The 267816-nt window shown below is 40.0% G+C and overlaps 3 protein-coding genes across 4 annotated transcripts in view; 2 read left to right on the plus strand and 1 right to left on the minus strand.

The window, feature by feature from the left end:
- Window positions 1-26663: 26663 nt before the first annotated feature.
- si:dkey-112m2.1 (transmembrane protein 132C) lies at window positions 26664-201874 on the minus strand. Its single transcript, XM_056268219.1, has 9 exons — window positions 201358-201874; window positions 152064-152970; window positions 98620-98763; window positions 65044-65230; window positions 49546-49689; window positions 40318-40526; window positions 35941-36208; window positions 28631-28822; window positions 26664-28114 (listed from the first exon to the last, which is right to left on the minus strand). The coding sequence occupies exons 1-9, from the start codon at window positions 201404-201406 to the stop codon at window positions 26996-26998; spliced, it is 3219 nt and encodes a 1072-aa protein (XP_056124194.1). The 5' UTR covers window positions 201407-201874; the 3' UTR covers window positions 26664-26995.
- A 17970-nt stretch (window positions 201875-219844) lies between these two features.
- The window catches only part of rpl17 (ribosomal protein L17), a 138882-nt gene continuing 90910 nt past the window's right edge, over window positions 219845-267816 (plus strand). Inside the window, exon 1 of the mRNA XM_056268237.1 lies at window positions 219845-219849. The gene's annotated coding sequence lies outside the window, so the exon portion shown is untranslated. The remainder of the gene's footprint in view (window positions 219850-267816) is intronic.
- Window positions 261598-267816, plus strand: part of smpd4 (sphingomyelin phosphodiesterase 4) — a 13578-nt gene continuing 7359 nt past the window's right edge. Inside the window, exons 1-11 of one of the 2 annotated variants that reach the window (XM_056268229.1) lie at window positions 261598-261702; window positions 262063-262131; window positions 262227-262313; window positions 262812-262948; window positions 263580-263658; window positions 263851-263947; window positions 264082-264134; window positions 264230-264381; window positions 264464-264596; window positions 264677-264748; window positions 267550-267639. In XM_056268229.1, the coding sequence (XP_056124204.1) occupies window positions 262093-262131; window positions 262227-262313; window positions 262812-262948; window positions 263580-263658; window positions 263851-263947; window positions 264082-264134; window positions 264230-264381; window positions 264464-264596; window positions 264677-264748; window positions 267550-267639 (939 nt within the window). In that variant the 5' untranslated portion in view covers window positions 261598-261702; window positions 262063-262092. The remainder of the gene's footprint in view (window positions 261703-262062; window positions 262132-262226; window positions 262314-262811; window positions 262949-263579; window positions 263659-263850; window positions 263948-264081; window positions 264135-264229; window positions 264382-264463; window positions 264597-264676; window positions 264749-267549; window positions 267640-267816) is intronic. The other variant, XM_056268230.1, reaches the window with a different exon arrangement.

Genomic DNA, 267816 nt, shown 5'->3' on the forward strand with positions numbered 1-267816 from the left:
TGTGACTTTCAGATGCAAATTGTGCTATTAAGCTTATCTTGTGTATATATCACAAATTTAGGCTGTATTGTGTTTGGTAAAGTTAATTAACCTAAAATGACCTGCAATAAATGTCATTCACTTTTCAGCTTTAGCACACAAGTCCCCAAAATGATTGACTGATTATTTGACGTGGTGATGATCTTTTTTCCCTCGCCATATTTGCCCACTCAATCATTGTTGTTGTGACCCAGAAACGTCTCGGTTAGAAAGCATATCAAGTTCGAGTATTACAAAACGAGCCAATGGCAAAGAAATGCTATGGGTCTGCGGAATTTGCATGGCGCAACTCCACCCCACCTCGTGGGTATAAAAGGAGGACGCCGGCAACATGCAGATATGTTTCTTCGCTGAGGAGCCAAGACTGATCTCAGGCGATCCCCGCGGTACAGCTGAAGTGGCAGGCAGACGTAACGAGGGTTACATACGTAACCGAGACGTTCCCTTTCGTTGTCACTCCGAGTTACGTCGGATGACGACGAATGGGGTTACTAGTCTAATCACGCCACCTTCACAGCTGTCTTCCAGTGCCCTGCGTAAATCTGAGATCCCTGTCGTGAGACTAGCACGGACGAAGGACTCCTATTTAGCACAGGAATACCAAGGTACACTGGGGAGCATATCTCATATCTCAGAGAAATATGCAATTAATCCCAACCCAGAGAGGGGGGGACTTAGAGAATACACCGAAGGAATGCATATGGAGAACACTGGGGTGTCCAGCCGCAGGTGGAATATTTCAACCCCAGGGGTGGCAAGGTGGCTTGCCAAGGGAAAGACACATGCTCAGAGAGGCTCTGCAGATGTCTGTTAGCGAGGCGCCATGCGCTAGAGCCCAAGAGGACGCCACACTCCGGGTGGAGTGGGCAGTCACACCAAGGGGGCACGGTTGACCTTGCTGCTGGTATACCAAAGCAATGGCGTCCACTATCCAGTGAGACAGCCTTTGCTTGGAAAGAGCCTTTCCCTTCAGCTTCCCACCATAACAGACAAAAAGCTGGTCTGAGGTCCTGAAACACTGCGTCCTGTCTACATAGGCGCGGAGGGCGCGTACTGGACAGAGCAGTGCCAAGGCTGGGTCTGCCTCCTCCAAGGGCAGCGCTTGCAGGTTCACCACCTGGTCCCGGAAGGGAGTGGTGGAAACCTTGGGCACATATCCAGGCCGGGGTCTCAGGATCACGTGAGAGTAAGCCGGCCCGAATTCCAGGCACGCTTCGTCAATGAAGAATGCGTGCAGGTCCCCTACCCTCTTGATGGACGCCAGTGCAACCAGCAGAGCTGTCTTCATAGACAGGAATTTAATCTCCACTGATTGCAAAGGCTCAAAGGGAGCACTCTGCAGGGCAGTTAAAACCACTGAGAGGTCCCAAGAGGGAACGAGAGGAGGGCAAGGAGGATTCAGTCTCCTCGCTCCTCTCAGGAACCTGATGATCAGGTCGTGGTTCCCTACGGACTTACCTTCCACTGTATCATGGTGTGCGGCAATAGCGGCAATGTATACTTTGAGGGTGGAGGGAGACAGCCTTCGCTCCAACCCATCTTGAAGGAAGGAAAGCACGACACTGATTGAACCTCTCCGGGGGTCTTCTCGGCGAGAAGAGCACCAGTTGACGAAGAGGTTCCTCTTCAACGCGCAGGCGTTATACTTGCGGCCCCGCGGCCAGCTGTGCGCCAGCGCATCCGTGCTGAGAGTGCCCTCGGTCAGGGAATAATACAGGTCGCAATGGGTCGAGTTGTGAGAGGCAAACAGATCTATCTGTGCGTCCCCGAACTGGTCCCAAATCAGCTTAACCGACTGGGGATGGAGTCGCCATTCTCCAGGGAGGGGCTGAAGCCGTGAAAGCTCGTCGGCTGCACAGTTCAGGGCTCCGTGAATATAAATGGCTCGAAGCGACCTCAGATGCTTCTGACTCCATATGAGGAGGTGGCGGGCGAGTTGCGACATACGGCGGGAGCGTAGACTAGGGCTGTCAATCTTCCTCTATAATACTATTCGAATTCCATTCCTTATTTTATTTAATATTCGAATAATATTCGAATATTAAATGCTCAAATTCATCCTATTATTAATATTTACGACATTACTCAGGCTTATGGATCGCCAATGCCACTATAGCATGTGGTTGTTGTTACACGTTCTGTCCACTAGAGGGACATCTAACATTACAATAAACATTTTATTCGTGCTGAATATGGTTGAAGCGCTACCGATGGTTTTCGGCTAATATCTCCGCTAAAACCCCACCAAAAATTCTGAAACTTATATCGTTCTTTTCAGTTCGACTAGACGGTTCCAACAAGTTTGGTGCTCGCCGAATCCGTTGAGTTTTCACCGAGATATTTGCGCTTCACGGGCGCTTTTTTACGTTGTTAAACATTTACCATTTTTGACAGTATTGTTATGATGATACAGCGTGGATAACGTGCACAATTGTGTTACGTTTCAAAAACGTTATTGTTCATCAGACGAAACAAAAGCATTTAATTTTCACATGTGTGTAAGTCAAGGTGGCGAGAAAGGCAAGATTCCATATAAAAATAAAATAATGAATGGGAATAGGAGCAGGCTTCACTCAATGATTAAACTTAAACTTTAAGAATGCTGGCCTGATGATTAGAATATATAACGTTAAACAGGAAAGAGGCCGCACTATGCATAAATTGTTTTATTTGGACAAACGCGTTTCGGCGCGTGCATTCTTGAAACGCGTTTGTGCAAATAAAACAATTTATGCATAGTGCGGCCTCTTTCCTGTTTATATATATAAAAAAATTAAAATATACATAAAAAAACAATATTCGAATAGTAACTTCAGCATTCGAATAGTATTGATTTTTTTAATATTCGAATTATATTCGAATTTCGGAATTCGTTCCAACAGCCCTGGCGTAGACCACCTTGATGGTTGATGTACGCTACAGTGGCGGTATTGTCTGATCGGACTAGTATGTGTTGACCCTTGAGCAACGCCCGGAAGCGGTGCAGAGCAAGACGTACTGCCAGCAACTCGAGGCAATTGATATGCCATAGGCGCTGGGGTCCTATCCAGGAGCCCGCAGCAGGATGTCCATTGCACATGGCGCCCCAACCTGTGGTGGAGGCATCTGTTGAGACAACAACATGCTGGGAAGCTCGTTCCAGGGGCACTCCAGCCCGTAGAAAACTGAGGTTCGACCACGGGGAGAAGGTTTGACGGCAGGTCGGAGTAACTGGTACTCGGAGGGTGCCGTGTTGCCATGCCCACCTCGGGACTCGGTCGTGAAGCCAAAGCTGAAGCGGTCTCATATGAAGCAATCCGAGCGCCGTTGCCACGGCTGCGGATGCCAAATGCCCAAGGAGCCTCTGAAATAGTTTCAGTGGAACCACACTCAGGCAAGTCAGCAGTGACTACGCGCGCTCGCTCGTAAGCTGCGCGGACATGGCGACCGAGTAGATGTCCATGCCGAGAAAAGAGATCCTCTGCACGGGGCAAAGTTTGCTCTTCTCCCAGTTGACCTGAAGGCCCAGACGGGCTAAGTGCAGGAGCGTTAGGTCCCTGTGTTCGCAAACCTGGTCTCGAGAGTGAGCTAGTATCAGCCAGTCGTCGAGATAGTTCAGGATGCGAACCCCGTGTTCCCGAAGGGGGACAATGGCTGCCTCGACGACCTTCATGAAGACGCGAGGAGACAGGGCTAGCCCAAAAGGGAGAACCGCGTACTGCTATGCCTGCCCCTCGAAAGCAATGGAGACATGGAATTAGGCGCCCTTCAGGTCGATCGCTGCAAACCAATCCTGGGGCCGCACACATTCGAAAATGCGTTTGGCAGTGAGCATTTTGAACGGCATCCTGTGAAGGGGGCAGATGTGGAGAGGGCTGGGGCGCCTTCTTGCGGCTTCCTCCACGACTGGGCCCGGATGAAGGCAGCTGCTTGGGCCGGGCAGGAGGGGCGGGAGCCGCAGGAGGGCGCCCTCGGCGGCGAACAGACTGAGCCATCTAACCAAACCCAGGGAGCGTGCGGTCACCTTCGTCGCCCGGAGAGCGAGGTCGGTGGCGGCGCGCAGCTCATCAAAGAGCCCTGGGTCTGTCCTACCCTCGTGCATGTCTCTGAGCATCTGGGCCTGGTAGACCTGCAGAGTGGCCATGGCATGCAGAGAAGCAGCTACCTGTCCCGTCGCTCTGTAAGATTTCGCCACTAACGTAGACGAAAACCTACAGGCCTTGGATGGGTGCTTAGGCTCGCCACGAGAAGAAGCACTCTGAGGACACAGTTGCATCACAACAGAGTGTTCAACCAGGGGGAGCCCAGTGTACCCACGGGCAGCTGCCCCATCGAGGGGAGGAAAGGCGGATGAGATCAACGAGCGGCCCCTAGAAGACATGGGGGTCTTCCAGGACTTCAAGATCTCATCATGCATGTCTGGGAAGAAAGGTATTGGGGTTGGTAAAGGTAAATGACCTTCGTCCGCGGCCGCACCCAAAAATCAGTCATCCGGGACAGGGTGGAGGGTTCCACTCTAACCCAATGCTCGCGGCTGCCCGGGAAAGCATGGCCGTCATTTCTTGATCAGACTCAGGCACAGCCGTATGCACACTGGAAGGTGGCAGCTGTGACGAGTCCTCATTTCCAGATGAATCTGGCCCACCTTGTGATGCAGCGATAGACATTGCATCTTCCTCTGGAGCACCAAAGGAAACCCGCGGGGCATCCGAAGATGGTACTGTGGAAATCTCCTGAACGCTCGCGGGTTGCAACACTTGAGAGGGGGGCGTGGGGCACGGACGAATAGTCGGCGCCTTGTTTCACACCGTCACCCTCAGGTCACCCTGGCCACCAGCAAAGTAGTGCCTCTCAGGGAGACATTAGATCGGGGAGTGGATGAGGGGACTCTCACTCTTGCGAGATCACTGAGTCTCGACCGTAGTGTCGCGATGGTCATGTTCCCACAGAGAGAACATGAGTCATCCACGAGCGCTGCTCTAGCTTGATCAATGCCCAAACACACTAGACAGCGCTCATGCCCATCAGAGTCAGACACGAGTCTACCGCAACCAGAAGTGCACGGGCGAGGCATCTTTAAAAAGACGTGCCGCGTGCAAGCTCTTTTGTGAGAGGAAACTCAGTGTTGAAGCGCCCAGGGAGAAACACACTCACTGGCAAACCATTGCACAGATAAGCAGGAAGTGTGCACTCGCTGGGAGATCGCCGTCACACCAACACCGGAGAATCTCGCTCGTCTATAAAAGCTGACAGTTCAGGGATGGCTTGTGGAGTGAAGAATAAACTTGGCTCCGAAGCGAAAACATATCTGCATGTAGCCGGCGTCCTCCTTTTACACCCACGAGGTGGGGCGGAGTTGCGCCATGCAAATTCCGCAGACCCATGGCATTTCTTTGCCATTGGCTCGTTTTGTAATACTCGAAGTTGACAGGCTTTCTAAGCGAAACCCCATTCGTTGTCATCCGACGTAACTCGGAGTGACAACGAAAGGGAACACATTTTGAGTATGCACTGAATGAAAAATAGAATTATTGTTTCTACTCCAAACAGTTGTCAAGAGACTGAATGATTTAAATTTGTGGCTGTGTAAAAAAAATTTTTTTTGAGAAAATGACCTCAAAAGATTCCAAACAATTTTCAGACATTTTTTAAATGAAAGAATTAGATTTATTCAAACATACATTACATTATTGAACATGTTAAGTAAAAATAAATGCATTTATAATATAGCCATTTCATCTTGTGACGGTGTTCAAAAAGCTGTATTACTGATGGTGAAACGATCATATGAGAGATGATAATTTTGGTAAGTTGTAATCTTTTTCAACATGTACAGTATTTTGATGTTCATTTATGTTTTTTTCGTGCTTTTGTAACATTGTACTATAAATGGTATAGTAAAGAGGAAGAGGTGATCAGTTCATGCTTGTTCTGTGCTGCTATTTAAACAGGCAGCTACAGCATCACACAACATTAAGAAAATTAACTTCTTTATAGGCTGTTTTTATAAAAAAAGAAATAACAACAATAAATTCAAAATTAGGGTTTTGTTTTGCTCATCAACGTGTTTCTCCACAAATGGCTCAGACTTATGACTCAAAATGGAGGGAGTGCATCACATTTTCGTCTGCAGAATTCTTTAATTAAATTCAGTTAGCCTAATTATTGGCATAATACAAATACAAAAATTAGATATCGTATTAATTTAAAAAAAATATATTGTTGGTACATTATTGTCTGGGGCTCTCTCTCAAAACACAATCGCTTGACCTTGATGCACTTTGCTCCCTTGTTGAAGTAATTATTGGTATTTCCAGTGCTGATTGGGAGGGTGTTCAAAAAGTGCACTCAAGAATCAAGCTAAAAAGCTTGATTCTTTTTAGAACTGCCTGTTTTGCATATTGCATCAAAGATACAACCACTTCATTAGCATGCAGCTATAAGACCGGTGTCCCTTTTTTGGGAAACTATACATCAAGTGTGCATGCCATATATTTGCAGCACATCCATTTTGTACAGTGCCTTGGAAATCATGCATTTCATTCCTAGCTATTCTCTTGGTAGCACCCCAAGTGAAGAAGTTCGGTGGCCTTTGGCAGGCATATGTGAAATGTGAAAATGAGACATCTTGATGGCAATCAGTCTGAAGTGTTTGGTATAAAATAAGCTGGACAGCAGGGTGACGAGATGGATGTGGAATGTATGGGCAATGGTGGAAAGGCGATGAGAATCAATGATGCACCAGGGCTGGAGTCTCATTACAGGCTGCAGTGCGGCAGAGCCAGGAGACGTCAGGAATCATACAGGATTGTGTTGGCTGATCAAGGAGGCCGTGTGCTGGGTTGGCCACAGTAGGGGGTCTGCCGACTGAGGCATCTGAAGTTATGACACCCACTGGGGACACACAGACAGGTGTCTAACTGTCGCAGGAAGTTTCTGCGACAGCAGTGGAGGATGGGGATGGGGATGGTTTTGCACTTGAGGAACCAGTGACGGTGTGTGGATAATGAAAGCATTACGATGCCGTGGGCAAAATCTGTTTGTCTTACAGACAGTTCTAGGCCTTTTGAAGAAGTTTGAATGACATAATGTAATGAGCATAATTTTAATATTTCAAGGTGAAGGAATGCATCATGCCTAATGGAGGAGGCCTTTGTATCTTTATCTGGAGGCATGAGATCCACTTAAGATTCCTACATATCCATAAACCATTTAAATGCACTTAATAAGACACAGTAACTGGATGGAAGATGAAATGACTCAATTCTGAATATGTCACATCACATGATGGTCAATTAAATGTCACAGCATTCCTAATGGAACCCGTTGGTGCTACATCTAGGAACCATCTTTTTTTTGTTGTTTCGTGTAAATGACAGGATGTGTTTTTCACCTACTTGGCCCTATATACATCTCTGGATTCTTTGAACAAATAGGCTGATTTCTATATTTCAAATGCTTTAATGCTTATGAAAATGGGTCTCATGCTGTATTTTTCCCTTTCTCTCCTTCTTTTTAGGTCCCTTTCACCATCTTGTGTGTCTCTGTGCCTCCCTCTCTCTTTATGGACGTACAATCATAATTTGTTCTGAAGTAGTTCAGACCATTAACTCATTTGAAATTCATCCTCTTTCCCTTTCACACTAAAAAATTACCATGAATACAAAATTATATACTCAAATGCAACAGGCAAAATAGCGTGGCTACAACAATCAGTCTTCTGCTGTTGTGAAAAGGCATTTAGATGAATGCAGCAGCAAAGTGGATGAATAAAAGACATGTAGACTGTTTTTGAAAAAAAGGTCCCACTATATAGGTGTCTTTAATACACTGAAATTAATAATTTGATACAATGCACTTATTGTGTACATATGTTTTACATGTACTTTTACATACTTCAATTTAAAAAAATATCTACATATAATTACATATGTAAGTAATTAATTTAAATAAATAAAAACTGTTGAACCTTCCCTTACACATGAACCCACCCTTAAATCTACCCATATCTCCAAACCTGTCCTAATACCCTGTAGCGATTATACGCACGTATAAATATAATTAATTATTATTCATAACGGATTATGATCAATAATTAATAATTTAATTATTTTCAGAATTTACTGTAGCAGAATCAATAGTATGATCATCTTATCAGTTCATCCAATGAACGGAAAGCATAAACAATTATTAATTCTAGGAAATATAATATCTTCCTGGCCAAGAAAGATTAATTCCCAGCTAACAGCTAAATTAAGAAATAAATCAAGGGTCAAAGCATAGGTAACTTAGATCGAAGTTCAAGACAATAAATCTGTAAGCACATATCACAAGTAATGCTTCTCTTTTCAAATACAAACAATACTTTATTGATTATAAGCCTATGACTAACACACATAAAACTAATATAACACAAACACACGCACACGCATTCATACAAGTTGAAGAAAGACAGAGAGTGAGGAAGAATGAGTTTTAGGAGTTAGATGGTGAGATCCCAAGTTTCTATATGCACTTAAAAGACATGACCTGAACGAACCATCAATAATTAATTTCACCCTTGTATCGTTTCTTAGGCGGGTAATTCAATTTGATATTAAAATGCACCTGCAGTTTCAGCTAAAAGTCTGGAGGTACTTGCTTGTCCTTGCTTTGGGGTTCCCTTTTGTCGTAAAGGGGGTTCCCGGGTCCGTGGTTTGGCTGGCGGTCTCCTCGTGCTTGATAGATCTTGGGCAGCCAGTCACGTGGTGTGTTGGCGGATGGATGAAAGTCTTTGAAGTTGGAAGCGTGTTGCAGTCGAAACGTTTTAAACGAAACTTTGCAGCAAAACTTAACTTAGAACCGAAACTTTTAACGGAAAAGAAACAAACTAAGAAAAGAAAGAAAAGTGTGACGAGATGGCTTGAATTAAATCTGTTTTAACCCATATCTTGATTTGGGTCATTTGTCTCTACGTCTACATGGTTACTATAACCATCGTCGGCCCCACCCGGCTTGTTCTGCCGAAAGAGAGCATCACAAGAGAGCAGAGGGCAAGAGAGCATCACAAGAGCGCAGAGGGCAAGAGAGAGATTCTGTGTTCGGGTCTAAGATTTTAAACTCAAAATGTTTGTCCCGCCTCCTGGAGGAATTTGGAATTCGGGCCAATAAGATACTATATGGTTATTTGAGAGGGGGGTCTTTTCTATCCCCCCCCCCTTCTCTCATCGTGAATCATGTGTTCTCTGTGGTCTGCTTACTCATCAGCTCGAAACAGAGGATTCAGTTTAGACATAATTTCCATTTTAAGAACATAAACATTTTTACACAGATTTCAATCGAGCCATCTTTTGAATTAAAAACATACGAGCATAATGATAGGAAACACGACACTTTCATTCCAGTATCTCTAATATTCAAAACAATTACATGACTTAGATGTGATCTAAGCAGAATAGACACATACAGGGGTTGTAAACACAATATATAATTGTTATGTTACATGATTTTGATTCTGGGTCAGTCAAGAATTGTTCTGGGATGAGTTTTATTGGTATTGGAGAATTGGAGGAAAGTCCTTATGTGTGTGTGTGTAAAGTTTCTGGGGTTTAAGAAAGACATTCCAGTCTGAGGTAATGATAGTTCCTGCTGAAATCTTTTCTTGTTCAACATATCATGAGACCTGGGTTCTTAAAGAAAGGCTAGTCTGTTTAGTCGCAGGGGTCAGGTGACTTCTTGTTAGGGCCTCTTGTTTACCCATTTCTGAACAGATCTGTTCTTGCCAAATTATAAAACATTGACAACATCCTTCCTTTAGTTAAACATCAAAAGCTCTTCTTGGCTCATAGCCTCGGGTGATCTGGAATATGCAGCCCCTTGTGTTTGATTATGTACGAACGCTTCACTCGTGTGGGTTGCATTCTCGTTGTCGCTACAACCCATATCCCACATCAACAGCAGCACAAGTGTTTTACAATACAACATCAACACAAGTACTTTGTACATTTAAAAAAAAAAAGTAAGAACATAGTAGTTGAGGACCATAAACCATAAAGTGTGACCAATATACAGTATATATGCATATTGTTTAATGCCAGTATTAAGCAATTTTTGAATAAACAACATGACTGAAAGTTTATCATTACGACACGTTTTGGTGTTATTTAACCCAAGTGTCAAGTAAAAAGGGACACACAGTGTCTCAATCAGGTTTAAAGCATTGGACTAGAATCTGGTGGTAGGACAAACATATTTACATATATAGCCATACTTTATATTTGACAAAAGTTCGTACCATGCAAGGTGCCTGGTTGGCGTAGAGGGTGTATTATGGATAGGATTTTTTTTAATGTCCTGGATTGTGGAAAATACGTAAAGCTATATATATAGTGTGTGTGTGAATGTGTGTGTTTGATTTTTGAAGGAACCACTGAAAATTTCACTAATGTTTGCTAAACATTCAGCTTTGCCATAACAGGATTAATTTGGATTTTTATATCTATTTTAAATAGAATCACAATATTACTGGTTTTACTGTATTATTAATGAAATAAATACAGTCTTGGTGAGCATAAGAGTTATTTTAAAAATATTTTTTTAAAATTTGACCTTTATATGTGCATAGTATTGGTGTAATGGTGGCAAATATCCAGAGGGTTTAACTATATACAGCCCGCCAATCCCATTGCTGCTTTAGATGACATTAGTACAGTAGCATATAAAGGTCAGTTGCTTAAATTATCCCTGATGGTATTGCTGAACCTTTATACTTAGGCATTCATAATGTTTATTGTCACAAAGTTATGATGATGTAATCTTTAATAAATTCATTACATGTAAATTGTATACCATTCATTTGTAAGTCTGCTAAATGAATTAATGTAAATCCAAACGCCACGGGTATTACTTACACGCTGCCAGGCAATGAGACATAACACCTTCAGTTCACTCATGAGCAATATGGCATTTGCTCCATTAAATGTTACAGCATATATGCCACAGTCAAACTTTATGTTGCGTAAGCTAGCCTATCCTGAAGCAAGTGCAGACAGAAACTGCTCTGTATACAGTATGTCACTCTGAGACCTTCCCTATTGGGTGTCTTAGACCAGTGTCTCCAAAGGCCTAAAGGTCTTACCTGCAGGCAAGGCTTGCTGATGATTAGCATAAGTACCACAGCCTCCTCTCTCTGCATGCATCGGCCCTGGCATCATTACCACACACCTTTGTAGTAACCTCCACCAGCTCATGCATGCAGGCGTCCCATGGGGAGCAGCAGCTTAAATGATCTGCATGCATGGTAATTAGGTTATTTTCTCCACTGTCAAACATGAGAGTGGCTGACAGGGAGCATTAAGGCAAAAAAACAAAAACAAACAGGCACACACGCACACATAGGCTGTCAAACCTCAAAGGTATATGCTTACAAATTAGTTGCATTTCACAGGTAAATACTTTTGAGAGCCTCACAGTGTGCGCGAGAGAATTGAGTTGTGTCTGAAAAGTCGTTTTGCATAAGAGGAAGTTTGCAAATTGAACTAGCTCCAAGACGAAGAAACCCCCCCCCCCCCCATCTTACTGAATATTTTCATATACTTTTGGCCTAAATTGAATAAATTAGTAAAAGTACTGTCCTATGGTATGTTTCTCTTATCTGACATTGATGTACAGCATTGAGATTGGACATACTGATTCTTGCGGTCGAAAGTCTCAGTTTGCAAACTTACTGTATTCAGATGTATTTGATATAATTTTTAGTAAATAATGTGTAAAATGAAAATTTCAGCAATTATTTTTATATTTCACTGCCATATACAGTGGGGTCCAATTATCTAAGAAAATATTGAAAATGTAGGGTTTTTCTTTTCATTTTAACCAGACAATAAACTATGCAAATCCACTTCCACCTAACAGACAAAAAAAGGTAATTGTAAGATAAAATAACAAATGAGCAATTAAAATCCTAATGTGAGATATTAAATCACATTTATGAGAAATAAAAAGTCAAATTACCTCTGGGGAGAAATGGGCTTCCATAGGATTAAAAAAAAAAGAAAAGAAAAATGATGTAAAAATATAGCTGCAAGCAGCGATACCCGGGCCAAGCCCTGAAGCAGCAGCAACAGCAGTGCAGAACCAGAAGAACAAAAACAGCAGAAACTGAATGCACATGGAAAAACAGCTGGTTTAGAAGTAGAGGTGAAATATTAACACAAAATGAACAGAAGTTCAGATGAGAACAAACACAGAATGCACAAAACATACTTATTTTCTAATCCAAGAACCCACCATCTCTGGGTTAGATGCCTGTCACTCATCTCGTTGCGCCACTGGGATGATCTGTATTCACCAAGATGCCGAAGTTCCATAGTTCAAGTATCGAAATCTGTTTTGTGACTTTGTGAGCTGCTCCACTTCCGAAGATGCACAACTTCGCAGTGTGTGTGCGCTGTGCGCAATAAAAAAAAAAAAGAGTAATTTCCATGCATCCAGAATTTTCGGTTTCGGCCCAGAATTTTCACTTCGGCGCATCCCTAGAATCAAGTCAAAATGAAGAATTTGGTAACGCTTTAGATTACAGCCCGGAAAGTACTGTGTAATTAAGAGGAATTTACAGTGTAACTTTCTGTAATTATAGTGTACCTATAAATTACTTACATGTAAGTATAAGGGAACAACATATAAAGTTTGGGGAATAAAGGGGTAACATCCAGGAGAATTAAAAAAAATATTTATACTGTAAGTATTATAGAACTAAGGGGTACTCATTCTACTATTATGATACAATGATCTTAAATTTGGGAGCAATTTAGCGAGAACACTGCGTACCTTTTTGTAATAATTGTGTACTAATACACACTGTATAGGCTTTTTAAAAATGACAGGGTACATATCTATGCATTTATAAAAAAAAATTGTGTCTATGCATTTTTATTGTACTTACCCTGTAACTACATGGAACAAGGGGGTAACAAAGAACCACTTTAATTTACGGCCCGCAATGTCACACTTACCCTGTAACTACATGGAACAAGAGTATCTTTCCCCAGTATTTAAGCAAAAGTTGCAATAGTTTTCGTTTTCAGTGCACTTTTGTTAAAAAGATTACTTTATAAATGCATAGATTATTTAAAAAAGGTATGTTCTTGCTAAATTCCTCCCAAATGTAAGATTGTTATATCATAATAGTAGAATAAGTACCCTTTAGTTCTATAATACTTACAGTATAAATTATTTTTTAATTCTCCTGGTTGTTACCCCTTTATTCCCCAAACTTAAAATATTGTTCCCTTATACTTATATTGTAAGTACGTTATAGGTACACTATAATTACCGAAGGTTACGCTGTAAAATCGCTTTAATTACGCAGTACTTTCCGGGCTGTAATCTAAAGCGTTACCAAGAATTTTTATATAAATTTGCTGCGTTCCTTTCTCAGATAGACACCATGTCTAGAACTGAAACAACTTTTGCACCACTTCTGGCCACTGTACCTCTTGCGGTTTGGGCATGTGCCACACAGGATTCAAACCCACTACGGGATTCGTGGCACGTGGTTTAGCAGCTTGCGTCACTCAGAAGACGCTGAATTACAAGGCTGCAGAGGAGAGGCTTCAGTGTAAGAATGAGCACACAATAGCATGTTAACCAGATTAGCATGCTAAGCTAGCTTAATGCTAATGTAGCTTATGGTTAGCTAATGCTAGCCAATTATTATGCTAAGCTAACTAGCATAAGTCTACAAATGCAGGCTAGGTCGAATTTGGAGACAAATATCTCGGGAACGGTAGCGAATATCAGAAATCCGCTCAGTCATTTCTGTGCGACTCAGTCCATAGATCATCTGATAACATTTTGGGAAAAATTGAGCAAGATTTGAAGGAGGAGTAGCGGAAAACATGTTTTTCATTTGCTTCAATATTGCGTACAGTCACATAGTTGGAAAATGACAAATAAGATATCGTCGAAATCTGCATAAACCAAGGAACATAATGTCATAAAGCAATAAAATTTCGAACAATGTTTTCAAAAGTTATAGCCTAAGTGTATTTGCAAAACTCCTCATATCTCTGAAACACTAGGTGGCGCTCTGTTCAAACTTCTCATGTACCTTCAGGACATGGTGTTGATGATCCCTACCAAAGTTAGTGAAGATATGTCAAATAGTTTAAAAGATATGGCAATTTATGACAAAATTCAAAATGGCGGACATGTGGTACATCCAATCCTGGAAAAATCTGTTCAAAAATCTGTTCAAATCTGGCCAAAATAGCAATTTTTCATATCTCATGAACTCTTGGTGGCGCTGTTCCCAACTTTGGCATGGACCCTCAGATCATGGTTCCGATGAAGCGTACCAATTTTCGTTTTGATTGATCAAAGTTTGGCCGAGCTACAGCTTCTAAACCAATTTTGGGTCGACCTCGTTAAGTTTGCAACGGCATAACTTTTTTTTTCACCAGTATGTCATGAAATTCTGTTCAGTCATTTCAGTCGAAAGATCATTTGAGCAAATGTTTGGACAAAATTGGACAAATTTTTAAGGAGTAGTAGCAAAAAAAACTGAATACTGTATTTTTCAAAATTGCCACTACTGTAATGGGTGGAGTCTTAATGCAAGATATTGCTTGTGATCACCATGATGAGAGGAATCAGGTGTACTAAGTTTCATTTTTCTAGATCAAAGGGTTCAAAAGTTATAACCATTTCAATGTTGAATTTTTGAACTGGTGGTGGCGCTATAGAGTTGGTCCTAGATACTAAAAAATTGCTCCAATTTCTATTCATTACCATCACTACAAGTGTGCCAAATTTCATAATTTTCCTATGTTCCGTTGATAGGGCTGCCTTTGACTCCCATTCGTGAAAAATAATAAGAAAACAGATACAATAGGGACTATCCCCTTCGGGGCTTTGCCCCTAATAAAACAGAACTATTTAGGATTCTACATTATTTCTAGATCACTAATCAAATGATCAAAATTTGGTTTTACATAAACTTGTTAATGTACTGTAGCTCGAATGCTGCTGTCATTAAATGATGTTTTATCAGCAACGTTCGGGAGGAGCAAGTTCAGATAATCAACTCAATAAGAGTGATAGGAGTTGGACCTATATATACAAACTTACATCTGCTCTGTCCCACAACAGTTTTCCAGCATCCCTCCACCACCTACTCACTCCTAACTATTCCTTTCCCAGCCTGGCATGGGGACTCATGGGTTCGGGCCAAATTTCGAGCTCGGAGCCCTCCCCTCAGAGAGCACGCCAAATACACATAACCTTTAATCCATCTAATTATATTTAAAAGGCAAAGGGGTTCATTTGAAATAAATAAGTTATTAAATAATAAAAAGTTTTTAAAAGAAGTAAAACAAAGAAAAATAATTACATTAAAAATACAATTAAACTTCTGATTCAGTTTTTTTTTTTTTTTTTATAATAAAAATGCAAAATACAATCATTTCAGGTATTTGGACCCAACTGTGTATATACTCCGCACTGTAGATTTTCTCAGTCATTAACCATATCAGTGACCACTAATTGAGAGGCATTCTGAGCAGTTGGATATGACCAAGCTCGTGCCAGGGATTTTTTTGTCTCTCTTCCATTTATGCAGTTCCTGGAACAGCAGCATCCAGCTTTCCAAAGGGTCATTCAGACTCTGAGGGTCTCCGTCCTCAAAAGCCGGATTAGCTCTGACCTAATGAGTTGTGCAGGCCAGAGAGCTCCCGTCTGCTCCTCTAATCCACAGCCAGGGGAGCGCCACTGCAACTGGCCCTGTAAAGCAGCACCCGACGGCAGCGTTAGGCTCTCACACAGCTTGAATACCTGTATACCTCATTATTTGCCCGGCCTAACATCTTTGTTTATTTCTGTGCGGCTATTATGGAAAATGCCACTGAAAATGTGTGACATTTACTAAATTAGTTTTCTTCCGCAGTGATACTGTTCGAGCACAAAAGGCTAAAGACAAAGTTTTAAAATAATCCCTCGGAGGAATGCAGCATTAGAGGCGTAATGCTTCTGATATCAGCATTTGCATCTCATAGGATATGAATACTAAAGAACTCGTACTCGAGTCGTGTTTGTTTTATGCTCTGAGCTCTTATGGCAAATTTCAAAATTCAAGCCAGCATTTGATGCCACCAAGAGTAGAGAGAGCGTTTAGTCCTCCGCAGAGTTGACCTTTTGTAACCCTCGACGCGCAACAATGCCTTGCTGGGGCACCAAATACATTAATATTCTTTGTATGGAAACAGACCCAACCTGCAGTGAAGCCATCACGTTGTTTTTAAAAGACCAGTGGTGGTCTGTTTCGAATGCCACGGCGGGACATGGGCTGAGGCCGGGTCACCCCCTGCCCGATACAGTCTGGAGCGCAGTACCCATCAGCTCTCTGCTCCACCGCACACACAAACATCCTCAAAAAATATCCATCTCCCCTCCTCCCTCATCCCACACATTTCAGTGCAGCATTTACTTGGGACACGGAGCGGAGACGTGACTGGGTTGTGAATGACGGAGCCGCCCGATGTCCTGAAACTGCCTCAGAAACAAATGAGTGACTTGTTCGGCACTATATTGATCATGAGTGTCTGCTCGTCTCTCATTGTAATAAAGAGAAGGGTCAAATGGTTTATTTGTTAATTTGAGGTGACAAGATGAACTGTCTCCTGCTGATTTATGAGAGGATAATCATTTTAAAAATCACCCGGCGAGCTCATCGTTTTTGATCATTTTTCCTCATCCAGTACTTTCAGCCCCCTTGCGTATCCTATTATGCTTGAAGCCTGCAAATTGCGTATCTAATTGAGTCCTACTCGGTTTTCTAGGCAACAGAGGCTTTATGCAGACAGTCAAGGACCTAGGCTGCAATCGAAAACAGTGCAAAGCGGTGCAAAAATACAAATAACTAATTTCACTCCCCCAGCTTTAGTTAAAAATCCACTCACGCAACAGAGCTTGGTCTCAGTTAAGGGACCATCTGCCTTTTTGTTTTTTTTTACCTTGTCTGAGTCGATTGGTAATTGCATGCTGTTTACTGATTTCTGTCCCTGCACTGCTGGTGACCCCAGCCCCCACCCCAAGCACCGCCTGGACGGTCCTGCGCTGCAACGATGATGATGATGATGAAGGCCCACTCCCCTGTGATTAATTCATTCGAGAAGCCGTTTCACAAATGGGAAGAAGAGACTATTGTTTCATGCCAATTTTAAGTCGAAGTACTAAAATGACTCAAACTAAAACAAAAATAAAGCTATATAGACAGATTTAAAAACTACTAAAAATGACAAAAGCACCAAACAAAATCACTAAAACAAGTATGAAAACTGAAAAAAAGAGCTGATTTAAAATATGAATGAAAACTAGGCTATATAATATAATGTAAATGATACAAAAATAACTCAACTCAGCTGCAGACGGACAACCAGAGTCCACACACTCCTTCGGATGCGCACAAAACTTTTGTTGTTTTACACTTTTCCACCTGCGCACCACAGAATACATACAGTATATATATAAAAGGCGAGAGGAGAAAAATCCCAGGATATAGGGATTGACGCACAAATCCTCTGCGAGATTTAAAAAGATAAAACTTTGTCGGGGGTTAAGCCGGGACTTCCTCGCTCTCGTGCGGATGCTGGATTCTCACTGTAGAGGATTAGGGGCAGAATGCGCGAGGATACACCGAGAGACCTGCTGAAATGATAGAGGGACTTGTAGCAAGGCTGCTGTAGCTCAGAGTTAATGGTGGGAAGAGAGGATGAGGAGGAATAAGGCACACACAGCTGTCACTGTGGCCTCTTTCGTCTCCAGGGCTGCATGGACGTTTCATGTGCTGCTGGCATCTTGATCTCTTTATGGATGTCATATTGCTCCACACTGTGTGTATGTGTTTGTAAGAGGGAGATGGAGAAATGTGTGAGGGTGATGAATGTCAGAGAGTTCGTTGTAGGAGTTAACATTGCTGGTTTAAGCAGAAAAGTTTGTGTTTGTGTGTGAGTGACAGACCGACCGACATAAGAACATTGTTTTTACACTGCTGTGCTGAATATGTGCATGACAATTAAGTGAAGGATAGGCACGATCTAAATGTAGCTTATAACAACACAAGAGTATGAAAAGGGGACAATACGCATTAAAAGTCAGCAAGAAAACAGCCTACAAAAGGAAGAGATCCAGTAGGGTTACAGGAGGGTGTGTGTGTGTGCTGTGAGACATGCCTGGCTATGATCAAGGGACAAATTCTGCATCCTAAATCTTAATTTTTCTAATATTTTCCCACTATTCTCTAATAATAAATGCCACAGGGTGAAAATAACTACAAATTTCCATAGGTCTTGAATTCAGTCAATAACTTTTGGTTCAATACTTTTATAGAAATACTACAATTTTAATGTAATATTATCCATTATAATTCATCATAATATTCATGCATTTAAAAGTTTTTAAAAAAGAAAAGAAATTAATGCTTTTTTTACACATTTTTTTAAAGTAAGGATGCGTTAAATAGATCAAGTGACAGTAAAGAAATTTCAGTTACAAAATATTTCTATTTCAAATAAATGCGGTTCTTTTGAACTTTCTATTCATGAAAGAATCCTAAAAAAATGCATCACTGTTTCCACAAAAACATTAATGATATAATAAGAAGAAATGTTTGTTGAGCACTAAATCGTCATATTAGAATGATTTCTGAAGGATCAGGTGACACGGAAGACTGTACTAATGATGCTGAAAATTCAGCTTTGCCATCACAGAAATAGATTTCCGTTTTTTTTATTAATACAGAAAACCGATTTTTTTTAACAATATTTCACAATAATATTGTACAATATTACTGTTTTTAATATAATAATAACAACGATACTGTGTTTTTGATCAAATAAATGCAGTCTAAATTAAGCATAAAAGCTTTTTTTATAAAATATTTAAAAAACCTTACTGACCCAAACTTTAGAATATAAAATAAACAGGCTACATTTTTTATGAAATAGTACATTCCCAGGAGAATTGTGTCCCCCCAAATTGTGTCTTTTATGATTCATGTCTTGTCAACTATGCAATTTAGATGAATGATTATTAAGATGAATACCTTTTAAATTGTCATAAATCGCATTATATAAGCCAAAAGCTATAAATTGTCATTAACAATTTTTTTTTTTTTTTTTTCATAAGCTGGCAAGCTAACTGCTAGCTTAGCTACCACAGCTACAAAATGAATGGCAATAATTGGGAATGCTTTCTCCTGGTGTTGTAGACCTGCAGGATGTGGGGATGCACACTATAAATCAGAGTGCATTATGTGTCTAAATAAGCCAACACCCCATAGAGAAAAAGGGAGCGATTTTGGACTCAGATAAGAATGTGGGAAACAGAATGTCAAAACAAGCGCATATGTGACACGCACACACACACACACACACGCACGCACACGCACACACAAACACACACACACACACACACCCAAAGCCATTACAGGAAGAAATGAGCAAAGTACGTGTGAGAGAGCCTACTGAACATTTTTATGTGAGCACAAGCCATTTTACATGTGATTTCTCTTAAAGCGGCTTTAGAAGTTTTTTTTTTCTTTCTGAATAACAGCAATTATCTCATGCACAGCTTGACATGAGTGACAACAAAACCTTGACTAATGTGAAGACTTGTGATGTTTTTCAACATCTCTCTCTTTCTCTGGGATCAAAAAAACTTGAACTCAGACTTTTTCGAGAAATAATGCACAAGCAGGGACGACAAACTAGACTTTTGAGTGCTTGCCCATGTAAAACTAACCATCAAAATGGTTAAGTGCTTTGGGTGGCTGCCAGGGTGTTGCTATGTAGTTGCTAAGGTGTTCTGTGTGGTTTCTAGGTGGCTTATTTGATTAGGCCAGTAGTTTTACATCAGTTGCAGCATGTAGATGTATCCATGTCATTTCAATGTACATACTAATCGAACAATATTACATACTCTAGCACTATTTTTGATGTAACATAAAATGATTTTGGAGAACTGATGATTTTCCCTCAAGAGAACCTAAAGGTTTGGTGGTTTTGTGAGCATTAATGCCGAATTAAGATTCTCCTATACCTCAGTTTCAGACTTGGTTGGCTTTACAACAAAAAAGGAAAGAAAAAAAGAAAAACGACTTAGATTTATAGAGTGAGACTGAAGGGTTGTGGAGAAAAAAAAATCTTTTGACTGAGGTGAGGTATCTTGAAGACTGATTAATTCAGAGCTGCCAGTGCATATCTGAGTCATGGTCTCTCTCTCATTATCTGTATTCATAAAACAGTGTTACGCAGCATATTTTCTAAGGCGAGACATGCTGTGCAGAATTATACAGTTTTGATTGAGTGCATATGAAAAAAAAAATCCTTCATCTGTAGACTTTGAATCACGAGTCGCGCTCATGTGAAAACAATGAGACTGTAATTCTCAAGGCCTCGATTAGTAATTCATATCTACATGGGAAACTATTTGGGGCATGTTGTCACAGACGGACAACATGTGTTCTTTTTTCCTGGGCAATTACAGTGGATTTTTTTTTTGGTAGCTGAGACTTCAAGGTATACATAAATTGGCTTAAACCCACTGTGAGAATAATTTAGTGCAGTGAAAAGTGAAACTCCCCTATATATATACAAACACTTTGATGAACATATATCCAAGCTTTATTCCTGGCTACAGTCGCTTGCTTGTCATCCACTTGTACAAATCTACAGGAAGAGACAGCAGGGAACTGACCCTTGCTATTTACCTCAGTATCTGCTCCCAAGCTGACAAGCGGCGGCACTTTGAGGAACACTGACATAGAAACAAATAAATGTTTTTATTTGAGAGCGCCTATCATGAGCGGTGGGTCTAACAGCGGGACAGGTTGGCTTTGGCAGAGTAATGGACCTGCCAGCCTTTTCTCATGTGTTCCTGATGGTAACCTCTCCACCCTTACCTACAAACTCCATTTCCCGAAAAGCCGCTTTCATTTAGACAGCAGCGTTGACACAAGAGTCAGACAGAAAGAAATAAGAGCGTGTTTTGAGTCAAGTGCTAATGGCTTCAGTTTTTACAGCTCCTCAAAGTGAGGTCCTTTGTGTTGCCAGTAGAAGGTGATGTGATTTATTGGCCATCCCTGAGGTACGGTTATGGAGCAGAGTAACAGTGACACAGATAATCGGATTTGTTAGTGTGGTCCATTAAATACTGAGCCACCTTCTTCTGCCACAGGCCAATGCGGATACATGTAGGTGCACTAACAATTTATGTTCCTTTAAAATAATTGCTCTGCAGACAGCGTGTACTGGAGACTTGTTTCATGGTCTGATAATTCGATTGCAGTTGCACAGTGCGTTCAAACAATCCTCCCATACTCAATATAAATATGTATGGTCTAGGCATTGAATGGAGAAATCGTTGATTTAATAGTCAACGGGTGTCCTTACACTCTGGCAGGGGGCTTTCCTCATATTCCCTACCTGATCTCCTCCACATATAAACTTTTCATTTATTTTGTGTGCATTTGCCAATTATCAATGTATGGTAGCTGTGTATGTATATTGTGTTTTCTTTGGACCAACAGCATGATGGAAGTAGGATATTGGTTTTATACAACAGTTCGATAAACATGATATTTAGACATTATTTCGGTTTACTTTGTGTATTTTTGCTCCACCAACACTTTCTCAAACTTAGAGCAGAATCAACAAACCACATGTCTCAGAACAACATAGTAGCGGTGTTTTGTTCCTGAATGAATCAGTGTTGCTGAATGAATCGGTTGAGTGAATAATTCAAATGGCTCACTCAGACTTTTTTTTTTGTTCCTGAATGAATCAGGGGTTATTGAATGAATCAATTGACTCAATGATTTACTCATTAAGACATATTTGGTTCATCATTCTTAAAGACTTATTTCATTCCTAAATGAATCAGTGGTTTGAACAGGTGATCCAAACAGTCACCTGTCGCCACCTGCTGGTTTAAAGATGTAACCTGGGATGGTGTTCGGCTAATCAAATACGAGGACAAGAACTAAATAAAACAAAAATCAAAACAAATGAACACTGATTTTAAAGAAAGATACATTTCATAAGAAGTCATTGGTTGGTTTTTACAGTTTTACAGTTCTAAATGAAGAGGAGGTATTTGAACTTCTCTTAAAGGTTGGGTAGGTCGTTTTTGGTCTAAAAAACTTTTTCCCAAATTTGTTTAAACTTTCTATATATATCAATGCATAATTAAAATGTAAGTACTCTGATAAAAAGAGTATAAAAATCGAGTGACTCTAGACCGTTTAATCTGCACTAAACACAGCTCATTATTTCCTTCCGGGACGAAACAAAGGATTGGCTTAGGCGACTGTCACTCTCTCGCAACCATGGCAACACCCCCGCTGCTACATGCGCTGCCCACATGCGCGCACTCGTTTGACTCGAGGAGGGTAAGAGACTAGTAAGTAAGAGACACAATAACATGCAAAACACGGCGTATATGTTATGAATCTTACACAAAATTCACCTTCATCACAGTGTAACTGATTGTAATGGGAAAACGTGTATCAATGCAACCTGTTTTTAGCTTTGCTTTATGTTACTAGCTCGTTAACGAATCAAACTCAATATATTTTAAACTTTAACAGTATCGATATGCTAGCTTGATAGTGAGTATTAACAGCCATGTTAGTTGTTTATATTCATAATGATAAAGTTAGGTATTTTATTACATGTGAGTCTGACATGATGTCACTACATGCACTGCTCCTCTCCGCTCGGCGCTAGTAAGCGCGTCCTCCAGCTGTGAGCTGTCGGCATCGCACGTTCATGTGTTTTGGGGGCGTGGTTTTGGAAGGAGCCCAGAATGGAGGGGGTGGAAGTGAATGGAGATAAGTAGCTGTGTTTATTACAGCCCTGAGAGGACTACAGACACTCGATTTTTATACTCTCTTTTCCAGAGTACTTACATTTTAATTATGCATTGATATATATAGAAAGTTTAAAAAAATTTGGCAAAAAGTTTTTAAAAAAAATTCTACCTACAATACCTTTAATGCACTTATGCAATAAAATGAATACATCTTTAACTGCGACGTAGATACTTCCCTGGGCCACTGCATGTTGGTGTCTTAGCAGATAATGCAACTTAATGACTGAAATTCTACTACTGTACAGCTCTGATTATCACATAATCCTTTTTCAGCATTCGCTCATTTTCAATTGTCTTTGCCTAAACAAGAGACATCCATATGACAGAATTGCACTGTACAACCTAACCAAAGCAACAACAACAACAAAAATACCTATGATAAAAAAACAATGTTCTATCATCTTGGTAATATATTGCTGACAAATATGGCTTGTAGTATTCAGCTAATGGATTGGAGCAACATTTGGTGTGAACTCTCTCGTCTCCTGTATGCTTTGCTCTATCAACTCCTTTACTATGGTCTTTCGCACAGTTACAAGTCGAAAAGTGAGAAGCTCCTCTTTGAACAGCAGATAAAAGCAGGCCAGAGAGTTTGTGGTTATACACATTAGACACGGCAAAACATCCAGAATATATGGAGCATGCGCTGCTGTGCAAAAGCCGATCTTCAAGTCATGGACTCTTATCTGTGCGAAAATGGCCAGTAGTAGCCCAACATGACCGATAGATCATAAATCAGCACTGACAGACATTTACGAGATAGTCTCGAAAGATTTATTGTAAAGTTATAGACATGAGTAAACCGGTTAGCGGAAAATGAAGTAGGCCGATTATATCGGGTGTTTTACGTTATTGTGTTCATTTTTATAAAGCACGTATATTTGTTTGCACATCGGAAGGTTTGACCGTCTTCATCTGTTGCAAGTGCTGGTATTATCTGACAACTCTGTTGACAAATACAGCAACGCCAACCTTGTTAGCTAGCAGAAGGCAAGACTACAGCAAGATGTTGTTTGTGAAAACTCGGCTAACAGGAGGTTGAGAGGTCTCGTTAGTTTCATACACTTTGTTTCATAAAATCTGGAGAGCTCAAGAAAGGAAAGAAAGAAACATTTCATGCAGATAATAACCAGCTTATGACATTACCCGTATTAATATACACTCCTGACAGACACCAGCTAATGTCATGATTTAATTTAGAGTGTTCTTGTGTAATTCCTCCGAGACGCAGAGAACAGAGACCCAAATACCAAAATATCAGCTAAGATAAAAGGAGAAAACAGACCCAATTCCAGAAGCATCCCTCTGGGGGTTAAGTGTGCAGCCTCTCAATTTGGATCTCAAAAAGGCTTGTCCCGCCGGGAACGATATTAAGCGCGTGCACGTACGCATGTATGATTTCCACTAATGAGCTTGTATTGTTTCAGTCGCCACCTTGGATAAAGTTGTGCGCTGAATGTCATGCCTTTGAAAAAAGGAAAATAATCCATGGCTCTTTGCTGTGTTGACATTGTCGTCCATTAATTTGTTTACGTTCTAGTTATAATAATGAAAGATAAATGAACAGGACCGGTCGGCGAATATCAATAGGCTGTGAAAGCTTCTCTGAAAATAGGCTACACGTGTCAAAAATGTACTCAAGTGGCAGGTCAAACGTTCGTGGAGATGGATGGGGTGGAGCCACGCTTCTTTGTCCCGTGTTACGAAGAAGGTGTTAATTGTCATATCACTGTCAGTTAAATGAGTACAATCATTTAGCTTGAAGGGTTGTATGGTAATGTCACATTAACATGGAGTAAAGCCTCGCCGCACTGATCATTAATTAGACTGGCCTGTCTCAGAGGGGAGGGAGCAGCACCATCCAGCATTGGGATCCTGCCTGTATAGTTTAGCACTAATGAGCCTTTAATGTGCAGGACTGAAGAAATGGAGTACATCTCACATCCAGAGCTATTGTGTCTGCAATAACCTTTGAATTAATACATGGTACTCAGACGCTGCATCAACACTTCTTGTTCAAGCCTGTGGTTTAGTGCGGTGCAATGGGGTAAAAATTATAGTCTGCTCTCAGAACATTTATTATATGCAGCAAGGTTGAGTCGAAACATTGTATTTGCACACTTAGAGTATAGTTCAGCAGTTTTAAACACGTAACCTTTATTTGGAGACTTGGGTCATACGCCTGTCAAGGAGAATGACCATCAAAACCTGCATGACCCCTTTGAGGCAGCTGGGGTTAGAAATCAGTGCCATCAACTGGTAGAAAGTGGAAAAGCAGGATGTGATGTTTTATTTAATATGCAAATAGAAAATAGTGGTGTAATGCATAAATTAAAATATGGTTTTCATGTCATTTATGGTCATAGGCAGTGCTTTACAGCTCATAAAACAGACTACAATTCTCAGACAATTGCATCTAAAAAGAAACTCAAATGCTACATAACAAACAGAGACTGATCACATACAAGGGAGACATTTTTCAAGAGTACCGATTGGAAAAGGATCACTGACTGGCATCTTGTGTATTCCAAGTCAACACTAGACCGTCTTGAACACTGGAGGAACCTCCTTATGTATGATTATTCCTCTGTGGTCTTCAAGAATATGTTTGCATTTCATAAAATTAAAGGCAAGCAGAGAACAGCAGAGAGAATTAATTAATAAAATGTATAGAATTAATTAGACTTTATTCTAATTAACACAGTCTTAAATGAGACATTTGCATGATCCAGATGGACAGATTTTTTTGAGATCATCGGATGTCATGCCAACACACCTGGATGAGGAATTAGTCAGCACACACTATCGTAGAGAATGGTTTATGAAATCAATTGTGTTAAGGGTAATTGAGTATTGATTACGTCCTTTATATGGTTAGAAATGGTTCACAATTATAGATTGAGTGTTTGACTAATCAATTTATTCACATATTCTGTGATTTTCTTACCAAAGTATGCATGTCTCTCCGCTGCATCGATCACATTACGTCAGGATTGCACCCACAAACTCATCAGATCCAGTTAACTTTATGATAATTATTAGGCTAATCAGTGGATCATTCATTTAGGTAGGTTAGATATTTCTTTTTCTATACGGCAATCACTGTAAGTGGAAAAACTAAGTAGAATGGAACGAAAAGCAAACAAACAAACAAACAACAAAAAAAGAAAACAAAATGCTATAGCTATAGCACACATATATAAGCAATTGGAGTGCATACCATCTATCATTCTAATACTGTAAACAACATATTATACAATATTGATAACACTACCTACAACAATACAATTTGCTCAACAGCTCTCAAAGAGACATGAAGGGCCATTGATCTGCCTGTTTTCCCACAAGTCTTCCTCTGTATATACATGTTTATTCAAACTGTTGGTGGAAAAAGTTCCAAAATAGACATTTTTTCGTCCATACTTTGAATTCACATGCTTTTACAAATGGGAGTCAGTCTTTTGAGAAATACAGTAGACGATACTAACACGGACAGGAATAGAGATGTATAAAAATATGTAAATCGCTACAAAATGTATTCTCACTCATCGTCAGACCCAGACAGTCAACGTTCAACTCATGGAAATGCTTTTCATTAAGTTTAAATGCCAGCTCTTTGTGTGTGTGTTTTTTTATATATTTTTTTATAATCACTCACAGAAAGGTACCACAACCAACCAGGCTTTAGTGTGATAAACAAAGAAAACAAAAACAAAAAAACAAACAAAAAACAAATATATATATATATATTTCAAAATAGAATGGAATATCCTCTTCTTCGGAAAAAAGAAAATATAGACATCTCAATTGAAACATTCCTCATAATCCAATGTTCTCACATTCTCAGTGGTTTCACAACCATCTCTGTTTTCCTTCTTTCCTGATGATGAACCCTCATGACAGTTGCCATGGAAACAAGACCAGATGAATGGCTTGCCTTTTCATGGTGAGATATGAGTTTGTCTGAGTGCAGTAGAGTCAGGCCAACCCCCCACCCGACCACCACCTTAACCAGAAGGCATATGGGTGTGCTACGCTTTGTCTGAAAAATACATAAATAACTTCAAGCCAACTATGCGATATTCTTAGTAGCATTTTCGTTTAACCTTTCCATATAATTTCTGAGCTCTTTGGAGTCCCCGAGCTCGATGTCTGGGCAAACCCATTTGATGTCATTCTGACCAATGAGAAGTGGACTTATGGATGGGCAGCCATTGCTGGGCTTGCTATGGCTGAAAGTGGTGAACTTGACTCGTTTCCGTTTGGTTGTGGGCGAGTTTATAGACTCGCTCTTGTGATCTCTTCCAGTGCACACTGAGTCAGAGGCCGACCTGTGGACCTGGCCTTGCACGCTCTTCTGAGAGGAAAGGCCATTGAGGAGCTGGCTACCTTCCTCCAGGCCCAGCCCAGAGTCCATGGTCCCACCCAGCTCCTCTTGATCAAGACACAAACCCGCTTGGCTTTCCAAAAGCTCTGCATCATGGCCCAACCAAACCCAGTCGTGGGCGTGAGTCATGGTCTCCTGGCCCTCCAATGGGAGCTGCTTGTTGCGATACTTCAGGGCATAGGAGACGCAATTGATTAGGAATACCAAGATAGCCAGGCAGAAGACACCTAGCAGGGCGTACATGCCTATTTCCAAATCTGTGAGCCCGCGGCGAGTCTGCAGCAAGTCTTCCTCCGTGTTATGTCCAGGTGGAAGATCTGCTTGAGCGGGGAATTCTGAGAAATCGACTGGAATATCACCAGCTGAGAGCCTGTCACCGCTTGCTTTTCCTGGAATGGAGGTTTTGATGGTGGTAGCGCCTCGGTTCATGATTCCAGCCTCCATGTCTGAGATTGAACCTCCGTAGTATGGGGCATTGGGCCTGTATCTCCTGTCACTCGCACTGTTTCCCGTTTCATCGGCACGGCCGAACTTCACATGGACGTTCGCGTTGCCTGCGGCCAGAAGTGTGCGGCGCTTGGTTTTTAGGCATGATTCGGGTCCATACATCTCTAGGCGGACCAACATGCCTTGCCCTTCACCCTTAGCAACCACCACAGGCCACCTCCAGGTGGTGCTTTTTCTCACCAATACCACCGTGTCGTCTAGCGAGGTGGCTGTTAGGACGAAATGTGCAGGGTTATAGAGGTCAAGGGGGGTCATTGAGCCATCGCTGAACTGAAGCCACGCGCTGACAAGGGACTCCTGAGAGAGAAATACAACATGAACAAATGCTCTCGGTAATGCCAATTTTCTTGAATCAAGTATGCATGATTTTTAACTCCAGTGCAAGATTGTTCAAATGCTTTAAAAGTCCCCAAAATCACATTTTAAAGTGAACAGATGCACTGATCAGCGGGAGATTCAACCAATTTGCCCGTTTTATGTCTATCAATGTGGAAGAGTGAGGAAACCCCTGCCGACGCAGAGGATTAGTGAAATTAGCCTAATCAGAAATGTTTTTTTAACGTGAGATGACTCAGAATAAGTGAGCAGCCTCGAACAGCATGATCCACTAACAAACCGCAGCTCCTCATCAACATGCGGCCCGTGTCAAACAACTTTGTCCATAATGACAGTATTTATAGTGATTGCACCTGCTCATGGATAAAACAACCCTACATTTCTGAGAAATGGACATGGAAGTATGCAATATTGTGACCTAAAAACCTGAAAACTGCATTATTATTAAAATGTAATTAAATAGTCCAACTACACTACCTGATTAGCATTGTGCATGGTCTCCTGTGTGGTAGCTGTGGCAACGATGGCCCTGTTGCTTCCTGGGCTGAGCTGGAGGTTCAGGGAAAGGCCAGAGACCAGCTGCACACCCAGCTCTGTTATACTGACTTTATCATCCAGAACCCGGATCATCCTCTCAGCCAGAACCAAGTCGGACAATGGAGACATCACCTGGTAAAAACATAGACAGAAATGCTTCTGATAACATTGTGAAACAACTAAAAATTCTTTCCTAGTTTCTCATACAAACTTAGTGACATGACAAAATGAGTAGGCAATGTACAATTTCTAAAATCTAAGAGGCAGCTGTCCACCCTCTGCCATATGGCAATATCTGATGCACAGGCAAAGAAATGACTTCGATATGAAACGTGATGAGAAGACTTCTAATCTGGATCAATTAATAGCAAAGCAGCCACCTCCACATTTCCGCATTCATTATGTTATAATGAAGTGTCAGAAGCCATTTACTTCCGATCTGTAAGTGGGACTTCCACTGTCACTTGCACTTGCTTCTCACCATCATTTGCAAACCGTTTTTCAATCTAAAATGCAGCCATGCTTAGGTAGAGAAATTATTCTTATTCTGTTTTTTATTCCACTCTTATTCCGAGCGCATTCCTAATTTTCCATTTGAATTGAGAGATTTATTAATTAGACATAAAATAAGAATAATCAAGGGGAGCCTCGGGCCTTACCCAATATTGCATAAGACGCTGCCCCAGTGCTCTACTTTTTATAAAATAAAAGTTAGTGCTTGTTACGCTACTTCAACAAATCTTTTCTTCCAAACAGTCTACTTTGCTCTTTTTTTGAAACCACACGTATTTGCCCTCTTCTAATTGCAATGAATTTGTCATTCAATTTAGTTTTAATGAACTGCACACATAGGTGGGCCCCTTTTGAAATGTATTTGTGAGTGTGGTCTAATAGCAAGGTAGACAATTGGTAATTTGGCCATGGTTAAGTGCTGTGTTTTTGATTTCGGGGATGCTGATCTATTAAGCAGCACTAGTTTTCAGACACCACGTATTCAATCCCACCATTACTGGGCTTTTTATCTGATTTTAATTTTCAGCAAATGGATCAAATCGAAGAGCTCTCCACCTAAGGCTCTGCCGTATTTCTTTTGCTGTCAGATAGCACTCTAACGGCACTTTCAGCTCGTCAAGCAGGTGTATTATGTGTGAAAGTACATGTGACATTTATAAGAAAAAAGTGAGATTTTCACATACCAACACTTAATTTGTCGGTCTTAATAAAGGAGATTATAGTTTGTGATAGGAGCTGTGAGATCTGCAGATAAGACAGCACACAAGCTGTGACAGAGTGAGAGATGCTGTCTATTTCTCGTCTGACAGCGTACACGTGTCACATCACAACTTGGACTGATTCACCTCTCATCCGCATGGAGAGATTGACAAATGACAGCCTGGCTTTTCCAATGAAAACAAGAACGTCCTCAGATTTTATTCATGCAGTATAAACACAAAGAGACTGTGGCTTAGTCAGCTGTAACTGTCAGTTTTGTTCCTCCAACATGATCAGCTCTGGTCGTTGTAACGTTCTCAGGCAAGGACGAGACGGTTTTGATAACAAAGGGTGTTTATTAGAGGCTGTTGTCGGCCACAGCCCACGCCATACACACCCGATTTATAAGAGAACCGCACTTGAACCAGCGAGGCGCTCTTCTCCCCCCTCCTCCCCAGATTTCCCCATCACTCTCACAAGGGGTGGAGCCTCTTTCCATATACAACTTGACAACGAATCAATCGAATCACATAAAACGAATAAAGTAAAACATTAACATTAAATGCATCCTTATTTGTAACAGAACAGCATTTTGAACACGTTACACTACCCCCCTCTAACTGAAGTCCTCGACCCCGAGGACAAAGTCTCTAAATCTGACTGGGGTTCTCCTCTCCCTCCTAGGACGCCCCCTGAGGAGCATGTGATTTTTGACTCCAGGTGCCGCTTCCTCTGAGCCCTGCGAATGATCACCCTGAGGGATGTCGGGCATCAGTGTCACCTGCTGACCACTACTGGCCATATCAGCTGGTCCAATTAACCCCTCTGACCCCCTTTGTGTCTCACTGTTTTGTGAAGGAAGTACTGTGACACCCTCTGGCGTCGCGGTGCCCCGGTAAGGGGCCAGCCTATCACGATGCAGTACCACTTTGCGCCCCCGAGGAGGCAACTGCACTCGATACACCACCTCCCCCAGCTTGTCCAATATCGGGCATGGTCCCACCCAGTGGCTATCCAGCTTAGGGCACCTTCCTCTCTTCCTAACTGGGCTGTAAACCCAAACTAGCTCTCCGACCCCAAAGTTGCAGCCCCGAGCATGCAGATCATACGCTCTTTTTTGCCGCACCCCTGCGGTCACCAGCTGCCTCCTGGCATATGCATGGGCAGAGTCCAAGCGGTCCTGGAGCTGTCTAGCATATTCAGGTCCAGCTGGAACAGGAGGGGCATCAGGAGGCCGCCCAAAGGCCAACTCTGCAGGGGTTCTAATCTCCCTACCCAACATGAGCAGGGCTGGTGTGCATGAAGTAGAGTCCTGAATAGCAGAGCGACATGCCATTAAGACCAGTGGCAGATGGGTGTCCCAATCGTGCTGATGAGTTGATGTTAAAATGGACAACTGTTCAGCTAGTGTCCTGTTGAATCGCTCCACGAGCCCGTCGCTTTGGGGGTGGAGTGGGGTGGTGCGGGTCTTGTTAATTCCCAAACGATCACACATGGAAGAGAATACCTTGGACTCAAAGTTTCTGCCTTGATCACTATGGATACACTGGGGGACCCCAAACCTACTAAACATGCCCTCCACCAAGACATTGGCAACAGTCTCAGCCTCCTGGTTAGGCAGTGCGAAGGCCTCAGGCCATTTCGTAAAGTAATCCATAGCAGTCAAGACAAAGCGATTTCCCTGTGTGGTGCAAGGAAATGGCCCCATGACATCCACCCCCACCCGCTGCATCGGCTCCCCCACCAGAAACTGCTGCAGTTGGGCCCTAGACTTCCCCTGCGGCCCTTTGCGTGCTGTACAAAGATCGCAACGCCTGCAGAAGTCCTCTACATCACGCCTCAGGCGTCCCCAGTAGAAGGCCTGACGCAGACGCCGAAGTGTTTTCGTCACCCCAAAATGGCCAGACCCGGCAAAGCCATGCATAGCCTTCAACACTGCCTCTTGCATGTCCCCAGGCACCACGACTTGCCATTTTTTTTCTCCTGTCGCTGGCACCACCCATGCTCGCTGGAGGACCCCCTCTGTCAACCGTAGACACTTGAACTTGGCCCACAATCCCTTGGTGAATGAGGAGAGGGCTGCTACCTCCTCCCATGGTGGTCGTTGCTGTGCCTCTACCCAGAGGATCACTGGCAATAGGTCTGGGTCCCCCCTCTGATTCTCTGCCCATTGAGTGACATCCACCTCCTGTAGCTCCCGACAGACCGGCTCAGGCCCATTGCTACCATCCACTTTCTGGCTAAGCTCCCACTCTCTGGCTTCTCTGCGCTCACAATACCTGCATTCCTGCATACTACATGGACGTCTCGACAGGGCGTCTGCATTACCATGCCGTTCCCCTGCACGATGCGTAATGGTGAACTCATAACTCTGCAATTCCTCGAGCCAACGAGCCACCTGGCCCTCTGGTTCCTTGAAAGTCATCAACCACTGCAAGGAGGCATGGTCAGAGCGTATGGTGAAGTGCCGACCGCACAAGTAGTACTTAAAGTGCCTGATGGCAGAGATTGTGGCCAACAGCTCTCGTCGTGTGACACAATACCTCTTTTCAGCTTTGTTTAGCACCTTGCTGAAATATGCTACCACTTTCTCTCCGTCTTGCCACCTTTGGGACAAAACAGCCCCTATTCCATCCCCACTTGCATCTGTATCAAGAACGAAGGGCAGTTGGGGATCGGGAGGTGCCAGAATGGGCGCGCACACCAGGGCTTGCTTCAGAGTATCAAAAGCCTTTTGACAGCACTCTGACCAGACAAAGCACTGATCCTTCTTCAGAAGCTTGTATAAGGGGGCAGCAATACAAGAAAAACCCCGTACAAACTTCCTGTAATAGGATGCCAGACCCAAGAAGCTTTTTAACTCCTTCTGACTCACCGGGATAGGCCACTCCTGTACGGTTCTGACCTTGTCTTCCGCTGTGCCAATCCCCTCACTGTCAATGCGATGCCCCAAGAAGGTCACCTCTCTGCTTAACAGCTGGCATTTATTGGGATGTAATTTCAGACCCGCTGCTCTGATTTTCTCCAGCACCACCCTCAGGGCTGTGATAGCTGAATGGAATGAGCTCCCATGTGCCAGTATGTCGTCCAAAAACACCAGACACTGCTGCCGCGGAATGCCTTCCAGTACCCTCTCCATTAGGCGCTCAAATGTGGCAGGGGCATTGCAAAGACCAAAACAAAGGACTTTAAATTGCCACAGACCTCTTCCCATGCAAAAAGCCGTCTTGGGTCGAGCTTCTGGCTTTAGAGGCACTTGCCAGTACCCACTCCTCAAGTCCAATGATGAAAACCAGCAAGAGCCAGCCACCAGATCCAAGCAATCATCCACGCGAGGGAGAGGGTACGAGTCTTTCCGTGTCACTGCATTGAGCCTCCGGTAATCGACACAAAAGCGCCACTCCCCCCCTTTCTTTGGGACCATGACCACCGGGGATGCCCAGGGGCTTTCAGAAGGCTCTATTGTACCCGCACGCTGCATCTTTACCAACGCCTGCTCTGCCGCCTCCTGCCGACCTAAGGGCATACGTCTGGGCCGCTGACGTATGGGCGTTGCATCCCCGGTGTTGATGTCGTGTTGCACCAGGGAAGTCTGACCCAGGTCCTCGTCATCACAGGAAAAACAGTCCTGGAATTCCACTAACAGCTGCCACAACTGTCCTTGTTGCTGCGTATCCAGGTCATTGGAGCTCCTTTGTGCTATCTCCTGCAGAGCCTGCCTTATTTCTCCCTCTCCCCTTGAAACAGACTCAGGCCAATTGTGCAGTAACAGGGGCTCTTGCTGGGACGCACTGGGTGGCACTGCGCAGTGTGAACCATCTCCATCATTAAGGTTACATGCCCAGGAACCTATAGTCAGCCCATCTGTTTGACGAGCTCCTGGTGGCCTCATCCTCACTACCTGACCATTGCCGAAACTCAATGTGGCCTTGGACAGATCTAACTGACAGCCATGGTCCCTCAAAAAGTCCAAACCCAAGATACAGCTGTCCTGTACATTAGCTATCCACACCAGATGCTGCATATTCACGCCCCCCACGGTGAGTGTCAACAGCCCCCTCCCTATCATCGGTGCCAGCTCACCGGTCACTGTGCGGAGTTGAACTGCTGTGTCTTCTAACCGTGTTCCCTCCGGCACAACCTCTGGACGAACCACAGTAACTGTAGACCCTGTGTCTACTAGGGCCGTGCATTCCACTCCCTCAATGCAAATGGGAATATGGCAAAAATCTGATATGGCTGTCCTTCCCACCACCACCACCCCATGTTCCTTAGTCCCGTTGTTCATGCTGGGCCTGTCTGCGTGTTCCAATGACGAGCGGGACATGGGCTTGGGGGTCTGCAGCGTCCCGCCTACTGCGCCCCCCTCCTGTTTCCCGAATTCCTAGCCAGCATAGGGCATTCCTTAACCAGATGTCCCGGCTGACCACACCCCCAGCAAAGGCGGGCCTGTGTCTGCTGTGTCTGCCTCCTGGGCGGAGGCAACGCCAGTCCACGAATCATCTCCGTAATCTCCTCCAGCCACTCAGGTTTTGGTGAAGCCATGTCACCCCCTCCTGCTGCCCTGATGGTGGGGGAGGGATCCGTTGCTGACCCCCGCATTGCTGCCTCAACCGCCATTTCCCTCTCCAGTGCCAACTCCAAGGCTTCGGCCAAATCACGTGGGCGTGCAAGCTGTGTATGTATGCGCAGCTCCGCTGGGGAAAGAGCTCTGATGAACTGATCACGGGCCAGCTCGCTCTGCACTGATGGAGGAATATGTGCATATGCTCGCCTTGCTAGGGATTCAATATCGTTGGCCAGAACCCGCAGTGGCTCTCCCGGAATTCTTTGACGGGTGTGTAATTCAGACCGGAGAAGCTCAGACCGGAAACACTGTCCAAAGCGGCGTCTCAATGCACCGACCAATGCGCCATAATCAGCCCTCTCACTAGTATCAAGCAACAACAGACACGAAAGTGCATCATCTGTCAAGCAAAGAGCGAGTTGAAGGGCTTTCTGCTCCTCCGACCAAGCATATGCATGAGCTAATAGTTCAAATTGGGCATGAAAAGCCTCCCAATCCGATTTGCCGGCGTATTTTGGTGTTTTTATTCCAGCCGGCATATTCACTTCATGGGCGCCGCCATTATTGTTTACCTTTTGTCCCCTCACATCACGCGAGATCGACGCGCCGGCGTCTGACGTCATGGCGTTCGGCCGCGGCTGGTAATGGCGGCTCATGACGTTCGGCAGCGGCGGGTAATGGCGGCTCACTTTCTCGCCCACAGCCGCGGCTTCACACGGCTCCTGTTTCACCGAATTTGCCTTTAAATGACTGGAGACCGGCGCGGTGTTCACACCAAACATATTCGCCGACTCAGCTCCAGTATAGCCGTCATCTTCCTCCATCTTAATACGAACTGGATTATCCATTCTCACCATCGGAAGATAGCAGCTGCTTGGCCAATGCACGCTTAATCCGGACTCAAATCAGCGGTTGTACCCCCAGCTGTTTTCAAGTATTTTCACTTCTGACACCAGTTGTAACGTTCTCAGGCAAGGACGAGACGGTTTTGATAACAAAGGGTGTTTATTAGAGGCTGTTGTCGGCCACAGCCCACGCCATACACACCCGATTTATAAGAGAACCGCACTTGAACCAGCGAGGCGCTCTTCTCCCCCCTCCTCCCCAGATTTCCCCATCACTCTCACAAGGGGTGGAGCCTCTTTCCATATACAACTTGACAACGAATCAATCGAATCACATAAAACGAATAAAGTAAAACATTAACATTAAATGCATCCTTATTTGTAACAGAACAGCATTTTGAACACGTTACAGTCTGTTGAGGAAATTACATAATACGCAATAACAAGTGAATCATGGATCAAATTTTAATAATGCTGAAAATCCAAAGATTATTGGATCATTGTAGTATTGCATACAACCACTTTCACAGACATCTTTTCTTTTGTACAGTGTAGGTTTCGTTTTATGGTATATGATGGTACTCTTTTAGAGATAAGATCACACATATTTTCTTCCTGTCTCTCACCTGAACTTTGGTGGTGCCAGTGTTCAGACCGATCAGGACCTGTTCCTCTGACAGCTTGGCCACTCGTTCATCCCCCACCCTTAATGAGTCCCTCACCAGCTCTGTCACGTCCACCTGCCAATCACTCCCCAAGAGGAAGTCTGACTGGCCCTGCCACTCCTCTGGCTCGGCCTCAAAGTGTGTGAGGACACGTACGGTGGTGCTCTGGTACTGTGGACCACAGCTCCGGTCCTTCTTGGCTCCTTCATCCCCATCATCCTCTCCAGACCTGTAGTAAAGACAGCAACCAATATTAAGTGTTACATCCCATTCTCAATTCAATTCTATTCTATTCTAGTACAATAAACTCATTTAAAATTCATAAAAATAAAAAGTTCAAAATGTTCATAGATAAAAAGAAACATACAACATATATTTAAATCAGGTGGAAAATAAAATAAATAAATAACGGTGAAAAATGAAATGGTTAGAAACAAAGATGCTATACATTAAAAATCTTCTGTGTGTGTGGTACTGGTAAATGTCCCCATAAGTATGGTAATACCAGAACTCTGACAATATTATTTTCTTGATTTTAAATGGTAAGGATAAATCAATAAAACAGCCTGTAGGCTATACAATTACTTAAGCTTACATTTACCTCAAAACAAGCTATTCAATGTCCATAAACTCAAAAAACTCTAGAGAAGAGCATTTTGGTAAATGTATGCACTGTATTACACATTTATTATATTTTTACTTAACCTTTTAGTGGTCTTCATTATTTAATGTGTTTGAATGGCCTAAATCTGTCATGAAAACAAGTTATTTCATTTTATTGTCATTTAAAGGTTTCTATTTCACCAAACAAACTGGAGTAGAAAGTTATTCTGTTATTAAAAAGTTGATATAAATCCTGCTTGATGTGCAATTTAAATGTTTGTTCAAATCAGTTTTAACTATTTGAGTGTTAATTATTAAAGACGTTTGATTAATTAATTGATTATTAATTAATTCTTTATTTTCGGTTTTCAGCCAAGTGCATTCTGAATTTTCGGTTTCGGCCCAGAATTTTCATTTCGGTGCATGTCTATGGAAAGTCCTTATAAAACATGGAAACCCAATGTGTGTGTGTGTATATGTGTGTGCATGTCTGTGTGTAGAGCAGTGATGCTCAACCTCTTGTAAAGGAGCGAGCTGCTTTAAAAGGCTGTAAACATGAACCCTTTTCACATTACATTAATGCATTTCCTCTCCTCACACAAAAAGTCCAGACCAGGTGAATGGCGGGGCAGCTCTGACTGTTCCATTATTTTTAATGAGTCTAAACCATCCAAAATAAAAAACAACAGCAGTGGCAGGTTAACACAGTGGCTCTGACCGGTGGGGAGGCCACGCTCCTTTAGACATTTACGCAATGACGCCTGACCAATGGCAGAAACAGTATGACATTTACAGAACACAGGTGTATAAACAGGGCAGGCGGCACTCAGCTGAGGAATGTCAGGTCACAGGAGGTCTCAGGAGTAATGAGCTCCAGTCTTACAACAAAACCGCATGTCTACCGCTCTCACAGAGGTAATCAAAATGCTACCTGAGACAGACATGACCTCGAACCAAGGGCACATATGATACAGCCAGGGTGCCAAATGTTCAACACGAATGTGAGTAAATACGAGCTTTTTGATGAATACAACTCACCAGCTGGCCACTATCTTAAAGGGACAGCTCACCTATAAAAGAAAATTCTTCATAATTTTTTCCCTCATATCATTCTAAACCTGCATTCTTCTTCTTCTTCTTCAATGGTGCAGCAAACTTCACATAATTTTGAAAGTCCAGTGTTTAGTTGACCCTTATAAGCGCACATTGTCACTGTTGTAAACGACGGCGTTCTTCTTCCATGAGGGGGTTTGGCATCAAGACGGCTTTGTTTCAAGGTGGACCGTTAAAGAATGCAACACACACGTCTCCCGCAAATCCTGGAGAATTCAACCAATCAGATGACGAGTTCAAAATTCCCGAAGTTTTTCCCATTTTATGTGCCTTATGGATCAGATGTTCAGCCAACGATCCGTGGCTGTGACGTCTGAGGCTGCAACTTCACTCTTAAAAATAAAGTGGTTTTTCGCAGTGATGCAATAGAACCACCATTTTTAGTTCTCCAAAGAACCTTTAAGTGAACAGTTCTTAAAAGAACAATTTTCTTTTTTCTAAATTGTAAAGAACATTTTTAAAATTCTAAAGAACCTTATTCCACTATAAAGAAAATGTTGTTGAATGGAAAGGTTCTATGAATGTTAAAGGTTCTTCATGGAACCATCGATGCCAAGTTGAAAATGATGCTGTGAGTCTGTCCTCATTCAAGTAGATAGGGGCTGGATTTCCATGTCTATTGCATGTCTATTTTTCTTGCATAGGAAAGAGCTGCCCAGAGGCGTTACGAAGATGCCCGCCGAGTGAACTTGCCTTAAAGGATTTTGCTAATATGCAAGAAAAATTCTGTCACAAGGACAAAAATATATATTTTTAATAAAAATAATGTAAAATACAGTTTCATGGCCAGTAAAAAATATTTATGAGTGCTAAACTTTCTCAGTTCACTCAAAAAGCCATTTTTATTATAGAGAAAGCTCAGAATGATGAAATTCCTGATGGACTGGTTCAAGAGGAGGTTTGGTCAGAGAATACATTTGTATCTTCATTATGAGAACATGGAAAAGCGATCAGTGTGCAATCCACAGATTCGATTCCTGACCACCACACATGACTGATGACAATCAAACAACTTATAGCCACTCTTATTCCTCAGACTCATCAATGCCTCAAGTTTTCTACTGCTCATTCCATCTGTCTTCCGTCATCTTCTTCTCACTTATCATGCATGAGTCAATCGGGCAGGATTGTTTCTGGTGGAAGAGTAATTAAAAATGATCTTGTGGATATCTGCAGCGTACGGCAACATTAACCTGCATATTGTCTGATGCTAGTGCGTCAGAGGCAGGTGTGCCTGAAGACGACCCAGCGGTAATTAAAAAGTCAGCGTCCGCATCCTCCCCGCACCTCCATCATGCGTTCCAGAGGGAGCTCCGCTACACGTCTGGAGTTACCAAGAAACAACAGAGCATGAAAACAGCTGAGGTGAGGGTTGATAGAGAATGGGCAGGTGAGCTAGAACATTATTGGTGGTGCGCAATATTGAGAGATTTATTAAAAGAAAATGTAAAAAATGGTTAAGTTTTCAAATTACCAGCAGAACCATATTGCATAACATGTGTGGGTTGTGCAGGATATTTTCTGCTCAGTTAAATATTATAAAACTTGACAGAATGTAGTTTTCAGGCTCTTTTCATCTCAATTATAATTTATAGAAGTTATCTAATAATCTCTGAATTAAAAGAGGCATTTAAAAATACACTTCGGGATAGAAATGAAGAAGCTACAGAGCTGAAGGAGCTACAAAAAATAAGGAATAATGCAGGGCAGACTTTCCACACTTTACTGTCAACTTTAGGCTATATTATGGTATTCGTATTAGAAATATTAGTATCGACTGTCACTGATGTGTAAATGTAGGCAGCCATACATTCATGTGTTCAAATAAATTCAACTGTTTGATCAGAAAGTTCTGGAGAGGGTTTTGAAAATTACAATATACAGTTTATGCTTCAATAGTACAATAGACTCTTATCTCAAAATATAAAAGGAAAATGTGATTCCTTGAAACAAAGGGCGCATTTACATTACATTGTTCAAGTGAACCAATTGCGATTTTTTTTCCTCCTAAGTGGCACAAATCGGATATGACCCACGAATGTGTTAGCAGGAAAAAAGCACTTGGATTCAGATATTATCAGATCAGTTTCAGGCTTAATTTATACGAGGAAAAAAATCTGATATGAATTGAATATGAATTGGAACCTGAGAGAGTTCTAAAGAGCTGCTGCTTCTTTGCGTTGAAATGAGCCAGTTGAGGTGGTTCGGGCATCTGGTAAGGATGCCCCCTGGGTGCCTCCCTAGGGAGGTGTTTCAGGCACGTCCAGCTGGGAGGAGGCCTCGGGGAAGACCGAGGACTAGGTGGAGAGATTATATCTCCACATTGGCCTGAGAACGCCTCGGGATACGTAAAGCGGCGGACAGATTGGATATTCCCTTCAATGCGAGTCGTACGCCACTGAAAAAACGACTGTGGTGAATGACGTCATCTCAGGTGGACACCAACCGCAATCACACTACCTAGGGTTGTGTCGCTAAGTGTATAGTGTAAATGCAGATATCAGATATGGGTCACTTTTAAAAGATTATGTAAACTGGTCGTCAAAAAAATCGGATATCGTCAACAAATAGGAATTGGGCATCAGGACCTGCAATGTAAATGCGGCCATAAATGTCGCTAACCTCTGGTTGGCAGCATCTAAAGGAACTCTCCAGCCCCTGATTTGGCTGAGCTCTGGATCAGACATCTCGATCTGCAGGGGGAGTCGAGGCATCCAAACGCTCACCTCCAGCTGAGCGCTGAGGTAACTGTAGGTGAAGTTCACCATCATCCGCACTCTCCCACGCGTCTCCTTGCCGTTGACATACACATAATCGCACCTTTCGGACACCTAAGAAGGAGGGATACAAATCAGACAGCAGACAAACAAAGCATTCAAGCAACACTGTATTCAAAGCAGCACTAAATTAAAGAAAATTGCAGCTCTGGCCAAGGTATCAGCCTACTTTTCGCTCCAATTTCCTGGCGACCATTTCAAATTTTGAAAGCGCAAAAAAAAATTAGGCCTCTTCTTGTGCTAATCAGCGCAATATGTGAAAAATAGTCTAGCCTTTGTGTGTTTTGTGCCGGTGTTATTCGCTTTCATTCTGCGCTTTAATGAGGAAGATGAGAGATTGGACAGGCTTTGACTGGCCTGTCCAAGTATTTATTTCTGACTACAGTCAGTGGGGGAGTCGTTGTCGTTGATAATGAGAGTGTTTGGATGTCTATATTTCTCAGGCTTTGGGGGTTGAAAGGAGCTAAGCAGATGGAGAGATGGAAGAAGACAGAAAAAAGTCTTTCTACAGCAGCAAAGTAATTCATTTGCAGAACATCTATTGCTCTTAGCCAATGCTTATGATACCTGGCAGCGAAAATCATATCTCATACAATCAACCTGAGGGCTTCTTTAATAACAACAGATGTGGAAGTGGACCAATGGCATGGCTTGGTTTCTGAGCAGCAGCCCATCAGCTCAAAATCCAAGATGACAAGAGTGTCAGTTGTTTGTGAGATTTCCCTAATGTTGTGCCATTTTCTAGAGCATACTTGTTACATCTCAGTACCAGACTGCTATTTAGCAGCTGCAATCAGTAGCCAAGCTTTCATCAAGTCCTCATTTGGTGACTGCTCAGAGTATCTCAGGAAATATATAAATATATAAACTCCAACTTTTATTTTTGAATAGACAAACAAAATCTGAAATATACCACTTCCTAATGAAGTTTTAGACTACTTTTCACTTTGTGACATTAAGTCAGTGGTGCATTTATTTAACTTTAGTTTTCAGTAACCATTATACAGTTATATTAAAATATCTTAATATAGAAACCAGTTATTTTAAATGGTACACTATTTCAAAACAAATGTTACAAGTCACATATAAAAGATAAACCTTGACATTTTGAACGATAGTGTACAATAATTAGGTTGTGCACAGATGATCTTTTACTGTACTGAAAAATAAATATTCTTTGCATTTAACTTGGTCAGTAGTAGTAGAGAATAATCTTTTATGTCAAGTCAAAAGTGAAATGTAAAATAAAATATTAAAATTAAAATAAATAAATTTAATAGCACACTGAGTTACAACGTGATTTGAGGGGCCAATTCTTCTTGCTGACCAATTTAAGTTCTCAAATGCACTTACATATTTAATTTGTAAACTTAAACTGCCACTGGTGGAATTTGGATGTAAAAAGATACACACATGGATCATGGACAACCCCTGTCAATGTATCCCTGCTGTGAGCTATTTCATAAAACAGTGGGGACCAAATCCACAATGGTAAAAAGTGACTAAAAATAAATGACGCCTAGGCTTATAATAATGAACAACTGCAGTGAACCTAAATAGTACTATAATTCCCCACAGCAATTATATCTGTTAAACACCCTTTAAATCTGTTAAACTGTCTGGATCTGCCCATATAAATGGAACATAATGGAACAATTTGCAGTTTTACATCGACAATTGTATTCTTTACTTCCTTACTTACAGATTGTAAATCTCCCACAATAGTCTGAGAGCCAGAGAGCGTTAGATATGCTCTGGTGGCCCATGAAGGGTATTGCTTTGGGTGTACAAGGGTGACTGTGTGTGGAGTACATGAGGTCAATCTAACTTCACTGCAACAAGCCCTTCCCATGAACGTCTGTTAGCATCATAACTAGCAGGTATGGCAGGGCATTAATCAGGAACATTAAGACTGCTGAATAGAGGGACACTTACAGAGGACATCAAGATCCCCGCAGGGAACTGAGTTGGGTATTTAATGACCCATTCAGACAGGCACACAGCGAGACTGGAGTTTGCTGCATGACGCAAGCGCTGTCCCTTTCTGCCCGTCCATGTCTAACTGAAATAATTAGCAGAGTGCATCTTGAGCAACTCTAGACGTTCACTGCAAAGTGAACACAATGTTTGGGATTAAATAGCAAAAAATAGGAACAGGTACAAAAACAACACTGATTCATTTGAGTAAATATTTTTAAATGGTTTACATTTAAAATATAGATTTTTACTGAATATATTTAACTCCATCAATAGTCACAGTCATATTTCTTCAATGTAGTTTGCCCATTTATGTTATGTTTTCAGAAGAATAGCTTGACTGTACTTTTCTACAAGGGCAAAATTCATTAACTTCAACAGTCGATGGCTTTTTTTTGGTTGAATCTTAATTGAGCTGATAAGAATTTCTATACATTGTTTCCTCTGAATCTGAGCGTAGTTGAGCCAAACCCATATCTGAAAGGACAAATCATAGTCTAAGAGATTCAACTAAATTTTAAATAAATGTGTAGTGTGTTAACTGCACGTAGTTAGACTCTTAGAGCATGTAGTGAAGTTGAACTACCTTTAATATAAATAGCTTGTAAAATAACAAGCCTTAGTTTTAAACTAGGTTTTCAAACACTGGGTGAAACGCACTTCCCTTGACACACATTTGCATGAACACACATCTAAAAGAATCTGCTACAGCTCTACAACATCTCCATAACTATCCTCACTTCTGTCTCTGTATTTTCCTCTCTAATTACTCTCTCAGTCTGTCCATATATCTGTGCAGAAGATCACAGTAAAATAGCCACAGACAAGAGGTTTTTTTTAAACTTGAAATTGTTAACCTAGAATCTTTTTAGACCTTGGGTAAATGTAGTTCTGGGCTATTTTGTTTAACATTTGGCATTGTTGGTCTGGTCTGTAATCAATTGTATGGAGAAGAAAAACTTGGACCTTCAGCTAAACATTTTCTTTTGTGTTCCACAAAGAAAGTCATACTGTACAGGTTTGGAAAAACATGATGGTGAGTAAATGGTGATATCATGTTGAATGTGGCCAAAAGTGATGTCCGAGTGTAATACTAATTTATGCGTTCCACGTTTCAATTGTATCATTTGTCATGACGCAATGAAACGGAAGTAATTTTTGTCCAAGTGGTCATACCAAGCTTGTACTCATTATTCCCAGTCTATACTTTAATAAATGACTATGTGGCAGGTATTAGCTATATTATTAGATGTTATTTTGTGGGTTTTCATGAAAATGGCCAGATGGAAAGAGCTCTCCTGTGCAACCAAGGAATATATTTTTTAAAATGACTAAATCTGGTCAGTCGGTTTTTTAGATATTGCTCTTGTGCAGAATGTGAATGGTTACAGAATGTCCACAGAATTATTTCAAAGCACAGTAAGACCACTATCATGAAGAATGTAAAGTGCTGTGGCTGGAATGCTAGTGAGTATTTTGACTGAAGGATGAAAAATCACCTGAATGTGGGACCACCTCAAAACAGCTTCTAAAGACCTGGATGAGACCTCCAGCCTCCAATTTCATCTTGAACTGTAAGCCAACGGCTATAAGAGGCTGGATTGAAAGGTTGTGTACCAGTAAAGATACAATTTAATAGTTTAATCTGCTGCTGCTGCAAAAAAAAACACCCTGCATTTGACAAAGAAAATAAGGACTGGAGTATGGAAGATTGGATCCTTGATCTGGAGTCCGACAAGTCAAAATTTAGCAACCTGATTGAATGGTGTCAGGCATGTTACTAGGAGACGACTAGAGTGTTTTAATGCCAATATGCATGCGTGGCGCCATTAAGCACGGCAGGGGAAACTTAATGGCATTGGGATAGCAGGTGTTAGAAGGATCTACAAAATTGCTGGCACTTTGAAAATGGACCAATACTTATGTCGAGAATCCTGCTGAACACAATGTAGCCAATATGGAGGATTTGTTTGGAGATCAAATGTATATTTTCCAACATGATAACGATCCCAAACACGCTGCACATGCAACAAAGTTAATACAAATATGTGACCCGTGCTGGCAAAATGAGTCGGAATGCGCACGGGCTAATTCTGAGCTACAGGCTAAACAAGTGAAAAATGTAAATTAGAGGTTTTCACAAAAATGAGGCTTCATTAAGCCCTTGTCTAGCGATCCTAATGCTCCAAATAGTATTTAAACATAAAAGTATCTTTATTTGTACGTTTTCTGAGAGGAGTATCTTTCCTTTGTCTATGAAAAATGCTCGCTTCTCGACGACTGGCGCTTCCACTGGTAACACTTGTAAAACTTAAAACTTTAAAACTTGTGCTGAGTGGAAGGGTAACACTTTACTTGAAGGGGTGTGCATAAGACTAACATGACACCTTCATAATCATGACATGACACATGTTATGTATATGAAGGAAGTTTTATGCATGTTTGTGACAACTGTCATTAAGTGTCATTCGCTCAATTATGACATTTTTAATGCAAATATGACATTGTTTGAGATGTCTTTGTTATGACACCTTGACATAAACCAATACATCATAACCTGTCAGTGTCTTTGTCATGACAACTTGACATTACTAAGACAACACAACCTGTCATAAACATGACATAGCAGATTAATTATCAAACTTAAGAAACCACTTAGCTTTATTGGTTAACATTACATTAAACTGTCAGTTGGTTGGTTTTGACATTGGCTGTCATGAAGCCATTATAACTGTTTAATGACAAATTCAATTTGTACCACTGTAGTTGAGGTCACGAAAAATATTTATGACACAGTTATAATGGCCTTATGACAGCCAATGTCAAAACCAACCACATGACAGTTTAACTCAATTTAATGTCAAGTTGTCATGACAAAGACACTGACAGGTTATGATGTTATGGTTTATGTCAAGGTGTCATAACAAAGACATCTTAAACAATGTCATATTTTGTATTCAAAATGTCATTATTGAGCGAAAGACACTTAATGACAGTTGTCATAAACATGCATAAACCCTACTTCATATTCATGACATATGTCATGTCATGGTTATGAAGGTGTCATGTCAGTCTTATGTACACCCCTTCAAGTAAAGTGTTACCCTTCCACTCAGCACAAGTTTGGCATCGTTTTAAAGCGCAGCATTCCAACTTTATGAATCTTCATAGCGAATTCTCGATGGCATGAGTCTATACCAATGAAATGTGATTTTCAAACTCATGCTGATGTAAACAAAATCTTTTTCAGCAACAAAAAAAAAACGCTGACTGACACATCCACCACTCATGCCGACTGAAGCCTCTCAGACGTCGCGCAATCCCTTATGTTATGTCTTAAGTGAACATTTGGTTAACTTTTGGGGGAAAACATCTGATGTATAACATTATACTAGATAGTACAGTAGGCCCAGGGCTGGACTGGCCATCGGGCATACCGGGCATTTTCCCGGTGGGCCGGCGTGCTTTGTGGGCTGATACATCTCATACTCTTTTTTTTTTTTTGTCTGAACAGCCCATAAAACTCGTACATCGGCGGCCCATTGCGTTTAGTTTTGCTTAATTGGCGGCGCTGGGATCTTTGTGCCGGTGTAATGCATTGGACAAAAAAGTCAGCATAGGTCCTGTGTTTTGTTTCTCACAGACCGGAACATGAAACGCGCAGATCAGCGGCCCATTGGTTGTTTTCTTGATTAACACTGGGCTGGTCCAATCACATCTTTAAACACCTCCCCCTTTGAGCTCTGAGTGAGCGAGCAGTGTCGTCGTGTATCTGTCAAAATATGGAGAAGCGATGGAGAAGAAACGCAAGGAATGTGCAGAGAAATAGCGTGAAAAAAAAAGGCCCTTCAAGTGGCTGATGAGGATAGTGAGGAGGATAAGTAGAGAAATAAGTGAGTGCAGAGAACTGTGGTAAGCAGAACTAGGCTACTTTCAGAACACTTGGGCTATGCAGGAACCCACTACCCAGTTTCTCATTATTTCCACATCTGCATATTTGTTGATTACGCATTTTATTAGAATTATAATGAGACGAGTTTGTAAACCATGTTTTTCGACAAAATAAAAGCTCGATGCCGTTTCCGTCAAAATAAAAGATCATGTGCTTATCTCTTTCAAGTATAGAAATTAGTAGTAAACTAATTATGAAGTTGCTTTTATTTTTCAGTGCATTTGTTTTACAATATATGGCTATTACTGCCATGGGATTAATATTATAACTATTATTATGTAGTAGTGTAATGTAGACATACATTATTATTATGTAGTAGTGTAATGTAGACAGACACTATATCACAACTAAATGAGTTTTGAGTTTTTCTTTGTTCAATTTGCACACTGAATATGGGTTGGAGCTCTTTATTTTGAACTCTCAAAGTGCACCAGATTGATGAATTTAACATTAAAAAGCACAAAATTTTCTTACGGGGGAGCATGCCCCCGAACCCCCCTAGAGGGACAGAGGTGCACACACCACAGATATCCCAAAATCCGGTGGGAAAAACCGGTATTGCTATCCCAATGCAGCTTATATAGATTGTTTTAGGATTCATCACTGTGGAGTATAGTTCAACTAGTTATTTCATCTGTTAACTCTTACTCACTCCTATTCACTTATGGCACTAGTGGTTTTAATAGGAGTTAGTATACATATTCAAGGGGGTGCAAAGTTCGGTTGTGCTTATGATTATATGTAGTGGGCCAGTCTGGGCCAAAATGCCCGGGCCGATTTGTTGTCCCAGTCCAGCTGTGAGTAGGCCTTAATATATAGGATGTCTGTTTAATTAATGTTAATTAAACAATTGTAGTATCATGGAAAACAAAAAGGTGGATATATATTTTTCCTATAGATATGGGTTTTGGCTTGGTGTGTGCCAGATTTGGTGTTATTACCAGGGATTTTAAGGTATGGTTGCTAGGTGGTTTTGTTTTGGAACCTTCAGAAAATTGTAACTAGATTTTTCTCTCAACTTCAAACAGGTGTAGCTCGTTCGTTTTTGTCTGATTAAAACAAATCATACATCATTTTGAAGTTGTTTTTAATAGAGAATGTTAATTTTAACAATAACTAATTTTTTACTCATTTTGCCAGCACGGGCACACATATGGATGCCATTCGCCATCTCCATTGAGCAATGACAAGGTTTTTTAGTTTATGATTGCTAAGCAACTCACTATGATGCACATGCACTGTATGAACTGTTTGTATCATTGAATAATTTTCCTATTATCATTGTAAAGTTGCTTTGAAACAATCTGTACTGTCTAAAGCACTAGGCCTATATAAATAAATGTGACTTGACACTACAATTCACGGTGTTCATATCAGTGACAAAACATGTAAAATATACAATGGCAAAGTGTCTTCAGATGCTCTGAATCCAGGGCATCAGTGCCCGTGTGTGTATGTGTGTGTGTCAGCTATGGTGGGGAAGGTCAGTGTTTCAGTGTGGGGTGCTAATCAGATAATTAAACCCGGAGGGAGTAAATCCGCACACATTGTCATTTTCTCCCTCATAAAATGCTCTCATATTTGTTCCCAAATGGCAGAAAGTGGAAGGCACAAGCTTGTTCAGAAAAGCTTGAATTTAACATCCCTTTGATTTTCCGCCTCTGGCTTAACAACTGACAATTGACATTCCTTTAGAGCGGTGGAATGTATAGTGCTTTAAATCAAATCTAATATAGCTGTTTTAATACACTATGTGTGCCCTCCAACAGTTCTTTTGTTATCCTGGCTACAAAATTATACTCGTGTGTCTGTAGGTTCTTTCAGCTTGTGTCTTTTGATGAAAACCATCTAAAATTCAAAAGTGCTGTACAGTAAATCACACCACATCCCAAGGTCTCACTAATTACTCATTTATATATATATATATATATATATATATATACGTCACACACACACATTATATAAATAAAAGCACAACTACGTAATATGATTACAAAATTTTTAACACATTTTTAATATTTAAATAAAGGGTGAAGATGTCAATTTTCCTATGCTGGACATCACTTTTGAGCACTACTGTGTGTATATAGTTTTTTTTTTTTTTTTTAAGATGATTCATTTCTAAATGGTTTTAGAAATTAGAAATTAGTGAGACCTTGTGATGTGGTGTATAAAAACGTTTAACAAAAGGACAAATTAAATGAACTAAGGATAGTCTGAAGAGTTTTTTTTTTTAAATCCACAAGGTTAAAAGTGCTCATGAATGAATGAATGAATGAATGAGGCATTTATATGATAAATGCCTCATACATGATGTTTTATTAACAAAGTTCAGGAGGAACACGTTCAAATTGCCTAAACAATCAGAACGAGAAGAGGCCTATGTATATATACATAGCCGCCTCACCTATGTTCCTCGCCTGGTTACTATCCTAACCAGAGATATGGGGGGAGTACTCTGGGTTCGGGCCAGATTCTGAGCTCGGAGCCCGTCCCTCCGACAGCACGCCAAATACAATACAATACAATACAATACAATATTTATTTATAAAGCACATTTAAAAACAACCTAGGTTGGCCAAAGTGCTGTACAAAGCATACAATATGATGCAGAGCAGTACAGGACAGTACAGAATCAGGGAGAATTAAAAGCAAGAGAAAATAAAAAAGTCTTTAAAGAAGATTTGAATATGGAAACTGAGGGAGCCAGTCTGATATAGAAAGGTAGACTGTTCCAAAGTTTTGGGCCTGCAGTCGCAAAAGCACGGTCGCCTCGTTCTTTGAGTCTGGATCTAGGCACGATAAGAAGGCAGTGGTCACTGGATCTCAAGGTACGAGAAGGAGTGTACAGACAGAGCAGATCGGTCAGATACTGAGGGGCCAAATTGTTAAGAGCTTTATACACAAAAAGTAACATTTTAAAATCAATTCTAGATTTGACAGGTAGCCAATGGAGTTTGGATAAGATAGGGGTGATCGATTCATACTTGCGTGTCCCAGTGAGGAGTCTAGCTGCTGCGTCAAATACACATACTTTTACACAATCTGATTATTTGTAAGTGTGAACTGGTGAAAGTAGCTGAAGAAACACACATCCACAAGTGTTTTTTTTCATGTAAGTGACCTGTGCATGTCCCTTCCCACCTTAACCACGTCCTCATCCGTCGAGCGACATTCCACCGACTCGGTCACATCGGTCACAGTACCTTCGGTTCCAACGGTGACCACCTTCACTGGCATGGCAACTGTCTTCCCAGTGAGCACAGCGGTGTTAAGGATCTCTGTCTCCTGCACACAGAGGGCAGATCAATCAGACTGCGTTAACTCAGGAAAATTCACCAGTAATTATTCACGATAATTCGTCATTCTGTCAGCTCCAGCTCTTCAGCACCAACATTGAGTCGCGCTATTAACCCAGTGAGTCATATCATTCAATTAGAGTCATCAGCTCTGGAGAGTCTCGGAGTGAGATGGAGAGGTCTGTTTAGAGCCAAACAACACAGCCTGTTTTTATGAAACTGATCCACTCTTAGATAATATTCACATGAAAAACACACCCAGGAATACATTTCACTATAAAGCCACTTCAAAAAGAAAGAACAAATATTTTCACACATATTCAGAAGAAAATATGAGTGCTTGCCCATGCAAAAACTCTCTGCTGTGACAGGGAGCTGTGGGTGATTGCCAGGCTGTTGCTATGTGGTTGCAAAAATGTTCTGAGTAGTTTTAACATGTTCTTTGGGGTTGCTAGGAATGTTCAGGGTGGTCTGCAGGATTTGTTTAGTCTCCTTTTGATCAAACAGGCAAAAATAGTATTTCTGATTAATAAAAAAAACAAAAAACATTTATATTTACTACATGTTATATTTATATACAAAAAAAATGCATTTAAAAAGCTAAATGATTAATAATAATTAACCATTTAACATAATAGTACTAACCCAGATCCTTAACCTTACGTCTTGGAAATAGAAATAGTGATGATTGCCTGAGGAAGCACCAGTAGTAAAGATTCAAGGAACTTCCCACAGTGGTAAAGATTCAAATGATACTTAAACATCAATACCACTGTGGGAAGTTCCTGAAATATACATAACAACGTCAGATGGAAAACACATCTTAATTTCACAGAAATATCCTGTAATTATGGAGAAATTAATTCACATTTTCTGCAAATCCATTCTCTGATTATAATCTTTTCTAAAGCACATCCATGTGTTCAATCTACAGTTTAAACAAACCAAAGGATGAGTAATTAGATCAATTAAGTCTGACTTGTGTTTTTCCTGCTGGCTGGGGCTACGGGTGAGGAGACGGCTCACAACTGCCCTTATCATAAACCATGTGGCACTTTGAGATGGATAAACCAAAATAAAGAAGCCCTCTGCCAAGGTTGTGTTCTTCATCTTAGGGTCTTTTCTTCTATTTGTCACAGCTCTCTCCATTTTCCTTTAGAGAAAACAGATAACATTATTTAATCCTGAACTGTGGATAATGAAATTTCAAGCTTGTTAATAAGACTGAGGTCTTCTGTTACTTTTTTTTTCTTCTCCAGGCTGATCCCACTTCAGGCTTCACTTGGCAGCTGATTCTTATTTCAATCATTTTCACTTTAATGCACCACAATTGTGAGGATAAACGAGCCACTTCCTTTCTTTCTCTTTATGCGTTTAAGCTGATCATTATTTTCTATCTAACACAGGCTGTGCTGTCTACTTCTGAGGTAGAATTTGAATACGCCATTTCCCTTGATTTCAAAATTATGTAAATGTGCAACAGGAATGTAGTCTGAGCAGCACAAGCTTGGTATTCAAACCCTACGCTCAGACATTTTGACAGGGAGTTATCACCTGTGTTTGATTTGCTGTCAAAACATTAATTTATCAAGACCAGGAAAATGACTCTGATAAATATTCAACGGGATGGGATGGGTGAAGTGTTTACAATTTGCTCTCCCCCTTTCACTCACATAGGAATTCAAAGAACTCAGCGACAGTGTTTGGCAGACAAGGTGCTTTCAAATGTCTTTCAATGTGTCCATTCACCGGCTGTTAAAACCGAACAATGTAATTTTCAGTCAAGCCTGAAGATTACGGAGTGAATTAAAAACAGAATTCCAGAGTAAAACAGGCAAAGTGGTGGAAAGCCTCTCATTGTGATGCCACAGACTTGGATGGGTGGCTTTTCTGTAAAAAAACAAAGCTAAGGTGAGTTCAGTTCAGCGAGGGAGGACAATTTTAAACCACACCGGTCAAATCCATTGACCCTTGAGAAATACATACCTGCCTCCACCGTCTGACTCACATGGCAAAAGCAAAAAAAAAATAATAATTCATATTTGAAACTTATACCCAAAGATTCTAACGCTTTGTTAAAAAAAAAGAAAAGTAACTTTTTATCCACCATGAAAATGATGTGTTTTTGAATGTTTGCACAGGTACACAAGGATTACAGTACTCTACCCTTCCAATATTCCAAAAAGTAATATAGACCAGACTCTCCAAATTTATAAATGCATACAGTAAGAAGCAAATCTTAATCCAGTTCAGTCACATGAAAGTCCCATAAGTCTGTATTAAATTCTCTCAGGCTTGTGAAGAAAATGTGATGTGTTAAGACCTGACAAAAACGAATAAAAACACTTTTTAACAGCACTCTACTTCTTGAATTAATTTTAAAAAGTAAAATATTTTAATTTCCAATATTTTGTGATATTAAGTGTAACTTTATACTAAATATGAATGCATTATTTTAATTATGTACATACACACATTTATTTATTATTCGATTTTTGTTGTGTGTAATATTTTATATATACTGTGAATATATATATATAATATTTTTTTTTTTCTCACGCTTTTGACATTAAGGGAGAAAGAAAATTAAGGAAGATTTACTCTGACAGCAGGACTGATGTTTGTGGGATGAGAACCAGCAGAACTAATATACCACTAGTTCACATCCACCTACACTCCCAGTCCTCCCCCCAATCATGATGCTCCAGTTGTTGAAACACACCATCCCTCTGCTTCCCCCAACCCCATCTCTGGAGCTCCTATGAGCTGCTGTTCCAGAGGGAGGGCGATGAATCCAAGCACAATGTGTTATTCATGCAGTCTTGTCATCCGCTGCTGCCTGGCTTGTCGGTAAACATTGCTCCCTGGACCGCTGACTGATTAGTGTTAGCTATGCGTGGATGCTGGGTTTCAAGAACAGGCTGGGCTGGCGTACGCTCTCCTAGAGACCGTCTCAATGGGAGGGCAGTGCTTCTACAACACACACTTACTCTTAAATGGCTTCGCACTATCTTGAGAAAGAGAGAGAAATGAGGAGGAGGTAAATCGATAAAAGGCCATTATACTTTTTGGGCAGCATTTGTAGGGTCTAAAGAAGTATTGCAGGTCAGGGAACGCAGGGTTAATATCAGCACAGGTGATTGGTTCAGTTTGTGGTGGACCTACGCCGGCTCACACGGGGTCTAACGCTCAAGGACAGGCAGTGCTGAATGCATTGGCACCCAGTGTGGCTCCTCCCGGCTGATGCCGCAGACATGCTATTACAGAGCCATCGATCGACGGCTGTATTTCTTTTCAAGACCGCGGGTCCTCCCAGCTCTTCAGCAGCAAGGGCTGAAGCCTTTTTGCCTCTGAGAGTCTTGCTGACAAAGCCTCTGATAAAATGGCACAACAGTGCAGACAAACAGGGAGCAAAGAGGAAGATGGCTATTGATTTCAGTAATAGCGCAAAGAGATGAAGCAAACGCTTAGCTGCCGTTGAACACATTACAGCCACTGGGTCAGCCAAGCATCCCTCAGCAGCCGCTAACATGAAGATAATCACAGTTTTGTGCTACCGTTTCCACATCAGACCATAATCCAAGGCCTCTCCACCTCACTGCTTGGTTAAATAAGCACTCTTTCTAGGAATTACGAGACCCATTATGAACAGAGGACACAAGCATAAAATGGATATCTCCTCTACCATTGCTAAAGAATTAAACATTGCTGCATTATTCACGACAGTGCACATTCATAGAAACAGCATGATTTAGCCAAGTAGAAATTGTTCCTGGATCAAGATTTTTGTTGGTCCTGGAACAACATTCTTATCAAACAATTATAGGCCAAACACCTTCCCTAACCCTTAGCTACCCTTAAAATATATGAGCTACCCTCATTCATATGAACGCTTGTTCCAGGAACATGTCCTCCTTGAATCATGCCAAACACAAAGGGAGGGAGCAGTATTGCATCTCAGTAATAATACCTTTCCACTGCACCAACAAGACAACCTCTACTGCTTGGTAACTAGAGACCAACATATTAAAAAAGCATTTTTTTTATGACCAATATGTGTGTGTTTAAGCATATGCAAAACTAATAATTCTGCCTATTTCTCACTTGAGAATTAATGAATGAATGCTATAGTACATAAAAGGCTTAAGCCATATAGGAACTTGGATGAACTCCTTCCCCCCTATTTTACACTTGCTAAAAACTCAAAATTAGATGCAATCGCCATCTAACATTGCCTCTCTCGTTTCCTGCATCTCTGGGGCAGACAAATGTGGAAGTACAGATTCCATATGCCCTGTGTGGTGTGCAGGCCTCTAGGTGAGGGATAATGAATACATAGGCAGTTTCAGATAAGTGTGATAAGGCGGCAGCGGTCGTGTGCCCAGTGGCGGTGAAGAGAAAGGGAGGGAGAGAGTGACATACTGATAGTAATTAGGTAGCGTGCAGCGAGGACTATCGATCCCCACGGCTCAGTGGCAGGGCGCAGGTTTACCGAGGCCAGCCGCCGCACACAAAAACACGTTTCTGTCTGCATCTTAATCTCTCAGCAGTCACAAATCAACTTGCATTTCTTTTAGACAACTGCACAAAATTTGTCTATCTTTTTCTTTTTCTGTTCTTGCACATGCCATGCAGTCCTGTGCTGCAGGGGGTTCTAGAGAAACACTTGCCTCAACAGTAAATAAAGCAATAATATAGAAAAATCTCAAAAACTGGGGAACGGTGAGCACTCTTTCAAACTGCAGTTTTTAAATGACTTTTCTCAAAGACATTCTCATAATAAATTGTTTGGATCACAGTGTAAAAGGATAAATTCCTTGTGTTGTGCTCGGATAAAAGGTCGCTGTTCTCAGACAAAGATCAGAAATGTCAAAATGCATTCTAAAGATCACAACTGCTGAAAAGAACAGCTGAGCTATGTTTAGGCTGGTTAATGCTGGTTTAGTTGGTAGACCAGCCTCAATGGACAGGTTTCCTTTCTGTGTTGTTGTATTTTCTTTTGACAATATGGGGAGGGATATTGTAGATTTGAAAATTAAGCTTTTCCCCGATACGGTTGAATCACAGAAGCTAGTTACTAATTAGCTAGCCAAGAGATCCCTTATTTATTATTTTTATACATGTGTCAGACGTACGAGAGAAACAGGCATAGAAGAAGAGGAAGGTTACAGGCGAGGTGGTCTTCATTCCTTCATTCCCATTTCTCTGTCCTCTCTCTCCATCTATTTCCTCTCAACCCCCTTGTGTTTAAAATGGAACGTATACCTCATGCTTACACATGGCACAATCCACTTTCCATATTAAGAAAACTGTCCATACACTATACATTTGTGGTACATTTGCATCAGTGAAACATTCCTTGCCTTGTAAAGAATATGCCAACTGTACACATTTGATGTATCATCATCAGTGGAACATGTTACATTGCACACATACTTCTATGCAAAATATAGCTCATCCCATATCTCTCCTCAGCACACATGTACAACATACTCTGACTTCACAAAATACATTATGAAATTATTATGAAAATTAATAAAGAAAAATAATACTGAAAAATAACATTAAACAGTACATTTTTAGTCTTCAATATACAGTATCTAATTTGAAGATATTCAATAGTCTTTATTATATATAAAAGTAGAGTTGTGGAACTCGGACTTTGACTTGTCACTGAATCGGATGTATTTTTACTCAAAAAATGTTCCAGAGTCCTTCCAAGTCCAAGGATTCGGTGAAATTTGCTAGGGACAGTTGACGTAATTGTCACTGGCCAGATTGGGTCAGTACTGCATTGTCACGAAAGTCAATCATTCGTATGTGTTTTTAAGTCTTCCCTGTTTATACAATCAATTCGATGCTTGTAAGCTGTCTAAGACGAGTTTCTGTGTGCACACACTCAAGCTCACAGAAAGCGCTCACCGATCAGTCAGCTCGTGAATGCCCAATTAAGCTTTCTTTCGTATCTTATTGTGCGTTGGTGTGGCTCGTGTACTGTATATAGGCAGGCAGGGAAAAGCCCTACCAAAATATTCATCAACTTAAAAACATAGATCCATACAATAAACTTCCAATAATGCAATTTGTTGATCATAAATGCATTCAAAAATAAAATAGTTTTAAGTTGGCTCTGAGTCATGGAAATGACATGTAGAACCTTTATACACAGTGCATGCCATTGTAAAGATTGTAGGTCTGTCCCCTCACCACTGCATTTTCGACTCTCGACTTATTGAAATACAGTATTGTTTAGTTGGACTCAGACTTGATTAGGACTCGGCTCCTTTTAGACTTAGAAGTGACTCGGACTCCATACATAACAGTAAAGCACTTTACAGTTTGAACTACGGACAAAAATAAATTCCATCCAATTACTTTGGAACTCATTTTTGGAAAGAAAGCAAATAATACACAAGCAATTGACACAGCATTGTACAATGATTTGCTGCTTGCTACTACATAAGGAAGAGACATCAATATCTTTCGTAAATTTTTCTGGATGAGAAAAACTGTACAACTGTCAATGTTTAAGAGTACACTAGACTAGCATACAAACAGTATGAAAAAGGATATTAACTTTTTAATTCAGATTATTATTAAAATTTCTTTCTATTAAAGGTGCATTGCGCAACATTTCATGTTAAAAATACCCGTTTTTCTAACCCATACATGCTTAAACAATTGCCTGATGGGCTGAATGAGCCCTTCTCTGATCACTGCGATTGCCTCTATAATCCTGTACAGTAAAATAAATAAGAGGGATTCGGGACGGAATTTGAGACTGGGCGTGACGTCATGTGCATTCACGCTCACCTGGCTATGTTTGGCAGGTTTGTGTATTCGCCGCCATTCTCCGTATCAGCGAAGTCAACTTTTCAACAAAAGTAGAAGATGGATTCTAAGAGACCAGCTTGTAGTTCATTCCAAACCCCAACGCAAACTCCACGTAAGACAAAGAAAAGAAAACTTTTGTCTAGTGCCACCAAAAGGGCCAAATTGGAGTCAGACAGGCGTCGGAATAAGACGAGAGTCAACATCGGGAAGGCTTTCAACAAATGGAGAGATCTCCGGTCTGCTCTAGGGCTCAAACGGGATCCTCTGATTATTATTTTGAGCTTTTACAAAGTAATAACTTATATTGTTCATGAACGTGTTTCCATAATAATACAATCATAAGTGGATACAGTAAACACATAAAACAGTTCAACATGGAGATAACGTTAGATGGAAACAAAAACCGAAGTTTTCTACTACCCCGTTTTCCCCTCACACAAGTGTGTAATTTACTCAAATGCCTTTCCTTTCATATATTTAAAATGACTTGCAGATTTATAACTTTATTACCTCTGAAGACATTATGACTGTAAACAAAAGATTTGTGCGGCTGATGCTCCTTTGGTTATGAACAGCTCGTGCAAGCGTGCGTGTGCGTGTGGTCCATGAGCGTGCACACCTCTGGTTGCAGTTTCGCTTGTCGCCAGAGGGGGCATAGTTCTACAAAAAATCAGAGACTTGCGCAATGCACCATTTATATTGAATTAATTTAGATTTGCTAAATAATAAATTATTAGTGTTTTTAAAGATGAACTTTAAGTGAGTGTTATAAGTGAAATGATAATGCACAATTAAATTTCCAATAAAGTTCCGATATATAGTGCATCCTAATTATCAGCAACAAAAGAACCACTAGCAGACAGTTCTCCACGTAAATTTGATGAGTCGTTCAAAAATGTTGCCTGATATATGGCCTACAGCCAGTAGAGAACACAAAGGAAAAGGAATTACCTTGTCCTGTAGGAGGTTTACAGAGGACACTGTTCAAACAGACTTGAAGGAAGACAAACAGCAGGCTGGCGACGCTCAGAGAACAGAGAAACCCATGAGCTGTGAAGTAAAGCCTGACACACACCGAAACTCAAGACTAAGGCCAAGAGGCTACGAAGAACCAAACAAAACAAATCCTGGAAGGAAAAAAAAAAATCAGAAGAAGGGTTTGAAGGGAGATGCCTCCAACTTGGCAATTTATTTGATTTTCCTTTTCTCTGAACAAACTCTCAGAGCACTGAGAGAAGACAGGGTAGCAAACGAGAATGAGAGCTCTTTCAATAGTCAACAGAAAACAAGCTCAGCGGGGACCCAAATATTCCTTCGAGAGGGCTGAACGGCCAATTACAAGGAGCTTAAGTAAACTTGATTCAAAAGTTGTGAGGTATAGAATCAGAGAGGGAGGAAGACAGACAAACACACACATTATAAAGGGAGAAAGACAGCGAGAGCAAGCACACACGCTGATGCATCCTAATGAGCCAGAACAGATTTCCTGCATTTTGAGGGTATCATGCACTGCCAAATCCTATTAGGGCATCTCCTCATTCAAAAAGTTGAAAGTGATGTGATTACATTGATCCCCTCCTGCTGTGTAACACAACAATCTGCTCTCCCAGCATTCCGAGAGAGCTCAAGACAAATGCGCTCCGTCAGAGGGCCAGACAACACAAGTGATTGGTGGCTGCTGTCTCGCTGTCTGCGGCCGTGATTGTTGTGTGAAATGCACTGGTGGGCAAAGAGGGCTCGAGCTGGGGGGAGGGGGGTGTCGAGCTCAGGCTGTAAGGGCATCATTTTTACAACATTATTACATCATTCTCCGCCTTCGCCACTACTGTATGGCTGGGCTATGTTTACAGTAATGGGCTGAGACAGCACAGCTCTCAAACGCCACGGTTGATGGCGGTTGTTTGGCCATCGAGTGGGGAGCGGGGCTGTCCTCTCTAATGAGACAGCTGGAAGGCCAGAATTAGCCGGTGTCCGCGAGAGGGGAAACAGCTAATTCTAATGGAGCAGAAGCCTCCGATGGGACAGATTGGAGTCTCTTGCCTTTGTTATCGTATGCCATTGTTCCTGTCACACCAATCTGCGTAGTTCCTCTGCATTAGACAGGTAGAGAGAGGGAGAGTGGATCGCCGAGCTCTGGGTGATTAAAGCTGACCGCTGACTCTGCTGCGGGCTTAACGAAGTCTTGATTAAGTTTAACAAGGTGTGGTGATGGCAATGTCATCGTTATGGCCAAGGGGAAAAGCTGTCGTGAGGTATGTGTGTGTGTGTGTGTGTGTGTGTGTGTGTGTGTGTGTGTGTGTGTGTGTGGGTGTGAGAGAACGCCGCACTGTAAGACACAATTAAAAGGCTTTGCAAAAGAGGCAGGTTGATTTAATTCAAGCTGCTATGCAAAAAAGAACCAAAGAGAAAGAAAGATAAAACGCTTTAGCTAACGAGCGTGGGCATTCAGATTTCATCTGTTAGTGAGGTAACAGAAAATAGACCAACCTTTTCACATCAAAATGAAATCATCTTCTTCATACCGCCCTATTGAAAAGAAGCCGATGGAGAGCAGACGTGTAGCCAATCTCTAATCAAAAACTATTTTTCTCCTTGGCTCAGCCTCTCGCTTTATTTAAAAAGATGAAACTCGAACTTAAATTTATTTCTCATTTGTGGTATATAGATGGCTCGCAAAGCACAAAATCCCCTAAAATCAACAAAAATGCAGCAATATATAAATAATCTACATAGTGCACATCATTGCTTGTGCATTTCAATAGTTTAGCGAATGAAAGTGTACATAATATCATCACACAGTAGTAGGGGCTTCGAAGGGATGCTAGGGACATGTCCCTACCAATACTCAGCGACTACTAAATCGTGCCTTGCAATCATTTTGATCGACTGTGATTAAAGTGAAATGTAAAAATGAATGAAAAGTGTCTATTACAGCATTACATTTAGATCTGCTAAGGTTCTAGATTTCTTTACATGTTTTTTATCCGTTTTTTAGCAGCATTGAGCATTAAAACCAAGGCATTTAAATTAGCCACAGGTGCAGAAGAAATTAGCTGAAAACTCTAGAGATCAGCGTGTGCTGAACAGCTGCAGATACCATGTACTGTAAAAGATTCATTGTGCAGTGTAGTCAGCTTCGTTGATCATAACGGGGGGTTTTGCGAGACTGGCTAAAGTCATTGACGGTTTCACTTTTTGTACATACAGGTCCTTCTAAAAAAATTAGCATATTGTGATAAAGTTCATTATTTTCCATAATGTAATGATAAAAATTTAACTTTCATATATTTTAGATTCATTGCACACCAACTGAAATATTTCAGGTCTTTTATTGTTTTAATACTGATGATTTTGGCATACAGCTCATGAAAACCCAAAATTCCTGTCTCAAAAAATTAGCATATCATGAAAAGGGTCTCTAAACGAGCTATTAACCTAATCATCTGAATCAACTAATTAACTCTAAACACCTGCAAAAGATTCCTGAGGCTTTTAAAAACTCCCAGCCTGTTTCATTACTCAAAACCGCAATCATGGGTAAGACTGCCGACCTGACTGCTGTCCAGAAGGCCATCATTGACACCCTCAAGCAAGAGGGTAAGACAGAAAGAAATTTCTGAACAAATAGGCTGTTCCCAGAGTGCTGTATCAAGGCACCTCAGTGGGAAGTCTGTGGGAAGGAAAAAGTGTGGCAAAAACGCTGCACAACGAGAAGAGGTGACCGGACCCTGAGGAAGATTGTGGAGAAGGACCGATTCCAGACCTTGGGGGACCTGCGGAAGCAGTGGACTGAGTCTGGAGTAGAAACATCCAGAGCCACCGTGCACAGGCGTGTGCAGGAAATGGGCTACAGGTGACGCATTCCCCAGGTCAAGCCACTTTTGAACCAGAAACAGCGGCAGAAGCGCCTGACCTGGGCTACAGAGAAGCAGCACTGGACTGTTGCTCAGTTTTGCATGTCAGTCGGAAATCAAGGTGCCAGAGTCTGGAGGAAGACTGGGGAGAAGGAAATGCCGAAATGCCTGAAGTCCAGTGTCAAGTACCCACAGTCAGTGATGGTCTGGGGTGCCATGTCAGCTGCTGGTGTTGGTCCACTGTGTTTTATCAAGGGCAGGGTCAATGCAGCTAGCTATCAGGAGATTTTGGAGCACTTCATGCTTCCATCTGCTGAAAAGCTTTATGGAGATGAAGATTTCATTTTTCAGCACGACCTGGCACCTGCTCACAGTGCCAAAACCACTGGTAAATGGTTTACTGACCATGGTATTACTGTGCTCAATTGGCCTGCCAGCTCTCCTGGCCTGAACCCCATAGAGAATCTGTGGGATATTGTGAAGAGAAAGTTGAGAGACACAAGACCCAACACTCTGGATGAGCTTAAGGCCACTATCAAAGCATCCTGGGCCTCCATAACACCTCAGCAGTGCCGCAGGCTGATTGCCTCCATGCCACGCCGCATTGAAGCAGTCATTTCTGCAAAAGGATTCCCGACCAAGTATTGACTATTGAGTGCATAACTGAACATAATTATTTGAAGGTTGACTCTTTTTTTTTGTATTAAAAACACTTCTTTTATTGGTCGGATGAAATATGCTAATTTTTTTAGACAGGAATTTTGGGTTTTCATGAGCTGTATGCCAAAATCATCAGTATTAAAACAATAAAAGACCTGAAATATTTCAGTTGGTGTGCAGTGAATCTAAAATATATGAAAGTTAAATTTTTATCATTACATTATGGAAAATAATTAACTTTATCACAATATGCTAATTTTTTGAGAAGGACCTGTAATTTATTCCCAATTTTGAAAACCGTTTGGTTTTTCAGGTTAAATAAGCACTGGTTTTCAGTGTAAAGATAGCTGCTTTGATCATTTTATTGGTAACATCTCATTATTCAGATTTTTTTTGATTAATTGATTAAATTGAAGCATTTGACATAAAAGATGACAAAGATGCATTGAATATGGCAATTATAAAAAACTGTCCAAAGAAAAAAAGCCCCTGGAAATCAATGTATGATTGTTTAGATATTTTATCATGAAGTACAGAAAGCTAAATTGTAATGCTGTTGGTTTACATAATCAAAATTGTGTAATTAATGTCTCAGGAACATACTGACATAAAAAACTCCCATTATGAGTCTGTTGGCTACTATATCTATAAATAAAGGCTTTAGATGACATGAAATTGCAGTCAAATTTATGGGTGGGGGAGGGTGGGGTAGGGGGGTGCTCTGCAGGACTACTTTTATGACCCCACCAATGTCAAAATAAAACATACGCCCAGCAGTCTTATGCTGTCCGTGTTCTACTTTAAGCTACATCAACGTGTGTAGGATTTAATGGAGACATGGCCATAGAGTCCAACTTAAGTATGGCTGTGTCTATGGTAGATACCTGTACCACTGTTTTTAATATAACAAAGATGAATGTCCATTAGACAAGAGACTCATTTTGTGTCCAGACCGGATAACATGCTTCACTGGTAGTCAATACACAGTATGGAAAAAATGTGATTCTGTTTGTCCAAGTTAAAAACACTTGGAGATAGACAAACAGTTAACTGAAGTTTGTCATAAGGATTTAAAGGGTTAGTTAATCCAAAAAATGAAAATTCTGTCATTAATCACTCAACCTTATGTCTTTCCAAACACGTAAGACTTTTGTTCATTTTGGAACACAAATAAAGATATTTTTTACGAAATCTGAGAGCTTTCTGTACCTCCATTGACAATATGTGCAACTACCACTTTTTCAAGCCCTCAAAGTTATCCATGTGCAAAAAATATTTAAAACTAAAACTAACACTTTAATCTTCATAATGTAGTGTCTTGCATTTGGACATTTTTGACTATTCAAAAGTTTGGGATTGTAGGATTTTTTTAAAGAAGTCTCTTAAGCTCAGCAAGGCTGCATTTATTTGATAAAAAATACAGTAATATTGTGAAATATTTCTATTATTTAAAATAGGGGTGAATTTAGGGTGATGACTTGAAAAAGTGTCCCAATCAACCTGAATTCATCCTTTTTCTACTTGAATATATTTTAAAATGTAATTTATTCTTGTGATGGCAAATCAGCCATTACTTCAGTCTTCAGTGTCGCATGATCCTTCAGAAATAATTAAAAAATGCTTATTATCAATGTTGAAAACAGTTGTGCTGCTTCATATTCCTTTTCAGGATTCTTTGATAATTAGAAAGTTCAAAAGAATAGTAATTATTTTAAATAGAAATATTTTGTAACATTATAAATGTCTTTGTTTGTCACTTTTGATCAATTTAATGCGCCATGCTGAATAAAACAAAATTTATAAAAATAAAAAAAACCTTTTAACGGTAGTGTGTATATACACACTCACACTAGGCGCGTTTCCATTACAGATTTGCGCAAAACTTTTGCGATTTTTTCTAAATGTCGATAAAAAACTATTGCGAAATGACGGCGTTTCCATTAACCGATGTTATGCGACTAAAATTTATTTTTTTCCTCTCGCGATAAGTCATTCCAAAAATCATGGTAACGGATGATGGTAGGTTTATAGCCTATATCACAGCCACCGCACTAGACATTATTATTATTATTAAAGGTGCTATATGGAACTTTTCTTCTAAAATGAATGCTTTTTTTATTGCCTGTGTGTGAAGAGGTTGTAATCACACATTACAATGATACCTCTGAAGGCCAGTATTCCTATTTCTATATTCAATACATTGGATAATACACACACACACTTCTCTGGCTGTGACTGCCCAGGCACCACATAGCTTGAAATAATCCTTATCTTAGTAGTTAACATTATTTGTTTAAGGCCACTCACAGTTTCCTCTAATTTTAAATAAAATACTTTTGATTCTGACCCAATTGCCTGTTTTAAAGCAAACTGTATGCTCAATTAAGCAAATTAGAGCTAATTAAAGGGTTAGTTCACCCAAAAAATCATTAATGACTCACCCTCATGTCGTAAGACCTCCGTTCATCTTCGAAACACAGTTTAAGATATTTTAGATTTAGTCCGAGAGCTTTCTGTCCCTCCATTGAAAATGTATGTACGGTATACTGTCCTTGTCCAGAAAGGAAATAAAGACATCATCAAAAGTAGTCCATGTGACATCAGTGGGTTAGTTAGAATTTTTTGAAGCATCGAAAATACATTTTGGTCCAAAAATAACAAAAACTACGTCTTTATTCAGCATTGTATTCTCTTCCGGTTCTGTTGTCAATCCGCGTTCACGAGTCCGCAGTGACGTAAGACGCTGCTGACGTGTTATCTGATGTACCAGTACACGGAAGAGAATACAATCCTGAATAAAGTCATAATTTTTGTTATTTTTGGACCAAAATTAGAGATGCACCGATTGATCGGCCATGACCGGCGACCGGCCGGTCAGTCTGACATATGCCGATTTTATGCCGGTCAAAATGCACTCGGGCGGCGCATGATTAACATTGCGCAACATCAGCATCACACGTGCACACGGAATGCACATGTAGGAAACCTTGTGAATTACGGCCGTTTCACACCGCAAGCGTGAGCGGCGCGCATTTTTTTCCGGCGTGCATGTTAATCAACGAGTGCATTCACAGTGGGAGCAGGAGCCGCGCGTGAGCGTCGAGCAGGAGCGTCGCATGAGCAGCAGTGAAGCGGTTTCGGCGCCGAGTCTATTTTTGCTGCACTGCTCACGCTCAATTAAAGTGAAAGCACACTTTTGATGGACAAAATAAATATGATTTCACACAAAAAGTCCCCAAAATGCACAGAATTTGCATGTCTAGTGTGTTTTAACAAGAACTGGAGTAGGCTATGTCAGAAATTAAAATGAAGACTCTTTATAGAAAATATTTATAGAAAATGTACCCATTTAAACTTGTTTTTATTATTCAGTTTGGGTAAAAGTATATGGTGTTTTATAAATAAAAAAATATATAGAAAATAAATATTTGTGTTATTGAAAATAAAAAAAGTGGTTAGAAAAAAATAAAATCGGAATCGGCTAAAATCGGTATCATCCGCATGTCAAACTCAATGAAAATCGGAATCGGCCTCTAACCAAAATGTATTTTCGATGCTTCAAAACATTCTAACTAACCCACTGATGTCACATGGACTACTTTGATGATGTCTTTATTTCCTTTCTGGACAAGGACAGTATACCGTACATACATTTTCAATGGAGGGACAGAAAGCTCTCGGACTAAATCTAAAATATCTTAAACTGTGTTCCGAAGATGAACGGAGGTCTTACGGGCTTGGAACGACATGAGGGTGAGTCATTAATGACATCATTTTCATTTTTGGGTGAACTAACCCTTTAAAGTGCTAGTCATACTGTTGCTTCAAAAGACACATCAACATTTCCTGTCTTTCCTGTGTGATGCATCTTATATTATGCCTGAAAGCAGCAATAATTTATATTATATGCAAACAGTAACAATAAAAAGACAAAAGAACAGCATTGCATGTTTGGAATTGTTTAGAATGAAAGACATGAGTTGATCAGAACTCACCATAGCCAATGGCACGATGCCGCCAAGTTCGTGTGGTGCCAGACGGATGAGGGTCTGGATCTCGTCTGAGAGGGTCCGGGAGATGGGGTACTCAATCTGCCATGTCACTGAGCGACTTCCCAGAGGATCCAACAATCCGTTGACCTCCAGATCCACCTGTAAAACCTTCTGGAAACCGGCCTCCACCCTAACATAGGAAAAAGAAATGGTCACGACTCACGAGTAATATCAAAATGTTTGAATGCAAGCTTAAAGGCATATTTTTGTGCATGCCTCCAATGGATGAAAGGGCAGTCAAGCGGCCATTTATCGACCCTTTTGTTTTTGTACACCTGGTGTGTGTATGTAGAATGCAACGTATGTGGGTGTGAGTGTGTGGTGGTTTACTCTCATTATTTTAGTTCAACAAAAACGCATCCCAGCAGCAACCGAAAAAAAAAAAGACAGCAAAAAAGCAATTTACTTTTGGTCCAGCGCCACAGCATTTTCAGAAAAGATTTCCAAAGCAGAGCATAACATTGTCTCTACTGATTGTGATGCAAACAAAGCTGAAAAACAATGAATAAAACCAAAGCCATTTGATTTGCCCAGGCCTGGGTCTGATCAGCCTGGCTGCTCCGGCCTCACAGTACTTAGTTAAAACAAAACGGCATATGAAAAATTCCTAATATCAAAATACAAATGTGGAATATGGAACTGCAATTGAATTCGCACCTGGTAGCATGACAGGAACACAAAAAAATAAACTATATTCTTTTTCTCAGAATCAGAACAGTATGCAAGGTCCCTCTACATTTATCTCACACATCCACAAAAAAAGTAAGGTCACCGTGCTATTCTCAATGCTGTAATTTCATCAATACGGGGGAGAAATATAATTTATGCTTTTTGGTTGACATTACCCACAACTTTCAGAAAGAAATACTCTTTCTCTAACACACACTTTGGTCAGGGTTAACAAGGTAACAGCTTTCCCCATTGAATTGAGCTACTTTTAAACTGTTCCCATGAGAGATTTTTTTTTGTCCTGTAGTTTGAAGTTTGACATATCGCACAAATTAGATTTGAATGCCAGAATTTCGGACCAACCAACAGCCAATCTTCTGCTAATCAAAACAGGTAAGATGGATGCTACTTTTTATGGAAGCAGACAGGCCAACTGTGGTTATGATTACAATGTAGTAAATGTATCGAATGTGAATCAAAACTGACAGTAAAAAGATTTATAATGTTGCAAAAGACATTTTAAATAAATGCTGTTCTTTTAAACTTTCTATTCATCAAAGAATCCTGGATTTTTTTTATAACTGTTTCCACAAAAATATTACGCAGCACAACCATTTTTAACATTGGTTTTAATAAAATAAAATAAAAAGTGTTTTGATCACCAAATCAGCATATCAGAATGATTTCTGAAGGATCATGTGACACTGAAGACTAGAGTAATGATGCTGAAAATTCAGCTTTGCAATCCCAGGAATTAATGACATTTTAAAATATATTAAAATACAAAGCAGACATTTTTAAAATTATACAATTTCACAATATTACTGTCTTACTGTATTTTTACTGTATTTATGCATTAAATAAATGGTAATCATAAATGGTAATCATAGGAGACTTTTTTCAAAAACATAAATAAACATTTTTATAACGATAAAAAAAACTTTGCAATAGTAGGCCTACAAATGAACTGAAATAACCTAAACATTCCTAAAATCTGACACACATATTGTGTTTTGATACTGGACTGGATTTATTGGTCATTGGGCTGGTTTTTGATTGGTCTTCGCAACACTGACTTGATGTGTCTGAATCTGAGAATGTCTCTTTTATAGGCAGAGAGATACGGTTATCCTTTTTTTATCACACAAAATAGGCTATCATAAATACAATCTCCCTCAACTGAATCTTCAGGAAAACAAAATAAAATATCTTCCTCCTGTCACCAGCAGTTCTAATAAGTTTCATTCCAAAAAGCCCTGGATTCTCTGATTGCAATGTCATGGAAACAGTAACGGCAGGATATCTTTAATAAGCAAATCTGGATGATCATATCAGTTTTAACACGTTCTAATCTGTGACTTTACATAATAAAAGGGGTTGCACACTGCCAGTTTCTACCAGATCGCACATGGTGTAAGTTAATTTAATTTCTAGATTCCTTAAAGAGACATTATCTGTAAGTAGCAGAAAAGTGAACTCAAGACTAGAAAAGGCTTTTGTACAAGACTTAACGTCTTGTTATAAATCCTTAAAGGAATAATTTCGCTCTAAACCTGTATGTCTGTTTCCTTCCGCAGACCACAAAAAGAGCTGTTAGAAAGGATGTTCATGTTGTTTTGCTTACAATGACAGTGTAATTGACAAAAATGCCTCATAAAAGTATTATAACAGTGTTCCACACTTTTGCACTAGATTCAAAATCTTCTGAAGTCAAAATAAAGTCCCTGTTCATAGAAAATATTCTGTAACAATTTAGTTTAGAGTCCAATTCTCACTATTAACTAGTTGCATATTAGCATGCATATTACTAGGATATTGGCTATTTATTAGCACTTATAAAGCACATATTAATGGCTTATTCTGCATGACCATATTCTACATCCCTTCATCAATACCTAAACTTAACATCCACCATACTAACTATAAATAAGCAGTAATTAGGAGCTTATTGAGCCAAAGGTCGCAGTTAATAGTTAGTTAATAGTGAGAATTGGACCCTAATCTAAAGTGTGACCAAATATTCCTATTGCTGGATATTTTAACTCTGTAAACAATGTAGTTGGAGTGTAGTGCACAAGTAATTTTTAGAAATATGAAAGTTGATCACCATTTACTTTCACCATTCATTGTATGGAAAACAGCATTGTAAACATCCTGCTAAACTTCTGCTTTTGTGTTCCAAACACATCAAATGGGCAACATGTGGATGAATAAATTATACCAAAATTAATTTTTGGGTGGACTATTCCTTTTACAACAGATACATAACAATGACTGACCCTAAGAAAATGCTGTCTCAACAACTACTGCAAAAAAAAAAGGTCTTGCAATGCCCAAAATTGACGCTTACCAGCAGGCACTTGATAAAGCACTTGTCATGATCACACAAAAAGGCTATTTAAAGTAAGTAGCATTTTTTTGTGCTAATGTGGTGTTGCTGAAGGAAGATAGGCAGCTGAAAGGCTCTGGTGTTAGAAAGGCATTTTGTGAGAAACACAGCTGACAGCTTTGTTGCACTTAAAAATAAATGTATCCATCTGCAAACACTGGTTTCCATGACCTCAATGAATACTCTGAAGAGCCCTGTTAGATCAAACACTGTAATGGGACATTGGCAGTTTTCTCATTCAACGCTAAGAGAATCAAACCCGCACAGGATTAGGACTGCCATTATGGCTCAAATGTAGAGTCAAGATGTGTCCAGTAGAGGGCGAAGTGCACAGTATCTCTTCACCAAGGTGAACCTTTCCACACCATCAAAAGCTAATGCTGATTGATTCAAATCTTTTTGCTAGCAGATGGAATCTGGGAAATTCTCTGTATTTTTGCAGCAGATTTTGTGGGATAATTTGCTAAATGGATTTAAAAATTGTGAGATGTGTTAAACCAAGCATATTGGTAGCAGATGTAGCCAAAATGTTCAAGAAACAAACATAAGTGGCAAGGCATTTTATGAATGACGTGCGTTCCTGCAGAAACTGCAGAACTTACGTTGGAATTCTGAGAGTACGACTTAGTTTAGTGGGCATTCAACCTGTTTATAGACTATACTGAGTGAGTTCGCGACAATCTTACGCTATGCAGTAGAGGTTATAAGGGCAGTAAATATGAAAATCATCTCAGACACAGAGAGTGAAAAAAATGAAGCCTGAAAACATATTTTCAAACCACAAAAAGAGTACTTTGTGAAAACAGGAATGTAAAGTGGAACGTCTCAGCGAGAGTTTCTCTGTGAAGTCAAGACAGGTGCTCAAGTGCTCATTGCTAGGATGAATGGATTGTTATGTCAAAACATATCAAAATGCAGAGAAAGCCAGAGGAGCGCTATTCGTCGAGATAGACTCGCACGTAACCGTCAGAAGGAGTGAAATTCTGCCGGAATGTATAGGTCTGATGACAAAGGGCTAGGCTACAGGCGGTGGAGAATTAATATTTAAAGTGGAGTATGTGAAATCCCAATCTTTCAAAAAGGTTCTTCGACTGAATTTTCCGAAAAAGAAGCTCTTCAAAGAGACTGCGTGCCTCCCTCCTTTTACACAACCATGTAAAAATGGCGTGAGAGAGAAAGAGAGAAGGAAAAAAGGGTAGAAAATGGAAATGGCTTTCATTGTGGAGACTCTAGGGTGGATATATTCATGCACAGTGGTGATCTGCTTAGCACTGACAACAATGATACATCAAACGAATGGAATCAATTTTACTACAAAGCCGCTGTAGTTGGCACCTCACGGCTCGGGGAAATAAAAGTCAAAGCCGGGGAAGTAATGGCAGTTGGCGCGTCAGCTTTGAGTAAAGCTGTGGTGGAATTTCATTTCACAGGTTGCAGAAGAGGCTGAGTGAAAGAGCCACGCCAAAGGCTCGCCCTCGCCCTCCTGCTGGAGGATTTGCCAGCCGCCTCTTCCACTCATTTCCCTCTCGAAGGCAACGCTGGACACTTAGGACCCCCAACAGGCTAAGCATGAAACTCAATCACAGTGCTGGCATGGGGGCCCTGACCTGCATCATGCTCACTAAAGAACTTTATGGTCTAAAGATGGAGTTCACATGGTCAGAACAAAAGAGGAGAATGGGAGAGAAAGGAGAGGATCAGCCTACAGAAAATTGTTAATAGAGCCTATATTTGTGTGTGGAGGGAAACAGTGGTGCATTTATAAAGTATTAGGCTGCTAAAAAAACTGTGATAAAGAATCAGTTGCTAAGGTTTACATGGTTTGTAGCGTCAACTCTTCTAAAGAGATTCAAGAATTCTGTATATAATTGCAGGTAATTAAGATATCCCAGAATGTCTGACAAAATTATCGCTTTTGACAAATGCTGATAAATCCACCCCAAACACATCACATATAAAAAAGTAGTTGCAAGTGTAAAGAAGTGGTTACAAGCAAACAAGAGAGTAACATCAGTTGATGTGAACTGCCGGTATGCAATAATAATCCCTGGTTTTGGTCGTAAACGAATCATTGTTTTTAAACAAAACTCTTACATGAACAAATCTTAAAAGTGAAAAAATCTTCTAAGTGAACAGAACTATGTTTCCCAAAAGCATTGTAAGCCCAGGTAGACTGTAGAAGCTTCTGGAAAACGCAGCCCAGGACTTTTAAGTGAACAAATATTTTTAGTAAATTAATCTTTTAAATGAACAAATATTTTTTTTAATCCTTTGTAAATATCATGACTGATTTGGTTGATTTTACGTGCATTTAAAAAAAAAATCGTTTTTGAGTGCTTTATTGAAACCGTCTCGGGTTGCGTATGTAACCCCGGTTCCCTGAGAAGTGAATGAGACGCTGCGTCAGCAACTGATGACGCGTGGATTTCCCTATTAAAGGGAACAACTTGTGTTACATAATGTAACTCTGGTTTCCTGCGAAGGGAACGAGACGCTGCATCAGTTGAGTTCCCTACGAAAGGGAACCGTAATTAGACGGAGGTTGGTCTAAGTTGACATTTCACCCCAGAATGCAGTACTGCAAATAAGAAAAAGACACATAGCTCAATGTTTTTGTATAGGTGTATTGAAGTGTGTGTGGAAGCAAGAACATATGAGTATCTGCATGCTCATGGGTTTGTCAATAATAGATCACAAGTACCATAGTATTGTCTTTTAGACCTTAAGATGTCATCTTACTTATATACTTTTGCTGTAATCCAGAAAAGCAATTCTCAACAAACATCATGAGAGCAACAGAAAACTCTGCCAAGCAGACAAGTGCAGAGTCCAGACAGTTCACAAACCTCTACTTTTTAGTGTTAAACTATTCTGGGAAGTTATCAGGAGGATTCACATACAATATATATATACTTGCACCACAAAAAAGCTGAAAAGTAGAAGTGATGGGAATCTAAGTGTATAGGTTTCTATTAGAATAAAAAATGTAAAATTTAAATGTGCAGTGTCTGCAATATTTAATTATTTTTTTAAATAAAATCCATTCAGCCACCACTGAGTGGGATGATAAATAGTCTAATTGTGGTATAGACCTAAAAAGCACATTAAGGGTGTATTCACACCTGCCTTGTTTGGTTCGATTGAATCGATTTCTAGTTCGTTTCCCCCCTTGGTGCGGACTTTTTGGGCAGGTGTGAATACAGCAATCGAACTCGGGTGCGGACCAAACAACCGAACCGAGACCCAGCTGAAGAGGTGGTCTCGGTATGGTTCCAAACGAACTCTGGTACGGTTCGTTTACGGTGTGAACATGAACCGACCCAATTGCAAGAAAGCACTGCGCCTTTGAGTTAACAGGCTTCCGTAGTCAGAGTTGCGGTATGGGAAAGTGATCTGTTGTAGCCTACAACATTACATCTGTTGCGTCTTTCTGCGCGTCATGTGTGCATCATTGGAATGGAATGAATGAATGAGTGTGTGCATTAGGACATTCACATACAGAGTGTTCTCTTTAGTCTAATCGCGCATAGATGCAAAAAAAAAAAAAAAACCATTTGCAGTTCATATAATGTAACGATAGTTACAATACAAGGATGATGATGCGTTCATTTACGTTAAGCCTTTTTTGCACTTCCTGATTCCCTTCTTGAGAATCCTTGTCCAATGAATGGATGACCTTAGCACACCTGTGGTTTTGTTTACAAATTTTGGTTCACTGCAAAAAGAGCAGTGTGAAAGCGAACCATATCAAAAAATAAATATCTTTTTTTTATTTGGTCCGGACCAAAGCAAGTGAACTATCGGACTTTCCTGGAGTGAATACACCCTAAGATACAAAGTGTTCAAGAGATACATTAAGGTTTGCTTTTATTGTACAGTAGGTTCCAAAGCTTAGCAAAACGTTAACTAGTGATGATCCAATATTAACATTTTGATAAGATGATCATTTGTTTCAAATTATGGCCAGTAAACGATAAATGAACAATATTGAAATTAAATTAAATATAAAACATTTTCAATAGTATCTGCCAGTTATCTGTCATAACATGACATCGTAATCTTTTTCATTGATTTAGATAAAATATAGTACAAAATTACAAAAAGTAAAAAACTAAAAGTGAATTAAGGCATCACATTATAATGTACAGTACGAGAAATGGATATTCATTTTGAGATTTGTAAAGGATTTTTTTTTAATACTGGTGTTTTAAAGATTAACTTTTAGGTTAACATTGCCATCTTCTAATGCTAACTTAATGTAAATAAAAGGGCCACTTTAAATTTATATAGTTTGTAAAAAGTAAGTTGAACATTGAAATTATTCACCAACTTATGCTTTCTATTTTCTAGAGACTTCTAGTTGACCATTTCTGTCACCACCACTTGCTGGTAAACAATAAAAACTATCACTACTATTAAAAAAAAGTGCTTCGTATTCATATATTGTTTAGTAATATTACTTTAATATTCTAAGTAATTGTTTTTTTTTCAAAATCACACAAAAAAAATGTTTTTTTAAAAATGCCTTTTACTTACACAAATATGAATTTGTTCTGTGAACAAAACAAAGGTTTTAATGACATTCCCAGTATGTTTTAAACATTTTTTGTGTAAAATTCAATTTACGGTAGGCTATATGCAACTAAGATGGCGATTGATGTATTTCATTAGGATAATGATATGACTATTTAACATTTTACATATGTGACAGATGTTAGGTATATTACTGACCTTTAGATTTTATTTTCATATGTGAATGGAACACTTTCATGTTTTGCGGACAATATACACAAACTATTTTGATTTCTGCTCCCTGTCTTTCTTATATCTTTATATTTATCTTTCTTATGCTAATATTCAGCTGCTTAAATGTACTTAGCACATGATGATCATATGCGTGAGTCTGCGCATACCAGAAAACGTAACGGACCAACTTAAATTCTGCACAGAATGCTATATTTTAAAGCGATATGGAGGAGATTAGGAGGAGAAATGGTTAGAGATTAGGAGGAAACTGCGGCTTTACAGAGCTCAACGGCTCTGGCCGAGCTGTGATTTAAACTGAAAGCTATTGGCTTTTTAAAAATGGGGATGGGTAGTTCGCCCTGTCTTCCTGTTTCAGTGGAAATTACGTCAACACATTGAATAATGTGACCTCTCCAACTAATGGCACCCTAAGCAACTTCATATTTCGCCTATGCGTCGAAAAGGCCCTGCTTGAAATTATGGATGAGCAGCATCTAATGCAAAATACCACTGACAATTGACAGAAAAAACAGGCAACCTTGGCTGTCTGCGACCCACGATCTCATGAACCTTGAGGGAGTGATGTAATATTCATTTCACTCTGCAAGTTGATTTGCTAGGTGTTGCTTCTGCAGGAACACACAAGGTTTAAGAAGAATGTGAAGCTGTTGGACCGAATGGAAGCTGAGGAAAATGGCTGCCCTTGGGTGAGACATCCAGCTGGGAACATCATTTAAATCCATTAGCCAGATATCATCAGACTTACCCACTCACTTAGTAGCTATGTTATCACCGCAGCAGACATGAAGTGGAATGGGAAGCACAGAGTGAAATGGATGCCCAAGACGGCAGTATTTCACACTGAATTACCTGAACCAAGCCTGGGTAGATGGGCGGCTCACAAAGCCTCCTCAACACGCAGCAGTATCTCGTGTCCCAAGCTCAACTTTGAAGTACAAATAATCATATATGTGCTGATACAGCTGGGTTTAGGAGAGTTCTGCTAAAAAAAGAAAGAAAAGGAAACAAACAGAAACCTCACAGTAAATCAGTTGATCAAGTGGTGAGACATACCGAATGATAAACGAGATAAATTAACTACCAAAAGAAATTGAATCTGCTAGTGTTTATGTGCAGGTACATTTCTTTCTCAACGGCCTCATTGATTAATACAAAAACTGAAGCCATTCAGCAGCACACATCTGCTGCCTCATGGGCATAGTAGCATATACGACCACAGAAAACACAATAATCGAAAAACACGGCCATATGAGGAATCATTTTCATTATGCTACAGTGATGGATCAGAGCAGTCATTATTGCCACTAATTCATACTCTGCAAAAGCCAATATAATTAAGTGTGTGAAAATGCAATCACATGGGATCTGTGTAAATGCTAAGCACACATGCACAAGGCATGCTAATGTCTTCATGCTCACGAGAATCACGCTAACACTCTGGTTCCTACACAGCACTTCGTTTGATTTAACTTGATTAACTTCCTTGCCATATGTTTCCTATTATTTTTTCGCCATTAAGCTCCATCGCTCTCCTTCCAGTCATGAAACAGGATATCATTCGGTTCTTTCAGAATGTGGGTTGAATCCAAATGATCTGAGTTCTGTTTTCTGACTGATGAATTTCCCATCTCTCATACGCTGCGCGGACTAGACGTCAATCTGTAATTGGAAGCTCTCAAGAGTAACATACTCAGACTAATTAAAAGAACCAAAGCTAATTGCAAAACACACAATATTGTGCAGTCCCCAAACAGGTTGTCCCTGGTACAAGTCATTACAAGGGTCATACACACATACAAACACCCAGAGTCCATGGATCCTTTGCTGCATATGCAGATATATGCATATGATTTTATTAATTATGTTGGGTGTTTGGGAACCACTGGTCTGGTCAATGTTTCTAGTCTCAAGAAAACTAGCTGTGTCATTGTTCCCAATTGACCCTTTGCAGGGAGCTTGATTGACAGGTGATCTGACCAATCATACTTCGCCATCCACCATTTTGTCCGACAAAGCAGTCAGGAGAGTTAGTAGATTAACATGGGAGGATTTGAACTTGAAAAACGGAATGTACTGATGCCTTTCTCCGGTTAAAACAACATTCCTTCTTATGTTCATTCATGTTTATTTGATGCTATAAATGAACTAGAAGGAAGAGATGATCGGATCACAAGCAGCTTTAACTGATGCTCTACAGCAATCTGTCACGACACATTAAAGAGCCAGAAAACGGTATTTATTGTTTAAATTTCTTTTAAAAAAATGTCCAAATTTGAAAGGTGAGACTTTGTTTAATATGTTTAATATCAAAAGTAACCGAAAAGTAACCTGGTCTGTCCTGTCTGTCAGCATGTTGTCAGTCCGCGATGTATTTTTCACAGCGTGAGAACATGGTGTGTGTGTGTGAGAGCTGCGTAGCTTGTCGGACATAGCGACAGTAACTAAGGGGGGCGGGTCTTTGCGAACGGTCAATTATATCACTAAAAATAATTAGCATGAAAGACTGTTCTTGAAGGCTATGCAAAAACATCCATTCAGTGACTACAGTTGTGTAATCCAAAGGGTCAAGGTTTGGGTGAATAGCATGAAAATGGATGGTAGATGCCGTAACAACACTATGCGAAATCTTTCTCCAATTACAGCCATTTAAAAGTAGCCACATATTTTAATTATATTCAGGAAGGTTGCATTCAATTGATAAAAAGTGACAGAAAAGACCGTTGCAATGTAACAAAAGATTTCTTCCCAAAATATATTTATTGGCATTCTGTGCAGATACAACGTCTTGTATATATAAAAATGAAATAAACCACAGCTCTGCTGTTCTCCCCAATCCTCCGTTAAAAGATTTCTCTCTCAAATAAATTCGGTTCTTTTGAACATTCATTCAAGAACCCTGAAAAAGGTATCACAGTTTCCACAAAAATATTAAGCAACTGTTTTCAACATTGATGATAATAAGAAATGTTACTTTAGCACCAAATCAGCATTTTAGAATGATTAGAATTATAGAAAGTTATTTTACATTTTTATTTTAAATAATATTTCACTATATTACTGTTTTTGCATGTTTTTATCAAATAAATGCAGCTTTGGTGAACATAAAGGATCTCTTTTAAAAACAAATCTTACTGACCCCAAACTTTTGAAATAAATAAAAATAAATTTTAATATGTTGTCTATTTAATACATTGCTGCTCACTCAGGACCAGGTCAGATTAAAAGTTTTTAAACTTATAAAAGCGAGATTGCATTCTGTTGCGTTCAATTGCAATACATCCAGCTGTTTTTGAATGCAAGAACACGTCCTGTGTGAATACCTTCCTTACTCATTCTGCACTGACTGTTCTCTGTAAATGTGGTTTGGCATGTTGCCTGTTAGAAGGTGGTACTTCATGCTTGAATTAGTCAAATGGAAAATATCTTATTATGGAATTTATGTACAGGTCAAGAGGTACGTTTAATTGCACTATTTAACCCTCCCATTTGTCTTTTCTTTTACATATTTTAAATTTAGAATATTCATATAAAGTTTTAATTATTTTGATTTCAAATTTGTAAATATTTTGAATTAAATTTTGTATTATTTAAAGGTGCTATATGTATTTTTTAGCGGCCTCTATCGGTGATGTTTCAGATTACAAACAATTTTTACAAGAGCGCTCGTGCTCTTGCGCGTGCTCGAACACACGAGCGAGCACTCATGGTACACGGCCACACTGAGACTTTCAACACACCGGAGAAAACATCACACAACATGCTGGAAACTCATGTAAACTCCCACTGCAACGTTATAATAGGCTGCTTTTATCAGCTTGACGTTGAACTAATGCTCCATGCTCGTACCATAACGTTACATTGACTGCATTTAGCCGACATGTGGTGTTAGCATAATAAGGCATTTCACTAACTATTCGTGTATCTTTCACAATCAGCAATGTCAACATAGGTGAATGTATAATATGATAACGAAAACGGTTAGTGAACTAGACTGAACAATTTCAGTGTAACAGTAAAATCGTAGAAAGTAACATTACTGTACTGAACATGTCTGAAAATTATAAACAATATGATAGCAGTGGGATGAGTGACGTTAGACAGTAGATCTAGAACATAAAATAAAAGTTACATCCTAAAGCACCTACTTTTTGTTATCCTGGAACAGTCTTTTGTATTCATTTCATGTCTCATGTATGTTGTAGTTTACCTTGCCATTTCATTACAGTTTACCATTATTTATTTCAGCATATCTGAAAACTTGCAATTTATCACATTAAAAATAGCGGAGGTCTCTCCATAATTCAAACGCTCTGCCGATGTTGATCCGTTTTCGTCCTAAGTCGATCCGATTCACGTTTGGCCTGACGATACATTTTTGTTTTGTTTTTTATATTTATGTGGAGTTTGTGTTGGAGTATGTGTTGTGCTGGAGACAGGTCGTTTTTTGGTGTTATGACTCCATGTCGTTAGCTGCAGTGCCGTCGCATAAAGGAGAGAGGCTCGGGAGCGCGCATGCACGTCACATCCGATGGATTTCGCAGAAAATCCGACCCAGAGACTTCACATAGAAATAGGAATACTGGCCTTCAGAGGTAATAGCAGAACCCGACAAGTGGATCATTGTAATGTGTGATTACAACCCCTTCACACACAGGTAATAAAAAAAGGATTCATTTTAGAAGAAAAGTTACATTTAGCACCTTTAAAAATGCAACCACATACCAATTTGTCTTGTACGTTGAACACTTCCAAAGCATTGGGATGTTTCCAAATGCCATACAAGACACTTAAAGGGATACTCCACTTTTTTTGGAAATAGGCTCATTTTACAACTCCCCCAGAGTTAAACTGTTGAGTTTTTACCGTTTTTGAATCCATAATGTAGGCGTAATGATATGACGCAGCGCCTGAAAATAGGCCACCTTCCGTCAACACAACGGAACTATTTTCAGGCGCTGCGTCATATCATTACGCCTGCTGCTCTCATGGTACGGCATTGAAGTTTCTTGATTATTACGCAGGAATGAGAGTATAGTTCCTAGCCATACCAGCCTAGAAAATCGCAACTTTACATTTTCCGTCGGTCTTAGTGCACGATGTAACTACAGAAGAGTCAAGTTTTAAATAGGAAAAATATCAAAACTCTTTGGTCATTTTTTTTTTAGAAATGCTAATGGTCTTGTCCACTTCAATGATGTATGCTAAGCTATGCTAAAAGTGGTACCGCCAGAACCGGAGATCGGCTGAATGGATTCAAAAACGGTAAAACTCAACAGTTTAACTCTGGGGGAGTTGTAAAATGAGCCTATTTCCAAAAAAAGTGGAGTATCCCTTTAAGATATCTCTTCGTCCCGTGAGGTGTGACCTTCCTTGATTCATCAGCTGTTTGGTGGAAAAAATGGAGTGTCTCACATTCAGATTGGGACTGTTTCTCCCCTGATTAATGTGCTCGTGCAAAGTCAAATGTAATTTGGGGATTTGTCTTTTTACATATGCAGATTTCTGCAGCACAGCCACACTGCAACACCGTATTCATAAGTTCATTAGGAATGTGTACGTAGCAGTAGCACAGCTTGTACAATTTAACCCAAATTGATGGATTGTTCTCCGGGTATGCTAATAGTGGCCAGAGGCATTGTTATGGAACGCAACACCCGTGCTCACGGGGCTGGAGGGTGTGTTCCTTTTATCTCCCCTGAGAGGAAACAGACAGTCAATAGAGCATCCAGGATGAGCAACAGCACCCCCAGCAAAGAGAGAAAGACATTTTAATATATTACAGTGTGCATGTTTTATTACAGGAAATGAGCTCAGGCTGCCGATGAGGAGCACACAAGGCCATGTTTATTTTAAGAGCTGCGCTGAACACAACATCAAAAAACTTTTCTATATTTCAGTGCAAACATCATTACTATAATAGCACACAACATCTTTTTCAAGCTACCCTTAAATCAGAATATGCATGTGTGGAGATATTAGCATAAATGTACACCCACGACTTTGCCTTTGAGGCGTCGTGTCCTCCCCGATTTAAGGGAAGAGCCCAGCTCTCATTTACACAAATCCTCCAAAACTGACATTCAATCAATGACAGGGCTTATGGTACAAGGCCACAGGACAGTAAATTAGGTTTAAATCAAACAGCCCAAAGTGCAATTCAGGCCAAGTCACAACTTCTCCGTCCTGCAGATGAAGGAATTTTAATCACCAGTTGGAACGTCAGTAAAAAAAATTAACTGTCAGAGATATATTGAGAAGACATGTTTGATTGGAACGCAGCCATAATCTCAGCAATAAATATACAGGCAAAAAGTCACACGAGAACATGACTGTGATTGGTTGATTTCAGGATAATGGCAGTGTTGGAAACCAATCTGTAAATCTGTAAATACAAGGGGGTCATATACAATGGAAAGAATGCTGAAATGGTCAAAGCGGACAGCCTAATTACAGAGCTATCAAACTCAATCACTCAGAAGTAATCACTCTTGGTCACAATCTGAACTTGAAATTACCTGAAATGATCAATAATATCTAATGATTAATGACTAATTATTGGCAACACTTTAGAATAATGTTCCGTCATTAATGAATAACTACACAGGAACAAATGAGTAACACGATATTAACATTTGAACTGCTATTAACCAGGGACGTGCACAGGGGGGTTGCTCAGGTTGCCCGGGCAACTGCCCATATGCCCTTCTCACTCACGTTGCCCTTCCGAGAAAAAAAAAAAAAAAAAAAAAAATCGTACAATGGATGCAGAATTCCACGTAGGCCTAGATAAAAAAAAAAATCGCAAAGCCTCATTCACTTCCATTCGGGCACCGAAAGTGAAAGTCAGTAGGGGAAGGGCAAACTCTGTTTACGTGGCTGCGCGTTGCACGCGACCGGATCATACTACAAATCATGCGTAGTTGCCCAGTTACCATACGTACCATCAGAACGATCAGAACTGGCCGACGAGCAAGAAGCACAACTGAATGTACGGGAAGCCAAAAGGTTAAAAAAGGATTGTATTTTTTCCCGAAATCTAATCGTTTTTTTTTAGAAGCGAGTTTTCCCCATCTGTCAATTCAATCCAGATTATTTATTTTCAAATTTAAAAAAATAAATAAATGATAATAATTAAAAAAAAAACTATAAACAATAATATGAGGAACTCTTTTTCTCATGTGTATTTTGGTGACATTTAACATATTACATTTTGTATAGCCTACTGTTTACAAAGTTGTATATCATAAACCTGTCATCTCTGACGTTTTGCGATCTTTATAAATAATAAGACCATAATATGAGGCATTGAGTTTGGACATAAACACGGTCAGATAAGGCCATTTGTATGGGCAAAATTCAACTGAATATATTCAGACATAATACAAAAACTATGAACAAGTGCAAGATTAATTCAATTCACAGAAATATTACTGGAGTGTGAGAACCATTATTATGCTGCAGGGATTTTCATGACTCAAGTCATGTTTTTCTGTGTCATTATTAGTAGTAGTTAACCCTTGTGCACTGTTCGATTTCTGTGCACACCCTGTATGGACCGGGTCAAATTGACCCTAATTGGATTCAATAAAATTCCTCAAAAATCACACTATGAAAAACAACAAAGATTTAGATACAAACTGTAAACTTTTAATATCAACATTTGTCAAACATTACAAAACAACATATCTGAAAATATGATTCATGAAAAAAAAATTTTTAACCATTTTTTTAAACGTTTTATTTTGACAAATTTTGAAAATAAATAGTATACTGACTTTTATGCATATATTTTACGTTTTCATTTTTATTTTTATTTTACATTTTATGCTTTGAACATCATAACTGAACAATTAAATTTAGTTGTATAATGAAAATGTTTAATTTTCCTAGGTTAACTTTCCCTAGTTTCCTAAGACCTAGTTCCCAATAGTTTCCCTATAGTTTCATTCATTTTCTGTATCTTCAACAACATTTTCCTCAATCTCTGAAGCATCCTCTAACTCAGAAACATCTTCATCTGTATCAGTAGCACAGTCAAAAACCTGTGAAATTACTTATTTTACTGTCAATCTTTGGGAGCTCATTTTTTCTGCTTTCTATGTTGAAGTCTCGTGCTACACTAAGCAAAATTGTGGGAAAGCTCATTATTCACTCACAGGGGATTGAGAAACCAAACATAACAAAAACATACATATAATAAATGTTTTTTATAAATAGTTTGGCTCTGTAATGCTGCATTTGAAAATCCTACATAAAAGTTTTGGTTAAAAGCTAGGTATTTCAGATATATTGAATATAGAAATGAGAGCTTATTTTACTCTCTGTGTCTGACAAAGATTTTCATCTGTAATTTGCAAATAATTTGATAAATAATTAAACACTGTGATTTTAGCTTTTTCAAGTGTGTTTGGTTAGAGCACTTTTAGATACACTTGCACATTAGAACTGGAGTTGAAGTTCCCTGACATACAAAAATAAATGTTTTTATTTTGTCTGTACAGTTGCTTTTGAATGGCTCCCTATGAGGGTCAAATTGACCCGCGAACACCACGAACGTAATATTATTATTTTTTGTATATGTCAAAACACAGCAGCATGTTCAAACTTTACATGCATGTTCATGATGATAGATGAAAAAAAGTCACAAAATATCAAGAAAAAAAAACAAAGGTTTAATATTATTTCAGGTAGCTTGAAAAAATAAATGATAGTTCATTTTTACCATCTGTGGCTGACAAAATATTTTTCTGTATTTAAATAAGTGTGGAAAAGCTAATTTTTTAGCTTTTTCAGGGGGGGGGGGGTGCCCTTTTTTCAGGTCAGAGCAACTGCCCCTAAAAATTCCTGTGCACGTCCCTGCTATTAACACTAGTAGGCTAATGACCAAAATATGAACAAATCTTTCAGAAGGAATTACTCCTTATTTGAAACAGTATTCTAAAGTGAAAAGCATAATAACTCTCTAATGACTGAAGTTTTGAGGATTTTGTAAGGTTTTGGATGGTAATTTCTTCTGCGGATTTTGTAACATTTGAGTCATTACTAGTAACCATGATCTTCACTTTAGAATACTGGTCCAAATAATTAGTAATTAATTTAAAAGGAAGTAGTAACACTTGAGTCCTTACTATCCAAACCTTACAAAAACCTCAAAAGCTTACAATGACTTCAGACAATATTTGAGAGTTATCATGCTTTTCATTTTAGAATGCTGATCCAAATAATTAATAATTCCTTCTGAAGGATTTGGTAATACTTGTGTCATTACTAGTGGGTTACTATGATCTTTACTTTTGAATTAATTATACATTATGCAGTATTCACATCAATTATTAACCAAGTAGTTCTTCTCAGTCCTCTGGGAGGTATAAAATAATATTAGTTACGGATTAGCTAAGCCTAATAGTGAACTACCTCATTGCTATTATTTACTAATTCATTAATCAGAGTTTCTTGATAGTTAATAGTAGTTACTAGAATGTTAATATTGCATTATTAATTTGTTCCTGTTAATTCATTAATGATGGAACAGTATTCTAAAGTGTTACCTTATTATTTATATGTTTATTACTGCATTATAGTCAGTGCATGCTGTGCATCATCCAGAACTAAATGTATAATGTATTTTCAATGCAGTTCCTCAGTTCCTAAATTTGAACTGAGAACAGAATGCAGAATTAAAATTGAAATCTGAATGTAAGGAAGTAGAATAAACATGCATTTGATATTCAAAGAAATTTATACAACAGATATTTAAATAGAAAAGCAAAGTTTGTCTGGACAAACTGTAGTCAATCATTTTATTCCTTAAAACTCATCTTTGATCATCGAAATGACATATTTAAATGTTTTTTTCCTTGAAAAAAAAATTATTCATGCCTTAAAATAGCGTGAATGTAACTACACCCTTGCCTTATTTAGTATATGCGGTATATTTGATATGACCAGGGGCCTCATTTATAAAACTTTGCGTAGGATTTGCGTCAGAAGTGGCGTACGGATGAAACATAGGACGTGCGTACGCACAGAAATATTCGGATTTATAAAACCGTGCGCACGCACATCCTACGCATTTTTCCCTTAATAAATCACCATCAATTCTAAATGTAGCGCAGCTTTTGCGGCTTCATGTCACGCCCATAGTTGCCCATAAATAGTCTGTGAAACGCCCACAAGTTAATATTCATCGATTGCGAAATCATGGCAAACATAGAGAGGAAATAAAAAAAACGTAACTTCACTCAATGTGAAGTAGAAGTTATCGTTGGCGAGGTGGAAAAGAGGAGAAAAAATGTTGTTTGGAGGGCACAGTGTGGGCATTACTAATGCCAAAAAGGCACTTGAGTGGCAAAAGGTTGCAGACGCTGTAAATGCTGTAGCCTCACAACCTCGGACTGTGGCCGAAATAAAAAAGAAATGACAAGCTACAGATGTCGGTTATAATCTACTTGGAAATGGGAAATAGTTCAGCGCAAATGTAATTTCTTGCAGCTTTCTGAATGGTTGAGACATACGTCATACGTTATTTTATCAAAAATAAAACAAACTAAAGGCATATGCATGAAATACCTGCATGAATACCATGATTCCGTAGCTGATAAATACATTTTTACTATGAAAACAACTTTCCCCAGTGGACAAATAATACATCTATCTATTTATCTATCTATCTCTCCCTAATTATCTATCTATCTGACTGACTATCTAGCTATATCTAGCTATATCTGCTCCGCCAGACGGACACATTGGCGAGAATATCAGTTTTGTACATTATTTCGTTCTGTTTACCATCTTATTTATGAGGATGAATTGTATAACATGCCAATATTATTGCAGAACATATTTCACTTTTCTTTTTGCAAATATGTGTTAATTTGCATTTCTGTTGCAGATCGATCAAACGGGTGTTCGTGTAGGCTGTTAATTGTAAGACTTGCTTTGTGAAGTCTTCGTGTTATTTATGAGAGGCAGTATTGCCATTTATTTTACACAACGGTCTACAGTTTCACACACTTTCACGTGTTTCTTCCATCTGCCGACGGTGTCGCCATTTCTCATTTCACCCGTTTTTGTGCGTACGCCTGGGTCAGAGCTTGCGTGAAGGACCGCACATTTTACCGTCAAGTTTGCTTTTTATAAATACCAATTATTGCGTAGAGAGCGGCGTACGCCTTCTTTTGTGCGTACGCAACGTTTATAAATGAGGCCCCAGGTATTTAATAAATAGCATGTTAAGATAACTTCTAATATAAATATTGTAGTATTTGCTGCATGTTCATAGTCCCAAGTGTGAGGTAAATTATGTTTCTTAAGCTTTTTAACTCACTGAACATCTGTGAAAGTGTGTAAACACAGAACTGGGGTGAAAAAAAAAAAACTCAGAGAGGGAACATTGGCTATATATTTCAGAAGTTCAACACGTCACTGGTCAAGGCAGGCTTTAATTCATCTGCAGGCGACATGATATTTTTCATCTCTGAACATTCCAACATGAACACAACAAACTAATTACCAATATGCATTTATACATTAATTATCTGTAATCTGGCTTCTGCCCTTGCCTTCTGCAATCATCCTTGCGTTATTTATGCCCATACTACAAGCACACTAATGCTGAGATGACAAGCACTCATCCACGATAAAAAGGGGGATTTGTAAAGCATGGCAACACGCACGCAATCATTGGATGGATTTAAAGCATCGATCACGCGTTATTTAATTTGTGTGAGTGGCGTATGAATCTTAAATGCCTTGCGTGGCCTTGAGCAGTTATGTAATCATAAACGAGCCATAGCGGTTGCCAGGCACAAGGCTTCGGAATAAATTAAAAATGGGGGGAAAATGTATTTACAGGCTCTGTCATCATTAATGAAAAACAGAAAATGGCCCTCCCACCCCTTAACATAATGGAACGGTCTAAATCGCTTACTATGATTTATTTTGGCTCCTCTCCCCCACCCCCAAACCCAATCGATACGGGGGATAACGCAGATTTCTACGGTATCCTCTCCCTCTCTCCACAGAGATATTGGCCACATTTGAAATCTCCTTTCCATCCTTGTTCCTAAACCAGCTCTCTTATTCCAGAGCGTCTGCCCCTCTCTAGCTTTATCGGGCAAAGAAACACCAGGGTTGGTAGCAGCTTTGCCAGCCGAGAGCCTGGAGACAGTAAAGAGGGTTGTCAGTGAGGCCGGGCTGGCCTCATGTGATAAGACGTAGTGTACAAATCCAGGATGGCAATTTAATCCGAACCATCCTGCAGCACTTCATATCACTAACACCAACTACTGTAAGAAGTGCCGCGGTCTCTGTATTCTATCATAAACACAGATACACAGCAAGACCCCATTGGGAGAAAAATAAGACCCGTCTGTTCTTAAAGGGCATTCAACTTTTGACAAACTCAGAGGACTTGGGGCTGCAGGAATTCAATGTCAACAGTGATGATCCTTCTCTAATAAAGGGCTTTTACATCATAGTGAAACAATAACAATGGCAATTTGGAAAGTTAAGAATCATACTGAGATGGAGCCATAGCCTAGTGGTAAACACATACTCCAGATATGTTGAGCTCTTGCGGTCATATGAGAGATGTAGGTTTGAATCTTACCAGCGTCTAGTACCAAAACAAGTGGTCAAGGTTTGGCTGGTGATGTTTTAACTACACCATCTTGGCTGCAAAAGGCATCTTTATTGACATATACATTGACAGCCATTCAAAAATGACCGCCATTCAACAAAAATCTACAATTTGTGCTTGTAAAATATAAATAATATTATTATGTACTGAATTAATCAAAGAATCCTGTAAAAAGTATCACGGTTATCTCAAAATTTTTCAGCAGTACAACAGTTTTTAACCTTGATAATAATAATAAATGTTTCTTAACCCTCATGTTGTGTTCAAAACCCTATAACACCTGTGGTCTTCCCGGGTCAAAATGACCGGCCTATAAAAAATAGCTTATAAATCACTCATCATACCATATTTTCACCCAATCTTGGATTCAATCTTTTTGTCAACTTGTTCTCTTTCAATTAGGACTGGTTTTATATTTATATTTGCATCTGATTAATCGTGGGCCTCATTTATCTAAGAGTAGGCATCTCATTTTATTTGTAAAAAAAAGCATTATTTTTGAATAATTTTGGAAATATTAAATAAAATATTTAAAAAAGTTGGCAGTGTTGATCACACTAGTCTACTTTAATGTTTCATAAGGAAGTTTGTTTTGAAAAACTTTTATTTTGTAAAAAATGGCACATAGTCACACTTGTGGTCTTCCCGGGTCAAAATGACCGGCCTATAAAAAATAGCTTATAAATCACTCATTATACCATATTTTCACCCAATCTTGGATTCAATCTTTTTGTCAACTTGTTCTCTTTCAATTAGGACTGGTTTTGTATTTAATTTTCAAACGGTTTAATTGTAGAAGTCATTTATCCGAGCTTATGCACTTCAGTTTTTGAGTGAAAAAAGCATTGTTTGTTAATCATTTTGGCAATATTGAGTAAAATATGAAAAAAATTGCACTGTTGATCACACTTGTCTACTTTAATTTTCAAAAAAAAAAATAATAATAATAATCCAAATTTTTTTTTTTTTTTTTTACTCAAAAAATGAGATGCCTACTCTTAGATAAATGAGGCCCACGATTAATCAGATGCAAATGAAAATACAAAACCAGTCCTAATTGAACGAGAACAAGTTGACAAAAAGATTGAATCCAAGATTTGGTGAAAATATGGTATAATGAGTGATTTATAAGCTATTTTTTATAGGCCGGTCATTTTGACCCGGGAAGACCACAAGTGTAACAAGGTAACAACCCCCCCCTAAAAAAGTACGAAAATTTTCAAAAAACATTTGAGAAGTAGTTATACCCTTTGGGAACAAAGTCACTAAGTTTCAGTCCAATGCGACAACATTAACTAGTATTTTTGGGAAAAAGAAAATCTTCTCCGGGTCAAAATGACCCGAAGACCGCATGAGGCCCCAAACCAGCATATTAGAATGATTTCTGAAGGATCATGTGACACTGAAGACTGGAGTAATGATGCTGAAAATTCAGCATTTTCATCACAGCAATACTGCAATACCCAACTTTTGAATGGTAGTGTATAGAATATATTTGTATGGAAGTTTTGAGTTCTGAAAGTATGAACAGTATGTTTTCATAGCAGGTGTAAACTCGCGCTCGATCGGCCCAAAGTCCGACCAGCATGGAAGGTCTCTACGTGTTACTGTCTTTTCTCGTGGCAAAGTATTTTTGATTAAATGCAATACATTTTCTCATATGTATTCTCTCATTATTTCATCTGACTCCATAAATGAAAAGGTTTTTTAATGATATCTGTGCATCATTAAATATAAGCGAATGTTTGAATATTCCTTTTAATTTAATGAAAATAATGTCAGAGTCCATTAGAATAAAATCAAATGTTTATAATCTATTATGTCCGGTAATTTCATAATCAGTTCAAAGATAATCAATACAAAACATCAAATGCTCTGGAATAAAGAGAAGAGATACGAACCCGACATTAGGAAATATATGAAGCTGAGAGTCTCAGCGACTCTCAGTATTCACGGGCTGATCTGAGGTACAGAAGGCCCCGAGCACCTTGCTACATTTCATTATACAGAAACTTCTTTCACATGGAAACATGTGCTAACAATGGTAATTTGCATTTAGAGGTTACACCTTTTGAGAACAGGAGGGTTTAACCATCCCACCCTCCTTTGTGTGTATGTTATCTCTAAACTCTTAAAAACCTTATTAGCTTTTGTTTTACTTATTTGGAAATGAGACATTTGTACCAGTCGCACTGAGACATTTCAAATGATACCAAACATGTATAAAACTCGATGATAATCATTCACATAAAACCATTTATATTCTTGTGTGAGTTTGGGTAATTTCTGCAAGAGTGGAGGATGAGGGGGAGAAATGTAGATTAGGATGAGGGAGGTGAGACCTTCGTCTCAATAGTGTGCGAGGGGGAGTTCAAATGTTAATTTTCAGCAAGGTCCTTTGTCCACTCGAGGAGTGGTCGTTCCTCAACCAGTTCTTCCAGTTTTTCCAGTCTTACACAGGTCCACGACCTCTTTAACACAAGAGATCAATAAAATTGTGATTCAACATGATATGACCTCTTTAAAACGCCTCATATATTAAGTAGCACGTAAAAATGTGCTGAGAAAAGTTCAGAGCGTCTCTAACAGCTAGAAGTTTCCAAGAAAGATTACTGTCAAGAATCCAGAAAAACATATGTCTGTGTCATCAGAAATGTCAAAATGCACAACAGAGACATGCTGTAAACTACACCAAAAAATCCACTACATTTTTTTGTCCTGTATCAAAGACAGGCATGACATCGTAGGAGTATCTGAGAAATAGCCAGGAACTCACAGCCATATGAGGTACGTAGACCAAAAATTACAAGGGAAATGATTAAAAAATCTGCACACTCTCAATGAAGGAAAAACATTGCAAGATAAAACCACTGCTTTAATGGCAAACGTTTCAGTCACATGACCTTTCTCAATGCCAAGTTGTGGTTTTATCTCACAATTTTAGTTTTTTTCTAGATTGTAGGAGTATCAAAATGTAGTCGTGGTGATTTTGAATCAAATCATTTGATTCTGTTCCGATTCAGTCAGTAACATTGTCTATAGGTTTCATCTAAACTAAACTGTCTTCTAACTATAAAACTTAAAGAGTTTCGCTAAAATAACTTTTATTTATTTGTTGTTTATTTGAATAGGGACAGATAAAAAAAAAAAAAACATAGATTATTACATAAAAAACAATCCGATGCCTGTATCACAGTGTTTATAGCCATGGCTAATTCGCAACACCTGTCCCAGAAGGGCTTTTAACAGTTAAGATAATGAAGGAGTAAAAATGTACAGTGAATACAATAAAATGTCAAGAAACCAGTTAGCACCAATAAAAGTTAGTGTAGTAAATAAACACATTCACTCAAACTCACACCTCACATACACACGGATATACACTCACCGGCCACTTTATTAGGTACCCCATGCTAGTAACGGGTTGGACCCCCTTTTGCCTTCAGAACTGCCTCAATTCTTCGTGGCATAGATTCAACAAGGTGCTGGAAGCATTCCTCAGGGAGTTTGGTCCATATTGACATGATGGCATCACACAGTTGCCGCAGATTTGTCGGCTGCACATCCATGATGCGAATCTCCCGTTCCACCACATCCCAAAGATGCTCTATTGGGTTGAGATCTGGTGACTGTGGAGGCCATTTTAGTACAGTGAACTCATTGTCATGTTCAAGAAACCAATTTGAAATGATTAGAGCTTTGTGACATGGTGGAAGTAGCCATCAGAGGATGGGTACATGGTGGCCATAAAGGGATGGACATGGTCAGAAACAATGCTCAGGTAGGCCGTGGCATTTAAACGATGCCCAATTGGCACTAAGGGGCCTAAAGTGTGCCAGGAAAACATCCCCCACACCATTACACCACCACCACCAGCCTGCACAGTGGTAACAAGGCATGATGGTTCCATGTTCTCATTCTGTTTACGCCAAATTCTGACTCTAACATCTGAATGTCTCAACAGAAATCGAGACTCATCAGACCAGGCAACATTTTTCCAGTCTTCAACTGTTCAATTTTGGTGAGCTCTTGCAAATTGTAGCCTCTTTTTCCTATTTGTAGTGGAGATGAGTGGTACCCGGTGGAGTCTTCTGCTGTTGTAGCCAATCCGCCTCAAGGTTGTGCGTGTTGTGGCTTCACAAATGCTTTGCTACATACCTCGGTTGTAACGAGTGGTTATTTCAGTCACTGTTGCCCTTCTATCAGCTCGAACCAGTCTGGCCATTCTCCTCTGACCTCTGGCATCAACAAGGCATTTCCGCCCACAGAACTGCCGCTCACTGGATGTTTTTTCTTTTTCGGACCATTCTCTGTAAACCCTAGAGATGGTTGTGCGTGAAAATCCCAGTAGATTAGCAGTTTCTGAAATACTCAGACCAGCCCTTCTGGCACCAACAATCATGCCACGTTCAAAGTCACTCAAATCAACTTTCTTCCCCATACTGGTGCTTGGTTTGAACTGCAGGAGATTGTCTTGACCATGTCTACATGCCTAAATGCACTGAGTTGCCGCCATGTGATTGGCTGCTTAGAAATTAAGTGTTAACGAGCAGTTGGACAGGTGTACCTAATAAAGTGGCCGGTGAGTGTACATTTCATATGGCATGATCACACTGCTACTGCTGTACAAACCAGGCTTTTGTTTGTTTTTTAAAGGTGGACAGTTAAAGTCTTTATATTTGTAGGAAGATATTTCCACAGATTGGCTCATTTCACAGAAACAAACTGTCTACAGGTATTATAAACCTCCTTGGCTTCAGAGGGAAGTGCACAATAATTATTACCTGTCCTAAAAGATGATTCACATCTGGTCCACTATCTTTGTGGAGACTCTCCATAGACGTAATGATTTTTATACTGTACAAACTGTATATTCTGTCCCCTTACACTAACCCTACCCCTAAACCCATCACAGAAAACTTTCTGCTCTTTTACATTTTCTAAAAAACATCATTAAGTATGTTCATTAATCAATTTCCCTTGTGGGGACCATTGGCTAGTCCTCACAATGTAGGTGATTTCACGTTTTACTATTCTTGTGGGGACATTTGGTCCTCACAATGTAATAAGAACACACACACACACACACACACACACACACACACACACACACACACACACACACACACACACACACACACACACACACACACACAAACACAAACACACAAACACAAACACACAAACAAACAAAGATTAGTTTCCCACCAAAACACTGCTATATCAGAAACACTTTATACTTGTCCTTGTTGCCCTTTATGTGACTGGGGTTTCTGACAGCACAATGAGAGAGTTTGTTACAAGCAGATACTAACAGAGCTCAATAGTGCACTGACCTGTGGGGTGAAGCTTCTGACAAAGAGCTAGCAACCTAAGTGCATGTGTGTGTGCACGCATGAGGAGAAAGGAACTTCACTAGTGTCCTTGGCACATTAATGAGGTAGAAAGACAGAGGGTGAGAGGAGAGGTCACATCAGGGTCAACTCTGGATCAGCAACCCGATTAAGTGGTCCAGACACACTGCTTTAATGAAATCAACCAGAGAAAAGGCCAACGGCAACCAGGAGCTGCTTTAGAAATCACCGCACAGCCTTATATTTATTCAGAAATGGTTTAGTGAGATTGGCTTTGTATGAAGAAGCCTGATTCTTTCATTAGAATACCCTTGCCTTGTGAATGGCTGATGGGCGTGTGTTTGTTCCTGCATAAGTTTTTCTTTCACTGTCCCTCATCATGAATTCACCGGGTTCGAGATTTCTTATCTAAACAGAGGCAGGCGGCTGACAGATGGATGCTGACAAGCATGTTTCGAATTTAAATCCAACACCTCTGGGGAAAGGGTGTAGTTTGCATTCAAGCCAAACTATGTCTGATGTCTTTAAGGTGTTGAACATCTTCTCTGTGAGTGAAGTGCATGGGCAATCAATTGCATTTGGCTGGTGCAGGGAGGGAAAACAAGTTGTTTAAAGAAATAGAAGACAACGAAGAAGAAAAGGGCAAAGAAGAAGATGACAACAAAGAAGAAGAAAGGGATAATAACTTTACCCAAGATGTCAAAGTTTGGGTGGTTATCATGGTTTAAATACACGGTTTGCTGGCTGCAAGAGAGCATCTTTATCTTTTAAAATTTGTGTAAGAATATATGAAGTAAGAGTATATATTTATAAATAAAATTTGTGTGAGTGTGTGTGTACTGCACACACACACACACACACACACACACACACACACACACACACACACACAAACACAAACTTTGTTGTATTATTTTCATGTTATCACTGTGAAGCTATAAAGGTGACTTGACTTGACACACACACACACACATTTATTTTAACAAAATAAATGTATTATTTACACAAAACTTATTTTATAATTGGATGAATATTTTTCTGGATATTACTGGTTTTACTGTTCTACTGTCATAAAAATGCAGCCTTGGTGAGCATAAGAGACTTCTTCGTAAACATTAAAAAAATCTTACCGACCATAAACTTTTTAAGTAACAATATATATATGAATAAACTCTCAATGTCAGCCGAGGAACTGTGGCCATGATTAATGGGAAATATAATGTATAGCCTTCTACAGCCTTTATAAAAAAAAAAACTACAAAACTAAAACAAAGGAGAAACCATTAAAAGTTGTGCCGGAACAGACATTAAAACATGCCTGACCTGTCAAACATGCTCTGATTGGTGTGTAGTGGATCCGACAAGGAAAGGGAAAGAGTGTGAGCAGGGAGCGTCAGTCTGTTCACCTGAGACTCACTCCACCTCTCCATCGATCCAGCGACAGGCTGAGAGAAGAAAGGACAAACTCAAAACAAAAGACAAGATGGCTCAATCTAATCCCCGCTGTGGCACTCCAATGAAAAGAATAAATAAGTTGATGAAAGAGTATCTTGTTCGTTTTATGCTGGGAATCATCCCCGGCTCTCCGCGCCACTGACGGTATGGGGGATTATAGCCTGCCCCATTGAGCAGAGTCCCAACCCCAGGATTAGACGTCTTGCTGTGCCGCTTCAAGCACCTCGATAAGTGGCGTTCCCACTGCTAAATCAATACCATCACAAAACAGCAAGCAACACGTCCAAACACGGCACTCAAGGCCCAATTACAGCCTCTTTACCCATGGAAACATGAGCAAACTGAACTTCTGGACCAAAAACAAAGTACTTTGGGATAAGAAACAAAATTCGACACATTCTTCACTAGCGAAGAGGGCGTCTTATAAAGATATTTTGTTGAGTTTTACCACGTCGTTCTAGAAGGGTGAGTGGAGCTTGTTACTTTAGGGATGGGGCAGGGTTGGGGATTCCGCATAAGAAATTCACTGGAAGCACATCTGCTCCTTCCAGGAGTAACTGATCCTCTCATTTCACACACCGTTTGAGAGGAATATGAAAAAGAAAAATTTCCTCCACAGTCAAGCTGAACGAGAGATACAGATGAGTGAGAAATAGAGAGAGAGAGAGAGAGAGTGTGTGTGTGTGTGTGTGTGTGTGTGTGTGTGTGTGTGTGTGTGTGTGTGTGTGTGTGTGTGTGTGTGTGTGTGTGTGTGTGAGAGAGAAGAGAGTGGGCACAAATTAACCTTCATTTAATGTTTGGGGTCTGAATCTGATGAAAAAACTGTTAAAAACAGATGGTTTGCCTGTCCTAGCTAATCTAAGCTGGTCTATCTCTCCCAGTCTGACCAATAGCTAAAAAAAGCTCAAATATAATACATAGTTAACTCTGAAGAAAAGTGTTACATGTTTGAGGTTTTAAAAAACCCAGATCATACAGTACATATAATACAAATTATTATTATTATTATTTATTTTTTTTGGAAAGAATTAGAATGATTTCTGAAGGATCATGGGACACTGAATGGCTGCTGTAAATGTAGCATTGCCATCACAGGTATAAATGACATTTTAAATATATTAAATTGTATTATGTATTATTTGTCAAATGTAATATTTTTTTCACAATGTTACTGTTTTAACTGTATTTTTAATCAAATAAATGCAGCCTTGGTGAGCATAAGAGGCTTGTCTGTAATGAAACAGTCAGTTAAAGGTAGGGTAGGCTATTTTTTTCATAAACCCTTATTGTTATTCTGGTTGAAACTCTCTTCACATCCTGATAGGAATCAATAACAGAAGAGGTTGTAATTTAACCACTTAAAATAAAAATTAAGAATAATTTTATATATATCTTCTGTGGAAGTCTCAGGACCAAAAAAATGTTCGTCCAATCATTGCATTTGGTCCGAATGTGTGCTTTGAGACATGAGGTAATTTAACGCCGCCCCTCATGTGTTTTGAAGGAGACGTGGCTTTGGAGACGCTCAGAAGGCAGTGTGGGATCTAATGCTTTCGAAGCTAGCTTGCTTTTGCTAGCCTCTATGACATTCCCAGGGCTTCATTTGAGCCGGAAGTCGCCGGAACATGTTCCGTCACCTCCGACGTTGGATCCGGAACCTTTTTTATTGGATCCGGCACCTCCTGTGTCACAATGGAAAATTAGTTGCCTTAATGAACAAAAATAAAATTACTGTTTGTGTAGTGTTCTATGTTCTCTTCTTTTTCATATGGGGTGCCAGAGACCCCTATGCTGAATATGTCAAAATAATATCAGTCATTTTGAAATAAACCTTTAATAACTTTTTTTTGGTGTATTCTTCAGACTTATAGTAGGCAGATTTACTTCAAGAATTAAAGGTATCGTAGGCAATGTCCAGTGCTTAATTTGTAAAGTGGGGGAGGTCCCGGAGCGCAGAGGGTTGGTGGATCCGGCGACTCAAAACGGGGGTTTTAGAGACCTAGCTCAGATCTGTTATTTGTCTGCTTTGATTTGGCAATGTACAGTACGCGTTCAAACAGTGCAGTGCTGCTTTGCTTGACAGAGACGTCTTGAGGACTTGTGATATTCCCTGAAGAAACTAACATAATTTCTTTTTCATGCTTCTTCTTAATCATCTCCAGCTTGAGACGACTATCAACTTCACATCTTTATCCGTGCGACGCTCCAGTATAATTGCTCTCATATGAGTCATCAGAGGCTCTGGTAGTTTGTCATGCCATGCACTGTACCGTAAGAATGTTCAAACGCAAAATGGATAATTCTACCATTTATCCTGTAGTCCTTTAATTAAGCAGCCCAAAATACTGGTTTACCAACGATTCAATTATCACCTACACAGTGACTGATTGCAAATTCTTACAAATTGACTAAATCATAACAAGAACTTTAAATTCTAATTAAATTGTAAAACAGTGGAGTAATTGTAACTTCCATTCCTGAAAAACTTTTTTTTGCTGTCAACCCAAAACTACTGATGTTCCTCATTGTAAGTTGCTTTGGATAAAAGCATCTGCTAAACAAATCAATGTAAATGTAAAACACCTTTAATAAACTCAAACTCGAATACATGAACATTAGGGCTGCCTCCTAATAATTGATCAAACGTTAGTCGACGAGAAGAGGCTTAGCCCACCAATTACCCTGTGAGTCTCAGAAAAAAAACTGAAGACAGACAGTAGAACGTTAACACGTGGTAATCATGTTGGGCAGGAAATCCATACGATCACCAATCATTCGTCAACCTCAAATATGGCTTATCATTTGAAACATGTAGTAGCCTAACATTAGCCACTAACATGGCCGCTCTCTCTAACGTTAACCTAAATAAATGTGCGCTGTTATTAGGCGCATATCCAAGTGTTTGTGCGGAAGGAAAATTACAGTAGTACCACACTTACTGCATGACATTGAACTTAACGTGTATTTCTCTCTATAGGTGCATCCCCTTTATTTGTGCGCTTGATACCTTCATTTATATTTCAAAGGCTCATTATTATGGTTTTGTTAGCAAAGTTACACATTCTTTCTCAGCCCTGAAACTCCAACCATTTGCCGATGTATCAGCATATACATTTAAGTAATTAAATGAATATCATAAACATGCAACTAGTCGACTAATGGCTTAAATAAACGACTAGTCGTTTATGTTTTTTTGTGGGCAGCCCTAATACTCAGGTCCAAAACCTAGTGAGCTGCCAAGTCATTTTATAGTCCCTATGAAATAGCAGTTTCCTGTCCTGTGTTGGCATATTTCAAACAGATTAATAAACTCTAGAAATCATCAATATTTATATAGACTATTTTACTCCATATTACCAAAATAGATTTCTGAACCCAACATTGCAATTATGTGTTTTACGCGGTTTCTGCCTATGTAGAGCATTTCAAATCAGTCACATATTAGGTTACATTTTAGTTAGAAAGCTGTCTTTGTAGCTGCCTATGTTGGTAGTCGTTAGACAACAAGGTAGCACACTTGATTTTGGAACAGAGCTCCCGTCTTCCCAACTTTGTAGAGGAAATATGATTTAAACCAGACATTATTATGCAGAAAAATCATAAAATCAACTTTTGTCAGAGTGTGTAAAGACTCATTAGTGATATAGCGGAGAGTTGGAGAAATCAAAAAAGTCTAACTCATTACCATACCAATCTGCCCCCTGTGGACTGGAGCTAGCACATGTTCCTGTACCTCTCTCACTATCATCTCCTGAGCTCTAAAGAAAAAGAATAGACGAGAAAAGGTTATCTGGAAAACATCCCCACCTCCTGTACTCTAAGGAAACCTCCTTTACAAAGTTTTATAGACCGGTTTGAAAGACAAGGAGTGTAACTACTTAAGCTCTTAAGGTGAAATGTGGGTTTTGTAGGGATATTCTGACTTTTTTTCTTCCGAGAAGTGAGTTTTATTTAAATTTTGGTGGGTGTTTTTCCAGATTTCTAGTGGTCAAAAGGATTTCAGTGAGTGCTTTTGAAGCAGTTGTAAACTACAGCTCCCTTGTGCACGAATCATAAAACTTTAAAAGCCCCTGTAAACCCAAAACGTAATTTTTTCAGTTGCCGGGGACAAAAATTACAATTAGGTAAAGCATGTCAGAGTAACAAGAATATCTTCTCGAAACACCCACACATTAGGTGGGATAGGAATTTCAATGAGCGAGCATAATCAAATAACTGTACGTTATTGGAATATGATTTATATAAAATTCTACAGGCGAGGAAAGAAAATTCTGTTAATGTTCATCATTTCTCTCTTTAGGCTGAAAATGAGTGCATGAAAGCTCAGAGCTCTGTCGATACCGCTTACCACCCCACACTGTGTGGCCATTATATGAACTGACGCATTTGAAAGTAATGGATTTGCAGGCTTAAACCAGACTTAAATAACACAGATATTTTATATCCCTGTCTCATTCAGGCAGCAAAACAAAGTTTCTTTTTTTAATCAGGGGTTGGAATGGGGCGTGTTTGTGGGATTCATTTGCATATGCAAATGTCACCAAAGAGAGGTACTGGAAGAGTTGAGGGACCTAAAAGGGCTGAGATCACAGCTGTCAGTCAATAACTTTCTAATCTCTCTGAGTGAAAAAAAGCAAAAAAGAGTTTGACAGGTTACAATTTCTGGACCAAGATTACGAACATAAACCGCAGTTTGCATTACAGAAAATAGATACAAACACCACCAACGTGAAAGGATCTAGGTTTAATATCAGTCCTGGTGGGAGATTAAATATAAGACTATTCGATTATGTTTTAATTTATTTTTGAATCTCTATTTTGTACCTCAATTTTAAGCCCCTTTCACACAGCGCGTTGATCCCGGGAAATTGCCAGAACGCCTTCTGTGTGAACGCAAACACGACCCGGGATTGATGCAGGGTTGGGGACCTAGTAAGATTTTCGTGTTCAATCCCGGAACGCACGCTATGTGAACAAAAGCTGTAATCAATGCCGTGTCGTAATGATGACGCTGAAGCCGGGATCGTTCGCCAGCTAGTGAAACGGTACGTAATGCGCTAATTTATGATCGAATCAGAGAGAAAAATGCACAAGCGTGGTTTTGCACAAGAAATCGCAGCTCATAAGCAAACTTAAGACGCTGCTGAGACATTACATGTCACATCGATGTCACGTGTCTTTACGGGATTTTTACGGGTTGTGTGTGAACGCACTCTCTGATTCTGGAAAATCACTGGCAGTGTGAATGAACCAAAATCAAACGAACCCGGGTCAAATTGGCAGCAGCGACAGCAGTAAACCACCCTCGTGTCGTTCCAAACCCACAATAATTATTTTCATCTTCGCAACACAAATAAAGATATTTTAATGAAACCTGAGAGATTTCTGTCCCTCTATTTAAAGTCCATTACACCAAAACCTGCATAAAAATGAACTTGCATTTGAACTGAGGGGTTTAATCCAAGTCTTCTGAAGTGACGTGATCGCTTTATATGACAAACAGATTTAATTCAGGATTCATCTGGGTTTGGAACAACATGAGTATGAGTGATTGATGACAGAATTGTAATTTATTGGTAAACTATCCCTTTAAGCAGATAAACAAACAAAATAAATACAACTATTAAAACACACTTATTTATATAACGAAGGCAAAGGTGCATTATGTACAGCAGCAAACTAAATAAATAAATAAGTGACTAAAATGAATTAGACTTCTGAACCCAGTACAGGGGAAAAAAAACAAGTCCCTACAAAGCTACTAGCTTAAAGTAGATATAAAGATAAAGTAGCTTGTTAGGGAAAAGGTTGAACTTTGAAATTATTTCAGCGCTTTGAGAAATGTAGTAGCGCCTCTGTAGAAATGCACAAAACATGCTGCAAGTACCAGAGGGCCTGTATATGAAAAGAGCAGAAGAGTTTAGAAGAAGAGTCAGTAGGCAGAGATGCTTATATTTAATAACTAAATGCCAAAGGGCTGTATGGTGCAGGTCACAGTATATGCGTATGCGTTTGAATCTTTCTTGGCCAAAACTTTACGAAGAGAGCAGAATTGTAAGTGAGAAAAAAAAAACCTTTTTAGTTTGGAGTGTTTTTGCCTGAAGCATTGATCTTAAACTTTGAACTTCTGGGTCATTCAAGTAACCAGCAGCCTTCTGATGATAACGTCTTTGATACCATCCTTCTCTAGATCCAGAATTCTTTTAATTCGGTTAATAGAGCAGACCGATTGAAGGGTTACTGACCTTTTTCCGAAGTTGGCTTCCTTCCTACGGCAGTGCAGAGTGACCACTCTGTGTCCCTCACTCCTGACGTCTTGACTAACTGTCCACTGAACCGGGTTACTGGCCCTCGCCCCCAGAAACGCCACACCATCCTTCAACTTGACTCTGTTAGAAACATCAAAAGGATCATTCAGTATAGCCTATGTAATGTGTTTTTTTAAATAAAAGAACAAAAAGTTTATAGATCATCTTTAATTTATTTATGTTCCTTTGTGCGAAAAACTTAATACATTTACTTTAAAAATATATATAACATGTATATACCTTTATTGCATTTTCCATGACACACCTCTTGGAAACTGGATGATTAACAAAAATGTTTCCTGTTCTTAAACAGATTGCAGTTGTTTTGCCTTATGCATTATACAGACAAAGGGAGAGACTAACCAAAAGCTCATGTAATACACTGTAGGCTACAGATGTGCTTGTATAACCTCAAAATCAGTTTGAGTCATTGTGTTCTGCTTTCTTCACATACAATCATAATTGTATGTGCTACAAAAGATCTCTGTTTGGAAAATGTTTAAGTCTATTATATGGAATATGATGCATGCACCCCAAAAATAAATTCAGTCATTATTTACTCACTCTCATGGAACACAAAAGGTGAAAATGTCAATAATTTACTCATTTACTATAATTCATTCTTTTGCCTGCAAATACAATGGGGACTGGAGATTTCAAAATTCAAAAAGGACACACAAGCATTATATAAGTATCAAAATTGCAGTCCATACCAATTGTGAACTATATTTAAAATCTTCTGAAGTCATTTGATAGCTTTGTTTGACTACAGTTCGAAATTTAAGACGATATTCACTGATAATCTTCACCTTCAGGGAACTGTTAGATATCATTCCACAAAGTGATGATGTCACGAACCATTACATGGTAACTTGCATATTACATACCGCTGTAATATGTCATGCTGCGCCACGTTATCGACCAGGTAGAACAATTCTTCCATCCACCATAGATCATTTCTCAAATAGCTTATCTGATCTGACTCAGCTGCTGCCTGAACTAGGGATGTCCCGATCCGATACTCAGGATCGGTATCGGCTCCGATACTGCCATTTTTGCGGGATCGGGTATCGATCAGACATCGATCAGACGAGGCCGATCCAAATCCGATATTGTGGGTATACTATTATGTGTTATTGTTAAGCCCCACAAAAGGCACAAAAACATTCTAAAGTACCATAACGTTTTCGTGCACTCTATTATAAGTGTTCTGAAGCCATTATGTGAGAGAGAAATTAATATTTAAGTCATTAAATTCAAGATCACGTAAACTTTTCCCTCTCGCGGCTGTCAGTCATTCTCCATTCAGCATTCAAACAGCGCGTCGCGTTCGGTTACAGTCAATGATGAAACTATCTTCAAGATGATTCAATGTTAATAGTATTATACTTGATCTGTAAGATAAAGGTCTATGTTTTCGCATATAACAACTTTATCTTGCTGGACTTTATTGCTGTAACTCAATCGTGTTACTCTCTACCGGGTGTCGGACGCTGTCGGTTTGATCCATAGGGTTTGATCACAACACTAGAGTCAGAGCACTATAATTGTTCTTCACGCGCACAGTAACTAAAATTTAAAACTGTTAAAAGAAAAGGCTCAATAAACGATTGCATAGATAGATACTGTATAATACACTGTCCATCAATATGTATCTCCGTTGTGCTTTGAACTTTTCAAAGCGGACTCGACGCGCTGCGTGCTGTAACTCCACGTGGCTTCAAGCGCATCATTCTCCGCTCGGGATGCGCATTCGCGCTTTGTGCCGCACTGTATTGAAGCCTTTCATATCATAATGCAATGACGCAATTAAAGCTTATTAACATTAATAATTATTAATGTTGCTGCCTCATTAAATAGCTGTGCAATACACTTAAAACATGTCTCAATTTTATAGCAGATTTAGCTATATCTAAAATAATTATCTTTTTCATTTTTGTTACCCTTGTTTTTCATGAATGTATTTTACAACAATAAGAAGAGCAATGTGTATTATCCACTAATCTAGTTTATAATAGCATTTTTGTCATAGATTATGATCATATATTTTGGGGATTTGTTGTTTATCTTTATAATGAAGCTGTCTGTATTAAGTAGATTGTGTTTAACACACACAAGAGTGATAATCAGTTTAACACAGTTATAGAAATTCTACTTGATTTAAAAAACAAAAACTGTACTGGTATTTACAATGTAGAATGCTGCTGTTTAAATTGTTTTAACTTTAAACCTGTTGGTAGCTAGCTAGCTTTAAGTATTGAAGTATCTGTATTTTCTTTCATTTATATATTTCTTTATTTTTTTGTAGTGTTTGAATAAAGGGTGGCAATCTTTCATAATCAACTGTTGTTGTGGACTATATAGGAGGTATATTTTAGGTGGCTAATTGAGAAAATTGCTATATTTTTTATTAGTTTAAGAATAAAATAAAAATATCGGATTAATATCGGTATCGGCAAAAGCCAAAGCTGCGGCATCGGTCTCGGTATCGGAAGTGAAAAAGTGGTATCGGGACATCCCTAGCCTGAACCCAAACAAACAGATGAACTAGACGAATTAACTAGCACTATGAGCTCCATTCTCTCTAGAACATTGGCTATTGTTGCACCCATTAGATTAAAAAAGGTCAGAGAAAAAAGTATAGCACCATGGTACAATAATACTAGGTATGTTTTAAAGAGAGAAACCCGTAATTTAGAGCGTAAATGGAAAAAAACTAATTTAGAGGTCTTTAGAATCGCGTGGAAAGACAGTATGTCACGTTATAAAAAGGCCCTTAAAACGGTCAGAGCTGAGCACCTCAGCAAACTAATAGAAAACAACCGAAATAATCCAAGGTTTTTATTTAATACCGTGGCTAGACTAACAAATAAACTGACGTCGTCTGAACAAAATACCTCGTTACAGTTTAGTAGTAATGATTTCATGAACTTCTTCACCGAGAAAATTGAAAGCATCAGAATCACAATCGTAAACGCTCAATCTTTGCTCGCGCCTTATAATTCAGCCGCAATTATCACCCCGCAAGAACAATTACAATGCTTTACAACCATAGAACAAAAAGAGTTAAATAAACTTATCACTTCATCTAAAACAACAACATGTCTATTAGATCCTATATACCAACTAAACTATTGAAAGAAGTGTTACCTATAGTGGAAGAGCCTCTCCTCAATATTATTAACTAATCTTTATCTTTAGGTCATGTTCCAAGAACGTTCAAGCTGGCAGTTATAAAACCTCTTATTAAGAAACCACAATTAGATCCAAATAACCTAGCAAATTACAGACCCATCTCAAATCTTCCATTCATGTCAAAAATATTAGAAAAAGTTGTGTCCGCTCAACTCGCCTCTTTCTTGCAAGAAAACGACATCTATGAAAAGTTTCAGTCTGGATTCAGGCCACATCATAGCACTGAAACTGCGCTTGTTAGAATCACAAATGATTTACTTTTAGCTTCGGACCAAGGCTGTATCTCAGTTCTAGTTTTACTTGATCTTAGTGCTGCGTTCAATACTATAGATCACACAATACTCTTAGATCGACTACAAAATTACACTGGTGTTCAAGGACAAGCATTAAGCTGGTTCAGGTCATACTTATCTGACCGCTACCATTTCGTCTACTTAAATGGAGAAAAATCGATCATAACTTCGGCAAACTATGGAGTGCCGCAGGGATCTGTGTTAGGCCCTTTATTATTCTCAATATATATGCTGCCACTTGGTAATATTCTAAGGAAACATGGAATTAGTTTCCATTGTTATGCCGATGACACTCAAATATATATTTCATCACGGCCAGATGAATACGCTGAATTATCCAAATTGACAGATTTTGTTAAAGATATAAAAGATTGGATGACGCGTAACTTTCTTTTATTAAATCCAGACAAGACAGAGGTAATACTTATCGGTTCTAAAAACCGTCCACAAAACCTTTCACAGCACGACTTTAACATATTAGGATGCCCTGTTACTTTATCCGCTACAGTAAAAGACCTGGGTGTTACATTAGACTGCAACCTGTCTTTTGAAAAGCATATTTCATATGTTACAAAAACAGCCTTTTTCCACCTTAGAAACATTGCTAAGCTACGTAATATGCTATCAGTCTCTGATGCAGAAAAGTTAGTTCATGCATTCATGACCTCGAGACTAGATTACTGTAATGCTTTATTAGCTGGTTGTCCTGCATCTTCAATAAAGAAGCTAGGGTTAGTCCAAAATGCAGCCGCTAGAGTTCTTACTAGATCAAGAAAATATGATCATATAACACCGATTCTATCATCACTTCATTGGTTACCTATAAAGTTCCGTATTAATTACAAGGTCTTGCTTTTGACCTATAAAGCTCTAAATGGTTTAGCTCCAGTCTATTTAACGGATCTTCTATCGCCCTATAATCCATCGCGCTCTTTAAGATCAATAAATTCGAGGCTTCTGGTCATTCCTAGGATATCCAGATCCACCAAAGGAGGGAGAGCATTTTCACATTTAGCTCCGAAGCTCTGGAATAGCCTTCCTGATATTGTTCGTTGCTCAGACTCGTTCTCCCAGTTTAAAACTAGACTAAAGACGCATCTATTTAGCCAGGCATTCATATAAATTTTTTATCTTACAGTTACTGTAAATTCGGCCTCTACTTCATAAACGCCAGAGGAGAACTGGCCCCCGACTGAGCCTGGGTTCTCCCAAGGTTTTTTTTTCTCCATTGGGTCATCTGATGGAGTTTTAGGACACCATCGGGTCACTTGATGGAGTTTTTCGGTTCCTTGCCACTGTTGCCTTTGGCTTGCTCAGTTGGGGATATTCAAATTAAATGACCCATCATACCACTGATCAGCTCTACCAAACTTGGATGTCTTTTTCCAGTAATAAACAAACACTGTTAAGTTGTTTTGATTGATACTGTGAAGCAGCTTTGATACAATCTGTATTGTGAAAAGCGCTATATAAATATATTTGACTTGACTTGACTTGACTGTTAACCGCTGCTAATGGGACTGTCATTGAGTTTCTCAAGAAACGGATCAATCTAAATCATGGCCGAATCCTTGTGAACCAGATCAGCCAAATTACTGAAAAGATCCAAATTAAAAGAACATTTTATTTATGAAACAGACACATAATTACATTTTTATTCATAGAAAAAATCTTGTAAACACTTTGTTCTTCTCCTGATACAAATACAGCTCACCACTTAGATGTCACCGTCTTATGTCACGTCAAATTCAAACTTGAAATGTTTTTTTTTTTTTGGTGAGCCATTAGCTTGGTGAAATTACAAGTATCATTAAATTGTTATTGTCTTTATTCATTATCTTGGAATACATGTAAAACTGCTTAAAAACAATAACTTGTTGAGATTTATAATTGGTAAATAGAACATTAATTACATAGTTAAGGTAAGAATAAAAAATAGAATCTCTTTTTATGTAAGGTTTAACCAGGAAAATGTGACAAAATTAAGTGTAACTGGGAAATGAATTTACATTTACTATATACAGTATATACTTTGAAGCTTAACAACCCCTGACATCATTAACATTATATTGAAGAGAGTGGCCAGGATATTCTTTAAAATATCTTCTTTTTTGTTCCACGAAAGAAAAAAAGAAAAACTATCCCTTACTATCCCCTATTGGGTGAACTATCCCTATTGTTTGCAGTGGTAATGATAATGGCACAATGTATCCTTGTGCATATCCCACGTTGTTCTAAACATCCAACACCTGCATTCAGCCAATCAAAGAGAGGATGCGGAAGACGGGCTGCAGTGCAATTCAAATGCAGAAAATAATGGAATTGATGTTATCGCTAAGACCCAGACCAAATGCAATTAGAAACAGTCCTGACGATTGCTTTTTTTCCATATCTTTTTGTTTAGCTTTCTTTTCTATCTTTCTTTTTTCCATTTGTATCTAAAATAAAATACCTAATTAGCACATAAAGCCAAGTGTTGTAATATACTAACATGTACACAATTCAGGAATGTACAATCAGATTGGCTTTAAGAGCTCCACTTAGGTACATTTAATTTAGATACAAATGGAATTAAAGAAAGCACCTAGAAAAGAAAAACGAATTCCCTTTGTAAAAAAACACATCTTTCTTTCCTTTATAAATACCTCTTAAAGCACACTTTAAATTCTAAAGCACATCTAAAAAAACACTTAAATATGGGATGTCTTTATATTTAAAGGTCACTCTGTGCCTCAACTGACAGTGACTAAATTCACCACTTCTGAAACATTTAGTGTGTATATCTGTTTGTAGTGTTGAATATTGAAAACATAGCTGAACACCTAGAACACTTTACATAGTAGTGCAAAAGACTGAAGCACGTGCACCTTCAATATTCTCAGTTTCCTTTCATGTATTTCCTGCTGCTAACATATCATTCGTAACGGATCATTTGTAAATGCTCTTGTGTATCATTCAGATTGCTTATACCGTGAAGCGGTTTTATCACAGGTTTATTCGAAACATCATGTGTTTGGCGTTTGGGTCCTATCTACTTGCTTAAATACAGAAACACACATTATGTTTTATAAAAGCATACACATTTTGTCTTGGGACAAAGGATAAAAGCCTGTTTCTCTGGAAAGACTTCAACTTCATTAAGATTCACTATGAATTGAATCAGCCTTAAACACATTTTTGATAGAAGAATGGAAGCCCGTCTCACAAATAATACAGTTAATCTTACTTTTAAATACTTTTAAATTGATGCATTAGCAGTTTTTATACTCTTGAATGTGCATTAAATGAACTAAGCATGACAAATACAGTTTCTTGAGCACCAGCATATTAGAATGATTTCAGAAGGATCATGTGACTCTGAAGACTTGAGTAATGGCTGTTAAAAATTCAGCTCTGCCATCACTGGAATAAATTACATTTTTAAAATATATCAAAATACAGAATAAGCATTTTAAATAGTAATAATATTTCACATTATTACGTTTTTTTTACTATATATTGATCAAATATAGCCTATATAGTAGATAAGAGCTGTACTAGCATGATTGGAAATGGACCAAGTTGGCTGCTGAACGACCCTTCAAAAAAATGTCCCCTTCCCTTCAAAAGAGAATTCGCCCAATAACTTCACATTCATATCCTCATCCAGCAGCGGTAAGCCAGCGTATAGATTGTGTCTGGTTAAACTGAACTGTGGGTGGTTAATGAATAAGATGCAGGTGTTTTTTCGCCCCTTTGTGTCCTATCTGATCTGTTCATGTAATACTTAATGCATGTGCATAATGAAGATGATTTTGTTCTCAGTTTAATTGTTTTTTGATTGATCAGAATGAAAATCCAATATACTCAACACAGAGACATTCAAAGAGACACAAATCTCTGATAGTTCATCTAAAAACCTACAAAAAGTGCTGTTGCAAGCAGCATGAGAAGGCATTGAGGGTTAATTAGGGAATGGAAGATTTAAATGAGATTGGTTTGGCTAATATGATTTCTGGAGCGCAATAAAGGCTGCAAAGCAATTTAAAGAGAGATGTTCTTTCCCCTCACATCAGCACATGGGTGCCAGCTCATTAATTCTAAAACAACCTGAGTATCAATTAAAGTAGTATTTACCAATGTGATAGAAGTGTCAGCGCTTGTGAGATGGCTGGAGAAGCAAGGAGCAGAGAGCGGAGGGAGATGGATTGTAATATCAGATAGAGGAGATCTGTCGAAATCCTGACAGTTCGTCAACCCTGTGGCAGTTCTCCAAAATAACATGAGTAAATTCCCCAGATTCTCTGACATAATAAAAGTGAGGGATGCACATGCTCGGACGATTACGGTATTCGTCAAAAATCACATTCCGTGACAGTTTTCGGAGCTAGGGTTGTGTGTTTCTCCTGTGTAACTCTCCCTGCAGATGTCCGTGATCTATATTGACCAGGCTGATTAAATCAACATCGAGTAAGAATTGAGTAAGTAATTGTTTTTTCTTCCATGTTGTCCACTGAGATCAGGGATGGAATATTTGATTGTGGAGAGAGAGAGATCAGTATGTAAGGGATAAATGCACAGTCAGTCTGTCATTACCAGAAAGGTATCTTTATGAGAGTAATTTGAATCATTCAACCTATTTGCTCACAAATGCTGATTCATTCATTAACGAAAAACAGTGTGTGACCAACTGCGAGCGAGTCATTGAATAATTCATTTTAACAGATTTGTTCAAAAATGTAGATTCAGGAACGAAACAAGTGAATGTCTTTACTGAATAATTCACTCAATTTTTTTTTTTACCAAAACACTGAATCATTCAGCACATGAAACACAACTACTGTGCTGTGAGTTGCAAAGATGCACAATGGCTCTGACCATAATTAGTTCCGTTGTTTGAGGAAAAACAGACCGAGAAACCAGCAAGATTGTGTTTAAAAATGCAAATGACTCAATATTAACTTCCTTTTTTAACTGTTTTATAAACGCAATATAAAATACTTGTGTTGGCTCCTTATTCCAATAACTACAAAGTAAGTAGTTCCACACACAAGAGGATCTTTTGGGGTGCTTTTTGGTTTTTCCTTCCTTCCTTACATACTTGTCCATTGAAGTGTTGTATACATTTGATTCTAATTGGTCCGTTATGGCATAATGTTGGTAGATATTAAAGAAATATCACATATTGCTCACATAATACCATGACTTAGCAATCAGAATCAAGTATTCCAGAAATGCAGTGTAATGATATCTCAGTATATATTTTTTTTCCGTATATCAGGATTGATTTAATCCTGCAGGGGTCTCGCTAGACTGAGTCAATAGTGAACTTTTTGGCAAAATGCTCATCCCTAAAGCTGCATTATGAAAAGTAGACATGCATTATAATAGAAAGACGGGTGAAAAGAGAGACGATGCCAAACATTGACTCAAATTTAACACCTGCATGAGTCTTTTCACCCCCTGAGCTGCATATAAACCCCCTGTGTGTGAGAGGAATCATTTATGATACATTACACAGACACAAACACACACATTTATTCCAGGCCAGCACAGATAGCCTGGGGTGACGATTACTCCAACACCACCAAATCAGCATTTAATTGCTATAAAAGGCCAAATTAGCAAACATTGTGTTAAGTAGTTCACAAAAGACCTGGAGAGAGAGAGGGGGAAATAAATGGGGGTGAGTGGAGAGGAAGACGGGATAATTAATCAAATTATATTCGTAGAAATGCTCTGGTGTTATTTGGCAAAAGATTGTATTGAATGGTATTGTTACGTCCTTAGGGACGTTTAGAGTGTTTTTGGGTGTGTTCTGTGTTTCTTTTTTCGGTTCCTTTTGTCTCTCTTACCCCGGATTTCCACCAACTGCAGAACGGCTGCGGATCGGCTCCGCTGCGTGTCGGATCCGTGCTCCGCCGTCCTTCGATACCTACCAGATACGGATTTGTTGCGGAACGGCTGCGGCCATGACTGACAGCTGAAGTCACGAGGACACACGATATCTCGCGAATTTCCACCAACTGCGGAACGGCTGCGGATCCGCTCAGGAACGGCGGCGGAGTCAATAGGTTTCCATTAAAGTCAATGTGTGCATTTTCACTGACTGCGGAACGGCTGCGTTCCGACTCCGTCCCAGCTCCGGCGTCCCGCAGCCCTCCGGAGAAGATACGCAGAGTTTCTATTTTTGCCGGATGCCGGAGAGCGCCGCAGGAAGTCGAGCAGAAACTAAATAAAACATCCGGTAATTTCCAAAATAAAAATATAGTTTTCACTTTTCCAACAAGAACAATAGTTAACTTTATTTACACAGCCTACTACTTTCCCAATACATTCAAAAAGGAACCCAATTAAATAAACATTTAGCATTTTATAAGTTGATTATATTTTAGGGGTGTGACGAGATCTCGTGCCACGAGATCTCGCGAGACTAAATATGACGAGATTTCTCGTCGAGTGAAAAAGCTGTCTCGCGATATCCCCATTAATATTCCACCGCTACACTCACATTCGCCTAAACTATCGTTTTGTTGTTTTTATAAAAAAATAAAAACCATTATAAACTAATGCAAAAGTCTGCTCTGCTCATCCAGCGCGAGTTGCCGTTGCAATCAGTGCAGCACGAATCACAGTTCACTGATCGCATGACGATGGCGGAGGATTCGTTGCGCAACAGACTAAAACGTCTGGTAAATGTCTTATCATTTAGAATGCGCGCTCAGCACCGCTGCTCCCTATACGCGCGGTCACGAATTTGTAAGTGAAAGTAAAACACAAGCTCCCTGATGTGCATTGCGCACAAATTAGGCTGCATACATAAAATAATCCGTCTCCCAATACCCATCTCTGGACTGTTTATTTGCGGCTCTGGTCTCTGTTGGCACTGCGAATATTGAGAGAGCACTGTAACGTACAAAGGACAACAGACAAGGGAGGCTCCGTTTCTGAACTTATAATCGGAACGCAAGAACAACTGTAGAGACAAACAGCCTCGTTTCTCTCGGCCTTTTCCGAACTCACCGCATTAACCCTATAACTGCCGGTGCAAAATAAAACCGCAATTTCACAACAATTATAAAGAGTCTGTGTGCTAACTTTGATTATGGTTGCACTCGCACTTATTGTTTGCACTTAATAAGACTAAGAGAAAACAGTTATTTATTTTTGTTATTTATACGGTTTTTATTTCTCTGTTAAATGTGTGTTAAAAGGAGTTCAGTTAGGAGGTCACACACAGCCTCAATCAGAAGTTCTGAAAGCTCTTAAATGTACAGTAAGGTCTGAAGAGACTAATGTGAAATTATACAGGAGAAAAGCCAGTCAATAAAAACCTTTTACAGTGCTTGAATATTGTTTTCTTTCAATGCATTTGATAATTCATACTCATAAAGTAGACCTGAAATGACATGCATTAGAAGATTATTAGTTAAAACATTGAAAAATGCACCTGCATACTATTTTTCCAGCCATGAATTTTGTCATTGAGGATTTCTGAAAAATTGTGCAAAAATCTCGTCTCGTCTCGTTCTCGTGAACCCAATCTCGTGTCTAGTCTCGTCTCGTGAGATAAGCGTCTCGTCACACCCCTATTATATTTAATTATAAATATAGTATTAGAATCACAATAATCTCCACAAAAAAGGGAGATCAGCTGCTGATATTGGTATAGGTATTGAAGGACGGCGGAGCACGGATCCGACACGCAGCGGAGCCAATCCGCAGCCGTTCTGCAGTTGGTGGAAATCCGGGGTTACTTTCACTAAACAGGCTGTCGCTGATTGGCTGTTTTGCCTGTCAGTCATCCGTAATGAGTGTGCCCTGTGAGGCGGGATCCTCATCATCCTGATGCTTGACACCTGGGGAAGCGTTACTTAACGGACATGCTACTGCCAGCGTGAGGGAGAGACTTTTTGTTTTTGATTTTGCCTTGTGATGCGTTTTGTTTCTCTTTGCTTGATTTAGTTTTGTTAAGTGTTTTGTCTGTCATGTAATCTTGCCCTTTGTTTTGAGTGCCCAAAAAGGAGAGGGGATAGGTAAGGCCGTTATGTGACATACATTTACACATTTAGGTTGATTTTTGTGTATACACACTAGGGGCTCGTTCTTCGTACGTTGCTTAAAACATTCGAGATCAAATGAGACATCTAAGATGATATTATCGTGCTTATCATGATCCGGCTAATTGGGTTCTTCGAACACACCTGTTGTTTATGATTAGTATCGCTGGATTGAGTTATCTGAGATAATTGCGCGTTCATGCGCTGGGTTAAAAGGGGATATGTATCGATAGTAGAAACATTGATCAGCAACGCTGCTATTGGCTGCTCACCGTGGCCAAAGAGCGCGCTCAGTTCTCTTACGAGAGGTTCTCTCGTATTGCGTAAGCTAGCTTACGCTGCGGGAAAGATTCATCTTTGCTGAGATATTGAAGCCAAAAAATTATTTCATAATTTTGGATCCATACACAACGCAGTTCCTCTGCGGCAGACCTAGAGCGGGCTAGCTAGCAGCTCATTGGTTCGCTCAGAGAGAACTGCTTAAGCCTATGGGAGAGCAGGGCTGAACCCGCTTCCAATGAGAGGCGCCCGCGCGCTCATTGCGTCATGACCCGCCAGAATGGGCGTGGCCATGGTGTATATAAGGCGCTCTCCCAGGCTTATATGTTGATTCATTTCATCTTCAGCAAGCTGCACGCTTCTGCTGTTCCTGAGAAAAGCCATCGCCGTCGAAGAAGGCATCCTCTAGCGAGCTCAAGGACCCTGAAGAAGCCGGCCGTCTTCGCCACCTTCAGCCGCCCAGCAAGCTAGGCCATCCGACGATTGTATCCTTTCTCTATTTCTAAAAGAGCCGAGCGTCTTTTTAAAGATGTCTCGTTTTTCCTGCGGCTCTTGCCGCGCTCGTCTCGAGGACGGAGACCGCCATGTCATCTGCGCTCTCTGCTTGGGACTCGAGCATGCAGAACTCGCCCTCGCTGATGGAGGATGCGACCTCTGTGAAAGCCTGCCGTTATCGTCCCTGCGGGCACGACTTCTGGCAGTGAAAACCGCTCCCGCGCCGCCTATTCTCTCGCCGCGTAAAAAGAAACGCCGCTCTCAAAGGCCGCCGGAGCCCCCAGCGGAAACATGCGGGCCGCCGCCGCCGCCTCCCGCTTCCCGCTCTCCCTCCCCGCCCCTGCCGGACATTCAGTTGCCGCCGAGTGGCCGCTCTGTTGTTTCCGATGACGCCGCGGAGGAGAAGGACTCCTGTTCACTGCTCGCTTCTGACAGTGAAGACTGGTCATCTCTCGGATCCGCGAGAGAGTCGACGGGGACCCGCGCCGGGATAGAAGAGGAGCTGATGCGCCTCCTCTCACAGGCCGTCGAACGCCTCGGTCTCGAGTGGTCTCCTCCACCCGAGCAGGCCCCGAACCGAATGGACGGTAGCTTTTTTCATCGGCGCTCGACCCCCGCGTGCACCCGGGCCGCTCCATTCCTGCCTGAACTTCACGCAGAGCTGACAAAATCCTGGAATGCACCGCTCTCGGCTAGAAATCGCTCCGATGTATCCGCCTCGCTGCGCTCGGTGGACGGAGCCGCCGAGAAAGGCTATGCAGCCATGCCGCCCGTCGAGGACTTGGTCGCCACACACCTCTGCCCGCCCTCCGCTAGATGGCGTTCTTCACCCACGCTTCCTTCGAAGGCTTGCAGAGCGACCTCGAGCTTTCATGCTCGCGCTTACGCCGCCGCCGGTCAGGCCGCCGCTGCGCTTCACTCTATGTCTGTCCTCCAAGTGTTACACAGCGATATTCTCCGTGAATGGGCCGAAGGCGGTAGAAAACCCCCCCCCGCCGTCACGGATTTGAGAAGTGCTACGGATCTCGCCCTTCGCGCCACTAAAGCCGCCGCACAAGCTCTGGGGAAATGCATGGCCAGCCTTTGTGTTGCTGAGAGACACTTATGGCTCACGCTCGCCGACATGGGAGATTCTGAGCGCGCCGCGTTTCTCAACGCGCCCCTCTCCCCGACGGGCCTGTTTGGATCTGCCGTCACGGGAATTGTCGATCGCTTTTCTGAAGTACAGAAAGCTTCTCAGGCGATGAACTTGTTTCTACCCCGCCGCGCTAGCTCTTCAGCGGGCCGCTCTCACGAGCCCTCCGCCAGAGCCCCATCACAGCGCCCCCCTCCGCAGACTCAAACAACTCAGCGCAGTCAGAGCGGCCGCCCTCGCCCTCGCTCTCGCTCTGACAGCCGCCGCAGACCGCCGCCCCCCCGTGGCCCGCGACCCAAGATCACGCTGAAGCCTGATCATCAGAAGTCTGCCTAACAATGTCAAGAAAACGACGGTGCTCTCCCGCCGCGGCCGGACCGCCGTCAAAGCTTCGCCCTCTGCCAGTCCCCGTTATTTCGCCGACTGCTGTAGTGTTGACCGCCACAAACAAGCCGGTGTCCCAGCCCGCTTGCGAGCGACAAAAAGCCGTTTTTACGGCTACCCAGAGAAATCTCAAAAAGAGAAATTTTGCCAGTTGTGTAGAAGATGTGCCCACAATCATGTGTTCACCCATACACACAAGCATAACATATCCCGTGTCTCTATCAGAGCCCCATCACATGAAACGGGCACAGCCCGCTCTAATATCAGAGAACATAAACACGCCCACGAGCTCGTGCACGTGTCCCCTCTCTGCTCGCTCTGTGTCACGGCCCATAGACTCCTCTCTGAGTGCAAATCCCGTTGCCACACACATTCAAAGCGCGCCCACACACTGTGTCCAGCCCGCTATGTGCAGCAATCAGGGCAATACAGCCATTCGGCCACTAGCCGCATGCTCCAAAGCGTGGGAAGCCATTCCAGGCATTTCCCCGTGGGTGTTAAGCATTATAAAGAACGGCTACCTGCTACAGTTTCGCCGCCGCCCGCCTCGTGCGCGCGCGCAGCTCGAATCTTCTGTCAGCCCGCTGGCCGCCGGCACGCTCCGCTCAGAAATTGCGACGCTGTTGCAAAAGGGCGCGATAGAGAGAGTCCCGCCATCTATGACCGAGTCGGGGTTTTTACGGCCGTTATTTTCTGGTTCCCAAGAAAGACGGCGGCCTCAGACCGATCTTAGATCTCAGGTCTTTGAACAAAGCGCTCATGAAGAGACCGTTCAAGATGCTCACTACCAGGAAACTCCTCGCGCAGGTGCGCCAAGGGGACTGGTTCATATCTCTAGACCTGAAAGACGCCTATTTTCAGATCCAGATAAATCCCCGTCACAGGCCATTCTTACGTTTCGCCTTCGAGGGTCTTGTTTATCAATACGCCGTTCTCCCGTTCGGCTTATCTCTGGCGCCCCGTACATTCACGAAGTGCATGGATACGGCGCTCGCCCCCCTGCGAAGCCAGGGGCTGCGCATTCTGAATTATCTGGACGACTGGCTGATTTTGGCCCAATCACAGACGGAGCTTCTGTCGCACCGCGCAGTTCTCCTCGACCATTTGGAAACGCTGGGCCTCTCTGTCAACTGGACAAAGAGCTCCCTTCATCCCAGTCAATCGATTTCCTTCCTAGGAATAGATTTGGACTCGGTCACGATGACGGCTCGCCTGTCTACACAGCGCGCGCGCAGTGTTCAGCGTCTAGCCGCCTCGTTCCAGATGGGCACCCGCAGGCCTCTGAAAACTTTTCAGAGGATGCTGGGTTACATGGCCTCAGCCTCCGCTGTACTTCAGCTGGGCCTTCTGCACATGCGCCCGCTTCAGTTCTGGTTGAACAGCCGTGTACCCCACCGCGCGTGGAACACGGGTCGCCAGCTGATCAGGGTTACGCAAACGTGTCTCACGGCGCTGCAGCCATGGACAGTAGCAGAATGGTTTCGTCTAGGCGTCACGATGGGGACCTTTTCCTGCCGAAAAGTCATCTCGACAGATGCATCCAACACGGGTTGGGGTGCAGTCTGCGAGGGCTCACCGGCCTTCGGCCACTGGTCGATTCAGGAAAGCCCATTACATATAAACTGTCTGGAAATGCTGGCGGTCGAGAACGCGCTCTCGCACTTTCTCCCGCGCATCCAGGGACACCACGTCCTGATCCGTTCGGACAATATGGCCGTGGTCTCCTATCTCAACCGTCAGGGCGGTGTCAGATCCAGAAATCTCTGTCGACTGACGCACCGCATTCTAGTTTGGTCTCAGAGCCGCCTGCTCTCGCTCAGAGCGACGCACGTGCCGGGCCATCTGAACGACGGTCCAGACATACTGTCCAGGAACCTCATCTCCACAGGAGAATGGTCCCTGAACTCACAGACGGTCCAGTTACTGTGGCGACTATTCGGCAGAGCAGAAGTAGACCTCTTCGCGTCAGAAGAGAACGCTCACTGCCCAATATATTTCTCGAAGAGCGAGGACGCGCTAGCCCAGGAATGGCCTCGCCGCCCGCTCTATGCATTCCCTCCGATCGCTCTGTTACCACAGGTAATTCAGAGGATCAGGGACACACGCCACTCGGTGCTCCTCATAGCCCCGCGTTGGGAGAGTCAGAATTGGGTTCCGGAGCTCACGCAGCTGTCACAGACAGCCCCGTGGCCCATCCCAGTCAGAGCAGATCTCCTCTCTCAAGCTCGCGGCACGATCTGGCACCCCCATCCACAGCGCTGGGCGCTGCATGCATGGGTGATCAACGACTATTCGTTGATTTGCCAGAGGGAGTAAGAAACACTGTCATACAGGCTAGAGCACCTTCCACGAGAAGGCTCTATGCGTCTAAATGGTCTGTGTTCTCAAAATGGTGCACCGACAAACAGCTGGACCCACGGTCGTGCGAGGTGCCGTCTTTGCTTGTTTTCCTTCAAGAGATGCTGGACAAGGGCAGGTCCCCCTCCACTCTCAAGGTTTATGTGGCAGCCGTCGCGGCGTTCGCGGAACCCCGACGCGCTCAGTCATTGGGCAAAGACGAGTTAGTCATCCGCTTCCTCAGGGGAGCTAAGAGGATGAACCCTCCGCGGCCCCCGTCGGTTCCGGTTTGGGATCTTTCTATAGTCCTTGAAGCTATGAAAGCACCCCCGTTCGAACCGCTCGTGTCTGTGGATCTGAAATACCTCTCGCTCAAAACCGTTTTCCTGACGGCTCTGTCCTCAGTTAAACGCGTTGGGGATCTTCACGCGCTCTCATCCAGCGCCGCGTGTCTTGAGTTTGGACCGAATGATTCGATTGTCATTCTCAAACCTAGGCATGGCTATGTCCCGAAGGCGATTGGTACCCCGTTCAGGGCTCAGATTATCTCCCTATCGGCTCTGACTTCATCCGATAGTGAGCGCGATGCCAATCTCCTTTGTCCGGTGCGGGCTCTGAGATTGTACACTACGCGCGCTGCCGCGTTCAGACGCGCTGAGCAGCTTTTCGTGTCGTTTGGGGGGCGCACCAAGGGTCTGGCCGCCTCAAAACAGACACTGTCTAGATGGATAGTGGACGCTATCGCCTCTGCTTACGCATCTAAATGCCTGCCCTGCCCTCTGGGCATCAGGGCGCACTCCACTAGAGGCATGGCCTCATCGTGGGCATGGTCCTGTGGAATTTCCATTCATGACATTTGTGTGGCCGCGGGATGGGCCTCCCCGTCCACTTTTGTCAGGTTTTATAACTTGGAAGTTCCCGCCTTGCAGGCAAAATTACTAGCTGTCTGACGAACAGCTCTCTAAGAAGCTGCATTTCTGGAGGTCCCTCACAACCGGTTCGCCCCTTGTGCTCTCCTGTAATGCTTATACACTTCATGTGCCCGCTCTGCTGGCCCCATACATGCTTATGTGTACACTTCATGAGCCCGCTCTGCGGCCTCTTTGTACATTCACTCCACGTTAAGAAATTCCCCCGGTATATCCCTGGGTTTTTCATGAGTGGATTCGTAGCGCGCACGGCGTTGGCCAGGTGTTCCCGCAGCGTAAGCTAGCTTACGCAATACGAGAGAACCTCTCGTAAGAGAACGAATCGGTTACCTAACGTAACCTCGGTTCTCTCTAGAAGAGGGAACGAGTATTGCGTTCCCGGCCGTGCTTGCGCTACTAGCGTTTCGCTTCACGCTGAAATAAATCAACATATAAGCCTGGGAGAGCGCCTTATATACACCATGGCCACGCCCATTCTGGCGGGTCATGACGCAATGAGCGCGCGGGCGCCTCTCATTGGAAGCGGGTTCAGCCCTGCTCTCCCATAGGCTTAAGCAGTTCTCTCTGAGCGAACCAATGAGCTGCTAGCTAGCCCGCTCTAGGTCTGCCGCAGAGGAACTGCGTTGTGTATGGATACAAAATTATGAAATAATTTTTTGGCTTCAATATCTCAGCAAAGATGAATCTTTCCCGCAGCGTAAGCTAGCTTACGCAATACTCGTTCCCTCTTCTAGAGAGAACCGAGGTTACGTTAGGTAACCGATTCGTTTTACTCTGTCTGCAGCAGAGCAAGAGCTATTGCTAGAAGGTTATGCTGAATTTGAAAACTTAATTACAAGTTTTCACCTAAAATGTGCAAAGCCAGGAGAGAGGGCTGGCAAAAAGTAGCCAATTAAGTTTGTAGTTTAGATGTTTTTATCACTTATTACAGTATATATATTTTTTATTTTAATAATTTCTAAATAATTAATAACTTTGTTCATTGTAATGTCAGTCACCACCCACTACTAGAACATGGGAACAAGTAAAAGTGAAGTACTAGAATATTCTACATAATGGTAATTTGTACTATAGGCTACTATAGTCTCTTTTAAAAAGGCACTGTTAATAAATGTTTGCTTGTTTATAAAAGCAACCAAGAAAAAGGCTGAGAAAAAAAGAAAAGAAAAACAAACAGGTGGTGGTCCTGCACCCCCACATTATACCCCGGCAGAAGAGCTGGCCCTTGGGTTGAATGTGAACCGACCCGTCCGGGGTTCAGCTCTTCCTCAGACACACAGCAGGGACCAGTAGCAGCAACTCCTTCATTACTGGTAAATGAACTTTAAATGATCTTACACTGTAAAATATTTTTTTGCTGCACTATAGGCCTATAATCCCAATGGCTGGTCCAGTCATATCAACTGTTAAACCTTGAGTAGGCCTAGTGATGAATTGCTTACTTGTGAAAGTGTGCATGTGTGAAACTACATGTAGCCTAGTTAATAAAAATAAAAAAATGTTGCCATGAGTTATTGATCACATTTCCCCCCAGTGTACTTCATTGTAATGAAATTGTGTTTTCCTCTTTTGTGCAGTTTTAAACACCAACACATTTATCTGTTCCAAGTGGCTGAACCATGTGCAGTAAGTGGACTTTTCCAAACTTTACATCAAAAGGGAAGAAAGTACAACACTTTGTAATGCCCATTTCCCCACCAATGCACAGGACAGTGAAGAAACTCTCTCAGATGACTGTCTTTTGGAGAAAGTATCTTTAAATAACTTTACTTAATTTACACTTGAGTACCTATTATTTCTGAATGCAATATGTGTTGCAGGACTCCACATCTACAGAAAGGCCTACAGAAGAGTCTGCACAAAGCAGTTATACAGAGGTGGGCAGTGTATACTTTTCCTTTTATTTTTTGTTGCATAAGGCTTGTGTTGACAGGTTTAACCCAAGCCCCCCTGCCCCTAGAAAATAGAGTATTTGATCAATTTAAATAAAAATTCAAAGAACTAAGCATATTTGTCTTGTCTTTTATTAAACATTTAATGAAATGTTTTATATTTTTGCTGATGGTGGAAATGTTGTGTAATATGGCACATGTAATGTCACAGGCCCTGTCAAGTGCAACCCTCAGGCTTTTCAGACACTGAAATCTTCCCTTTAGTTGGCCAAAGTTCATTTCATTGTGACCTTGTCCTGGCTAGAGCTGCATTGTAACTGTGTATGTAATACAGTGAGCTTGATATTTATATTTTTCCTTACCATGTTCAAGTAATGGGCATAAATGTGAATCTCTGTGCTTCCACATTTGTGATATGGAACACCATCTAGAGATTTTAGACTGTCAACTGCCTTTTTTTAAAATTTGATACAATATTACTAATCTGGAATATTAAGAATTGTAATAGTAACTTGGCTGCACATTTACATTGTGATCCCCCTTTCTGTTCACAAAATCCCCTTCATAGAGGCCTTGATGGGAACATGTGTGCAGTCTATTGACCAATCACATTAGTGAAGCCTGAGGGACATATCTGTGTCATATTAATCGGCATGTTCATGATTGCATGATCTTCATTAAAAAGTTATAATATACCTGCGTTGGCAAAAAAAAACAAAAAAAAAACCTGCTATAGCCTACAACCTTGGGTTTAAACTGGCTTGGAAATGCCACAAAAAAACCACCCTAAAAACTGCTTGAGCGCCAGGGTAAACTTTGTGAATGACACGACGACAGACAGCACTTATCAAGTTCTCCGCATCTCCAATAGTTTAAAGGAAAGAGCCACTCGCAAATAATATCAGGACAATGCACACAGTTTGTGCTGTTATTAAAGGCCGACTCCGACGAGTCGAACATTTAATGTGTGTTTCCAAAAAATAATTGATGACATCCTCACGAGTCATGAGAAAAATTATATCTCTCAAAAAGTACACTATCGCGCTGCGTTAAAAGACTTCCCGTATCACCTCCGCTTATAAAGCCGCGATCTAATCCTGTTTACATGAAATAAGCCTGCTCGCGAGCAGGTTCAAGCTAGCGCACCTGTTGCTATGACAGCAAGTCTAGGATGAGCTTCGAAGAACCAAACAATCCAAGATCATGCCAAATCGCCAACAATCAAATCCAGCTAACTGAGTTAGCGACGTACGAAGAACGAGCCCTAGGTTAGGGATTTGTGCCACCCTCTGTATTTTTGTTTTCGTTAGTTAGAGTAGTTTAGTTACGACGTCAAGGACGTTGAAGACTTTTTCTTTGATCTTTTTTTTAGTTCAGTTATTAGATTGAAATGGTTTAGTTAGTTTCTTTTTGATTGTTATTTTGGTTTGTTTGGCACAATCCAGTTTTTGCTTTTTACTTTTTAAAAATTGGCAATTGTACGGTCACCAGGGTTGAGAGCCATTCAGAACTGAATTCAAAAAATGGCAATTCAATTACTGATTTGAATTGATTAGAATTGAGGTAAGAAGGATATAAAATTATGATTGTAGAGATATGTGTCAGAACTGCGAACGAAAACTCAGGGAGCGTAAATGAAAACTCTGGAAGCGCATTTGTAAGTTTAGATCAGCGAAAGAAATATGAGAAATAGTTAGCAAAACATGCAGTGTATTAAGAACGAAGTAAAAAAAATGTGCCCGCGATTTATTCTTTTTCAGTTTCAAAGATATTTTTTTCAGTTTCAATTTATATTTTCATCAGTTTCTTGAAAAGTTACTTTCATTATTATTGGCACAAAAGTAATCCCATAGTTTTTCTGTATGAATTACCCCAAAACATGTCAGCATACACAATGAGTTATTTTCAGAAACCTCAGACTGTATAATCACTGTTTGAAATGGAAATCATAGACATTTATAATTAAATCTAAATTAAAAAAATGCATGCACGCACACACTTCAATTCTATGTGATGAGGTATGTCAAAACTTAAGATACTATCAACACAATTAACAGCAATTAAAACATTAAATTTTTAATTTATATCTACATTTATATCTTTATTTAGAAATACAGTATATCAGTATATATATAATATTAAGTATTATATATATAATCAGTTAACAAAAGCATTGTAAATGAATAAATAAATGTGTAAATTAAAAAATAGGCACAGTTATGTGGCTTTGAATTTCTTTCACCTAGTCTGTTGTTATTCCAATTAAAAGTTCTGCATATGAATTGAAAGCGAGCAAATTAAGAATTTTGCCCCACTCTTGGCTACTAATCTGCATATTCTTCTAAAAGTTAATCTTTAATGGGTGTGTTTTGCTGAGAAGTAATGACAGGATGTTGAAGACTGACATAAAGCATGAGTACATTAACCTGGCTTGCAACAGAGAAGAAATTTTTTAAAAAGAGGCCTACAAAAAGATCCCCAGCCTGGTGGCAGACAGCGGGGGAATGGACTGACTGAAAGGAGGGGAAGGAGGTCACATCACAAGCTCCTGTCTAAGACTGACAGACAGGCTCTTGAGTGCTTTTCAATACCAATGGGGACTGGCTAGTGTCCCAGTGTGCCAGACCATGCACAATGTACCAGGCTCTCCCCCACAGCTACATATGTAACACCGGTTCGATTACAGACGTTCCTGCCACTCAAGCTTTGAGCCATTACCTGCCGGTGAGCCAGGCGTACTTTACAAGAAAGGCCAATACTCATTCCCAACACGTGCTGCAGCCTTAGATCTTCCTGAGATATGATGAGACATCCGCGCACGTCAAAGGAAGAATGATATCAGAGGAGTAAAATGTCAAGCCTTGCATTTGAAAGAGGTTCGGAGTGGGTTAACTGGCTTTTTCCCTACAATGTGTTTGCTGACATGGTTCATGTCAAGTGTTTACAATCCAATAAAAAGACAACAAGCTTAAGACAGTAAGCTTGCACTAAAACTAGACAACAATTGTCAATATTTGGACAGAAATGTTCTACTTGTTCAATGTAGATCAGTGCGTTACGTTTTTGTAACTTTTGACATATCAAAGACAGCATAAGAGGAGGAGAAATTAGGTTTACTAGCCTAAAAACTAAATTCTGGTGTGATTTAAGCTGGAAAAACAACATTCATAATACCAGAATTTACTGCTAATTTAAAATGTTATCTAAACAAACAGTTTATGTAACCGGAGCTGTACTTTTTTGCCTGTTTCTTACACAGAAAACAGTTGCTCGGGAGAATTAGCAGTTAAAGAGACTTTAAATTTACATTTACATATCCCGTATTTCCATATGCCTTTATTTCTAAATAAAGTCATGACCTTGGTGTTGCTAGCACAATAGGAACACTTTTACACTTTAGATTAATCTGCACTTCAAAAGACATCTATAAATAGTACAGCTAATTTACAATGACAAAATCATGACATATACGGTACATGGCAGTAACATAAAAAAAGCAGTAAATAATGGAAATAAAATTAATGGGGAGAGAAAAAGAAAGAGAAAGAAGGGAAAAAATTAAATTAAAACCCTCACAGCTATCTGGTTTAACGAAGGGTGTCAAATCAGCTCCTGGACAAAGCTGACCTTTAAGAGAGGTATTTGAACGAGACACCGTCTCACCAGCCTCACTGTGATGGAAGCAAGGCGCTCATATAGAGAGTTGGACTTTTCCAATTAACAATCCAGGAGAAGTTGCAAATTAGTAGTGCACACATCATAGATGAACAAAAATAAACTGGATGTTCTGTGTTGATTAGTGAATGTGATGTACAGAAAGGTAGCATGTAAGTGCGTGTTCAGCAGCCAAATTGAAAAAAGAAATGTTAATTTATGCAATTAATTTGGACTGTTTACCATGTAAAAATAATCAAGTCAACATCACCTGTTCGGTTACCGACATTCTTCAAAATATCATATTTTGTGTTCAGCAGAAGAAAGAAATTCATACAGGTTTAAACAACTTGAGGATGAGTAAATGATGACAGAATTTTCATTTTTAAGTGAACTATGCCTTTAACTCAATCTGCTTGCAATGAAATCATTCTCTATAGGGCACAGCTGACTGATTCCTGCTCTATCAGTAGCCAATGAGCTCACTGCTCAAACTTGCAGTTTCAATGCTTTCAGAAACCCCCCACCTAGCCCAGCTCCACCTGTATAAATCTGCCATGGGTAATTCATGTATGTTATATTGTACAGCAGCAGTGTCTCACTTGCTCACCGCAGCGTGTTGTGCATGGATTGCCAGTAGCAAGTCCTGTACTTGCTCTGCAACAGCAGCAGCAGCAGATCTATTCCGCTAAGACCAAACATATCAACATTGTCATATCCATTACCATGCTAAACACTCAGAAATGTGTCATGACAGAAGTATAGTCATGTAAAAAAGAAAGTATACCCTTGAATGTTTTTTTTTTTTTTTTTTTACATATCAGGACATAATAATAAAAAATCACCTGGTCTTTGGCAAGTACTTTGAAGTCCTCTGTTCCTTTGAAGTCAACCATTCTACAGTGAGGAAGATTATTCACAAGTGGAAAACATTCAAGACAGTTACCAATCTCCCCAGAAGGGGACTTCCCAGCAAATCCACCCCAAGGTCAGACCGTGCAATGCTCAGAGAAACTGCAAAAAACCCAAGAGCTACTGTAAATCTCAGACTCAACAGGCCTCCGTTTAACATCTTAAGTGTTCAAATTCATGACAGTGGAATTAGACAAAGACTGAACAAGTCTGGCTTGTTTGGAAGGGTTGACAGGAGAAAGCTTCTCTCTAAAAAGAACATGGCAGCACAGCTTAGGTATGCAAAGTTGCATCTGAACAAACCATAAGACTTCTGGAACAATGTCCTTTGGACAGACGAGACCAAAGTGGAGATGTTTGGCCATAATGCACATCACCATGTCTGGCGAAAACAAAACACAGCATATCAGCACAAACACCTCATGCCAACTGTCCATCATGCTGATGGAGGGCTGATGATTTTTGGCTTGTTTTGCAGCCACAGGCTGGGCACCTTGCAGTCATTAAGTCGACCATGAACACTTCAATGAACTGAAGCAACGTTGTTAAGAAGAGCGGGCCAAAAAAAAAGAACGATGTGAGACTGATAGAGTCATATAGAAAGTTATTACTTCAAGTTAAGGTGGTTCTACAAGCAATTAAATCATAGGTTGTACTTAGCTTGCCAGTTATTGTTCATCTGAGGTTGTATAAAACCATAGAATTCAAAAGAGTGATTTACATTCTATAAAAGAGATTTACATTCATATAGTTAAATACAAAATATAAATTGTATGTATATACACTCACCGGCCACTTTATTAGGTACCCCATGCTAGTAACGGGTTGGACCCCCTTTTGCCTTCAGAACTGCCTCAATTCTTCGTGGCATAGATTCAACAAGGTGTTGGAAGCATTCCTCAGGGAGTTTGGTCCATATTGACATGATGGCATCACACAGTTGCCGCAGAACTTTTAGTACCGTGAACTCATTGTCATGTTCAAGAAACCAATTTGAAATGATTAGAGCTTTGTGACATGGTGGAAGTAGCCATCAGAGGATGGGTACATGGTGGCCATAAAGGGATGGACATGGTCAGAAACAATGCTCAGGTAGGCCGTGGCATTTAAACGATGCCCAATTGGCACTAAGGGGCCTAAAGTGTGCCAGGAAAACATCCCCCACACCATTACACCACCACCACCAGCCTGCACAGTGGTAACAAGGCATGATGGTTCCATGTTCTCATTCTGTTTACGCCAAATTCTGACTCTAACATCTGAATGTCTCAACAGAAATCGAGACTCATCAGACCAGGCAACATTTTTCCAGTCTTCAACTGTTCAATTTTGGTGAGCTCTTGCAAATTGTAGCCTCTTTTTCCTATTTGTAGTGGAGATGAGTGGTACCCGGTGGAGTCTTCTGCTGTTGTAGCCCATCCGCCTCAAGGTTGTGCGTGTTGTGGCTTCACAAATGCTTTGCTGCATACCTCGGTTGTAACGAGTGGTTATTTCAGCCACTGTTGCCCTTCTATCAGCTCGAACCAGTCTGGCCATTCTCCTCTGACCTCTGGCATCAACAAGGCATTTCCGCCCACAGAACTGCCGCTCACTGGATGTTTTTTCTTTTTCGGACCATTCTCTGTAAACCCTAGAGATGGTTGTGCGTGAAAATCCCAGTAGATTAGCAGTTTCTGAAATACTCAGACCAGCCCTTCTGGCACCAACAATCATGCCACGTTCAAAGTCACTCAAATCACCTTTCTTCCCCATACTGATGCTCGGTTTGAACTGCAGGAGATTGTCTTGACCATGTCTACATGCCTAAATGCACTGAGTTGCCGCCATGTGATTGGCTGCTTAGAAATTAAGTGTTAACGAGCAGTTGGACAGGTGTACCTAATAAAGTGGCCGGTGAGTGTATATGTATGTATATAAATATATTTTTTGTATTTATAGATATACATATATATATATATATATACATATATATACATATGTATGTATATAAATAAAAAAAATTGTATTTAACTATATGAATGTAAATCTTTTTATGTAAGGTATGCACAGCACGTTTGCATGAATATTACCAAAGGGCAAACTGCTTCCCCTGCATTGATTTTTCCACAACGGCAAGTAAGAAATAGGCTGGAACACGTATTGTGCATTTTAAAACACTGTCTATGTGGAAAAAGAAGACTTTAATGGTTTCATTTAAACCGGTAACAGGGTTTGGATGAATTATGCACAAAAAAAAAGAATCTTCAAAAGAGTAAAAATTTCATTCATTCTCCACAGTCTTTAATTTCCCTCTGGCTTAATCGGTGAGGCCCATGCAAACTAAACATTCTGCTCCCAACTAAGTCCCGCATGCCCACAGGTGAACATTGTCTGGGCTGTTCCAGGCCTATATGACCTCCTGCAACCTACAGCAAAAGGGAATTACAGAATAAAGAAATTGTCCAAGGCCAGGCAAATTGAAATAAAATGAACAATATCTGGCATTTGCCTGCTCGAGATCCAGAAAGTTGGAGGCAATCAGAGCTGTGATAAGTGTACTTGGAGAGATGCACGGATAAGGAAGCTAATTTAATTAATGAGTCTAGTTCCCCTCTTTTCATTACCACCCTCGTTAAATGTATTGGGGCATGACAACATGGCAAATGGGAAATGAGATTAACGCTGTCAGATTCATAGCCCTCACCAGACTAAGCTAATCTCTACGCGGGCATTTAGCGTTTCCTTGTCTTACACTCAAACACAATCTCGCAAGGAACACACACATGTAGTCCCATACCCTTTTTCCCTCTCTGTGCTGAAATAATGAGGTGGTGATTAGCTGGGGTCTCTGCTGGGATAGAGGTGAGGCTAATATCTGGACCCGGAGCTCTGCTTCCAGACTTCTGTAAAGCTCTGATAGAGACACATGCTGGGCTCAAGCCAAGCACATCCACCTTATCAGCACACAGGCCCTCCCTGAAATACAACTAGAAATACTAACTGAGGCTGACTGACATTGTACATCAACAAAAAGGTCTAAAACAGGACAGAATGAAGAAATGCAATGGGTCTCATTCACTAATAATTGCGTACAAAAGCGGCTACACTAGAGTGTATGCTACATCACAGAGGGCTGTGAATCCGTTGATTTCAACGAGGATACTGTGTCAGAAGGATGCAATCCCACTATTTTCAAAATTCCTTATGCAAATTTTCACAGAGATTCACAACAGGGCCCGTATTCATAAAGAATCTTAATGCAAAGAGTAGCTCCTAGCGAAAAAATTCTAAGAAAATTCTCAGAAATGTGGGCGTTTACTCTTAAAATTAAAGAAAAAATCCTAGTAAAGAAAAAAGTAATTCAGAAAGTATCTTAACCCTTAAAAGAGGTCTTAAGGTCAAAATTGTTAGGAGTACGGACGAGGACTTTTAAGAGGCTTAAGAGTTTCTTTAGCAGAGGAGAAAATGGCAGTAAGACGAAGAGGGAGAAGAAATGTGTTGCAGACAATAGATGACAGTGAGTTAATAAGACGCTATAGATTGACACCCGGCCCGAATTTTCCTTTAAGGATGGCCTTGTGCACTCTAAAAAATGCTGGGTTGTTACAACCCAAAGTTGGGTCAAATATGGACAAACCCAAATGTTGGGTTAAAAAAGTAATTAAAAATGTACAGTTGAAAGTGAAAGTTGAAGTTGGGTTAAAATTTTAAATTACATTTTTAACCCAACATTTGGGTTTGTCCATATTTGACCCAAAGTTGGGTTGAAACAACCCAGCATTTTTTTAAGTGTGTTCATCCACTATCTGGGCTAACAGTAAACACTGTTCCTCTGTCCAGTCGGGCTTTCTCGTCCTTCTTGGTTTTGATTCCATGTTTGTTACATTAAAACCAACATTCAAACCACCACTTAAATAGCCAGCAATCAGTGTAATTGGAAAGAGTGGAGCAATTTTTATCATTCTAAGCCAATCAAATACCTTATAGGAAATGAACAGCATGGTAAATAAAAAAAAGGATTTATATACACATATATAATGTGTGTGTGTGTGTGTGTGTGTGTGTGTGTGTGTGTGTGTGTGTGTGTGTGTGTGTGTGTGTGTGTGTGTGTGTGTGTGTGTGTGTGTGTGTGTGTGTGTGAGAGAGAACGGTAAAATAGGAAAAAATTACGCATGTAATTTCAAAGTGAAGGCTTAGAATAGACCCTATAGTTAAAATCCCTCTTTTTTTCCTTCTTGGACAACCAACCAATCACAGTCTTCAAAAGATTGTGTCATACATAGCAACGGGGTCAGCCCCGCCTCCTCACTAAGATGAAAGTTTTTGTCTTTTCCTTACTCAGAGTTGCTCTCAGATCGGTCCCGAATCGCTCTTAAGCTAAGACTCCTACGTAAAAGTTTTTAAGCTAAATTAAGAGTTTTCTGAAAGGATTCTTAAAATCTTTATGAATACGGGCCCAGGTGTGCACGCACATAAATTACTTCTAACCATCGTTCTAATATTGAATTCAGATTATTTGAAATGAGGGAGCTCATACCTGCGGATTGTAATTAGCCCAAACCAAGGTGGGAAATTAATTTGGGCCCTCCAGCCACAGTGAAGTTGTTCTGCTTGGCTTCCTATCCGACTTCATTTGAAAAAACTAAATCAAGTTTATCCAAAGAAAATGTATGAGAAAAAGAGAACATAACATGTTGCGTTAACAAATTTATAGAAATTAGTATTAGAAATTAGGAAAAAGTATTGTAATTTTACTACTGTAGCACAAAATAAAATAAATAATATACTTAGGAAACATTGTTTTTCCATTTCCATTTATTTCACAGTGCAGATGTATTACAATAAGAATATATTACTTTCTTATGGGTGGTAATAATAATAATAATAATAATGCATTATTATGATTACATTTATACTGTTTGGCTTCTTAAAACAGTAGTGTGATTTTAATGTGGAGTAAGACATTTTTACAACTAAAAAGAGGTTTCACTCCACTTTAAAGTCCAGGTAAGTCAGTGTGAATATATTTTACTCTTTCAATTTGGGCATTAAAAATGGGTATGTTTTTTGTTTTGTTTTTAACTCTGTAAACTCGCGCTCGATCGGCCCAAAGTCCGGCATCCGATCAGCACGGAAGGTATCTGCGTGTTACTGTCTTTCCGCGTGGCAAAGGGATTTTTATTAAATGCAATACATTTCTCATATGTATTTTCTCGTTATTTCATCTGACTCCATAAAATGAAAAGGTTTTTAATGATATCTGTGCATCATTAAATATAAGCGAAATTTTGAATAATTCCTTTTAACTCTAATGAAATAATATCAAAGTCAGTTAGAAGAATCATCAAAAGTAACAATTTATTATGTCAGGTAAATTTATCATCAGTTCAAAGATAATCAATACAAAATATCAAATGTTCTGGAATAAAAAAGAAGACGAACCCGACATTAGGAAATAGGCGTGAAGCTGAGAGTCTCGCGGACTCCAGCCTCACGGGCTCATCTGAGGTACAGAAAAGGCCCGGATCCTTCCGCTGCATTTCATTATATAGCCAGACCTCATTTCATATGTAAACATGAGTTTACAGTGAAATTTTACTGCGATTTTTTTTTCAAACTCAATTGATTATGTATCCTCAATATGTCCTGATTAAGGAAAAAAAAGCCCCGAAGAATCCCATTAGGGGAAAGTTTAGAAAAAGACCCAAATATATTCCATTCATACGCCTATTCATTCTTTTTCTCACGTGAAAAGGGTAAAAATTTTAACCTGTAGATATCATCATGAAAATCACTGAGTTGATTACTTACATCAAGACAAACAAAAAATGTATTATAAGTTTTTTGCAATTGTTTGTTAACATGGACAAATGGTGCATAATCTAATTACATATGTGCTAATTTGCATAAATACCAAACAGATCTAAACATTGGGTATAGCAGGTGAAAATGTCTTGTAGAATTTTGTTGACATAACAGTAAACTATTTAATTTTAAGGTCTGAATGGAACCCATTTAGGATACCCATGAACATTAATGCAGGAAGAAGTACTTTAGAAAGCAGCCTTTATTAATTATTATGGCAGAGATGGGGTTTGGGGCTGGGTCAGTGGGACTAGGTCAGTGGGACTGTTTCTGGGGGATGAGTCTGAGTGAAGAACAGGAGACAAGGCTAAGAAGAATGCAGAAGACAAAAGGTAGGTGAAATAAAAAGTGTCTGGATAAAAAAAATCTAATTACGTACACAATGCACTCAATGCCCAAACCCCATCTCTGCAATAATAATTAATAATGTTCATGGGTAGCCTAAATGGGTTCCATTCAGACCTTTACATTAAGTCTTTTACTGTTATATGTCAACAAGATTAAAAAAAACTTTTTCACCTGCTATACCCAATGTTTAGATCTGTTTGGGTAATTATGCAAATTAGCACATATGTAATTAGATTATTTGTCCATGTTAACAAACAATTTCAAAAAACTTGTAATACATTTTTTGTTTGTCTTGATGTAAGTAATCAACTCAGTGATTTTCATGATGATATCTAAAGGTTACAATTTTTACCCTTTTCACGTGAGAAAAAGAATGAATGGGATATATTTGGGTCTTTTTCGAAACGTTCCCCTAATGGGATTCTTCGGGGCTTTTTTTTCCTTACTCAGGACATATTGAGGATACAAAATCAGTTGAGTTTGCTTCTGTTGCAATTTGTCAACCTTTTTTTATAAAATGACTGGACTACCGTATTTTCCGGACTATAAGTCGCACTTTTTTTCATACCTTGGCTGGTCCTGCGACTTATAGTCAGGTGCGACTTATATATCAAAATTACCAAGATTTACTCGTCACAGGATCGCTGACGGCCCCAGATTATTATTTGCGAGTTTTTGATGTATTTGTGGTATGACATGAATGCATCATTTGCCGAAATTGGGGGTGACATTACCGTCTACAGCCACGAGAGAGCGCTCTAGACTACAGCTAGTTTTACCGCTGAAAAAATTAACTGAAAACAACTGATATTAACTGAAATATTAGACTGAACGCAAACAAAATGCCCCCAAAAAGAAAATCATATTCTGCAGATTACATACTGCAGGTAATAAAATATGCAGCCGAAAACGGTAATCGAGCAGCGTTTGGAGTGAATGAGAAACTTGTGAGGGACTGGCGAAAAGCAGAGGTTACTCTAACTGAAATGAAGAAAACAAAGAAAGCTAATCACGGGCTGAAAGCAAGATGGCCAGAGCTGGAGGAACGAGTCCACAGATGGGTGCTTGAACAACGCGCTGCCGGGAGAGGCTTGTCAACGGTGCAGTTGCGTCTCCACGCCCTGGTAGTTGCTAAGGAGATGAATATACTGTTGATGTGTTACGTTAACAACATACCGGACACATATTCAGCCTGTTGTTCTTTGTGCTATTGTGTGTAGCTGAATAACTTAAATGCCTTCTGTTTTAATGAATTAAAGTCTGTTTAAATAACTTTTTCTTGGTCTTGGATTTTGTTAAATAAATTTCTAAATAAATGCGACTTATAGTCCAGTGCGACTTATATATATGTTTTGTTCCTCGTCATGACGCATTTTTGGGCTGATGCGACTTATACTCCGGAGCGACTTATAGTCCGGAAAATACGGTAATAGGACACTTGTACCAGTCGCACTGAGACATTTCAAATTATACTAAACACATGTATAAAACTGTATGATAGTTGTTCAAATTAAAACCATATAGATTCTTATGTGAGTTTGGGTGATCTCAGCAAGAGTGAGAGATGCGGGGAAGAAGTGTGTGTGTAAGAGTTCAAATGTTAATTTGCAGCAAGGTCCTTCGTCTCATAGACCAGTGGTCAGGTCTATCTCTTCAACCTGTTTTTTCCAGTCTTACAATTCTTAAAGGGCACCAGATTGATGCATTTAGCTTAAAAAAGTACACATTTTCAAATGCACAAAAATACCACTCTAGACATACCACCTGTGTCTCACAAAATCCTGTCATTATATATATATATAAAACTCTTTATTGTCTGCAGGCGCATGCGTTTATGCCTGGTTAGTGAATGAGGCGTTAATCCTTAAGAATTCTTCTCCATTAAGATCCTTAAGAATGAGGAACAAGATCCTTTTGAGTATTTAAAAGGAGGCTCTTAATTACTGAGCTTAAGCATATCACGGTATGGAGCCTTTGAAGCAGCAAGACGGATGGGTGTACAGTACAGCTGGATCGTACTCATGAAATTCAGTCCTTATCAGGCATCATCCCCTGCTATTCGCCCTAATGCTGTAATGAATGCAGTGCGATACAGCACCCTAATCCACAGAAAATAAGATTTGACCTCTCGGGTACCCGGCTACAAGAACAGAAGTTTGATAGCTTACATTGCTGGGATTCCCATCCATTAATAGCACGTTCATGTCGATACAGATCTCTGGAATGGTAGCGGCGGTTCATCTTGTGGCATCTTTTGGCCATCATTTGCTAGAAAAGTGGAGATGTCTACAGAATGGAGTGATTGAACAACTCCCTGGTGAGACTGCTATTAGCAACTTCCCTGAGAGAGAAGCACTGTCACCCGCCTCACCAAGCGCATCTGTGTTTACCATCAGACTAACTCAACCCCCCCATGCCTGGGGAGCCAAGCTAATGGAGCCCATTAATGAGTCTGATGCAGCAAAGCATGCCGCTCCTCCTAATCAATGAGAGGAAAGTGCACTAGTGTTTCTCAGATTTGTCACAGAGACAGGGAGGAGGAGAGGCTCTCTGAGCGCCGCTGAAGACAGATGGCAGAGCGGGAGTCCCAGAAGTGGATGTACTACACCGGCATGAGTCGAGGATAAAGGGAAAAGTGCATGATGTGCAAGACGCCACCAAGAACTGTGGTCTTATCTGATCATCAAGATAATCGTAACACTGTTGGCATTTGTAGATTAATCAATAAAATTCAAATTGATAATGAATGTGTGTGTGTGTGTGTGTGTGTGTGTGTGTATATATATATATATATATATATATATAATATTTATATAATAATAATAATATTTATATAATAATATATTATTATATTGTTTATATAATAATATTTATTGATAAAGAATATTTATAATATTAGCTATTAAACAAATAAAATTTAGGTAAAAAAATGTATATTTTAATGTAATTGCACATGTAAAGCAATTTTTAAAAGAATAGTAACTTTAATGGGATCACAAAAAAGAAACTTACAAAAAAAAAGAAAAGAAATGAAAGTTTGTGTTCCTGCTGAACATCTAGGGTTTGGGTTGTACTGTATTATTATCATTAATAATTAAGTAATTTAACCTATCTTGCTGTTAACTTATTTTGATTTCAAACATTTCTGCATTTTTTCATACTATTCCTTCATGGACATACTGGGTTGTATGTCATTTTTATTCACTTTATCAAGAGTATAATTGATCGATAGTTGCAGGCCTCGACATCTAAAAGGTTACGAAACATCTCAACTTGAATAGACTTCCAAACGCTCTTATTCTGTGGGAGGAAAAAAAAACTATATATATCATTGAAGGACAGCAAGCTGGAGCTTCCTTCCACACTAATTACGAATATCAAATGGAATAATTGAATTTTCACTTTAACCCCATATGAATAATTTCACAGCCACGTCTAATTTCCTCTTTAAGCGCTTATGTATTATTCCTCGGAATCGCTACTCTGTGACTGTCCAATTGCCTCACACAGCAAAACGAATGTGGCTGCAAGGACATAAGCGCAACTTTGAACCTTGTGGTGATTAAAATCTTCTCTGACAATGACAGTTCAAGTGTGTTCGGCTCGGGCAGCTTAATGATTCTTCTCTGATCATAACCTTACCCGCATGGCCCTTATGGAGCAGAATCAGATTAACATAACTATATAAAACTCCACAAGTCATCAGTGCAGTCTTGGCACACTAGCACTACTGGCAGTCCACAGCCGATAATGAGATACTATAAAATGCCCTGTAAATCCTGAGTCTTGTGTTAAAACTGGTTACTTAGGAGCATGCAAGATCCATCTTTGCAAAGATTGTATGCCCTCTTGCTAATCAGAGATGGGATGAGTTCATTATATGAGCTCTCTTTGTACAAGCGCCATCAAATCTGACCATAACAGTTTTTAACAGGACAGTTGATGAAAAAAAATAAAAATTTCTCATTATTTATTCCCGCCAATGTCATTCCAAACCGTATGCTGTAATTTTTTTGTAGTACACAAGAGAAGTTGAAGAATTAAAAAAAAAAGAATCCCCCGAGAGGTCCTAGTGATCACGCTTGTCATCTCAAAGAAAACAAATTTGCATCGAAACGAGTGCGTGTAAAACATACAGTATGTATTACATTATATTATGTTATATTATAGTATTCAACCAATATACATTAATTCATTTTTTTTTAGATTTCTTATTCAATATTGACCCTTCTGATGAGTGGAAATTCAGTTCCAAGTGAGGAAATTAAAGAGGAAAAACAATACAATTTGACAGGGTAACTGAAAGACAAGTTAAGCATTTAATTGATCTTTTTTCCCCTTCTTTCCTTTTGAAGATATTAAACAAGCCTGGCAAACCCTCTGACAGTCAACAGCGAGTTCCGTGGACAAGACAAGAGATGGAGGAAAAAACAGCACAATGTCAAGTGAGCAAAAAATGCAGGAGATTTCAAATGAGAGGAGTATGCAATCCATCTACATACTGAGATCACAGTGAGCTTGAAACAGACTGCCACTGACTCCAAGACCACAGAGAAGGAGAGGCGATGCAGGTGGCACGGCCTTTACAGCTGACTCATTTCCCTCATCCTCTCTTTACAGTTCATTCTAAACCCAGCCAACGGTTTTACAGAGAGTGGCCTCTGAGATGAGTTTCGATTAACCTTTCAATACAAAAGTAATCTCGGCTACCTATTCAGCCTTTTCAATTGCAATTTTTCTGTCTGTAAAATAATCAACAGTTGAAAGGGGGGGGGGGGGGGGGAGATGGCTGCAAGTACACAAAATCGTGCCTGGCAAAGCGATGCCGTTGTTGAGACGCTTGTGCAGAATGTAGAGTGGATGGAGCAGGGTGCAAACAGCACTAAAGATGAGGACTACAATACGGCATGTTGTCCATCACTTATGGGTCCTTAGAGTTGTAAAACAAGACAGGTTTTTTTGCTGCTGGCATGAGGTAAGATACAGAACTAAAGGTGACGATGTCTTCACTGCCTCTCAGAGATGCTCACAAAGTTCCAAAACCAGTTTTTGTCCAGTTTAAAGCGTTAAAATATTTACCTGATGCTCTCTGCTAATGAGGTAAACTAGGGAGCCTTTACTAACACATTACTATAATATTAAAAGCCCAAACTATTAGCCTAAATTCAGTTGCTATTTATTTTTAGATATAATAATTAACACTCAAATAACAAATTGTATGGAAACATGAAAACTGCACATAAGGCAGTTTTTGCATTAACTTTTAAATCTAATTATATGTTTTTACTCCAATTCGTTGTTGAAATATAATCATTTAGCCTACTCATTGGCTGTCATTTTCATGACAGATTTATTTAAACATTCATTACATAATCAAGACATCACTCACAGGTTAAGTTAAATATAATATATATATATATATAGGCTAAAATAGTGCATATATTTAGTGAAAGAGTTCATTTCTCCAACAAGCTGTGGACACTGAACGACTTGACTGAGGTAAATGTAATGCTACGTGACATATTGTTTACAAGCTGTTTTATTGATGTCTATCCGCCGTTGAAACACTGATTGAGAAATTACACAAGATATAATACGTTTCAGTAAGTTGTACTGTATCTTTCAACATACCTTCAGATGTTCATTCATGTTTATTCCAGTCTTGATGAGCATCAGAGACTTCTTTCAAAAACATTATATTGTATAATACAACATTATCTATACATACCACTTGTACAATGTACATACATTTTATATGTATATAGCTTTTTATATATAGCATTATATTATTTTATATAGCAACATTTTAGGCTACACTGCTGCCTATGTGAAATGTTCTATAGTCACTTATGCGGTTTCATTTCAGTTAGCGTACTGTCTTAGTGTGCTGCCTATGCATGCAGTAGACAGCACGGCACTAGACTAGGTATTTGAAACAGAGCATTTATTATCACAAGAACATTAACCCAACAGCAGATACACAACGTAGGCGTCTGACATTTCAAAACAGTCTCCAAGTCTTGTATTGACCCCGACTCAAGCTTTGCTGACAGATGCCAGCTGCAGCTCTGACAAGTGTGCGGATAAGGGATTGAAAAATGCATTCCTACAGGCAAACATGTGCTGGGGTTTTTGTAAAGAAACTTTAGCTGAAGTGATTATCGATTCCTTGTGATTGAAACCGTCTGACGGTCTTATTAATGGTGCATTAGAGCAGCCAGTGCTAGAAGCAGACCTATCATCGAACAGATGTTGAATGAGTAACGCTTTCAAGAGGTCACAGATATTGTCATGACAACGTCTGTTCGGTCCAGGTCACGTAACCTCCATTATGGCAACAGATGTGAACGGGCATCACATGTTGGCACAGATTCCTGTGTGAAAGTTGCAATTAAGCATGACAAAACAAAGATTTGCAACAGAGATAACTATAAAGTCATCACCACAATAGAAGCCAAACAGAGTGAACAAAGGCCACGGCAACATCTGCTCGGGTAAATATGAAATCATGCTCTTACCAAAATGGCATGAGATGTGTGGAAAAGTAATGAAATGTTGCTGGAGAATAAAAACTGCTTTTTTAGAAATAGGCGCTAAGCTAACCTGTCTCATCTTTGTGTTATTTTTAACCTTTTTTCCTCCTCTCCAAGGAATGAAATAACAGGAAATGTAAACAGTTTTAAAATAGAAGGTTTTTCATGGTCATTCTGTAATTAAACCAGACCAGCACAAAGAGAGTGGGAAGAGAGAGGAACGATGCCAAGTTATTCACTGATAGAAGACATAAATGAAATAAGACAACGACAACGACGAGGATGAAGAAATAACAATTGAAAGTCTTTCATGACACAAACTACTGAACCAGTGCACAGAGGACTCAATGCCAAAATGGTGTCTTAAGGCTGTCTAACCTGCCTGTAAGACCCCCGTGATGCAATAATTTAGATTCTCTGCAACTTGCATACTGCAGAATATCAGATGGGAGTAAAAACTCAAGGACGATAGGAAATGTAACCATGTGGAGAAGCAGTTAGTCCTCATTCAAACATGTTTTTGTGCAATATTAAGTATCTAAAATGTTGTTGAAAGCACATATCTAACTCTAAAGTCTAAGTCTGTCTTAAAAGTCTTGACCATGTTACATGCTCAATCCCATATGAAGGAAAAATCGTATGGGAATGAGCTAAACGGGCGGGGGGTTGGGGCAGGGGGGTGAAATGTAGTTGGTCATTTTTGTAGGACAAACAAACTAATATGTTTCCTTGCCAGGGGAATAGCAAACATTCAGCTTTTCCATGCTCTTACATGAGTTGTGGGACAGCTGCCCAGAAAATCATTTCAGAAATGAGGTCACAACCAGGCAGGAAATGGTGTGAGATCTACTCTAATCAGTGCCACTTCAGGCCAATCCTATACATATATCGGCCACCTATGCTAACGTAAGTCTTTCCCGACCTTGGTTTGATGCCAAGCCGATCAAAAATAAAAATTCATGTATGAGATTCTGGGTAAGGTGGATCATCCCATAAAGATCCAATATTTAGATGGGTTTTGGAGAGTTGAGGGGGATAATCACCAACGGCTACAGGAGAGATTACAGAATGACCAATGAGATGAACAAACCAGCTAAATAGTCTACAGAAGGTCTATTTGTGTGCCACAGCACTCATTTTATGAAGAAAAGTGTGTGACTGCTTTTAAGACATAACTTTGTGACGGAGGATTAAACATGGTTTAGTTGTAGAGTATTTCAGCATTTCGGAGAGCAAACAGAAAAGCATTGCAGGAGATTATGGCAAATCTGATTACCATTATTTTACTTGTTCCACTTATGCAAAATTTCATTTGGAATAAGTCTTTAACCTTGACTTCTGTCAGCACTTCAGAGGAAAGAAATGTAAAAAAGAAAAAAAAAGAAAAAGAGCGTTTCAAAGCAGAGACCAATTCACATCCATGCTAAGAAGATGCAAATGACAAATCAACAGACAGAGATATGCAAATAACTTTGATCTAAAGTCATTACCACAACAATTAGTCTCCGCAATCATCAAAATATTTCAATAAGGATGGTTACAACTCATTGACTATTCATTATGTTCTCTAATTAGATCATAAACTGTAAAGATATACGAGCATGAGCCTTTGACAGATACTTCTGGTGAGAAAACAGTACAGCAGAATTCTTTACGCATGCATTAAAAGTCAAAGTGCACAAACTTCTAAAATAAATGTTGTTTGTCAAGCAATATGTACTCAGAAACCCAATACTTCTTATTCTTTAATATACTTTAGAAGTCACACACCACCCAAAGAAACCTGGTGATCTGCGGCACACAACACAAAGCTAACACTATGTGAAAATATGTGGCTTGAAAAAAAATCAAGCAGCGGTAACAGCTGTAATTCTGCAGAAAATTCAGAAAATTAGATGAAAAAGTGTTTTGAGACAATCCAATTTAAGCTATTACTGTTTGCTAATGTTAAATTGCTTGGTGTTTTAAGATTAATTTGTTCAGAATCAACACCTCCGCAATCTGCCATGAAAGAACAGAGACACTGACAGACACAGTTGTTTCAGTGTTGGGTGATTCTCTTACATACCCTGACAATGGAGCGATGCCAAAAACACTTTAGTATGCCCTCAAAATAAATGCCTCCTAAACTTAACTAAACTGCCTAGAGTGTGTTTATTTTTTCTCTATCTTTTTCTCATGCGCTTAAATTACAAGTTTAATTTCCTTTTGCTGACGGCTACAACTTTCTTGGCATACCTGTGAAGAATAATAAAACCCAAAGCACACTCTTTTAAAGCATACAGTAATTTGCTAATAATGCTCCTCACACACTGTATAATATCAACATCATTTGTACTTGGAGAACAACAGGGATTTCTGGGTAAATTATCCTAAATGGAACAGGGCCAAAATGTCCCTTCCCCCTGATGTGATGAAATAAACAGCGGTTGGTTGTGCATCCTGCTTATGACGGAGGGGAATGATTTTTTTCGTAAATCCCTGAACGTATATATTTGTTATATTCCATTTTATTATTTGTTAATGGCTCAGTGGTGCTGGGACTAAATCAATTTGAGCTGATCTTTAAAAGCCAGCGCATCAGTGAGCACATTAGCCTGATTTGCACTTCATTATGTGCACTGATGGGCAGTGCTGAACAATCACATCAGCAGGTGCATAGCAGAGTGGAGGGAACCCAGGCAGGTAGAACTGCGAGTGTGTGTGTGTGTGTGTGTGTGTGTGTGTGTGTGTGTGTGTGTGTGTGTGTGTGTGTGTGTGTGTGTGTGTGTGTGTGTGTGTGTGTGTGTGTGTGTGTGTGTGTGTGTGTGTGTGTGTGTGTGTGTGTTGCACAAATAATTGCCCTTTCTAGAAGAAAATTCAAAAGGTCTGCAGAGAGCTAGCGGGTGTTCCACTATTCTTTTCACCACTAAAAGAGTAAATAAAGCTTGAAAACAGAAAAACACATTTTACAATTTGTTTGCTTTTCTGAAATGTGTCATCCTTTCCGCGTGCTTTCAATTCTTCGAGGATTGCTTTGGGATTTGCTTTCTGGAGTTGTTGTGATGGTTTTAGATTTCTTGATAATTTGCCAGGCAAACTTCTATATGGAAAAACAAGATAAAAATGTGCATCAGGTTCAACATCTCCATTCCTAGATAATTTCCTCATTCCCTTCCAAAATGTGTTATTGTATTCTGTTATTATTTGTGTAGAGCACCTTACAGGAATGAGGTTAAAATTGTCATTTAAAAAACAAACTGAAATGCACTTTTGGTATTTTAACATCAACTTTTGTATCTAAATCTCAGTCCAATTAGGATTCAGATGCAATCCTCTATTAAACTTTTTTTTTTTTAAATAAACCTTGTAAAAAGATAGATAGGGTTAAAATTCACTATCAGCAAATATTTAATGTTGATATCTGGGAAGCATAATGTTGAGCTAAAAATGCACTTAATAAATAATATTAGGAGTGTTTATCCAATTTAAATCTTGCGTTTGGTTTAGATTGTCATTCACCAAATCTTAATTGAATCTTTTGGGGAAAATTATATGAATGCACATTGATAAATCATGCAAATGAGGCAAACATCCTTAAAATAATATTTTAATTGAGCGGTTCATTTTGTAAAACCCTGAAAAGAATTAGTAATGGGTTTTTTGTATAGTGGTTTTCCATTTAGTAAAAGGTCTGGTTAACAAGATTTGAAGAGCCTTTCTATTGTCTTCTACACACAAAATTGTAATACATTCAAACTTACTTTAAGAAACACTTATATGATTTTTTTTTCTTCATATTTTTCCCTTCACTTGAACACATGGGTTAATATGAATTTTAGCGATCTGGTCTAGTATCTAGTCAGCAATTTACATTTTTAAAGCACATAATGGCACAAAGTCTCTTAAGGTGATGTAAACCACAGACCTAATTTTACTAATAAATCAAAAACGCCTATTCCAAAAAACCCATTAGAAATTCCAGAGGGAGCCCATTGCGAATCAGCCTTCTGGGTTGGCCTACAAATTGATGCAATGACATAACATCCCTGTAGCAAAAACTGCTATATTTTAGAGAAACTGTTCCATTTATCTCAAACACCCAAGTTATATTCAGGTGAAGAATTCATGTTTGGAGGTCACAATGGATGCAATCATAAGTATTAGAACCGCTATCTAAACAACCTTCAGATTTCCACAGTGACCACCTATAAACTCCTATTATCACATTAGACAAGAGTGTGTGTTATGGTTCTGGAAGCAACTTTGCGATCGCTGTCTGTGAATCTTGCGAGTGCTGGAGGACGACATCCCCTCTCTGGTGGGTCACAGTTGGCTGATCTCTCTCTCCCCAGGGGCCGACCTCTCTGCTGAGAAAGGCATTAGACGAAGCGCCATGGGCAGCAGTGGGTTTTAACAAGGTAGCTGGCTTCATTTGAGCATGTGTTGCTTATTCGCTGCTGAAATGCTCTCAGCACAGCTTATGTTTGACATATTTCCCCCTCTGCTACTGCATATTTACAGAGGCCATTGAAAACTCCTCAAGGGCATGACAGGCAATGAGGGAGAGTATATTTGTAGACATCAGCTTTTCTGTAATCCTGAGGTCTCTGCCTAACTTCACGCCCATGGAATACAAAAAAAAACACACGGGTAATACAGCTCCTCCAATATATCAAAAAATACCTCGGTTTCACTTATAATACTCACACAGCATTTAAATAGCCCTTGGATGTACTACTACTTTTAATATTTCTTTAGACTTGCTCGGAAGTGCCTTAATATTAAAGTGCTTTTTCATGAAACATCAAACCGAATCTCCTCTTAGTTTTTCATATAAGCTGTTGTCTGTGGGAAATTCAGGGAATATTTCAATGAAACCGCATCTGATGGTCCAAAATCAGTTATGAATCTGAGGTGTCGCTCATAGTATGATGAAGATTCGTGCTATATACACTCTAAAAAATGACCCAATTTTGGGTCAAATATGGACAAACCCAAATGTTTGGGTTAAAAATGTAATGTAAAAATTTAACCCAACGGCTGGGTTTGTCCACATTTGACCCAAAATTGGGCTAAAACAACCCAGCATTTTTTAATGAACTCGCTACAAACAAGATAGACAGAATAGATGTTTAGCACCTGTGATTCAAACTTCAAGAGCAAAAATAGCATTATAGTTGGTACATTTCTATGAATGAGTTCAAACTGTCAATTTAAATTAAATTTTTCAATTTTTTTTTTTTTTTTGTAAGCGCATAATAATGTCCCTGGCTGACATTTTTCATACGTTAAAAGGAATATACAAATGAAATGTGTATGTTCCTTTTATAACACTTCTGTATCACATAATACTCGCATATCATTAAAATTCCCCATGGATGTATTACGGCTTCTTTTAATATTTTTTGGACTTACTCTGAGTGCCTAAATATTGAAGTGCTTTTCCATGAAACATCAAAACGGAGCTCCTCTTAGTTTTTTATACACTACTACTCATTATTGTCTGTGAGACTATTTCAGTGGAGTACAATTGGACCACATCTAATGGTCCAAAACAGTTCAGTCTAATGTGTAGCCCGTAGGTAAAAAGGCATGATGAATCGCACCACACACGCAGGATTAATCTTTCTCATTAATGCCGCGCTGTGAACTGCAGCTACGCATGACCGCACAGGAGGTGTTTAAACATGGAAGGCACTTGTTCAGGATTACATCGGCCATAGCTCCTTTTATGGCCAGGAAATCACCTATTTGTCCATGCGGAGTCAGGCTATTGGGATATATTTTTTTTGTTTATTATTAGTCGGCATTGGAAAAGCATGGGAAGAAGCCATTTTTGCACTACTGTTCTAACTGATACAGCTTCTTCTCATTGTAATATCTGAAATATTATGATAAAGAAACAGTTTACCGTATCGCAAGTTACCGTATACAAACTCTACATTCAGAAGAAATGCAAAAAAATGAACAATTAACAAAAGCAAAGGAGCAAAATTTGATCAAAAACACTGAGGACCACTATTTGCTCCTCAGTGTTGTTGTAAATTAAACGGTATGCAATAATAACAAAGTGTAAATGAATATATTTATTAAAATCCGTAATTTTGTCTGGACCAACCAGACATCAGTGGGCGGAGTTAGTGTAAATGGCATTTGCCAACAAGGCAGGCTATTTGTACTTAGTGTAAATAGACACTATGTTAATTAAAAGGCACCAGAATACAGGAAATGACATCTACTTCAGTAAAAGAATGTTTTGCTTCCAACGCCCATGTGTATGAAACAGCTTCACAAACTGGTCTTTTCAACCAGTATCATTATTTCTGTCTTACAATAGTTCAAATTATCACCGAAGTACTGGGATAAAAGTTTATAGTTCTGATATAACCACTAAAGTATACAGTAGCGATCCAAATAGAGTAAATCCCCTTTTAAAAGTAATTTGACACTTTTGACACAAAAAAAGATTTTATCAATTACACCATTATGGGGGGGTGGGTGGGGGGGGGGGGGGGGGGGTTAACTGTTGAAAAAAAAATGCTGCATTCGAAATCGCATACTTCACTACTATATTGAAGGCAAAAAACAGTGTGACAGAAGAAGTATGTCCAAATTCACAGTATTCATAAAAGAGAAGGCAAAAAGTACACGGATGACTTCTACTTCTGGAGAGATTCTGAAGTGTGCATACGATGGACACTTTACTATCCCATAAGGGCCACAGGAGAAGATTTGTGCATTGAAGCGACGCAATTGACACTGGTAGGTCACATCATAATGAAAACATAGTGAATATAGTACGTCTAGATTACATTCATACTACACACATTCATACTACATAGAACATACTTTTTTAACAGTTGTGAAGTTATTGCTAATTCAAAATAAGTACCTACTCAAGAGTAGTTTGCTGCAGAACCAGCCTGCAAGGTCTGAAATGTCATGCTAATCACATTCAACACAAGTTTTTGACCGTTCTTGTGCGGTCATCTGATTTGTATAATTCCTCGGGTTCTAAAACATAATTTGAATCAGGTGCTAAAACAATCCAAATAAAGTGTGTAAATAAACAATGATATCAGTGAATTCCCCAAAGAGAGTCTGTCCCAAGTTTATCAATGATAATTTTTCATTCTTATTCTGAAAACAGTAAAATCCTGACAGGTTCCTGTTAGTAAATAAAGCTGACAGCGCAAGAATCCCAGGAGACATTCAGAAAGAAAGAAAAAAACAGGGACTGTGAGAAGCAGAAGTGGCTATAACAGTATAGCCACTCTATACTTCAGAGATTTTGAGTTCTGGTGAAGGTTGCAGAGATCAGCAGTCACAGACAATTTTGGGTTTCTCATTCTTTTACAAAAGTCTGCAGATTCTGAAAAGTCTACAGAAGCGAGTAGGGCTCACTGTAATTTGTTATGGCTTTGTATCTAGGCTTATAAATAGCCCCTTTTAACACTTTTGCAACCACAGAGATTAAACCATCATGTGGTCATCAATGCATGTCCTGTTATCTGATGATTCTGGGATTACTGGACCTGACAAGAGATCCCCCCCCGTCCGAGCTGATCAAGAGCTTAGCCACCCAACTACACACTCTTCCAGAAGCTTCGGAGGGCTTTGCTCCAAATCGCATGCTTAAAGCGAGAGATAAAGGCCAAACCTCCCAAACAGGCTCAGTGGAGCTGATGGCCAGAATGAGGTCATTCCCGAGCCTTGAAGCACACTTCACCAATACCCATCTAGGGAAACATCTTTCATTATTAAAGTCTTCCAATCGTTCTCCCCATCCAGCAGTGATAAAAAAAGGAGTAGGCTACAGGAGGCCATTAGGTATTGAAACTAATTTTGTTTCAATGTCTGTAACTCAGTGGTTTCTCTTTTTTTGGCATATAATATTCCCATATTCATCAACTACAAATTAGAAATCTAACACACTACTACTACTACAAAAAAAACTGTTAAATTAAAATACAAAGTGTCATCTACTAGATGGGTTGTAGCACTAGTAGAAATTTAGCAAACTTAAAAACAGAGAAAGTAATGTTAGATCTATGGAGCCGACTGAAATAAGTGTTAAACATCCAATATCAGCCAATAAATATTCAATTATTGACCCATACGGTCAAATTGCATTTATATAAATCTGGTCGACAGCAGTAAGTTAGTTTTTACAGCAAATAACCAATAAATAGGCGATGTATAAGAAATATTACAAATATATAACCAACCATTCAAATAAAAAAATATGATGCACACTGTTTTCATTTCTCTTGAGCACAAAATCAGCATTTTAGAATGATTTCTGAAGGATCATGTGACACTGAAGACTGGAGTGTAACAGTGCTGAAAATTCAGCTTGGCCATCACAGGAATAAATTAAATTTTCAAATATATAAAAATAGAAAACAGTTCATTTAAAGCTCCAGTCCGTAATTTATTTGGGTTAAAAATGATCCAAAATAAATTTTTGAGCAAGTACATAACCAGCCAGTGTTCAAAACTATCTGCTTGCCTTAGCTCGATAACGGTAAGCTTGTAATAATGTTTTTAATTCCAGTGGTACTGGTGGATTTCCGCAGGAGATTCGAGCATGTCTTTGCGTCATTACGTCACATCACATAAAGAAGGAGTCTCGGCTAGTATAAGCTATATTGCGTGTTAGGATATTGGAGGTGGAGATTTATAGCCTTTTCTCACAGCACTTGGTATAATTAAACCTATTAATTTGATGGTGAATCCAGAAAGGTTCAAACGACAATCACCAGTGACAATTGGAGATTCACCCATTGTAAAATGCAAAAGACTTAGGACTGAGAGTTTGGAAAAAGAGACTGCAACTGGCCCATGCGAAAAACAAGGATAAATATCTGAAGGGCTTTAAATGTAGTCACGCAATGCTGATGTTGTTAACATTAACAATTTGAGAACAAAGTATAATTTGCACGGTTTGACGTGATATGATAAACGATCGTTAAAAATTTAACCAGCGCGATTTACTGCAATGCCTTTTTTTTAGTTAGTTGGTCAGAAGAACAAAAGTGGATGTTACTTGTTCGGATTACATTTTAGGGTGAAAATTCTTATGTTGGTCATACTTCCAAAAAGTAGAATCTGTGATTCTGAATGCCAGTATCCACACTGGTGCGGTGACTGACAGCTGCACATTCTCCTCAAAACATTGGATTCATCCGCGCTGTGCCGTGCCGAGGTACAATTCACGTAAAGTTGATAATTCCGCGAATGACTGCAATTGCAGATTTCGAACAGAGATGGCGACAAAGAGGAAAAACTGCGGACTGCAGCTTTAAATTGTAATAATATTTCACAATATTACTGTTTTACTGTATCATGTATACTTGGTAAGATACTTAGTTCAAAAAAACTGGAAAAAAAAATATTGTCCAAAAAATAAATAAATAAATAAAATGCATTGAAATCTAAAATCAGCATTTATTTTCACAGTCAAATCGATGTTGTGATTAAGTGAATTTAAAGCTGCAGTCCGCAGTTTTTCCTCTTTGTCGCCATCTCTGTTCGAAATCTGCAATTGCAGTTATTCGCGGAATTATAAACTTTACAAGAGTTGTATATCAACACCCTCGACACGGCACAGCGCGGATGAATCCAATGTTTTGAGGAGAATGCGCGGCTGTCAATCACTGCGCCGGTGTGGATACTGTCATTCAGAATCACAGATTCTACTTTTTGGAAGTATGACCAACATAAGAATTTTCACCCTAAATTGTCATCAGAACAAGTAAGTAACATCCATGTTTGTTCTGACCAACTAAGGGAAAAAAGCATTGCAGTAAATCGCACTGATTAAATCTAACGATCGCTTATCATATCACGTCAAACCATGCAAATTATACTTTGTTGTCAAATTGTTAATGTTAACAACATCAGTATTGCGTGACTACATTTAAAGCCCTTCAGATATATAGGGTTCAAGCACGAAGTGCTGAAACCCTTTTGTTATTATCCTCGTTTTCGCATGGGCCGGTTGCAGTCTCTTTTTTTTAAAACTCTCAGTCCTAAGTCTTTTGCATTTTACAAAGGGTGAATCTCTAGTTGTCACTGGTGATTGTCGTTTGAACCTTTCTGGATCCGCCATCAAATTAATAAGTTTAATTATATCAAGTGCTGTGAGAAAAGGCTATAAATCTCCACCTCCAACATCCTCACACGCAATATAGCCTTCTAGTCGAGACACCTTCTTTATGTGTACAGATGTGACGTAATGACGCAAAGACATGCTCGAATTTCCCGCGGAAATCCACCAGTACCACTGGAATTAAAAACATTATTACAAGCTTACCGTTTTGAATCGAGCTAAGGCAAGCAGATAGTTTTGAACACTGGCTGGTTATGTACTTGCTCAAAAATTTATTTTGGATAATTTTGAACCCAAAAAAGTTACGGACTGGAGCTTTAAGAGGACAAAAAACTATAAATAAACGAAAACTTTTTTTAAGTGGTTGTAGTTTTCAGGTGACTGTTGCAAAAGACAGAATAAAGTTTAAGTTTAGGCTACCAAACTTCAAATACCACTAATATGGACAACAATTTCTCTCTCTGGGAATAGGTCTGGTTCTTCAAGTCAGAAAACAAACAGCTTTACTCAACAGTGGCGGCCTGCTGTGAACTGCAGGGAGGAAAAGCGAGAAGCATCTGAGCGCAGTGCTGACCATCCACAGCACTCGATGTTAGTAATAGTGATCAGGGTTTGGCTAAACGAACTACACAACGAACCCATCAGAAAGAGAAGCAAAAACGCCCATTCCTCTCAGGACCCCCCAGGTCTGTGCAAAACATGTGATGAGGCGAAGTGAATAATAATTAAGGAAAATAATCATCCGGTGCCTTCAGTCAAATAATAACAGCCACCGTGCTGAAAGCAGGTTGAGAGATTCATGGATGGGGATGCATTAAAAATCATTACCAAGAAATGTGCGCACTAGAATTATTCGCTGCGGGCAGCCGCTGATTGCTTTGTGAAGGGAGCCTGTGCGACAAGCAAATCAAAATGGAGCTTGAGAGCGAATAAGTTTCCCCTGTGCACAAATCACTAATTACTCATTAATGGCCAGATGAAGAGAGTCACTGCCTTCAAAGTAAACACGTGCCAGCGACCCTGGAGGGGCAGAAGGAAATTGGGAGGAATTGCTCTGTAAACTGTGATGGCAACTAATCAAGTTCAGTGGCTCTTGCAGCCTTCAATACATCGGTGAAAAGGCCAATTCATAGCGCTTTCTCTAAGGTGAAACTGAAAATAAATGCATAGAACAATCTGTGTGTGTATGTGTGTGTGAGAGGCAAACAGTGGACAAAAGAAACACCATTTCAGAAGCATCATGCAGAAACACGTATTTTGTCCATACAATGAAAGAAAATTGGGACCAAGGACAGCTGTGGTCACTGGTCACCAGTAACATTCATTGTACAGAAACATTGCTAAAACTAGGGAGGCACAATATATTGTGCAGGGCGGCAGTGGTTCAGTGCGCCTTCAGGGCGGCAGTGGCTCAGTGGTTCATGTAGGTTGTCTACAAACCAGAAGGTTGGTGGTTCAATCCCCGGTTCCACCTGACCAAGTGTCGAGGTGTCCATGAGCAAGACACCTAACCCCAGCTGCTCCTGATGAGCGGGATGGCGCCTTGCATGGCTGACACTGCCGTCGTGTATGAATGAGTGAGTGAATGGGGGAATGTGAGGCAAAATGTAAAGCGCTTTGGTGGCCATTGGGTCTGTGAAAGCGCTATATAAATGCAGTCCATTTACCATTTTACCATATCGGTTATTTGGTGACATTAGAGTGTTTTTTTTTTTTTTTTTTTTTAACATACTGTTCGATATTGGATGTTTACCCCATTTTACAGTTAGATTACCTTTGCAGTCATCTAACATCTTTAAAACACCGATTATGTAATAATAATGGTAAATCCATTTTTCATACTGTACATAATTTTGTGATCCCGAAATTCACTTGCAAAATTTAAAAACGAGTTTTATTTTTTAGTGTCTTACAGTATTTTTTATATATTTAGACAAAATAGAACAGAATTTTACTATCAGCCACAACACAAAAATAATTGTCTGATTATTGTCTGATCTATATCGGATAGAATTTTTATTTTGGTGCATTCCTAGCTTGGACATTTTATGTGGAAGACATTTGGTGTTCCATACGAAAAAGAAAGTCATATTGGCTTCACCCCTTTAAAGGGTTAGTTGAACCAAAAAAGATCCCATAATTTACTCATGCTCAAGCGATCCTAGGTGTATATGACTTTCTTACTTCAGCCAAATACAATCAGAGTTATCTTAAAAAAATATCCTGGCTCTTCCAAGCTTTATGATGGAAGTGAATGAAACCCCCCTTTTTTTTTTTTTGAAGCCCAAGAAAGCGTCTCGCCTATGGCGGAACTCAACTCAACAGCAACAAACAAGTTGGCCATTGGATTTAGAATTTTATGAAAAATAACTGTCATGTTCACACTGCCCCAACAGACACTGACAAACGCTGATTGAACATGTTCGGTCGGATGAAAACAAACCCTGACCAATTCTAATAGACGCTGATAGGGGTAACGCAATGATCTGGCAAAACCATACTTTAACACTAGAAAAAACCCTGCAAAACATGGAAGTATTATTCAATCATTTAAGACGTTTCTACTTTTAAAGAACCTTTTTGAGTCAAGAACCCAGAAGCCCATCAAACCTTTTTTCTAAAAGTGTTGGAACAACCCAAGGGTGAACAAATGATAACAGAATATTTGGGTAAACTGTCTCTTAAAGAATAAAAGTATTATGTCAAAAATGTATTTACATACGTATAAATGTATTCTTCTATTTTTCACAGTTAGCCAAAGTACAGTGATTGGATTATTAAACAGAGGACAATGGATCTACAGAATTGCTGTACTTTGAGTGCAACAGTGTGAAAACTGCATTATGGACGGCCTTTCAATCAGCTATTTAAACATAAATCTTTTGGTTATTCAAAAAGTAAGTCAAATTATGTGTCCACAAGGCTATTAAAGTGAAATGCAATAATTATATTCACCGTCATTCATTTATTTGACACAGTCAAATTCAAGACAGATTTGTGTTTATGAACCAGTCAAATGACAGAGCCAATCAACTTTTGGTCATTTGTACTCATCAGAATGGTGTATATGCAATTGGACTTAAATTGGATGAGGAAAAATATCTCTGCTACAGCAAAATAAGAAATGGTCCATAAGGAACGATTATTCATTTGCATGTATTAGCATATATTCCACTGGGACATGCAGAAACGTGTAAGATTGTTTAGTCAAAATTACAATACAGCAGGGGCTATTTATCTTTTGAGAGGTTGTTAATTTGTTTGTGAGGGAAGCGCGTTTCCATTTGCATTATGAATCAGGTATAAATCCCATCTCAACATGTTACTGCTCTCCAAACCGCTAATGAGGAAAAAAGCAAGGAAGTGCAAGCTCCAAAAACAAAACACTTGCCTGAGAATTAAAACCATGACTTTAAGAGATTGTTCATCACCAATAAACATTACAATCAGGAGTTCTATTCTCAGGGAAAGATTAAAGATGTTGGTTAATTAGAAATTTAAGAACGACTGTATCATGTAATCTGAAACCTCAATCTTGTTAAAAAATAATAGTCCGTTCTGGAGCAGGTTTTTTTTTTCATAGTAGCCGTTTTCTCTTGCTTAGAGCGGGATTCCTCTCACAAAAGAGTGGGAAGTGGAAATGGAAAAAAGGCTTACATTCCTGGGTGAATTGCTACTGCAAATTTTTTAATGAATTATATTTTATTATAATAACTATAATTTTAATAATTATTTTTTATTTCTATAATGACAATAATAATCATAATTTTATAAGTTTAACATTTTATATATGACTGAACATTTATCTAAATGTAGGCTACCTAAATATACTTATTTCATTCATTTATTTTATTTATTAAATAATTTATTTATAGATTTTTATTTACAAATTATTTGCAGTAGCAGTTCACCCATGTAAACCATTTCATCCATATATGCGGCAAAAAAAGGAAGGTGCACTTGAAAATATCAATCCACCAGTTCACTGTACATGGTGTATTTATTTGCAGGCCGTCCTGGAGAAAGTCTGGCAGTTAAATGCGATTCTCAGGAGCTATTCTGTTTTACCCTGATTGTGTTAGGCAGGGAAAAGCTGATCAGGGAGCATTTTTATCCCTATAGGCTGATGATAAGATGAGGAGATCTGGCTCCAACAGCACTAGCGACACGGCCAGTTTGAACCGTATTCCGACGCCCATCGTAACCTCCCCCTCCCCCCCAGCACACACACACATACACAACACACATACACAAGACATCAACAGACAGGGACCCTAGAGAAACAGCCATATCAGCAGCGTTCAGCTGGTCACTATTTAAAAAACTGCTTGGTTGGAACTCAGAGTGCAGCCCAAGCTGAGAACAGAGCTGTGCCTATCTCCAGGGGTTGAGGGGACTTGGAGCCATCACAAAGACATTTAGGCATCAAGTAGAGGAACGGGGAAAAAAAGAAACAAACAAACCCTTTTATATAGGATCTTATCACCACCCTGTATGAACACAAGAAGAACTACAGAGGAATCACCGTTACTGAACAGTTTCCCACAGCACAACATCACCCAAGACATCAGAAATTGACTTGCTATTGAGGACTTAACTTCTTCTTTCTGCATTAATTAAAGTTGGCCTGATAACTCTATTAGAAACAGCTGTTTCTAATATTAGAGCACCCTTGGAGAACTTTTCCAAAAACAACGCATCTGCCAGGAGCTTCTTTATTTCTGTCAATATCACAGACAATTAATTTCTGAGGTTTTTATTTCTGCATGCTAAGTTTCATTCATTGATCTAGTAAACACCCATATTATTGTTACTTATAAATTGGATAGCTGCAAACTGGTTTGTATTGAGACTGGAACGCTTAAAGTTCATTAATCACGCATGAGACAGTGGCCGGTTGTAAGCTAATGTTAACCGAGGTTGACAAATTTGCCAAGGCTGTCAGCGTATAACTCAAAGCATAATTTAGATATCAGGCGTGAGAATACAAACAGGAGTGAACATTAATTTCTCTCACGGTCATTTACTCACTAGCACAGAATGTCTTTAGTCGCTTCATCAAATCCGCTTGTTCTAATTAGAGCTCAACACTCAATGAATCAATAAAGAATGTTCTAACTTTTTCACACTGGGTTGTAAGGAAAATTAATTTCAAACAATCATTTTGTGTAGTTTACACAGCTCTTCCTTGATTAATTCTTTTGTATTCAGTTGCATTTACTAATTAAGAGTTAAATCTACTCATTGAGAGTTAATTGGTACTTGTTTTGCAAGGGAAATTTATTAAATTGCATTTAGGCTATCTTAGCTTAGACCTTTCACCCCTCCCGCAGCATAGGCCATCGACAACTTTTCTCCAGCTCTTTCCAGGTGTACCCATTCTCTTTGGTGTCTGCCTCCAAGTCTCTTCTCCAGGTGTTTTTAGGTCTCCCCCTTTTCCTTTTCCTTTTGCCTTGTGGATTCCACGTCAGGACCTGTCTGGTGATGCTTGTACTTGGTTTTCGCAAGGTGTGCCCTATCCATCTCCCCAGCGGTTCTGTCTGGCCAGCGGATCTGAAGGATTCTGCGTAGACAGCTGTTGATAAAGGTCTGGATTTTCCTGATGGTTGCTTTTATTGTTCTCCAGGTTGCTGCTCCAAAAAGAAGGACCGACTTGACATTGGAGTTGAAGAGGTGGATTTTGGTGTGTGTTGTGAGCTGGCGGAAGTTCCACACATTTTTCATCATGAGGAATCCTGCTCTCGCCTTCCACATTCCATTTCTCTTCCCTGCTGTTGTCTTCTTTAGGATCCAGTCAATTGCCGGGAGAAATAGGAATGGAGACACCATTCCTATTCAGGCTATCTAGGTGTCATTTAATAAATGTCACAAGTTAAACTTTGACATATTTTCTCCTAGAAGGTGGAGTCAGTCGCTTCCAACGGGTAGGATGTAGGTCTATTCTATTAAGTTTGTGCACACCAGGAGTTAAAAACAATGCTAAATGCAAATAATAAAATTCAGCTAAATATGCATACTTAAAATAGCTTATCAACATTTAAAAGGAAAGAGAAAACACTTCCCAGTTCTCACATATTTTTTTGGACATCAAAGATTGTGTCCAATCAAACTATATGGTATTTTGAATTTAAAAAAAAATAGAAGTAAGACCAATATCAACAGATGAGATGATATGCCCTCATCATTGAAAACCATTAACTTTACACAGAGTAAAAGAAAATACATTGCATACATCATTTACAGTCCCATACTTTCCAACCAATGAATTTCCTTTTAATGACTTTCAGTCATTTGTGAAGATGAATGGTCAAAGCTTTTTAAAAATCATCTTATAGAGAACATAGTTAAAAAGAGTACTTTCTAGCCCAAGAAGTACTTTAGAACTAAGAATAACTAGAAAAAAATGTAAGTAGACTATAGTAATTTCCATTTTAAGACTATTCATTTGTGTGACTTTTCCAGGCTGAGAAATTGCACTTTTGAAATTATTTGATATTTCCAGGAATTTGGGGACATACAGGATCACATGCAGTGATGATAAACATGGTTTGTGCCAACCACAATGAATTTTGAGAGCATGAAATCATCAAAATTCAAGAGCCATACAGAAACTAAAATTGACAATTTATTCATCCTGCCACAGAAGCAGCATGTCCACTCAAACCAAAGTGGATTTAAGACAAGTGGATTTTAAATACAACCCGAAAAAAATAATAATTTTAATCATTAAATTCCAGGCAAAATTTTCCAGGTAAAAATATTTTAAATGCCACAAATAGTATTAAGGAGTTAACAGTTGGAAGCAAGAAATGGTCGTCAAAGAGTTTTGTTTTGGGTTTTTTGCATTTAGAGAGATATTGTGTAATTATCAAAATGTCAGATCTGTTCTTTTCCATAAAATACTACATGGTGATCAATGGCTGTCAAGTCCAGCTATCAATTATCAAAGTCAACAAAGCTATCAAAGTAAAAAAAATAATAATAATTTAAAAGCATTTCTAGCAGGGGTCACTCACCTTAAAGTGAAGATCTCTACTGACGAAAGGGTGGAGACAGCGAGGAAGCCTGACACCGTCTCCCTCTGCCGGATGGGTCTTGAGGGAACCATCACCACAAAGTTACTGTCCAAACGCAGCTCAGAGAGTGGCTGGAACAGCCGTACACTGCCGATCCTGCGCATGGGTGTGGGCCCTGAGAAGTAACCGGCCGGTCCCAGTTGGCCAGTGCGGATGGAATTGGTCTTGCGGGAGTCCTCAGAGCTGCATTCCCCAGTGTCAGTGGATTGTAGCATGTAATACAGCTCCACGGGAGTGCCTTCAACCAGCTCAGGAGATCTCTGTCGACCTGGTATGACACTAGGGGGACTGAACCAGCTAGGCAGTGGCTCCAGTTCAGCCACACACAGTCCGAGTTCCCCTTTCAGATGACAGGTGCCTCGTACCTCTTGGGTTTCATGGAAGGCAAACATCCTGACACACGGCAATTTGTCCATGGCACTGTAGTCGTCCCAGTCCCGGCCTACTAAGTAGAAGAGAACCTGAACCTTTGGCCAACTGGGATGGATTCGCTCACTGATAATGAAAGTCTGTACTTTCCAATTAAAACTAAAGAGTGGAGAGGAAGTGGATAATGGGGATGTGGATGAAGGGCTGTTGAAGAGTCCCGGGCCCAGAAGCTCCATGGGCACGGGCTGTTCCACATACAACGGTCCGTAACTGGCATTGACCGACGGCGTCTTTCTGGCTTGTTGGATAAAGAAAAGTTCTGTACGAACCTGGAGGCTGGAGTTCCTCATGATGTCCTGGTTGGCTTCTTTCAGGAAGAAGGCAGACTCTGCATTTAACACCTGATATCGGACCGGAAGATACGTCGGGATGGCACCAAATCTCTGCAGTCCTTCCATCAGCATCCGGCTGTCAATGACTGCCAAATAATGGAGAAGACAGGAAAGACATCACTCATCCATCTATCAGACAGTAAGAGCTCTAAACCCGACCTAGCAACTTGCATGCTCTTACATGCTCTAAAGCAAAGGATCATTTGTCTCCACGCCCTATTCTGCAATCCCATCTTAAGGCAACTGGACTCGTTTATTGAATGCCTTCAACCAGCAGTTCACTGCAGATATTTGGGGTGATGGAAGGACCCAAGAGGCTCCATTGATTTTGCGTCACAGCGCTAGTCTGAGAGAAAGAGAGCTGGCGATTTGTGACAGCTGGTGGCAGACAAATGTTATTGGTGCTTAAGGCAGACACTATACAGCACAGCAGGAAGAGGCTTATATAACATTGTGCAACAAAGTATTTCATGGTTTATTTAAAGGTTTTTCCTAATGAATATAGATTGAGTTTGGGGATTTCTACTTGTTCTACAGCTTGTGTATACAGAAAGTTATCTTTGTTTTTTTATTCTTTTAATGTAATCACCTATAATAAATCAAATCATCTCATGAATATTGAGTTAATATAGTGGAATCAGTTTGTTTTGTTTCAGGCGAACCAGATCTTGAGAAGAGTAATGCAAAATGTCAGGAAAGAAAGGTGGGAGTAAAACTTTACTCTAATAATATTTTCCTGTGGGACTAAAACATTATTCTTTTTGGCAGCAATAAAAAAGGGGAGAGAGAAAGAAAGAGTGAGAAAGATAAAGAGTAAAGACAGAGAAGAAGAAAAAAATCGGAGAAAAAAAAGCACAAAAGATTCACTGAACATTGTGCTACACCCAGACTGATTAACTCAAGTTGGAATCCCAAAATGTATTTTCAAAAGTGCTAACAAAAAAAAAAAAAAAAAAAAAAATGCATTCATTTGCAGACATTGTCTTTCTCTTGGAAACAAGCAGGATTTCACACCTAGCCATTTGGAAGAATCAGATGGGAGTAAACCAGCAATTCTTTGTGTCTCTGTCAAACAAAATGTTTAGCAAAATTGCTCATTGTGAACAGAAAATGATAGTGAAACTTCTAGTGAACCTTTGTTCAAACTGACTAAAAATCAAATATTATTCTGTAGAATAACATAACAGAATAGTATGAATTGAAGCCATTATATGATTAAAGCAGATTAAAGAAAAAAGCATGATTCTAAAAAAATTATCAACCATGATAATTATGATCATGTTATGAAAGATAATAGGTAAATTATATTATTTATAGATTGACAAATTGACACTACTTGAATCATTTGGTCATGGTATGGCAATGTTTACGACATATTAACATCAAATATCCATTATATTACAATATTACGATATAAAATAAATATATAAAAAGGAAAGCTCCACAGACAGGCAGAAGTCCTAGATGTAGCAATAGAGCAGAACGAATATACTAAATAACTTGTAAATCCATTAATGACTAATAAAAGAGAGAACGTGTTAAACTTTTCCATCTCTGCTGGATCAGTTGAAGCGCTCCTCTTTTTCTCTGAAATTAGCATATGTTCATCCTAAACTGTATTTAAAGCCTAATTAGCAGGTGAGCCAAGATAATTTGCTTGGGTTAATTCAAAGTTTGTGTACACAATTTGGATACAATTTAAAACTGTCAGAAGGACGCCAAGACTGTTCTCTCACTGAAAAGCATCTACCTAAAGGTGCCTAATACGACATGGATTGGCAAATATAGATTAAAACAATTGGTCTCAAACATAGTTTGGGGATATGAAGTGAAATCAAGCATTAAAAAAAAGTGTTAAGAAAGGAAAAACGAGGTGACACTCAAGCTTCTGTCACCATTTTTTAACAGTTTCAGACAGCCTTACAATTGTTTCGATTCAAAGCACATTTTGAATGATTGCAAGATAACTAGTAAAACACTATACATAAATATGTTGACTAAAAATATGGTGCTTCAATTAGTAATTCGTTAGAATAAAGACCAGAAAATATATTACAGCTAGGGGCACGGGTACTCGAGTACTCGTGACAGCGACGATCGATCATGAATGTTGTCAATTTTCTGTGCTTTCGTTTTTCAACGCGCTGTCCACAACATCAGACTAGCACGGTCAAGTTCATGTGCGCATTCGCGTCTTTTGGTGCAGATGTAAGTTGTAAGATTACTTTTATGTTGTCTATATCTGATTAATCTCAAATAAGAAGCGTTTGGTTGAGTTCAATAACCAGCTAGAAAAACGCGGCAGTTTACCCACTAAACATTGGAGGTCGGATAGACGTGCAGATCATGAGATTGGGTCCGTCGGTCCATGACCAATTCTGGACATCTATTCGACGTCCAAACTAGGTCCACTTTTTGGATGTCCAACCATGACCCAACTTGGACGTCATTTTGACGTTCAACATTTGACCTTTGAACTGGGTCATTTTTTTGGACGTCATTTAGACGTCTATGACAGGTGCAGGAAATTTACATGATTAATATGTAATATTTTTTTATTTACAAATATCAGCATTGTTGTTATCAACAGGATTAATTCATATAAATACAGATTATTTATAATTATTTAAGATCATTTAAAAAAAAAAAAAACTTGTTTGATTTGATTGTCTCAGCCATAGACTGTAAAAAAAGATGGACGACGCCCCTTCGCTCTTTTCCATCGGAGAGAACTGAAGCCGCCAGTGTCCCGATATGGGGACATCTGACATCTTGGGACCAGACCTGCGCAGTCGTGAGCAGGAAGTAAAGCCGCGAAATCAAGGCCCCGCCCTCACTCTCGCCGAATCAATCGCAAGCACACGCCCCTGCACTTTTCTTAAAGGAGTCATAACCTAGTATTACCTTGGATACCCACGCTCTATTATAGTCTTTCAGGCCCTTCTAAAAAAGAAAAGTGGAAAAAAAGGAAAACACAGAGCTCCTCTGACCCTTATTTCTGAATGCATTATTGTCTCGCGAGATCTGATGCGATATTTTGGCTGTCGTGAACGGTCATTTTAATAATGCAAATGAGGGGCGCGTTGATTGGTGGCAGGAAGGAGAGGGCTTGACACCGCAGGTAACTTCAGCATATCATTCAAAAATGACATCATGGCGCAAGTTGTGAATGAACCCGACCTGGCCGCGACCTACGGAATTCAATGTTTGAGCCAGACTCTGAACCAGAGCTGGAAACGGAAGATATAGAGTCAATGGAAGGACGTCTACATCAACATGTCTCTGAATGGTAAAGACAATCATTTTGACTGAGACATACATTAACATCAGTAACGAGCTAAAACGTTTGTTGCTATTTTCTCCCACATAAGTTTACCTTTTATTTAATGTAGATTACATTAACGGAGATGTAGTCTACTTTTTTATCAGCTTACAGTGGTTATAGAGATCAACGTTTGCTATTATGTGTTGTTTTTGCCTTGTTTCACGTTGTGGTTTTTTTAGACATTCAATATTTTTCATCTACAGACATGTAACATGATGATTCCTGTGTAAAATGCTTAGCGCAGACACCTAACGTTGAGCCAGTTGATAGGGTTGTTGGAACAGCGTCATTAAAATGAATTTCATCCACTGGTCCCTGGTAGTTTGGTCCGTTTTTGGTAGAGAAAACACATTTGAATGTTGATTCTGGCAGTCAACCACAGAGCAACTCACGTGTGCACTACATTTCTGCATCTTTCTTGACTGAAAATGAGGGGAGATGGGCAGGGCGGGCTTCCTGCAGCATATGTCTGCGGTGTCCATATATGGTATATCCTGCCCCGTCTTGACATCAAGTCGGGGGAGAAATTAAAATCTCGTATTTGAGTGCGCGTGCACGTGGGCTGGTTTACGAACCCTGGGGTAAACAAACGCTTCACTTTTGAATATCGGCTTCCCGGCCATTGTATAATCGTTAGGCAATCATAACATACATTGATTCTCGTGGAAAAGGGAAAATTACAGGTTATGACTCCTTAAGTGGCCTCTGTCTGCTCCGTTCCTCTCCAATGATGTCTGCTGATTGCAGTATATACCTCGTTAAAATAAGGTAAATACAACTACTAACCACATAGTCAACATTATGAAAAAAAGTCCGTTGGTGCTTCAATGACTACTTCGCACAGAGAACCTGTCAATCACAGCTGTCAATCATGATGTCACAGCACCGTTTTTATAGCATCAAATAACTAACTAAAAACAAACTTATTTTAAAAACAAACACTTGAAATTACATCAACGTGATGGAAACTACAGTAAATGGCAGAAACTATCTTTGGAAAAAGGATATGTCAAGTGTAATTTAATTGTTTAGTTGGTCTCACGTGCCGTTGAATAACATGGGGAGGCGGGGTTTATGACCTACTAGGACCGGTCACTGGGGGGCGATCGAGACGTTTTGGCTTCACTTTTGAGGGCTTGTGCGGCACGATTGGTGTCAGCAGTGTACAGCGAGATGCATACAAACCTATAATGCTTTAGCTCAAACAGTAGAGCGTTGGCGCTAGCAACACCAAGATCATGGGTTCGATTCCCAGAGAAAGCAAGAACTTATAGGAGTGTAATCCAATGTAAGTCACTTTGGATAAAAGTGTCTGCCGAATGCATAAATGTAAATACATGGTAGCCTACAGAAAACATGTCCTCCACCCTTTTGAAACATGGGACTACAGTTATAGAAATTGTATAAAAACTAAATTTGATGTTGAAAAGACGTCCACAAACGACCACATTTGGACTATAAATAACCCTTACACGGAGGTCCTACAAACATCAACATTAGACGTGCTGTAGACATCGAAAAAAGACATCGTCTGGCGTTACAAAACAACCCCTTCAGTGGACCGAAATTGGACATCCAAAAATTACATAGAAAAGACGCCACTCCGACGTCACATTGCGCAGTGGGTACCGACCGTTCACTCACTCATCAGTTTCAGCTCAAATGGAATGTCTGACATTATTGACTATGATCAGGTTATTTCTTATTTGAGACAGTCATATTCCTTTTAGATAGGCTTGGTGGGCAAAAATCATTGATGATATTAATAATGCAGCAGTGTTATTTTGTTCTAATTTTTTTTTAACAGTAAACCTGTTTTATTTAAAGTTGTTTCTAGTTATGGCTTCAAAAACTCACAGTGATGACTGTAATCACTTTCTATCATGAAAAATAAAAATTAAGTGCAAGATGTGCAGCGCCAATATACATGCCATATTCAGCATTATGAGAACAGGATTGTGATAGAATGTTGTAAATTCTCTGTGCTTTAGTTGCCCGTGTATAAGCTCGCTGTTAAGAGAAGAGCGTATCCAGAGTTTCACTTTCAGACCATAGACAACTAGTTCACATGTGCATTCGCGTCCTTTTGAGCAGATGCAAGTTGTAATATTACGTTTATGTTATATTTCTAGGATATCTGATTATTAATCTCATAGGATGTGTCATAGAACGTGCTTCAGTTTACTGGAGATCATTTACTTTTCAGCTTTACCTCAAGCAGCTTCCCTTTTAAATGTTTCTTTTTCGATAACATTGCTGCATCATAATCTAGCAGTTTTTCTATTCATACGTTCATGTTTTCATAGACATGTTTTGATGTCATATTTTGATGTCAACATTAATTTTCATAAATGTCTTAAAATATTTTAATTTTCACGACGGACACACCCCGCCCCCCGCACATACCACCCCCCCTTAATGATTAATGTGTGGAAGGAGATCAATCTTAATTTGAGTAAGTATCTAATTTTATAAAAGGCCCAGGGTTTTCTTTTTATGGTTACATTATTCTTCATAAGTAGACTCAAAAAGAATCAAAAACTGAGCTCTAAAGTCACACTCAAATATACACCGCAAAACTGTTTTGCTTGCTTGATGGCCACTCTTACAGTTTCTCTACACCACTTCCTTGGTTTTTCCATATCAATTTACTGAGAGTTAGATGGCTTAGTTAGATGAAACTCTGAACAAGTAACTGAAATACATGCTGACATGGTAAGCGGCAATTCGGGAGCCGTTAACTAATTTAGGATATGCTCTAGTATGGAAAACTGTCCCAACTTCAAATTCTGCCCTTCAGGGAAAGGTAACATAGTTAGGTTTTGAGGCATCATAATTGAATTGTCCTCTGGCCATTTTCTCAGCTGCCAATAAAAAAATGTGTATAATCCTACTGTAAGTGAAGGAGGAGTTTCACAGGATAGTGGCCAACTGCTGAGCTAATAGATAACATTAATAATGGTAATCATTCAGAGTGCCCACACTACATTCAAAAAGTAGGTAGCGTTCAGTGTCACCATCACTTAAAAGGCAAGTAGGACCACTGCACACATCTTTCAATTGTAGTCACCTAATAGAAAGTAAATCAAGAAGCCAAATCATATCTTAGTCCACTTGAAAAATTAGGTGTTATGACTGGGTAGATATGGATGCCCAAGACACAATATCACATTGAGACAGTATTACGGTCCGGCACTGAAAAAAGGAACAAATTGTAACCCTATAACTAAGGTCAAGCATGCCAAGGGTTTGGAAAGGGTATGGAGCAAACCCCCAAAAACTCAAATCAGTTGAAAATGACAAGGAAATTAGACATTTTAAATGTAGTATGACAAGAGAAGAAGCTCATATAAGCATACAAGTCATTTGCGTGCAAAACGGAACGAAACGCTTCGTAAACATCAAATTTGATAGTTAAACTTGTGAATGTTGATAAATTATAGTAATTCGTAAATATACACTTTCTATGAAACACTTCTTATATGATATTTTTTTGCATGACATGTATGTAGAATAGTTAATAGATTTAAAGTGATAGTTCACCCAAAAATGAAAATTAGCCCATGATTTACTCACCCTGAAGCCATCCAAGGTGTATACAACATTCTTCTTTCAGACGAATACAATCAGAGGACATTCATACATTACTCATATAATGGGAGTCAATGGGTATATTTTTTTGGAAGTCCATTAAAGCGTATCCATCCATGATAAAAGTGCTTGAAACGGCTCTGGAGGGTTAATAAAGGCCTTCTGAAGTGAAGCGAGCTGTTTGTGTAAGAAAAATATAGATTTTTAAAACTTCGCCGACATTTAACGCCTCGTGCATAAACAAAGGGCGCCAATGTGAGTGTGCACACCCACACAAAAAAAACGGCACGCGTAAAGGCCTGTTCACACCGGGACGAATTTCGCGCGCGTTATTCGCCGACGTTTAACGCCTCGTGACTAAACAAAGGGCGCCAATGTGAGTGTGCACACCGACGCGAAAAACGCCACACGTAAAAGCGTCATCTTTTAAAAAACGCCTCGGGTTAGTTTTTTTGGTTTGACGCGCCGCGTCAAAAACCATCCGACCAATGAGATTGGCGCTTTTGCTCACGTGTCTGGAGCTTCTGAAGTTACAGTTAAACACAACTTGGGGGCGCTCAAACACAAAACGGTCTTGCCGAGCACACATACGTAACGGCGAAGAAGATGCGCCAAGTAGCGTCTACACACCATAGATATCCATAATAAAGGCTAGATGTCTCGTCCGCGCTGCTGGCCAATGGCCTTTATTATGGATATCTATGGTCTACACTGCCGGGAAGAAATAAGACGAGGAAGATGCAAGGCAAGATGAATGTAGAGCTGCTGGTCTCGTTGGTGTCGGAACATAAAGAACTAAGTTATATGACAAACGCGACAGCGACTACAAAATAGGACTATTTCTGTTTTACATTAAGCGCCATCTAATGTCAGGGAATGAATTTGCATGTTCACTCGGCTCAACGTCAGCGAAAATCACTTGGGTGTGAACACAAAAAACGCGGTGAAAAACGCTGACGAATAACGCGCGCCGATATTCGTCCCGGTTTGTACGAGCCTTAAGAGCGTCATTTTTTTAAAAACGCCTCGGGTTAGTTTTTTGGGTTTGACGCACCGCGTCAAAAACTATCCGACCAATGAGATTGGCGCTTTTACTCACGTGTCTGGAGCTTCTGAAGTTACAGTAAAACACAACTCGGGGGCGCTCAAACACAAAACGGTCTTCCCGAGCACACATACGTAACGGCGAAGAAGATATACGCCAAGTAGCGTCTACACTGCCGGGAAGAAATAAGACGAGGAAGATGCAAGGCAAGATGAATGTAGAGCTGCTGGTCTCGTTGGTGTCGGAACATAAAGAACTATATGACAAACGTGACAGCGACTACAACATAGGACTATTTCTGTTTTACATTAAGCGCCATCTAATGTCAGGGAATGAATTGGCATGTTCACTCAGCTCATCGTCAGCGAAAATCGCCTGGGTGTGAACACAAAAAAAGGCGTTGAAAAACGCTGCCGAATAACGCGCGCCGATATTCGTCCCGGTGTGTACGGGCCTTTAGAGTAACAGAGAGTAACACTTGAAAATGTATGACGTAGGATGTAGGTTCAAACAAACGGGGCTGGGCAACCGCGTTCGTCATTACGTTGTGCATCAAGTTCAAGGGTTACTCTTTTGCCGTTAAGTCGACTTGCGTACGGCCATCTGCAGGAAGCTAGTTATTTTAGTCGATTAAGTTTTAAATATGGATATTTTTCCTACACGAACGCAACGTTTCACTTCAGAAGGCCTTTATTAACACGCCAGAGCCGTGCAAAGCACTTTTATAATAGATAGACGCACTTTGATGGACTGCCAAAAAAATATACCCATTGACTCCCATTATAAAGCTTGGAAGAGCCAGGGCATTTTTTAATATAACTCCGATTGTATTCGTCTGAAAGAAAGAATGTCATATACACATAGGATGGCTTCAGGGTGAGTAAATCATGGGCTAATTTTCATTTTTGGGTGAATCCCTTTATTGAATCATTCTCTATGGATATGTAAAACAATTTTAGTACAAAGTGTATGTATTTTTTGTATTTTATAAAAATATGTATTTTATATTATTGTTATGCAGTAATAGCTTTGTATGTCTATGAATGTTAGCACATATATTTATGTTTTATGCTATTGGATATATAGCCCTTTTAAGTTAAGGTCCATTTCATTAGATGCAATATGGTAAATGTACAGTCCTCAGCATAGTTTTAGTGTTTTGACAGTCAGATAGACTCCCTTCCCTCACAATTCTGAAGACAAGAAGTTTGTTTGCCCACAGGTTTCATGGTCTGAAATATGGAGTGAAACTACAAATAAAACAGGAAATATTTTTCTAATAAAATCAGGTGGGCTATTGTCTATTGTGATACTGATGGAAAAAAATCTTTGCACTGAGCACCTTTTTCGCCTCTGAATAAAAGCATTCTGTAAGAAATTTACAACAACTCTGTGTGTGAGCTTCTCCTCTTGTTGGACATAATAGTTATCATTTTTTAACTGGTCGCAAAAGTGTCTTCCATTTACAAACTTCTTAAGTATTTGGCACAAACCTTTTATGGCTTTTTTGCAGGTCTTTCACTAATGTACAGTGTAAGAAATTAATATTCATTTTGAGAATATCAACGTACAACTTGCCAGATATCGATAATGGACATTAGTGTTTTTTATCATATGCCTCATGCCTAAGAACACCCCTTACCCATGGTAAAACCATTGTAATTCACTGCTAATGGTGGATTATTGCTTTAGTTTAAAAGATAACGATTTTAGTCATGCAATTTGTAGTCTGTACCGGATTGCATTTCAGAAGTAATCTAACACTGCACATAATTCCATGCTGAGATAGAGCAAGACAGAGACAGGGAGGAAGACAGAAAAGGCACCAGCTATCTGGGCATCGAGCACACGTACTGATTGCATCAGTATAGTGGAGCAGGAATTTCAGCATGTAAGCCTTATCGGAGACGTGTCTGTTGAGCAAAGGGGAGAAAATTAAGCTGATTTCAAAATGTTGGGAGTTGTGAAACGAGCAGAGGGGAAAATGAAAGAATCTGAGCCTATGGAGAGGATGGCACTGACAGACAAATAGCAAAAAAGGTTGCATTAAAAATAGAGAATATTTCCTTGGCATGCTTAAGGTTCAAGAAAGAGTATATATATTTTTTTTTACATTTTAGAACTAGGCAAAATTACACCCACCAATTAAAAGCTACTTGACATTTTAGATACAGAGTAAATTAACCCTTATTTTTTCTGTTAACATCAGCGCAACTGCTAGTTACGATCAAACTGCGATCAAGCTGTGATCTGCCTCGATTTAGCTCCAAAAATAATAGATCTGTTCAGTCATGACGTGGTGGGTTAGTATAGGTCTACCCGGAAGGCTGATTCGCTGTGGGTCAGCATTCCCATTGGGAAATTTAATTAGGTTTTTAGAATAGTGTTTTTCAATTTATGAGTAAAAGTAAAACAAGGTCTTACAATACTACTTGAAGAGACTTTCATGTTCTACAAAATAAATTACATAAACTTGTGGTAACTCACACTAACTTTGAAAAGGTTGGGGTTGGTAAGACTTTATGTTTAATGTTTTTGAAAGAAGTCTCTTATGCTCACCAATAATATCTGTTTTCTATATGTTTTTAAATGTAACCAATGTAATGGTGGCAAATTTTTCTTGAGAAATCATTGTTATATGCTTATTTGTTGCTCAAGTAACATTTTGTATTATTATCAAGGCTTGAAACAGTTGGGCTGCTTAATATTTTTGTGGAAACTGTGATACAGTTTTTCAGGATTCTTTGACGAATAGATAAAACAGCCATTAGGTTTACTTTTGTCCATTTTATGCATCAATTTTATATTGAATAATAGTATTAATTAATTTAAAATAATAATAATAATAATCTTACAGATCCAAAACTGCAACTATAAAAAAGAAGGTCCTAGCTATTTCTCTTCCAAGTAGGACTACAAACCGAAGAGCTCTATTGCTTTCTGGAAGATTCTATAAATCTATCTTCCCCCCTTTTCCCCATTCAACATAATGCAATGCACATTACCATTTTCCATAATGATAATTAAGAAATTTTTAGAGACCCACTAATGGCAGGAAACTCTTGATCTGCATTCGTCATGCCTGGTTGCAGAAATATCTTCCACAATCTGCTCAAAGCCACTTTATCAAAACATTAGCAATCGCGCACTAAGGCTTATATTGAACTAGTGTCTCCGATGAGACATCTAAACAAACCTAAGAGGCCAAACATAAGCATAAGGCTTTTTATGATTACATTACTGTTATCTATTGCTTGTTGAGCTTGAGTTTACTGCAGTGAGGGCTCGAAAAAGTCAATTGACTCTGGAAGTCTGATGGCTCACTGTATTTGGACATGGCAGGAGGCTAGGAGAAAAATCTGCTGATTTGAGCACCTCACAGTACCTGTGTTATACTAACCGCAGTGGCTTCTTTTGCAATCTCGAAGGGCTGGACTTTTTTATTTCAAGGTAACAGGCTTTAAGGATTGGTTTGTCTGTTGAGATTTTTTATCCATTCCAACTCTTTCCCAATCACTAGCGTTTGCAATCTCAGCTTGATTCTGTAGCCCTTAACTAACGGATTCAGTCAGATGCTGAACCTAGCACCGATGAATTACGGGAGAGGGTGCTTAAATGGGAAGCAGGCCCTGTGTCATACAGGACAACTTGGAGAATGATGTAATGATATGCAGGTACGCTCTCATTTAGAATACCTCCCGGGGATCACGTCGCCTAGACAAATGAAAAAATAAGTGAGAACAGAGGCTGGTGGGAGGAAGTCAAATGAAAATATGAGTGATGGCTCAGATTATTAGAATCCAAAGCCTTTAACAATAAAAAAAAAGACAACTGCAAACCAGCATGAAAATACATGATATTATTTTTATATTTGCATATGTGGCTATCATTCATCTGACGGTGGTGTTTAAAAGCTTTTGTATTGATTTTTTTAGGCAAACTGTTGTCAGGGAAACAATCCCTTGATATGACCAATTTGGCCAATGGCAACTAGGCTCACCGATGTTATGGTGGCATTGAAGGCTTTTGTTTGGCCATTGGCTGGGAGTCTAGGCAGGCTGGAGTCAAGAGCAAAAATTATGAACTGAAGCAGCTACACTGAAGGGAGCTGCCAAATATGATTATTTGATTAAAATACAATGAATAAACAGAGTGCGGAGGTGGTAAACATATAACTCATATATAAATATAGCTCCAAACAAAATACAATTCAGCCCTAGCTATAAAACAGCATTTTTACTAAAGAAAATATTACTATTTGTGCCAACTGGAACAGCCATTCAAAAATCTACAGATATAGATTCTACCCTTTGAAATGGCTTGAGACAGTAAATTTCCTTTCTGACATATTCCTTATTCCATATTCCTTATTGAAACAGAGGGTGGAAAGTATTGAAGAGCTTGTTTTTTATATATATATATATATATATATACAGCGCTTGACATTAACTTTTTTGCTCACTAGCCAATGTGGCTAGTGGTTTTCCAAAATGACTAGCCACGCAGCATTTTTACTAGCCACAGTTTTGTTGTTGTACGTTTTATATGATTAAAATTGACAATGGGGCTGAAAACGTGCTAAAATGAACTAATATTATCATTAGCTCTGATAAGGTTGTTAAGCTCCTTTTTTGATAACATGTTGTCTAAGATACACACATAAAATAGCTTCTTATTGTATATAATAAAAGTGCTGCATTGTTTGTTTGTTTTTTGTTTTACAGCAGTAAATACTGCAATACAGAGTAGAACAATTATCTGCATTAGAAACAACGAGCAAAGAATAAATAATAATTTTAAAGAAAAAATCCACAATTAAGGCACCAGGATTACAACTTTATATAGGCTATATAGGACTATATAGGACTTTGGATTGTTTGTTTTGCATCAGCTTTTCCTCAGAGCTCTGACTTAATAATTATCATCATGAAGCTCTGAGTAACTGGAGATATGTCCACCTGAAACAAGTATAGGCCTACAGGTCTTTATTTTCCAGATTATTCCCACAAGCGCATCTCCTGCTTTCTTTCATGGCATGATTAATTTTATTAAAACATAGAATTAACTCTGGAAAGATAGTTGTGATATGACGTGACATAAGGGCAGCCCTGCTAGTAGTTAGGCCTACACCGTGGCCCTTAATCATGAAGATGATTTTTGCTTTAATACCGGCCATGCACACTCACGAACTGACTGAACGCTGTGTTGATGTGTGTGTGTATGCGACCAGTCGCGTGTGATGATCGTTCGTTTGGCGCGCGCACCCTCGCGCAGCGGCACTGCAGGAGAGCGTGAGACACGCCGGTGGTCTGGATTCTCCTGCTATTAAAAAAAGATCGCTATATCATCACATTAAGTTGATAATTAAGGGCAGACTAAAACAGCCCAGTTCGTCGCACAGTCCGCGAGTTTAATCTCCGCGTGTCTTCTTGTTTGCAGTGTTGTCGTTCAAGAGGATTCACGAATGGACCAATGAGCAAACACTAAACTATGTGCAGGTGGTACTCATGGGAGTGGTAGTGGCATAGTGTCAAATTGCAATTCGTTTGTTATGTCAGATGTCCTTTGACAAGACTACAAATCTTCAACACGCCAAAGTGGCTAGTGAGAGTGACTGTGTTACCCGCCACGGGTGAAATGCACCCGCATTTGGCGGGTTGGCGGGTGTTAATGTCAAGCCCTGTATATATATATATATATACTGTATGCACACAATAGTCTAGTTTACAGCTGAGCAAAATCCTGATTTGAAACTTGATATCAGTATAGCAGGTGACAAGGATACCTAAAATACCTGGAGAGAGTGCTTTGTTATTATTCCCATTCATCTCAAAGGCAGCTGTCATGCAATATTCAGTCTCCAGCAGAATTCTGTTGTCTTTGGACTCCAAAGAAAATGTTACAGAGTGCAACAGTCAGGTTCCGGAAGTAAAAAAAAAAGAAAAAAGTATAGTCTCAATTTTTTTTCTTGCTTTAAATCGGTAACTGTGTCCGAAATCGTCCCCTATACCCTAATTCACTATTCCCTGCATTAGTCCCCTAATATAGTTTACTTGAGGGAATTAATGGAAATGAGTGTGAATTCAGACACTGAGGGCCCTATTTTAATGATCTGAAACGCAAGTGTCAAAGCGCAAAGCGCAAGTAACTTTGTGGGCGGATCCCGGCACTGTTGCTATTTTCCCGGCGGGATAAATGCCTCTTGCGCCTGGCGCAAATCTAAAAGGGGTTGGTCTGAAGTAGCTTCATTATTCATAGGTGTGGTTTGGGCGTAACGTGAAATAAACCAATCAGAGCGTCATCTCACATTCCCTTTAAGAGCAGGCGCGCTTGTTCTAAAGCGGATTCCTATTATAACGGCGGATTTGCCAGGCACGCGCCAGGAGCGGTTCACAGCCGAGGAGAGCAACGTTCTCGTCAGGGCCGTAAAACACAGAGAAGTGACATTGGGGATGGAGAAACCCACCCAAATTAACTTCTGTTAAACAGGCGTATGATAATTTGGGTAAATGTGTAAGCTACATGTATGCTTTTATAATAAATTGTCTATCTATCTATCTATCTATCTATCTATCTATCTATCTATCTATCTATCTATCTATCTATCTATCGTAATAATGTATGATTTGCAAAAATGAAAACTGCTGCTTAGATGAGAGAATCAAAGTGTATGCGCGTTGTGCACACGCTACATTGATTATGGCCAAGCATGCGCCCTTAAAATAGCATAATGAACAACGCGCAACGCGCCACTGACTTTAGACTAGGTTTTTTCTGGTCAGTGGCGCATTTGTTTTATAGAACAACAAAATAGCATGAGGGAAAGTTTGTGCCGGAACACGCCTCCTCTTTGCGCTGAACCGCCCCGGGGAGCGCAAGTGTATTTCTTAGTTTACCGACGTGCGTCTGTGGAGGGAAAAGTCCGCTTTGCCCGGGTGCAAAATAGAAATGATACATGCGTCAGTGTACAAAGTCATTTGCGCCGAGTGCAAGATAGGGCCCTGAGTTCCGGAAGGGCTGCCGCTTTTTCATAGTTTGTGTTTGCTGTTTAATAATTATTTGAAACTTATAGCAAACTGGCAGCTCCATGGAAAATATACAAACCTTAATTAAACAAAATAATCAATTAAGGAATTTATACCTGTATGATATTATGCTGTACCCACATTGGACCAGCGATTTGGAAAAAGGAAGGATGGATGATTCAGCTGAGTGCATTACGGGTATTCTCTAGCCGTTGAGCGTACATCAGTTGTACACTCATTATTGCGGTGCATTCTGGGATTGAATCCCAGAATGTGTCCAATTTTGAATCCCCTCCAACAGTGGCCTATGTGATTTTGCACACAGACAAAGTTTGTAATGTAGTGATTTACCTCGTAGCTGTTTGGTTTGGTTCTTAATAATGCTTTAACGAAGACTTATTGGAAAAAATTATGGAAAAAACACTTTTAGCAGGGCACTGAAAAAATACTAAAATTACCAGAACTAATATAAAAAATAAAGCTAAATAAAAATCTAAAAAAAAACAATAAAAATGTCAAAAGCACATAAAATTACTTAAACAACCAAATTAAATAACAACTACATTTTATTTAAAATATAACTGTTAATAACGCTAACTGAGGATAACTGATCGCAATTTTACCGCTACTACAAAAGGATAACGGGAAATTTTGTTAATTTATAATGTGATAAGTTTTTGAACAGATATTACCTAGGCTGGGTATATAGAAAGATTAATATGCACAAAAAAATATTTTTACGAGTACATTAACATAGAGATACCTCAAAGCTAACACATATGGACTAATTACTTATTGAATACCAATTTATAATTCATGAGATTTCAAAGTTAAAAGCCATTGCACAGAAATCTGGAAACAAAGTAATCAGACATGTTGTTAAATTCAAAATATATAAATAAATAAAAACACTTGCATAATGAAAGCTGGCCACAGTGTTGGCCAGACTCCAGTTCGTGGGCATGAGCATGTGGCAGAGAGACTGAATCCCTGAAACGACACTGTTGCTGTTTTAACTGATGACAGGGCTTTGAATGCATTCAGAATGCACTGTGGATATTAAGCGCCACTAAAACCACAACTCTGATTCATGCATGGATGGCAAGATGGTATTTAATTGCATTAAACATTTTTGATCTCGATGAAGAAACCACATGGGTTTTAAAGTGTCCAATTGAAAATGCTTTAATCATGATCAGCATGACAGCCAAGTTCAATCCATTCTAAATTAATCAAGTGTTAGCAGCAACTAGTACACGTTGCGATGCCACAGACTTAACAACTTCACTTTTCATGACAAAATCACAGCTGGTTTCATAATAATGCTGCTTTTCCAATAACATACCAGCTACTTTTTCCAGTGTAGAAGGTATTGGTGTAACGATACCCTCATGTCACAACTTGATACATATCACGATACTGAACTCACAATACGATAGTTTTGCAATACTCCAAGACATATGATAAAAGGTTAACAAAAAATGTACTGTTGATTAAAATGCTAAATTGGATATTACATTGTGATGATAGGCTTGGACTTGGTGCTGGTAACCCAATACACAGGACAATGGTGACACCAAAATAAAAATATTCATGATTCTGAAGCTGAAAATACAGAATTATTTTAGACGAATATGCTTGCACTCTGTCACTCACTAGATACAGTATATTTAAAATAATATAGGCCACTTTACTGGTAACATAAGACATTTGACATTATCAGGACCCATAAATATTCCCCCATTGCATTATTATACATTATATTCAACATTATATATAGTAGTTTAATGCAGTACTGACACTAAAACTCCAAAAACTGGAATTTTTTTCTCACACAGTAATTTTAATTTTAGGTGAAATATACACAATACATATTGTCACTATCCGCGATACACTTTGTTGCATTTTTGTATTGTGACACGATATATTGTTACTCCCCTACTAGCAGTATGATGTGACAAAGCACTAGATAGTTATAAAATGTTCTCTCTTAAGCCCGGGACACACCAAGCCGACGTCAAAGAACTAGCGACATCAAAAGCGCTTGATCACACCAAAAGGACTAAAGGAGTCTGTCAACTAGCATTCGCATTCTGTAAAGATCTGTCTATTTCAGTAGGTATCAATTGCCTATTTTCGTCATTCAAAAAGGGAAACCGAAACTACGACTACAAACTGTAAACAAAGCAGCGCATGCTTACCATTTTGAATATCAGTCACGCTGTCTGATTACTTTCTTCATTCAAGCAGGCTCATGTTATTATGAATAGTCTTGCATTTGAATGCTCAGGTAAGATGACGTATAATTATAACAGTCTCCTGTCTGTACCATCTTTGGCTTCTTTTCTTTGACATTGCCTGACGGCCAACCGTCAGCTTGGTGTGTCCCGGCCTTTAAACTGCCATCTCTCCACCAAGCACCAGGCTCAGGGCTTCTGGGTTGTACATGCTTTTGCCACACAGCTCAAAGTTCACAATCCTGGGTCTCCAAAGCAGCAACCAAACAATGCTGCAAACTGTTTGTATATACACAAGCATGATGCATCTTATTTAGTTTGAAGCAAAACCTCAAATATATTAAGAAAAAGGATGCAGAGGCACTTGTTCGGTAAGGATGTGTTGGATTGCAGTGAACTGCATGGGTTTTCAATTGGAAATCTATATGAATACTGTATGCAGTGCTGTAGTTGGCTACTTCTCCAGTTCTAATGCCCACAAGTGGAGTGTTTAGTCAGACAAATGACAGACAAAGATTTAAAAAATAATTCGTTTGACTAAAGCAAACACAGTTTACTGATGATGACGCAGTAAACTGATCGATGGTGCACTTGATGAATGAATTACACAAAAGTTAAACATGCATGGAATGAGCATTCGCTCATTCTCATGTGCTCTTCTGTCCGTGTTTTGTGCTTTCATGCCATGGTTTGGCTTGTGCTGTGTTGACAAAACATGTCAACATGAAAGAATGCAGCAAGTGAAAAACACAAGCTGCATGCTTTCATGTTGACATGTTTTGTGTGAACACGTGGCTTATGAGTGTTCTCATTAGCTGCGTGTTAATGTCTTGATTTGTTTGGGCACATGCTGGTGATTGTGTTTGCTGGCCATGTGCTTGTCACGTTTGGTGTGAGCACATGGATTGTTATAGGTGTGTTCGACTTCATGCAGCTCAGCGCAGACCGATCGGCGGCTGACTTGAAACAGTGCATGCCGGTTAGAAATTTTGTCCGATTTGATGCAGCGCCGACGCCACATGACTGTGACGTATGCCATCAAAGTACCGCGAGAGCGTTTCGAGCAAGGGGGTAATCCATCAGCCGGAAGTTGAAGCTGCCTCCGGGGGCCGCCATTGTAGCTGGCTATCACCTGCTGTTAGCATCCCATTGACTCCCATTCATTTTGGCGTCACTTTGACAGCGAATAACTTTACATCTGAGGCGTCCAAAGACTCCATTTGTCCATTATTTATTTCTTAAGAAACGGGACAATGGATAAAAGGCTCCATTACTTTGTATCTTACGTTATGGTCCCGTAGAAGCCGCTTTTGTAAAAATAGGCTAACGATTGCGTCATAACCACGGGACGCTCTGTCGCACAGTAGAGAAATTACCGTATAGACAGAAGTAGAAGCTCGTAGGCAATCGTTAACTGTCTATGAGGCAATCGGGTGGACATGGAGGCATAAAGTCAAGGGAGAAGCCCATAGATAGAGAAAAGCAAGGGGACAAAATATTTCAACAACAGATTTGTTTCAGATTTCAATTCAGATTTGTCTCGGCACAGCTACTAGAAGGTCAGAACGGTTGCTCACGTGACCTCTACGTCGTCACGCTCAGTTTGAGCCTGCGCAGTGCGCTTGGCTATCAGGAAGTGAGTGCTTTTATGGGCTTCAACTTTCTCCGTTGAAATCTATGGGGTCGCTGTGTCCATTTCTTTTACTGTCTATGGTTTCGAGCCGGAGAACTCAGCCAGCGCAGCTTCTCAAGAGCAGCTGCACAAGCTCTGATGACGACACAACTGTTCCACGATTGGCCGGATTCACTGCATGACAACGATCACGTGCGTTTCGTGTTTATTCTCACACCTTTAGTTCCACTAAAGCTCACAAATCAGTTTTTTGTAAACAGTCTTTTTATGTAGTCGCGATGTTATATTGTGTCATGTTTATCAAAATAAAACTGATTAAAAAACGTTGACTCCACTTCATTGATATAGGCTTATTTTGAACTTTATTCTTGTTCAAACAGATGCTGTATGAAGCAGTAAAGTATTGAATGAAAATGTGTCTGAAATATCTGTGTATTTTGCAAATATTGCATTTATTTCACTTCAGCTGTGGTAAAGTATGCAAACGTGTTCGACATCGGCTGCGGCTGGATGTAACCGATCGGCGAGAGTTGTCGAGTGCAGGCGGGGAGGAGCTGCAAACGGAGACGTGAAGTCGGACACTTTCTGGTTCCCGTAGTGACCGCTCACGTGGTGTTTGCATACTTTACCACAGCTGAAGTGAAATAAATGCAATATTTGCCAAATACACAGATATTTCAGACACATTTTCATTCAATACTTTACTGCTTCATACAGCATCTGTTTGAACAAGAATAAAGTTCAAAATAAGCCTATATCAATGAAGTGGAGTCAACGTTTTTTAATCAGTTTTATTTTGATAAACATGACATGACAATAATGCGCTCTCGACATTTGTCATAAAAATAACGCCCTCAAAAAAAAATAACGGCCTCAAACTAACTATAAAAATTAGAAGAAAGTTGTGTCTGAAAGCTGCAATGTTTTTTTTTTTCTTTTTATTGGTTAAAATCAATGGAGAATATCTTGTTTTTCCATGGGTGTTCGACCATTTCGGGTTTGCCTGACTATCTAAAATAGAAAATATTTTCAAATGAAAATGCAGTAAAAGCTACAGCCTAAATGCATCTGCATCTGAGAACATCTGAAAATCACAACGGCAAAACAGCAGTCCCCTTATCAGGCGTGAGATAAAATGCCTCCCATGCTAAATCACATTAAGAACACTGTGACTACTGTGATATATAACTTCAAACATTAAAGAGCTGATCATCAGAAACATATGAGACGTATACGTCTGACTGGGAGGAGACAAAGAGCTCCAAACAATCAGCCACAGAGCCGGTAGTCCTCAGGAGCCCGGCAAACAAGCTAAGAAGAAAAAGGAGGGGGAGAGAGGAGAATACGAGGCCGAAATGAGATGAACTGCACGTCCCAGTGTGCATGGCTCCAAGTTCAGACACATGCTATCCTTTCAGCCAAACTGAAATGAGGCTCCCTTTGTTCCCAGGTAAAATGTCCCCCCCGTCATTTTGACTCAACACAGCGTATAGCGATATCTATCAGCTCTCCTGCCACACTAAAGATATTGTAAGTAACAGCAAAAAAAGTTGAGCCAGATAATTACCTCTCTCTGCCTCCGGTTTTTGCTGAGAAAAAGCTTTCTGCCGAGTTTCCCTTTTCTTTATTGCCAGTCATAAAGTACGGGGCCACCTCATAAAATGTCTCTATATCACTGTGGCATTCTTCAAAAACCTGTTTTTTATGGGACATCAGTCCTTGAAATACCGGGGTACCGCATCGAAGGTCAATGGGCTGATCAGTGGCTGATACATTTGCCCTAGAGATTAGCCATGATGGCTTCCCTCTAGGACTGTGTCGTTCCTGAACGGCTCATGGAATTGGGGGAAACACATTTTAACTGACCAAAACAGTCTACAGTAGGGTCCAATTTGGTGAGGAAAAAGAATATTTGTGGTCACTAGTGTATAGAATTTGTCAGAATGTGTTGATGCGCACTGCAATTGCAACGGATTATGGGAGGATTTATCTGTTTGGTACAAGAAAGTTTACCTCAGGGAAAGATTAGGAAAACATCATGGTGTACAAACAGTGAGTTTTATTTGTCATACAGAGAGCATGGGCTATTGGTACCAACAAGAAATCGACTTAAAATGTGTTTTTCTATTTTAATGAGATACTTTCATAAAACGTATACAAAGTCAAACAAATATCCGTTTAATGAAAGCGCCGGCTTATGAAAGCATCAAATGCAGCCCTTAAAATCCACATGAAAAAGCTTGGGGGAGAAATTTGTTTATTTGACTTACACCCTTAAATGTTCGTTTAAAAAAACAGACAAATCTCTTGGCAAATATAGTTGTTTTTCATTAACTTAAAGAGATCCAACAAAGAGTCATATGTCAGCAACCCTGCAGGATATTTCACCGTCTTTTTACACATGAAAATCTCATTTCAACAAAACTTTAGCTATAAGAGGCACCAAATAAGTCAGCCAGGAACTTGGGGGAAGTGTTTAAGGACCAGTTAAACTTCACTGTCCACATCTCAACAGTCATTAGGTCAAGCAGATTTGAGCTTAACAACATCAGAAAACCAGGCCCTACCTATCTGAATGGGCTAAGTAGTTCCTGTTCTTGTCATCTTAAGATTGGGCTTCCACAATGCTCATTTTGCTGGCCATCAAGCCAGCACAATTAAGCCTTTACAGATGATCCAGAATGCAATCGTTTGCTGGTCTTCAGCCAAACAAAGAGTGCCCAAGTCACACACCTATCGGTTTCGCTTCACTTGCTACCTGTAGCTGTCCACGAAAAGCTGTCAAAAAGTGAGTCAAAATTGTATTCACTTGCTCAAAGAAATGTTCAATCTCTAAACTTAATTTCTTAGTTCTGAGTAGGTTTTAAAGTCCCACTGTCAATAATTGTATCCCTTAAAACTCATCTTTGATCACCAAAATGACATATTTAAACGTTGTTTTTTTTTCTGTGAAAAAGAATTCTTCATGCCTTAAAATAGCTTGAATGTAACTCTACACCCTTGCTTCATGTAGTATAAGCGGAGCCATGAATATGCTAAGTAGCCCCCCCTCCTCTCACGCCAGTTCACAGATTCACTCGGCCAACTTACTGAGGTAAACGCTGCACAATGGTATCGCTCTTTACAATGTAGGACACATAATGGTAATTAATACGATTAGCCTTTTGCCTGACTATGTTATCAAACAGCTAATGTGTTGCTAATGTTACACAAACTATGTTCCGGTTCGCCATCTCAGTCTGCCTTCTGGCATATAGTCATCATCATACACCCGCTATATTGCTAAGTACACCCGATTTTTTATATCAACAGAAAAATATACTGGGATAATCTGGCTTCTCTTGAGACTCCCCTGCTTCGCAGCAGTTAATGATATGCCAAAGCCTGCCGGCACATTGACGTGATTGGTTACAAGGTAGTTTGTGACATCAGAAACGCCAGCGATTTCAAACTGCATTTTTGAGACACTTTTTTACACTGCAGTTTTAAGGAGAAAATACTCAGCAATGGTGTTGACTTGTGAATGTGCACATAGTTTGTCTTGAAGCACATTAAAAACACCACATAGACATATAAACAACATTAAAAGCTTGATTTTCACCACAGGGGTTTAAAAAACACTTTTAAAAAACTAGATGTAGATTCAGCTATTCAGCTCTAATTGACGGTGATAGAGTACTTATCTTAATCAGTTATAAGGAGCTGTCTTTGGCGGGAGAGCAGGGAAGGATTGTATGCGACAGGGGAGACCGAGGGAGGGCTGAGTGGGAATGCAAGTGGTACTACAATGGCACTACAAAGAGTGGCAAATGACTTCAAAATGGTTTTAAAATGACAGCCTGTTATCAGGTAATAGCTCAACCCACAATAGGCTGCCTTTATTCCATTTCTGTCAGGAGCAGAGAGAAGGAAGGCTATAAGAACTAAAACCCTCCACCTCCCAACACAGAACTAACGAGGAGAGCCGTGAACATATACAGGAGGAGAGTGCAACAGTTAACAACCAGTCAAGAGTCAAAAACAGAACAGGTCAAATGGACCAAATATGTTACAAAGTGCTCTACCTTGCATTTGAGATTCCTGGAGAATGTTTTCTTACCGACCTGACTCAAACTAAACAGCAGTCGGCCTGGGATTTCTTATTGGATCATAGTAGTTAACAGGGTCAATGACATGACGCTATGAAATTATTCAAAAAGTACATTAAAAATGCAATTCATGCATACAATGTTTGAATAAACCTTTTCTATTAAACGCAATTCGCATGTTTTTCATTTCTGTAAAATTAATTTAGATATATTTAGGGGCATTAAAGTAAATAATTCATGATACAAATAAAAAAAAAACATTGGGTCTCATTCATGAAACACGAGCAGAACGAATTTTTGTGTAAATCGTGTGTAAAGTGGTTCTAGCGTAAATTTTCGGATTAATTAAAATGTTCGCATTTTCCAAATGTTAGTTGGTACGAAAGAAATCTACACCTGCTCCCAGCCACGCGTAAATAGTGAGTTTAACATCCGAATGTTTTGCTCATTAATAACTAAGGCTGTATTTTTAATTCACCTTAATCGGGTACATATTTACACAGCATTTTGAAAAAAATATTATATATAGTAACTACATACGGTTTTTCTTTTTACTTCTACTGTTTGATTAACAGATGAAACTCCATTAACTGCATCTCTGTAAAATGCTGCCAAGCTTCCTTTTTTAGGACCTGATACGCCACTATGTAGCCTATGCTTGAAAATAAAATGTGGTGTTTTGAATGAACTTCTGATAATAAAACTTCGATTTCTGCATCTGAGAAATTTTTCTTTTTCATTCGCTTTTGAGAAGACATGTTGAAATCCTTCGTTTGGTTTCATAATATGATGCCCATATAGTTGTCAGTTGAATTTAATGGGCGGGATTTATGGTAATTGAGAACGAGCGTGCACGCGCGTCCCATTTACGACTGATTGGAATTCATTAACACACACACACATTTCACTATCACATCTGACGTTTACGAAGTATTTTTGAATCAGGAGATGAGTTTTCGGGAAGGTCTCTTTACGCGCAAATCACTCTCATATTTATTCGTATATTTACGAATGTTTCATGAATGAGACCCATTGAATTTTTCATTATGTTTTTAAGTATATATATTTTTTTCAAACCCATATGAAACTAACATGAATACAAAGAGTACATTTCTAAGAACTTGGCACAAGTTTTTTAACTAGATTTTTATGTTATGAACACACCTAGATCACTGAATACTGAATTTTCAAATGAATCAGCAAGCAGTATTTTGAATGTGCCTGACAGATTTTACTGCACGTTCAAGCAGAGCAGCCAAGGAGTGACCTGCCATAATCTACTTAAGCGATAACTAAAGCCTACTGTTTTACTAACTAAAACAGTCGTAATGCTGTAGAGCATGAAGTAGCGACCACGGTGTGATCTGTGAAAATCATCTGGAACAACTCCCAGGCTTTTCATCCACAGCAAGGTGATGAATTTTTGACCTTCAAACGAAATGGAGGGAGATTATCTGTGGGAGGTCCTGGAAAGGAGGGAGGAAGAATTTAGTCTTGTCGAGATTGAGCCCGAGGTGATGAGTAGCCATCAAGTTCAAATGTCAAGTGACAAGTTGAGATCGTTTTGGCGAGAACAGAGCAGGAGACAGGGAGTAGGTATGAGATATAGTGTTGATGGCACGGCAGTGATGATAGACCATGTGATTTGATCATGGAAAATTGCACCGGGCCCAGTACTGAGTCCTGTGTAGCTCAGGTGGTGAGAATCTAGGGGGTAGCAAACCATTCAATCTGCCTTCAAAAGACTTTTTAAGACAAATAACAAACGAGCTGATCCACAGAACCACAGTCTTATTTCAAGGTGGTGGTGTAACCAAGTGGTTAAAGATCTGGGTTTGTATCGGAGCTGTGGCACAGATATATAGAGCTGTTTTGCTATTGGGGACGCAGTGCTGTTCCCTTTTGTCTCCCTGTATTTTCTTGTTTCTCCACTATTCTGTTGAACCAAAATAATAATTATTCATTTATATTACTTTGATTTGTAATTACACCATTTTTGGCCAAATGGTGCAGGCCTACAGCAAACCTAGAGCTCTTTAAAAAATATATATAAAAAAAATTTATCAGAACGCTTTTATAAATTTTTTTTATCAGAAAACCCTTAGATTTTTTTTCCTCAAATTGTGCAGCCCTATGATTAAGTCACTACGGATTATCCAAAATTCAACCGATTCCTGTCTTTATCCAGCCAAAGAGTGCCACATCACACACCTATTGGTCTCGCTTCACTTGTCGCTGACCACATCTGGCTCTGACTAGGGATGCCAAATGATTCTTTGGTTAAAATTAAATAAATAAATAAATAAATAAATAAATCATACCCATGCTTTTGAATGCTCTGTGAATTCAGTTAATAAGAACAGGTGGAACAAAAACATCCGATGTGTGTAAAAATATGAATCTAATTAGGCATTGCATTTATTAATCAAATAATAAGACTAATATGTGTATTAATAATATGAATACTCTTAATAATATAAAATATTAAACCGAAAAACACCAATTTATTACTGTTCTTTAAAACTGACTGTTTACTTCACTACTTGTAAAAGTAATGTTTTTTTTTGGCTGAAACGGCTGAAAACAATGAAACAAAAGGCAAGCAAAGTAAAAAAAAATCTGGGTTTGTAATTAAAAGATTGCAGGTTCAAATTCAGCAACGGGTAATCCACTTAACACCAAGTTGGCTACAGTATAAGCTAATGTAGGTTGCTTTGGATAAAAGTGCATGTTGAATGGCAGCAGTGGTAAATTACTAAATGGTAACAACAATAAAGTATCGAGCCATTTTGATTTTGTTGTCTTCCTCTTTTCAGTGGCTTTCAGTGGACAGTTTGCATTATTCCCCTGGCTCCAAATCATGGGGGTTTGGCTCAACTCATCCTTTAAAGGTCTGAAGAATTGGATCAATACCTAAGCCTCTTATCATCTCAACCCAAACACAACACGCAATTAATCTCTCTACTCCGATTTAATGAGCGGTTCTAAATAACACCTTGCAAAAAGCTCTTTGTGTTAATGCTTACATCGATCTGACAAAAAGAGGTTTTGCTGGAACAAATCCATTCAAAACTGTCAAATACTTTATAACCAAGATAATAGTTTTTATAACACCCTGAACTCCAGAAACACCATTTGATTTGATTTTTAAAAGGGTAGGTTAACAAACTTCAATATTAGATTATTTTGGTTTGTCGATGCACTGTCTATTCGTCAAAAGTTTCTGGTACTTTGATGGCGGTCGCATACCAAACTCAGCGAGACTCCACCAAAGGAGACCCCAACACTACCTTTCATACAAACAGCGGACTTCTAGTTTCCCCGTCTCCTTTGTTCTCTGCTTGGTGGCCACTCGCACCATTCCACAAGAGGCTCCATCATCCCGGCCAACTGCTGGGTCCTCTCTTTCCATCCTCCAACTACTGACTTTGCCATCTCTGCTCTTTTCAGCCAGCCAGCAGCTCCAGGAGGGATGTAATAGGTTTGAAGGAGACTGTGTAGCTGTGGCTGGGGTTTGTTGCCACAAACACAGTGTGAGCGGCATTCAAATCTGTGTGTGAACCCTCCCCTACTAGTGTGAGCTGCAGGGCCTGTACAACAGAGGATTGGGAGCCGATGACAGCTCTGACTGATCCCAGTTCTAATGCTAAGAACATGTTGGGGGTGTTCTCCCTCAATATAACACAACCACAGACACGGTGTACTGCCAGCAGTCTGCATGCATTGTCGGGGAGTTAGTAGTGACACCACTAACATTTTTCAGGATTTTTTTCTACTGTATTCTCAAAACATTGCAGCTTTTTCAGTAACAAGCTAATTTTTCCAACCACAAAATTAAGGGTGTAACAGATCGTAGCTGATCCGTACGGACCAGGTCCAAAGGTTCGGCACTCATGTGATTTGCAGATTAATCGCAAAGTTAAACCATCGTAGAGAGAGAAAGTTTATCATTTGCATGTGTTTTGTCTTGCCAATTTACACATTCAAGTGATTTTAAACTATTCCAGTGCAAGAAGAACCAAAGAGAATTCAATTTGATACTCATGGACGACTGTCTCATAAACTAAAACAAAACAACAACAAAAAGTCCCAGGCCTGGTCCTCAGTCGTCACTCCTCCTTTTATCCTTCCGGAGCTCCTCCGTGGGACTCAAAACGAGTACGCCACCGGCCTCGCTCCGTCCCCACGGATCTCAGCACACTCTGCTTGCCACAAGTAGATTTTACAGTTTCTGAATAGATTCTTCAAAATTGTTAGCATGTGTGATTGATTGACACGTCTTTGTATGTGAAACACAAAAACTACCGTTTGAACATAAAAAAAAAAAAATCTATGGTTTTATTTAGCAAGAATTCTTTATATTGTTTAAACGTGCCAGTAAAGATTTATATTACAAAAATTACTATTTCAAATTAATGTTACACTTTTTTAACTTTTTATTCAAATATTAAGCAGCACAACAGTTTTTAACATTGACAATATAAAATGTTTCTTGACCACCAAATTATGAGAATGATTTCTGAAGGATTATGTGACTGAAGACCGGAGTAATGATGCCTGAAAATTTATCTTTGCAATCACAGAAATAAATTACATTTTAAATATTCAAATAAAATAAAAAATTGTTATTTTAAATTGTAATAATATTTCACAATATTACCGCTTTAACTGTATTTTTGACCAAATAAATGCAGCCTTCCTGAGAACAAACAAAGACACGTCTTTCACACAATTTTTAAATCATACTTATCCCAAACTTTTGAACAGTAGTGTACATATTTGCAAACACACATATGCTCACATATGGTCACTTACACAAAACATACTGTTTTCACAGATGGGGTGCCATAAACAAAATACAAATATAACCTCCCACTCTGTATCTGTGTGGGTAGCTACATGTCACATGCTTGCTTCTTAAAAAAGTACAGCAAGACAGCAAAGACCAAAGCACTACTGCAGTGATCCACAGCACCTTCAAACTGAGTGCTGCTGCAACAGAGCTCTGCTGCCACACATCTAACACACACATCAACCAGAAACAGCTCATATCCACTGCACCTTAAGTGGCTTCTTATGAAAATACTTGCATCTAGTCTCGCTACTATGCGCTAAATATGTACCGTCAGAAAAGAAAAATCGCAAATGTGAGCTCAGCAATGAGATTAAATAGAGCTTAAATTAAGACTTCTACCTCTCAGATATTTCTCCCGAGAAAAAACATGTTTTTCCTCTAGAATTTCGAAAGAGATGCTCACAATGTTTCAGACTGTGATCAGATTTGCCAAGATACCAAACTCTGCACTCAAAAGTTTAGAGATCTCAATATGAATGCAAACTTCTTTTCTGTCAGGACCACTATCGTCAAATACGATTGAGAGTTAGCATACAGTTTGGATTGGCGGTATGGTTCTGTTCTGGGCAAAAAGTCCATGCGCATCCATGCAGCCTAGCATGGATAAGAGCAGGGAGAGCAGCAATAACCCCTTTAGGGTAAACAGAACAGAACCAACATGAATGTATTGCAGATATTAGAGAATTTTATTCTGATTCAGGGGGACTCAGAATGCCAAATCCTGACTGACGAGAGGAGGAGCTGGGGATGGAGGAGGGAATTGGCTCCTGAGAAACGCGATAGCTGCTGATTAGGGATGTCCCGATCCGATACTCAGGATCGGTATCGCTCCGATACTGCCATTTTTGCGGGATCGGGTATCGATCTGACATCGATCAGACGAGGCCGATCCAAATCCGATATTGTGGGTATACTATTATGTGTTATTGTTAAGCCCCACAAAATGCACAAAAACATTCTAAAGTACCATAACGTTTTCGTGCACTCTATTATAAGTGTTCTGAAGCTATTATGTGAGATATAAATTAATATTTAAGTAATTAAATTCAAGATCACGTAAATTTTTCCCTCTCGCGGCTGTCAGTCATTCTCCATTCAGCATTCAAACAGCGCGTCGCGTTCGGTTGCAGTCAATGATGAAACTATCTTCAAGATGATTCAATGTTAATACTATTATACTTGATCTGTAAGATAAAGGTCTATGTTTTCGCATAAAACAACTTTATCTTGCTGGACTTTATTGCTGTAACTCAATCGTGTTACTCTCTACTGGGTGTCGGACGCTGTCGGTTTGATCACAACACTAGAGTCAGAGCACTATAATTGTTCTTCACGCGCACAGTAACTGAAATTTAAAACTGTTAAAAGAAAAGGCTCAATAAACGATTGCATAGATAGATACTGTATAATACACTGTCCATCAATATGTATCTCCGTTGTGCTTTGAACTTTTCAAAGCGGACTCGACGCGCTGCGTGCTGGAACTCCACGTGGCTTCAAGCGCATCATTCTCCGCTCGGGATGCGCATAAGCGCTTTGTGCCGCACTGTATTGGAGCCTTTCATATCATAATGCATTGACGCAATTAAAGCTTATTAACATTAATAATTATTAATGTTGCTGCCTCATTAAATAGCTGTGCAATACACTTAAAACATGTCTCAATTTTATAGCAGATTTAGCTATATCTAAAATAATTATCTTTTTCATTTTTGTTATCTTGTTTTTCATGAATGTATTTTACAACAATAAAAAGAGCAATGTGTATTATCCACTAATCTAGTTTATAATAGCATTTTTGTCATAGATTATGATCATATATTTTGGGGATTTGTTGTTTATCTTTATAATGAAGCTGTCTGTATTAAGTAGATTGTGTTTAACACACACAAGAGTGATAATCAGTTTAACACACAGTTATAGAAATTCTAATTGATTTAAAAAACAAAAACTGTACTGGTATTTTCACAATGTAGAATGCTGCTGTTTAAATTGTTTTAACTTTAAACCTGTTGGTAGCTAGCTAGCTTTAAGTACTGAAGTACCTGTATTTTCTTTCATTTATATATTTCTTTATTTTTTTGTAGTGTTTGAATAAAGGGTGGCAATCTTTCATAATCAACTGTTGTTGTGGACTATATAGGAGGTATATTTTAGGTGGCTAATTGAGAAAATTGCTATATTTTTTATTAGTTTAAGAATAAAATAAAAATATCGGATTAATATCGGTATCGGCAAAAGCCAAAGCTGCGGCATCGGTATCGGTATCGGAAGTGAAAAAGTGGTATCGGGACATCCCTACTGCTGATAATACTGAAGGAGCTTATATATTAATACAGTGATAGGTGTTGTATTCCTAGGTAGACGTGGATCAGCTGAGAGTCAGCTGACGCAAGCGTGACTAACGTGACCTGCCAGAACTGACGCAACGCTTGATTTTTTTGCCCTGTATACCAACATTTTTACTGGCCCAACCAAAAAATAATTTTGCTTTATAATGTATTTTCAGAATTTCTAGATGTTTTCACTACATGGTAAGGTGTATTTGCAAAAAAATAATAATAATTCTTTATACAAAAAAAGTGCAACAAGATTAAAATTACAGCTATAATGTACTTGCGTAAATTCACAAACACACTTTTGCCTAAAAAAGAGGGCATTCGTTGCGAAACAATGATTTAAAGTTTTCAACATATTCTTAAATATGCTATTAAGACTATCACAAGCCTCTTTTATGCTATCTGCAAAACCTCATCTATGTCATCCTGGTAGATAACATTATCTAGGTGACTAATCAGCAGAATTTGCATCAAAATGTCGAATTCAACGCAGCACTGACCCAAAAGGGCAAGTGACAGTTCTTATATCTGGCCCAAAATTCTCTCACTCTGGCACCGGGCCAACAGGTCATCATTATTGTTGAATCTTACCAAGAAATTTTAGGAGAAACATCTAATACGAAGTATTTCAAAAGAAACATAACTGAGAACTCCACTAAGCATTCTGAGCTATGAAAGAGGAACAGAATCTTCCTCTGGGTAGTACACACATCCATGTTTTCTAGATATCAGTTTGCATCAAAATCATGCTTTGAACAGAATACCTCAACACTTCGCACACATACACAAACATGCATGAACACATCCAGTCAAATCCACAGCACTGTCACATTTCCCCAATCACCTCCAGTCATTATTGACAGGATGCCAGAGTAGTGAGCCAAAAGCCAAAGTCAACTATTTGCAACTACCGTCTGCTTGGCTAATTGCATACATCGTCTTTCATTTAAGGGTGATTGAAGTGCAGGAATGAATCTAGCCGGCCCGACGGAGCTTCAAATAACTGAAGTTACTCTGCCAGCATCGAGAGATGCACAAGCCTCTAGAGCCAGCAGCTTTTGATTCATAAGATGTTCTGAAGTTCTCTTTCCTCGTGTGCTCGTTGGCTGATCTGAGACCATTAAAAATGAAAGGAGCATGCTGCCGCTCTGGAGATTCTGGCCTGCAGCACTGAGGAGTAGTTGGGCTAAATGATTCCTGTCAGTGTGTCAGAGATCCTCAAAAGTATCGTCACATGCTCACAACCGCACACCCAACTCAGATGCAGACAAACTCACAGGTTCAGCCAAGAAGACATTGTGGAGTGGATGTCTGATGAAGCCTTTTCAGCTCAAAGATGGAACCCTTAAAGCTTGCGTGAGAGGTTTGCACAGGCCGTCGCTAACCCTTTGGCCCTCTCCCTGACTGTGTATACGCACATCCATAAATGCGTGTGTAAAACCTGTGTGCAATTATGATTCATGGTTAAATTTATTTTAAAAACAATTTAAGATAAAAAAAGACCGCCTATAATAAGCTGTATAAAGCGCTAAATAAAGATGACTTGACTAATAAAACGAAGGAATATGCTAATAAAAATAAATAAATAAACTAACTAAACCCCGCTAGTTTTCATATATGGAATGTATTATTTATTTTGTATTATTAAAAACGTAACATATTTCAGAGTAGGAGTATTACAGCTCTATCTGGGATATAATGCATTCAATTTGTGCAACATTACAGTAACTTATCTGAATTGACAGAAACTTATCTGAATTGAAACGGTTACATAATGAATTACCTAATGCACAGAACAAATAAAGTATTTCAATGTGAGCAACTGTAGAATATAAATGCTCCCACCAGTTATATTTGAACAGTATAGATCTAACAGTGATTAAATAGTAATTATAAGGGTGGCATGCATTTGCAACCAGAGACATTCTAAAAACACGATTATTATAATTGGCCATCATTATCAAGAAAATAACCCTGGGCCCTTGGAAGTAAAGCTAGGTGGAGGGAAATATAATGCCTAAGGTAATACAATTTAATTATTGTTACATCATATTTTGCTCCTCGTGACTGATTTTGTAGCTTTTTGTCCAACTGGTTACAAGACAATAAACTTGAATTTTTTGGTGAATGAAAAAGAAGGACATAAAAGCAGCAAACAAAACAAAACTTTTAAAAAGTCTGACCGGTAAGAAAATATCTTATGTCGTCTTCACGAAGACTTATATAACATGGGATGAGTAAAGAAATATCTGGGTTATTCTATCTATTCAAATCTTTCCTTTCGTGAACTTGAAAAATAAATATTCTAAGTTTGAAAAACAAACCGGTGTTCACCTGTGCAGATTGGATAGACCCGTATCTCGAGAGAAAAGCAGTGCGATGTGTTCTGCCTGAAAGGAATATCAGTGTACAGCCTTTCTGAAAGGTACACGATGCAGTAAAGGAAAACAGCCCTGTGGTTTCCATCACTTCAGCTGACAGGAGAAGATAATGTATTTTAGATAGAGCTTATACACTGGACCGTGCTGCTGTCCATCAGTCGATCACTGCCTCGAGTCGATATCCCACAGAGCCTGAGACATGTTTATTAAAAAGGTGGTGGGGGGGTAGAATTTGCAGGGGGCTGAAATTGGCGAGCTTGAGACCTGGATGGATTCTACACAGTTAATTAAGATAAAACGATTCAATTCAGCAAAGATTGAGTTGCGATTGAGCCCAAGCTGCTCATGGTGCTTGCTCTGATTAGGAGCCAGAAAATGCATTTGCTGAGATTTTGATGCGAGACAATATTCCCGTTTTCAATTACACACACGAGCAACCCCCTAACTACCAAAACTGACTCATTTGCATGATTGAAATATAATTACAGCGAGATGAAAAAATGCCTGTGTTTTGTTTGGCGTTACAATTGTGTTTAATTGTTTCTGCTGTTTGTTTTTGGTTTGTTCGCTTGCTTGTTTTTTTCATTCAGATATCAGCAAAAGCACTCGTAACAATCGATCTCTGGGTCAACGAATAAGGACAAGCTTATTTTTCACATCTGGGATATAAAAGTCCACCTGTTTTCCACCATCCTCAATGCAGTAAAACAAAAAGACTAACTACGAACCCTTAACTATCATATACTATGCTGACATGGTTGTTCAGTATCCAAAATACTTTATATCATTCCTGAAGAGGAAAATTGTAAGCCTGACACAGATTCCTTTGTGGGGAAAAATCGATGGCACGAATAACACACACAAGCTGCGCAACAATAAGGAAACTAGATGTTCTCCGTCACCATGTCAGAAACCTCTAATGGCGTCTCACAGCTGTTCTTTCTCGTGTTGACAGCCGCTGCTCGGCACCATTAACAACTTACTGACGGGCCTTGAAACTCACCAACCCGAGAGCGTGAAAACTGTAATCAATGATAATAATGCTCAATCATTTGCTAAGACCTTATTAACACAAGTCCCACACTATGGGACTCTGTAATATTGAGTTGTGTTTAGAGTAATGCTCCATGCGTCTGTAGTTCCCTGCCTGATTCTGACAGCACTCTCTCATGGTGCGTTTCCTCCCACTTTTAGTCACAGTTTCCTGAGCTGCATCCTTTCAATCCTTCTCTCACTGTGGAGGTCACTGCAATGGGCCCTGGTCCCTCCGGTACTCTTTCAGTTTTTCTTCCCTCCTCATCCTCCACTTTTGGGCTGTCTGATCCATTTCAATGCCTTCAGTGGCCTTTTCACTACTAACAGAGTCAGTGTAGATGTCTTCACAAAACGAAACAGACACGCGTTCAATGTCTGCACCGATTCTAAATGTCAACAGCATGCCAGCTATCACCATTCATCATCAAGAGGACGCTGCAAGGTGTACTCAATGTTTAGCTCCTATCCATAGCTGTCAATTCATCTGTAGTGTATCAAACAATCAACAAGTGAGATTATTGATAGTCAATCTAAATATTGTCTTTATAACAAGCACTGCAGCATTTTAAATCCATACCAGTAATGCTCCAATAAGCAAATTCTAAAAATGTATGAGTGCAAAAATGGAACGCAATTTAAACATTAACATGAATGCTGGGAATTATGCAAAGTGCATGGTATGGGAATCATAAATAGCTATAAACAGAAATAAACACTCCAAAAAATAAATAAATAAATAAATAAAAATAAAACAAAAAAGAGCACATCTTCTGAAGAAATATGTACATTATGTTATACATTTCAGAAGCATCTCCAAATCCCCTGTCAAAAAGAAGAAGCTAACTTATAGTTTTAAGTTGAACTATGGTTTCGAAATATGAGGTTATTAGGATATTAACATATTCATTGCATGATACTCCAAACAACATATGGCAATGCCATGGTACATTTAGTGTTTTCCTGTTGGCTAATGCTAGTGTTTTATTCTTTATTCCGATCCCTATTAGCTTCCACAAAGTGGTTGCTAATCTTCCTGGGGTCCACACATCCATACAAGACAAAAACATACAGATAAAATAAAACCAAGAAATAATTACACTAATCAAAGCATCAAACTATAAATCTTAGCAGCACCATACCAAACATACAACACATATTTGCAAGCATTTTTTTACATTGTCTTCTAAATACATACGTGATTTTACCTTTTCGTATGTTTATTGGAATCATGTTCCAAGCAACAGAACCTGGATAAAGCACAGGTTTTTTTCATGAAATTTGTGCATGGACAAGCTAAAAAAAGTTGAGTCTTACTCACTTGACACGTTCCATAGTCATGTCTAAAACCCACATATACAAGTTTTTCAGAGAAGAAACAGGGTGTATGATACTTGATTACCTTCTAAAAATATACCAGCAGTCGTAAATGTAGTTTATCCTTCACTAACAGCCATGATAATTTTCTATGCATATCAATAACATTGGCATGAAATGGATAATGAAGCACTAACCTAGCTGCTCTCTTCTGAGCGATCTGAAGTTTTTTTTGCTTTTGTTTTTTCACAGATGCACTTGTGAAACTTGTGTGCACTACCGCTAGAGGGCCAAAAGTTACATAGTGTAGGCTACCTTTCAGTAAAATTGTTAGCTATTTTCTTCGCAACACTAATGTTCAGATTGACAAAAATTCATCCTAGTTGCAGCACTGATTTTGTGCTAGGCTGTTCAACTCAACAACTCCCCCTATATGTTTAATTTGTGTTGGTATATTGTTTAATTGAACCTATTTAATATAAATTGTAGTAGGCCTAACAAATCTATTTGGATAAACGCAAGAGGCCACTGCCAGCTGGTCATGTGATTGCATCATCGCGTCCAAGAAGAAACAAAAAAAACCTGCTTCTTCTAGAACACAGATTTGCCTAGATTCTCGATCTCATGTTAGTGTCCATCATTTTAAACATATTTGTCAGAAATATGATTAATTTTGTTGCGTGCAAAACATTGAAAATTTTTAAACATTTTTAAAAATTCTAACTGGTAGTCAAATATCTAATCTACTTTTCCACCTTGAAATTACAGAAAGCAATTCCAGTGGAGAATAACAGGCAGTAAAGAATAAAAACAACTCCTTGTTTTGATTAACATACATGCCAAAACCATAATTTATAAGATTATTAGATAATTACATTTATCTTGTAGGCCTATATTAAGAGGCTCATGGATGGTCAATCTTCACCATATGCAAATTTCATTTGGCATATTAATCAGATTAGTATGTAAAAGTTGATAAAAAAAATCTATAACAATAGAATGCGAAGGGATGAGGGTAATGATTAGACATGTGCAATATAATTAAATTCGATACAACCTGTAACAACAACAAAAAACATAGTTTTCCGTTTATTTCAAATGGAATTTACGCTGTTTTCTCACTTGCAAAGGTAGTAAGATCGATGAAAGCTCAAATTCAGTTCAGCCTTTTTTTTTCTGTGGCATGCTGATGCTGAAACAAGTTTTTTTAAACTAGCAGAGCTGTTTTGAGACCCTTAAACAAAATCTATTTCATCATTCTTTCAATTGTGATACTCAATAATGTACAAGTCATAGCAAACGAGTGAAAAGAACTGCGCAGGAGCCTGAGTTGTGAAGGAATGTTGTAGTTTCCCTTTTCCTGTCAGGTCTAAAACATTTGACTTCAACGCAGGAAAAAACAAGCTCAGCTAACTCTATAGCAATTAAGCCAAAAAGCCACTTCATACCGCACAATCAAAGACAAGAGGCAATCAAGCAAAGCAGACTGTCCTCCACATCAGTTAGCCTGCATCGAGACACGGCACCTTCTCCTCCAGCAACAACAAAAAGACCCGCCTTCGTCCTAAAGGAGCAAAAGCACTGTGTTTATGGAGATTACATACAGTGGCGGAGAGAGCCCAATTACCTACAGCAAATGTACTGCGTGGAGCCAAAACCCATGGCAGCCCACAGCGAAACAAAGTGATTTTACAGCTCAATTTTAATCTGCAGGCTTTGGCCTGGTCTCCGGTTCCCCATGTGGGCCTTTTAAAATCGGATTTATCGGTACACTTTAAAGCAGACCAGTGGCGGCACCAGCCCGATGCTTAGTGATGGTTCTGAGGGTTCTCCAGTGATAGTGTAGGGTTTAATGAGGTTGTCTGAATACACAGATGGTGCTGCACAGAAATACCCATATATATATATATATATATATATATATAATGTTGTATATATATATCAGTGGCGATTTCTTTAAGACTGCAAGGGAAGCTCAGCTTCCCCTATAATGTCAAAAAATTAATGGTCAAATGTGTACTATTGTGTTAACATTTTATTGACTAAAAATGCGTTAGAACATGATCATCTCGAAGACGAGTTCGTTCGAATCAGCTACATATAGCAGGTCGGCTGACTCGATCTCCTTCTCATACATTCCCGTAGTAGCGTCACAGTGCATTTCCCTATGGCATTTCCCCGTTGAAGCTCAGCGTCCATTGACTTCAATGGGGCTGCTTTGAACAGTTTTTTTTTCAGTGTTTCGAAACTAGACGGTCATTGGATAAATGCTGCGATTATGTCCCACCCACGGACGCTCAGCGTCTCTAGGGGGGAATAGGGAAGTGTGCTGACCTGGAGTCCGGGCGTCTGCTTGATGATTGAAAAATATCTCTGAAGTATTCCCGTTAATATTGACCTTTTTTTTAGCACACCAGGGTGACTAGGAACATTAATTTAAATTGTCTAGCTATGACTTCTGGTTTCACGGGAGTTTAAATATGAGGAAACACAAAGGCCAAATTCCCTTTATCATTCATCACAATGAGTAAAACCAAAGAATATAGTTCTGATGTGCAGCAAAAGATTGTTGAGCATCACAAAATAGAAAGTGGCTGTAAGAAAATGCTAAAGAATTGAAAATCCCCATTTTGACCATCAGGGCAATAATTAAGAAGTTCCAATCAACTAAAGATGTTATGAATCTGCCAGGAAGAGGATGTGTGTCTATATTGTCTTAATGCACAGTGAGGAGGAAAGTTTGAGTGGCCAAAGACTCTTCAAGGATCACAGATGGAGAATTACAGAGATGAGTTGAATCTTGGGGTCAGAAGCCAGCCAACCCAAAAAAAAAAAAAAAAAAAAAAAAACCTACATCACCACATGTTGTTTGGGAGGGTTTCAAGAAAATCCTCCTTGCTCATCCAAAAACAAACTCCAACATATTCAGTTGTCAGACACGACTGGAACTTCAAATGGCACAGGATTCTGTGGTCAGATGAAACTAAAAAAAGAGCTTTTGGGCAGCAAACACGCTAGATGGGTTTGGTGCACACAAGGATAAAAAGTACCCCATGTGTATAATTTAATAAACCATTGGATCTTTAATGTGGGCATATATCTTGCTGCTGGAGGTCCTGGACTTCTTGTTCAGATACATGGCATCATGGATTCTATCGAATATCAACAGATAAAAAATCAAAACCTGACGGCTTCTGATCAGGGCTGGACTGGGACAAAAAATCGGCCCGGGCATTTTGGCCCAGACTGGCCCACTACATATGATCATAAACACAACCGAACTTTGCACACCCTTGAATATGTATACCAATTCCTATTAAAACCACTAATGCCATGTAATAAGTGAATAGGAGTGAGTAAGAGTTAACAGATTAAATAACTACTAAGTTGAACTTGAAGAATTCTTTTGCTTTTTAATGTTAAATTCATCAATCTGGTGCACTTTGAGAGTTCAAAATTAAGAGCTCCAACCCATTTTCAGTGTGCAAATTGACTTTATGCACAGCTCCACTATATCCTGAACTTAAGCCAGCTCCTTTATTTCCTGTCTTACATTATTGGACACACTGATTAATTCAGGTGTGCCTGACCTCAGTAGTCATAGCAACAATAATCAGACACACCTGGATTAATCAGTGTGTCCAATAATGTAAGACAGGAAATAAAGGAGCTGGCTTAAGTTCAGGAAGTAGTGCAGCTGTGCATAAAGTCAATTGAACAAAGAAAAACTCAAAACTCTTTTAGTTGTGATATAGTGTCTGTCTCCATTACACTACTACATAATACTAGTTATAATATTAATCCCATGGCAGTAATAGCCATATGTTGTAAAACAAATGCACTGAAAAATAAAAGCAACTTTCATAATTAGTTTCGTACTAATTTCTATACTTGAAGAGAGATAAGCACATTATCTTTTATTTTGACGGAAACGACATCGATCTTTTATTTTGGCGAAAAACATGGTTTACAAACTCGTCTCATCACAATTCTAATAAAATGCGTAATCGTCAAATATGCAGATGTGGAAATAATGCGTAACTGGGTAGTGGGTTCCTACATAGCCTAAGTGTTCTGAAAGTAGCCTCTGCTTACCACAGTTCTCTACACTCACTTATTCCTCACCTTATCCTACTCACTATCCTCATCAGCCACTTGAAGGGCCTTTTGAAGTTTTTTTTTTTTTTTTTACGCTATTTCTCTGCACATTCCTTGCGTTTCTTCTCCATCGTTCTGACTATTTTGACAGATACACACTGACACTGCTCGCTCACTCAGAGCTCAAAGGGGGAGGTGTTTAAAGATGTGATTGGACCAGCCCAGTGTCAATCAAGAAAATAACCAATGGGCCGCTGATCTACGCGTTTCATGTGCCGGTCTGTGAGAAAAAAAAACCCCTACGCTGTCCAATGCATTACACCGGCACAAAGATCCCAGCGCCGCCAATTAAGCAAAACTAAACGCAATGGGCCGCCGATGTGCGAGTTTTATAGGCCGTTTAGACAAAATTTTAAGTATGAGATGTATCGGCCCACAAAGCACGTCGGCCCACCGGGAAAATGCCCGGTATGCCCGATGGCCAGTCCAGCCCTGCTTCTGATAGAAATCTTATAATGGGCTGTGGTTGGATCTTCCAGCAGGACAACGATCCAAAACAAACATCAAAATCAACACAAAAATGTGTCACTGAGCACAAAATGAAGCTTCTGCCATGATCGTCCCAGTTCCCTGACCCGATGAGTGGAGTGAACTGAAGAGGAGAAGCACCAACATGGTCATGGATCTGGGAATCTGAAGGATCTGGAGAGATTCTGTATGAAGGAATGGTCTCTGATCTCTTGTCAGGTGTTCTCCAAATGGTGTTTTATTAACAAAGTTCAGGAGGAGCACGTTCAGATAATTAACATGGGTGGAGAGCACTCGCCAAACAATGATAAGAGGTGTATATAGTTTCAGCAGTCTCACCTCAATCCATTGACAGTTTTGCAGCATCCCTCCACCACCCCTTCTCCACTCTTCTAGTCCTAACCATTTCCATACTCTGTGTATGTACACAGAGAGTACTCTGTGTTCGGGCCAAATTCCAAGCTCGGAGCCCTCCCCCCGGACAGCACGCCAAATGTGTAAGTGTGAACTCGTGAAACTCATCAGGCATTGTAGGAGAAAACTCAGAACTGTTATCTTGGCAAAAGGAGATTGCAAAAGGTATTTAATAAAAGGGTGCCAATAATTGTGGCCAACATGTTTTGGAGAAAACATTTATTTCATAATGTGATTTCCCCCCAACTTTCAATTCTTTTACTTCAATGAAAGGTTAGATTTTTGCAAAAAAAATTTATGAAAGATCAAAAGGATAAACAATGCAGATTTATTTTTTACAGCCATTTTTGATCATATTTACCAGGGGTGCCATTAATTCTGACCACATCTGTGTGTGTGTGTGTGTGTGTGTGTGGGTGTGTGTGTGTGAGCACAATACAGTATACTCAAACACACACATACAGCTATATAAATAACTAAACATTTCAACTAATATGTATGTATATATGTGTGTGATATATGAATACATTATACATTTTTTTTAAGTTAAATCCTGCCACCCAAATCCAAATTTAATTCAAAAAGACAAAAAAAAAAAAAAAAACGAAATGCTGCTCTGATTAAATTACATATTAAAGGCCTATAACCACAAACATATTTTATAGCTGTACATTTACAAAGATGTTTCCCCCTTAAATGAATTTAGCTACTTTTTACTTTTCTACTTTACCTATGGAGGATCCCTTTCCCACTCTACAGATAAAGCGTTGTGAATTCCGGCTCGCATACCCCGAAGTGATAAAATAAAACAAAATTCTGTATCAAAATGTATAGGCAAGAAAAGTAGTTTGTTTAGGCTGGGTTGTATGAATTACAAACCTGCGCACATATTTTGAAAAGCACATAACTATAGAATTCTGAATGAGCATGTGAACGCCATCAGCGTTAATCACAGGTTCGCGTTTAAAGTCTGATCATTTCGACGGAGGAGAATCAATCAAAGTTAACTTTAGCTGGAAGTAACATTATTCAAGAACCGCTATAACGCCAAAACAATCTGTTACCTTAAATTATATGTTTATCTCTGTAAAGCTGCTTTGAAACAATCCATTGTTAAAAGCGCTATATAAATGAAGATGACTTGACTTGACTTGACTTTTTGTTTGGATTTTTCTTTTCTTTGTGTAGCATGACTGTAGTTTAACTACGAGCAGCTTGACAAGTTAAAGTTTTAAAGTAGATTCCCCAACACTAAAAAAAAAATCCTGGTCGTTTTGAAGTAACACTCAGATCTTGGTGGCTATTTCGGATTAAAGATTGACTTTGAAAAGGGAACCATGGTACACTAACCAGGATGAACCAGAGGGGAGCAGCTGGGAAAGGTAATTGCCTAGTTGGTGCCATGTGAAATGAGTATGGAGGGTGTTGCTTTATCTGTGGGCTGTAATATAGGAGTTGAAGCTAGAGGAAGCACAGAAGTAGAGAAGCAATTCGCTTCCATTTAGATTTAGGCTGCCTGAACCCAAGTGAACCCTGCTTAGTGCTGTTAATTAAATCTGAAAGTAAGGTGAAGGGCAAAAAGGAGGGTCAGAGTAGGATGCAAGACGAGAGGAGGGGAAGCTAGGATCTTATCGAGGAGCGCATACCATGCTTTGGCAAATAATAATGTAAATGAAGCAGAGGTCAGCAAGTTTTCCTAACAAGTGCAGCCCCCCTGCTGGCACAAGTGTTAACTTTATACGGAAACATTGGGAGAGAGAGGATAATGGTGTAAAGAAAATGGCTAGACTGTACTTATCCATGTCAAATCATTAATTCAGAGGTTGAGCATCAGTTTCAAAAGAAATGAGACTTTAAAAATGCAGTTTGATGAAAACACACACTTTAGTTGTGTCCCAAATGACGCACCATACTATGCACTTATACACTACAGGTTGAGAACCTAGAGCGTAAGTACATAGTGTATGAATTGTATAAGGTTATTTAGTCTGATATCTCTGAGTCTGATATATCTTTTCTATTTGGAATTTTCAGTGAACACACATGCACTAAATGCCAATAGAATAATGCACAAGCATGCAAATTAAGACGCGACATTTGACTTTGAATAAAATTCACCGAATGTTGAGTTAGATGTATTAATTCCATTCGGTGAGCTTAATTACAGTACGTCTGTAAGAAAAACTATGAAAGTGGAATTATAATATTCTCACCGAGCTTTGGTTGTGTTCTACATGTAACAACCTGCTTGCACTTAATTACTTGTCATAATTAATTTTAAGCAGGATATACAATTATTTATTTTTATATTTCACAGGTGTTGAAAAGAGTATTGAGATGACAGATGATCTTAAGTTAAAGGTGGGGCTAGAAAGAATTCTGAATCAAATAGCTCTGTACCTTGAGCATTTTATAAAATTTGAATGGATGTAGAAAATGCATGAGAATTCAGCTGAAAGTGCTTTGAAAAACTCCTGTTGCTATTACCATATGAAATGGACTGCAAAATTATCACCGTCGACAGCAACTGACGTCTCTAAAAGGGTCTAAACATTTTGTTCCTGAATTCAGTTTGCAGAAGATTATCCATTTTGGGGGTGAATGACTTCTAAAAGATGATTGTAGAGAGAAAAATCTCAATTCTATAGCTGAAATTGGAGAAGCCTTAGGCAAAATTAATTTCCCTGAGGCAGCGTTGCCGAAAATTGGCAAATGGCTTAGAACCATGAGAAAACATTTTTGAACATATTGGTTTTACTATTATCTTTGCACTAGTCATAGTCAATATTTTTGACATCTGAGGCCAGACATAAAATTCCTGCCGAGCTTTAAAAGTGGTTTCTTCTTTTGAAATGTATCGTCTGATTGGGGAGATTTTTGATAAGCCTTTTACTGAAGATGAGAACTGCTTTTAAAAATATCTTTGCTTAATTCCCAAAAGAAAACATCTTATCTGCCAAAATATTTCAAATTCTATGGATATTATTGGATATGTTAACTTCTCACTTTCTATCTGTCTGTCTGTCTGTCTGTCTGTCTCTATCTATCTATCTATCTATCTATCTATCTATCTATCGATATAATCCATCCATCTATATGCCAATAAACATTCAAATTTCAAGGCTTTTAAACATCTTTTTCAAAACTTTCAAATACGGATTTGTACAGCTCTGTCAACATTTGGCTTGAAAAGTTTTGCTTTTAAAATTTGCAGTTATAATAATTTCAGTACATTTTAGATCTACTTCTGTACAGTGATAGTGATAGTGTTTGTTTATATACAGACAATGATAGGTAATATTCAGTCCAGTGTTTTTACAGTGATTAATTTCATAGTCTGTTTATTAATTTCAGAAACTGTCTTTAAACATTGATGAGCAATCATTAAAAGTTCGTCACCTGCATGACTAGAAACTAGTTATACGTAGGAACCCTGAAGCGCTCAACGCTTAATTTACTCTCATGCTAAATTATTTTCAATTATTATTATTTTTGTTTAAGATGGATCATTTGGGGGCACAATTCATTCCCTTACAAATGCCTATGGTAGGGGCTCTCTGTCTAAGTAATTATGTACCCTTTAAGGCCGCTGAGATGTTTGTCATCCCATCAACAGCACAACGATCGCCAAGATCCTCATGCAACAAGACGCTTGGAAAAAGAAGCGAGAAGCGAAAGAGAACGAAGCTGTCAGGGGGAGGAAGAGGTGTGATCTGATCCCTCACTCCTTCTTGCTGAGTTTGGAGGGAGAGCGAGATGGCGGGTGAGTTGTTTGACTAATGCTCTGTTAGCTAATGTGTCCAGACCACCCACTGAGTTGCACCCATCTGTCTGGCTCTCATATTGTCTTGTAGTAGTGATGTGTGCTCGGTTGCATGAGCCCAGCACTCTCAGCCCTGTTCTGGGGAGGCGCGTGCAATACTCCCACTGGTAGCAAGCTGGCGGGAGTCTGCTCTGGCTTTCATGATAATGTATGCATTTTTCTGCTGCTTTACACCGCTAGATGCAAGCCATCGTGTTTTTTGTTCACATGAGAGTTTGGGGGGGAAAGCAGATATATTTGGCAAGGTTGCCACAGATGTTCTCCTTAGTCAAACTGCACAAATTGGAAGTTATGGCCAAAGCTAAACTCTGATGTAATATGATGCAAACTGTAAATTGTGTTCTGAAGAACACAAACATCTGTAGTTGTTGTATCTTAGAATATAAATGTCTTGTTTAGTGCCACAGGAAACCCCAACCGGCAGCGTGAAAGGAAAATGGTTCAGAATCAAACATTACAGTGCATAGTTCTCTTTTGCAACCCCCACTGGAACCGAGTGAACTGCCTTGCTGCCTATTACCTATTGCTGCCTTCTAATACAGCATCCTAACTAAAATGGATATTGATAAAAAGTACCATATCAATAGCATTCCTCATGCAAAATGTACAACAGACTTGAATCAGAACTGAATTCAATAGAGTTAGCGTGTTGATTAAGGTCCCAAAACTCTAATAAGCATAAAAACACATAGCAAACACAAATATTGGGAAAAATGGTATTTAATTTAGATTAACCATTTTTTCAAAACCATTCACACAGAAGTACATTTCAAACCAAGCAGCTTTATGTTGAACGACTTGAACATCAGCAAAAGCTGCATGTGGAACTTTTTCGCCCTCACGTGAAACTCTCAATCATATGGATTTCTGTTGAAATGATTGGATTTTGCCCACGAAATTTTGCAGAGCTACAGTAAATGTGACCACACCTTTATATTTATACTCAAAAAATGTTTCGCTTTGTGTTGGTCGGACTTTTCATTCACTTCATTTTTGGGTGGATTTTTTTCACAGAGCTCCCAGTACATTATGGGATTACTTTCTACACAAGTGTATACACATGGTGCCTCATATCTGATATTTGCTATCTATTCAATGCATGGTGACAAGCTCAGTGAAAAAGAAATCCATCCCAGATGGTGGATGAAGAGTAATGTCTATTATAAAAATACCTTACAGGGCTCGACAATAAGATCTGCCCAATGGCCAGACCAGTGTGAACGGCCATCGATTGGGCCACTGCTGCATAGTCACAAAACTTTGTCATTGGCCCGTTTTTAAGCCTTGCCGATTAAAATATTCAAGCGCAAGAAGACACAAAAGACAACTCAATTTGGTACTCAGAAACCCGCGTCTCAGACAGTGCGGGAATACTGAATTGAGTTCTCTTTCATGTCTGCTTGCGCTTGAATGGACAAATTCACACAAAATAATGTCAAAATGCCTGCCTTGGTGAGAATTTTTGTACACATTGTCGGTTATATCTTAAGTAAACGTAAACAGTTGAGAAGTAAAACGCATGTGTAACACTATATTGCCTGGTATTCGATTTTAAAGTGACAGTTAATGTTAATCAAAGAACAAAGGACAAAGAAAAAATCACTCACTGCTCCTGACTGAATAACTTTTGTAACTTTAATAAGGAATAATCTTTATTTAATTTATACAGTGAAGACAGTGTTATTTTACATTTGATTACTTTTTTCAGTCTCTGTAGGCCTACATGAAAACTACTGTAAGACCATCCTGAAAAACTTAATAATTTGATTTGTTCTTAATCTATTACTAGCTATGTTTCCATCCACACGTTTTTATCCGCATTAAGTGATATCGAATGAAAAATGCCTTATGGAAACAGTAAAATTCGATTGAATTTCATGAATATCGACTCAAATGAAATACGATCGGTCTCATCGGTTTTTATCTTGATCGATATACGGCTTATGCGATAAACGCGGATGGAAATGTTATTAGGGTGCGATCCATTTTGCCTAGTAAAACTTTGTTCGCAAATGTTGGCTTGAATGTTGTGCAATTCGGTGAGAAAATGAATGGAAACACCTTAACATGTCTCAAATCAATTCGATATACCAATTTGATCGCAAAACAGCATGTGACGTCATTACGCACAGGTTTTTATCCGCTTTAAAGCCGTTTAATGGAAACACACTTTCACCAGCTTTATTCGCATGAGGTTTTTTACCGAACTTCAGATAATTCGATTGACAAGTGGATGGAAACATGGCTACTGACTGTTTATTATCTTCAATAATATTTTAAAATTATATTAGTTAGGCTAGTAGTTTTTGCTGTGGTACAGTATAAAAAGTTGCTATTGCATAGGCTGACTATGCAGGGACAAAAAGTTCTCAGATTTCATCAAAAATATCTTTATTTGCATTCCGAAGATGAATGAAAGTCTTATGAGTTTGGAACGACATGAGGTTGAGTAATCAATGAAATAATTTTTCTTTTTGGGTGAACTAACCCTTTAAGGTTGCACGGGTCAAACGTAACAAAAATAATACCTATTTTTATTTATTTATTTATTACTGTTTTGTGGTGGGGCCACAATGTGAACCACTGGCCCGACTGGGTCCAGTAGGGAAAGTCCTTAGTGTTGAGCCCTGCCTTATCATAGAATGAGTAGTATGCTATTCCAAAATCACGATACCTTAAATTGTTCACCAGGTTTTGAAAAAGAACCAACATCTTATTTTGCCTGCAACACATACACATACGAAAGAACAAAATTAGAGGTTGTCAAGAATCTTCTCAAAAAAATATATCAACTTAGACGTTCATGGCAATGATTATAATACTCCATCTAATCATTTTGGAGGTCTAAATTGCCGTCCTCGAGCTGAGGTTGTCAGATTGACACTTATTTATTTGGACCGTGTTCAACAAAACACAGTCCCTGCGTTTATTTTTATTGATGTCGAGCAGGAAGCGGCATACGGCTGCTGGCAGCCACCCTGAATTATGAGGAAGGTGATTACAGCCCCTCTCTCGCTCTCTCCATAGCTAAAGATCAGTGAGACCGAGAAAGACAGCTCTTGTAATCACACTTAATAATCTTGTTGTTTGTGAGTGTGCGTGGTAATGATGCTGGCACTTCAGCATTGGCTCACAGGGGACCCACTATTGTTTCATCGTCTCATTGCCTTCCACTGGCACCACAACAGGTGCCTATGTGAGGTTCCTGGCCAGTTAATACAAAAAATAAAGATTATAGTCCATTTTTTTAAGCTTCTCTGTCTATACCATTGCTTAATCCCAGCAATGGATCTAATGACCATGCATTGAGTGGACCAATCACTGTAATGTACTTCAACTTTCTCAGGATTCCATGTTTATGGCCTCCATCTCCATGTTATGATCCTCATAAAGTTTCTCATAATAGCTCAAAGTGCTGTTTGCTAAATTAATGACGTGAACCCTCTTGTTCTTTTGGCATCAACGTCTTGTTGTTTTATATACTTCTCTGTTTCATTTGTGACCTGAATAAGACTGAGCATCTAACCTAAAGCGCATTTGAATGATGTTGGCATAGTCAGTGCCGCGTTTGTCAAACCCAATGCACAAGAGTGTACACGACACGGGAAATACACACTCAAGAGAATTAGAGTGATTCATTCTCTCCGAAAAATGATTCACCCTTTTAATTTTGAGAAAAGCAATGATAATGTCCAAGGAAATTCATGTTTCCTCTCACTGAACACGATAAACAATTTTTATGTGTGATTATATGTGACATTTTCCTGCCCTTTTGACCTGAATCATCTCTTCTAGAAGAGTAATGTAGTTCTAAATGAGGGTTCTGGAAGAGCTAGTTCATCTAATCATGATGCAGTATATAAACAGCTCCTTGCCTCACTATGACGATTCTGGAAACTCAAATACATTGATTTCTGTATTTATAATAACTTCAGTAAGTAGTTCTGGTGAGCATGACAAGTCTCTCTACATTACATTCAAGGATTATATGAACAGGTTAACGCATGTAACCGTTTCAGGGAGAGAAAAAAACTGGTCATAGAACAAACTAGTCTCAATGACAAAACTTATTTAAAGGAAATAGTTAACACAAAAATAAAAATTGTCGTTTACACACCCTTGAGTCATTCCAAACCTGTATGAGGTATTTGGGGGAAAGCTGACTTACATTGTATGAACCTAAACTTTTTTTATTATTATTTATTTATCTTATCTGGTGTTTTACAGAAGAAGGAAAGTAATACAGGTGTGGAATGGCATGAGGGTGAGTAAATGATTCAAGAATTTTCAAATGCTCAAATCCCTAAAGGAATAGGCTACTTAAAGACGAACTGTAATGTTAAAAACAAATGGATAGGTGCCAAAGTGTTTGTGAAGTGTTTCTATGCAGCATATTATTAATTTCTGAACAGTAGCCTACATTAGTTTTGCACCACTCTGTTAGTTCAAAATTCATATGGTAATTGTATATTCAGCACATTTAACCATGGCCATTTGGAACCCACCTTCAATTGCTTTATAACCGGTCATCAATAACATGTCAAGAGCCTGTAATCATATTGATTCACTCACCATGAAGTAGCACCTTTTACGCTACTACTGTATGTGATGAATATCTGAGCTGGTGCATTTATTCCCATATACATATGGTGATGAAAGAAATTAACTTGGAAAATAAGACACGGATCCAGCATGCATGCAGGTCTTCACCTGTTACTGCTAATGCGCTCTGACAGACTCACCTCTGCAAAGCATGAGCAATATGAGCCCAGCTAGGCTGAGACGCAGCATCTTCAGTTCCTCTGAAGTTGGTCGGGGAAGGGAGAAGGGAACGGGTCAGTTTTTTTCCCACCGACAAATCTTCCTTGGGGTCTACAGGACGGTACACACAGCCTTCATCACTTTACAAGCAAGAAACAGAGTATCGGTTAGATGTTTCCCCCTCCGAGCATCTCGACACGAGTCTCTCCTGCGGTGCAGTTACTAAATGTTGTCATCCTGACAGCCATGATTTGTTTCGTTGGTTTTAAATGTCTTCTGGAGTGTCTGAGGAGCACCTTCAACACTAAAAATATATCCCTTGAAAAGTCCCAAATTTGTAGTGCTGTGCTACAAGTGTCTGTTGTTAAAAGCAGTCTGGTGGTCGCGAATGTGTGGTCCGTCTAAATAAGCCTCAGTACACACAGCTGTGTGGTGGAGAATCTCAAAGGAAAGTTGAACATCGCTTGTGAGGCTCGGCAACGCTTCGTAATGATGTAAAAAAATATCCACTGAAATTCCAGGAGGCGCGAGGTGTCCACGCGTTAACGAATAAAGTCACTTTTAAACGAGAATGTCAGTAATTAAGAACCATTTAGGAGCTTTTACATAAACAAGTCCTCATTTAGAAAAGATGACGGCAATATATAGCCTACTCCGAGCTTCCATAGTTATTTAATACACTTTAAGAAATGAAATTGTAGGCTAGTCCTCCTGTCGGTGCATGTATCGCCCGTCACAGTTTTGATGCCGAAAAGCAAGTCATAAACTTAACAATGTGAGGAAAGAAATAATAAAAATAATTTATTCTGTGAAAATGCTCGTTCTTTCTCTCACCCATGAAGTCCACAGTGAATATTCCTTGTGCTTTCGTCTGCTCTTTGGGTTCCGCAGCGACAAGCACAGTGAGTCATGAAACACTCTCTCTCTCTCTCTCTCTCTCTCTCTCTCTCTCTCTCTCTCTCTCTCTCTCTCTCTCTCTCTCTCTCTCTCTCTCTGACTGGCAAATACTGCTGGACTGGAAGGGCGGCTTTAGAATGTCAATTTAAACTTCAAATGTAGCCTACAATAAAATAAGATGAACGAGTCAACTTCATTCGAACTGTTATAAATAGTTTGCTAGCGATGTGTAGCTTAGGCTATGTGTGGATGCATGCATTGCAAACAAGGAACAACTACTTTAATACACCTGTTGTGAATGGTTAATCTGGAGTAGATTAATCGATCAATATGGCCCATGTCTAAAATTTGCGGAAAGGGAGGAGCCTTGATCCTAAAGATGGAGGCTATTATAATTATATTTTACATATTATTCTATCCCATTGCAGTGAGTTATGGTTATATTATAATAAGAGTGATGATGCAGGTGATGATAGGCTAGTATTTGAGTGATTGGACCCTATTGTAGGCTACTGCATTTGCTTCAACAAGCGTGACAGTGCCCTCTAGTGGTGAAACTCGTGTCCATGCCACTGTCTATGGTCCATGCATGGCATTATGCTGATGTTGCGACGTAAAGCGTGCTGCTAACGGCGCTCTTTTTTTTTGTTGTTGTTGTTCTTTCTTTCTTTTTTACAAGATTTGGTGAGTAACAAGTGTTTACTGGGATCTGTCATATTTTGCATTTAAGGTAGGCGAATACGTATCGTCTAAAGGAAAATCATGGGTTAATTGTTATTATTATTATTATTAATTTCTCTATTGGTCTCTATAGAGAAATGTACCTTGCTCGTTACATAGGCCTACTCAACATTCAGTTTCACGTGTTTTCGTCACTCAACTGGTATGTCGTTGCTGTCCGAGATTTTGAATTGTTTCCCTCAACCATGAAAGGATAGAGACCTGAGACCAAACAGTTTGAAAGTGTCTGCGTCTGTGTCTGTACAAAGTTGAAAGTTGACTGTTTAATGAGGCAAGCGTTGAGGCAGCTTGTGATTGGTTGTCTTTTGCTAAAGAACTCGTTGTAACATCCCCTAGCACTAAATGCATTAAAATGACATTGAAAACATGCTTAAACATTCACACTGACTTTATTATTTTTTGGCACCCTATAGCTATCCTAAAATTCATCTTATAAATTAAATGAAGCCTATTAAAATCATTTTCATCTTGGAGTAACCGAATAGTCCATCAAACACACTTTTCTTCCTACAGGTTGGAAATTTAATGTGGCCCACTGTGAGGGTCTGGCTTTAACCTTGTACTCACTCACACCATGCTCAACAGAGATATCGACAGAAATAGTAGCTGATGACTCCCCTACCGCTCAAGTCAGCAATTACTGTCAGTTCACAGAGGGAAGATGTGTGTTGATTTGGAAAGAAAGAGGCATTTAGGAAGACCCACATGCACAGGCATCCAATTAGCAAACACATTAATTGCTTTGCCAAATTCTAGGCAGGGTATTGAAAGTTTTCCAACCATGCTTACAAAGAGTCTTTTGTAATTGGCTGCAATGAGACACCTGTAATAAACTGTGAAGTAGAAAACCTACCAAACCGCTAACACAAACAGAACATTCATATAGAGTACCATTGCAAAGAAATTAAGTGAGTATTGACCCCATTTACACTCTCTCCATTTGCACTCAGTGCCATATCTTCTCTGTCATTTCAGTGTATTCACCAGGTTGATTGCCTTGACCCATGTCAGGTGATTAACATTTATCAGTCTCTGGGCAAGACCTTTCTCCTGAGGAGACGTTTCAACTGGCCTGCTCTTTTAGCATCCTTTGACAACGTTTTTCTCATTACTGGTTTCAACACATTCACATGTCAGTACATATCATGATGGTTTAGCTTGTGATGCCTGCTGTAATTTATTATTCATATAGGCAGCTGCATGTTTCTTTTATGCTCTATTAGGAGCTTCACACAACTACATGCAGTGATAGTGCAGGAGTGTTATGGGAACAACTGCTGTGATGCTAAAGGCAACATGAAAACATATTTGGCACTGTTTACTTTCTTAATACATGTTCCTAGTCTTGAAAATACAAAGCTGTTCAAAGGTTTGTGGCCTTGTTTAAAGATTTTTTAATGTATTTGAAAGTCACATATGCTCAGCAAGGCTGAATATATTTTATGAAAGATACTGTAAAAACAGCATTATGAAACAATATTACAATTTAAGATAACTAATTCTTATTATGATAATGTAATCGCATGATCCTCCTTCAGAATCATAAATGCTGATTTAGTGCTCAGGTAATTTTTTTATTATTATCAATGTTGAAAAGAATTCTACTGCTTAATATTTTTGTTGATACCGTGATTCAGGATTCTTTGATGAATAGAAACTTCACAGCATTTATTTGAAATATATTTATTTTTCACTGTTGATTAAAGCTACAATATGTCATTTTGCTAACCTCTTACAATAACAAAGGCGTAGAGGTCTGCACGGGCTTTAAACTGAAGCCCGAACCCGGCCCGTACCCGCGATCATTTAACCCGACCCGACCCGACAATTACATTTACATATTAAGCCCGAACCCGACCCGAACCCGAGGTCTATTCTGTTTCTCACAGCAATACCATTTTTGCAATATGCTATGTTGTATTTAATGATTGCTTGACTGACATATTAAACAAATACATGTAGGCGCAGCGGCCCTATCAGCAGGCAGCACAGTAGTAAGAGAAAAAACTTACCAAGTAATTTTTTGCTTTATCAGACTCATGGTTTGCTTGTTGTCGTCGGCTGTCTGTATTGTTACTGAAATAGGGCGCGAGAGCGGTAGCACATGCGCAAAACAGTTTTGTGATATAAATGATATGATAAAATAAAACAAATAATTAAAAAAAATATATTTATATATCATTATATTTGAGAGAGAGAAAATCGCGCACATATTGCACATCTGCGCACGTAGCCTATACTTTCTCTCTCTCGCGTGCCGGTCACCACAACACAGCAAGCAGGCAAAGCACACGGCACGCAAACTATATATAGCCTATTTAGTTTTTCTTAGTTAAACCCGAACCCGAGGCTGTTCATTAACATTAACCCGAACCCGACCCGAAACCCGCACATTTTTCGGGACCCGTCGGGCTCGGGTCGGGTAGCAGACCTCTACAAAGGCGTAGGCTGATGACGCAGTGATAAGCGGAATCATGGAACTTGCCGTCATGCTGATGGATCTAATAATGTTTATGGATGAGTGAAAACATTCATGTTTTTTAACATGACTGTGGTATGAAGCAGGGCGCGATTGCTAATGAGAGACAGATAACAGCGCCACACGCGAGTCCCGCGGATATAAAGGAATTAGGACATTTAATTCTACCGAACTACCAAAAAGTGCTGAATTACTACTCATATGGGTCAGTTTATTTGACGAATTAAACTTGTGAGGTAACGCAGCGCTGTTTCACTTGGTCTACACTATCATACTAAACTGCATTTGAGTGTGTTGAAAGTTCCCTTTCGAGAGGTTCCTCCTATTGCGTAAGCTTACGCTATGGGGAAAACTCCTTTTCTCGAGAAATATTGAAGTCTTTATGTAAAACGCATTGCAGCTGCACAGCATACAGCAATGAGCGAGGCAGCTCGGTCATTGGCTGTGCTGCGGCAACTTGCACGAACCAATGACGGGGCGACTCTGAACCCGCTTCCAATGAGCGTGCTTCGCGCCCACGCGCGTCAGAGCCCGCCAAGATGGGCGTGGCCAAGGGCTATATATTGGGCGCCCCGTCGTCTGAGTTCTTTAGATTTAATCTCCTTCAGCAAAGAACCTTCTCTTCGCTGGATCCTCCGGATTTGTTGGAGTCTTTTCGCCGCCGCCGTCGACAAGCCTACAGCAGGACTGCTTCGAGGACGCCGGCGCCTTCAGCCGCCTTCGATTGCCCTTCTGCTAAACCATCCGGCGCGCACCATCTATATCCTTTTTCAAAGCTATCAGTGTTCGCCCCCGCGACACTTTTTCTAAAAGAGCAAATTTCACAAGGCGTTGTTTCAAATGCCTTCCTGCGCCTCGTGTCGAGGCCCTCTTCAGGACGGGTATCGTCACATCATCTGCGCCCGCTGCTTGGGACCGGACCACGCAGAGGCTGCCCTTACTCGAGGCGGATGTCCCGAGTGTGACGCCCTGGGCCTCACCGAGCTGCGCGCTCGCTTCGCCGTTTTCACCGCGAAAGAGCCCACCTCTTCCGTGCTGCCATCTCCTCTAGTCGAGCCGCGAAAGAAAAAATGCCGCTCACAGAGGCCGCCAGGAGCACGCGGTTTGCAGTGATGTCACGCCGGGCCAATCCCCGCGTGCTTTACCACCACCCGAAGACTCCCCGCCGCCAGTCCAGTTCACACAGGCGGACCAGCACCCCTCCAGCGGAGCGATGGGGCTCGTCTCGTTTGGCGCGTCAGGGGATGACGATGATAAGGATGACAGTTTTTCCTGTGATGCTGCATCCGACGATTGGCCGGGCTCGTCCTTCGACCCCGCGCCATCGACATTAGCGGGCACGAGCGCGGGCTCCAGCATGGACTCTGAGATCGTCCGCATTCTCTCTAAGGCCGTGGAAGACCTCGGGCTCGATTGGTCTTCCCCGGAAGAACCCGCCCGCAGCCGACTGGACGAGTGGTTCCTGCAGGGGCGCCGACAGGCCCCTCGACAAAGACCCTCCCCCTTCTTCCCGGAAGTTCACGACGAACTCACGAAGTCGTGGAAAGCCCCGCACTCCGCTCGCCTGAAGCCTTCTTTTTCTTTGTCGCTCTCCTCTGTGGACGGCGCAAAAGAAAGAGGCTATGAGGGGACTCCGCCCCTCGAGGAGGCTGTGGCCAATCATCTGTGTCCACCCTCCAACGCTGGATGGAAAGCTAAAGCTTCTCATCCCTCGAAGCCTTGCCGATCTACTTCAGCTCTCGCCGGTCGCGCATACGCCGCCGCCGGCCAAGCTGCATCAGCGCTTCACTCTATGGCTGTCCTCCAAGTATTTCAAGCCAAACTTCTCCGCAGTATGAACGAGTCTGGACCCGATCGTGAGGCATTTAAGGACCTACGCAGCGCCACTGACATAGCGCTGCGAGCTACAAAAGCCACCGCCCAATCCATCGGCCGTGCTATGGCTAACCTGACTGTCCTTGAGCGCCATCTGTGGCTGACGCTAACAGAGATGAAGGATGCAGATAAGGCGTCATTTCTCGACGCGCCTATCTCCCAAAGCGGCCTGTTTGGACCAGCGGTGAAGGAGTTCGCCGAGCGCTTCACCGAAGCCCGTAAGGACTCACAGGCTATGCGTCACTTCCTGCCCAAGCGATCTAGCTCATCGCAGAGCCGCCAACGGCCGCCTCAGCAGCAGCGAGCTAAAACGGCGCCCCCCGTTTCTCAGCCCAAACCTGAAACGGATTTTCGACGCCGCTCGCGCTCCGCCAACAGGAAACAACCGCCCGAGCGACGGGGACCTCGGCCCAGGATTGTGCTGAACCCAGAGCCTCGTAAGTCCTCCTAGCTACAGGGAGGAAAAGGGAGAGCGCGTGTCTCGCAAGAGCCGGACCGTTCTCTCCAAAACTTTTAAAGCATTACCCAGTCCTCTCACAGGCGGCTGGAAATGTCTATACAGCAGCCAATGTGCCAGCCACACAGCTCGCCCACCTGCAAACAAACGCCGTTTTTACGGCGACACACAGAAATCACATAAAGAGCTATTTTCTGCCTGTGTCATTAAAGGGTCACGTGTCCACACCAAAGTGCGCATTCCCACATATCAAAACTGTAAACTCAGTGCCAAATGTTTTCCCAGCTCAGGCTGGACGCCCCGTAAATGTAGATTGTGTGCCAACTGTTACGTATGCACCACTACACACAAGCACTGTTCCCACAGTTATAAACACTTCCCCCGTAAAAGCGGGAAGTTGTATAAGAGTAGCGCGTGTGCCCGCTGTTATGCACGCACCCCATCTCACAAACACTGTTTATATGGCCAAAAACCTCCCGCCACGAGCGGGAAGTTTTATGAAAGTGGCGCGCGTGCCTACCACAGTCTATGCACCCCCACCCATAAGCACTATACACACAGTGTTAAACACTTCCCCATCTCACTCTGTGAGCATTACAGCGAGCGTGCCTGTAATCTCACACGCACCCCTGCACTCGGCATTCAACAAAGCTGCTCAGCGCGCGCCCGCGCCGCTGACAGCTGTGAGCTCGGTATTTACACAGAACGATTCGCTGGCGGGAGCCATAAGTCACTGCGACACGCCCCCGGCCAGCATTCAGCCCATATCTGTGCGAGCGAAAGCTTGGGAAAATATCCCCGACATGCCGAAATGGGTTTTGAACATAATAAAACACGGTTACTCGCTCCAATTCGCTCGCAGACCGCCCCGCTTCACAGCAGTGGTAGAGACGAAAGTGAGAAAAGATGTTTCACATGTTCTACGCACCGAGATGCTCAAACTGATAGAGAAAGGCGCTATAGAAACAGTGCCCCCCTCTATGAGCGAGGCAGGTTTTTACAGCCGCTATTTTCTCGTCCCGAAAAAGGATGGCGGTCTCCGCCCCATTCTAGATCTCAGACATCTGAACAAAGCTTTAATGATTTGCTCGTTCAGAATCTTAACAACCAAGCATATCCTCGCGCAAGTTCGCCCGGGGGATTGGTTTCTGTCAGTGGATCTGAAAGACGCTTACTTTCACATTCCAATAGCGCCTCATCACAGGCCATTTCTGAGATTCGCTTTCGAGGGACAGTCATAGCAATACACAGTACTACCATTCGGCCTGTCACTGGCACCCCGTACATTTACGAAATGTATGGATGCAGCACTTTCCCCCCTGAGACAGCGGGGAGTGCGAATACTAAATTATCTCGACGATTGGCTAATACTAGCACAATCAGAGAGCCAGTTAGTGACACACAGGTCTTGGATTATCAGTCATCTAGAGTGCCTAGGTCTAAAAATCAATTTTGCAAAGAGCATGCTATCCCCCAGCCAGAATATTTCTTTTCTGGGAATAGTGCTAGACTCAGTGCAGATGACAGCACGCCTCTCATCAGAGCGCGCGCTCACTATTCGGCGCCTTGCAACATCGTTCAGAGCGGGTGCGCGCGCCCCCGTCAAGCGATTTCAGAGGATGCTCGGTCTCATGGCCTCAGCATCAGCTGTACTCCAGCTAGGATTGTTGCACATGCGTCCTCTCCAACGCTTGCTCAAAAGCCGTGTCCCCACTCACGCGTGGCGCTCGGGCCACTTTTTAATCAGAGCAAATCACGGCTGCATAAAAGCCCTGACGCCCTGGAAAGCTGTCGACTGGTATCAGTCCGGCGTGAGTTTGGGCGTGAACACAAGGAGAAAAATTATCACGACAGATGCCTCCAAAATAGGTTGGGGGGCCCTTTACGAGGGCAGGCCTGTCTCCGGCTTGTGGTCAAACCCGGAGAAGCGCCTACATATAAACTGTCTGGAATTGAAAGCGGTCGCTTTGGCTCTCAGAGCCCTGCTCCCGTACCTGAAGAACGAGCACGTCCTAGTCCGAACGGACAACATGACGGTAGTCTCGCATATAAATCGTCAGGGTGGACTCAGATCGAGCTCCCTGCACTCGATGGCCAGGGAGCTCCTCCTATGGTCCCAGCGCAACCTGCGCTCGCTGAGAGCAGCGCATGTGCCAGGTGTTCTGAACCAGGGAGCGGACATGCTGTCCAGAGACAAAGTTCTCCCAGGAGAATGGTCTCTCCACCCCCTGACGATTCAGTGGTTATGGCAAACCTTTGGCAGAGCAGAGGTCGACCTCTTTGCCTCCAAGGAAAATGCGCACTGCCCTCTCTTCTTTTCAAAGAGCACAGACGCGCTCGCCCAAGTCTGGCCGAGCCGACCGCTGTATGCCTTCCCTCCGGTCGCGATGCTACCTCAGGTCATCAGTCGGATCACGGAGGAAAATTGTGCAGTGCTCCTGGTAGCCCCACTCTGGAAGAACCAGACGTGGTTTCCAGAACTGATGCAGATGACGCAATCTGCCCCATGGCCGATTCCACTGAGGCTAGATCTCCTCAGGCAGGCCAACGGGATGATCCTCCATCCCCGCCCCGATCTGTGGGCCCTCCATGCGTGGCCCCTCAACGGATTCCCGGGAACCTCCCCAGTGGAGTGTTGAGAACCATCACTGAGGCGCGAGCGCCCTCTACGAGGCGCTTATATGCCCAGAAATGGAAGGTGTTCAGTGACTGGTGTAAATCCAGGAACCTGAATCCTGAGACATGCGAAGTGCCGAGTGTGCTCGTTTACTTACAAGAGCTGTTGGAGCCAGGCCGCACCCCCTCCACGCTCAAAGTATATGTGGCTGCCATAGCAGCATCACATGAGCCGGTCGAAGGACGCACACTAGGGAAAAACTACCTAGTTGTTCGTTTCCTGAGGGGCGCCAGGAGGATGAATCCCCCACGCCCCCCCTCGGTGCCGATTTGGGACCTGGCCACGGTCCTGGACGCACTTAAGCATGCCCCGTTCGAACCCCTCCGAACTGTGCACCTTAAACAGCTTTCGCTCAAAACTGCTCTCTTGCTGGCTCTCGCCTCGGTCAAGAGAGTGGGCGACCTGCACGCGCTGTCATCAAGCGCTACCTGCCTGGAGTTTGGACCTAACGACAGCAGGGTTGTCCTCAGGCCAAAACACGGGTATATTCCTAAGGTGCTCTCTACTCCCTTCAGAGCACAGGTGATATCTCTGGCCGCGCTATCATCCCCAGCAGACGAAAGTGACGCTAATTTACTCTGCCCGGTCAGGGCACTCAGAGTATATTTGGAACGTTCTGCCCTGTTCAGACAGACAGAGCAGTTGTTCAAATGCTTTGGCGGCCGCACTAAAGGTCTGGCTGTGTCAAAGCAAAGAATATCGCGCTGGATAGTTGATGCTATAGCGCTGGCTTATGAAGCCAAGGGCCTTCAGTGCCCCTTGGGCATCAGAGCTCACTCTACGAGAGGCATGGCTTCCTCGTGGGCGTGGTCGAGTGGGATACCCATTCAAGATATTTGTGCGGCTGCAGGCTGGGCCTCACCGTCCACATTTATCAGGTTTTATAACCTACAGGTCCCCTCATTGCACTCTAACATACTGTCGGTCTAACTATGCATAGGCTGAGGTGTGTACATGCTGAGCATTGTCTCCTCCCTCATAGAATCCGTCTTTGACTGATGTAGAGGAATTTTCATACATAACAGTACATGAAAATGTGCTTGTGTGTGTGTCTCTGGACGCCCATCGGGCCGTTCCAAGTTGTCCTTTTATAAAGCCCGCCTTCGGCTGGCTCGTTGGATAATTACTTTGCTCGAAGGCTCAGACATCTGCCTCCGGCTTAATAGAGCGAAGTCAGCGCGCACGGCGTTTTACATGGCGTTCCCATAGCGTAAGCTTATGCAATAGGAGGAACCTCTCGAAAGGGAACGACTCGGTTACTAACGTAACCTCGGTTCCCTGAGAGGAGGGAACGAGTATTGCGTAATCTGCCGTGCTTGTGCTTGGTCAGTTTGCTTCAGTCGATTGAACCTAAAGAACTCAGACGACGGGGCGCCCAATATATAGCCCTTGGCCACGCCCATCTTGGCGGGCTCTGACGCGCGTGGGCGCGAAGCACGCTCAATGGAAGCGGGTTCAGAGTCGCCCCGTCATTGGTTCGTGCAAGTTGCCGCAGCACAGCCAATGACCGAGCTGCCTCGCTCATTGCTGTATGCTGTGCAGCTGCAATGCGTTTTACATAAAGACTTCAATATTTCTCGAGAAAAGGAGTTTTCCCCATAGCGTAAGCTTACGCAATACTCGTTCCCTCCTCTCAGGGAACCGAGGTTACGTTAGTAACCGAGTCGTTATAATGTTATACTAAGTGTTAGTTTGTTTGCTATACGAGACAAGCAGTAAGCTAGATCAACATTAGAATAACATACTGATCATATTCTAACATTTCATCATGTTGAGATATAATTGATTTGTTTAATGTACATTTGCTCATCTGTCTAATAAAGCACATGCAAGAGTGACGTACTGTCAAGTCGAGAAGCTCTGTCAAGTCGAAGTTTACCGCGAAGCTCTAGGCATCTCGAAAACACCACGCCGATATTTATCCTCGTTTTAATTCTCCTTTTGTCCCAAAGTCTGCTTGCCATGATCCATAATGTTTGAACGAAACAACAACAGCGTGCCGCTAGACGTTACGCAGCTGTCCACATCTGTCGCCATGGTTACTATGGCAGTACAAGCGGAAACCAGGGATAACGCGGATATTACGTCATTGACAGGCGACAAGGGACAGGCACTATTTAAAATTGTGAATTTCTCTGACTTTACACATTCTTGGAAGCTGTCACTAACTGCTCTGAGACACGAAGGTTGAGGAACCAAATGCATTATTTATTTTGAAAGGGAAATCCGAAGACGTAATCCAAAAATCCAAATCCAGGCAAGGGTCATACACAAACAAGCAATCCAAACAATAACAGAAAAGGGCTGAGGCAAGGAGAGAAAATAATCCGGGGGAACAGGCAGAATCAAAGTAACCAGGACACAGAAGAAACAGGATACAAACACGCTCAGAATTGCAGCACAAACCCTAAACAAGACTTCGCAGGGAATGACACAAAGAACCAGGCTCATATAGGGTGAGCAAACAAGAAGATGAGACACAGGTGAAAACAATGAGTGCTGATGAGTCCAGGCAGAGTATTATGGGAGATGTAGTTTGTGGATGTGTGGTGATTGTCCGGGTTGGAGTGCTCTCTGATGGTTATCCTGGGCACTCTCACTGGTGATCATTACAGAAACATTTGAATGCTATCACATTACAGACGTAAAATGTCATTTTGACATTGTGGTGAACATGTTTTAAACATACAACAATAATGTAATATTTGTATTTGTTGGGTTTTTCTAAACAAAATGTAAAAGTGTCAGATTCACTTTGTTAATATATGTGAGGGCAAAGAACAGGGCCCATATTCATAAAGAATCTTAATGCAAAGAGTAGCTCCTAGTGACAAAATTCTAAGAAAATTCTTAGAAATGTGGGCGTTTACTCTTAAAATGAAAGAAAAAATCCTAGTAAAGTAAAAAGTAATTCAGAAAGCATCTTAACCCTTAAAAGAGGTCTTAAGGTCAAACTTGTTAGGAGCACGGACGAGGACTTTTAAGAGGCTTAAGAGTTTCTTTAGCAGAGGAGAAAATGGCAGAAAGACGAAAAGGGAGAAGAAATGTGTTGCGGGCAATAGATGAGAGTGAGTTTGATACATTAAAACCAACATTCAAACCACCACTTAAATAGACGTGCCAGCAATCAGTGTAATTGGACAGAGTGGATACCTTTTTATCATTCTAAGCCAATCAAATACCTTATAGGAAATTAACAGCATGGTAAATAAAAAAAAGGATTTATATACACATATATAATGAATGTGTGTGTGTGTGTGTGTGTGTGTGTGTGTGTGTGTGTGTGTGTGTGTGTGTGTGTGTGTGTGTGTGTGTGTGTGTGTGTGTGTGTGTGTGTGTGTGTGTGTGTGTGAGAGAGAGAGAGAGAGAGACAGAGAGAGAGAGAGAACGGTCAAATAGGAAAAATTACGCATTTAATTTCAAACTGAAGGCTTAGAATAAACCCTATGCTTAAAATCACTCTTTTTTTCCTTTCTTGGACAACCAACCAATCACAGTCTTCAAAAGATTGTGTCATACATAGCAACGGGGTCAGCCCCGCCTCCTCACTAAGATGAAAGTTTTGGTCTTTTCCTTACTCAAGAGTTGTTCTCAGATCGGTCTCGAATCGCTCTTAAGCTAAGACTCCTACGTAAAAGTTTTTAAGCTAAATTAAGAGTTTTCTGTGAGGATTCTTAGAATCTTTATGAATACGGGCCCAGGACTTTAAAAGAATAAAGGTTCCAAAAAGGGTTTTCACAAGGTTTGCCAATGAAGAACTTTACAGTTCTTAAAAGAGCTTTTAGTGAGAAGAACATTTTAAAATCCAAGGAACCTTTTTCCACTACAGGTCCTTCTCAAAAAATTAGCATATTGTGATAAAGTTCATTATTTTCCATAATGTAATGATAAAAATTAAACTTTCATATATTTTAGATTCATTGCACACCAACTGAAATATTTCTACCAGAAAGACTCGGGAAAATAATATTGGAACAATAACCATTTATTAGCAGCCCAGCAAGCAATATATGCAATAGAGTTCTTTGGCGTAGGCCCCGTCCGTAACTCGCGATCCGAGGGTACGGATTCTGCATTTCCTGCCTGAAGATGAAGGCAGGGGCGCAGCCGACCCCCCGTGAGGTATAGGAAGGGACCATCCTGGTGGTGGTGGGGAGGATGGATGGAAGGAACCAACTTGGTGGTGGGGAGGGTGGAGGTGAATGTAAGCGTCAGCATCTGCGAACTCAGACATGTGTAAGTACCCATCTTTTATACCACAATGTTAGACGCAATTGGATAGATGAGAAGGTAATGAATGACGTAACAATTGAGTCTTCCCGGCAGAACTTGCGCTAAAGCTTTCATTTCAGGTCTTTTATTGTTTTAATACTGATGATTTTGGCATACAGCTCATGAAAACCCAAAATTCCTGTCTCAAAAAATTAGCATATCATGAAAAGGGTCTCTAAACAAGCTATTAACCTTATCATCTGAATCAACTAATTAGCTCTAAACACCTGTAAAAGATTCCTGAGGCTTTTTAAAAACTCCCAGCCTGTTTCATTACTCAAAACCGCAATCATGGGTAAGACTGCCGACCTGACTGCTGTCCAGAAGGCCATCATTAACACCCTCAAGCAAGAGGGTAAGACAGAAAGAAATTTCTGAACAAATAGGCTGTTCCCAGAGTGCTGTATCAAGGCACCTCAGTGGGAAGTCTGTGGGAAGGAAAAAGTGTGGCAAAAAACGCTGCACAACGAGAAGAGGTGACCGGACCCTGAGGAAGATTGTGGAGAAGGACCGATTGCCCAGGTCAAGCCACTTTTGAACCAGAAAAAGCGGCAGAAGCGCCTGACCTGGGCTACAGAGAAGCAGCACTGGACTGTTGCTCAGTTTTGCATGTCATTCGGAAATCAAGGTGCCAGAGTCTGGAGGAAGACTGGGGAGAAGAAAATGCCAAAATGCCTGAAGTCCAGTGTCAAGTACCCACAGTCAGTGATGGTCTGGGGTGCCATGTCAGCTGCTGGTGTTGGTGCACTGTGTTTTATCAAGGGCAGGGTCAATGCAGCTAGCTATCAGGAGATTTTGGAGCACTTCATGCTTCCATCTGCTGAAAAGCTTTATGGAGACGAAGATTTCATTTTTCAGCACGACCTGGCACTTGCTCACAGTGCCAAAACCACTGGTAAATGGTTTACTGACCATGGTATTACTGTGCTCAATTGGCCTGCCAGCTCTCCTGGCCTGAACCCCATAGAGAATCTGTGGGATATTGTGAAGAGAAAGTTGAGAGACGCAAGACCCAACACTCTGGGTGAGCTTAAGGCCGCTATCGAAGCATCCTGGGCCTCCATAACACCTCAGCAGTGCCACAAGCTGATTGCCTCCATGCCACGCCGCATTGAAGCAGTCATTTCTGCAAAAGGATTCCCGACCAAGTATTGACTATTGAGTGCATAATTGAACATAATTATTTGAAGGTTGACTATTTTTTTTTTTTATTAAAAACACTTTTTTTATTGGTCGGATGAAATATGCTAATTTTTTTGAGACAGGAATTTTGGGTTTTCATGAGCTGTATGCCAAAATCATCAGTATTAAAACAATAAATGACCTGAAATATTTCAGTTGGTGTGCAATGAATCTAAAATATATGAAAGTTTAATTTTTATCATTACATTATGGAAAATAATGAACTTTATCACAATATGCAAATTTTTTTAGAAGGACCTGTATAAAGAACCTTTTGCAATGGTTTCATTGATGTTAAAGGTTCTTTATGGATCATCAATGCAATAAAGAGCCTTTATTTTCAAGATTGCAATGAACTAACTTATAACAGAACTGTGTTCTTTACTGAAGGAAAAAAAAAATTAGAGAAGGAAGGAATTCACTTGCAGTTTAAGTGTATTGTGTATGATAATACTGCTTGTCTTTTGTATTATATCTTTTAATAATTTTATAAATGTGTATTATCTGTTTGCAGAGCATGCCATACAATGTTTAAGAATTGTGTATACAATGTTCTCTGTGACTCAGACAAGCTTCTATTCTTGAATGCATGGCCATTAATCCTGCAATGATTGAAATAAACCATGTAATATAATTAATTATAACAGTTGTGTTTGTCATCAGTTTTTATTGGCTACAGTCATCGGTCAAATTTCCCTTGGGTGTCTGTTAATTTTGATGGAACGAAGCTCGAAGACTTAATTGAGATTTCTGTGTTGGCTAGGATTTAAATCTGTTTATTTTATTAGTGTCATGTAAAAATAGATAACCTTAATGACAGAAGCTAATTAGTGTGGTCATTTATTCAAGGTTTACACGCTCGCCTAAAGTCCCGTTTTTGTCCCAGAAGTTGTACAAGCCAATTAATGTGATGCCTCTGGGAACAGTTCATGACTCGAATTATAAGACACGTACCATAATAATTAATAGTTCAGGGGAGTTTATGTTCTCTGTGTTTATTACGCTGTATGTCAACAACGCAGACATCCAATGCGGTTAAAACATGCACGTATTACTTGAGGATCATATATGTGAAACATGTTATAAAATAAATATATTTGGGTGCAGAAAAGCTTCTCAGGTGCAGTTATTTTCACATATGCGAGTTCTGTCACTGAACCTTTTAGACCCTGGATGTAAAGTTAGTGATTAAATCGCATTTTAATTGACCCATTTGACAAACGTGTCACTAGAAAGGGACATATGTATTGCATTTGACAGAATGAATATGGTCTCCCTTTCTCTTCAACTGCAGAGTTAGCACCAGTGCTTACTTTTTTTACTGCAGTGTTAAAAGGTACGGGAGTGGATTACGGCTCTCCTATCTGAACTACTGGCACTGTGAGCCACAAAAGCTTTTCACCCGTGAAGTATACAGTCCTTCTCAAAAGTAACCAAGATAGACACAAAAAGATTGTGTTGTGCCCTGTGTAGCCCTGGCCCACATTTTAAATCTCTCCTCTCTAACCTAATCAGTGACACTTAGGGTAGACAGCCAACATCTGCGAAACCATATCAGTTCATGTCAGTCAGGTGCTTAAAAGGGTGGAATTGGAAAACCAAATGGAAAAAAAGAAGACTGTACATTTTTGTGTAATTTTACCAACAGGAAGCTTTGAATGGGTAGTTCACCCCAAAATAAATATTTTGTCATCATTTATTTACCTTCATGTCATTCCGAACCTATATGAATTTCTTACTTCCAAGTAGTATATTAATTAAGATATTTTGTTAGAAGAATTTTTTATATATATATTAATATTTTTTAATATATTGTAATATAATTAAATACAATGTAATATAATATATTTTATAATATATAGTTGTAATCAAAATTATTCGACCCTCATTGCAAATCAGGTTTATTGGCAAAATGTACAGACTTTCAGCTGTTTAAGAAGAAATCCAAAAGAAGTAATTGAAATAGCTCAACACAACAAATGTTTCAAGTGGTTTCCCCAAATTCTACTGAAAATGCAACTTTTAATGACTTCTACAGTCTCAAAATTATTCAACCCCTTCATAGCAAGCATCTTTAATACTTAGTAAAACACCATTTTGGTGTTTGACTTGCTGAAAACGAGATGTATAACCAGACACAGATGCGTTTCTGAGGAATCATTCAGCCCCCTGAATAGAATCTCTCACAACAGCACAAATCTGTAAAAACAAGTGTTATTTCAAGCGTCTGATGCAACTAATCAAGGGCTTCATTAGTTAGAGCTTAGTTTGATCTAGAACACATGAAATATCTGAACTGGCAAGGGGTTTGTTGAGTTTTACGTTGAACTGCATGTGAGAAATATGGATCAAGTCAAAAGAATGTTTCAAAAAGTTAAGACAAGATATCATCGCCCTTCACAAACAAGGAACAGGATACAAAAAGATAGCGAAGGCACTAAATAATCCTAGAGTAGGGTGACCACCCGTCCCGCTTTGTGTTGTACCGCACAGCATTTTCACCCCTTATCCCACACGTCGCATATTGAGAAAATGTCCCGCATTTTCATCAGTCTGTTGGTTACTAATTATCATATTAAGAAAATGTGCATGCATTCCATTGCTTTTTAAGAAAGCATTTTATTTAATTTAATTTTTGCAGCGTAGTTTTTCACCTATATACAATACAGCGCTTCGTCAGAAGTACAAATACAACAGCCGGTTTTTAAATCCTATAATGGTTTAAAAGAAAGGAGTAAATACGGTCACTAGTAGGTTGTGACGTCTGTCAATCAAAATGTGGAGCGGTGATTCGTTCCATGCGTTCCCTGTCAGAAAACGAATGGATAATTTGGTAAATTAAAATTTTACAAGGCGGCATAATGGCAACAAAAAAGAGAAAATGTTCTTTTAGTAAAGACTGGGATAGGACATATACCTGGGTGAGGCCGATAGAATTAAGGGGATACCGAATGAGTGTTTTGCAGCCTATGTAAAAGCTTTTCTATTTCAGCCAAGTTTTTAACAACTTGTTACCTGCTGTGGTTGTTTTAATTCACATCCTTTCTAAAAAATATGAAAGTTTTTGGTTTATTATATTCTTAATATATAAGACTGTCAATTAACTTATTTCATATTGTTTTATATTTTATTTGTTCATTATTTATTTTCTTGGATTTTAGTTGGACTTGGTCAGAACTGTTTAAAAAATAGTTATCTGCATGATGCCTGCTGCCTTTGGGCTCAGTGATGTTGAATTTAAATGACATGTAAAATAAAGACATGTTGGGCCCTATCTTGCACTCGGCGCAAATGACTTTGTACACTGACGCATGTATCATTCCTATTTTGCACCCGCGCAAAGCGGACTTTTCCCTCCACAGACGCACGTCGGTTAACTAAGAAATACACTTGCGCTCCCCGGGGCGGTTCAGCGCAAAGAGGAGGCGTGTTCCGGCCAGAGCCGGATTATCCATAAGGGCACTTGGGCCAGTGCCCAGGGGCACCAACCATTCACAACCACTAGGGGGGCACCACATGAGTCAAGCTTTAAAAATATTTTTCGTAAATTGTTATATTATTAACTTGAAATTCTTGACAGACCATAAATAAATCGTTTATGAACACTAATTTAACAATAATAATAACAATAATGATTTAATAATAAATTATAAATAAATAAAGATTACATGACCACTATCACTCCCCCCTCCCCAATCTGTCAGAGTTGCGTTGGTCCACAACAAATACGTGCAAATGTGTCATTTTTTTAACGGCTACAAAAAAATGAATTAAAATCGACAGACGTCAATTGAGTGGTTTTGCAAAAAGAAAGTTAAAGAAAGACAAGGACGCTAGACGTAGCTACAATTCACAATGTTCCAGGTATCGAAAGATTTTTTGTGAGAACATCACGGGAATTGCTATCACTAGCAGCGCTGAGTCTGACGAAGCCGGAGCTAACTGTGGAGACGGTAACAAAGAAATGGACTTTGGGGATGTAGTTGACACCTTTGCTTGCGCAAACTCAAGGAAGGAGCAGTTCTGCTAAACTTAATACATGAAAACGTTTTACCAGATTTAGTGCTACACTTATTGTCTCTTATTTGTTCCTCACTAAATAAGGTTTTTTTTTCACTAAATGTTCGATTTTATACAATTATTGTGCACTTGTGATTTTTCTAGACTAAATTTTACTGCTGAGTTACCCACTAATCTAGTTTATATAATAGAATTTTTGTCATAGGTTATGATCATATTTTTTTTTATTTGTTGTTTTTCTTTATAATGAAGTTGTCTGTATTAAGTAGATTATGTTTAACAGAAAATAGTGATTATCAGTTCAACACACAGAGTTATAGAAATTCTACTTGATTTTTTTTTTTTTAACTGCGCTGGTATCGGATCGGTATAATTCAATACTAAGAATTTTTGGTATCGGATTGGATCGGTTCAGAAGAAATGGTATCGGGACATCCCTAATATTTTCTGGTAGGCTATATCTAAGTTACCCAGGAGCTCTGTTGACATAGGCTTAGCTAACGTTAGCTACAGCTTGATGAATTGAGTTGAACACAGCAGGAGAGAACGCAACATTAGCCAGCTAGCTAAAGCTCTGGTGGGAAATTATTAGCTAACGCTACGGAGGCCATAATATTTTTGACTCATGGCTGAAGTTAAGTTTCTCCAACTCTCCCCAGGTTGGCAAAAAAAAAATGCATCTCAAAATGCATCAGATTGATGCTATAAAATATGGAATATTTAAAAAATTTCTTCCGGGGGGGCATGCCCCTGGACCCCCCTAGAGGGGTAATATCCTTCTCACCTTTTTCACCCCTGACCCCTTTTCATGCCTGTAGAGGTAAGAAACCTGATAGATTTATTATTATTTTTGGGCAAACGTGAATTGACGCTGTCAATTAATTTATGTACATTTTTAATTGACACATTTGAATATAGGGGGCCTTTTGAGGTATAGTGCCCAGGGGCACCACACTGTCTTAATACGGCCCTGGTTCCGGCGCAAACTTTCCCTCATGCTATTTTGCTGTTCTATAATACAATTGCGCCACTGACCAGAAAAAAACTAGTCTAAAGTCAGTGGCGCGTTGTTCATTATGCTATTTTAAGGGCGCATGCTTGGCCATAATCAAGCGCATACATTGATTCTCTCATCTAAGCAGCAGTTTTCATTTTTGCAAATCATACATTATTACGATAGATAGATAGATAGATAGATAGATAGATAGATAGATAGATAGATAGATAGATAGATAGATAGATAGATAGATAATTTATTATAATAATTAATTATCATACGCCTGTTTAACAGAAGTTAATTTGGGTGGGTTTCTCCATCCCCAATGTCACTTCTCTGTGTTTTACGGCCCTGACGAGAACGTTGCTCTCCTCGGCTGTGAACCGCTCCTGGCGCGCGCCTGGCGAATCCGCCGTTATAATAGGAAACCGCTTTAGAACAAGCGCGCCTGCTCTTAAAGGGAATGTGAGATGACGCTCTGATTGGTTTATTTCACGTTACGCCCAAACCACACCTATGAATAATGAAGCTACTTCAGACCAACCCCTTTTAGATTTGCGCCAGGCGCAAGAGGCATTTATCCCGCCGGGAAAATAGCAACAGCGCCGGGATCCGCCCACAAAGTTACTTGCGCTTTACGCTTTGACACTTGCGTTTCAGATCGTTAAAATAGGGCCCGTTATGTTACATTTTAATGTAATGGTGTTTTCTGGAAGGGACTAAAGAACAACGTATTTTTATCAGCTGAAAGGCAGGATAGATAGAAGTTAGATAGACATTATATAACAGTTTCAGGTTATGTTCTAGTAACATGTCCCACATTGTCCCACACAAACTTAGTAATCGTCCCATATTTGGTTTGTTTGATGGTGGTCATCCTATCCTAGAGACACTGTTGGAAGCATAGTTCGCAAGTTCAAAGTTAAAGGAACAGTGTTTACACTACCTGGAGGGGGCAGAAAATGGAAGCTATCAACGGCTGCAACCAGATTTCTGAGAAGGCAGGTTCAGAAAATCCCTCGAGTGACTGCAAAAGACCTGCAGCAAGACTTGGTGGAAACAGGCACTGAGGTTTCAGCTTGCACAGTAAGGCACGTACTAAATACATGCGGTTTCCATGCCAGAACTCCAAGACGTACACCACTAAAAGTGCTGAAAATCATATAAATAAGCCACAGAAGTTTTGGGATTCTGTTCTGTGGAGCAATGAAACAAAACTGGAACTTTTTGTCCCTATGGATCAGCGGTATGTCTGGAGGAAGAAGAATGAAGCATATGCCGAAAAGAACACTCTGTCTGCAGTTAAGCATGCTGGTGGCTCGGTGATGCTCTGCAGCTGCTTTGCATCCTCTGGCACTGGAAACCTGCAGCGTATGGAAAGCAAGATGGATTCATTTTTGTATATCAGGAAATGTTAGGAGAAAATGCCTTGCCGTCAATTAGGAAGCTGAAGCTTTGGCGTCATTGGACCTTCCAACTGGACAATGACCCCAAGCATACCTCAAATTCCACCAAGGCTTGGTTGCAGAAGAAGTCGTGGAAGATTCTACAGTGGCCATCATAGTCACCTGACTTGAACCCCATAGAAAATCTCTGGTGGGATTTGAAGAAGGTGGTTGCAGCACGCAAACCCAAGAATATTAATGAACTGGAGGCCTTTGCTCATGAGGAATGGGCTAAGATTCCTCAGAAACGCGTCTGTGTCTGGTTATACATCTCGTTTTCAGCAGGTCATAACAGCAAAATGGTGTTCTACTAAAGATGCTTGCTTTGAAGGGGTTGAATAATTTTGAGACTGCAGAAGTCATTAAAAGTTGCATTTTCAGTTGAATTTGGGGAAACCACTTGAAACATTTGTTGTGTTGAGCTATTTCAATAACTTTTGTTTGATTTCTTCATTGCAAACAGCCGAAAGTCTGTACATTTTGCCAATAAATATATGCAGCAGCCTTTTGATTCTTAATTCACTCACATTGTTTCAGCAGTATTAGAATGTTTTTCATTGGGATTTTTTTATTTTTTTATTCAAAGCGTGATGTACTCATTTCTTCGCCCATGGGATGGCATGTTCTTTTGTTATTTTCTCTCCAAATATGAATTCATCCTTGAAAACCACAACAAACGAATGCACAATAAACTTCATTAGAACTATGTATTCTAATAGGAAGCTTAGTGTGGATGAGAGTTTACCCATACGAGTTTACCCATTGGTCCTGGCCACTGTCAGTGTGAAATATGAAAGTGCTTAACCCCTGTGAGCTGAGGGAATGGCAGGGAAGCCAACGGGTGTTGAATTGCAGGGTTTGCATGTTTATAATGAGCCGAGAAAACTGCTGCAGAGCATAAAGAAGGAAGTCTATTGCACATTAAGCGGCTGAATGTTTTACAGAGGGTAATAAACTCCTGCCTGGCTAATCAAATTTGCCAAGAAAATACCATCCTTCAAGTCTTCAAGAGACCAAGTTTTTTACTCCTTTTCTTCAACAGTGTTTATTGAGAGTCATTGCAGCAACACAATTTACCTGATTACAGAATGCATCTTCTTGCTTATTTTCAAAAACAATTTAGCAAAGTTTAATAGATTACTCAAATTGCCCTGGTGTGCCATTCTGGTGATATTGGGATCCAGCTTCATGCCCACATGGCCCATCAGATTAGTTACTTTCAAAATCAATCAATAAAGAAATATCTATATATAATTTGAAAATTAAAGATATAATTTAAAATATAACTCATATAGACCTTATGCACCAGAGAAATAAGCGCAGGGCTACATAGGCAAACTCATCTCTGGGGCATTTAAGAATTCTGCCTACTTTTTTATACAATGAAAGTGGCTGAGGCTCCAAAATCAGTATAAAGCACCACAGAAGTATTGTAAAAGTGGACCATACGACTTGTGCAGTATAAATATAGGTCTTCTGAAGCTCTACAACAGCTTTTTATGAGAAACAGACACAGACTAGCATATCTGTGTTTATTACAGAGGTGGGGGTGTGTGTTTTCTAGACGTTTTCCTATTTAGGGAGGCTTCATAGAAGTGGCTGTTTATAATATTAAGTGACCATTTATAACATAAGTGAGCAGAGACATCTAGACAAGTAGCCATCTTACCTGACACTGGCATTAAAATGGGCAGTCAAAAAAGTCAAGAAGATTGTTTAAAAAACACACGAGGAGAAGCGTTAGTATGATACAATATATCAGCAATCACAAACATTCGATCCGCATTCAGACGGGATTAGATTTCCCAGAGGATCGTTGAGTTTGCCGAAGAGTAGGTAACAGTAGGTAATTTACCCTGGAATTTTTACTGAGGTTGTCTGAGAAAAACACAGACATGGCCGATTAAAATCACAAAGTAGCTATGTCTGTGAAACACAAATTTCTCTAATGTCCCCCTGAGAACTAGTCCCGTCCGAATAGGGCTTAACGCACCATGTTTGAATTAAGAGCTCCAGCATGGAGCTGCATGATTGGTTCATTCATTTTGAATTTTTTTGACATAAAAACAGCATATGGATTCTGAAAACGAGTCATTTGGTCACTTTTATAATACTTTTAGGGTGCTTTTTTTTTGTCCCTGTCCCAATTCACAATAATTCTTTAATTTATAGTTGAAAAAATCTTCTTTATTTTATTATTTTTTATTTCTTTCCGCTCATGCCTGTTTTAATTCATCATGTCCCAGAGAGATATGTGCACTGCACCAGCGATCATATCTGGCATCATGTTTACAGTAATGGCCTTATAGCTATTAGAATGCTGAGGTAATCACTCCTATTCTTCAAATGTCTGCAGATATCCATTCAATGCATGATTTAGTGTATCTTATGATTTATTTGCTTCATAATGCATGTAATTAAGGTTCTAATTCCCTTCCCCTGAAAGACACGAGGAAGCCTTAGAGAAAATGGTAATGCACGCTTCAGAATGGAAATTGCATGCAAATAAAATCTGTTTCAATAACAGTTCCTTTTTACATCAGCCTGCACTTTTAAGCATTTTTATTTTACTCTGAAGTCTCAGTCCGTGTCAGACCGAATTCTTTTTGGAACTACACTTCCCATTGAAGTATGCATTAAGTATGAAGTATGCAGGTCATATAAAAAGCATTTTTGCATTTCAGTTGTTTTATAAAGATGCGCTAGACAGACCTGTTTGACCATTGCTCTAGTGTCTTGCACCTTTAGCAGCATGACACAGTGTTCTAAAACTGACGCTTAAGTTAAAAGTAAAATTTTGAAAAACACATCTCTAGATATTGGTTTTTTTTTTCATTCACTGCCCTGCATCTTGAGTTTTTAAACACAAAAATGCATTCTGTCCATTCCACTGCGCTGCTTTTCCACATTTATTTTAATATTTATTTTTATGTAAACATGCGCTAGTAGACAGATGTGTTTGGGGGCCATTCATACAGAACATGAGATGTGAATGTGTGGAATGGATAACGTGTTTTTTAAAAGTTTAAATTATTTTAACTTCAGTGCTGCATTGCAAAGGTCAAAGACATCCGTCTGGAAAAACAATCGAAAAGTATAGTGCAGTATGGGGGCCTTTCACACAGAAAGTGTTTTTTTGCATTCCGCTGCTTTTCCATTGTTTTTAAACATTAGATGTACATCTTTTGTCTTTGCGCTCACATCTTTTGCAGCATCTCTCACATTACATGCTATTCAAGCATGGAACTCAAGTTAAAAGTAGTTCTGTCATGACAACTCTCTGGGCCCTATCTTGCACTCGGCGCAAATGACTTTGTACACTGACGCATGTATCATTCCTATTTTGCACCCGCGCAAAGCGGACTTTTCCCTCCACAGACGCACGTCGGTTAACTAAGAAATACACTTGCGCTCCCCGGGGCGGTTCAGCGCAAAGAGGAGGCGTGTTCCGGCGCAAACTTTCCCTCATGCTATTTTGCTGTTCTATAAAACAATTGCGCCACTGACCAGAAAAAAACTAGTCTAAAGTCAGTGGCGCGTTGCGCGTTGTTCATTATGCTATTTTAAGGGCGCATGCTTGGCCATAATCAATGTAGCGTGTGCACAACGCGCATACACGTTGATTCTCTCATCTAAGCAGCAGTTTTCATTTTTGCAAATCATACATTATTACGATAGATAGATAGATAGATAGATAGATAGATAGATAGATAGATAGATAGATAGATAGATAGATAGATAGATAGATAGATAGATAGATAGATAGATAGATAGATAGACAATTTATTATAAAAGCATGTAGCTTACACATTTACCCAAATTATCATACGCCTGTTTAACAGAAGTTAATTTGGGTGGGTTTCTCCATCCCCAATGTCACTTCTCTGTGTTTTACGGCCCTGACGAGAACGTTGCTCTCCTCGGCTGTGAACCGCTCCTGGCGCGCGCCTGGCAAATCCGCCGTTATAATAGGAATCCGCTTTAGAACAAGCGCGCCTGCTCTTAAAGGGAATGTGAGATGGCGCTCTGATTGGTTTATTTCACGTTACGCCCAAACCACACCTATGAATAATGAAGCTACTTCAGACCAACCCCTTTTAGATTTGCGCCAGGCGCAAGAGGCATTTATCCCGCCGGGAAAATAGCAACAGCGCCGGGATCCGCCCACAAAGTTACTTGCGCTTTACGCTTTGACACTTGCGTTTCAGATCGTTAAAATAGGGCCCTCTGAGTGTTTGGCGTGGTAATGGATATGACACTGTTAACATGTTTGGTCTTGGGGGAATAGATCTGCTATGCTGCTGCTGTACAATATACATTAATTACCCATAGCAGATCTATACAGGTGGAGCTGGGGGAGGTGGAGAGGTTCTAAAAGCGTGCTGCAACTGCTATAGCAAATGCTGACCAAGTAAAAGTTGAGCAACAAACTCATTGGCTGCTGATACAGCAGGAGCCAATCAGCTGTTCCCTACAAAGAACGATGTGATTGCAAGCAGATTGAGTTAAGGATATCAGTCTGCACTGACAGAGGTTTGTATTGTAACTTCTTAAAAATCGTGTCTCTATTCATTCCACTCCCCTGCGTCTCACTTTTTTAAATGAAAAATGATTAATAGTGTGAATCACCCCTATAAGAAAATTGTTTAAATCTCCAAGAAATATTGCTAGAAACAAGGAAAATTAGTAGAATCTGGCCAGTTCTAACAAAGATGCAAAGTAAAGCTTTGCCTCTGTCTGAACCACGAGGCCTGATCAATCTTGTTTTTAATGAGTTTGTGGAATGTACAATTAATGAAAACAATCAAAGTATACATATGGAATTGAAACTCGCCTGTTCACTAATTGTACCCTCATGAAATCCTCTTTTGCAAAATCCTGTTAGGCTTATTTCAGACCTATCAAACTGAGTTAATGTGAATTAATCCATGCCTGTGGCTCTGCTGTGAACTGGTAGTTTCAGCTCATAAATATTAAACAGACAGAAGCCGTCTTTGTATATCCTATTCATCTCACACTCGATTAAGACAAACAAGTAAAGAAGTCAGTTACAGAACTTATGGCCAGCTTCAGCTCCATATACTGGCGTGATTAATCCGATCTTCAGTCAGAAGAACTGGATGAATCTATGAATGCTACAGATCCTAATCTGAATTCTGACTTGTGATGCAGCCTGAATCATAATCACACCGTGTCGGTTCGTTGGCCAGAAGAGGACTGCTATACCCCGACTAAGCCTGGTTTCTCCCAAGGTCTTTTTCTCCATTCTTTCACCTGATGGAGTTTGGGTTCCTTGCCACTGTCGCCTCTGTTTGGGACATATTCAACAATATTATTGACTCTACTGACACTGTTGTATGATAACTGAACTGAGCTGGATGATGACATATTTGTTTTGCAGAACTGTTTTATAGATGAAATGAACTAATTTAATAATTGATTATCTTTACAACGGAACTGAATCAACACTGAACAGACTTCAGCTGAACAACAGCCGAAATGCATAATTTCCCTGTTATCACTGTAAAGCTGCTTTGAAACAATCTATATTGTATAAAGCACTATATAAATAAAGGTGACTTGACTTGACTTAAAGATGTCATCAGGATAAAATAAATGATTTGATTGCAGAAATATAAATGTAACTGAAGTAAAACCTTTTGCCTCTGAAAAATTTGCTCAATATTCCGCTATAGGACTGAGCCAACATGATCTGACAACTTCTTTTTTTCTTATTTCTAATTCTAACTACAATGCAGAAATTCTGTTTTACTTCTGCATTAAATGTCGATGTCTTTGTTTTACTGTTCTCAGTGATGTTCGTGGACTTTAACTTAAAAATTCATACAAAACCATTTCCAAGTTGGAACATTGTGTAAAATGCTATAAAATCAAGAATCTGTGATTTGTTCATTCTCTTTAACCTTTAATTAACTAACAAAAGTACAAAGAAAAGATTTCCAATGTTTTGGCTGACCAACAAAATTGTATTTTGTAAATATAAACAAATGTTGATTTTGAAGGCTGCAACGCACTCCAGAAAAGTTGGGACAGAGGCATGTTCACCACTGTGTCACGTCCTTTAATGACACTTTTTAATCAGTTGGGAATTGAGGATACTAACTTGCAGTATTGCAAGTGGAATTTTTGCTCAATCTCGCCTGATAAAGGACAGCTACTCAACAGCCCTTGGTCATCATTATCGGAGTCTCCTTTTCAATTGGCCATAAACGTTTTCAATAATAGACAGATCTGTACTGCAGGCAGGCAGTGAAGCACATCCACTCAACAGAATGGCTTTGAAACCACTCTCTTGTACCACATGCAGAATGAGCATTGGCATTGTCTTGCTTCCCAGGAAAGATGGCAGTTTATGTGTACAATCCCAATATACGACTATAGTACCTTCCCACATATGCAAGTCACTCATGCCGTTTACACTGATGCACCCCCATACCATGACAGATGTTTGCTTTTGTTGCTGATGAAAGTCTGGATGGTCCCTTTTGTCTTTGGGACTGAGAACTTAAAGTCCGTTTTCCCCAAAAAACAAGCTTAACACGGACTCTTCTGACCTAAGCACACATTTCCACTGTATTTTAGACCATCAGAGATGATCTCGGACCCAGAGAACTTGGCAGCGTCTCTGCATAGAATTGAGCTTTCTCCTTGCATAACAGATTCAAGTTGCATTTCTTGATCTACCAGCAGACTGTGTTAAGTGACAGTGGTTTTACAAAGTCCTACTTGAGCCCATGTGGCTATATTTAACATACTAGCATGATGGTTTCTCATGCAATGCCATCTGAGGGCTCGAAAGTAACACATTTTCAACAGAGGTTTCCTGCCTTGCACACAGACTGAGATTTATCTGGATTCCCTGAATCTTTCCTTTCCTGGTGAAAGGATTAAATGCTTTGCAGTCTTGCATTTAGAAATGTGATTTTTGAATTGTTTGACAATTCTCTCATGAAATTTGGCACAAACTGGTGAACCATGACCCATATTTGCTTGCAAAAACCAAGCCTTTGGTGGATCTTCTGTTTATACCCAAACACGATACCCTCACCTATTACCAATTCACCTGCTAATTGTGGACTGTTTAATTTGGGTTATCTTTTCAATTTCATTTTGCCTCTGTCCCAACTTTTTTGGAGTGTGTTGCAGCCATCAATATCAAATATGTTTGTTTATATTTACAATATACAATTATGTTGGTCAGTGAAAACATTGGAAATCTTTTATTTGTACTTTTGACAGTTAAATAAAGGTTCAAGATAATGAACAAATCACAGATTCTTGATGTTATTGCATTGTACAAAATGTCCCAACATTTCTGTAAATGGGGTTCCATTTTTCATATGTTTTCATGGTCCTGATGAATTGCAGATATGGAAAATTATAAAATATTAAACGGAAGTTGGAAATTGTGATTTCTAGCATTTTTATGCTAGCTTCACGGTTATTTTAGGTATGAGGTATTAAGATAAAAAAAACTAGCATCAGATTTACTGGTGTTTTCATTAAGATGTACATTTGTCTTCAGCTGCCTCATAAATCATGTCAGTATGCTTTCCTCAGTCTGATCATCTGGCAGGAATTTAAGCTGACATTCAGAGACAGAGTGAGCAAGGCAGTTATTTTAGAGGCAGCTCTGCACAATGAATTGCTGACATGATATAAGATAATTTAGCCGTATCCCATCATGCCATAATTCTGTCTGTGCCTTTTATAATTGCAGAGCCTTCTCTTAAAGACACAGTGAGCAGAAATTGGACTCATTTAAGGTTAAAGAAAAATATCATGGCGTTTCGAACCAATTTTTAGCCTCAATTGATCTCTTCTATTGTTGTTTGGAAAAAGTACTCTGGGGTGTTCTGGGTGTTTAGCTTCTTTTGTGTTCCGTAGAAGAAAGAAAGTCATATGGGTTTGGAACAACAAGATTGTAAGTGTTTTTGGGTGAACTATCCCTTTAAGGAATATCTCATAAGGAGGGGTAGAAGATAAAGAGTGAAAAAGATGAAGGGAATCTATATATGTATAGATTATAATATATAGTATAATATAGTTGGTTTGTGTGTGTGTGTGTGTGTGTGTGTGTGTGTGTGTGTGTGTGTGTGTGCGTGCATGCCTGCGTGTTTGCGTGTGTGTGTGTGCTATGTAAAATTGAAAATGAACGAGTGAACATTCGAATGAGTTTAGAGCTGTTTTTGCAACAGTCCATCTTCTCTGTGGTCTCTTTTGCATGCTCTTTCCCTCTTTCATTGCTCGGCACAGGCAGCAAGAGTGGGCTTGAGCCGTGAAATCCATCATTCCACTTCATCTGCGGCACTCTCCCTTTCTGATCAATGATAGCGCTAATAATAACTGCCACATAGTTACCTCCAGCTCTCTGTCGGTCCAGCACAGCTCCGGGCCCCCCTCTCCAGATTGCCCAGTCCGATTAAGAGCCCATTACAGGGGCTGTTTACTCATAATGTCCCTCAGGCCTGGCCCTGCTTTGTTTGCCTGTCTAGAGATCCAAAGGTGATGAGATGACCTTCTGTAACTGAAAAAGTTAATTCTCTCTCAGTCATTTTCAGTGGTTTTGTTAGTGTTTATTATTGACAAGAGACTTGTGGGTGGTTCTTTTGTGAACCTCCCCCAAATATATGCTTGAATGCATTTAAAAATCTAAAAAAAAATACTGAAAATTGTTATCAAAAAGTCTACTCCATTTATAATTAAGTCAAGTCAAGTCAAGTCACATTTATTTATATAGCGCTTTTCACAATACAGATTGCATCAAAGCAGCTTCACAGTGATAACATGAAAGTAGTACAACACAGTTCAATAATATTGTTGAATATTAAATATCCCCAACTAAGCAAGCCAAAAGCAAGGCGACAGTGGCAAGGAACCAAAACTCCATCAGATTGGATGGAGAAAAAAACCTTGGGAGAACCCAGGCTAGTCAGGGGCCAGTTCTCCTCTGGCTAACAATCATAGGGTTTTAAAGAAGCTTTACAGTAAGTGCATATCAGAGAGTACCTGGAAAAAATACATTTAGTTAATCATATAATATTTAGGGGATAACATATCGCCGGCGTTGAGTCGTCTCTTCGCAGGCGTTGAGTCGTCTCTTCACAGGCGTTGGTCTTCTCATCACAGGCGTTGAGGCATCCGAAATCCCCGTGAGAGGCAGGATACCAAACTGGAGCCTACGAACGCCATTTTTCTCGGGACAAGCGTCCCGAGATAACAGCAGAAAGGCAGATGGGAAATAATTAGCATAGCTGATGTTCATAATGATTTCCATTACACGGGAGTAGGTGTTAGAAAACCATAATCTCACAACTCTCCGCAACCCAAACTCTCCGCAACCCAACCGCAACCATACGGACCGACCCGTTTGTCTATAAGGCTGTCGAGCCCCACTGGTGCGTTAAGCAGTTTCAGTGGCAAACGGTTCCGTATGGCATAGCAGAGGACTAAAAGGTAAGCATTATGTGAATGCTTGACTAAAGAGACACGTCTTTAGTCTAGTTTTAAACTGTATCAGCGAGTCAGAGCATCGGACCGTATCGGGAAGGCTATTCCAGAGTTTTGGAGCTAAATGCGAGAATGCCCTCCCTCCTTTCGTGGACTTCGATATCCTAGGAATGACCAGAAGCCTTGAATTTAGTGATCTTAGAGAACGCGGTGGATTGTAGGGCGAAAGAAGGTCCGTTAAGTACATAGGAGCTAAACCATTAAGGGCTTTATAGGTCAGTAGTAGTACTTTGTAATTGATACGGAACTTAATAGGTAACCAGTGCAGAGATGATAAAATCGGTGTTATATGATCATATTTTCTTGATCTAGTAAGAACTCTAGCGGCTGCATTTTGCACTAACTGTAGCTTGTTTATTGAGGATGCAGGACAGCCAGCTAATAAAGCATTACAGTAATCTAGTCTCGAGGTCATGAATGCATGAACTAACTTTTCTGCATCAGAAACAGATAGCATGTTACGTAATTTAGCAATGTTTCTAAGGTGGAAAAAGGCTGTTCTTGTAACAGATGAAATATGATTTTCGAAAGACAAGTTGCGGTCTAGTATAACACCCAGGTCTTTTACTGTAGTGGAAAAAGTAACAGGGCATCCTTCTATATTAAAGTCGTATTGTAAGAGGTTTTGTGTGTAGTTTTTTGGACCAATAAGTAATACCTCCGTTTTATCTGAATTTAATAGCAGGAAATTACACGTCATCCAGCATTTTATATCTTTGAGACATTCTGTCAATTTAGATGAGGTAATGTTTTCATCTGGTCGTGATGAAATATATAATTGAGTGTCATCAGCATAACAGTGGAAATTAATTCCATGTTTTCTTATAATATTACCAAGTGGCAGCATATATATTGAGAATAGCAGAGGGCCTAGCACCGATCCTTGCGGTACTCCGTAGTCTACTGACGTTAACTTTGATTTTCCCCCGTGTAAAGAGACAAAATGATAACGGTCAGATAAGTACGATCTAAACCAGCTTAATGCCTGTCCCTGAACACCAGTGTAGTTTTGTAGTCGATCCAAGAGTATTTTATGATCTATAGTGTCGAACGCGGCGCTAAGATCAAGTAGGACTAGTATTGAGATACAGCCTTGGTCAGAAGCTAAGAGTAGATCATTTGTAATTTTAACTAGCGCAGTTTCTGTACTATGATGCGGTCTGAATCCTGACTGGAATTTTTCATAGATATCATTTTCTTGCAAAAAAGAGCACAGTTGAGCGGATACAACCTTTTCTAGTATTTTGGACATAAATGGAAGATTTGAAATGGGTCTGTAATTTGCTAGGTTATTTGGATCTAGTTGCGGTTTCTTAATGAGAGGTTTTATTACTGCCAACTTGAATATTCTTGGAACATGACCTAAGAATAAAGACGAGTTAATAATATTAAGAAGAGGCTCTTCCACTACAGGTAACACTTCTTTCAGTAGTTTAGTGGGTATTGGATCTAATGAGCATGTTGTTGGTTTAGATGCAATAATAAGTTTATTTAGCGCTTCCTGTCCTATCGTTGCAAAGCGGTGTAGTTGTTCTTGAGGGACGATAATTGAGGCTGAATCATAAGAGACCATAGAGGATTGTACATTTATAATTGTGTTTCGAATGCTTTCTATTTTCTCATTGAAATAATTCATAAAATCATTACTACTAAACTGTAACGGTATATTTTGCTCTGGTGATGTCTGTTTATTTGTTAGTCTAGCCACGGTGTTAAATAAGAACCTTGGATTATTTTGGTTATTTTCTATTAGTTTGCGGAGGTGCTCAGCCCTGGCTGTTTTTAGAGCCTTTTTATAACGTGACATACTGTCTTTCCACGCGATTCTAAAGACCTCTAAATTAGTTTGTTTCCATTTACGCTCTAGGTTACGAGTTTCTCTCTTGATATCATGCGTAACACTGTTGTACCATGGTGCTTTAGTTTTCTCTTTAACCTTTTTTAATCTAATTGGTGCAACAATATCTAATGTACTAGTGAAAATGGTGCTCAAACTGCTAGTCATTTCCTCTAGTTCATCTGTTTGTTTGGGTTCACTGAGCAGCTGAGATAGATCAGGTAAGCTATTTGAGAATCTATCTATAGTGGTTGGAAGGATTGTTCTGCCTGGTCTATAACGTGGCGCAACATGACATATTTCAGCAGTACGTATTATGCACGTTACCATGTAATGATCAGTGACATCATCACTTTGCGGTATAATATCTATATCAGTTGGATTGGTTCCATATGATATAATTAAATCTAGTGTATGATTTAGACGATGAGTGGGACCACGGACGTTTTGCTTGACCCCAAAGGAGTTTAATAAATCTGTAAACGCAGCCCCTAACGCATCATTTTTGTTGTCTACGTGTATGTTAAAATCTCCAACAATTATTGCTTTATCGACATTGACCAATAGATCCGAGAGAAAGTCTGCAAACTCTTTTAGAAATTCAGCATATGGCCCTGGAGGTCTATATACAGTAGCCAAGGCTAGAGATAATATGGATTTCTTTCTTACATCTAAGAGCGTAACATTTAGCATAAGTACTTCAAACGAATTAAATCTGTGACCTGTTTTCTGAGAAATATTAAGAATATCTTTATAGATTGTTGCAACACCGCCGCCACGACCAGTCAGACGGGGCTCATGCTTATAACAGTATCTTGGCGGAGTAGACTCATTTAGACCGAAATACTCATTTGGTTTAAGCCAGGTTTCAGTAAGGCAAAGTATATCGAAATTATTATCTGTGACCATTTCATTTACAATAACCGCTTTAGGTGTGAGCGATCTAATGTTTAGAAGACCTAGCTTTAGAAATTCTTTTTGTTCACTGATATTTAGATTTTCTGGTTTAATTACAATAAGATTTTTGCTAGATCCTGCACTAGATTTATTGTTTGGCTTCACTAAACGAGGAATAGACACAGTTTCTATATAATGTTCTTCACTACGTATATCAATTAAGTTTGGACAGCAAAGACTGTGATTTGGATTTTGACTTATTAGTCATCTGGTGCGTAACGTCTTGGAGATATTATCCGACAGAACAGCCGCTCCGGCTCTGCTGGGGTGCAGGCCATCAGCACGGTACAGCCTGGGTCGCTCCCAAAACAGATTCCAATTATTTACAAAGAGCAGTTTCTGTTCATTACACAGTGACATTAACCATTCATTTAGTGCAAATAGTCTACTGAACCTTTCTTGTCCTAGTCGGTACGTGGGAAGCGGTCCAGACACGATGATCGTTGCCTCAGGCGCTGTGTTGCGTACCGCCTCGATCAGGCTCATGTAGTCCTTCTTCAGAACCTCCGTCTGCCGCAGCCTGACGTCGCTCCCTCCCGCATGCAGCACCACAGCTCCGACGCGCTCGTCCCCGGTCAGGATTTCGGGAACCTGTGCAGCGATATCAAGAACACGAGCACCAGGAAAGCAGTGAGAGCGCACCTTACCTTTACCTGAGGTAGCACGGACATGGCGGACCATGGACGTGCCGATGATCACATAATTAGTGTTTAAACCGGTTTGTTCTGATGTCGAAGTAATCACAGACTTAGTGTCCCTATTGTAGTGTTACAAATTTATTAAATGTTTAATTTAGGTTCCAATACAATAGTATTTAAACTGCACACAGTGTTTTCCATTTTGAGGCATAGATGATGAGATTTAAAGATTAAGTCAAGCAATCCTGCTTGCTGACATTAACCTTTTGTCACTTCTCAAAGTACAGCTGGGCCTTTGTCTCTATGATAATGTTAAGGTTTGAGTGATCTAATCAGGCTGATTGGTTCACCATCCATAGGCTACATGACACTGTTATGCTGATGAGATCAGGAAATCTCTGCAAACGAGCTGACTCATTTATAGGGTTGGGTACCGAAACTCGGTGCCAATAGGGAACCGGTTCCGACGTAAACGGTAGTAACCAGACCGAATAAGAACGACCATTTCGGTGCCTGATTTCGGTGCCTGACTTAATTAGGCACACACGCACACACACACACGCACAGTCTCTTCTGTCTCGCATGCGTGCTCTTGCTCGCAAGGTTTGGCTGCATTTCACGTGTAAAATTACGCGTCAGAACGCCCTCTGGGTGTGCCGATAGTCTGAATCCATATGTGACCTGATCCAGCAAAATGAGTCACAGTGACCCAAATTAAAAAAATGAGATTTTGGTATTAATGGAAAGAGTAGACCATAAGCTTTCAATTGATATCCTAGTCAAAGTCATACCTTGAATGGTTGTAAAGATATACACATTTGAATTATGGTCGTCTGCCCTCTTTTTCCAATTGAAAACCTGAGAAAATCGCTTTTAAAGTTTTTTGCCCGTTTTTTGTTGATATCTTTCAAAATCCATTACATTTAAAAGAGCTGTATGTAAGATTGTGGCCAAAACTGGTACTGCAATCACTTTCAAATTACTGTAGAGCGGTGTATCCCCTCCCCCTCCTCCCTGACTCGAGGTTGCCAGATAGGCTGCAGGATCCAGCAGGAATGTAGTCTGCTCCAAGAAGTGGTAACTAGAGCAGAGCTGGCAACCCGGATCCCGCAACACTACTGACTTTGTGATTGGTAGATAGGTGGAGGGTGGAGCATCAGACCAAAACACAACATGACAACATCAACATCAGTTGAGGGCTGCAACTTCACTTTTTAAATGACAATATCCTGGCCGGACTACTGTTGTCAGTGATATAAGTATTTGAAATGAACATGATTTCTTAATGTCTAATGACATATCAGGGCCATTTTATGATTAATTGAAATAAATGTCTTACATACAGCTCTTTTAAAGGGATAAACTATATTTTACAGCTTAATTTGACCAAAGACATTAATAAATAAATGCTATTAAACCAGGCTGAAGCTCAAATTATTTTAAAAGTTTTATTTGAATAAATAATTTAACAGTAGGCCTACCTTGTACAAAAATGTACTAAAATCAGAAAGATTGAACAGAGGTGCTACATTTTTGCTTGAGAGAGAGGGTGTGTGTGTGTGTCTGTCAGGGGCGTAATTTGTGGGGGTGATGGGGGGGATATATATCCCCCCCCCCCCCCCCCCCCAATATTTAAATCTATGCATTACAACCCCCCCATTATTTATACCATGATCACAATATCAGGAGGCATACCCAAACTTCAACCCCCCCCAATGTTCAAACCAAATCTACGCCCTTGGTGTGTGTGTGTGTGTGTGTGTGTGTGTGTGTGTGTGTGTGTGTGTGTGTGTGTGTGTGTGTGTGTGTGTGTGTGTGTGTGTGTGTGTGTGTGTGTGTGTGTGTGTGTGTGTGTGTGTGTGTGTGTGTGTGTGTGTGTGTGTGTGTGTGTGTGTGTGTGTGTGTCTGTGTGAGAGAGAGAAAGTGAGAGGCAGAGAGACAAGGAAACAGAGATCAAATAATGCTAGTCTATGCAATCATATCTTAGTGTAGGCTAGTTGACAATAACAGCGTAACAAATTCATAACGGAGATACCAACAGTTAAATATTGGGTTAGTCAAACACATTGTAATGGATTCTGCTTGCAGATAAATAGCTACACTCATTCACATTTGTCAATCACGTTATGTCAATCACGCGTGCACACTACGAAACTTTCATCCGTTATATAAAAACAATCGTAAGTTTTTCGCATCCGTAGCAAGCAGTTTGAATGGTGTTTTGACAGTTCGGAGCCACCGAATCAATACGAAAAACCGCATACGAAAAAAACGCGGACTCAGTGTGCAATGGCCAGAGGCCTTGATGACGCTTTGGCAACTTTGCTCACATTTCTCAAATTAATAATATTTAATGTTTCTGAGGAGATCTGCTAGCTTGTTTATTACACAGAGCGCTCGCTGCGAGTCTGACAGGAGGGTGGCTGGACCAATCGCGTGCCGGTCAGTCGAAACGGCTTCCCATCGACAAATGATCAGCATTTGTGTACATTTCTAAGCTTTTTGATTGGTTCTATACAACATGTAACACCATTTAAAGAGCAGAGATAGTGACGTTTCAGGGGATACCCGGGAAATGCTCAGAGGTGACCAGAGGAGTTGAGAAAAGCAATGTTCATTTCCAGCGAATTTAGTAAAACTTTGTAAACTTTAATAGTAATTTAGATACCTTTACTCAATTATCTGGACTACGAAACTTTGGGAGATTATTTTTGAATGTCTGTTCTTTGAAATTAGCACAAAAAAAAAATCTATTATTTCATTGTTTTTCCACATAATCGGCCCATATCTTAAAATAGAACGTTGCGACTTCCGACTCATTTCGCCAGATCGGGTCACATATAGAATCAAGGCAATTCATTGGCTGATGGCGCGGGCGCCGCCTCGACGCACTTACGTCGTCATATTATGTTGGCGCGCGCGCGCCATCTGCTCCTCAGATTTCTTTGCCGAAAAAGGAAGCTGGTCGGCAGCTGTAGATCATTGTGATAAATGATCTGTACAGAAGTACAATATAATTTGTGTATTATTAACATGTTACTTTAAATGTGCTTGGGCTCTTTAAGAACGTCTGTTTCCGCATGTACGGAACACACACACAGACGTGGGCAGTTGGATACACGGGATCGTGTTGTCAAGTAGAGCTGTTAATAAAAAGCATTGCATTCACAAATGGCAGTTGTGTAATTCATCGGACATGCAACATGGTGTCAGAAGTGGGATACGTATGAGATTGACTTTCTCCGCAACATAACATCATCAGCTGTAATCATGAAACTAAAGAGGCATTTCTCAGTGCACGGCACACCTCATACACTCATTTCTGATAATGCTAGTCATTACACGTGTCAGCAATTCAGAGACTTTGCCAAACAGTGGGACTTCATTCATGTCACCAGTAGTCCAGAGTACCCACAGTCGAATGGCCTGGCAGAAAGAGCGGTTCGCAGCGCAAAACAGCTGATGGAGAAATCCCACAGAGATGGCACGGACGTGTTTCTTAACCTCCTGAATCTGAGAAACATTCCTCGTGACCCAACATTGGGTTCCCCTGCACAACGCCAGTTGTCACGACAGACACGGTCAGCCATTCCTGTTAACTCTAGACTGTTGGAACCAGCCCCAAAATGTACCAAGCAAGTCACTCCACAGCTTCTTGCAAAGAGGATGACCCAAAAGCGATACTTCGATACATCAAGTCATCCTCTGCAGCCATTGGCAGAGGGACAAGTTGTTAGAATGCAAACGCCAAAAGGATATGAGCGCCTTGGCACGGTAAAAGAGGTGAACAAGGAGCCTTGCTCATACACCATCCAATGCAATGGGAGAACATACAGGAGGAACCAACGCCACATCCTTTCTGTAGCAGAGCAGATATTATAATGCACCTTACATAACGCGTTCAGGGTCGCATTTGCAAGCCGAATCCAAGGTACCAACAATGGGAGAATTAGTGACACTCGCTCTGGTTCTTATTCAGAGTGCCGGATAAATGTGTTGAGTATGGCCATTTCCATATTGTCAGCATCATTCTTTATTATGTGTTTTCTCTGTGCATATAGAGATCATATTTTGATCTGCATCTGTTGATTTGCATTTGTACAGTTGTTCACTGCAAAGGATACATTTGGCGCTTTTCCACTGCATGGAACGGTACGGTTCGGTACGGCACGCTTTGGCGCTTTTCCACTGCATGGTACAGTACGGCTCGGTTCGGTACGGCTCACTTATGGCGCATTTCCACTGCATGGTCCGGTACGGTACAGCTCGCTTTAAATGGTACCTGCTCTGTTGAGGTTCCAAGCGTACCGTACCGATACTAAAATGTGACGTGAAAACACAACAGATCACTGATTGGTCAGAGAGACAGAATCGTCACTATCAGCGTCATTGTATTTGCGACACGAGACACTAAACCCACTCGATTTAAATAGCCAGTAGACAACAGCCACCGCTGTAGAAAACTACTTGCTTGACTTGCTTGAAGAAAAAAGAAAGAAAGAAAACTTCAATAAAAAAGAAATGGCTGAATCGTGGTCAGTGGACGAAGTGCAGACGTTCGTCTCGTTGGTTGCCGAGGAGCGGATAAACTATAACGGTCCATCTATAATCCCACCCACTTTGAAGCGGTACTAACTGCAGTGGAAAAGCAAACCGAGCTAAAGCGAGCCGAGCCTTGCCGTGCTGAGCCGAGTCGTACCAGCAGTGGAAAAGTCATTCATGTTGGATGTTTGATTAAGTTAATTTCATACTACAGTATTGATCGTTGTTAAGTATGTTTATTCTCTTTCTACGATTGGTAGTTTCAGCTAAAGGAAAGGGATATAGATCATTGTGTAAATGATCTGTACAGAAGTACAATATAGTTTGTGTATTATTAACATGTTACTTTAAATGTGCTGGGCTCTTTAAGAACGTCTGTTTCCGCAGTACGGAACACACACACAGACGTGGGCAGTTGGATACACGGGATCGTGTTGTCAAGAGCTGTTAATAAAAACCATTGCATTCACAAAGGGCAGTTGCTGTGTAATTCATCGGACATGCAACAGCAGCGCAAGGAGCTTGGCAGCGTCTTGTTCCTTATTGAGAGAACATAGGTTACACCAGTAACCAGAGATGTTCTCTTGACTTTCATAGGTTCACTCAACGCTAAGCAGTGAATTTGTATTTGTAGGCTGCTGTATCACGTGCCGTTTGAACTGACGCGCTACAGCGATCTGTCACATTTCAAAGAGCCAAATTTTTAAAAAGAGCCAAAACGTTATTTAGTATTGTGTGAATCTCGTAAAAATATTGACAGAATCTGACAGCTGTGGATTTGTTCCATATCAAAAGTAACCTTGTCTGTGGGTGTCAGTGTCCTCTTTCTCCGCGATTTTTCTCTGCGTGAGAAAATGGATGTGTGGCGTGCGTGAGAGCGTGTGAAAAGGGTCAATTGCGCGAGTCTCACGGTCAATGCGTGAGAGTTGGCAGCTCTGCCTGCTAGTAATCTCTATTAATCTCCAGTATTATTACATTGTTTGATACAATATTGTTTTATTTGATATTATGTAAATGTGAATTTTTATTTTATATTGGTTTTATTATTATTTGTATTTATATTCTTTAAAGATTTAAGTTAATATTGTGTCCAGTTTGGCCCTGTAAATAAAAGGGTATTACTTTTTGATAAAGTGTGTGCGGTTTTGTTTTCTTAAGTACCGTTTCAAGAACCGTTTAGACACCGGAACCGTTTAAAAAATACCGAGTAGGTACTGGTATCGGATAAAAACCCAACCGATACCCAACCCTACTTATTTACACGCCCCCTTTATGTAAATCCCTCCACCTTGAAATGTATATTTAACTACAATGTATACTGGTTGAGTCAGACTTGACTTGATGACTGCAGCTACCCACAGCTTGTGTTCTCAATAAAGAATCCTGCTGAAGATACAACCAAGTCTCCTGGTCTTCACTTCTGAGTTTCCTACACTTTAGAAGAAAAAGTTCACAACATTATGCTATTTCAGATAATACCTTTCATGCAGTGTGTAATATAGCTGCTTGTAAGAGGTCTGCAAAATTTCAAATATCAAAGTGCACGATATAAATGGAGTTATTGTCTACCAAAAAAAGGATATGATTCTGAACTGCATGAGACGAGTCGTCAGTAATTGCAGTCTTTTTCCAAATGCATATGGTCTTAATTGATCGCCGCGAACAGCATCTAGTTTGACCTGCCTGCCTACTTTGATCATCAAAGTAGTCCATGTGACATCAGTGCGTTAGTTAGAATGTTTTGAAGCATCGAAAATACATTTTGGTCCAAAAATAACAAAAACTACGACTTTATTCAGCATTGTTGTCTTCCGGTTCTGTTGTCAATCCGCGTTCACGAGTCCGCAGTGACACTGATGACATAAGACGCTGCTGACGTGTTACCTGGTGTGTCCGTGTATTCGGGTTCAAATAAATATGGCTGGGCAAAAAAATGCAAGTCTTCCTCTGTGTCGAAATCCTTAGACATGTTTGCGAAGATTGTTTTGTTTACAGCGTGCGTCTCCCTCAGACTGTAAACGAAGCTCGGGCGCACACGTCAGCAGCGTCTTACGTCAGCAGCGTCACTGAACGCGGATTGACAATAGAACCGGAAGAGAATACAATGCTGAATAAAGTCGTAGTTTTTGTTATTTTTGGACCAAAATGTATTTTCGATGCTTCAAAACATTCTTACTAACCCACTGATGTCACATGGACTACTTTGATTATGTTTTTATTTCCTTTCTGGACAAGGACAGTATACCGTACATACATTTTCAATGGAGGGACAGAAAGCTCTCGGACTAAATCTAAAATATCTTAAACTGTGTTTCCGAAGATGAACGGAGGTCTTACGGGCTTGGAACGACATGAGGGTCATTAATTAAAGAGTCATTAATGACATAATTTTCATTTTTGGGTGAACTAACCCTTTAAGAAGTAAAACATCATCTAACCCTAATCTAATCTGTACATTTTCTCCATTACAAAAATAAATACATAATTCATTTTACCTGAGGTGATGATGTCCACTGGTCATCAGTCTTGATTTTACCATCATATACATGCGGCTAAAGGTTGTTCTCTTACGAGAGGCTCTCTCGTATTGCGTAAGCTAGCTTACGCTGCGGGAAAGATTCATCTTTGCTGAGATATTGAAGCCAAAAAATTATTTCATAATTTGTATCCATTGACAACGCAGTTCCTCTGCGGCAGACCTAGAGCAGGCTAGCTAGCAGCTCATTGGTTCGCTCAGAGAGAACTGCTTAAGCCTATGGGAGAGCGGGGCTGAACCCGCTTCCAATGAGAGGCGCCCGCGCGCTCATTGCGTCATGGCCCGCCAGAATGGGCGTGGCTATGGTGTATATAACAGTCTCTCCCAGGCTTATATGTTGATTCATTTCATCTTCAGCAAGCTGCACGCTTCTGCTGTCCTGAGAAAAGCCGTCGCCGTCGAGAAGGCATCACTCTAGCGAGCTCCCGGACCCTGAAGAAGCCGGCCGTCTTCGCCACCTTCAGCCGCCCTGCAAGCTAGCGCCATCCGACGACTGTATCCTTCTCTTTTCTCTATTTATATCTAAAAGAGCCGAGCGTCTTTTTAAAGATGTCTCGTTTTTCCTGGTGCTCTTGCCGCGCTCGTCTCGAGGACGGAGACCGCCATGTCATCTGCGCTTTCTGCCTGGGACTCGAGCACACAGAACTCGCCCTCGCGGATGGAGGATGCGACTTCTGTGAGAGCCTGCCGTTGTCGTCCCTGCGGGCACGACTTCTGGCAGCAAAATCCGCTCCCGCGCCGCCTCCCTCTTCGCCGCGTAAGAAGAAACGCCGCTCCCAGAGGCCGCCGGAGCCCCCTGCAGAACCATGCGGGCCGCCGCCGCCGCTTCCCGCTTCCCGCTTCCCGCTTCCCGCTTCCCGCTCTCCCTCCCCGCCCCTGCCGGACATACAGTTGCCGCCGAGTGGCCGCTCTGTCGCTTCCGATGACGCCGCTGAGGAGAAGGACTCCTGTTCACTGCTCGCATCAGACAGTGAAGAATGGTCATCTCTCGGATCCACGAGAGAGTCGGCGGGGATCCGCGCCGGGATAGAGGAGGAACTAATGCGCCTCCTCTCACAGGCCGTCGAACGCCTCGGTCTCGAGTGGTCTCCTCCACCCGAGCAGGCCCCGAACCGGATGGACGGCAGCTTTTTTCATCGGCGCTCGACCCCCGCGTGCAACCGGGCCGCCCCATTCCTGCCTGAACTTCACACAGAGCTGACGAAGTCCTGGAATGCCCCGCTCTCGGCTAGAAAGCGCTCCGATATATCCGCCTCGCTGCGCTCGGTGGACGGAGCCGCCGAAAAAGGTTACTCAGCCATGCCGCCCGTCGAGGACTTGGTCGCCGCACACCTCTGCCCGCCCTCTGCTAGATGGCGCTCTTCCCCCACGCTTCCTTCGAAAGCTTGCAGAGCGACCTCGAGCTTTCATGCTCGCGCCTACGCCGCCGCCGGTCAGGCCGCCGCAGCGCTACATTCTATGTCTGTCCTCCAAGTATTACAGAGCGATATTCTCCGTGAGTGGGCCGAAAGCGGTAGAAACCCCTCCCCCGCTGTCACGGATCTGAGAAGTGCTACGGACCTCGCCCTTCGCGCCACTAAAGCCGCCGCACAAGCTCTGGGGAGATGCATGGCCAGCCTTTGTGTTGCCGAGAGACACTTATGGCTCACGCTCGCCGACATGGGAGATTCTGAGCGTGCCGCGTTTCTTAACGCGCCCCTCTCCCCGACGGGCCTTTTTGGATCTGCTGTCACGGGAATCGTCGATCGCTTTTCTGAGGTCCAGAAAGCTACTCAGGCGATGAATTTGTTTCTGCCCCGCCGCGCTAGCTCTTCCGCGGGCCGCTCTCGCGAGCCTCCTGCCAGAGCTCCACCACAGCGCCCCCCTCCGCAGACTCAAACAGCCCAGCGCAGACAGGGCGGCCGCCCTCGCTCTCGCTCTGACAGCCGCCGCAGACCGCCGCCCCCACGAGGCCCGCGACCTAAGATCACGCTGAAGCCTGATCATCAGAAGTCTGCCTAGCAAAGTCAAGAAAACGACGGTTCTCTCCCGCTGCGGCCGGACCGCCGTCAAAGCTTCGCCCTCTGCCAGTCCCCGTTGTTTCGCCGACTGCTGTAGTGTTGACCGCCACAAACAAGCCGGTGTCCCAGCCCGCTTGCGAGCGACAAAAAGCCGTGTTTACGGCTACCCAGAGAAATCTCAAAAAGAGAAAATTTGCCAGTTGTGTAGAAAATGTGCCCACAATCATGTGCTCACCCATACACACAAGCATAACATATCCCGTGTCTCTATCAGAGCCCCATCACATGAAACGGGCACAGCCCGCTCTAATATCAGAGAACATAAACACGCCCACGAGCTCGTGCGCGTGTCCCCTCTCTGCTCGCTCTGTTTCACGGCCCATAGACTCCTCTCTGAGTGCAAATCCCGTTGCCACACACATTCAAAGCGCGCCCACACACTGTGTCCAGCCCGCTATGTGCAGCAATCAGGGCGATATAGCCATTCGGCCACTAGCCGCATGCTCCAAAGCGTGGGAAGCCATTCCAGGCATTTCCCCGTGGGTACTAAGCATTATAAAGAACGGCTATCTGCTACAGTTTCGCCGCCGCCCGCCTCGTGCGCGCGCGCGGCTCGAATCTACTGTCAGCCCGCTGGCCGCCGGCACGCTCCGCTCAGAAATTGCGACGCTGTTGCAAAAGGGCGCCATAGAGAGAGTCCCACCATCTATGACCGAGTCGGGGTTTTACGGCCGTTATTTTCTGGTTCCCAAGAAAGACGGCGGCCTCAGACCGATTTTAGATCTCAGGTCTTTGAACAAAGTGCTCATGAAGAGACCGTTCAAGATGCTCACTACCAGGAAACTCCTCGCGCAGGTGCGCCAGGGGGACTGGTTCATCTCTCTAGACCTGAAAGACGCCTATTTTCAGATCCAGATAAATCCCCGTCACAGGCCATTCTTACGTTTAGCCTTCGAGGGTCATGTTTATCAATACGCCGTTCTCCCGTTCGGCTTATCCCTGGCGCCCCGCACATTTACGAAGTGCATGGATACGGCGCTCGCCCCCCTGCGGAGCCAGGGGCTGCGCATATTGAATTATCTGGACAACTGGCTGATTTTGGCCCAATCACAGACGGAGCTTCTGTCGCACCGCGCAGTTCTCCTCGACCATCTGAAAACGCTGGGCCTCTCTGTCAACTGGACAAAGAGCTCCCTTCAACCCAGTCAATCGATTTCCTTTCTAGGAATAGATTTGAACTCGGTCAGAGTTCAAGTGTAGAGAGTTCTACTAGAGAAGTCGTGATCAGAGTTCAGAGTTCGCGCGCAGTGTACAGCGACTGGCCGCCTCGTTTCAGATGGGCACCCGCTCACCTCTGAAAACTTTTCAGAGGATGCTGGGTTACATGGCCTCAGCCTCCGCTGTGCTTCAGCTGGGCCTTCTGCACATGCGTCCGCTTCAGCTTTGGTTAAACAGCTGTGTACCCCACCGCGCGTGGAACACGGGCCGCCAGCTGATCAGAGTTACGCAGACATGTCTCACGGCGCTGCAGCCATGGACAGTAGCAGAATGGTTTCGACAGGGCGTCACGATGGGGACCTTTTCCCGCCGAAAGGTCATCTCGACAGATGCATCCAACACGGGTTGGGGTGCAGTCTGCGAGGGCTCACCGGCCTTCGGCCATTGGTCGACACAGGAGCCCCCTACACATAAACTGTCTGGAAATGCTTGCGGTCGAGAACGCGCTTTCGCGCTTCCTCCCGCTCATTCGGGGACACCACGTCCTGATCCGTTCGGACAACATGGCTGTGGTCTCCTATCTCAACCGTCAGGGCGGTGTCAGGTCCAGGAATCTCTTCCTACTGACACACCGCATTTTAGTTTGGTCTCAGAGCCGCCTGCTCTCGCTCAGAGCGACGCATGTGCCGGGCCATCTGAACGACGGTCCAGACATACTGTCCAGGAACCTCATCTCCTCAGGAGAATGGTCTCTGAACACACAAACGGTCCAAATACTGTGGGGGCTATTCGGCAGAGCAGAGGTGGACCTCTTCGCGTCAGAAGAGAACGCTCACTGCCCAATATTTTTCTCAAGGAGCGAGGACGCGCCAGCCCAGGAATGGCCTCGCCGCCCGCTCTATGCATTCCCTCCGATCGCTCTGCTACCACAGGTAATTCAGAGGATCAGGGACACACGCCACTCGGTGCTCCTCATAGCCCCGCGTTGGGAGAGTCAGAATTGGGTTCCGGAGCTCACTCAGCTGTCGCAGACAGCCCCGTGGCCCATCCCAGTCAGAGCAGATCTCCTCTCTCAAGCTCGCGGCACGATCTGGCACCCCCATCCACGGCGCTGGGCGCTACATGCATGGGTGATCAACGACTATTCGTCGATTTGCCAGAAGGAGTAAGAAACACTATCATACAGGCTAGAGCACCTTCCACGAGAAGGCTCTATGCGTCTAAATGGTCTGTGTTCTCAAAATGGTGCACCGACAAACATCTGGACCCACGGTCATGCGAGGTGCCGTCTTTGCTTGTTTTCCTTCAAGAGATGCTGGACAAGGGCAGGTCCCCCTCCACTCTCAAGGTTTACGTGGCAGCCGTCGCGGCGTTCTCTGAACCCCGACGCGCTCAGTCCCTGGGCAAAGACGAGTTAGTCATCCGCTTCCTCAGAGGAGATAAGAGGATGAACCCTCCGCGCCCCCCTTCGGTTCCTATCTGGGATCTTTCTATAGTTCTCGAAGCAATGAAAGCACCCCCGTTCGAACCGCTCAAGTCTGTGGACCTAAAATACCTCTCGCTCAAAACCGTTTTTCTGACGGCTCTGTCCTCAGTAAAACGCGTGGGGGATCTTCACGCGCTCTCATCCAGCGCCGCGTGTCTCGAGTTTGGCCCGAATGATTCTGTTGTCATTCTCAAACCTAGACATGGCTATGTCCCGAAGGCGATTGGTACCCCGTTCAGGGCTCAGATTATTTCCCTATCGGCTCTGCCTTCATCCGATAGTGAGCGCGACGCCAATCTCCTCTGCCCGGTGCGGGCTCTGAGATTGTACACTACGCGCGCTGCCGCGTTCAGACGCGCTGAGCAGCTTTTCGTGTCGTTTGGGGGGCGCACCAAAGGTCTGGCCGCCTCTAAACAGACACTGTCTAGATGGATAGTAGACGCTATCGCCTCTGCTTACGCATCTAAATGCCTGCCCTGCCCTCTGGGCATCAGGGCGCACTCCACTAGAGGCATGGCCTCATCGTGGGCATGGTCCTGTGGAATTTCCATTCATGACATTTGTGTGGCCGCGGGATGGGCCTCCCCGTCCACTTTTGTCAGATTTTACAACTTGGAAGTTCCCGCCTTGCAGGCAAAATTACTAGCTGTCTAACGACCAGCTCCCTAAGAAGCTGCATTACTGGGAGTCCCTCACACAACCGGTTCGCCCCTTGTGCTCTCCTTAAATGCTTATACACTTCATGTGCCCGCTCTGCCGGCCTCATAGATGCTTATGTATACACTTCATGTGCCCGCTCTGCCGGCCTCATAATACATTCTCTCCACGTTAAAAATCCCCCGGTATCACCCTGGGATTCATGAGTGGATTCATAGCGCGCACGGCGTTGACCAGGTGTTCCCGCAGCGTAAGCTAGCTTACGCAATACGAGAGAACCTCTCGTAAGAGAACGAATCGGTTACCTAACGTAACCTCGGTTCTCTCTAGAAGAGGGAACGAGTATTGCGTTCCCGGCCGTGCTTGCGCTACTAGCGTTTCGCTTCACGCTGAAATAAATCAACATATAAGCCTGGGAGAGACTGTTATATACACCATAGCCACGCCCATTCTGGCGGGCCATGACGCAATGAGCGCGCGGGCGCCTCTCATTGGAAGCGGGTTCAGCCCCGCTCTCCCATAGGCTTAAGCAGTTCTCTCTGAGCGAACCAATGAGCTGCTAGCTAGCCTGCTCTAGGTCTGCCGCAGAGGAACTGCGTTGTCAATGGATACAAATTATGAAATAATTTTTTGGCTTCAATATCTCAGCAAAGATGAATCTTTCTCGCAGCGTAAGCTAGCTTACGCAATACTCGTTCCCTCTTCTAGAGAGAACCGAGGTTACGTTAGGTAACCGATTCGTTTTCATTAAAAGTACAGGTCAGCACAGCCAAGGGCCAGCAACTCACTAGACTCAAAACTCACTGTGACATCCGACCCCATCACAGCCGTAAGTTAAAGTAATCATTAGAAAGAGAAGATGAACTGCCTGCTCTGTCCCAGACCTCTTCTGAGCCAATAGATTCACATTACCAGTCCCCCACCCCTACAAATTAGGAACAAAGACCTAATTTCTCTATTAATGTTAAATAATTTTTTAACTTAGCTGTGGATCAATGCATTTATTTTCCTTGAGAAGTGAAATATTTGTTATGCTTTCAATTTGATTTGATTTGTTTGCTGGATGGTGTAAAAACCTTCCCATATACCTTCTCATAACTATTTAAATATTGTGCACAGACAGTTATCTCAGCTAGACGTTGTAAAACATGCATTTCATTGACTCGCTGTCATGGCTGTTGAGAACAGATTGTTGTGTCATCACATTTTGATGGGATTATTGCAGTGAACCGTGATTGGGTAGATAAATACGGCTGACTGCTCTTTCATCAAATTAAGCATTTCATGCAATATTGACATATTTTAGTTGTGCAAGAGAATTCAAGGGACTAAGCAATATTCATTTTAAAGTTTAAAGCTACCAGTACAATGAACAAATCAAACTACACTGAAAGAAAAAACAATCTGTGCAAAAACAGGAAAGGTACTACTTGTAATTTTCTGACAGGACATTTTCCATTAAGTTTACTGACAGTTCCTTTAACCCTAAAACACAACACAATGCAATGCGTATTTAAAGAAACACCTCTGAAAAATTGATATGGAAAATTCATTTATATTAAGACAGTACATGGGCCTACTTTTAGTGTACCCATAGGCCTAATATTACACTAAACTACAGTATACTATATGTTTAAATTCAGTACATAAGCCATAATGTACATTTGGTTTATTTTGCAATACTAACCCGCCCAAAAACATATAAAAAATAGACAAGAAATATTGATTTGGCAAGAATTGTAGGCTATTATAATCTTACCCTGTATATCAACTTAAAGCTTTCACTAAGAAAAGAATATAATGTGTAAAAAAAATTGGTCTAGCAACAATACGAACACTGAAACAATAACCAAAACATTATTACAGTAATATGAGATCTGACGTTTGTACGCAAGAGAGACATTAAAATAGTAGTTTCAGGGCGACGATCTGAACGCTGAATTCTCCGATTGACCGATCAAAAGAGCCATACAATAAAAAAGCCTTTTTATTTCCATACAAGATTATAACTTTTTCTAGGTGTTGATGTGAATCTAACATTATTGTTTCACTTTTTGCACTTTTTTCAATTCAGTGGGAGAACCCATGGCCATTTTTCAAGCTCTCTCCAGAATATTTTAACAGCACCACACTAGCTCTGATAAGAGAATGAGAAAATAGATATATTTTTGTCTATGCTCTCATTTAAGAGCCCTCTTTCTGAGTCACCTCACTGTTTACTCTCTGCGGGCATTCACTGCCACTCAAAATCTGGCTCATACATTTTATTTAGACTGAACAGGGGAAAGGTCCTCTTCCTGTCCTGAGGGACTGATAACGCCACACACTGAGTGGAGGAAATAGCTACAGCTTCACAAAATTGCCCTTTTGTATTTATTTGGCTATTTTGAAGCCCTGTTTCCTCCATGATCAACCACTTTATTTGCAATTAATTTACAATAAAAATGTGTATATAAGTCCTGTTGGCTTGGTTTTGTATCTTAAAACCATTTATTTTCATGAATCAGAGAGTACTACATAAGCTAAAGTGGACTGCTTTTTCAAGCCACCTGCTTTTGTTTTGTTTAGGGGTTTTTAAATCAAGTAAAGTGTCTGCAGACTGATTTTTTTCTGATCATTTTTACTTGCTGAGTTCAATTACTTGTTGAGCTCTTGTAAAATTATTATGAGAAGGAATTCAAACATAAATGGTTATTCTCTCTGCAAAGACTGACCGTGGGTGTTCATTTTGATGAATGAGTTTTCAACACCATGATTTCAGGGTGTTATTTATCATGACATGATCGATGGCATTTCATCAATCCTGATCAATTTTTATGGTGAAAATAATTTTTCCAGTTGCGTTATTTGTATACTTTTATATATGATGGTGTCAAATGTCCATCAGAAGAGAAAATCAAGCGTATAAATCAAAACTCAACGATGAAACTTGAGAAAACCAGTTTGATTAAAACAGTAGCCTTCATTTTCCAGTCCGATTTGAACAGGCTATTCCTGCTCTTCGTCCTGAATTACTTTTATTTTATCTATTTGCATTGACCCGCTGAAGATGAAGTTAAAAGAGATAGAGAATGACTCTGATTACCAGCCCCTGATGTGACTTCACACCAGGTGATCATGGTCATCCAAGGGTCAAGGGGGGTCACATCCATCAGCCCAGCAACGAAAAAGGTCCTCGTGCCAGGGTTCTTCCTCTTTTTCCCACTGGAGAGTGATGACGGCCTTGTTCCAGATAAGGGACTGATCCATTGGCCTGATTTGTGGCCAGCAGAGCAATTTCAATACCCATCTTTGCACTGATAGATGAGGCCTGCTGTTGATAAAGGGCCAATTTACCTTAGGGGCAATGGGGATGAAACTGCAGCAGTTGCCTTTATTTATCTAGACCACAATTCAAAGTGAAGAAAAATAGTGGCAAAAGAGAATAAAAATAATGAAAGAAATGAAAGAAAAGTCGCAGAGTTTTGATTGGTATCTATGACAAAGCTTTCAACTGACTGAGAATATTTTACACACAATGCTTTTGTTTGAAGGAGTGTAACAGTGTAAGGGGTCATTTACATGGTGGCACGTTGTTGCGTTCAAAAACAGGTATTTTGAAAATGACTGTGCTTTTTATTTAAATTTAATTTAATGCCATGGGTCAACAAAAGACCTCCTCTGCAAAAGAAGATCAACGCCTTCTTCTACATCACCGCCCACCAATTCGCACATGTCACGTAGTAGTAAATACGAGACAGACGCAAACAGGATTACCCAAGCAACAACACAATAGAGGTTTAGCCTACAAGACGGTTTGCGGTTTGCAGTGTCAAATTGTGGGAAAACAGTCTTTGCATCGCTTTCCTTGTGATCCTCCTAACATTAAAAAAGCATGGATAAACTTTATTTTTAAGAGTATAAGAACGACAGTGCAACAAATTACATTCATCCATAATTCGTTTAAAACACCCAAAATATCTTTTGTCAATGTGGTAACTCAATACTTAAACTTTAGGCTATTTGCCACAACCAAGACTTATAAAGCTTATGTAATATGCATAAATGCTTCACATTTGGCAAATGTTTCAAATATATAATGAGAGAAACACCTTTCTACTGTCTTTGTTTAAAAACGAATGTATAATGTAATAACTACCTCACAAATACATGAGGGCTAAATTACTGCTCTGTCGCATGGAGTGTCCTTGGTAAGGTGTGTCTTTTGATTCAGTATCAGACTCTGGCTCAAACATGTATGGCTGAATTTCACCTTGCTCTCAGACGGCAAGTGCAGTGAGTTTGCTTCTTTCTTTTTTGAGAAAATTAATAATATCAGAAAGGTGATCAGCGCATCATTGAGCCGCACTGGGGTCAGACAGATCAGACCACAACCTGAGAATGTAGTTACTATGTCTGATTTCAAAGAAATTGATGGCAAAATTTTGGAATAAACCGTACAGCACCTTAAACCATCAACCTGCGCCCTTGACACACTTCCCACATCTTTCTTCAAAAGTGTGTTAAACACAGCGCTCATAAAGATAATAAACGATATTCGCTTAAATACTGATTTAGGCAAATTTTCAGTACTGGTACTACTCGACCTCAGTGCTGCATTTGACACTGTTGATCACGACATACTTCTTGACAGGCTGGAAAACTGGGTGGGGCTGTCTAGGATAGTCCTAAAATGGGTCAGATCATACTTAGAAGGGAGAGGTTATTATGTGAGTATAGGAGACCATAAGTCTGAGTGGACGTCCATGACATGCGGAGTCCCTCAAGGCTCAATTCTTGCACCACTCCTATTCAACCTGTATATGCTCCCAATGAGCCAAATAATGAGAAAGAACCGAATCTCTTACCACAGCTATGCAGACGACACACAGCTCTACTTAGCCCTATCACCTAACGACTACAGCCCCATTGACTCCCTGTGCCAATGCATTGATGAAGTAAACAGTTGGATGTGCCAAAACTTTCTTCAGTTAAACAAAGACAAAACTGAAGTCATTGCGTTTGGGAACAAAGAGAAAGTTCTCAAGGTGAATGCATACCTTGACGCTAGGGGTCTAACAACTAAAAATCAAGTCAGGAATCTTGGTGTGTCTCTAGCGTCAGACCTTAGTTTCAGTAGTCATGTCAAAGCAATAACTAAATCAGCATACTATCACCTGAAAAATATTGCAAGAATTAGATGCTTTGTTTCAAGTCAAGACTTAGAGAAACTTGTGCATGCTTTCATCACCAGCAGGGTGGATTATTGTAATGGACTCCTCACTGGCCTTCCTAAAAAGACCATAAGACAGTTGCAGCTCATACAGAAACGCTGCTGCCAGGATTCTGACCAGGACCAGAATATATGAACACATCACACCAGTCCTCAGGTCTTTACACTGGCTCCCAGTTACATTTAGGATTGATTTTAAAGTATTATTACTGGTATATAAATCATTCAATGGGCTAGGACCTCAATATATTGCAGATATGCTCACTGAATATAAACCTAACAGATCACTCAGATCATTAGGATCACATCAGCTAGAAATACCAAGTGTTCACTCTAAGCACGGAGAGTTTGCTTTTAGCTATTATGCCAGCCGCAGCTGGAACCAGCTTCCAGAGGAGATCAGATGTGCTCCTACAGTAGTCACATTCAAATCCAGACTCAAAACACATCTGTTTAGCTATGCATTTACTGAATGAGCACTGTGCCACTGTCCGTCCGACTGTTTTTACTGTACTTTATTTTATTTTTTATTCTAAACTGTTTTAATTATTCTTATTTGTTTTGATTATTTTATTTTCTTTATTCTGACCTGTTTTAATTATTGTTATTTCTTTTGATTTTTTTTTATTTCTTCTATGTAAAGCACTTTGAATTACCATTGTGTATGAAATGTGCTATATAAATAAACTTGCCTTGCCTTGCCTTGCCTATTGCCATTTTCAACATTGGAAGGTTTCAAAACAATTCCACAAGTGTAATCATGGGATGTTGAAAATTATGTTAATATGCAAAATGGTTACCCAATCATATACTCTAAAAAAAAGATGGTTCTTTAAAAGTTCTTTACAAGTAGTAATGGTTCTATTTAGAACTGTAGCGTCCTGAAGAACCATTATATGCTGAAATGGTTCTTTGTGTTGGAGTTTAGGGTTCTTTGCTCCCGCCTTTTTGTTTTTCAAATCTGTAACTGTCAAAGGCTCCTCATTACTGATTTTCTGGAGCTCAGCTATACAACTATACACAGACTGTCAACATACTCTCAACAAATAAATAATTGTACATTTTAAAATGTCTATAATTGATAACTTTAAAAATTGTAACTGGTTTTCTCATGTCTTTTTCTATTTTTAGTTTAACTGAACATGCAAGTGTGACAAGCTCTGTCAACGTCCTTTTAGGCAAGTCATGCCACTCAGCCCCCATCTTGGCAACGCCTCCGGGCAGCTATTTTGGACTAACAAGACCAGGCTCCTATCTAAATGAATGGGCAGAGAGTCAGAACTGCACTTTCACTGGTCACCAGGACATAAAAACTGCTTGTATAGAAACAGCAGTAAAATATGATAAAAATCGCTGAAAAAGTTTGATGACTTTGACCCAAAATAAGGTTTAAAAGGCCTTTTTCCCCACTGGTTATACGTTTACTACGCATGCGCATGGGTTCTCGTCTCCGCTGTCGCAAACCTCAACTGTGCGCATGCGTCAGTGGAACCAGACGATAGGTTTACATGTTTCCCGGCTTGATTGTTAAAAGCAGACGATTGGCTTTCCAGCGGGAGGGGCGGGGCATGTGCATACAACCGCCATCTGTGGCGTTACGGGTTTTCTGAATGAGGAGATGTCTTCACGACACAGCGCCCCGCCCCCCGGAGACAGCTTTCCGCCATTTTGGGAGGACACCCGCTAGCAACGCTTATTGTTTATATTGGTAGTAGAGGAGGTTGTCGCAGTGTTAGAATGCCTGGAAAACACTGCTGTGTAAAAAACTGCTCCAGTGTCTCACACGATCGTCGTGGGAACTGTAGCAACCATTTGTTACATTTTTTTCGTTTCCCTAAATGGAAAAAGCATGAAGGAGAGCATGTCTCCGATGTGACAAAGAGACGTCGGATTTCTTGGGTTGCAGCTGTTAGAAGAAAGGACATTACTTTCGACCGCATCTCCGACTCGATGAGAGTTTATAGAAGTTTAATGTAGTACTGACACTAAAACTGTAAACTTTTTTTTTTTTTCACACAGTAATTTTAATTTTGGGTGAACTATACACACTACTGTCACTATCCACGATATATTGTTGCATTTTTGTATTGCGATATATTGTGACACAATATTGTTACAGCCCCAATTGACACTACTTTGAACTGAATTTCATCACTGTTTGATTCAGAGCTCCTGTACAGCAGAAACAAACTTTGTTATTTTCCTATTATTAAGCTGCTTTGATGCAATCTGGATTGTAAAAAGCACTATATAAATAAAAGTGACTTGACAAAAAGTGAAGCAACTTACCTTTGCCAGTACAACGGTGTTTTCACAGTTTGGGGGCTTGTAGATGACCAAGTCGCGCACCCAGTCGCAGCAGAATGTCTCGTAACTTTCCAAGGATTTCAGGCTTTTGAATTCTAGCATAGTGTAATAACTGATGCCAAAAACCAAGTAATTAACTATTTCCATATACGTACAAGGTGGTAAAGAGTCTAGGTCTCTGTTCCATTCAGCTGCAGGCAGCTCGTATGGGTCGACGTTTTTAATATCAGCCAATTTCTCCAAATACCTCTGTTTGGCATTGATAGTAAGTTTCTCCCTGTAAGGACCCTTTTCTTTTGCCGCATTCTTCTCCATTTCTTCTTAATTTCTATATTATATATATTTATTTATATATGTATATATTATATAATATATATATATATTATTTATATAATTTCTCGTAATTTCTATCCGTATATCCGTTTCAATTTGTATCCGTCTCTGTATCGCTCTTACACTGTTGCCCCTGGCAACCAATAGCGTGTCCTCCCAAAATGGTGGGCGGCCTCAATTCGTCACGTGACAGCAAGCTACCGTGACGCATGTCCTCATTCTCAATAGTTGTATTGAGGATTGAGGAAGTGGCATGTCTCTATATAAATTGTCTCTGGCTCTGTTCAGTTAACACATCCTCTAGGATACTCATCCATCCTCTATTCCACAAAGTAGGCTAAGTAACAGAGATATCGAATTTATTATCCATATTGTTTTTTTTTAACTTATTACTTTATGCCTAAACATACCCAGTCACAAAAAAAAAAACATTAAAGCCATCCCATGACTTTATATAACTTTTTCCTTTTAACACGGTAAAGGGCTGATACTGTCCATTTTTGCTCATTTTGGCCTCCATGAACATAATTGTTTTTACATAATCAAATGGAAGAGACACAGTGTAACTCTAAACTCGACTGTGTATTTCAGATGCTATCACTCATGTATCATAACATCATCATCTGCAGAGAGAAACTGCCACTAAGAATACACACATAATGAAGGATGTAGCCTAAAGACATCATAGGGGATTGTCTTCATTACATCTATTTCGTGTTCAATGTCAATGTTATTTATTAATTATGGCGAGCAGGACGAGGCAGAGGGCCGTGAGAGAATGGCGCAAGGCCGGTGGCGTGATTACGAGCGTCACCTGCGCGACGCACCACCTGTCTCGTATCACGGAGTAGTCTGGGAGCCAAAGTCTCAAAAATGGGTTGAACCTGACATGGTCTGACATACTTTTTATTTGTGTTTTTTTCTGTTAACTTTGACCCTAAGAACCAATAATTGGAGGGTCTGCTCTGCCGGAAATATCGCAAAAAAAAAAATGGTGGCCATTTTAGTGTATGCACCCTTTTTTTTTACCAGAAAAATGTGAAAAATTATTTTATTTTTTTTCTCAAATCCTTAGTGGGTTGGGTAGGCTGTCAATGAATGCATTCCAGATAGACAGAACACATATGCTGACAACATCCACTGAAAAAATAACTCTTAAAACACATTTCTACATGATTTTGCATCAATTTAATGCAAAGAAATTAGGCGTTTTCTCACTTTTTTCCAATATTTTCATATTTACTTCATTGGCAATCAACTATTCCCCTAAGTTATGACATCAGTCAATATGCCATTCTTTTCACCAAACACTATACTCATTCCACAGAAAAAAAATATAAAAATCCAACCAAAATCAATGGATCTGTGATGATTTCACTAGTTGGCGATCAACAGGCTCAGAACTTCAATAGAGTTTTAGACTACTGTCAAAATTCTTAAAAACATGCTGGATATTTAGCATCATGGCACACTTACACACACACACACACACACACACACACACACACACACACACACACACACACACACACACAATTATACAGAGGAAAACAACAACACAGTAAACAATACAAACAAACAAAAAAAGTAAAAGTGATTTGTAAAATCAATTACCCAATAACATAACTAAAATCAATCAGGATAGGCTAATCTAAAAAAAAATAGTTTTAAGACGTGATTTAAAAATTGAAAGACTAAGACTATTACGTATATCTTGAGGTAAAGTATTCCAAATCGCCGGAGCAATACAACTAAAGGCTCTACTTCCCATGGTAGTCAAACGCACAGATGGTACAACAAGAGTCACAGAAACAGAAGACTTGTACATACACATGAAGAAGTTCACTCAGATATGAAGGTGCTAGATTATGAAGAGCCTTATAAGTAAAAAGTAAAATTTTGAATTGAATACGATATCTGATTGGAAGCCAATGAAGGTGCCCTAAAACTAGAGTAATATGCTCATTCAACGGTGTTCGTGTAATGATCCGAGCTGCTGAATTCTGAACCATCTGAAGTTTATGAATAAGTTTCTGTGAAACGCCACTGAGCAGAGAGTTAGGCTGCGTCCCAATACCTCCCCTTACCCTAGATTTCTGCCCTAACCCTTGTTTTTGCGCGTTCTCGTGTAGGGGTAGGGTGTCCCAATACTCCAAAGAGCAAGGGGGAGTGCTATTCTCCCCTTAAAATCAACCCTCAAAACATAGTGCGGTCCGATGCAGGCTTAAAACGAAGTGGAAGATGAAATTACCCAGGATACCTTGCGAACTCAGCGAGCCGGTCAAATTTTTCAACTAAGATGGCGGACACCGCTGGAAAGGAACAATTTTATTTTAAGTATATTTTCGCAAATACGCATGTTAAAATGTCGAAATATGTTGGAATATGTTAGTTTGATGCCCATCCAATGGACTGTTGAGTTTTCAACACTAATGTTAGAAAATATTTCACGAAGCTATCTGACGATGTTCATATGATATCTGCCGAGTGCTTCAAAAGCAAATCAAATATACATCTGATCTGGGTAAGTTAGTTAATCTAATTTTATTTTCGATTTTGGCTTCCAAGGATTATAAAAAGAAGATATGTGAGGTAAAATTATTCAAAACTAGCCGCGTTCGTCTTCTAGCGCATCATCTTCCCTTCACAGCGCGCTGTCATTTCTCTCTAAACCCAAACCTAACGTCAGAATCAGCACTGAGCACAATCGGTGATTGTTGTAAAGTGCAGTGTCTGCGGTTTCTAAATTGCGGGACGTTGGTGGTAAAAACAGCTACTAAAAGCACAATGATCCGCGCAAGAGACGTACGTTGCCCCGGTTCCCATGGCGGCGCGCGCGCGTTCGGAAACGGATTGCAACTAACGTTAGACAAGCAAACTTTGGGTTTTGTGTGCGCTTCTAAACGATCAGATACAAACAAATATATGGCAAAATTACCGGAAATGCGTCTTCTATATTCCACATGTCTTCTCTGTTGATTCATCAGATGTAGATAAACGAAAACAGCCCACACAACAGGCAACACAACAACTGGAACCGGCAATTTTATGAATGAAAATAGTAGTAGAAGTAGTAGACACTTTGACGCTGCGCGTGACGTATTGAGGATTGCCGCGCTAATTTGCATATAGTGGTGTCCCATTTCATAGGGAAAGATCTTCAACTCCACTTCCCTCGTTGAGGGGACTTTACTTTCGAGGGCACTCAAAACCAAGTGGAAGTTTTAAGGGGGGAGAAATGGGACAGGGCCTTACAGTAGTCAATTCGAGAGATAACTAATGCATGCACGAGGACAGACCATTAGCAGAAAGAGATGGTCGAAGACGATTAATATTTCGCAGATAGTTTCGCATAGTATAGTATGCGGACCGTGTAATATTATTTACATGAGCCTCGAAAGACAGAGTACTATCAAGGATGACACCCAGACTCTTGACCTGAGAAGAAAGAAAGATAGAGTTGGCGATAGTAAGTGTAAAACTTCCACAATTACGCAGTTTTGATTTACTAATAAAATGTCAGTTCCCTTTCAGTCGCTCACGTGCGACGTAACGTAGAAGCTTCGGAAGCGTAAAAGAAGGAGCGACGAGGACAAGGACCTGGCCTAGACTATTTATGTTATGTTATGTTATGTTATGTTATGTTATGTTATGTTATGTTATGTTATGTTATGTTATGTTATGTTTTGTTTTTATATGTGGCTGCAGTCGTCAGTGAGGGGCTGCCGCCTTTACTTTCGTTTTGTATTTGTTTATTTTATGATTATTAAAGTGTGTTACACGTTTGCCGGTTCCCGCCTCTTTCTTCCCACAAAAACATACTTTGCTACATTAATGTCTTCAGCTAACAACTGTTGTTAGAGCACTGTCATTGTTGCTACAATCTGACTAAAAAATCAATATTAATAAATCATATATAAACATAATATTAATAACAGTAGTATTAATAATATGAAGACACTATTATACTAATTTCAATGAAAATATATTGTTGAAAGGGTTATTTATACCACCATTAAGGTCCTATAGCACTTTCAAAGCATGGTTCTTTATGGAACCTTATAAAAAGGGTTCTATTTAGCACCAAAAAGGGTTCTGCTATTGTAACAAGCCAAAGAACCCTAATTTGGTACTGTTTAGAACCATTTTTCTTAAGAGTATATTACTTGGGTCTCACAGATAAAAAATAGCCTGTTACTTCTAAAATTATGTTTATTTGTGTAAAAATCTTGCTAACTTTATAAGTGGACCTCAGAGAATATTATAAAATTTAAAAAAATGCAGTACATGACCACTTTAAGAAATGCCATCTCTATTCATCATTACATTCAGAGTTTGCAGATTTCTCACATGGAGATGGAAATGACAATTGAGACTTTTGCTCTTGATATTTTCTCTGTAATATTAGTGTTGACTGAGCATGATGAGAACAGACATACTTCTTACAAGAATGGTGTAAGAAAGAAGAAATATTAGTAACTGCTTCTGTATTATGCGGCTCTCATTTTGAATACACATTTTGAATACCTTTGCAACTCAAAAAGCAATCTCCTTTAAAAATGCAAGTTCCCTTGGAATGATTAACAAATTCATCTCAAGACTCAGTAATGAATGAAAACCGAGTGAGATACTTGTCACTTTTTCTCCACATTAGTGACATTGTTTCAATACAGACCTCATTATTTTGTTGTATTTCAAATACAAGATGAGCCTTATATAAAAGTAATTATTAACCACATTCACTTGGTACAGACATGGCTGCTTTTTGAATTAGAGATGAGCTCTTTGTTATTTCTGAGTTTTGCTGGGGTGAGATTAACATTTATTTCAAACACTGTGCAAATTTGAGAGCTCATGTAATGCAATTTTAACAGATTTAAAAAAAAAAAGACTGATTATTGTTTTTGTAATATTGCTGTTACATATCCAGATTGCCTCTATGTCTCCTAAGTAGCAAAAATACTCAAACTGAATATATGCATATGTTTGACTGAGATGTTCAAAAATATCTACACAACCCTTACGGCTGTTGGACGTGACACACTTTTATTGCATTAGGCTGCCGTTTTGTTTGCGCTATCGGTGCTACTCTGCCTCAGGTTCTTTTCGAAGTCTATCTACTCTGACAAATGTTTTCCATAGTCTTGCCTTTATTACTCTGAATTTCATACAATCACAAAGATTATATATTAATTTGCATACACATTTTGGGGGTTATGACTGATATAGTCTGATGTTCCTTTGAATCCTCCCTCATGGGCCTGTGGTTCATCCAGCACATTTTCTCTGATAAACCTAATAAAAGATTTAAGGTTTTACAAATTCATAGTTTATGCGAGATGCATAATTCACATGTAAATATTTGGGAATAAAATATAAGTATATTCAAGAGGTATCTGTTCATATGATTCATTTTAAAAATAATAATAGGCCTAGTAATATTAAAAACATCCTATAACCATTTAAATAAAAAAGGAAAACAGGAAAAGACCTATAAGATTACAATACATATTACTTTAACAAACTGCTAGAGGAACATGTCAGAGAAACACACATCATGTACATTCAAACGAACCTAATTACTGGGATTTGTTTTAAATAGGTCTATTTCCTCACAATATTTAAGAAATATTAGGGTTTTGTTGTTGTTGTTCTAAATACATTTTTAGAATGGGATTTAGATGGGATACTAATTTATGTTCATTTTTTTAAATATCATTAGCTATAGCCTAATAAAAAAAAGGGTATTTTAAGCTAAAACAGTGTTTAGCATTTGCGGAATCATTGAGAGCCATGGTCAGACCAAAACTGTTTGGATAGAGCATCTATTTATATTTACATCAGGAACATAATTTCTATTTATTTCTACTTGTGACGTCATTCTCTGTTCTCAGCCTATAGATGGCGCTGTTACATTGCCAGTAGGCGGACATGACATCATAACAAGCCTATTTGACTCTTCTTGGGTCTATGCGCGGTCTATTGGAATTTACTAGAAATATATTTTTTTCTCTCTCTCTTGCGTGTGAGGTAATGTACTCAAAAACTTATTTGACACGTTTAATATCTGGTTTAAGTGAACTTGAACCAGACGGAGCGTTAGTTATTTTACAGAGCAAACTCTGTAATGTGCAGGCTACACAGTTAGCTGATAGTGGAGCTAGCTGGCTAACTTCTAAGCGGTAATATTAAAGAAAAAAATATTTAGACAAATTAAAATGTTGTGTTTAAGGATAGTCTGACAGTGGTTATTAAGCAGCATGAAATATGCAGTTTTTCATTGATAACGTTCACTGGCACTTTAGGGAGTGCTAGTAGAAGTAACATTACCTCACTAGTTATGCTGAATGTTTTGAAATGTCATCATTGTATTGCTGTCATTTATTTCAGGTTTGGTGTTGACCTGTGGTCTGAGTTTCCATGGCTGTACCTGCCCTGCAACAGCCCAGTTATCTTCTGGTTAGTACTAGGTGTGTGTGTGTGTGTGTGTGTGTGTGTGTGTGTGTGTGTGTTTGTGTGTGTTCTTTCTAACCTTTGTGTCTTGATGTTTTCAGGCCAATTTAAAGGCTGACTGGACTAATAAACCTCTTCATCAAAGATGTCATGAGTTGGGCAAAATTATAGACGATTACCCTGCAAAGGTACAGTTTTCTGATTTATTACATATGACAATGTTGAAAAATACCCCTTTTTATTTGTACATTTATTATTAATGTTATCATTTACACTATTCTGATACACTTTTATAGTTTAACATGAAGGATCTGTTGCAGGCTTTTTAAACCCAACACAGGCGAGGGTTTTTTTCTGTTTTGTTTGTTTGTTTGATTCATCAGAGAAATCTATTAAGGCAGCTGTGCCGTTGCCCATGTATTAGAGATTAAACGCAGTGTCATCTGCTTGGCACATGGCAGTGGACCAGCTGCTGTCCTGCTGCCCCCACTTTACCCACACCCTGACTCAACTCTGTGCTGTCTGAATGAATGATTCAATGATTAATTTGAGTTTTTTTTGGCCGCACATGCCTGTACTCTAGCTTCATAAGTCGGCTCTTCTGTTTATTTGGATTATTAAAAGGTTGGCATGCATGCAAGTCACGAAAAGTCTTGTTTGTGTTTATGACATACATGTTTGATTAGGATCTCCATGCGATCTTTCCCTGGTTGGTGGAGAGTGTGTTCGGTAGCCTGGATGGAATCCTTACTGGCTTGAATCTTCGGTTTCTGCAGGCTCGAGCAGCAGAGTACAACATCGCCATGGACTTCCTGGACCCCAGGTTCTTTTTATTTTGTTTGTAATTTTTTTGTGTATTTTTTTATGTATGACTGCTATTACCACAAATCTGATATATACTATTGTTTAAAAGTTTTTGTTTGGTTTTTTGGAAAGAAATGGAATGAATTATTCTGCAAGGATGCATAAAATCGATCAAAAGTGACAGTAAAGACATTTATAATGTTCCAAAATATTTCTATTTCAAATAGATCTCGTTCTTTGAATCTTTCTGTTTATTAAAGAATCCTGAAAAAAGGGGTTTGGCTGTTTCCAAAAAAAGATTAAACCGCTAAACAATAACAAGAAATGTTACTTGAGCACCAAAAAAAAGCATATTAGAATGATTTCTGAAGGATCATGTGACACTGAAGTAATAATGCTGAAAATTCAGCTTTGCCATCACAGGAATAAAATGTGTTATTGAATAAAAAGTTTTTTGTGGATATATTTATTATTATTATTATTATATATTTTTACAATATTACTGTTTTTACTGTATGTTTGATCACATAAATCTGCGTAAGACTTCAATCAAAAACATGAAAAAATCTTACTGACCCCAAACTTTTGAACAGTAGCGTAAATATTCAAATGTAGCCCTGTTGTAATACATTTTTGAATGTTTAATCAAGCTGTGGTCCTATGATGAAATTGGTGTACAAACTACAAGCTGAGGAATACAAGTATGAGTTTCCAGTCAGTTATCTGCCGGTAAGTGTGCTGTACACATTAATTGAAAAAAGTTTATGTTTTAAGGAATTATGTCCATTAATTATGTTTATGTTAGGAGGTATTCATTTAGGTTTTGGCGCATCATCCCTGATTCATTTCAAAGTATAAATTGTTATTTTCACAGCGTTAATATATCAACCATGTTTGCATTTATTTGTTCTGTTTGTACAGGGTCCTATAAAGTTGTCCATTCAGGCAGGGGTTCTGCCGGATTGCCCTCTGTTTCACAATAAAATTCAATTTCCCATGTCAGGCCTTCTATTCCTCAGTACGTCTTGGCTCTTTACACCCTCACTTTTGTGTTTTACATTAAAATGTGTTGTATAACTTTCTGTAACTGTTACAAGGCTGTTTCATCACTCTATATCTTTCACATACAAATCTGTTCTTAATCTTTCGCAGATCCTTTTGAATATTATATGTTCAACTTTGCCTCCAGTCTCATTGCACCAAAGGTAAGTGCTGCAGTCATTTTTATAAAATATATTATATAGAATAATTATAAGCATTATTGGCTGAAAGTTGAAATGTTGTTTAATCATCTTTTCAGAACTACCCTCCAGGGCAGCATGGGAGTTGCTCAGACAGTGCGTACTTTGTGCTTGTCGACACCTACCTCAAGTACTTCCTTCCTACAGAGGGAAATGTGCCTCCATCACCTTTCTCTGACACCAGGGGCACTGTGGCCTCTCCTGCTCCGAGGTATCACCATGTCATTTTTAAAGATCCTTTTCTCAGCAAATAAACTTTAATTTTATAAGCTTTTATATGCTTTTTCTCTCAGGTCTCCCAATGTGCCTTATGTTGGAAAGGGTGGTTACAGCACCGGTCTATTAAAACGTCATATTACCCATCAACCCTCAGTCAACGCTGACCCTGCCGCTCAAGAGATCTGGAGGTCAGAGACGCTTCTGCAGGTAGGAAAACATATTCTTAATTCATGAGTTTACTTTACGATTTGGTGTATACTTATGCATAAAGTTGTGTGTTTCTAAAGGTGTTTGTGGAAATGTGGCTCCATCACTATTCTCTGGAGATGTACCAGAAGCTGCAGTCTCCTCAGGTGAAGGTAAGAACAAGATACAGGCCCTTAAACCTACACTCTCCCTTCTTCCGCTGCGCACGGCTGGCTGGCTGAACACCACCACCCTCCAATGCTTCACCCCTTCACTGCATAGGGACTGCTGCACGACACCCATCCTGATTTATGTGCTTCCTTCCCTCTGTGAATGACACACATGTGCTCTGTTTACAGATATATCCTATATTTTTGTAAGCATTTTAAAGGGGGGATTCCTGGTCATCATCACAGTCATTCCGACTGATCTAATGTCATGTATATCCGGTATTATCCACTCTACATATTTTTTAACTTTTATGAGTATATTAGCATATAGATGACCTTAATGTATGGCTAAACGGAGATTGGCTAAAAACCACAGAACTCCCTTTTGTGGTTTTGTCATTAAAGGACTTTAATACTAAATGTGTTATTGCTAGTCCTGTTACACCACTTTAAAATTCACATTTTAAGTTATTTTTGCTTAAATCAACATAAAATAACCATTTATATATTTATTTTTATATAAAAGATTTTATTTATTCAAGTCAGAGTTTGACATTGCAGGTGACCCAGCTTATTCCGTTCTTTAAAACATTTCTATTTGCTCTTACAAAATTTGCAGACAAAATGTAATTTGAGTATGAAGGGTATATATTACATTATGCGCTACAGATTGGTTGTAGTATATTATGTTATGTATACACTTAATATACCTCCCTTCTAAAATAAGTTCATGAAAAAATAATGCTTTCCTTGTGTTTTTATTTTTGTGGGTTTTTTTTTTTTAAAGGTAATTTCTTTAATTGATGATCATATGGTAGTTTTCTAACTAATCGGGCTTCATTTCAAATCAAGCTGTTTTAAAAATGTTAGCTGAACAATTGTCTTTTGTAGCTGGCTGTGGCATTTCATGTGATTTTGGCCAACTTGTATAGCTCTCTGGTAGTTTACTGAGGCCCCCTAGTGGTTTCTGTGGTTGAGACGTTTTTATGTAGAATATCAATCTCCCTTGAACTGTTTTATTTCCTCAATGACTTGCCTGTTAAAATCAACCCAAAGTCATGACTGCTGGAAATAGAAGGGAATAAAAGAGAAATACAGGTTTTTTAATTCATATTTACTGTGGTCTCTGTTCTTGCTGGATGATTTGGGCAGAATAAGCACACTAGCACAGTACATATTTGGCATGTGATTGAAGTAGTAGAATTATTGCTTCATGTTTGAGTCTGCATGATGCAGCCCTGGCTTCTTGATATGTCTTCCGTCTTTGTTCTTTGGCTGTGGGATGTATGTAATCTTTTGGTGTCTTTGGCTTCCGAGTCTATTTCCCTGTCCGTGCGTTATTTACAGTCAGTTTATCAGTGCAAGTCTCCCTCCAGTCAGCCCAGATCATATTAAGTGTGGCATCATTTATTTAACATCTTTGTGCTGGAGATTATGAACTAAAAGTCACCAGTTTACTGAAAATGAAAGGGATAGTTCACCCAATTAAAAAAAAATCAATCATTATTGAATCATACTCATGTTGTTCTGAACCTGTATGCTGTTATTTTGTTTGTACGTTTTTACAAGGCTCCTTGTTTTTGAAAGTGTTTTTGAAAGAAGTTTCTTATTCTAACCAAGGCTGCATTTATTTGATCAAAAGTAAAAACAACAAGTAAAATTGTGAAACATTTTTACACTCAAAAGTTGAGTTACAAAAATATTTTATAACTCAAAATAATTTTTCTTTTTTAAATGTATTTTATTCCTTTGTTAGCAAAGCTGAATTCTTGGCAGTCATTACTACAGTATTCAGTGTCACATGATCTCTATCAGAAATTATTCTAATATGCTGTTTTAAATATTTGAACGTGTGTGTGTGTGTGTGTGTGTAACTATAAACACATTACATTAAAATTTAAATATCTGTGATCTAAGATTTTCTTCTCCATGGAAAAAAATAACAGTATATGGATTTTGAATTAAATGAATAAACTGACAGAATTTCCATTAATTGGGGTGAACTGTTAAACTCTAGTGAGTAAAAAAATCTGCACTGTAAATGTATAATTCTGTTTGCATGGCCTGAATTTATTTAGCAAAAATGAACTACTTTTTCTGAGAGTAAATTGGTGACTTTTATTGGTATATTTCATGGTAAAAACTTTAAAGATGCAGTGTCTCCTTTTCTGCTCTCATAAGCTCCATTCGGTTTTCTTTGGAATTCTAGAGATTAGACAAAACTGCAAAGCCGAAGGCAATATAACACTTCATCAAACAGACACTTCTCTTGAGAATCAAGGCCTACATTACAAATAATGTTCCTTGGTTGCCTTGACTACAGTTGCAGGCTTCCTGAGGCAAACAATTCTATTTAGTTTATACTCTAGTTAGCATCATTCCTCAATTTGTTTAGCCTTTTATGAAAATTACACAGAAATTGCTTTTCTGTGACTAACATTTTCCAATAGTATATCCACCTGGCCATATTTCATCAAACTTGTATAGTTAGAAAATCTTTAAATGCCTCTCAGCCTTATGCTAGAGGTTTGCCTTGGTACGAAAAGGACAACTGCATCATCTTCATGTTCATTGCATTTGTGTCTTTTGTGGTCAATATCGATTTGTCTCTTTCTTTCCTTTTGTACACCCCATTTCGGTCCTGACTACATCCAACTATTTTTCTCGGATTGCACTCTCTCCCTTTTCCTTTCTATTCTCATGTTCACTGCCCTGCTCCTCTCCCCCCTTTTCTTCCTTTCCTCCCCCCCACCGTGTTCCTCTCTTTCCCCCTCTCCTTCACCCGTTTGTGATGAGTCCTTCAGCTGGCGTTGTTGCAGTATCGCCTCAGTATGTCCAGCATGCTGTGCCAACCCCCCGCCCCACCAGGCTCTGGGACCCTCCACACATACCAAGTACTTTTACCTTTTCATTCAGTTCCACGGGCTTTCTGGAGGTAACCTCAGATTAGATAGGAGTTAGACTAGGGGTTGGTTTTAACACTAAGGTTTGAGCCCAGTTTGTAGGTTGGGAGATTTGGTCTGATTATAATGTGTCGTGTGATTGAATTAATGTGACTAATAACTTGTCTT

This window comes from Rhinichthys klamathensis, unplaced genomic scaffold, assembly GCF_029890125.1.
Source record: "Rhinichthys klamathensis goyatoka isolate OS25496 unplaced genomic scaffold, OSU_Roscu_1.1 h1tg000270l_1, whole genome shotgun sequence".
Classification (NCBI taxonomy): domain Eukaryota; kingdom Metazoa; phylum Chordata; class Actinopteri; order Cypriniformes; family Leuciscidae; genus Rhinichthys; species Rhinichthys klamathensis.

Excerpts from the sequence above, each read along its gene's own strand:
- si:dkey-112m2.1 (XM_056268219.1), bottom strand. The coding sequence starts at position 201,406 with ATGCTGCGTCTCAGCCTAGCTGGGCTCATATTGCTCATGCTTTGCAGA. Across the intron at positions 98,764-152,063 it reads GTAGAGATCTTCACTTTAAG|AGTCAAGTTGAAGGATGGTG; the intron begins GTGAGTGACCCC and ends TGTTTCTAACAG. Across the intron at positions 28,823-35,940 it reads CTGGCACCACCAAAGTTCAG|GTGATGTCTCCATTGTCCGA; the intron begins GTGAGAGACAGG and ends TGTTTTTACCAG.